General features: G+C 42.5%; 23 protein-coding genes, 1 non-coding gene and 1 pseudogene across 70 annotated transcripts; 9 read left to right on the top strand and 16 right to left on the bottom strand.

Moving 5' to 3' along the window:
* Positions 1 to 23,524: 23,524 nt before the first annotated feature.
* On the bottom strand, positions 23,525 to 28,426 carry dhps (deoxyhypusine synthase). 6 transcript variants are annotated; one of them, XM_034593898.1, is made up of 10 exons: positions 28,219 to 28,426; positions 27,064 to 27,260; positions 26,555 to 26,710; positions 26,343 to 26,464; positions 25,686 to 25,782; positions 25,461 to 25,547; positions 25,108 to 25,213; positions 24,906 to 25,009; positions 24,573 to 24,698; positions 23,525 to 23,958 (listed from the first exon to the last, which is right to left on the bottom strand). In XM_034593898.1, exons 2-10 carry the CDS (start codon positions 27,256 to 27,258, stop codon positions 23,863 to 23,865), a joined length of 1,089 nt encoding a protein of 362 aa, XP_034449789.1. In that variant the 5' UTR covers positions 27,259 to 27,260; positions 28,219 to 28,426; the 3' UTR covers positions 23,525 to 23,862. The 6 variants fall into 6 exon arrangements, with proteins under 6 accessions (XP_034449789.1, XP_034449790.1, XP_034449791.1 ...); XM_034593899.1 differs by having other exon boundaries at positions 28,274 to 28,421; XM_034593900.1 differs by lacking the exon at positions 28,219 to 28,426 and adding an exon at positions 27,972 to 28,179.
* A 441-nt stretch (positions 28,427 to 28,867) lies between these two features.
* Positions 28,868 to 31,946, bottom strand: LOC117766505 (F-box/WD repeat-containing protein 9-like). Its single transcript, XM_034593576.1, has 7 exons — positions 31,831 to 31,946; positions 31,600 to 31,747; positions 29,922 to 30,939; positions 29,612 to 29,760; positions 29,311 to 29,517; positions 29,161 to 29,226; positions 28,868 to 29,047 (listed from the first exon to the last, which is right to left on the bottom strand). The coding sequence occupies exons 1-7, from the start codon at positions 31,944 to 31,946 to the stop codon at positions 28,973 to 28,975; spliced, it is 1,779 nt and encodes a 592-aa protein (XP_034449467.1). The 3' UTR covers positions 28,868 to 28,972.
* A 2,675-nt stretch (positions 31,947 to 34,621) lies between these two features.
* LOC117766093 (F-box/WD repeat-containing protein 9-like) lies at positions 34,622 to 37,267 on the bottom strand. Its single transcript, XM_034592802.1, has 7 exons — positions 37,179 to 37,267; positions 36,948 to 37,095; positions 35,595 to 36,612; positions 35,301 to 35,449; positions 35,003 to 35,206; positions 34,853 to 34,918; positions 34,622 to 34,738 (listed from the first exon to the last, which is right to left on the bottom strand). Exons 1-7 carry the CDS (start codon positions 37,265 to 37,267, stop codon positions 34,664 to 34,666), a joined length of 1,749 nt encoding a protein of 582 aa, XP_034448693.1. The 3' UTR covers positions 34,622 to 34,663.
* Positions 37,268 to 39,335: 2,068 nt separating this feature from the next.
* On the top strand, positions 39,336 to 40,820 carry LOC117766506 (guanine nucleotide-binding protein G(I)/G(S)/G(O) subunit gamma-7-like). The gene is made up of 2 exons (XM_034593577.1): positions 39,336 to 39,598; positions 40,417 to 40,820. The coding sequence occupies exons 1-2, from the start codon at positions 39,506 to 39,508 to the stop codon at positions 40,540 to 40,542; spliced, it is 219 nt and encodes a 72-aa protein (XP_034449468.1). The 5' UTR covers positions 39,336 to 39,505; the 3' UTR covers positions 40,543 to 40,820.
* A 125-nt stretch (positions 40,821 to 40,945) lies between these two features.
* LOC117766504 (F-box/WD repeat-containing protein 9-like) lies at positions 40,946 to 45,528 on the bottom strand. Of its 2 annotated transcripts, none has more exons than XM_034593574.1 (9): positions 45,145 to 45,528; positions 44,956 to 45,070; positions 44,725 to 44,872; positions 43,287 to 44,304; positions 42,993 to 43,141; positions 42,703 to 42,906; positions 42,553 to 42,618; positions 41,904 to 42,439; positions 40,946 to 41,852 (listed from the first exon to the last, which is right to left on the bottom strand). In XM_034593574.1, exons 1-8 carry the CDS (start codon positions 45,170 to 45,172, stop codon positions 42,365 to 42,367), a joined length of 1,803 nt encoding a protein of 600 aa, XP_034449465.1. In that variant the 5' UTR covers positions 45,173 to 45,528; the 3' UTR covers positions 40,946 to 41,852; positions 41,904 to 42,364. The 2 variants fall into 2 exon arrangements, with proteins under 2 accessions (XP_034449465.1, XP_034449466.1); XM_034593575.1 differs by having other exon boundaries at positions 45,408 to 45,528.
* Positions 45,529 to 47,092: 1,564 nt separating this feature from the next.
* LOC117766183 (deoxyhypusine synthase-like) lies at positions 47,093 to 51,340 on the bottom strand. Its single transcript, XM_034592968.1, has 10 exons — positions 51,278 to 51,340; positions 50,009 to 50,199; positions 49,729 to 49,893; positions 49,413 to 49,534; positions 48,832 to 48,928; positions 48,471 to 48,557; positions 48,261 to 48,366; positions 48,077 to 48,180; positions 47,792 to 47,917; positions 47,093 to 47,554 (listed from the first exon to the last, which is right to left on the bottom strand). The coding sequence occupies exons 2-10, from the start codon at positions 50,192 to 50,194 to the stop codon at positions 47,459 to 47,461; spliced, it is 1,089 nt and encodes a 362-aa protein (XP_034448859.1). The 5' UTR covers positions 50,195 to 50,199; positions 51,278 to 51,340; the 3' UTR covers positions 47,093 to 47,458.
* A 2,043-nt stretch (positions 51,341 to 53,383) lies between these two features.
* On the bottom strand, positions 53,384 to 56,063 carry LOC117766092 (deoxyhypusine synthase-like). The gene is given in 10 exon segments (XM_034592801.1): positions 53,384 to 53,576; positions 53,813 to 53,938; positions 54,097 to 54,140; positions 54,143 to 54,199; positions 54,280 to 54,385; positions 54,490 to 54,552; positions 54,830 to 54,947; positions 55,432 to 55,553; positions 55,748 to 55,841; positions 55,993 to 56,063. Coding segments are annotated over 10 exon segments (897 nt in total). The 3' UTR covers positions 53,384 to 53,480.
* Positions 56,064 to 56,606: 543 nt separating this feature from the next.
* On the bottom strand, positions 56,607 to 62,579 carry LOC117765878 (deoxyhypusine synthase-like). Of its 3 annotated transcripts, none has more exons than XM_034592438.1 (10): positions 62,518 to 62,579; positions 61,424 to 61,620; positions 60,145 to 60,309; positions 59,890 to 60,011; positions 59,242 to 59,338; positions 58,995 to 59,081; positions 58,477 to 58,582; positions 58,306 to 58,409; positions 57,948 to 58,073; positions 56,607 to 56,856 (listed from the first exon to the last, which is right to left on the bottom strand). In XM_034592438.1, the coding sequence occupies exons 2-10, from the start codon at positions 61,613 to 61,615 to the stop codon at positions 56,764 to 56,766; spliced, it is 1,092 nt and encodes a 363-aa protein (XP_034448329.1). In that variant the 5' UTR covers positions 61,616 to 61,620; positions 62,518 to 62,579; the 3' UTR covers positions 56,607 to 56,763. The 3 variants fall into 3 exon arrangements, with proteins under 3 accessions (XP_034448329.1, XP_034448328.1, XP_034448327.1); XM_034592437.1 differs by lacking the exon at positions 62,518 to 62,579 and adding an exon at positions 61,738 to 61,764; XM_034592436.1 differs by lacking the exon at positions 62,518 to 62,579 and having other exon boundaries at positions 61,424 to 61,710.
* Positions 62,580 to 64,704: 2,125 nt separating this feature from the next.
* gtf2f1 (general transcription factor IIF, polypeptide 1) lies at positions 64,705 to 69,986 on the top strand. Of its 2 annotated transcripts, none has more exons than XM_034592434.1 (14): positions 64,705 to 64,807; positions 65,197 to 65,276; positions 66,094 to 66,140; positions 66,310 to 66,382; positions 66,554 to 66,747; positions 66,938 to 67,108; positions 67,214 to 67,419; positions 67,527 to 67,677; positions 67,800 to 67,855; positions 68,005 to 68,136; positions 68,261 to 68,331; positions 68,639 to 68,780; positions 69,302 to 69,440; positions 69,580 to 69,986. In XM_034592434.1, exons 2-14 carry the CDS (start codon positions 65,265 to 65,267, stop codon positions 69,782 to 69,784), a joined length of 1,599 nt encoding a protein of 532 aa, XP_034448325.1. In that variant the 5' UTR covers positions 64,705 to 64,807; positions 65,197 to 65,264; the 3' UTR covers positions 69,785 to 69,986. The 2 variants fall into 2 exon arrangements, with proteins under 2 accessions (XP_034448325.1, XP_034448326.1); XM_034592435.1 differs by lacking the exon at positions 64,705 to 64,807 and adding an exon at positions 64,864 to 64,967.
* Positions 69,987 to 72,218: 2,232 nt separating this feature from the next.
* On the bottom strand, positions 72,219 to 79,071 carry LOC117766089 (annotated as a pseudogene).
* An 824-nt stretch (positions 79,072 to 79,895) lies between these two features.
* LOC117765876 (transportin-2-like) lies at positions 79,896 to 95,813 on the bottom strand. 11 transcript variants are annotated; one of them, XM_034592423.1, is made up of 26 exons: positions 95,708 to 95,813; positions 94,004 to 94,103; positions 93,396 to 93,471; positions 91,937 to 92,086; positions 91,550 to 91,656; positions 90,824 to 90,957; positions 90,435 to 90,516; positions 90,165 to 90,287; positions 89,827 to 89,945; positions 89,643 to 89,703; positions 89,234 to 89,405; positions 88,805 to 88,957; positions 88,390 to 88,615; positions 88,029 to 88,200; positions 87,064 to 87,150; positions 86,783 to 86,890; positions 86,533 to 86,691; positions 86,322 to 86,409; positions 86,008 to 86,106; positions 85,361 to 85,396; positions 85,091 to 85,186; positions 84,405 to 84,480; positions 83,905 to 84,004; positions 83,734 to 83,808; positions 83,038 to 83,186; positions 79,896 to 82,817 (listed from the first exon to the last, which is right to left on the bottom strand). In XM_034592423.1, the coding sequence occupies exons 2-25, from the start codon at positions 94,100 to 94,102 to the stop codon at positions 83,079 to 83,081; spliced, it is 2,706 nt and encodes a 901-aa protein (XP_034448314.1). In that variant the 5' UTR covers position 94,103; positions 95,708 to 95,813; the 3' UTR covers positions 79,896 to 82,817; positions 83,038 to 83,078. The 11 variants fall into 11 exon arrangements, 10 of the variants coding, with proteins under 10 accessions (XP_034448314.1, XP_034448315.1, XP_034448316.1 ...); XM_034592424.1 differs by having other exon boundaries at positions 95,704 to 95,803; XM_034592425.1 differs by lacking the exon at positions 85,361 to 85,396.
* LOC117767086 lies at positions 94,208 to 94,278 on the bottom strand. Its single transcript, XR_004614847.1, has one exon. It is a non-coding gene; the product is annotated as a small nucleolar RNA SNORD41 (small nucleolar RNA).
* An 839-nt stretch (positions 95,814 to 96,652) lies between the features above and the next one.
* On the bottom strand, positions 96,653 to 104,891 carry il12rb2l (interleukin 12 receptor, beta 2a, like). Of its 2 annotated transcripts, none has more exons than XM_034593229.1 (15): positions 104,763 to 104,891; positions 104,369 to 104,467; positions 102,774 to 102,921; positions 102,522 to 102,667; positions 102,174 to 102,334; positions 101,927 to 102,068; positions 101,308 to 101,384; positions 100,957 to 101,194; positions 100,091 to 100,285; positions 99,820 to 99,924; positions 99,568 to 99,697; positions 98,619 to 98,767; positions 98,480 to 98,543; positions 98,151 to 98,259; positions 96,653 to 97,242 (listed from the first exon to the last, which is right to left on the bottom strand). In XM_034593229.1, the coding sequence occupies exons 2-15, from the start codon at positions 104,439 to 104,441 to the stop codon at positions 96,904 to 96,906; spliced, it is 2,076 nt and encodes a 691-aa protein (XP_034449120.1). In that variant the 5' UTR covers positions 104,442 to 104,467; positions 104,763 to 104,891; the 3' UTR covers positions 96,653 to 96,903. The 2 variants fall into 2 exon arrangements, with proteins under 2 accessions (XP_034449120.1, XP_034449121.1); XM_034593230.1 differs by having other exon boundaries at positions 100,091 to 100,279.
* A 1,175-nt stretch (positions 104,892 to 106,066) lies between these two features.
* Positions 106,067 to 107,674, bottom strand: rln3a (relaxin 3a). The gene is made up of 2 exons (XM_034593231.1): positions 107,407 to 107,674; positions 106,067 to 106,826 (listed from the first exon to the last, which is right to left on the bottom strand). The coding sequence occupies exons 1-2, from the start codon at positions 107,564 to 107,566 to the stop codon at positions 106,546 to 106,548; spliced, it is 441 nt and encodes a 146-aa protein (XP_034449122.1). The 5' UTR covers positions 107,567 to 107,674; the 3' UTR covers positions 106,067 to 106,545.
* A 2,569-nt stretch (positions 107,675 to 110,243) lies between these two features.
* On the top strand, positions 110,244 to 123,064 carry rfx1a (regulatory factor X, 1a (influences HLA class II expression)). 12 transcript variants are annotated; one of them, XR_004614696.1, is made up of 19 exons: positions 110,245 to 110,401; positions 112,549 to 112,929; positions 113,214 to 113,323; positions 113,412 to 113,510; positions 114,107 to 114,201; positions 114,297 to 114,720; positions 115,452 to 115,633; positions 116,442 to 116,561; positions 116,839 to 116,972; positions 117,133 to 117,251; positions 117,454 to 117,560; positions 117,661 to 117,812; positions 118,527 to 118,624; positions 119,052 to 119,201; positions 119,661 to 119,869; positions 120,354 to 120,507; positions 120,684 to 120,729; positions 120,819 to 121,278; positions 121,331 to 123,064. XR_004614696.1 is itself a non-coding variant. In XM_034593222.1 (18 exons), exons 2-18 carry the CDS (start codon positions 112,569 to 112,571, stop codon positions 120,977 to 120,979), a joined length of 2,718 nt encoding a protein of 905 aa, XP_034449113.1. In that variant the 5' UTR covers positions 110,244 to 110,401; positions 112,549 to 112,568; the 3' UTR covers positions 120,980 to 123,064. The 12 variants fall into 12 exon arrangements, 11 of the variants coding, with proteins under 11 accessions (XP_034449113.1, XP_034449118.1, XP_034449115.1 ...); XM_034593222.1 differs by having other exon boundaries at positions 110,244 to 110,401; positions 113,217 to 113,323; positions 120,819 to 123,064; XM_034593224.1 differs by having other exon boundaries at positions 113,217 to 113,323; positions 113,415 to 113,510; positions 120,819 to 123,064.
* A 584-nt stretch (positions 123,065 to 123,648) lies between these two features.
* LOC117766322 (far upstream element-binding protein 2-like) lies at positions 123,649 to 131,380 on the bottom strand. Of its 7 annotated transcripts, none has more exons than XR_004614697.1 (18): positions 131,098 to 131,380; positions 129,797 to 129,899; positions 129,626 to 129,685; positions 129,449 to 129,485; positions 129,244 to 129,296; positions 129,034 to 129,105; positions 128,869 to 128,926; positions 128,408 to 128,579; positions 128,124 to 128,222; positions 127,943 to 128,041; positions 127,749 to 127,851; positions 127,405 to 127,526; positions 126,992 to 127,285; positions 126,773 to 126,888; positions 126,599 to 126,687; positions 126,039 to 126,323; positions 125,383 to 125,570; positions 123,649 to 125,244 (listed from the first exon to the last, which is right to left on the bottom strand). XR_004614697.1 is itself a non-coding variant. In XM_034593238.1 (18 exons), the coding sequence occupies exons 1-18, from the start codon at positions 131,224 to 131,226 to the stop codon at positions 125,236 to 125,238; spliced, it is 2,010 nt and encodes a 669-aa protein (XP_034449129.1). In that variant the 5' UTR covers positions 131,227 to 131,369; the 3' UTR covers positions 123,649 to 125,235. The 7 variants fall into 7 exon arrangements, 6 of the variants coding, with proteins under 6 accessions (XP_034449129.1, XP_034449127.1, XP_034449125.1 ...); XM_034593238.1 differs by having other exon boundaries at positions 126,039 to 126,245; positions 131,098 to 131,369; XM_034593236.1 differs by having other exon boundaries at positions 124,595 to 125,244; positions 126,039 to 126,245; positions 126,992 to 127,276; ... (2 more) ...; positions 129,022 to 129,105; positions 131,098 to 131,372.
* A 57-nt stretch (positions 131,381 to 131,437) lies between these two features.
* On the top strand, positions 131,438 to 143,052 carry atad5a (ATPase family AAA domain containing 5a). Its single transcript, XM_034593232.1, has 22 exons — positions 131,438 to 131,773; positions 132,747 to 132,810; positions 132,912 to 134,677; positions 135,336 to 135,420; positions 135,554 to 135,685; positions 135,965 to 136,106; positions 136,197 to 136,457; positions 136,579 to 136,724; positions 136,948 to 137,098; positions 137,413 to 137,688; positions 138,163 to 138,259; positions 138,551 to 138,633; positions 138,729 to 138,856; positions 138,942 to 139,113; positions 139,243 to 139,410; positions 139,536 to 139,778; positions 139,865 to 139,929; positions 140,035 to 140,203; positions 140,473 to 140,615; positions 140,741 to 141,627; positions 141,768 to 141,926; positions 142,251 to 143,052. The coding sequence occupies exons 2-22, from the start codon at positions 132,760 to 132,762 to the stop codon at positions 142,327 to 142,329; spliced, it is 5,403 nt and encodes a 1,800-aa protein (XP_034449123.1). The 5' UTR covers positions 131,438 to 131,773; positions 132,747 to 132,759; the 3' UTR covers positions 142,330 to 143,052.
* A 169-nt stretch (positions 143,053 to 143,221) lies between these two features.
* On the top strand, positions 143,222 to 148,726 carry adap2 (ArfGAP with dual PH domains 2). Of its 2 annotated transcripts, XM_034592528.1 has the most exons (12): positions 143,222 to 143,604; positions 144,620 to 144,744; positions 144,866 to 144,957; positions 145,205 to 145,293; positions 145,549 to 145,661; positions 146,392 to 146,541; positions 146,665 to 146,748; positions 146,943 to 147,005; positions 147,868 to 147,945; positions 148,048 to 148,276; positions 148,406 to 148,477; positions 148,508 to 148,726. In XM_034592528.1, exons 1-11 carry the CDS (start codon positions 143,463 to 143,465, stop codon positions 148,426 to 148,428), a joined length of 1,188 nt encoding a protein of 395 aa, XP_034448419.1. In that variant the 5' UTR covers positions 143,222 to 143,462; the 3' UTR covers positions 148,429 to 148,477; positions 148,508 to 148,726. The 2 variants fall into 2 exon arrangements, with proteins under 2 accessions (XP_034448419.1, XP_034448418.1); XM_034592527.1 differs by having other exon boundaries at positions 143,223 to 143,604; positions 148,406 to 148,726.
* An 851-nt stretch (positions 148,727 to 149,577) lies between these two features.
* Positions 149,578 to 164,984, top strand: rhot1a (ras homolog family member T1a). 4 transcript variants are annotated; one of them, XM_034592522.1, is made up of 21 exons: positions 149,609 to 150,015; positions 151,700 to 151,758; positions 151,887 to 151,968; positions 152,230 to 152,273; positions 152,371 to 152,424; positions 152,570 to 152,622; positions 153,356 to 153,464; positions 154,486 to 154,587; positions 155,291 to 155,389; positions 155,562 to 155,670; positions 155,847 to 155,967; positions 156,335 to 156,419; positions 156,667 to 156,812; positions 156,965 to 157,065; positions 157,266 to 157,396; positions 157,569 to 157,652; positions 157,835 to 157,957; positions 158,049 to 158,251; positions 159,282 to 159,404; positions 159,925 to 160,015; positions 160,768 to 161,328. In XM_034592522.1, the coding sequence occupies exons 1-21, from the start codon at positions 149,979 to 149,981 to the stop codon at positions 160,978 to 160,980; spliced, it is 2,169 nt and encodes a 722-aa protein (XP_034448413.1). In that variant the 5' UTR covers positions 149,609 to 149,978; the 3' UTR covers positions 160,981 to 161,328. The 4 variants fall into 4 exon arrangements, with proteins under 4 accessions (XP_034448417.1, XP_034448413.1, XP_034448414.1 ...); XM_034592523.1 differs by lacking the exons at positions 159,925 to 160,015; positions 160,768 to 161,328 and adding an exon at positions 163,835 to 164,984 and having other exon boundaries at positions 149,610 to 150,015; XM_034592524.1 differs by lacking the exon at positions 159,925 to 160,015 and having other exon boundaries at positions 149,610 to 150,015; positions 160,768 to 160,954.
* A 167-nt stretch (positions 164,985 to 165,151) lies between these two features.
* On the top strand, positions 165,152 to 169,485 carry LOC117765919. Its single transcript, XM_034592533.1, has 10 exons — positions 165,152 to 165,288; positions 165,372 to 165,449; positions 165,600 to 165,632; positions 166,245 to 166,331; positions 166,667 to 166,764; positions 166,933 to 167,138; positions 167,233 to 167,325; positions 167,424 to 167,507; positions 167,590 to 167,655; positions 168,132 to 169,485. Exons 1-10 carry the CDS (start codon positions 165,226 to 165,228, stop codon positions 168,167 to 168,169), a joined length of 846 nt encoding a protein of 281 aa, XP_034448424.1. The 5' UTR covers positions 165,152 to 165,225; the 3' UTR covers positions 168,170 to 169,485.
* Positions 169,486 to 169,846: 361 nt separating this feature from the next.
* On the bottom strand, positions 169,847 to 173,786 carry c8h17orf75 (chromosome 8 C17orf75 homolog). 4 transcript variants are annotated; one of them, XM_034592530.1, is made up of 11 exons: positions 173,677 to 173,786; positions 173,396 to 173,569; positions 172,897 to 172,971; positions 172,358 to 172,483; positions 172,115 to 172,243; positions 171,897 to 171,957; positions 171,686 to 171,805; positions 171,486 to 171,550; positions 171,219 to 171,358; positions 170,661 to 170,764; positions 169,847 to 170,271 (listed from the first exon to the last, which is right to left on the bottom strand). In XM_034592530.1, exons 2-11 carry the CDS (start codon positions 173,536 to 173,538, stop codon positions 170,056 to 170,058), a joined length of 1,179 nt encoding a protein of 392 aa, XP_034448421.1. In that variant the 5' UTR covers positions 173,539 to 173,569; positions 173,677 to 173,786; the 3' UTR covers positions 169,847 to 170,055. The 4 variants fall into 4 exon arrangements, with proteins under 4 accessions (XP_034448421.1, XP_034448420.1, XP_034448422.1 ...); XM_034592529.1 differs by having other exon boundaries at positions 173,673 to 173,758; XM_034592531.1 differs by having other exon boundaries at positions 173,396 to 173,548; positions 173,673 to 173,748.
* A 2,478-nt stretch (positions 173,787 to 176,264) lies between these two features.
* Positions 176,265 to 182,804, top strand: LOC117766517 (BUB3-interacting and GLEBS motif-containing protein ZNF207-like). 3 transcript variants are annotated; one of them, XM_034593604.1, is made up of 13 exons: positions 176,265 to 176,390; positions 176,706 to 176,832; positions 176,905 to 177,043; positions 177,603 to 177,785; positions 178,050 to 178,125; positions 178,225 to 178,295; positions 178,411 to 178,565; positions 178,762 to 178,848; positions 179,730 to 179,957; positions 180,185 to 180,323; positions 180,585 to 180,772; positions 181,026 to 181,106; positions 181,659 to 182,804. In XM_034593604.1, exons 1-11 carry the CDS (start codon positions 176,350 to 176,352, stop codon positions 180,746 to 180,748), a joined length of 1,410 nt encoding a protein of 469 aa, XP_034449495.1. In that variant the 5' UTR covers positions 176,265 to 176,349; the 3' UTR covers positions 180,749 to 180,772; positions 181,026 to 181,106; positions 181,659 to 182,804. The 3 variants fall into 3 exon arrangements, with proteins under 3 accessions (XP_034449495.1, XP_034449494.1, XP_034449496.1); XM_034593603.1 differs by having other exon boundaries at positions 178,762 to 178,854; XM_034593605.1 differs by lacking the exon at positions 178,762 to 178,848 and having other exon boundaries at positions 176,350 to 176,390.
* Positions 182,805 to 191,533: 8,729 nt separating this feature from the next.
* Positions 191,534 to 194,542, bottom strand: LOC117765833 (zona pellucida sperm-binding protein 3-like). Its single transcript, XM_034592359.1, has 10 exons — positions 194,091 to 194,542; positions 193,901 to 194,016; positions 193,723 to 193,826; positions 193,471 to 193,645; positions 192,727 to 192,844; positions 192,557 to 192,639; positions 192,307 to 192,476; positions 191,980 to 192,141; positions 191,808 to 191,876; positions 191,534 to 191,732 (listed from the first exon to the last, which is right to left on the bottom strand). The coding sequence occupies exons 1-10, from the start codon at positions 194,469 to 194,471 to the stop codon at positions 191,554 to 191,556; spliced, it is 1,557 nt and encodes a 518-aa protein (XP_034448250.1). The 5' UTR covers positions 194,472 to 194,542; the 3' UTR covers positions 191,534 to 191,553.
* Positions 194,543 to 194,817: 275 nt separating this feature from the next.
* Positions 194,818 to 198,715, top strand: LOC117765834. The gene is made up of 4 exons (XM_034592361.1): positions 194,818 to 195,299; positions 196,115 to 196,459; positions 196,543 to 196,649; positions 197,716 to 198,715. The coding sequence occupies exons 1-4, from the start codon at positions 195,257 to 195,259 to the stop codon at positions 197,926 to 197,928; spliced, it is 708 nt and encodes a 235-aa protein (XP_034448252.1). The 5' UTR covers positions 194,818 to 195,256; the 3' UTR covers positions 197,929 to 198,715.
* A 5,382-nt stretch (positions 198,716 to 204,097) lies between these two features.
* LOC117765832 (trinucleotide repeat-containing gene 6C protein-like) lies at positions 204,098 to 241,488 on the bottom strand. The gene is given in 22 exon segments (XM_034592358.1): positions 204,098 to 205,495; positions 205,584 to 205,723; positions 206,160 to 206,233; positions 206,938 to 207,156; positions 208,017 to 208,127; positions 208,523 to 208,672; positions 209,060 to 209,236; positions 209,493 to 209,657; positions 209,760 to 210,000; positions 210,152 to 210,235; positions 210,492 to 210,508; positions 210,511 to 210,610; positions 210,924 to 211,073; positions 211,371 to 211,589; positions 211,736 to 211,813; positions 211,897 to 212,075; positions 212,615 to 212,815; positions 215,233 to 217,758; positions 224,408 to 224,764; positions 234,784 to 234,805; positions 235,606 to 235,708; positions 241,364 to 241,488. Coding segments are annotated over 21 exon segments (5,652 nt in total). The 5' UTR covers positions 235,669 to 235,708; positions 241,364 to 241,488; the 3' UTR covers positions 204,098 to 205,116.
* Between the last annotated feature and the right edge of the window lie 19,420 nt (positions 241,489 to 260,908).

The raw sequence follows: 260,908 nt of genomic DNA, 5'->3' as shown, positions 1-260,908 counted from the left end.
AATACTTTCATACTGTCAAACACAGGACATTTTGTATTTGTTTGTATTTCTACTCTGTGTTATCTTTATTTAGATTTCAGTAAATGACATTTTTCTTCCACCACTGACAACTAATGTATATATGGACCATGTGTATGAGTCAGTTGATCAGAGTCATACACTTCACATGTGCTCCTCTACACATTTAACTACAATATTTCCATCAGTTAGTTAGAGTGACACAACAAAACAATGGAACAACCAGAATACTGTCTCTCCACTAGGTGGCACACTACCAGCGTTGTGCAAGCAGGAAGTAGGCCAAATCTTGATAACATGAGGCTGTGGGTACATCCAGTGCCCTTACCTGATCTTTGTCGAAATGTAACGCCACACGTGGGCAAATTATCAAACTCCCTGGAGGTTATGGCAAGGCAGAGTGGTGACGCCAGCACATAAAAGGGGGGGCTCAGTTCAGAGCCGTCTGCAATTACAGAGCGAGAGAACCAAAGCAGAGAATAGAGCCACAGGTGGGCCCTTCATGTTTCGCCTGTTTCAGCCAATGTAGGCATTTCTACTTACTATTGATGATAGATGATTGCTTATCGCACATCCTAGGTTTCTGTTCGCCTGCAGCCACTTTCATTAAAGTTTTTATTATAAACAATTTTAAACACGTTCCACCTCAATGCTAGCCTTGCTTTCATTCAGTTTTTTTTTTTTTGTCTTGCTCCATATACCACATCCCTACCAGCATCCCACCCAAGTCAAGAGTGCCACCCAGTGAAGGGTGCCAGGGCTGCCCGGGATGCAGCGGTGCCCACAAGGAGAGAGAGAGAGAGAAACCAGACACTGACAGGGAGGGCGAGAGAGAGCGAGATGGGGAAGGACGAGAAGGAGGGGGGTGTTGTCCCCATGGCAACTGTGTTTTTGTTAGCTCTCGTGAGTCAGACAAGCAGTGACTCACAGTCAGGAGGAAACACACACACACACACACAGTCACATTCATACTCACACTCACTCGAAGGCAAGCCAAATAAGGACAGCTACACCAACAAGCACAGTGAGGGAGAGGGCAGAGAAAAAAAAACACGGAGGAATGAGAATTTGCACGAACCCAGAAAAACTAACGTATGAAAAGTTAAGACTCAAGAAAAGTAAGAAAGCGGGAAAGGGGCTAAAGGCATGAGAGGACGATAGGGGAGCTTTTACACCAAAATGGGGGGGTTGAGGAGGCAAGGGGCACGAGTGCAGGCACATATCCTCTCCCGAGAGCACCCTTCACATGGGTGGGGGTAGCGGAAACACACGCACAGACACACCCAGTTTGTGCACACCTTGGCTTAACTTACTAAACCAACCATTTATTGTCTGATGCCTAAACATGCAGGAAGGCCACCTGGCTGAGCACAAGAAACTTTCCTTTTACTGGATTTTTTGAAACCTTCATTTGGGTGACAAACTGCAAAACTGTTCACTCTGAAATCAAGAAAACTGTTTACAAACTTAAAAAATACCTCAAAAAGTTAAAAGTCATCAAAGTCAATTCCGTTAATATAACTTTTCAGTTATAATTGACAAACAGAATTCTTTTGTTCTCGATAGAAGTACTTTTTCTGAAATTGGTTCAACAATTTTCTTTTTCGGTGAAAATAAAGCTGAGTCAGTCACGTAATTAGTAGTTTGATTATTCTTGTATTCCTCGTCCCGGCTTCCTCTGGCTGATGAGTTTAAACTGTTGCTTAAATAGTTGATTTTCCGAGTTTTACTATTTTAAGTGAGGGAGAATGTATTTACGCTGCAGGTTTTTGTGTGTGTAGGATGTGATTTATGTAGTTACAGACCACCGCTCATCCCACATGTGTGCTCTGGCTTCTGTTGACCCTGACACAGCGGCAGAAAATAGACCACCATGCAGACCCCCCCTCCCCCCTTTCTCCCTGCAAAGAATCCAAGATGCATCAGTGTGTTTTTACAGTTTCAAGCTCTCACTGATTGATTTCTAAATGTATCACTCTCTCCCTCGACTTCCTTTCAGCAGATTTCTGCAAAACTTGGTGAACCGGTGCAGTTTGGGTCAGGGAAGCATCCTTTAAAATTTTGGTGCAGATCCAGGATTTTCTTTTTTTCACATTCATTATCATTGCGAGATCGGGCATATTTTCACCAGTTTCCCAGATCTTTTCATGGATCTCTGTGGAAAAGAAACCCAGCGGACTGATATGAATGATTTTGGGAACGTTGGTGCAAGCTTGATTGAATTTGAGGCTGACTGTTGGAGGTATGTGCCGTTGTCCTCTTCATTCAGTTCAGCAAAGCATCGGTAATCACTACTATAAGTATAATATATAATCAATCTGTCTTCCTCACTTTCTTTTTGTGCAACCTTCCCCTACTTTCACTCACCCTCTATCTCTCTAATGGCTGAAATTCAGTTCAAAACAGCCAATCAGAGTGCGGCGTTGCTGATCCCTCTTGTCAGGTTTATCGCTGCAGAGATAACGCAACAGAATTATCACCTGTCTTTCAACGGCTGTGGATTGCTTCACTTTCTTCGCTCTTTTGAATTTCACAACACAAGTGCGGGAAAGCTTCAGAGCACAGTTTGCTACTTTGAACAAAGCTCCAGTTAAAAACAACAGATATCACCAGTATCCCCCCCCCCCTCCACACTGCAGGTGAGCAGCAGGTGGATGTTGGATGTTTTATGAGGGTGAACCAGGGGGGTCAAAGGTCATGGCCAAGTGGGCAGGCCAGCATGGACAGAGAGTTAGAGGTTAACGCTATAGAGCTGGGAAGCTAACAAGAGAGGGCAGAATGTGGTGCAGAGCTGCAAAGGCTACAGGGATTGTGGAGAGTGTGAGCGCCCGTTAACACTCAAGTGATTAATGAGACGGAGGAAGTCACCTGGCCGTGTGTCACTCCAGATGATGTCAGCGGTTGAGCGGAGGAACAGAAACGCCATGTGGCTACAAGATTGGCTTCCTCTCTCATTGACCACCACAGACAAACACAGCAAATGACTGTTTTACACGTACAGTGCGACGCTTTTCATCACTTCCTCAAACCGAAAGAGAGCATGTACCCACAGAACATGTTGCACAACGATTTCATTCCAAACAGTTATTCCTAATGGTTAACTTCTGTTTCTTCTTTCTCCGTTTCCCCTGCAACGAGGGGGGACAACTTCTATCCTCTGTTTGATTGTCTTATCACAGTCTCTGTGAACATTGTGGTCTTTACTGTCCTGCCAGATGGGTGCAGAGCTGGGAGAAATGATGAAAATGTTGATAAAGCAATGAGCAGCGGTGACTCTTGTGAGGGCTCTTTCTAATTCTAGGGTTGTGCCTCTCACACTGACATAATTTCAAACCTGTTTAAATCTTTATTCCCCCTTTTATAGACAGGAGACACTGTGATCGTAAGCATATCTGTCTTTAATCCTATACTTTCTACTTCTGATTTTGCTCTTTCGCTCGCTTCGCATGCTATGAGCTCACCTCAAGAAAATCCACTGCTGTTTCTTGTGTTTATGTGTGTCCCCAGGACTTGTCTGTTCAACAGGTTTCACCACCAGCTGGACCCCAGCGGCCGCGGCCTGCGCTTCATCAAACCAGCTGGCTGGTCACACGCTTGGTCAACAGCCGGGCTGGTTCTTTCTATCTGTCTATCTGTCTATCTGTCTATCTATCTATCTATCTATCTATCTATCTATCTATCTATCTATCTATCTATCTATGTATGGAGGAGGTGGGAAATAAGAAGAGTTGGTCAACAGCCTGGCTGGATCCATGGATGGATGGATGGATGGATGGATGGATGGATGGATGGATGACTGGCTATTAGAGGTAGTACTATCTGAGAGGGAGAAGGCAGTAAGTAAGAAAAGAGTAACAGGAGGAAATTAAAGGAAGGAGTCACTTCACACACAAGAGTTAGAGACTCTGTGGGATAATGAACCGGCGTTAAGTGCAAGAAGTGAAAAAGCGAGGAGGGCAGTATGAGGGGGAGTCAGAGTGGAAGAAAAGCATGCGGGGTGGGGGGCTGTAAAGGTGGTCTTGGCCAGATATTTTTAGCATGTGGAGTGTGAGAGAGAAGTATCTTCTCAAGGGGTTTTTCCAGGGGAGTATATTTAGAGCTGGGATGTGTAAGAAAGACAGAGGGAGAACAGGAGGGATGTGTGCACTGTACTCTAATGCCCGTCTGATGTAAGACTCTGCAATAGGACCACACACATTCCTTGTATTCTCTCTGTGGCACTGCCCTCGCTATATCTGCCTCTTACTCACTCACCTGTTGACTCACTTGATCGCACACTAAGCAAACACACATGTGCACCGTCAAACAGATTTTTTCTTCTTTTTTTTGGGACGTTTTCACGCTCTTCAACTCAAACTCGCAGGCCTCCAAAACATACAACACACACACACACATATTTGACCCAGTTTTAAAAACAGAGAAGCAGCTTCTCGACAGTGAACGCCCTGTGGACAGGTCGAACACTTAAAACAGCCGATGCCCAACGGCTTTTCAGCACATCAGCTCACACCAGGCATTCCAGACACCGCAAATCAGACAGTGATTTTCCAAATACTAGAGCCGCTAATGCGGTGCACAGTTTAAGAGAGCAAGAGAAAGAGAGACAGAGAGAGAGAGAGAGAGAGAGAGAGAGAGAGAGAGAGAGAGAGAGAGAGAGAGAGAGAGAGAGAGAGAGAGAGAAAGAAGGGAGGGAGACAGCTGAAAAAGCAATGCTAATAATAATGAGAGAGAAAGAGAGAACGTGTGGTCTCCGTATAGCTTGCTAAGGATAATAGCATGCATGCTGGCTGGGGCAAGCGCAGAGAGAGAGAAAGAGGAGAGCGAGCGCCGAGCCGCAGTGACGCCATTGTGGTTCCACAGCACTTCCTGTCTGCTGCCACAGTGTTTGTGTGTCTTGTCTCCACAGCAACTACCAATACATAAATACCAGAGAGAGGGAGGGAGGGAGGGAGAGAGAGAGAGAGAGAGAGAGAGAGAGAGAGAGAGAGAGAGAGAGAGAGAGAGTACGCTCTCTCTCTCTCGGAAAAGAGAAAATAAGGACAGACCAGTCAAAGTCAAGTGGTTCCACTATGAGCCTGCAAACCGGCTGCTTTGAACTTGTGCTGGTATTTTTGTGGACTTTATGTCTAAGATCTGGACTGGTTTCCAGTGAGCAGTCCAGCATGGGTGAGGTGTAAAAAAAAAGATATGACCTCAATTTCCCAAAATCTGGTGAAGGATGAAGTGGAGGGGATAAAAAAAGTTCAGAGACGGTTGATTCAGGGTGGAGCTGAGGAGGAGGAGGAGAAGGAGGAGGAGGAGGAGAGGGATGATGGTTTGACTAGTTGAGTAAGGAGGCCTCCTATTAGCTGACAAGTTGCTGGTTCAGTCCTCCCTAGCAACCCTATCCAGTACTATGATGATGCTCCCAAGTAAAAAAATACATACGAACCTGATCTTCCAGAAGTTCAAAATCCCACATCCCATTGATAGTATGTGGTGTCATTGTTTATTCAATGTTTCATTATATAGCTGCCTTTCATGGTCACCATACACCACTGGATCAACACCACAGGGGGATAAATATCACAGCTCAACAAAAGAGGTGAGTCAAGGGGTCTTTTTGGCCCAGAGTGTCAGTGAATTTAACTTTAATGGTTGAAAATTCAGTAACTGATCCATTTTTCATGAGAGGTGCATTGAGCTGACGTTGGTTAACTCCCGAAGGTTTAAACGTCTACTAGTGAACTCTGTACTGGATGGTGATTGGTTTAACAATAAGGAAAGAAATGCTTGTTGAACAGGGACTAAGTGACGTCAGGCATGTGTGTATAATTTAGAGAAATCCAAAAAACAAACAGTATGGGAATATGCGCTCAATTAAATGTCAAATAAAATGTAAAACTCAAAAGAATGCCTACCAACAAGACACATAAAAAAAATAACGACCTTGAATTAACGAGCAGAAAGCCTGAAGTTTTTGTTCATGCACCACTGTGGTTGCACACTGTCCCCTAGAAATTACATTTATGTTACATACAACTAATAACAGCAAATATGCTTTGGCTTAATTACTGTAACCCAGTTCCTGTTAACATGATGATTATTAATGTTTGCAAAGTCAGAATCTTGACGCAGAACGTATCAGTAAAATGTTTTCTCCGACAACATAAACATTTTCTGTAAAAATACCAACTGCTTGGCGACGCACGCCCTGGGTTGGAGCGTGAACAATAGTAGGACGTGATGCTGTCGTGAGTCATTATCAGACTATGCTCTGTAACATGAAAACAGGAATATCAATGGAATATTCTATTAGCAGCTCATTTAAACACTATAATCAAAATAATGTGTCATTCAGATTAAGGTAACTACTCTACTATGCTGTACTTGTGTCCACATAGTCATTGACAGCACTGTAAGCAAAGTTAAGCAAAGATCAATGGTCTGGTTTAGTACAGAAAATAAAGTTCAGAGTAACTTCAGACACATTTATTAAAACATTCAAGTGCCAGACGAGAGTAGACTCAAGTTTTTATGCGTGAATCTGTGTGCGAGCGCAGTTCTCTCTCCCCATAGAAACTGCTAATAAGTGTGCGCTCATCGCCAACGTGTCTGGTTAAGTAAGAATAGCACTGATAGGCTACCTCTCAGATTAGCTGGCACCATTAGCTGCTCTCTCTCTCTCCCGTTCCCCTGCATTTCTCTCTCTCTCTCTCCAAAACCATTTTCCACTGCTCGTCGCATAATTGGATCTGACTCACCATGGCAACCAAATGGAAGTAGATTTTTTCTTTTTCCCAGACCCTGTGGCCAAGATCGGAGTCAGTTACTGTCGTCTGACTCACTGTCTAAGATGTTCACCCAGCCGAATGTCCGCTGTGACCAGTTGACGCACACAGCTACAAATACACATGCATATAGTACACACTGCTGTGTAGACACACATTTACACTTTTAGGCATGAAGTGTAAGAGCACATGCATTAAGATATGTAAACCTATGTGTACATACTATAGACTGTGTATTAAGATGGACAACACAATGGCTCCCATGAGTGAAGCCAAAGTGTCTCGATCGCCCCCTTGTGATTGGCTGTTGCACAGGCCCGCCTCCTCAATGTTAATGGATGGGACATGGAACAAACTAAAATTTTTAAAAATCCTAAAAAGATGGTTTCTGTCATTTTCGGTCATTCTTATCACACTGATATTTGTTCAAGTGTTTATTTTTACAGTAAGTTTGGTTTTTATTAGTTATTTGATGCTGTAAAAATGGGGCAAAACATCATGATTGACAGTGAAGACTGACTCGTGATTGGTCCAGCGTGTGTATTGCTGGGACCTTACAAACGTGGCTCCACCCCCCGATCGCTACTGCACAGACTCTTGCTCCGAATGCGCAGGTTGGCGGCGTTCATATCCTGGATCATTTGGCTTCATTTCTAGACAGTGGGAGAAAGCGGAGATCTGTTGTCCATCTTTATACACAGTCTATGGTGCATATGTAAAAACTGACACACGCACACAAACACACACACACAGATATAGAATTGTACTCTGACCACCACCATAGAACACGCTATGGAGCATATATCTCACTGGACTATTAACTCAAGATCACACCAGACCAGAGATGACTCCACAAATTCACCCACAAGCCTCAGTGGAGCTGCTGGCCACAGAGACCTTAAAGGTCAGTGTTGTAATATATGACTTCCTTATTATACACACACACACACACACACAAACACACACACAGTACATAAAACTGTGTATTAACACAAGCAAGAACACAGACACTGTTATTGGAGCAGCTGTCAGTATTATCTTTTGAAATGGTGAAACGCACACACACATACACACCATGAGAGCATTTACAACATGCTTATAAACATACATATACATACATACATATATATCATAGAACCATAAAGAAGAGATTATGGTCTCAGGGCAAAAAGAAAAGACAGTTGTTTTTCAGAGTTTGGATGAAAACGTCGAACGATATGGCTTCCTCTTTCATTCCAGGTTTATTTGGATCACATTTCAGCCACACTTTAAGAACTGGTATTAGTCTGGAACCGAGAGCTGTCTTCGTGTAATGAGCAGGTTTTGAGAGCATCTCTGTTTCAGAGCTGCATCATCTCAGTCATTACAGTACTGCTGTTGCGTGTGGCTATATGCTAATTGTGATGTCTGCGAGGCAAAATGAGAGGGAAATGTGCACAGTTCGCATCAATGTTCAGACCACAGAATGCAGATGGAAACTTTTTCCTCTTTTGGGGGTTTCTCACATAAACAACCCAGTTAAGTCTTCACAATATCCAGCTCATCTGACCGCCAAGTCTCACATAGACATTCTACACGGCACAAGAAGATGATTAGCGTTCATGCAGAAATGCAGATGTGCACATGAAGAGAGAAAAAGACAAGAAGGAAGAGTGGGAACAACAGAAATGTTTGATTTATGAACCAACACTCTGTCATAATAACCAAGTTCACTTATACCACAAGTAATCCTTGCTGACTAACAATCAAAAAAGTTAAGGCTTTGATTACACTTCATTCAGCTGCGGCTGTTGTGCAAAGTTGTAAATCCCCAGTGAAGACAACATAGAAACTGAGGACCATAAACAAAACATTATCCGATCTGAAAGCGAACGACGTGTCGCACTCATGTGTCTTCCTGGCACAGCCACTTCTCTGAGCCTGAGTGTATGTGTTGCTAGGAGACGCGCAAGTGTATATGTGTGCGGTGCGTGTGTGGAATGTGTGACGTCTGCTCCCTCACAGGGGCGTGGTTGCCTGTGCGGGACAACACACACACACACATCCAGAGGCTACAGGCGAAGAAGGGGAAGTTGTAAAGCCTCTAACCCCCCCCCCCCCCCTCAGAAGCTTGTGTTACTGTCTCTCTGCTGAGGGAGGTGGGGTCTTGCGGTTGACAGGTGCAGATCAATCCAAGCTCGGAAACAAACACAATAGAAATTCAACAAAGAGGACGTTGCAAAGATATTGACAATCTAAAGTGTAATATTATCAGTAAAATGCAGGGAAGAGGACTTTTCCTGCTAAAACAGGGAGTTTGAAGTCATCACACAAACTGTGGCACATTCAAATTTACACTTTCAAGGACATCTCTGAACTCCACAGATCTGTGTCACTCTAACAAATGATTTCCACATCGAAACTGCATCTTGAACAATCTGCCTGCTCCCCTGTCCCATGTAACGCCGTTGATGGCTTCACATAGTCACTTTTAAACTTTTAACAAGAACTATTTTTGCGTGGATGTATACGTATTTAGTGTAAAATCATTTTACTTTGGCTAGACCTTTGGTTAAACCCTTTAAATCACCTCTTCGTGCTCAATTAAGAAACTTGCCTTTATGAAAAACTTCACATTATTCTTTTTGGCTTCGTAAACATGACTTTGACCATGGTTTTATATTCTCTTATTCTTATATTTGCTGCATTCAGTTTCATTCAGATCTTGGTTAAAAGCACTTTATAAATAAAAATCATTCTGTGAGTATACTCTCACACAAGTGTGCATTCCTGGATAAAAGCAATATGCTCTTGCGCCCCAAAAACATTTCTTCAAAATTAGGATTATGCTTATTGATCTGTATCTGCTTGAAGAGGCGATTAAAAACATAACTTCTCTCTATAGAACATCTCCAACACATAAGTCAGTGTGTACGTCCGGTGAAACAGTTCACATTCAACTCTTGCTATTGACTCGCACAGACTTTGCTCATTTATTAGCAGCTGTGCAGCCAATTATCTCCCTGCCCCCTTTCCTGTGTTCTAGCAGCAGCCTCGGCCAAGCACAGGGGAGGAGAGAGAGGGAGGGAGGGAGGGAGGGAGGTGAGAGAAGGGGAGGGCTCCTCTTCTCTGACATCGTCATAAAGGAATCCCCTTCACTGGGATGGGATGGGTCCGCCCACTCCCTTACTCTCTTACTCTCAGCCTGTCTGGCTCCCAGACACACTTCGGGTTCACACACACTCCTGTCTGCACAGAGGAAGGAGAGGAAGGCTGACAAAGAGAGGGACACACAGAGAAACACTGAGAGATGGAGAGAGAGAGACAGAGAGAGAGAAAAGAGGGCGAAGGACGATGACATGTGAAGTTCACCCGGAGCGTGTGACACTGGAGAGCATGAGGACAGTGAACACAGGAAAGGAGTAAAAACAAAAAAAATGTTTTCTCAGGTAGGTGCAGCATCATGTCTGCCTCTTCTCACAAGTTTATTGTTGACTTTTTACTGTTTTATGACTTTACGATGCAGCAAACCTGTTCTCTCTGCTTTTTTTTGTTGTTGTCTTGAACCACTCGTCTTCCACAGAGACACTTCACACTCACTTCACAGCAGTTTTTGCAACCTGTTGATTAGGAAAGACGTTCACACTGAGCGATGTGTGCCTGAACTGTATCATTGGCACTGGAATATTGCCTTGATCTCAGGTCTGCCACAGTGGACCGGCTCCATTACAAAGGTCAGACGTAAATAGTTCCTTTGAATGGGAACGGCTTAATTTCCGTCTGTCTCTGTCTGTGTGTCTGTGTGTCTGTTTGATTGAAGGATTATATCCCCACCCATCCGAATGACTTCATGCACAATAGTTTTGCCTCTACCTGTTTGTCTACCTTCCTTTGCAGCTGTCTGCCGACAGCATGTATGTCATCCGTCTACATGCCCGTCAGTCTGTGTGCCAGTGTGTTGCTGGCACCAGAGACTGGAGAATAGAAGTCGTAAAAAGTTCTTGTAAAGCAGCCGAGAGACGTAGCGGTAGTGGTGAAGCGAGGCCGGAGGCGCTCAAACATTCCTCTCATTGTTCAGAGGCCCTGTAAGTCTGTGCGCTCCCAAACCTCCATGAAAGGAAGGGAATCTAGCAGCTACTGTAGCTAAACCAGTTTCAGCTGCAGTTCAGGGCCGGCTGCCTCCGTCTTCCTGTCCGCCGACCCGTCAGGTTCCCCTCTGGGACTGCTGGCATAGGCAGAACTGGGCAGTAGAAGGCAAAACGGAGCTGAAGGAGGATAACATGTGACTGAGGCACAAAGGGAAGACAAGATAATAATGAGTTATTTTGGACCGGCTTTAGATAACCTCTGCACCTAAGGACATTGGAAAGAGGGAATATGAGGCGGAGGTTTTGTTTTTCTTCCTTTCCGGGAGGAATCATTATGTCACAGAGGGATGGATAGATGGGTTGAATGGATGGAGGAATAGATGGGAAGAAAGCGGGGGAGAAGGAGCAAGAGGAGGAGAGAAGGTTGGGATCTAACACTCCAGCTTTGGCTGCGGTGGGGTGGCTGGGTGGGTGTGCCCGGCAGCAATCTGTAGGAATGGGCTCAGGCTCAGGAAACCATGGCGTAGTGGAATAAAAGTGTGTGTGTGTGTGTGTGTGTGTGTGTGTGTGTGTGTGTGTGTGTGTGTGTGTGTGTGTGTGTGTGTGTGTGTGTGTGTGTGTGTTTCTGAATCAATTTGAGCATGTGTGTTTCAGTGGCAGCAGGGCGGCTGTACACTAAGTACAGGGCTGGTGGTGGTAAGGGTGTTTGGCAGCGGATCAGGCCATGGATAGGGTTACACACATTGGGAGCGGACCACAGACTTGGGCTGGGCTCTTCACTGCTGAGGCTAACTTTACAGTCCAAAGAGACTTTGAGCTTTTCTCTTTTTTTTTTTTTTTATCTGGAGCTGAAAATACTTTTTATTCACAGCCTAATGTCCCACATGTGGTACGTTCCATTGATTCCAGACCGGCCAATAAGTGTTCCCCTTTGATTTAAGGAAAACTGCACCAGAGAAGAAGGCCCATAGTGGAGCACAAGTCCTTGTCTGAATGTCACTGAATGTCACGGCCTCAGCAATAATTACGCCCTCACACGCAACATGAAACAAATACAATCTCAGTCACATGCGTGCACATACCCAGACACACACACCGTGTCTGGTAGCAAGAGCACCAGGGTGTGGTACAGCGTAAGGTGTGTGGGTTCAAAGATCTAGGTTGAAGATCAGTGGGATGTGTTTTGCAGTTTTACACCAGTTTTTGTGTATTGATATTTCTGCACTGGAGGTTCAAGCTGAATTTGCATCAAACCAACCGATTTTACTAAAAAAGTTTGGATTTCTACTCCTTCGCTTCTGCTTTTCTTTTTTTGTTGTTGGTCGGATTGAAGATTTAAAACAGTGTTTTGAAAAAAAGAAATTCTGCTGCATCAGGCGTCTCTTATCTATTTACCTTTTCAGGTGATCCAGTTAGTTTCCCACATTTTCTCTGTGCTGAGTCACACTCTTTACTTATCGGGTAGAGTGTGTTTAAGATGTGTAATGGATACGACAGCCATAATGAAAAGCAAACGTGGCATATTTAAACTTTAAGAAGGGAATTCAGATGTTATTGTAACCCTTGTGCTCCGGTGTTGACATTGTGTTTTGAGCCGTTACACGTAGACAAATTGATTTCACACAAAGCTGAAGTTGGAAACAAACCGCCCCCTGTGAAATTCTCTGATGCAATGGAAAGATAGAAAAAAATTCAATTCAATACATAATTATTAATGAAGTGCACAAAAGTAGTGTAGATCCAGTCTGTGGCTTGGCCGGCCCACTGTTTGCTCTGTGAAGCAGTTCACAGCCTGGAGGTGTGAATGATGTCAGCGAGGTATGTATTTGTACTGTCCCTGGTTTGTGAAACAGAGTGAGAACCCGGCTAACGCACAGGTCGAGTTCGCCCGGCAGCCCACTAACATCACTGTGTTTGTTTATTGATAGTGAGCATATTTTGTCCATAGATGCAGATTGTGTCAGGCCTGTGTGCATGTCTTAATGCACACAGAAAAAGGGCCTGGTGTGGGGGGGGGGGGCAGATATGTGTTGAAACAACAAGGGGTTGAGATCCAGCTGTCTCAACAGCGGCTTTTCCACTTAACTGTGTGCCCTTGTGTAAACGGCAATGTCAATTCTGAACTCAGGCTGAAGTGGAGAAAGAAAACAGGCAATGGCCACGTCTACAATCGGGCCTCTGCAGGTCGTGTGTACAAATATAAGCGTAGTAGAACACACACATAGTGTAAACTGTGCACCATAAAACCATCAAAGCACCCGCACACAAAGCCGTAAGCCATGAAGACTCTCTCTAAAAGCTTACTTTGACTTAACAAGGGTACATCTGCTGGCGATTGTCACTCAATGATACTAATTTTCCAACAGGATGCGACACGCTGGCACAATTATGAGCTGCCATGAGCAGCACATATGGCACAAACCATATGATTATTTCTAACCATAATAAACATCCAGTTTGTGAACACTGTAACAGCAGGACAGTTCTTTAAAAACAAGACGGGCCAAAGGCAGAAGCGAGACATGTTGGGATTCTCACAGCGAGTGTTTGATGTGCTGGACCAGGACAGTGTGCGTCAACCAAATGCCGTCATTACAGGGGAAGGGAAGGAATGAGCTCATAGACATTAACGGCTGCGGGTTTGACGGGGGGAATGCAAAGGAGAAGAGGGAAAACGATGGAAAAGATGAAAAGGCAGAGAAAATAACACACAAGATGAGCTGCTGCCAGATGAAAGGGTGGCGGGACGGAGGGTTTGGGGTTGATGGAGGAGAGGAGTTAAAGGGGAATGAGCGCGCCGTCTTTGATGGGTGCTGGGACCTCAAATGACATTCTTGCTTGTGACGCCACGTCTTATTGTGCCCATATGGAGACAGACCGGCTTATTCAATAAAACAAAACAGAGTTAGAGAGGTTGATACAATACAAACTGTGTAAAGGTTCACTTTTATGTACTGAATGACATGATACTGATAACCTGTCCCTAAAATTACATGGACCTCAAAAATGCTTTGCAGACAGAGTAAATACGAAGAGAGAGCAGATGGAGGAAGAACCAGCAGTTTTATCATTTCGTCCCAGTAGCACCAAAGTCGCAGTGTCTTCTGAGGGGTTTTAATCTGCTGTTACCAAACCGCTAAAACTAGAGTGGCTTTCAGTAGAGCTCATTTTCCACCAAAGGCCCTACAGTCCCCTTCAATTCAATCAAGATGCACCAACTTGTACACACCCATAGATATAAGTCGCCAAAACATGCCTCTTTGTTTTCATCAAGATCTGTGAATGATTCCCTGGGAAAATTGTAAATACTGAAATTCCTGGAGCCGCCAATGGATCCAGATCCTCACCAAAATGTTGTGGGTTCATACAGCATCCTACCACCGGGTTTCGTGATAATCCGTAATTGTGTAACGCTTCTAACTAACAGACTTACACATCTTGGAATGAAATGAGAGCAAGAACATTGGTCTGCAAGAAAGGAAACTTTTTTTTTTTTTAGTCTGTGTAAAATTTAGAATACAAGTTGTTTTGTTGCGTAATATTTCAAACATTGAACTTTCTTAAAGATACAGTAAAGCGGCGTATTTTGGGAAGCTCATTTCACACTTATTTGACAAGTTTGAAATATTCATGCTGTGGAAAATAAGGAGACTAGAAGAGGATATGGCAAAATAGCATTGAGTGTGGATATAGAGCCAGTTATTTACATGTGTCCTGTCCAGACGTGTAAAACCCACCGAAAAGGAATTCAGAGTAGTTTGTTCTCCCCCACAGACAATGAGTGTGTGTGTTGTTATCAGATATTACGTAACAGGTAGTTATAAGAAGAAATAACATCTAAATGCAGCATCACTTTCTTAAAAATTCCCAACAATTTCTTAAGAGAATTAGCTTTGGCTCAGCAGCAGAGGAAACACAGCCCAGTGCTCGCCACACGAGGGGCAGAGATAAAGGGGGAAGAGGCCGAACAGAGAACCGTCTTTAAAGGGAGCACCACTTGACTGCCCTCTTCCTTATAACCCAATTCTTCATTCTGTCATTGGTCAGCTATTTTTATAAGAGGCCACGTGAAGTCTGGGTGAAGCACACGCAAGCGGGCGCAGTGAGTCTGACCCGTGAATGACCAAGATGCTGCACATGAGGCGACAGCTCTTTCACACAGAGATACAGATGTGGGAGAATCAGGCAACGACAGGATGGAGACATTTGGTGTTTGAGATGACAGTGATGCAGGAGGTCTACTGGGCTCTTTATCGTTCGCATGTGTGCGTACTTTAAAGTCCCTCTTCCGCCGCAAACTGTTCAGTTGTCTCTGTTGACCAGGGGAATTCCTGGCAGGGTGATTTTTGAGACTACAGGACTGAATCACATTGCCAGGGATTTCCAATGGCTGACATGAAGAAGGCGACCTCTTTCCTGCAAACTGAGACACACAGAAACACACTAATCTGCTAATTCACACAGTCACGTCCGTGTGTCCAATTTGCATACTCACACACAAACACTCGCCGTCGCGGACAGATGCTCGTGCGGCTGCAGGACTTGACCCACATGTGAACAGTGAGTGTTTGCCATGTTCACAGTGGTTAAGTTCTGCCGCCACAGGGCTGCACACTGCAGGGGGCGGTGGGGGCAAAGGTCAGGGAGGGGCAGCGCAGTATCAAAAATCCTGCTCTTTACACCAACTCACACTTCAGAGAGGCGTCACAGTATAAAAAATTGTCTGCTCTTTTTTTTTATTTCAAAGAGGAGATTTTAACTTTTTGTATAAAAGCACACGAAACAAACACGAATGCCATATTTCAATAATGTTTCAACGACCATTTCGCTAGTGGCGTTTTCTTTTGCAGATTTATTCGAAAAGTAAATTCTCCTTTAAAACAGTCTGATGCCAATTTAATGGCAAACGTCTGCTGTTTCTCATTTTCATTCTCCGACTCTTTTTTTATGGGCCCCGACTCACACAGACTAAAGTCCCCGACATTATGTGTTGAAGTTCGACAGCGCGTGTGGTCAAATGCGTGTGTGGTTCACATACGACTCACTCACATTCTGTTGTGAGAGGGGTGTATGGGAGCAGGTATGACTGTATATAAGCTTCTTGTAATACAGTTACTGGTAATCTGTTGAATTAGCTAGTTTGCAGCCTCAGTGTGTGTGTGTGTGTGTGTGTGTGTGTGTGTGTGTGTGTGTGTGTGTGTGTGTGTGTGTGTGTGTCTGCTAAATGTCAGCTGACTCATTAGTGTCGGAAACTGCTCCTGTTCCTTTAGAGCGAGCAATATGTCAACTCATGTCGTCTTTTATGTCCGTGGCTGCCAGGGTCTCTGAGAGGCTGTGTGTGTGTGTGTGTGTGTGTGTGTGTGTGTGTGTGTGTGTGTGTGTGTGTGTGTGTGTGTGTGTGTGTGTGTGTGTGTGTGTGTCTGTGATGTAACTTTTTGTTTGGTTTCATATTTCATTCACCTGTTGATTCCTGCAGAATTATCAGTGTCATATTGTTTGGATGAATGTGTGTGTGTGTGTGTGTGTGTGTGTGTGTGTGTGTGTGTGTGTGTGTGTGTGTGTGTGTGTGTGTTTATGTGAGAGAGAGAGAGAGAGATCACCCCTATCTGCCCCCTCCTCACCCCCTGCTGGGTCGGTCTCCCGTGCCTGCTGCGCTGATAATCAGTGTGTGACGTCGGCTGGCTCAGTTCAGCAGGAACAGGGGACCGGTCTCATTTCCACACACACACACACACACTGCCCACTTAATGACTGTATCTGGACGTGTACACACGTGTGTAAAGAAATTGATTTTGAAAAGACTGAGTTATAAAATGATTTACATGGATGTTTGTGTTTGTCTCACTTTACTCCAACCTATTTTTTCCTTCGACAGATGTGTACACTCCCGTCCTGTAATAAACCACTTGACTCTGATTAAGCCCTGGTCTCTTTCTGTATTTAAAGAACATTAAAAGCTATTTTTATATATTAGCCATTTTAATCAAGAATCAATGTAAATAGTAGAAAATATTAATTTAGAAAAACACAACCTTTCTTGTAATAAAATATTTGTATTACTTTTTCTTTCAGAATTTGTATGAGTTGCTTATATTTGTAAGATCTCACCGTCCTTTTTTTCCCACTGTCTTTTTTTTAAATAATAAAGCTTAAAACATACATTTTTCAAATAAAAATGTTTAAATCAAAAACTATGGCTGGTCAGTACTTTAATTATCAAATGTGGTTTCATCAACATTAATTCAAATTAAACTTATTTTGAGAAGCACTGTGCGTATGTGTGTGTGTTGTGCTTTGTCATCCGTGTTTCTCTTCTCCTGGTGGAGGTCAGAGGCAGGAAGTGAAATGTGCCACAGACTGAATCCAAAGGTTGCACCAGGAGGTTCATATTTACTAAATCAATTTTCACCTTGTGTTTATTTGGATGTTTCACATTTAAAATGATATAGATCCAACGGTAAAGCTATGCAACATTAACTTTTTACTTCCTGCAGTCTCACCCTTTTCCCACACAGCTGCAGAGCTGAAAGTCTGTGAGTGGAAAGAAACTAAGAAAAGTGGAAATAAAATATGCTATCCTGTTACTGTCAATAAGAAAAGAAAACCTGCTCTCGTGAGGTGCTGGCTCACAGGCAGATACAGGATTTTAAAAAAAGGGAATTGAGCAGCTGCACACTCAGAACCGTGAGCCATGTTATTTAAATGTATAAACGTTTCCATTTGATTGGCCAATCAGAAACCTAACACTTTCACAGTATTAAGAAAACAACACGCAGAAACCGGAGAAAAAGCAAAACAGGGGAAAACATCTTACATTCAATTTAGCTGTATCATTTACAAGATATGCATCACTACAAAAATTATGCTTCCAGTCAGAACTAAAGATCAAATAAGGAAAATTAATTAAAATTAATTCAAAATCTAAATATAGATTTTGTAATTGTCTTGCTTCATTTTATGATATTGTGCATTGCTTCCTGAAATTAAAAACAATACATCAGAGCCATGACTGTGCAGCATGTCTGTTTTCTGATTAGTGCTGAACAATCATTTCCTTTAGCGTGAAGCCATAACAGATAAGAAAAAACAGTTCCTTCACCTCTGCTGACAGTAGCTTCAACTTATATCTGCATTATGCAACCGTTCACACATTGTGTGCAATTTAATGAATTTGCCCTTTGGAGCTCAAGAGAAGTTTGGTTAATTTTTGACAACTTTCGACGCATAACTTTTATTTTTCTTCAGCACCTTTTTGTTTCTACCTCACATGCATTGTCTATAAAGTGAGTTAGGGTTAAACTTTTTTTCTCAACGAAACAAGAAAGCTGCCAGGAACCTAAAATAATAATACTAGTAATTAAAATAATAAATGATAATACAAAAGGGACCCAAATGCCTTTAGAGATTTAGTGATAATTAATTAAAATATTATTACTGGACAGTTATCACCACATAAACATAAATACGGCAGACAATTGTAAGTGATTATCATTTTCTCTGTCAAACATGTTTTCAAAAACATGTTTTCAAAAACATGTTTGACATAATTTTTATAGGCTGTAATTCAGGGTTAATAAATCCTTCATGGATGCTGTAGAAGCCATTTATAAGAATAACTTTTGGGTTTGTGGAGAATGAGACATTACTTGTATTTCAGGTTGGTTCTTGGAATTTATGATTACTTATATCCTGGACCTTCAGAAACTATAACAATATACTACTACTACTATAATCCATTGAGAGCACATACAAGTAAATGTTAATAAGTAGTTTTTTGAATGGATTTTGGTCCAGATGTCCAATGGAGAGGTATCGCTAATGGATCAGAGTGATGAAAAGACAAAGCATCGTACTGGTGGGACAAAGTTGTTGTTAACAGTTTGCAAATTATCTTTAAAGTAAGTCATTACAGCTTGTAAAACCTTTATTTATTGTGGCATCACGGCAACACATATTTTATGGTCTACAGATTTACAGTAACTATGTGAAAACCCCACAACAGGTTTCTTCAGCTCGTCTCCACAATAAATAAATAGTTCTTTTACTGTAAATAAAAAAGCTGTGCATCCTGTCGCCTTGGTTACCAGAGAGCGTCCACAGTGTTTTTTCCTCGCCGGGTGGTTACCACAGCAACAGAGACACAAGGCCGTCATCAGCCTCAGCCAGCTGCGTCAGAGGAGGAGACGGCGGTTCAACTGACGACTTCCTGTTTCTGAGAAAGCAGCAGGAGGTCGAGATAAAAGCAAAGCCACCTCCCCGTCACTCTCTGCCTCTCCCCTTTTACCTCTCTCCTCCGTTTATCAGTCTTTACCTTCTGTATGTTTATTGCTCTATTGTTCCCCTCACATCTGGATATGTATCCCTTTGTTTCTGCCTGCCCCTCCTCGCTCTGTAAATTTCCTGCTCCCACACACTTTACACTCCCTCACCTGCCGCAACCTCGTGGCCAATGGCCTTCTGAGGTGGGAGTTCCTATGGCAACATAACAGGTAAATAGAGGTGGAGTTAAGGCACTCACCTACACACACTTTCACACACATTCACACACAAGGGTGTATGTTTGGTTCCTGTGCAAATAAAAAAAAAAAAACATTTAACTTTTCATCTCTGAGTTCTTGGAAAGCGTCACACTTAGTTGTGGGTTTGTTTGGGGAAAAGTTTGAGTGACATTTTGACTAACGTGGTGGGGCTCTGCAGGGACGGATTAGTGAACAGGCTCAGTGGGGGTAGACCCAAGGAGGCAGCGGATCAGGGGGCGACTACACAAAGACGCACAAAACAACCACAAGAGGAAAAACAACCAAAGACAACATACTTTGATGGAGCTCATTGTTTGATGAAGTGTCCACGGGGGACAACTATGACAAATAATCACTCACATACTTTTGCAAAATGATAGAAACCTTGTTAACATTGACGTTTAGAAGAGGATTGACACTGGGCATTTTCGAGCACAGACAAGAAAGACATGTATGATGTATGAACTCTTTATATAATATATGAATATCGTAGTTATGTAGATTCAGGAAATAAATTTAAGATATAAACTACCAACCCCTACACTGCAGCACAACAGCTTCAACATCTTGATCGGTCAAGTATAGTATTGAATTGTGATTTATAAGCAATTATCCAAAGACATGACGCACATGCTTAGAAGTGTCTTTGCCTGAAAACAACATGCCCGTTCTGCAGTAAAAGTAGGACAGGGTTTCAAAATAAGATTTCCAACAAGACTGTATGCTCTTATTTTGAAATGTGACTATATCTTGTAACGGCTGGTTTCTCTTAGAACCTTTATATTTCTTCAGGGTCCACTTGGTTTACTTACACTTGCCGACCTGATGTCTCTCTTTGCCTTTCCACCACACCCATAATTATGATGTCAAACAGATAACAGACCATCGCTGACAGCTGTATATCCGGAATTGTCACATCGCATTGTGGGATTTGTTCAGGGACGGTCGTGTACATGACACAGACACTACCTCTTTGTTCCACTCTGGAATTTTTCAGGAAAATTCCACCACTCAAAGGTAGAAGGTAAAACTCAGGGCAAACAGTCTGTCTCCTTTAACTCATTGCTGTGAGCATAAAGTCAAAAAACTGAGGTCAGACAAATAACTCTGCACAAACGCCCCATCCCCTGTGGAAATGACACATTTACATACACAAGTTCCATGTGAATTTACGTAAAAATTCAAATATGAATATGTAAATGCACACAAACTCTCCACTATGTCATTTCCTCTCTTTTCCCTCCACTCCACACAGATCCACCCCACCCTGCAGCTGTGGGGCAGGTCAGCTCTCCCTCTGCCCTCTCCCTGTCTGGCTCTCTGGTTCTCACCATGAAAAGAAAACTGACCAATCTGGCTGGGAGAAGACATAATTGCCATTATGGCTGCTGCAGCCCTGCACATCACACAGTGTGCTGATTGTTCTGCAGAGGAGGAGGGGGCAAACACTGTCTGCTCCGTGCAGACGCCACACAGTATTATCGTAGCGTGACTACAGCTCATCCACACACACAAGGGCTCTATCTCTCTCTTTTCAGAACCTCTCAGTCCCTCTGTAATCTTTCCATTAAGCAGAGAGCAAACATAAAGTCTCTATGGAGCTGAAATTGCATACGCCGCTGCCTTTTAAGAAAAAAAATCTTTTAACTGTCAAGCCCTGGGTAAACACACACTCTCGCAGTGCCACCGCCAATAGGAAATGATAGGAGGACTGAATGGAAAAGCAGTCTGTACCAAGACAGAAACGCCCAACTCCTGTGTGTGTGTGTTCCTGTACTTATATCTTAGTGAGAGCCATTTTAAGCATAGACCCTACAGAGTGAGGACATTTTTGGAAAGTAAGGACATTTTGACCAGTCCTCACTTCTTCAAAGGGCTGTTTGAGGGTTAAGACTTGGTTTTAGGGTTAGGGTTACGGTTAGGCATTTAGTTTGGATGTTAGCGTTAGGGACTATGGAATGCATTATGCCAATGAGTGTCCTCACTAAGATAGAAGTACAAACATCAGCAAGCAAGTCACCATGTCGTTAATCATTACATTTGAAGGTGACAACGTGTTTTGAGGCTGGGTTTAGGTTCAGGTTAGGTTGAGGCAAGGTTATGATTAGGTTATGGGTAAGGCAAGTAGAAACTATGATGCACGTTAGAGATAGTCACCAGGAAGTGAATGTAAGTCACTGTAATGTCCTCTGAAGTCATGGAGACACAACTGTGTGTGTGTGTGTGTGTGTGTGTGTGTGTGTGTGTGTGTGTGTGTGTGTGTGTGTGTGTGTGTGTACTTGAGTGAGAGGGAGGGAGAGAGCGAGTGCGAGTGGGAGAGAGAGCGAGGGAGGGAGAGAGGGAGGGAGAGAGAGAGGGAGAGAGGGAGGGAGAGAGAGAGGGAGAGAGAGGGGGGGGAGAGGGAGAGAGAGAGAGAGAGAGACATATTGGGCTGAGGTTTTTGGGAAAGTTGACCTTATCCCAGTTCCAATTGCACTTCTCCAACTCTGTTTCCATAAAAGAAAAGGTCAACATTCCCACTACAAGAAAAGACACTGTGACACTTAAAATGACTCTAGAATGACTCCAGATGTGTACTACACACACATCTGATAAAAAACTAAATTACCCACATTTCCATTCCAAGGCCTGCAAATATAACTGGGCTGGGAATCTATAACAATGACTGTGTGCAGAGGATATGGGAGCAGTGATTAGCCACAGGAAACGTCCATTCCCACAGCAGCAGACTGATGCATTAGGAAACGTCTTTATCAATGTTACTAGATTATGTGGTTGATTCTGCTGCCGGCAGACGGAGCCGACGGTCTTGTCTACTCCGCGTGAACTCTGCCTCGGTGCATGAATATTGTGTGTCTTTGTATCAGCACGCACTAACCACACATGCGTGAGTTGTGATGACCCTCGGGGGGGACTCAAGGTGAGGAGCTGACTGGAGGCGAACTTTGAACAGAGCAACCACAGGTGGATTGAAGCTGAGCGAGTTTGCCACAACTCCTACGTGCTCACAACCGCACAGTCTTTGATAAACTGAAGCATCAGACAGCACAGAGCTGAGTTCTTCCTTTATCCACAAATGTTCTGCCATAAAGAACTTTTTTATGATGCCTATAATGTTCAGCTTGTAATGACACTGTCTTCTAGATGTTAGTTTAAAGTGTTTTGTATTGATTGTGCTGCCCTGGACTGCATTATATTCAGAGAGTTTCTCATTTTCTACCAATTAGAACCACCATTCAGCATAATGTGGTCATTATCACCATGTTTAAATATAGGCTCAGTAAAACATTATCAAAAAATATATATCAAACTCTGCAAAGGCAGAATTTAAGACAGGTGCTGTTGTATTGGAACAACTACACTGATGGAGGCCGGGTTCAGGTGGATGCGCGAGTTGTGTACTAATCGCAGGGTTGGCAGTTTGATAGCTGGCTCCTCCTGGGCCTGTGCCACAGTGTCCTTGGGCAAGACGCTGAACCCCAAGTTGCTCCAAATGGCAGATGAGCATGATATGCGTGTGTGTATTCTTGTAAACTGCTAAGGTAAAAAGGTACAATGAGTGTAGTCCAGTTACACAGGTATGCAGGTAGAACTAATAACATCACCACTGAGTGTAGCTCTATGTGGAGAAATAACAATTACTGCAACTACTTGCTGCATATATTTCAAATACAAGTCAGAAACTTCAAACTGGAATATCCTTATGTATTTGCCAAAAATGATATCCAGATGAAAATGTTAATATCAGTCAATATTGATAATTGTTAAATGTCACATTATTATTTATTTTTAAGTTTAAAAACTGATGATAGCTCCTGAGTGAAAGTTGTGGTTTTAAACTTGTCTTTATGGTCACATAACGACAAACACAATATAACACTTTACAAATCTGAGGACGGTCAATTAGGTGTTAACCGCGTCACTGTGCTTGCACAATGCATGAGCAGTATATGGATATATATTGGACTTCTGTTATATTGATATTGACACCCTGCAGTCACCTATAATGCAAATATATTGATATCCTTTTATAAAGCAAAGATGATCAACATTGTCATGTGAAATGAGGAGTCACATGTGAGGCCCTTTGTGGCCTTCTGACACACACAATGCACTATTCACTAAAACCAGATTAAATACAGGAAGCAATTATAACTTTGTGATTTATTCGGCCACGCGGGCACATCTGTCATCCAGATACAAGATGATGTAAAAACAGCGGAACTGAAATACATTAAAACACCATACACCCGCTAAAACACACTGATACTGGACACACACAGCTAAAACCTGATGCATTCTCTTTGGTGCATTGTGTGCGTGACAACATCACAATGCTGCCTCTTACAGTTGCCAAGTGGTAACCATGTATTCTCAATGGAAAGGTTCACAAGATCAAACTCATATGTTCAATTAGAAGAAAGAAGGAAGAACCAGAGCGACACAGCTGGTTGTTGTTTCTAACGGAGAGTTTAAGGAGAAAACCATTTAATCTGTTTTCTTTCCAGCGGTCAGCTTGTCCGCGTGGAGAGCGAAGGTCTCGGCCACTATCAGAGGGAAGACTAAAGAGGCGTCTGCATACACCTGGGAACAGACAACAAAGCAGTGTCACTCCTCTGTAACATTGTTGTACTAGTGTTTTACGTTAAATGCTAAATTCATCTAACTGAAAGCACTTCCTGGTTTTCATGTTTGTGTTTTGGTGCCAAAGTGTACTCTTGGATGTAAATGCTGTGCAGACACTGCCCCCATGAGGCCAACGAGGGGGCATACAACTCCTTGGTTTCCACTCAAATTCCTCACCCTCTTTCTTAGCTTAGTTAAAGAGTTCTACTGTGATCTTGAATTATTTCTAAAAATCAAATTTAAATTCAATTCAATAGATGAAAGTAAAGCCATCAGATTTTTCAAAACAAACCAAACTATAGGAAATTAAAAGAGAAGAAAAATAAAATCAGACTGTTAACATTAGGATTATGCTGCTATGCAATTCATCATGCTCTGCACATCATGCATATCAGAAATTACATTAAAGTTATTGTTAAATAGAAATTGAGGCAGTAATAAAGTGAAGCAGGAGTGGGGAGATATCTCTAAATAAGGTCTAATAGAAATGTATTTGATGATATAATAGTAAATGAGCCTAATGTTGACATTAGCCTGGTCCTGACCAACGCTGCCGGGATAAATCTCTGTACCTTGACAGGTTTGGCATCTGTTCTGATCTTGCCCCAGGATACGGCCTCATCAGGTCTGGCCCCAGAGTCGGAGCCATCAAACTCCTGACCTGTGTTTACAAACACTGCATAGTCGGCTCCGTTCCTCTAGAGGGAGACAGAGGAGAGGGAAAGTGTCTGTGAGGAGGTTTGCTTTGCTGTTATACCTTCTGTATAATCCTACTATGCAGCTGTACAGCCCGTCTTGAAGATTTAAGGAAAATGTCTGGAGTTCAGCGCATGTCTGAAAGCAGCTATGACAGTCATCTATGTAGTAAAAACAAAAGAGATAAAGATGTAACAGTAGGAAGTTACCATAAGATTAGCATTGGCTATGTGATGTTTGACCAGGCCTCCTCCCAAGATGATCATTCCCGATTTCTTGGCAAAAACCGCCTGGCTGTTCATCCTGCGGATATCTGAAATAAAGTCCACATTCACCACATGTAGTCCACATATATGACCAACTAAGACCGCTGCTGTGATCTTGTTCTGTACGAGTGATGTTGCTTTTTACCCTCCACTATGTCCAGTACCAAGCCAGGGTTCTTAAAAGAGTGGAAGTAGATCATGTCCCCCAGAGAGCCATCTGTCAGAGCAGGACTGAACACTGGGATATTATTCTGAAAACAATGGGGAATTAAATCACATTCATTTCATACTTGTTTTCTAGTCTACTGATTTCAATTGTGCTATTGATACTAAAGACAAAGACACAGGAACCACAGTTTATTCATGACTTAAACAAACTGACTTGTGTTGCAATTTATTTTAAATAAACTTGAGACTTTATAGTTAGACTTTGAAGCAGTTCATTTTTTTTTTTGTGTGTGATGCCTGACAACATTACCACTATAAACCAGGACTCACCTTGTACGCCCAGTAGTAGACAGACTCAGTATTATTGATCTCCTTCCCGAGCCGATGGATCATTTTGGAGGGAGTCCAACGGGTTCCCTGAAAAATAAAGAAGATATAAACAATAATAGCAGACTCATTTCAAAATTCCAGCTGCATTACTTTGAGGGAAACATAATCTTTGATTCAGAAAAACTACCAATACTGAAAAAAATTGTCACACAGAGAGAGACCCACCTCGGTGTTCTGCTCCAACAACATCTGGTCCAGGATGGGAATCACCCAGTCTTCAAACTTACAGTAGTTATCATTGGGCACCAAAAGGTTCCCTATTCTACACACCGAGAGATAAGTAAAAAAGAATAGACCTAAATTTAAGACCATTATAATAACACTTAAAATAATATTTAAGACTAAACTCTCAATGGAAATACACAGCAAAACTAAAAATATTCTTGTTCCAAGTAAACACATGTTAGACCCATGTGTTAAACCTTGATCCCCATTGTCCCAAACTTAAAAGACTTTAGGCACACAGCGCTCTCCAGGCACTTAAACCTCCACGAGAACCCGTCATCATCAAGCCAATTATTATTATCAATTATCACATTGGATTCATGCAATTGGACGAAAAATGATTCACGGTATCCATCATGTGCCTAAAAAATCAAGACCCAGCCAACCGGAATTTTATAGTTCTTAAAGCCTTTTAATTTAATTGTAGATATTTTAAGACCTTTAAGGACCCTCGGCCACACTGTGTGTATAACAGTCTGGCTCATGTTTAAAGGGGACCTATCGTGCTCATTCCCAGCTCTATGTTGTTATTCTAGGACTCCAGTAGAGTAGCTCTTGATTGACAGTTCAATCGATTCTGTATCACTATTTGCCAACCTGTTAATTCCTCTCAAGCGGAGCTCCTTTCCGGGCAGGCTAAAGTCTCCCAGGTATGTGTGAGCCATACACTTGATAAAATCCTCCTCGATACCTCCAGCTGTGGTAACAATCACATCCACCTCACAAAGAGTAACAGAAACAAAATTGATTTTAGATGTCATTTGGGAGGCAGACATGGATAATTGTGTAACAAGTGCATGAATTTGTACCATTTTGTGCTCTGCCAGATAGCGGATGCTCTCCCTGACTCCGGAGCTGATGAGGTTGGAGGTGTAACCCAGGAAGATGGTGCAGCCCGAGTGCTGGGGGGATTCACCAGACTCAGCTCCCTCTCCTGCCTCCACTGGTTCAAGCCGCTTCTCTATCTGTGGGTCACGGCACAACAACAGTCACAATGTACAATGACAGACTAATGGAATGATACTGAATCTGTATCATTTCAAGGGTTAGTTTTTCAACCCCAATAAAAACTAAAACAAACATACTTGCCTTTCTTGATATATATCGACACAAAGCTTTTACATTTTATGTGCCCACAGTGACTGTCACATTGTTTCAGGAAAGACAAGGTGCGGTTCTATTTATTTTTCTATTCTTTTTGTGTTTACTGTATTTATTCAAATGAAAAAATATGTATTGCATTTACTTACCAAACACAATTTGAGAAAATAGAAACTATTTGCAAGGCTACTACAGGTAATTACCCCATTCCCCTCACCATGAGGTTGATCTGCTGGATGGCCAAGCCCAAGCTGCTGGCCTGGAAACCCGTGGTGAAGTAGGACTTCAGCACTTGGTGGAGATCGACCCCCTGGTTGAAGTCATAGCCCTTGATCTTGGTCATGTCCTCTGGGAGTTCGCAGCTGGGCTTGAGGACGGCTTCCATGGCAACAGAGGGGGCACAGTCTGCCATCTCTTTAACAAGAACAAAGATGTGTTATAATGACTGACGTGTAGAGCACAGGACTGAGCTGCTGAGCTTGGTGGGACCACAAGCAAAAGAGGTCGGGGGTCCTAAATCAAACCAAACTGAACCCACCACCATCCTCATCTTCTAATGATTCGTTTCATATCAAAATTATAAACAAAGTACATACTGTGCAAACACATAAATAATAATAACCTGTTCTGCCAAATGCAGGTGAAAAGCATTTTTTTGTTTTTGATCAATAGCAATTTAACAAAAGTATATATTTGTTTCTCATCCAGCTCAAAGTCAAAACAAGTACAATTCATGCCCCAGGCGTGTTTTGCGCCCCCTGCTGGTGTATATAAGAAGCTCTCTGTGGAATCACAACAAAGCTGGAATTCAGTCAAACTGGAATCTTTGGTGAAACCATAGACTATATATATATATATATATAGAGAGAGAGAGAGAGAGAGAGAGAGAGTGAGAGAGAGAGTGGAACAGTTCAACCAGCTCCAAACATCTGTTAGCATTAATCACCACGGTAGCGGGGCTAACAACAGCTACGACAGCTAAGACGAGCTCTTATATTAGCAACATTAGTGAGACGCAAAAAACAAAACGAGGTTACGTTGCACTGATATTGATTAAGTGAAGAAAATCTACATTTGTTATAAATTAGCCTCAGGGGGCGTTGACAGCGTGGCATGACCACAGACCGGTGGAGCGTCCAGCTACAAACCAGCAGGAATCACCATCACAAACCTTCCCACCACCGCGGCTTCTCTTCAGAAAATAATAATCCTGTGTGTTCCCAGCACAGCTCAGAGACACGAGGAAGACATGTGGAGGTGTATTAACATCTGTCCTGGCAGCACACGGTGCCCAAACACCCCAATAACACTCGTGTTTCCCCCCGGAGCTTGACACCAGATCACGGGTACGAGACGAGCTAACCGAGCTAACCGGTTGTGTTGTGTCTGTTCGCTTGAAACTCGTGAAGACAGAGGTAAAACTCAGCTGTTGTTGTTGTTGAAGAGACCTCAGGTTATACAGTTGTCTGAGAAGTGAAGAGTTTTCCACACACACGACAAACAGGTTTACTGAAGACTTGTAAACATCCCATGTGTCGGCTGGAGTTAGCTAGCTGTCACTACGGAAAGCCGGAAGGGGCAAACCTGACAAAAAACGCCTTTCTGCTGCACATCCCACTAATGTAATAATCTTACTTTGCTTGCATTTATTATTATTATTATTGTTGTTGTTGTTGTTGTTCTTCTTCTTCTTCTTCTTCTAATTTTTTATTATTGTTGTTGTCGTATTTACGTGTTTTACCTTGTGTAGTTATTCATAACCATGAAATAATGTTTATTAATCTGTTGACAACACCAGAATTTATTCAAAACGCTAATGTGCTGCTGTTTTAAATTTATATAGTATCAATTAGTAGTAGTAGTAGTAGTTTTATGTGTTTTATCTATTCATAACCATGAAATCATGTTTATGAATCTGGTGTCAATACCAAAAATTATCCAGTAATTCAATTTCAATGTGCTACTTCTTTTACTTTAACCACATGTATTATTATTATTATTACTATTATAGGAACTCCGAATTTCAAAAAACTGAAAGACAGGTAGGGTGTTGATTGGCTGCAGGTTGTGTTTTGTCTTCTGTTTTCCATTCTTGCCACATACTGTAGTTTGCAGGCGCTGCTCTTTCATTTTCTGGGCCTCCAGACATCTACACACACATCTCCTGTGGCAACAGCGAAGACTCCAGCGTCCACACTCAGCTGGTGGTTGGAGACAGAGACAAGAGAGGTACGGGTGAGAGGGTGAAGGCACCGGTGGAGAAAAACATTTAAAAAATGAAAGTTATCTAAAAGATGTGGAACAAAGCACTAACCCCATTGACTTCATCTTGATGATGCAGTGTGCATAATGTCTTCGGAGGCACACAAGGGATGTGTACCTGCAATCCATAATTACAAAAGCATTAATTCTGTGGCAGAGTTAGCTAAGTAGGAGACATAACAGGGAATTTGCCTGATCCTACCTTGACAGTACGATCAGATGAACAGGTGTAGAGGCTCCCATGAGATCTGTGGACACCAGTGATCATAGCAGTGTGTCCCACATCAAACATAGACCCCTTGTCTTTTAAGGTCCCTGCTTGCATGGAAAAGGAGCGGAGCATGCCGTTGCTGTCTCCTGCCCACACCTCACTGCCACTGTAGCTCATGGACCGCAGGTAAGAAGTCAGCTAGAAAAGGACAGGTTGGGTCGAGTTGTTACACTGAGCAGAGAAGCACTAAAACAAAAGCAAATTACAATTGTGTCCGTGTGTTTGCAGCTACCCGAAGTTTCTTCAAGACTTTGCCTGCCCTGCGATCATAGACAGCTACAGTGTCGTCTGTACTTCCAGAGATGATGTACTTGTCATCTGCAGCCAGGCACATCACAGCATCACCATGGAGCCAGAGACTTTTCACCACGGGGCTGGCCGCTGCAGATAAAATTGTTCAGAAATAATTTCTTCAATCAAGTTCCTTGTCGATTCAAGTGTTTTGTTTATCATCTCATACATGATACTATGTATTGTTATTTGCACTTGAGGCACACTCAGCCACTAAACTGTCAAGCTTGTTAAATGTTAAACCCCCTCACCTCTGGTGTCCCACATGGTGATTCTCTTGTTCATTGTACCAGCCAGCAACACATCTGTCTGACAGGACAGGCAGAGGACAGCAGAATCAGTTCTGATTAGGCCCCCCACTGCACCACCTGCCTGCAGGTCCCACAGCCTCACTGAGCTGTCGAAGCACCCTGAAGCCAGCAGAGACCCTCGAGATGCCAGGCACCAGACCCAGCCCCGATGGGTGTGTAACGCATCCTGTCCTCCCAATGTGTGCAGCAGTGTCCCAGTAGAGCCTGCTTGTAGATCCCACAGTTTAACATTCCAGTCTCTGGAAGCTGTGGCACAAACTTTCCCCTCTCCCCCGACAAGGAGAACAGAGTTGATTGAGTCATTGTGGTTTGTAGGGATGGTGATGCATTCCAGTGCTGGGGGTGGGCTAGGACTTCTGCAGGGTTGACTTTGTTCCATCTCTCCCTGTCTTCCATTACCCAGATTCCCGGGGTCAGCCAAGTTCTCTTGGTGATTAAGAGCACCATCTTCCCCATTAACACCAAACAGCATCCTGTGGTCCCTTTCTTCTTCGATCAGTGCTACTATATTCTCCACTCTCTCATTCAAATGTTCTCTTAATGTTTCTGGTTGGTCCTCACCTTCAATGGGCTGCATTTCACCGTCACCATCTTCTATTACCACCTCCATTTCTTCACCAGCACCATATGCAGCCTCCTGCACAGCGACCCCTCCCCCTTCTACCTCAGCCTCTCTGCCACCATCCTGTCCCTCTTCGCCTGCTACCCGGTCCTCCCCCGCCTGTTGCTGCTGCCTCACTTGATTACTTTCCTCCTCCTCTTTTTGGGCCTGTCCGGCCAACAGCTGCGCTCTGCCTTTCCAGCAGATTATCAGCTGCTCCATCTCCAGACAAGCAGTAGGCCAGTCAAAGTCCTCCCTTGGCCCCACTGGAAAGCCAGCTTGGGATCCTATTAATCTACGTGCTCGGAGTTGCCATGCGCTGCTGTCCTTTTCCAAATTACCCAATGTCAGGCAGACCTGAAAAGAGGAGAAGAAGAGTGTCAAGAATAATTTCCAACAGATGGAAGAAATAGAAAGTCTTAAATATTCCCTGTCCACTGTCTGACATCTAGTATCGCCATGGAGCAGTTTTGTATGAGTGGGTCCACATTTTCTTTTATCCAATGCACGCTCAGGATAGTGACATAATCAACTTCAGAACACACTTTCACGTGCATGTGGAAGATGCTGGAATGATAAGCAATCCTACCAATGGTGTTTACACTATTTCAACGATCAAAGAAATACAGCAATGTGCCATCCAAGGCAGGGAAGAAGACTGCTTGCAGGTAAACATGAATATAAATAATGAATAATGTAAAATAATCCTTGTAAATGTTTTAGAAAGGAAATATATCCAACATATTTCTTGTTTTGTGCAAACACAATTTTTGTTTGTTTACTAGAATAAGTCATCGCAGTACCTTCAGATTAGGAAACGCTTAATTCTGAAAATATATACTTGCTTTTTTAATTGTCAGGAACACAGACAACAAACTTGATTGAGGATCAATAACAGTGTTAGGAACATACAGTGAAAGAGGGAAATACATCACATTATAAAATCTTAACATAAGCAAGCACATAAGACGACAGGATATCTTCAAAGCATCGGGCCAATCGATCTTGAAAACGTACCTTTGGCAGCACAGTGCTGACACACTGTGCAGGAAGGTACGAGGCGATGTGGGTGACCATCTCCCAGGGTAAAGACAACAAGCCATTTGTCTCAGCGCAGGGTGAGGGGCTGGCATCTGCTGAGGATGGGTGACCGGCAGGCTGAGGACTGGAAGGGATGACAGGGACCAACATGACTCGTTTATCAGTGTCAGGACCTGTCAGTTAACTGAGGGTGAATGAAAGTCTTACCTCTGGAGGTCAGGCCCAGGAGCCTCATTACTCGGAGTTCTCACAGGGTCAGGACACGGTTTCCCCTGCTCTTTGAATGAGTCAGGTTCACACAGGTTCACCCTGACGTCAGACATCACTGTGTCTCCTTTGAAAAGGCAGTTGCCACGATTTGAGGCAAAAGATTTGTCTGGCCCAATGCTTTCAAGATCTTATTTTCTTGCAATACTTGTGTTACGATTTTATGTATTTCCCTCTTTCACTGTATGTTCCTAACACTGTTATTGATCCTTAATCAAGTAGGATTACAAAGGCAGCTGCCACACTGTTCAGAGGCAACTGCCTTTATTGCCACACTGTTTGGAGGTGGCACGTATGTCTATATGTCTCCCTGCCATCAGAGGGGGCTTGAGCTTGACCAGACTGCCATGGACAAATAATGTCTGAGAATGCAACTGCAGATTTCCTAAATAGTCAAATGTATTAACTCACAAAGGCAATTCACACTTGATTTGTCTCCCTGCCACTAATGAGGGAGCAGAAAACATGTGACACTGTCTAATACAAAGACATCACTGGTTATAAAACACGTACAGATCATGACTAAAAGTTGATAAGTAGTTAATTTTTTTCACTTAACAACTTTAAGTCATTTTACTGCTCTCTATAACAGCATAATTAAATAATCTGTCATATTAATAGCTTCGGTATGAATGTATAACAGTTAGGAATTACCTCAGTAACTGGCTCAGATCAAGTCAAATAAATCGAAACCAAAGAAATACAACCAATGAATCAGACACTAGATTTTAATGACATCTAATGACAGCGTTAACAGTCTTTCAGTGTTTAAACATTGCATTCGACAAGTATATAGTGCAAATAATGTATAGTTACATTTATCCAAACAATTACACAGACACACACACACACACCATTTACAGACATACCCTCAAAAACAATAACAATCAGTGTATCAGGACATGGATACAAATATTTCAATGTACATGAAGGATAATTAATGCTAATTGTGTTTTCTAACTAATGCTATAATTGCGTTAATTACACTTTTAAAAAATATCTTTGTTCGGCAGTGCAGCAAATTAAATGTGTTGTTTGGCCACATGTACCACAACTACCTTCATTTACACCCTTACCTTTTAATATTGATTTGTTAAACGTTACATATTATGCTCATATTCAGGTTTTTCATTTTAATTTGGGGTTGCAAGATACATCTCAAGGATGTGCTGGGATGCATCATCAGTGATGTTCCTGGGGTCATTGGGGGTTTCGGGTCTTTAAACATCAGACCCCCTCACCCTGGTGACCCAACCCAGCAGCAACAATCCACAGGCTCGCCCTCTTTATCCAAAGCCACTGAGTGGCTTTCTCCGCAGCTTCAGTGATGGTACGTATGGCCCTCCTCTTTGCTGCTCCAGTCACTCCAAGCACTGCCAGAGCTTTGCAGGTTGAGCGCCAGCAAACCCCCCGACAGCCCACTTCAATCGGCTCGCAGAGAGCCCACCAGCCTCCGCTTCTGCACTGCTCTACCAGCTCCTGGTATTTGGCATGCTTCCTCTCATGAGCCTCCTCCATGTGCTCTTCCCAGGGCACATTCAGCTCCCACATGATCACCTGCTTGGTGGATTCTGTGAAGATAATCAAGTCTGGGCGGAGTCTTGTTTGAATGATGTGATCAGGGACCTTTAGTTGTTTTCCAAGATCCTCTGTCAGCTGCCAGTCTGGGGCTGTGCACAATTGGCACGTTATTGTTTGTGGTCGGGAATGGAGCTTTTCTCCAGCCTTTACGAAAGTGATGGTTTTCTTCCTGGGGTGATGTTTACTGGACTGAATGGCTGTGGCTCCAAGCGGCCAGGTGTTCCAGAGATCCCACCTTTCTGTACCGACGTGTCAATGTAATCGTTCTGTAAAAGGAACGTTGACAACCGCTGATACAAGATATTGAAAAATATCTTGCCTTCCATGCTGAGCAGTGATATAGTCCTGATCTGGGCCAAGTTCCTGCTCTATGGCTGGGTCACACAGGGTCTTGCGTAGGAAGGTGTTAACATCATCCGCAGAGCACTCGGGGTGGCCGCTCCACTTATCACGAGCAGTTTCCTGGTGAAGCCGAAGGGGTTGGCAATGAAGGATTTTTGCTTCTTGGCCCTTTGCTTCCCTCGTTTTCTGTGCCACTCTGCTCTGCGAGTTGTCATGAGCTTTTTTTCCTGAGGATCTCTGGCAAGTCTGCTAGTGGCTGTCGTTCCTCCTCCCTGGCCACCTTGTACTGCTTCCTGAGAGTTCTTAGTTCTCGCCGCAACTGTGGTATTTTTCTGGCCTTACGGTTCTTGTTGTAGGCTGTTCCCATTTTCGACGTGGTCAAATCTCTCAGACGCATAGCTGACAATGATGGTTGTCATTGCGTGCAGCTTTCTGTCAGCGTCGCACTTGGCTGTTGTTGGTACGATTTCACACACATCATCGTCAAACTGCTGCCACTCCCTCTTGTTGTTTGCTGGAGGCCATTTGATGCGCAGTCGAAGTACTCTGCATGGGGTCTGGGGTACAGGCACGTTGAGGGGCTAGGCTCTGTGAGTCCTGGCCATGCTTCTCCTGCGTCTCACCAGGAACTGGTCCTGTGCATTGCACCTGTTTCTCCTTGTCCAGGCATTTCATTCTGGCCTGATGGATTTTTAGTCCACGCAGATTCTTGCACTCTTTGCCGCAGATACATATTGCATTCATCGTTGTCTGGCTGTTTGCATTTGTCAAAATCCTCGGGTCCGTCCTTTCACTTGAAAAGGCTTACTTCCATTCTTGCCACATACTGTAGTTTGCAGGCGCTGCTCTTTCATTTTCTGGGCCTCCAGACATCTACACACACATCTCCTGTGGCAACAGCAAAGACTCCAGCGTCCACACTCAGCTGATGGTTGGAGACAGAGACAAGAGAGGTATGGGTGATAGGGTGAAGGCACAGGGAGAAAAAAAACATTTCAAAAATGAGAATTATCTAAAAGATATGGAACAAAGCACTAACCCCACTGACTCCAAATTGATGATGCAGTGTGCATAATGTCTTCGGAGGCGCACAAGGGATGTGTACCTGCAATCCATAATTATAATAGCATTAATTCTGTGGCAGAGTTAGCTAAATAGGAGACATACCAGGGAATTTGCCTGATCCTACCTTGACAGTACGATCAGATGAACAGGTGTAGAGGCTCCCATGAGATCTGTGGACTCCAGTGACCATAGCAGTGTGTCCCACATCAAACTTAGACAGGGTTTCTAAGGTCCCTGCTTGCATGGAAAAGGAGCGGAGCATGCCGTTGCTGTCTCCTGCCCATACCTCACTGCCACTGTAGCTCATGGACCGCAGGTAAGAAGTCAGCTAGAAAAGGACAGGTTGGGTCGAGTTGTTACACTGAGCAGAGAAGCACTAAAACAACAGCAAATTACAATTGTGTCCGTGTGTTTGCAGCTACCCGAAGTTTCTTCAAGACTTTGTCTGCCCTGCGATCATAGACAGCTACAGTGCGGTCTCCACTCCCAGAGATGATGTACTTGTCATCTGCAGCCAGGCACATCACAGCATTACCATGGAGACAGAGGCTTTTCACCACAGGGCTGGCCGCTGCAGATCAAATTGTTCTATCAACTTCTGGTCGATTCAAGTGTTTTGTTTATCATCACATACATGATACTATGTATTGTTATTTGCACTTGAGGCACACTCAGCCACTAAACTGTCAAGCTTGTTAAATGTTAAACCCCCTCACCTCTGGTGTCCCACATGGTGATCGTCTTGTTCAATGTACCAGCCAGCAACACATCTGTCTGACAGGACAGGCAGAGGACAGCAGAATCAGTTCTGATTAGGCCCCCCACTGCACCACCTGCCTGCAGGTCCCACAGCCTCACTGAGCTGTCGAAGCCCCCTGAAGCCAGCAGAGACCCTCGAGATGCCAGGCACCAGACCCATCCCCGATGGGCGTGTAACACGTTCTTTCCTCCCAATGTGTGCAGCAGTGTCCCAGTAGAGCCTGCTTGTAGATCCCACAGTTTAACATTCCCGTCTCTGGAAGCTGTGGTACAAACTTTCCCCTCTCCCCCGACAAGGAGAACAGAGTTGATTGAGGCAATGTGGTTTGTAGGGATGGTGATGCATTCCAGTGCTGGGGGTGGGCTAGGACTTCTGCAGGGTTGACTTTGTTCCATCTCTCCCTGTCTTCCATTACCCAGATTCCCGGGGTCAGCCAAGTTCTCTTGGTGATTAAGAGCACCATCTTCCCCATTAACACCAAACAGCATCCTGTGGTCCCTTTCTTCTTCGATCAGTGCTACTATATTCTCCACTCTCTCATTCAAATCTTCTCTTGATGTTTCTGGTTGGTCCTCACCTTCAATGGGCTGCATTTCACCATCACCATCTTCTATTACCACCTCCATTTCTTCACCAGCACCATATGCAGCCTCCTGCACAGCGACCCCTGCCCCTTCTACCTCAGCCTCTCTGCCACCATCCTGTCCCTCTTCGCCTGGTTCCCTGTCCTGCCCCGCCTGTTGCTGCCGCCTCACTTGATTACTTTCCTCCTCCTCTTTTTGGGCCTGTCCGGCCAACAGCTGCGCTCTGCCTTTCCAGCAGATTATCAGCTGCTCCATCTCCAGACAAGCAGTAGGCCAGTCAACGTCCTCCCTTGGCCCCACTGGAAAGCCAGCTTGGGATCCTATTAATCTACGTGCTCGGAGCCGCCAAGAGCTGGTGTCCGTTTCCAAATAACCCAATGTCTGGCAGACCTGAAAAGAGGAGAAACAGAGTTTCCAATAAATCACATAATAAGTTTCGTGCCAACACAATTTTTGTTTGTTTACAATAATAACTCATCGGAGTACCTTCAAATTATGAAACGCTTTATTCTGAAAATCTATACTTGCTTTTGTGATTGTCAGGAGAAAATACAAGAAGTTAGGAACACAGACAACTAACTTGATTGAGGATCAATAACAGTGTTAGGAACATACAGTGAAAGAGGGAAATACATCACATCATAAAATCTTAACACAAGTAAGCAAGAAAATAAGACGACAGGATATCTTCAAAGCATTGGGCCAGACAAATCTTGAAAACGTACCTTTGGCAGCACAGTGCTGACACACTGTGCAGGAAGGTACGAGGCGATGTGGGTGACCATCTCCCAGGGTAAAGACAACAAGCCATTCGTTTCAGCGGAGGGTGAGGGGCTGGCATCTGCTGAGGATGGGTGACCGGCAGGCTGAGGACTGGAAGGGATGAGAGGGACCAACATGACTCGGTTACCAGTGTCAGGACCTGTCAGTTAACTGAGGGTGAATGAAAGTCTTACCTCTGGAGGTCAGGCCCGGGATCGTCATTACTCGGGGGTCTCACAGGGGCAGGACACAGTTCACATAGGTTCACCCTGACGTCAGACATCACCGTGTCTCCTTTGTAAAGGCAGTTGCCGCGATTTGAGGCAAAAGGCAAAAGGTATCTCTTTAAGATTTGTCTGGCCTGATGTTTGAAAATATCCTGTCACCTTATTTTCTTGCTTACTTGTGTTAAGATTTTGCAATGTGATGTATTTCCCTCTTTCACTTTATGTTCCTAACAATGTTATTGATCCTCAATCAAGTTTGTTGTCTTTGTTCCTTACTTTTTTACCTGACAAAGAAGAACAACGGCAGCTCCCCCTAAACAGTGTGGCAACAAAGGCAGCTGCCTTTGATGTCACACATGACATCAAAGTCCATGTGTGACATCAAAGGCAGCTGCCCCTGCCCTTTTTCTTCCTGGAGAGAAAGTGCCCTTTTCGTTGGGTGCTTTTAAAAAAAGTAATTAATCCTGTTTGTGCACAGTTTCCCTGTCAAACAATATTGACTGAATAAACAATCAAAATATTAGGTCGGGAGATTTGTCTCTACCCTCCCTTCCTCCACGTCTCCTGCACAGTGGTGAGCACTAGAGCTGTGAACATTTCTTGATTCTTAGATGTATCTCGACGTGGACGTGGACTCTGCATTGATGCAGAGACAGAACATAATCGATTCATGTTGTTTTTGGCGATGTCCCATCGCTGAAAAAATTATAACACCACTGCTTCAGGTAAGACGATCATTAAAGGTCTGGTTGTCCTGTGTCAGAGTCTCTGTTAGAGTCTGTTTCCTCCTTACTCCCCCTCTGACCTGCGCTCACTTTACACTTTAACAATAAACACCATCACTGATCACAAGTTATTAGAACAAGTACAGGACTGACATTTAATTTTTGTTTGTTTGAGTCGCTCTAGATTTAGACTCTTACTACCTTGCTCAAGGCTGGCAACAAAAAGGGAGGCTGCACACAGATGGGCAAACCTGCTACACAACACAAGACGTGACGCGCACAGTCAGGACATCAGGGTTAAGGTGACCGGAACGATCCAGAGTCAAGATCCGTATCTATTTCAGAATATAGGACTAGATGGTGAATATCCCATGTGATAATCAGTTTCTGTGTGAGGACAGTTTGTGTGTGAGGACAGAGACGAGCACACACACACACACACACACACTTGTTGACCAGTGGACTAATGCGCCTCAGTGCAGTGGTGCTGCCAAGGGGGGGCCAGATGGGGCCATCTTCATACTGTAAAGGCTGTTATCAGAGTTTATCCCTTTAAGCCTTAGGTGCAGCACACAAGTCTAAACTGAATGAATGTGAAATCAGTGTGGAGATCACTGACCACTGTCATAGACTTACTGTTGTAGTCAGATTTTTTTAATTGAAAACCTTATTTCTTTTTAAATGCAGCACAATTGTAATAACAGAAACAGAATATAATACTTTTAAAAGCACTTTCTTACTGATTTTATTAAGTGATATTAACTGATGAAAAAGCAGCTATATGCAGTAATATAGGAAATTGTGGATGTGATAAATTGAAATGTATCGAGATGCATTGTTGTGCATTCAAATCGTTAAATGCTGAATCGTAATCTAATCGTGAGGCTAGTGAAGGTGCACTAGGATAAAACCTTGAAGGCTACTTTGAGTTGCACAAATGTAGCTTCAATTATTCCATATAGAGTACATGATATTTCACAGGTTTATTTTGGAGGTTTACTCTCACACTAAAATGTCAGCTAAAGGCACACAAAAAAAATGACACTATTTCCCACATCCTAATTACCCAACATCCAAATTATCAAACACTGGAAATAGTCAGGTACCTGCTTTCCTTGAGTCCAAGTGATTCTTGACTTGGCACCAACGCTCTGATGTGATGAAATGTTTGCCCGTGCTCTCTCTATGTGCTATGTAACTCATTATTGACAGCCTGCACTAGTGCCCACTGAAAGTACATATCAAGTTGATAAAGCAACATATTGCCTTGGCTAATTCTCTCTTCATCGGTAGTGGCTGTGAAGTGGTGTGTGATGTTTGTGACATTTCCAACAAAGGGTTCTATGACCTTTTATATCACAGAGCCTTTGAACTGCACCCAACAGTGGAAAAAAGAGGGGGCACGGGTCAAAAAGGAAAACCAGGAGCTGGTCTGACCAAACACTCGTGCACACCCTGAGCTGACTCTGTGGATCAGGTGAAACTCTGCTCCAATCCCGTTTCCCAGCGGTGCTGCAGGTGTAGAAGAACAACATTGCTCACAGATAGTCAGTCTTTCTGCCAAGGGCAATGTCAGGAAAGATGTGCAGCAACAACAGTGTTGTTCAGACACGAAAGCTGGTGGATCAACTTCGGGTGGAGGCAGGCATGGAGAGAATCAAGGTATTTATTGATTTAAATAATCTGTTAGCTAATATGCATGATAGCTGCACATTATTAACTGAAAGAATCAGTCATCTGAAGCTACAGCCGATTCAGAACTCTCCAGCTCTGTGCTGACGAGGACCAGAAGAACAGACCACATTCATTTCACCTTTACATTGGCTGCCTGTCGGTTTCCATCTGGATTTTAAGACTCTTTTACTTTTAAACCACTTCACGGTCTCTCGCCAGCACACATGTCTGATATGTTCACAGTGTAAGAACTATTCCAGCTCCTGAAGTCCTTCAGCACCACTCAGTTAGTTGTTGCAAAGTGCAGGACTGAAACCTTTGTTGTGGCAGCTCATAGTTTTTTATGCTCCAAGTCACTGGAACAGTCTGCCTGAGGACCTTAGAGCAGCCGGAAGTCTTTTAACAACGGCTTCAAACATCTTCAGCCTAACTTTTAAATGGTAAAATGGTTTATAGACATTATTTTATTGCACCTATGTTGTAAACTTTGTTAAATTGTTTCTGTCTGTTTATAGTATCATATATTTCTATCCCCTTTTATTAACTTTTTCCTTGGTTTTATATAATCTTCTTTATTATTATTGATTTTAATGTATATTATGAAATATCATTGTCCGCATTTTGGTCTTTGTCTCTCATCAATCAGTTGTGAGGCAGTTCGAAGTGGACAAATATTTAAAAAAGTTGAATTGATTGACTGATTTCCAAAGTTTGGAATGTACTAAAATGCTCCATCAATGTCCACTGAGTAGTTTATCTTTTCATATCCTGTCAAAGCTGTCCCTGTCCACCTTTTGTCCCAGCAGATATCCCTGACAGCAGCAGACTTGGTCCAGTACTGCAAGGACCACAGGCGCAGTGACCCTCTGCTCACCGGCATCGCAGCTTCATCCAATCCTTTCAAAGATAAGAAGACCTGTGTGCTGCTCTGACCGTCCTGAGTACAGATCGCCAGCACATAACAGACTGCGATGGACAAAACATGTTTGACAATGCAACTGCAGATTTCCTACTGACAAATGTATTAACTCACAAAGGCAATTCACACTTGATTTGTCTCCCTGCCACTAATGAGGGAGCAGAAAACATGTGACACTGTCTAATACAAAGACATCACTGGTTATAAAACACGAACAGATCATGACTAAAAGTTGGTAAGTAGTTAATTTTTTTCCACTTAACAACTTTAAGTAATTTTACTGCTCTATATAACAGCATAATTAAATAATCTGTCATATTAATAGCTTCGGTATGAATGTATAACAGTTAGGAATTACCTCAGTAACTGGCTCAGATCAAGTCAAATAAATCAAAACCAAAGAAATACAACCAATGAATCAGACACTAGATTTTAATGACATCTAATGACAGCGTTAACAGTCTTTCAGTGTTTAAACATTGCATCCGACAAGTATATAGTGCAAATAATGTATAGTTACATTTATCCAAACAATTACGCAGACACACACACACGCAGCATTTACAGACATACCCTCAAAAACAATAACAATCAGTGTATCAGGATACAAATATTGCATTGCACATGAAGGATCATTAATGCTGATTGTGTTTCCTAACTAATGCAATGTCAGTTCCTGGAATGGATTCAGTCAATTTGTGAACATGTGAATATTACAAATGTTAAATTCTCCAGGCTATTCAAACAAACAAATAATTTAAAGAAGATGAACAAAGGAACAAGGAACCAACATCTTTGAAAGCATTGAATGCCAACGACAGACATTAGAAATAGATATGATTCCTGTATGTGTGTTTCTAATCAAACAAGAAACAAATGAAGGTGAAGAGACTTGAAGTTTTCCAAACGTTCCTCTGCCATATATCAAAATCAGCATAAAGTTTAGCAGTGCAGCTAAATTAAACAACAGGAAGAACTTTTTCCCAAAACATTAGTTTTACACTTTTTAAAAGATCTTTGTTCGGCAGTGCAGCAAATTAAAAGCGTTGTTAGGCCACATGTACCACAACTATCTTCATTTACACCCTTACCTTTGAATATTGATTGGTTAAACGAGACATATTATAATCATATTCAGGTTTTCATTTTAATATGGGTTATCACTTTAAAAGGCATGAATGCTCCAACATTCAAAAACACATTTTAAATTAAATGTTTACATTTTTAAAAAGCATAGCATGAACCTCTGCATGTAAGGTCATGTAATACACCTGCTCCCTTCGGATGAGGAACAGAAAATGATCTTATTATAATGTACCCACCCTTTTCTTTTTTTTGATTTGTTTATTTATTTATTGCACTTATTATTATTACTTTGTGTGTATACATCTGTATGTGTATATATATAGTGTGTATTTGTTCTTCGGTGTGGTGTGCTGAATGATGCTGGGTATGCATTTATAGGTGTGCCACAGATTAATATCGGGAATTTGTAAATATACAAACATACTTTCCTTTTGTATATTTCTTTGTTATTGTTCTTTTGTTTTGTTGTATGGTTTACTTCATTTGTAAAAATGAAAACTCAATAAACAAATTGTTGAAAAAACAGAAGGAAAAAAAAGCATACAGAGTATGTCTCCTTTCAATTACTACGAACATCTCGCTTAATAAGAGATGCAGAGCTGTTTGTTTTATATAAAGCACTTGTTTTCTCCAGGTTTTCCGAATTTCAAAATGCTGAAAGACAGGTAGGGTGTTGATTGGCTGCAGGTAGTGTTTTGTCTTCTGTTTTCGATTCTTGCCACATACTGTAGTTTGCAGGAGCTGCTCTTTCATTTTCTGGGCCTCCAGACATCTACACACACATCTCCTGTGGCAACAGCGAAGACTCCAGCGTCCACACTCAGCTGGTGGTTGGAGACAGAGACAAGAGAGGTACGGGTGAGAGGGTGAAGGCACCGGGGAAGAAAAACATTAAAGAAATGATAATAATCTAAAAGATATGGAACAAAGCACTAACCCCACTGACTCCAACTTGATGATGTAGTGTGCATAATGTCTTGGGAGGCGCACAAGGGATGTGTACCTGCAATCCATAATTATAATAGCATTCATTCTGTGGCAGAGTTAGCTAAGTAGGAGACATAACAGGGAATTTGCCTGATCCTACCTTGACAGTACGATCAGATGAACAGGTGTAGAGGCTCCCATGAGATCTGTGGACTCCAGTGACCATAGCAGTGTGTCCCACATCAAACTTAGACAGGGTTTCTAAGGTCCCTGCTTGCATGGAAAAGGAGTAGAGCATGCCGTTGCTGTCTCCTGCCCACACCTCACTGCCACTGTAGCTCATGGACCGCAGGTAAGAAGTCAGCTAGAAAAGGACAGGTTGGGTCGAGTTGTTACACTGAGCAGAGAAGCACTAAAACAACAGCAAATTACAATTGTGTTTGCAGCTACCCGAAGTTTCTTCAAGACTTTGTCTGCCCTGCGATCATAGACAGCTACAGTGCGGTCTTTACCCCCAGAGATGATGTACTTGTCATCTGCAGCCAGGCACATCACAGCATTACCATGGAGACAGAGGCTTTTCACCACAGGGCTGGCCGCTGCAGATCAAATTGTTCTATCAACTTCTGGTCGCTACAAGTGTTTGGTTTATCATCACATACATGATACTATTTATTGTTATTTGCACTTGAGGCACACTCAGCCACTAAACTGTCAAGCTTGTTAAATGTTAAACCCCCTCACCTCTGGTGTCCCACATGGTGATCGTCTTGTTCAATGTACCAGCCAGCAACACATCTGTCTGACAGGACAGGCAGAGGACAGCAGAATCAGTTCTGATTAGGCCCCCCACTGCACCACCTGCCTGCAGGTCCCACAGCCTCACTGAGCTGTCGAAGCACCCTGAAGCCAGCAGAGACCCTCGAGATGCCAGGCACCAGACCCAGCCCCGATGGGTGTGTAACGCATCCTGTCCTCCCAATGTGTGCAGCAGTGTCCCAGTAGAGCCTGCTTGTAGATCCCACAGTTTAACATTCCAGTCTCTGGAAGCTGTAGCACAAACTTTCCCCTCTCCCCCGACAAGGAGAACAGAGTTGACTGAGGCAATGTGGTTTGTAGGGATGGTGATGCACTCCAGTGCTGGGGGTGGGCTAGGACTTCTGCAGGGTGGACTTTGTTCCATCTCTCCCTGTCTTCCATTACCCAGATTCCCGGGGTCAGCCAAGTTCTCTTGGTGATTAAGAGCACCATCTTCCCCATTAACACCAAACAGCATCCTGTGGTCCCTTTCTTCTTCGATCAGTGCTACTATATTCTCCACCCTCTCATTCAAATGTTCTCTTAATCTTGCTAGTTGGTCCTCACCTTCAATGGGCTGCATTTCACCATCACCATCTTCTATTACCACCTCCATTTCTTCACCAGCACCATATGCAGCCTCCTGCACAGCGACCCCTCCCCCTTCTACCTCAGCCTCTCTGCCACCATCCTGTCCCTCTTCGCCTGCTACCCGGTCCTCCCCCGCCTGTTGCTGCTGCCTCACTTGATTACTTTCCTCCTCCTCTTTTTGGGCCTGTCCGGCCAACAGCTGCGCTCTGCCTTTCCAGCAGATTATCAACTGCTCCATCTCCAGACAAGCAGTAGGCCAGTCAAAGTCCTCCCTTGGCCCCACTGGAAAGCCAGCTTGGGATCCTATTAATCTACGTGCTCGGAGTTGCCATGCACTGCTGTCCTTTTCCAAATTACCCAATGTCTGGCAGACCTGAAAAGAGGAGAAACAGAGTGTCAAGAATAATTTCCAACAGATGGAAGAACTAGAAAGTCTTAAATATTCCCTGTCCACTGTCTGACGTCTAGTATCGCCATGGAGCAGATTTGTATGAGTGGGTCCACAGATTCTTTTATCCAATGCACACTCAGGATTGTGACATAATCAACTTCAGAACACACTTTCACGTGCATGTGGAAGATGCTGGAATGATAAGCAATACTACCAATGGTGTTTACACTATTTCAACAATCAAAGAAGACATCAAACTTGATTGAGGATCAATAACAGTTTTAGGAACATACAGTGAAAGAGGGAAATACATCACATTTTAAAACCTTAACACAAGTAAGCAAGCACATAAGACGACAGGATATCTTCAAAGCATCGGGCCAATCGATCTTGAAACCGTACCTTTGGCAGCACAGTGCTGACACACTGTGCAGGAAGGTACGAGGCGATGTGGGTGACCATCTCCCAGGGTAAAGACAACAAGCCATTTGTCTCAGCGCAGGGTGAGGGGCTGGCATCTGCTGAGGATGGGTGACCGGCAGGCTGAGGACTGGAAGGGATGACAGGGACCAACATGACTCGGTTACCAGTGTCAGGACCTGTCAGTTAACTGAGGGTGAATGAAAGTCTCACCTCTGGAGGTCAGGCCCGGGAGCCTCATTACTCGGGGGTCTCACAGGGTCAGGACACGGTTCACACAGGTTCACCCTGACGTCAGACATCACCGTGTCTCCTCCAAGCACAAGAGCTGTATTTTATGCAGAGTTAATCAACATTATTCTACTAATGTTGTCGGTAAATAAAAACCTAAACTTACATTACCATGAAAGGCTCGACCAGGTGTTGGCATACAGATTCGCCTCTTGGAGAAAACAAGATGAAGTCGTTTTCTCTAAGATGTCCACATTTGATATATATATATATATGTATATTTAAATAAACTACAGATGAGAGACACCAACCTTAAATGCTAACTTCAACTTCAGCTACACAGAACATTAGCCTGCTGCCACATCAGGACTAAGCTAGCCGCTGGTTAAAATACGTCGCCCGGGTCGGGGGAAACAAACGTGGAGCACAGTCACTGTTAATCAAGACGGAGACGTCATATAATCACGGAAGCATCGACCTTTGCCTGTTATTTGTTGTCCCTGCGATACAAAAACACATTTTAAAATGTTCCTTTCCGGCGTAGGTAGACGACGTCATCAAACTGCGCGAGAAAAATCGTAACTATGGCAACCGCTCGCTGTGCTTGCACAATGCATAAGCACTACATCGATATATATTGAACTTTTGTTGTGTTGCTTTCGCTGAAATTGTATTGTGAATTGTGATAATCACTGATATTGTTCTATTTCCAGGCTCTATCGTAAATCACTGATATCTCTTTACGCAGACTAATGTGTGACCTGAATGAGATGTGAAAACACCAACAAAAAAACTTTTCAGTTTATGCATTCTTTCTTAGGAGGCCGCATTCATAAAAGAAGTGCTTAACAATGCTCTCAATCCATTACTTACACTTCTCCTGTCTAGTTGCAGATGTGGGTTTGCAGTGTGGAAAATTGTGTATTTTTTGGTAGATGCTGCCTGGGAGTCTGAAGAAAAAGTCTGAAACTATGAATTTTATTCTTTTTATTGACGTACATTGTTCAGGTTCTGCTGCTATGAATTAAAGTTTTAGTTAATATTTAATAATATTGAATAACCACCACTCTTCCTGTAGATTCAAGTACTGTCAAAAAACAGAAACGATTTCAGAAGGCTTTGATTTGGTTTCATGCTGTTTCCTTGCCAGCAGTCGTCTTGGCGTAACCTGCGAAGGTTTCTGCCACTAACAAGGGGAAGATGATGGTGGCGTCTCCAAACACCTTGAAAGACAGAATGACATCATGTGTGTTAAAACCTAGAAGAACAACAGGGACTATCAGACCTTCAGGTTTGCTCCTCGATGATTCAAATGAAGCTACTGGTTGTAATGAATAAATTAGGTCACAGCACTGACATAGATATTGCTTCTCATTTCTTTTAAACAAAAGGTAATACATTCTTGCATTGGTGCACTATGTTGTTTAAGAAGACTGCACAACAATTATCTAACAAAGCAAAATCTGTCCTTTTGCTAAATTTTTAGGGGTTGTGAATGGATGGTAATTGTGACATTTGTATGTTATTGTCAGTTTTGTATAAAGAGCTGCGTAACCAACATAGACACTTTCCCCAGGTAGTAGAAACCATAGAATTTCCACTGAAGGGACCAGGATCGAAAGGAATTTATTTTTACGTTCCTTTAAAAGCCTATAGTTATGGCTGAGTCTTGAACCATCCCTTATATGCTACTATAGATCTAGACTGCTAGGGGAATTCCAGAGCTGCAGGATTCTGATAATTATCACCCCTATTGTTTTCATTATAACAACTGAAACCTGTTCCTGGTCTCTCTCTCCTCTCTCTCCCCCTCGCCTCCCCCTCCCCCCTATCTCTATCTCTTCTCTTCTTCCCTGCTCCACCCCGACCAGTCGAGGCAGAATGCCGCTCACACTGAGTCTGGTTCTGCGAGAGGTTTCTTCCTGTTAATGAGGGAGCTTTTTCTATCTATCTATCTATCTATCTATATATATATATATATATATATATATATATATATATATATATATATATATATATATTTATATTTATATTTATCTATTATGTTCAACATAATAACAAGGGTAAAAAACCTGCGACCAACCGTGAGAAAGTATTTGTTTTTTTTTATTGCACCTCTGTTACATAACAAGGTGTCTATTACATAATATCAGAGAAATGCATTAACGTAAAAGAAGCTGCAGAACGTTATTGTCGGTACTGTTTATGTCCTGTAGGAAATCATGACTGTAAATCATGTGCTGGGTTATACAACAAAATGGATTACAACCTGTATATATTCAGTGAAGCTACTTTTCACAGTTTTTAATCACTCACAGTAACTATTCATTACACTTGTTTTATTTATTTTAATCTTTTAATTAGAGTAAGTGTGGCATACCACATGGATCCATGCTAGGCCCAGTTCTTTCACAAATAACATCCAGTGACTGTTCTAAGATTCCAACATTGCGAAAACTATCCTTGATTTCGAGTTGGTCTCAATTCAATTGTTCTCCTTGTTAATCGTCCTCTTATCAGCATGAACAGCGAAGGTTTCTGCCACCAACAAGGGGAAGATCACTGTAGCGTCTGCACAAACCTGCAAAAGGGAGCACAACAGGCTGTGAGTTAAACAAGACAACAGGCCCTCAAGGGCCATCCATGGTTGTATCGCTGCTTTGATTGCTATAGATGAGGATATATTATAAATAAACTAAGTTTGGTACACACTGTGTTTTTCCATACGTACTTATGGGTATTAAAATTTAAAAAACACTAATGATGTTGATATTAGTATGTCTGATTTATAATAATATAAAGAATAATAAAAAGTTACCTTCACAGGTTTGGCATTTAAAGTGATCTTCCCCCAGGACACGGCTTCATCAGGTCTGGCCCCTGAGTCGCAACCATCAAATTCCTGAGCTGTGTTCACATACACCACAAACTCAGCTCCTTTCCTCTGGAAGGAAACAAAGCAGTTTGTCAAAAACTTCACACTGAGCAACGGAGATCATTTTACTTATTCACTGATTCATTGATACAATTTCCCACAAAAGTTATTTACTGTAGCTCCTTAGAACAAATGCTAAAGCATAGCATTAAAAAAGTAAATACTTACCCATGCATTGGCATTGCAAGTGTGGTGCTTTGCTAACCCTCCCCCTAGGAGGATCATCCCTGTGCTATTGGCGTTCACTGCAATGTCGTTTATCCTTGAAATATCTTAAGGCAAAGTCATGGTGTAAGATTACAAAAAAAACACGAAGCAACATTTAAGAGCAAACAAATAAAGACTGTTTTACCTTCAGCAATGTCCAAAATTAAGCCAGGGTTCTCAGCTGAGAACATGTAGAACAAGTCTCCTATGGCGCCATCTGTAAGGGCAGGGCTGAACACTGGGATGTTGTTCTGAAACGAAAGCCAGGTCACTGCTTTGTGAAAACCCAATCATTAAATGATTTGAACAAAAACCTCAGACACTTGCTTTTAAGAGAACCCTGACCAGTACTCACCTTGTAGGCCCAATAGCAAACAGATTCAGGGTTGTTGATCTCCTTGCCCAGTCGATAGATCATCTTAGATGGAGTCCAACTCACGCCCTGAGGGCAGAAAAATGGAAATATACATGATCTCTTGCAAATAGATGCGTCAGGACATCTCGGCTACCACAATGGATAAAATAGCAGTTTAAATGGTTAGAATTTAAAATGTTGCCCTAAAGTAAGGACCTTTTAATGTACGTGTGTATTAAAAAGTCATCAAAATAATTAATATTTTGAGTACTATACAATTATAATTATAATTATTATAATTATTATTATTATGATTATTATTATTATGAACCATCAAAACAATGTAGAACTGTCCACTCACCTGAGAGTTCTGCTCCATCAGCATCTGCTTCATTATCGGCAACATCCATTTTTCGAATAACATGTAGTTCATATCAGGCATCAGAAGATTGCCAATCCTGCAGCAAATGTGACATATGGAAACCGAATGAAAATAATGTATCAGCTGTGTTAAGAATATTTTTCTAATTCAAATGCACAATGATTACATATTATTAAATAAAAAATATTGATCACTGTAACTTATTCATTTCAAATATCATAAGTATCTAGTTTTGATTGGGTTCAAATGGATTCAGGTTGCCAAAGCACTAGGGATGAGGGATCAGAAAATGATGATGCAATGTGTGTAATCTAACACAAAGGTGTGTCACTGATATCAGCGCCGTACTTCCTGATTTCTCTCTTAACATTGTGTAATTTTCTTATACACTGACTTCTTTTTGCAACCAGTGGAGGTTTGAGGCACTTCCATATTGGCTTCACTTTCCGGACCCGGAATTTACGGCCACTTTTATATACAATCTAAAATTCCAACTTAGAAGGGGCTTAACTATCTCACTTAAAATGACATGTTTTTACTAATCTGACCCTGTGACTGACCTGTCGAGACCGTTTTTATACAGATCCTTCCCAGGCAGAGTGAAGTCTCCAATGTAAATATGTCCCAAGCACTTGATCAGATCCTCCTCAATACCTCCAGCTGTGGTCACCAAGACATCCACCTAAACAGAGGAGGAAATGTATATGTATTATATGTATTGAATGTGCAGAATGTGCAGAATGTGGACATGATAGCATTTTGTCATACAAAGCACATGAACATTTTATAACGTCCTGCAAACTCTTGTATTGCTTCAGCAAAAATGTTAAAGCACACATTGTTTTGTGCTTCGTGTAGTTGAGGAGGGTCATATACCATTCTGTGCTCTGCGAGATAGCGGATACTCTCCCTGACCCCGCTGCTGATGAGGTTTGAAGTGTAACTGAGGAAGATGGTGCAGCTCGAGGGGCTCGGGCAGATCGACGGATCCTCCTCAACACTTCCATTCACTGCCTTCACCGGCTGTTGACGCCTCTTGATCTGTGGATGTTGGAGAAGATTGCCAAAAAGTGAGGAGAGTAAACTGTGGTGAAGGTCTGTTACACTGGGAACGTGATGATTCACAGACATCCTCCCTGTGTTCCATCCATCTCACCATGCTGTTTATCTGCTGGATAGCCAGGGCCACATTAGTCGCCTGGAAGCCAGTGCTGAGGAAGGACTGCAGCAGTGCGCGGTGGTCCACTCCCTGGTTGAATTCATAGCCCTGGACCTTTGGTGTGTCTGGTAGTTTGAGAGTCTCCCTGTAGATGTACGGAACTACTTTGCGCTTACAGGCCATATTGTCTGGGGGGAAAAAACATTGGGGATGTAAATGAAGAATTATCACAAAATTCCCCATATGACACTGGCATTTACTATCATAAACTGAAAACTAAGCAGCTCTTTTAATAAGTCTGTACATGTGAACCAGCCTGCTCCAACCAGTCTGGTTAGTTGGTAAATTTCTTCCTGCCTGAATAAGATTTTTGAGCGCAAGAAGGTGTGTCACAAGGCCACAGCCCATTACTACATCAATCATTCGATCAGATTTTACGTGCAAAGCTCATATTCACATATCAAAATTTGACTCATAGGGCTTAACAAGGTGCGACATGTACCGGTGCCCTTAAGGAAAAATTACCCCCAACTAGTAGAAGGGAGAAAATGTGCAGAAACCTCAGAGAGAAACACATGTGAGGGATCCCAGGACGGGCAGAAGTGCAACAGATTTCACTTGTATCTCTGAAGGTGTGCGACTGAGTGACTGACAGAATGCACAACAGCTGAGTGGGGAGGTTCCCCACAGGCTATTATGTGTTCAGGGGGGTATTTACAGGCAGTACAGACAGTTTCACAATGTCAAATGTAATGTTGTTTCAGTTAATATATTATACTTGTTCCATTGTCTGACAACAGAAGCAGAAAAACATGCAAATCAGAACATTTTCATTGGGAACTCGGCTGTGTTAATATAGTGTATGTGAGCACATGAGAGTTACGGAAACTGGTTGACACGAGGCAGAACACGTATATGATGAGACTATGAATATACAAACTAAATTACTGCTCCGCAAATGGTTAGAAGCTACGTCCTCAATTTCACAGCTTGAATATACATAATCTGGTTTCACCCTGAAATGACGAATGTAAGACAGGTTTCAGTTATTTACTTCTTATCGTTGGACTTTTTAATTACATGTCAAATGTAACTGCTTTAGCCTCATATATCTACACGAAACGAATTTCCATATATTCAGATAGTGTGTGTGTGTGAGAGAGAGTCTGTCTCTGTCTTTCTAAACTCGGCAAACTGTCAAACAAAGAAATGTTAAATACATACTGTATATCCCACAAATTTATTACAGGTGAGTTATAATATTACCTGCGTAGTTTGCAGACAGAAGATCTCTTGTTGTTGTTGTGTCCTCTGGATGTTGCTCAGTCCATGCAACTTTCACCAAAGATGGATTTATATCTGCAGTCTTTGAAAACCCTTTACCAAACCAGGAGGGCGGAGTTCCTTGTGTCCTGAAGAACCCAGTAGGTATGTAGCTGGTTAAGGCAGCTCATTATGCGTGCATTATTATGTTTTTTAGTATATTCTGAACCTGTCCTACCTGCTGTACCACAAACATGTTACTGCAGGGTAATGAAACCTGTTTTAAACTATTCTTTATGGCCAGAGAATGATGGAATTTACAAATCTGAGGTAGGTAATCATGTGTTATACCTGCTCGCTGTGCTTGCACAATGCATAAGCACTACATCGATATATATTGAACTTTTGTTGTGTTGCTTTCGCTGAAATTGTATTGTGAATTGTGATAATCACTGATATTGTTCTATTTCCAGGCTCTATCGTAAATCACTGATATCTCTTTACGCAGACTAATGTGTGACCTGAATGAGATGTGAAAACACCAACAAAAAAACTTTTCAGTTTATGCATTCTTTCTTAGGAGGCCGCATTCATAAAAGAAGTGCTTACAATGCTCTCAATCCATTACTTACACTTCTCCTGTCTAGTTGGCAGATGTGGGGTTTGCAGTGTGGAAAATTGTGTATTTTTTGGTAGATGCTGCCTGGGAGTCTGAAGAAAAAGTCTGAAACTATGAATTTTATTCTTTTTATTGACGTACATTGTTCAGGTTCTGCTGCTATGAATTAAAGTTTTAGTTAATATTTAATAATATTGAATAACCACCACTCTTCCTGTAGATTCAAGTGCTGTCAAAAAACAGAAACGATTTCAGAAGGCTTTGATTTGGTTTCATGCTGTTTCCTTGCCAGCAGTCGTCTTGGCGTAACCTGCGAAGGTTTCTGCCACTAACAAGGGGAAGATGATGGTGGCGTCTCCAAACACCTTGAAAGACAGAATGACATCATGTGTGTTAAAACCTAGAAGAACAACAGGGACTATCAGACCTTCAGGTTTGATCCTCGATGATTTCAAATGAAGCTACTGGTTGTAATGAATAAATTAGGTCACAGCACTGACATAGATATTGCTTCTCATTTCTTTTAAACAAAAAGGTAATACATTCTTGCATTGGTGCACTATGTTGTTTAAGAAGACTGCACAACAATTATCTAACAAAGCAAAATCTGTCCTTTTGCTAAATTTTTAGGGGTTGTGAATGGATGGTAATTGTGACATTTGTATGTTATTGTCAGTTTTGTATAAAGAGCTGCGTAACCAACATAGACACTTTCCCCAGGTAGTAGAAACCATAGAATTTCCACTGAAGGGACCAGGATCGAAAGGAATTTATTTTTACGTTCCTTTAAAAGCCTATAGTTATGGCTGAGTCTTGAACCATCCCTTATATGCTACTATAGATCTAGACTGCTAGGGGAATTCCAGAGCTGCAGGATTCTGATAATTATCACCCCTATTGTTTTCATTATAACAACTGAAACCTGTTCCTGTCTCTCTCTCCTCTCTCTCCCCCTCGCCTCCCCCTCCCCCCTATCTCTATCTCTTCTCTTCTTCCCTGCTCCACCCCGACCAGTCGAGGCAGAATGCCGCTCACACTGAGTCTGGTTCTGCGAGAGGTTTCTTCCTGTTAATGAGGGAGCTTTTTCTATCTATCTATCTATCTATCTATCTATCTATCTATATATATATATTTATATTTATATTTATCTATTATGTTCAACAAAGGGTAAAAAACCTGCGACCAACCGTGAGAAAGTATTTGTTTTTTTTTTATTGCACCTCTGTTACATAACAAGGTGTCTATTACATAATATCAGAGAAATGCATTAACGTAAAAGAAGCTGCAGAACGTTATTGTTGGTACTGTTTATGTCCTGTAGGAAATCATGACTGTAAATCATGTGCTGGGTTATACAACAAAATGGATTACAACCTGTATATATTCAGTGAAGCTACTTTTCACAGTTTTAATCACTCACAGTAACTATTCATTACACTTGTTTATTTATTTTAATCTTTTAATTAGAGTAGTGTGGCATACCACATGGATCCATGCTAGGCCCAGTTCTTTCACAAATAACATCCAGTGACTGTTCTAAGATTCCAACATTGCGAAAACTATCCTTGATTTCGAGTTGGTCTCAATTCAATTGTTCTCCTTGTTAATCGTCCTCTTATCAGCATGAACAGCGAAGGTTTCTGCCACCAACAAGGGGAAGATCACTGTAGCGTCTGCACAAACCTGCAAAAGGGAGCACAACAGGCTGTGAGTTAAACAAGACAACAGGCCCTCAAGGGCCATCCATGGTTGTATCGCTGCTTTGATTGCTATAGATGAGGATATATTATAAATAAACTAAGTTTGGTACACACTGTGTTTTTCCATACGTACTTATGGGTATTAAAATTTAAAAACACTAATGATGTTGATATTAGTATGTCTGATTTATAATAATATAAAGAATAATAAAAAGTTACCTTCACAGGTTTGGCATTTAAAGTGATCTTCCCCCAGGACACGGCTTCATCAGGTCTGGCCCCTGAGTCGCAACCATCAAATTCCTGAGCTGTGTTCACATACACCACAAACTCAGCTCCTTTCCTCTGGAAGGAAACAAAGCAGTTTGTCAAAAACTTCACACTGAGCAACGGAGATCATTTACTTATTCACTGATTCATTGATACAATTTCCCACAAAAGTTATTTACTGTAGCTCCTTAGAACAAATGCTAAAGCATAGCATTAAAAAAGTAAATACTTACCCATGCATTGGCATTGCAAGTGTGGTGCTTTGCTAACCCTCCCCTAGGAGGATCATCCCTGTGCTATTGGCGTTCACTGCAATGTCGTTTATCCTTGAAATATCTTAAGGCAAAGTCATAGTGTAAGATTACAAAAAAAACACGAAGCAACATTTAAGAGCAAACAAATAAAGACTGTTTTACCTTCAGCAATGTCCAAAATTAAGCCAGGGTTCTCAGCTGAGAACATGTAGAACAAGTCTCCTATGGCGCCATCTGTAAGGGCAGGGCTGAACACTGGGATGTTGTTCTGAAACGAAAGCCAGGTCACTGCTTTGTGAAAACCCAATCATTAAATGATTTGAACAAAAACCTCAGACACTTGCTTTTAAGAGAACCCTGACCAGTACTCACCTTGTAGGCCCAATAGCAAACAGATTCAGGGTTGTTGATCTCCTTGCCCAGTCGATAGATCATCTTAGATTGGAGTCCAACTCACGCCCTGAGGGCAGAAAATGGAAATATACATGATCTCTTGCAAATAGATGCGTCAGGACATCTCGGCTACCACAATGGATAAAATAGCAGTTTAAATGGTTAGAATTTAAAATGTTGCCCTAAAGTAAGGACCTTTTAATGTACGTGTGTATTAAAAAGTCATCAAAATAATTAATATTTTGAGTACTATACAATTATAATTATAATTATTATAATTATAATTATTATGATTATTATTATTATGAACCATCAAAACATGTAGAACTGTCCACTCACCTGAGAGTTTCTGCTCCATCAGCATCTGCTTCATTATCGGCAACATCCATTTTTCGAATAACATGTAGTTCATATCAGGCATTAGAAGATTGCCAATCCTGCAGCAAATGTGACATATGGAAACCGAATGAAAATAATGTATCAGCTGTGTTAAGAATATTTTTCTAATTCAAATGCACAATGATTACATATTATTAAATAAAAAATATTGATCACTGTAACTTATTCATTTCAAATATCATAAGTATCTACTTTTGATTGGGTTCAAATGGATTCAGGTTGCCAAAGCACTAGGGATGAGGGATCAGAAAATGATGATGCAATGTGTGTAATCTAACACAAAGGTGTGTCACTGATATCAGCGCCGTACTTCCTGATTTCTCTCTTAACATTGTGTAATTTTCTTATACACTGACTTCTTTTTGCAACCAGTGGAGGTTTGAGGCACTTCCATATTGGCTTCACTTTCCGGACCCGGAATTTACGGCCACTTTTATATACAATCTAAAATTCCAACTTAGAAGGGGCTTAACTATCTCACTTAAAATGACATGTTTTTACTAATCTGACCCTGTGACTGACCTGTCGAGACCGTTTTTATACAGATCCTTCCCAGGCAGAGTGAAGTCTCCAATGTAAATATGTCCCAAGCACTTGATCAGATCCTCCTCAATACCTCCAGCTGTGGTCACCAAGACATCCACCTAAACAGAGGAGGAAATGTATATGTATTATATGTATTGAATGTGCAGAATGTGCAGAATGTGGACATGATAGCATTTTGTCATACAAAGCACATGAACATTTTATAACGTCCTGCAAACTCTTGTATTGCTTCAGCAAAAATGTTAAAGCACACATTGTTTTGTGCTTCGTGTAGTTGAGGAGGGTCATATACCATTCTGTGCTCTGCGAGATAGCGGATACTCTCCCTGACCCCGCTGCTGATGAGGTTTGAAGTGTAACTGAGGAAGATGGTGCAGCTCGAGGGGCTATATTATTACAATATATTATAATATAATATTACCTGCGTAGTTTGCAGACAGAAGATCTCTTGTTGTTGTTGTGTCCTCTGGATGTTGCTCAGTCCATGCAACTTTCACCAAAGATGGATTTATATCTGCAGTCTTTGAAACCCTTTACCAAACCAGGAGGGCGGAGTTCCTTGTGTCCTGAAGAACCCAGTAGGTGTGTAGCTGGTTAAGGCAGCTCATTATGCGTGCATTATTATGTTTTTTAGTATATTCTGAACCTGTCCTACCTGCTGTACCACAAACATGTTACTGCAGGGTAATGAAACCTGTTTTAAACTATTCTTTATGGCCAGAGAATGATGGAATTTACAAATCTGAGGTAGGTAATCATGTGTTATACCTGCTCGCTGTGCTTGCACAATGCATAAGCACTACATCGATATATATTGAACTTTTGTTGTGTTGCTTTCGCTGAAATTGTATTGTGAATTGTGATAATCACTGATATTGTTCTATTTCCAGGCTCTATCGTAAATCACTGATATCTCTTTACGCAGACTAATGTGTGACCTGAATGAGATGTGGAAAACACCAACAAAAAAACTTTTCAGTTTATGCATTCTTTCTTAGGAGGCCGCATTCATAAAGAAGTGCTTAACAATGCTCTCAATCCATTACTTACACTTCTCCTGTCTAGTTGCAGATGTGGGTTTGCAGTGTGGAAAATTGTGTATTTTTTGGTAGATGCTGCCTGGGAGTCTGAAGAAAAAGTCTGAAACTATGAATTTTATTCTTTTTTATTGACGTACATTGTTCAGGTTCTGCTGCTATGAATTAAAGTTTTAGTTAATATTTAATAATATTGAATAACCACCACTCTTCCTGTAGATTCAAGTGCTGTCAAAAAACAGAAACGATTTCAGAAGGCTTTGATTTGGTTTCATGCTGTTTCCTTGCCAGCAGTCGTCTTGGCGTAACCTGCGAAGGTTTCTGCCACTAACAAGGGGAAGATGATGGTGGCGTCTCCAAACACCTTGAAAGACAGAATGACATCATGTGTGTTAAAACCTAGAAGAACAACAGGGACTATCAGACCTTCAGGTTTGCTCCTCGATGATTCAAATGAAGCTACTGGTTGTAATGAATAAATTAGGTCACAGCACTGACATAGATATTGCTTCTCATTTCTTTTAAACAAAAGGTAATACATTCTTGCATTGGTGCACTATGTTGTTTAAGAAGACTGCACAACAATTATCTAACAAAGCAAAATCTGTCCTTTTGCTAAATTTTTAGGGGTTGTGAATGGATGGTAATTGTGACATTTGTATGTTATTGTCAGTTTTGTATAAAGAGCTGCGTAACCAACATAGACACTTTCCCCAGGTAGTAGAAACCATAGAATTTCCACTGAAGGGACCAGGATCGAAAGGAATTTATTTTTACATTCCTTTAAAAGCCTATAGTTATGGCTGAGTCTTGAACCATCCCTTATATGCTACTATAGATCTAGACTGCTAGGGGAATTCCAGAGCTGCAGGATTCTGATAATTATCACCCCTATTGTTTTCATTATAACAACTGAAACCTGTTCCTGGTCTCTCTCTCCTCTCTCTCCCCCTCGCCTCCCCCTCCCCCTATCTCTATCTCTTCTCTTCTTCCCTGCTCCACCCCGACCAGTCGAGGCAGAATGCCGCTCACACTGAGTCTGGTTCTGCGAGAGGTTTCTTCCTGTTAATGAGGGAGCTTTTTCTCTCCACAGTCGCTAAAGTGCTTGCTCATTGTGGGAACTGTTAGGTAAAAAAATATTTTTTGATATAATATCATGATTTTGCACTATACAAATAAGTTGAATCTCCTCCCTGATTGCTGTTTGAATTTTTTGTCTATTTATATCGCAGCATCGTCGTGGTGTAGTTTTACTGACACACGTTGGACTAGAGTGGAACAGCTCATTATATAGCTTCATAAATCAGTGGACTAATCTGCATAATTTCCCCTGGTCCTTAGAGTACAGTGGAAACACAGATGAAACAATGGTCTTCAGGAACCTTTTAGTTCCCTGAAAATAGTCCAGGGGCTAAAGGTTCCTGGTGCTCTTGGGCGAAATGTGGCGAAAGGTACCTTCACAGGTTTAGCATCCATGCGGATCTTGCCCCAGGACACGGCTTCATCAGGTCGAGCTCCTGAGTCGCAACCATCAAACTCCTGAGCTGTGTTCACATACACAGCGTAGTCAGCTCCATCCCTCTGGAAGGAAACAAAGCAGTGTTTCAGAGTGCGAATGAGAAGAAAAACAAAGAGAATTGCTTTATGCTCGATTTTGTGTGTGTGTGTGTGTGTGTGTGTGTGTGTGTGTGTGTGTGTGTGTGTGTGTGTGTGTGTGTGAGGAGTGTGTGTGTGTGTGTGTGTGTGTGTGGTTAGGCCTCCTTAATAAATTCAAAATGGAAATCCATCAAATTCAGAAATGCAAACTACATACCCAGGAATTGGCATTGCAGATGTGATGTTTGGCTACACCTCCTCCCAGGGTGATCACTGCAGTGCTGTTGGCAGCTACTACAAGGTTGTTCAACCTTGCAATATCTGGAATCAAATGTGTTGTGTGAGATCAGATAACAACCGAGATTAGCAGAGATGCAAACTATTTTACCTTCTATTACATCCAGTATCAAACTAGGGTTCTCAGCTGAGAAGAGGTACAACATGTCTCCCATGGCACCATCTGTCAGGGCAGGGCTGAACACTGGGATGTTGTTCTGAAACAGAAAGTACCCATAGTAACCAGTGGGTTGTAACCTTAAGTCTGAACCAATTCAACAGCTGCTGCCCACGTTCTCCTGTGTTTCGTTCTCGTTAATGTACGTTTGCCCTCTATTTGTTGTCATTCCTGTCTGTGTGTTACTGCTGCAGTATTTAAGTCCTGCTCATCCAGTCGCCGCCAGATAGTTCAGATTCCCAGTGTGTTAACGTCATGGCCATTCCAACTCGAATACCTTGATGCCTGGTCTGTTTTCAGTTTACTATTCTGGTGCATTATCCACTCCTTTGCTGTCTTCAGCAACATCCACCCTCGTCTTCATCTACCAGTCAGTATTTGAATCCCTCACTCGCCAAATAACATGCCCGCCCAGCAAACCCTAACCCCAATACACAGGTCTCGGGATTCACCTTGTAGGCCCAGTAGTAAACAGATTCAGGGTTGTTGATCTCCCTGCCCAGTCGGTGGATCATCTTAGATGGAGTCCAGCGAACGCCCTGACAGAAGAAGCATCATCGCAAAATTAAACTGTGCTGTGAACTGGGATCAGGACATTTTAGCTGCCATCACAAACAGAGCATTAGACACTCAATGGCTGAAATATGTTGCAGTGACAAGAGCCATGTGAGACAGCCGTTTAAAGTAGAGTTCACACACCTGAGTGTTCTGCTCCACCAGCATCTGTGCCAAGATCGGCATTATCCATTTATCTAATTTTTCGTAGTTTTCATCAGGCATCAGAGTGTTTCCAGTCCTAAGGCCAAAGTGACACATATGAATCATCCTGAAAGTAATTCTGGCAGTGTAAGTGAGTCATTTAAAGGTGCATATTAATAGTTTTTCATCAACAAATGTTTGTCCTGAGTTAAGACAGTGAACAAGTCAAACATCAACATGTTAGCATCACCGCTTTGCGGGTTAGGGTTAGCATGTATACTACCATTACCTTGGGAAACCCTAACTAGCTGAATTGCTGTTATGCTGCAGCTAATTCACTGATTTGAAAACTTAGTTCTTGTGGAGGTAGCTCATCAGAGCACGCAATTTATGTTTGTTGTTTTGGGTTTTGTGGATAAAAAAACGTTGTGAGTGAGTGGCTGTTGTCAAACTTTTGTTAACTGCCACCATGGGCCTCCCTAGCCCTAACCCTTTGCCACCTTTAACAAGGGGGAGTGATTAGCTGTCTACACTTTGTTGTGCTGTTCACTCCCCCGGGTGCAGCTGGAGGTGCTCTGCTGAGACACCTCTACAATTATATTGCAGCCAAATCTACGAGTGTTCTGGTCATCTGAAATGCTGTCTGACCTGTTGAGGCCTTTTTTATACAGATCCTCTCCAGGCATAGTAAAATCTCCAACGTAAACCGGGCCCAAACACTTGATCAGATCCTCCTCGATACCTCCAGCGGTGGTCACTAAGACATCCACCTAAACAGAGAAGAATGTGCTGTTCTGTTGTGAAAAATTATACAATACATGCCTCTGATTTAAATGTTTCTTGTGAGGTATTGCTCTATCATACAGCTAAACGCATGTCGTATTAATGAGAAGGGTTTTATACCATTCTGTGCTCCGCAAGGTAGCGGATAGTCTCCCTCAATCCGCTGCTGATGAGGTTTGAGGTGTAACCGAGGAAGATGGTGCAGCTCATGAGGCACGGGCAGGTTGATGGATCCTCTTTGACGGTGCCATTCGCTGCCTTCACTGGCTGCTGACGTCTCTTTATCTGTGGATGTGGAGTGGATGGCGAAACTTCAAGGTAAAGCTGTTTTTTATAGAGCACAATCTTTTCAAATCATTTCAAAAAATGTCATAAAACATTTGATGATAAGTTATGAGTGCAAGCGGACGGTATGCACACGCAGCCAGAGGTGGCAAAAGCACACATATTCTCCTATCAAGTAAAAGTATAAAAGTACAGGCTCTAAAATGTACTCTAAAGTAAAAAGTACCCCTCTGAGGGCTACCAATTGTGTCTGTGCGATCTGATACTCATGTCACATTAATATAGTTCAATGCTGTTTAAATTAAACTACTCTTAGTTCAAATAAAATCAAATCAAAAAACAGGGGTTAAAGCAAGAAAAGATTTGTGAAATGAAAAGTGTGTAAACTACAATGTAAGTATTTTTATTTTTATTACGGTCAGGGATGGGGAATGATTAGTTGGCCTGCTTTGTTGTGGACGTTGGCTGATTCTTCACTTCCTTCCATCTTGTTACTCCTTGTCATGGACATATGCGCGGAGCCTCTTCTCTCCTGTCTGCTTTATCTTGATACGCCTTTTACACTGTGTTGAGTATGTTTTGCATGATATGCACCAATAGCCTCTGGCTGACTCATTGTTTAGGGGTTTTGATGGACAGAGTGAGTTCTTGTTGAGCCTGCACTGACGGGTTTTACAGTGTCTGCCTGAGGAAACGAGCTGACTCAGTATGGAGGACATGGGCGGATTTCGCAAATCATATTTTGGACATGTCTGGTGATTCTCTTGTCAGATGCCTTGGAGTGTGGAATGTTGCCTGACTACATGCAACGGTTTTCACTGCTCTGTGGTTTTAGCCTTGTGCTGAGGTTGTCGAACCAGGCTAAAGTTATCTGCCCACTGTCAGTCTACATGCACTCCTACTTAATAAATACTGATGCCATTAGATTCAGTGGTTAAGATGTTGGGACAAGTGGGGAAGTTGCATGTTGCAGCTGAACACACCTCACCACACCTCACCACACCTCACCACACCCCACAAAATAGATCTCTTTCACCTAAATCTTACACACTGAACTTTAAAAAAAGGTTGTTGCGTATTCGCCAAAATTCTCCCCGTGTACCATCCAACTCACCATGTTCTTGATCTCCTTGACAGCCAAGCCAAAATTAGTGGCTTGGAAGCCTGTGGTGAGGTATGACTGTAGCAGGGCTTGGTGGTCCACTCCCTTGTTAAAGTCATAGCCCAGAATCTTTGGTGTATCCCCTGGTACCGGCTGAGTGGTTCTGTAGAGACTCCCTACAAGTGGATGGACATGTTGGGCCATGATCTCTGAAACAACGATATGACACACTGTCATAAATTAGTCCTTGCAAGCAAAACTATAAAACCTCTAAAGTATTTGAATGCATATTAAATGAATGGCCCATGAAGGAGGAAAATAAGCACCTTTCAGACGTGGGTGTAGTCAGATGGAAGACTGCCCAGTATGGCCAGTGCTACCGCTTATATCTGTCTGACCACTACAAATTTCTAAAACCTTACAGTCTGATTGGACGAGAATTCCGTCACACCCTTCCACTCTCCTCTCCAACGGACTAATCTAACCACAACCACCTATGTCGTCAGCTGCAGTGGAGTCTGCAGGTTTTTTTAACACGCATGTCCTGCAGCCTTCATACAGCTGCATGGATTTAATGACCTGAGGGACAAGCTTGAATTACAGTATTAAGCAGCTGTGTACAACAGATCAGACCATATTTTAGTAAGTTTAATGATTATTGCAGAATACTCTACTGCTTTAACCACATTTAACTCTTTATTATTTTTATGCTGTAAAGTTATAAATGGTGTTAACCTCTGGAGACAGTCTTGGTACAGTGACCTGTCTTGTTTGTCTGGTTTTAAGCACCATGAGAGGGGAGGAATAATTCCACTTTCTTACAGTAGGAGCAGAGAATAATATCTGATTCATACCATGTGCTCCACACAAAATAGATTATACCAAAATTGTATTGAAAAACTGCTTTTTGAATTCTTCTGCCAAGATGTTAAACGGTAACAACACATGAGCCAGAGTCCCCAAATGCCTTTCACAACGTATCAAATTAATCTATAAGGCGATTGTTATAGATGTATTAAAATACAGAGTGAGTATAAAATAATCTAGACATACTCTCCAGGTTATTCTGCTCTATTTTATGTGCAACAGGTGGGTTATAACATTACCAGTGTGGTTCGCAGGCAGAAGATCTCTTTCTCTCTTTCCTCTGTCCTCTAGATCTCAGTTGGTCCAAGAAATGATTTCGACATGACACCTTAGTCCTTTATAGACACAGGGAGGCAGGGTGGCACTAGCAGGTAGGCGGTTCTCTGGAACGTATTCATTTTAACAGGAAAGATTTCACTAATGCCCAAAGAAGAATGGTGGCAGAGTCAGGGGTTTCATTTTGGTTTCAAAGGTGGGGGTGCTCAGCAGGTAAGAATCCACAAGGCACATCATTCATGTATAATTCCAGTTAATGTATCGTCTCTAAAATTTACATACATATACACAACATAAGTGAGAGAGGGAAGATACTGTTGCTCTAATACTTAAAATTCAAATTAATGACAAGTTATTAAATATAGTTAGAGCCTACATGGGGCACACATGTGACCCCCTCTTTAATAATTTGAATAGAATGAGAGGTGGCGACGAAACGGCATGTGGATGGAAGGAAAGTCTACGGCAGCCACCCGATGAGGGCGTTTATGAGCAATGAATTCCTATGGGCTTTAAAAAGAAGGATTTGCTATTGTGATGGAAAATTCTGTATTTGGGTAATGATTAATAGAAGAACAGACATGCATGTAGAGGATGGGATAAACAAATGTGTTTATCCAAAGGGTCAGCTGTGAGTTAATGTTTAGGTTAACGATTATCACTCCAGGGACTTTTGCTTCTGTGGCCTGGGAGAGCCTGAAACTTTATGGTGTCTCGGACATCTGGTTGGGATTTCACCCCAGGGGTCACTCCAGGGGTGAATCAACGCATACAATGACCTTACACCACACCCATTCATTCAACATTTACAAAAGTTAAGCCGTGAAAAGTTTGACAGGCAGAATCTCCAGTTTGTTTGGTGGAGCTGTTAACAACTCATATCTTACGTGTCACCCACTGATCCATTCTGCAAAGTAAAAATAATAATAATAAGTTTGGTATTTCACAAGTGCAACTGGTGTGAGTGTCCAAATCATTTCACAATTTCTATCCACAACGGCCTTTGACAAAATGTTTAGTATTGCCATTGTCCCTCCATGTTGGAAGAAACAGTGGTTCATACGTGTAAAACTGTGGTATACTATGTATTGATATATAAGAAAACAAATGTCAACGAAAACAAAATAGCTTTGTGTTGTTACAGAGATTGCAGTCGCTAAATTTCTAGTTAATAGTTGAAATAATTGTAACATAGAGATGGTTAATTGATGCACAGATTCATCATCTATTAAATGAAAATGCATGTGATATTTATTGATTTGTGGCGCAGTGCACTTGCGTCTGGTGTTTTGCTGCTGGGGCACTGGGCTGTTCCACTGGAAATTGATTAATGACTCAATAGTTAGCAAAATATATTGTTATTTAGAAGTAAAATGGAAGACTTGTGTTAAGTGAATTATAAGAAAATCTGTCTTTAGTATGACACTGGCCTCTCCCTGTTCCTCTTGGTCGGGCAAAAAGAAACCTCCGTTCTGGTAGGGTGACAACAAACAGGAAGTTAGAGTTTGGAAACAATAATGAAGACGTGTGCCTCCTGATAAGAAAATGACAGTCATGACAGGTTTATTTTTACTTAGTGACGGCACAATTCAAATTTTCATTAACACTTTCAGCATGAAGGTCTGTAGCTCAGAGTTGTTGCTGTTGGGAAATATAGGGCAGCTAAAGGCAAGGAGAGGACAATAAGAGGAGAAAAACTGATAGCTACCACTTCTCTAAAGATGTTTTCAGACTAGACAGACTAAGATAGACCTTCACCTATGAAGAACACAGCAGGAGATCAACCGGGTCAGACGCCCTCACAACAACAGGAACATTTCCGGAACATTCGGGCGAGAGGTGGTGCAGGAGGCTGGACATGACGTACAAATGCTGCTGCAGAAAAGTCAGCCTTTTGTATAGAGCGTGTAGAAAGAAAGGAAAGCGATTTACCCACAATATTAATAAAACTCTGAGGCAAACAATGAAATCCACCATTTTGTTCGAACTGTTTATGTATATATATCGAACAAAATGGTGGATTGCATTGTTTGCCTAAGAGTTAAATAATAAATACATTTTGCTGGTAAATATATATATATATATGTAAATAGTTTATGCACAGGGGACCACATTTCTCAGACGCCATGTTCTCCAGCAGCCACTGGCCGCACTGGTAGGTAGAAAAGGAGTGGGAACCAATGTTTGTGCTCCGCGTTTCCTGTCGGCTCTTTATAAACTAACGGGACACGCACAGCAGAGGTCCGTGAACCGGTAATTCAGCGACGATTATTAAATGTGTTAATATTTTTAGATGAATAAACGCCCGTGTAGTCATTGTTTACTCCCGTCTGCACTTCACATGAACGCACCGGGGCCGCCAAGCCGTGTTTTCCCAGCAACAGCCTCCATTAGCTGAGGAGCTCCGCTAAACGTAGCTGCTGTTTATGTTAGCATCAGGAGCTAATGCAAGCACTGCTCACAGGGAGACATGATCTAGTTCTCAGTTTGTTTTCCTGACTTTGCTGCTCTCTGGTCTCGACTGGATTTCAAACCAGCTCGTCGTCTGCTAACTGTAGAATAAACACCATGAGTAATTAGGTCCGTAGCCATTCATTCCCTTTTTAAATCCCAGGTTATTTCCAATGCTATCTTTTCCACAGTGCCACAAACCGACCTGAGCAGCTGTGGATGTGCTGAGTGAATCGAGAGAGAGAGAGAGACGAGCATCATGACTTCACTGGTAAGTTTACACTCTCTCTCTCACACACACACACACACAAAACTACAACACATCCAACTGGTGTTCCTCTGTATCAAAGTGCAGCTGTGTAGGTGTATCACCTTCATCATTATTTCATTTATCATCATTTTATCGTTTTAAATCTGCCCCGTTTCCCCAAGTTCGCCTCCTAATGAAGGGATTTCAAGGTGTACATGCTTTTATATAATCCCACCTTGATGCCTGTACTTTATTGATCCTAAACGTGAAAGTTCCAGTGTTACACGATGCACAATGTAAGAATAAGAACTATACAAAATGTAAATAATAAAAAGTGCGTGTGTGTGTGGTGAGTGCAGGTAAGATGCTTCTGCATGGCTAATCACTTGGACAAAATCAAATTCTACTTACTTTAAGGGCCTTAAATCGTGGCCTTGCACTGACAAAACCATGTTTGTGCCCTCTCCTAATAATAAAGGGTGCCTGAGCCTTTACTATCAGAATTCCCACACTATGAACCTTACTCTAGAGACTAATTCACAGCCCTTCTTAAAAGCTTTTGCAAATGATGGACATTGGCTCTTATTTACACTGACTAATCCTTATTATTTATTTATTGATACAATTCAGTCTATTTTACTGTTCTGTTTACTTTGCTCATTTTCTATTGTGTTATCATTGTTTCTTCCTTGTAAAGCACTTTGTAACATTGATAATATATTATTATTATGATTATTATTTGCCTCTGTCTAGTGTCACAGTCCTGTGATGAAGTTGGGAAGATTACATGTGGGAAAAGACTTTGTACTCTAAAATAAATCATGTGTTTGTCTTACAGGGGAGCAGCAATTCCTCCTCCACAGAATACACTGTGCGAGTTCCAAAGTGAGTAACACACAGTTGGTTTTAAAACAGAGACTAACAAGAAAAGCACAACTTCATAATAAATCATTGTAATAATAAATATAATCGGCAGCTATTCTCACGACCTTCGGTAGGAATATGCAGCAAGTTGATGGCTGTTTGTTAACATTTCTTTTTGTTTGTCCTGTAGAAACACCAATAAGAAGTACAACATCATGGCTTTCAATGCCGGAGACAAAGTCAACTGTTCAGCGTGGACACAGGTGGGCTTCATTCAGTAGCACATAACAGATAATGCTGCAATTGTCATTAAGCAGGGCACAGGGTGAGTGCTGAAATGACACACTGTGTTGTTACCCATGGTGAGAGCCATAGCACCCATATTTGAGTTTTGTGTTTCTGAACAGCTCCCCCCCCCCCCTCTCATTTTCCAGGCTCGTATGGAAAGAGACATGAGTGCTCGGCGGATATATGGGGAGGAGGAGACAGCGGAAGGTGCAGCTGGTAGTGAGTTTGGCAAAAAGCAGCGTGAGGAAGCACGGAGGAAGAAGTTTGGTATTGTGACACGTGAGTTCAAAGTGGAGGACCAGCCCTGGATCCTCAAGGTCAATGGCAAGGCTGGCAAGAGGTGAGGAGGAGGGAGACGCTTCTCTTTACCCTGATTCACACTACATTGCATCCACACACATACTGTATTCATGATGTAACTGAAACTGGCGTTTAATGTGATGTTTAGGTCATTGTTGACAAAAATCTCTGAAGAGGAATTTACACATCAGACCTGTTTGCTTTACAGCCTCTCTCTCTGTCTATGTCAGATTCAAAGGTCTAAAGAAGGGCGGCGTTACAGAAAATGCATCCTACTACATCTTCACACAGTGTCCGGATGGAGCCTTTGAGGCCTTCCCTGTCAATGGCTGGTACAACTTTGTACCGCTGGCCAAGCACCGAACTCTCACTGCTGAGGAGGCTGAGGAGGAGTGGGGCAGGTTAGAAAGGGGAAGACCAGGGAGGGGTGGCTGTTGGTAGAGGAAGAGTTTACACCACTGGTGTAGGTGTCAAAGTAAATTGCTGACATTGCTGTATCTTTTCAGGAGGAACAAGGTGGTGAATCACTTCAGCATCATGCTTCAGAGGCGTTTCCGGGAGCAGGAGCGTGGTGACGATGACGATGACGAGACAGAGAAGTCTGGGAAGAAGAAAAAAAAGGGGGGTGGCGGAAGAGGGGGTGAACTGCGCATCCATGACCTAGAAGAGGACCTGGAGATGAGCAGCGATAGTGACAGCAGTATGGGGGAAGGTAAGTAGACAGAAACATACCTGAGGCCATATCTGTCCACATCCTCCCTCCTTCTGTCATATCTCTTTTTTTTTTTTTTTTCTTCAACCCGTCTCTTCGTGGGACAGATGGGGAGAGCAAGTCAAAGGCCAAGAAAAACGCAGGAAAAGGGGACGCAAAGAAGAAGAAGCGAAAGAGCAATGACAAAGAGGCCTTAGAAGACAGTGACGACGGAGACTATGAGGGCCTAGAGGTGGATTACATGTCAGATGAGAGCAGGTCAGAACACAAATGCTCCCACTTTATGGATTGTGTATGTATGTGTGTATATATATGTGTGGGTGTGTGTTTTTTGTTGTTTCTGTATTTCCTCTGATTAGTCTGTAACTTTGTGATTGCAGCTCAGATGAAGAGCCGGAAAAGGGAAAGCCCAGCAAAGGAGAAGACCACCCTAAAGGTGAGGCCAACTGCAATATTACTGAACCATTTACAATCCATATAGAAATAAATCATAGATAATAAACAAGAATCATTTCTCATTAAAGATTGATGGCCGCAATTTTATGCGTGTATAATATTGTTAATGAAACAAAATGTTCTTCATAGGAATTGATGAGGCATCAGAAAGTGAGGAAGAGAGTGAGGAAGAGAAGCAGAATGAAGAGGAAGGAAAAGAGGAAGATGAAGAGGAGGAAGGGAAGAAAACCCCGGTCCAAGTGGAAAAGAAGAAGAAAAAAGGTACAGTCTTCACTTTGGTCACTTTGATGAAATGCAAACTTGAAAGAGGTGCCAACGAACACAATGGATGTGAAATGATACACTTCTCTGCTTGACGTGAGTTTTGTGGATTTGTGTGTGACAGACAGCAGCGGAGAATCGGAAAGCTCGGACGACAGTGACATCGACGGAGAGACGGCCTCGGCTTTGTTCATGGTGGTTACTGAGTGTGTGGCTGAGTGAATGGAAATTACTGTATTCTATGGTTTAGTCTTGCCCAGAAGTTGCATGGGTCTAACTTTGTTGCTGTAGCAAGTATATGGCTTCATGGGGCTTCAAACAACTCTTGCAAAATGTGGCATAGGTGTGCAGCAAATTCTCTACATAAGCAAAGTTCATGCTGTTGAGTTCTAGCAGCTAATGCATGTTGGTGCTGAGTGTGTGTGAATGGTTCTGTCATTTGTTTGCATCGTTTGCTTTTTTATTCTTATCAAGCATCTCTCTTGCTCTCGCTCTCTCTCAGAAAAAGCGCACTCCTCCTAAACGTGCAGGTGGGCGTGGCTCTGCAGGCAGCTCCAGGACTGGCAGTCGTCCGGGGACACCATCCATAGACTCGGCCTCCACTTCAAATACACTCCGTGCTGCTGCCAGCAAGCTAGAGCAAGGTACACATCGGTGGCGCGCAGTGACTTTAAATCACGAGCCGTTAGTTTTTAGACAGGAATATCAACTGGGTTGAGACATTTTCCGGACATTGCCTTTCACATAGGAAGAACGCAACATGAGACCATTTGGGTCAACTTTATTCTGTGCCATTTGAATCTGCCAATCACGTTTTTGCCAAGACTATTCTCTGATTTAAAATTGATCTTTATTTGAATGAACCGATATCAATTCATAAAAAGGATGATCATCACACTCAAGTCCCCGGGGGGGAAATAAGTAAGGTTTTTGCTGCTGCCTTCAGATGCTACACAGAGGATAACCAAGCCAAAGCCTCCAGGTGTTCAGTTTGTTCATCCACTAAAGCAAAGCAGGTTTTTGAATGTTTTTTTAACATATTTTAAATGAATTACCTACCTGTGCTGCGTCATTACACTGAAGATTATCTTTAGTGATACATGTGTGTGTTAAAGAACAACTTGTTGAGCTTGAACTGTTTCAACTTAATCTCTCTTTTGCACAGGTAAGAGACAGCCTCCGGGTCCTGCCACTGACTCACCAGCCGCAAAAAGGCTGAAGATGGAGCCCAGCAGTCAGAGTCCTGCTCCTTCTGGAAAGAGCACACCTCAACCTCCATCAGGAAAATCCACCCCAAGCTCCAGGTATGTTTTTTGTTCATGTCTATTAACATTACGCTATTTACTGAAACTGTAAAATACAAATAGCCATTTATTGTGACCCTAAAAAGAAATAAGTTTGTGAACAGGATTAAAGCTTCTTTCCTGTTCATCTGTCCCACAGTGATGTGCAGCTAACAGAGGAAGCAGTCCGACGCTACTTGATCCGTAAACCAATGACCACCAAGGACCTGCTGAAGAAGTTCCAGACCAAGCGCACGGGCTTGAGCAGCGAGCAGACTGTCAACGTGCTCGCCCAGATCCTGAAGCGTCTCAATCCAGAGCGCAAGAATGTCAACGATAAAATGCACTTCTACCTCACTGAATAACCTTTAGAAGTGAGGGACAAAGTGACTGGGGTGGAGAGTATTATTACACTATGACATCTCACGTTTAAAGAAAGAAACGTTGTCAGTGATTAGTGAAAAACAGCTCAGTCTCTGTATGATCTCTCTTAACTTAGAATTTGATTAATGGAGTGAAAAGTCTTTTAGACATTTAGGTGTTTTTCTAATAAAAATGCAAAATGTGCTGCTGTGTAAGGTTCTTCTCTTTCCATCCTGCATACACTTGGTGGGCAGAGGGTGTACATTACCATCACAGCTGTCACGTTTAGCCACCGGCTGACGTACAGAGACAAACAACCGCACACCCTACGATCAGATTCTGATATTTTTCACTCTCAATCCTGCATGCAATTTAAAGCCACCCTAGCCTTTCAGGGCATCACTACTCCCCTCCTCGCTCTCGTGGACTTCGGAGCCGATGACAATTTCATAGATGCATCATTAGTCACCCACGCCAACATCACCCAAGAAGCTATTCCCTCTCCACGCAAAGGGAAATGCTCTCGATGGTAGACTGTCGGCCCAAGTCACTGTCTTTATGGCCAAAAAGGACAATACACTCCACCCGTGCATTGATTTCAGAGGACTAAATGAGAATAAATTACCTCTAATCGACCCTGCCTTTGAGCCAAGCCAGTCTTCTCAAAACTGGACCTTAGGAATGACTACAACCTCATCCAAATCTTTAAGGGCGACGAGTGGAAAAGCGTTTTTAACACCCCCCTGGGTCACTTCGGACTCAGAAACCGCTGTTTTCCAGGCCCTCGTCAAAGACGTCCTCCGTGACATGCTAAACCATTTCCTCTTTATCTACCTCGACGACATCCTCATTCTCCCGGAAAATGGAGGAACACGAATGGATAGTACTCCGCCGCCTCTGGGTGAGCAAGTTGTATGTAAAGTCAGAACAATGTGAATTTCACGCAACATCTGTGAGCTTCCTTGGTTTCATTATTGAGCAGGGTTGAAACAATACCTCACAATTTTGGTCCATGAGCAGTATGGCTTAGAAAAGTATTCAATCTGAGTATTTTCCATAAGTCTTCATCTTAGACTTGAGAGAATGGTCTTAGACAGAGAATGGTTCTGAGGTGAACTAAATCAAGGTTTAGCTCTGAGAACACGTGAGGAGAGGGAGGTTACTCCCCATGTTACATGAACACATCCATTCACTTCTGTCTTTCTTTTTTGCGTTAGATAAAGTTTGGTCTTAGGACAATCACTGAAGATTGTTTTCATCACTCACTCATCTACCAGTCGCTTGATTGATGAGTTCAGACAGAATTGGGTTTTAGGTCTATACAACATAATACCCATCTACTGATCTGGCTCAGTCATTGGCAGCCAGCTCTTCACTACTTCACATGTTGCATGAGCAATTACAATATGATCCGATACGACTCGATATTTTATGTCATGAAGGCTTGATACAGGGCAATCAACAGCAATATTTACAACTTGAAGACCTTTTTCAACAAAATGTTTGCAGTGTTCTTAAACCCATGAATTTGACAGTATTTTATACAGAATAAGGACCTGCCGCCACCCAAAGATAACTACAGCTTAGGAATTATTGCCAAATTTTAACAAATTGGCAGATATATTGGTATCAGAAATGTTTATACCTCTGTTGGTTTCAGCCTAAGATCCCAACATGTCTACATCTGTTGGGCTCAACTCAATTTGAATGAGCTTCCATTGGTTAAACATCAGCTGACATTTAAAATTTTCTAAAGCTCAAGAATATTTCTCTGAATACATTGATTAACAAATCACTCAATGACTCGAAGTTTAATAGAAAAACACTTTTATTTTCCCCTATTCACAAAAATGTAATAAAAAGGGATATATCCCACCTGCACCACAGTTCAGCAAAAAATGGTACTACATCAAATTCAATTGCCAGCCTTTATATGAGATTGAAACAAGTTATGAATTAGTTTTTCCACATTCTTCCCTAAGGTATGCACCAAGCACCGACTCGCCTTCAGTCCGACCACAACATCAAATTTGATATAAACAAATGGTCCGCTATAAAACAAATAAAACAAGTTATTCTTTAAATAAAAACAAAAAAAAAAAACTTTTAAAGTCCAAAACAATTTGTGCACTGGAGCACAAAAAAATAAATAAATAAAACTTAACTGTCACATATACATCAAAATAAATGAAAAACAAACAAAATAACTTTTGGACAAACTTGCATTTAAATTTTATTCTGTAGCGTAGTGTATCACAACATAGTGAGGAGAGGTAAAGCATTTTCCTCCAATTCTTTGTGGCACAGGAGCATCTGTCCTGCCCCTGATGAATGAGAGACCCCCTCACGTCAAAACACTCGCCTACCAGTTAAACCTAGAGGAGTCGCCCGTCAGTATTCAGCCTAAAGGGGCATTACCCCTACATTAACCTGAAAAAGAGAGGAATGGAAAATAAAAACAAGTTTAAAACCACGTTACACAGCAACTAGTAAATGAAACCGAAACAAGTTACGGGTCAAAAGTGGTGTGAGAATCTGGATCAGAAGATATAGGAACAAAATGTATCATCGTGTGTCAATGAGCTGGGTGTTTCATCATTTCCAGAAGGCAGGGGCTTGGTTAACATGTTTGAGATGCTTGCTGGACATACCTAACAGGTCTGTGTCCTGTGTGGACCAGGGGGAGTTTGGGTTAGACACCGTAGCAGGCAGACAGACGCTGCTTCAACAGAGGGGGGAACTGCTCAGAGAACTGCTGCCAGTTCTCTTCTCCGACCTGGTCTTTGAAGCCATGAAGGATCTTGGAGGACAAAAAAATAAAAGAATTTATTTAAGAATGAAATAAATCTGTTGCCAATAAGTAACAACACCTCTATCTCCTCAGGGTAAAACAAAGCAACTGACTCAATGCTAAACCCAATTCTACACTTTCTTTCTAGCACAGTGCAGCGGCCATAAAATTTATAAACTCAGAAACAATTTTTAATAGTTTTTAAGTGCAACATCTGGATCAGAAGATATAGGAACAAAATGTATCATTGTGTGTCAATGAGCTGGGTGTTTCATCATATCCAGATACTGGGCACTCGTCCTCGTTTTTACTAAAAGCAAATATATCTATTATAAATGATTCCTACCTTCCTCATTGATTCAGTCACTAAAGGTAGTTAAATTATTACTTCTGCATTAATTGAAGTTAAGTTATAGTTCATTTAAGTTTGTATTTCCTTAACTTTTTGCATCTTGGCTAGCACGGGATTTGAGTATAAACGTCCCCAAATCCACAAAATAACTACACAGAGCTGCTAACTAAATGATAAGTTAATAAAAGCAGGTTCAAGTTAATCATCACCTTATAAAACATGTCTCTCAGGTCGTCCTTGGGGTTGACCCACGAGGCCACAGCGTCGCAGAAGAAAACGAAGTCCTGGATAGAAAAGACTCGTTAGTTCAACACTCACTGAGGCAGCGCTCTCCTCTCTAACCCCTGCCGTCCCAACAGCTTCAAACCACATCCCCTCACCTGCACCTGTAAGAGTAACGATCTTACGCATTTATAATTTATCACTGCACACATGTTAACCTGTTTACAATGAATATGGCAATGCTGAACTGTGTAACCTGTAAGTATGAGCCCATATGAGGAGTGCATCATCTGGATCAGAAGATATAGGAACAAAATGTATCATTGTGTTTCAATGAGCTGGGTGTTTCATCATATCCAGATACTGGGCACTCGTTTTTACTGAAGGCAAATATATCTATTAAAATTGATTCAGTCACTAAATGTGGTTAAAGTAGTTAAATTACTACTTATGCATTTATCAGAGAAAGTGATTTATTTTTCACCGTTTGTTTACTCATAATGATATTCAGATATGACTCACCATGGTCTTATAAAATGCTGCAGCTGTGGTGCCACTTCCTGCGGACAAACATAACCCAGTCTGCCAATTGTAATTGCTGAACAGAGGGACAAAAGAAAAACAATACACATTAACTAATGAGTGTGATCATTAGACAACATCTAGCTGATACAGTGCATCTCTCAGGTTTGTTTAGCATATTTAAAGTAAAGATTAAGACCAAAACATTAACGTAAAAAAATAACTCTTAAAAAACAAAATTGTAAGTGTAACCGAAGTAGTGTTAATTTAACGTTAAGACCTAGATGCCTAATATTCTAATGTATTAGAGACCTGGAGGCCATTTGTTAGGTCACACAAGCAAATCTGTATAAAAGATAAATATAGCAAACACGGAGCCTTTAAGTACGAGCCATATGACAAGTGCAACATCTGGATCAGAAGATATAGGAACAAAATGTATCATCGTGTGTCAATGAGCTGGGTGTTTCATCATTTCCAGAAGGCAGGGGCTTGGTTAACATGTTTGAGATGCTTGCTGGACATACCTAACAGGTCTGTGTCCTGTGTGGACCAGGGGGAGTTTGGGTTAGACACCGTAGCAGGCAGACAGACGCTCCTTCAACAGAGGGGGGAACTGCTCAGAGAACTGCTGCCAGTTCTCTTCTCCGACCTGGTCTTTGAAGCCATGAAGGATCTTGGAGGACAAAAAAATAATAAAATAATTTATTTAAGAATAAATTGAATCTGTTGCCAAGAAGTAACAACACCTCCATCTCCTCAGGGTACAACAAAGCAACTGACTCAATGCTAAACCCAATTCTCCGCTTTTTTTCTAGCACAGTGCAGCAGCCATCAAATTAATAAACTCAAACTATTTTTATTAGTTTTTAAGTGCAACATCTGGATCAGAAGATATAGGAACAAAATGTATCATTGTGTGTCAATGAGCTGGGTGTTTCATCATATCCAGATACTGGGCACTCTTCCTTGTTTTACTAAAAGCAAATATATCTATTATAAATGATTCCTACCTTCCTCATTGATTCTGTCACTAAATTAAGTTAAATTATTACTTCTGCATTTATTAAAGTTAAGTTATAGTTCATTAAAGTTTGTATTTCCTTCACTTTTTGCATCTTGGCTAGCACGGGATTTGAGTATAAACGTCCCCAAATCCACAAAATAACTACACAGAGCTGCTAACTAAATGATAAGTTAATAAAAGCAGGTTCAAGTTAATCATCACCTTATAAAACATGTCTCTCAGGTCGTCCTTGGGGTTGACCCACGAGGCCACAGCGTCGCAGAAGAAAACGAAGTCCTGGATAGAAAAGACTCGTTAGTTCAACACTCACTGAGGCAGCGCTCTCCTCTCTAACCCCTGCCGTCCCAACAGCTTCAAACCACATCCCCTCACCTGCACCTGTAAGAGTAATGATCTTACGCATTTATAATTTATCACTGCACACATGTTAACCTGTTTACAATGAATATGGCAATGCTGAACTGAGTAACCTGTAAGTATGAGCCCATATGAGGAGTGCATCATCTGGATCAGAAGATATAGGAACAAAATGTATCATTGTGTTTCAATGAGCTGGGTGTTTCATCATATCCAGATACTGGGCACTCGTTTTTACTGAAGGCAAATATACCTATTAAAATTGATTCAGTCACTAAATGTGGTTAAAGTAGTTAAATTACTACTTATGCATTTATCAAAGAAAGTGATTTATTTTTCACCGTTTGTTTACTCATGATATTCAGATATGACTCACCATGGTCTTATAAAATGCTGCAGCTGTGGTGCCACTTCCTGCGGACAAACATAACCCAGTCTGCTAATTGTAATTGCTGCACAGGAGGGACAAAAGAAAAACAATACACATTAACTAATGTGTGATCATTAGACAACATCTAGCTGATACAGTGCATCTCTCAGGTTTGTTTAGCATATTTAAAGTAAAGATTAAGACCAAAACATTAACATAAAAAAATAACTCTTAAAAACCAACATTTTAAGTGTAACCGAAGTAGTGTTAATTTAACGTTAAGACCTAGATGCCTAATATTCTAATGTATTAGAGACCTGGAGGCCATTTGTTAGGTGACACAAGCAAATCTGTATAAAGATAAATATAGCAAACACGGAGCCTTTAAGTACGAGCCATATGACAAGTGCAACATCTGGATCAGAAGATATAGGAACAAAATGTATCATTGTGTGTCAATGAGCTGGGTGTTTCATCATATCCAGATAATTGGCACTTGTATTCAGGGAAGGCAACCATTTGTTAAAAACAAAACAAAAGATAAAACGTGTGACCTGCTTTCTCACCCATTTGCATGGAGATCTCCCCAATGGCCCAGGTGGCGTTGTTACACACAGAGATAAATTCTGGGTTCAGGTTGAGCCCCAAGATCGGCATGAACTCAGCTGGAGGGAGAACACAGACACACACTGCTTACAACACATTCACTTGCACCCAAATCAACTATTTTACAACCCCCCATCTGTGAAGCCACTGCACCATCTATGGCTTAATGTTAACATGTAGAACAATGCATCAGTGCTGAGTGCTCCCCCATAGCCAGACAGTAGAGGAGAGGTGATGCAATACATCGCTCAATGCAGAGGTGAAGCACACTCACCAATACAAGGCTTCACATGGACGAAGCAGGCCTTAGTTAGATCACCCAACAGAGCAAACGAGCTTTGCCTCACTTCAGGCATTGTGTCCTGCAAAAACACAAAACCACACACATTAGTTTTATACTGTGTGTTACCTGATGCATCTTTGCTTGCATTTTTAATATCTGTTAGAAAAACATGGAAACAAATAGGGAAAACACTCTGTTATACCTGCATGCACTGGAAAAGGAGTCATAATGTTGGAGCGGGAAACCAGCTGTTCCACATTCCCCCCCAAACCCTCGGCCAGGCCGCTCAGCAGATCCAGGGCAACGATCATAAAATCCTTGTCAGGAGCCTCGTACTGGTCTGGATGCTGGTTGTACATCTGTGCAGACACGACAAAAAAGGTTCAATGTCTCTTCTTCAACTCTCGAGAAAAAAAATGCACAATCTATTTACTATGCGCATGAACTCACCATAGCCTGAGCTAGTGTCTTCTGGACTAGAGTGACACAGCGCTGGTAGACAGGCTCACAGTAAGGCAAAAAGCCGCTCTGCAGAGCAGTGGCTACAGATGATAAACACTGGAAGAAACACAAAGATGACAAATTACATGAAGGCAGTCAAATACCCATAGGGATAAAAATGTATTTTTGGTCAGGTGACACTCTTGTGTTTCACCCTTTACCGTGATTCTTTGTTAGTTGTGTAATCGGACTATGGCTGTTAAAAAACTAAATGCTCACCTCTAGTAGTGGGAAAAGATCCTTGTCCTCATCCTTCAGCTCATTCCACTTGGCAATAAGGGGGGGCATCAACTTCTGGATATACTCCTGAGAAATGATAGGAACCGATTAGATCTCTCTGCCATTCTTATTTACTTCTTCATGAAATGGTAAGAAAAGAACAACTGTAGAAAAGACTTCAGCGAGACTGGAAACCAACAACCACCTTTGAATCACTTCAAACCATTATTATTGTTTAATCTCCATAAAACCTGCCCTGTGTCATTGGGAATATCATTAGGTCAGAACTGTAACTCAGTGATAGGTCAGTTAGCTGGACATGCTAACAGTTGCAACTAAACTCACAGTTTAGTCTCTGCCTGATAAACTGGTTCTTTTTTTTGGTTTTCAAACGTGGCAATTGTTTGCCAAGCTGTGATTGGACAGTCATGGAAGAGATGAGTCAACATTAACTGATTGGCTGATCAACTTGCATGAGTGATGCCGAATTGGCACCTACACTGTCTTGAGTGGGGTAATTCGGTGTAGAAACAAATGCTCTTCCTCCCTATAACCGCAAAACACTAGCCACACTTCTCAGAATCAAAAATCATCCGCAAAATGTATTCAGATTTCGAATGTCTGATGAGTGATCATCACGGAGTATGGCAAGCCAGCAGTAGACATCTACAACTAAAATAAGGTTAATCGTTATTAAACATGTCTCAGGTCAAGTGAATCACACTAAATACTGTTATATATTGTTTGTGTAATTTACAGAAAACCAAAGTGTAAAACAAGTATCAGTGGCATCAATCTTCTCATCCAACTATTGGCCAACTAAGTAAATTCCCCAAAATGATGTCCCAATTCTAAACTCATTTTCTCACTACTGCTCCAATAGTAGCCAACTTAGACCTCCAACCCCTTTTAACAATAGATGAAGAAATAAGAGCTTTCCCAGAATGTTTTGCACAGGCACTTACAGGCTGATTGAGGTGGTGACCCACTGAGTCTGCCAGAGTTCCTATGGCATCGTAGAGGATGAGGAGATTCTTGTGCTGGTACTTCCCGAAGGCAAAGACCAGCGTGTCCAGGATGAAGCTCAGGTAGGGAACCAGTTCAGTACATGCCTCCTCCTCTAGGGTGGCAAACGCACTAAGAGAAAACCAAGATGGAGGACATTAGTATTGAATCCTGTCATCTAGTTCTACGGGTCAAGGAGCAATAAATGCAGGATGTGGATCAGAGATGAATATGGGAACAAAGTGTATCATTGTTTATCAATGAGCTGGGATTTTCATCATATCCACATACAAAGAGGACGAGGAGTGTGAAGCAGCTCACCTGCAGGCAGCCTCTTGCACCCTCTTGTTGCCGTCCAGGATGCATTTCAGAAGCTCTGTCATGAGGGGTTTGAGGAAGGAATCGGGGGGCTGGGAGACCACCCAATGTGCATAGCGACTCAGGGTCCAACAGGCAATGGAGCGCACCAGGGCCTTCTTGTCGCAAAGACACTGGATGAGGTGGGGGATCAACTCCAGCAGGTAGGGCACCATGCCCTGCATGCAGCCTGAGCCATGGAAAGAGGCGATTATTGTTACTTTATTGTTCTGTTTTATCGCAGACATCCTTTTAGTTGCGTGATTCTACCTAATTTTGTTGTTCTGAATAGTTTGATTTTCCTAGGAAAAGCCATTTGTATACTAGCAACCTTAAAGATAGCACATGCATGTTTGGATGAACATGTGTGGAGCCTTACCCTCAGCAATAGCCCCGAGAACCAGGATGCCAGACTCCTTGTTGACCCAGTCAGGGTGGAAAAGCAGGCCTTTCAGGAGGGGAAGGAGATGTGGCAGCAGGTCGTCACGGAACACATTGGCCAGCACATCCAGGGCTGAAAAGCAGAAAAACCTCCATGACAACATTGTTTTACAACGTATATATATCCACATACGAAGAGGAGTGTGAAGCAGCTCACCTGCAGGTAGCCTCTTGCACCCTCTTGTTGCCGTCCAGGATGCGTTTCAGAAGCTCTGTCATGAGGGGTTTGAGGAAGGAATCGGGGGGCTGGGAGACCACCCATGTACATGCACATGCACAGCGACTCGGGGTCCAACAGACAATGGAGCGCACCAGGGCCTTCTTGTCGCAAAGACACTGGATGAGGTGGGGGATCAACTCCGGCAGGTAGGGCACCATGCCCTGCATGCAGCCTGAGCCATGGAAAGAGGCGATTATTGTTACTTTATTGTTCTGTTTTATCGCAGACATCCTTTTAGTTGCGTGATTCTACCTAATTTTGTTGTTCTGAATAGTTTGATTTTCCTAGGAAAAGCCATTTGTATACTAGCAACCTTAAAGATAGCACATGCATGTTTGGATGAACATGTGTGGAGCCTTACCCTCAGCAATAGCCCCGAGAACCAGGATGCCAGACTCCTTGTTGACCCAGTCAGGGTGGAAAAGCAGGCCTTTCAGGAGGGGAAGGAGATGTGGCAGCAGGTCGTCACGGAACACATTGGCCAGCACATCCAGGGCTGAAAAGCAGAAAAACCTCCATGACAACATTGTTTTACAACGTATATATATCCACATACGAAGAGGAGTGTGAAGCAGCTCACCTGCAGGTAGCCTCTTGCACCCTCTTGTTGCCGTCCAGGATGCGTTTCAGAAGCTCTGTCATGAGGGGTTTGAGGAAGGAATCGGGGGGCTGGGAGACCACCCATGTACATGCACATGCACAGCGACTCGGGGTCCAACAGGCAATGGAGCGCACCAGGGCCTTCTTGTCGCAAAGACATCAGCTGACATTTTAAATTTTCTAAAGCTCAAGAATATTTCTCTGAATACATTGATTAACAAATCACTCAATGACTCAAGGTTTAATAGAAAAAAAAACTTTTATTTTCCCCTATTCACAAAAATTAAATAAAAAGGGATATATCCCACCTGCACCACAGTTCAGCAAAAAATGGTACTACATCAAATTCAATTGCCAGCCTTTATATGAGATTGAAACAAGTTATGAATTAAGTTTTCCACATTCTTCCCTAAGGTATGCACCAAGCACCGACTCGCCTTCAGTCCGACCACAACATCAAATTTGATATAAACAAATGGTCCGCTATAAAACAACGAAAACAAGTTATTCTTTAAATAAAAAGAACAAAAAAAAACTTTTAAAGTCCAAAACAATTTGTGCACTGGAGCACAAAAATAAAAAAAATAAAAAAAATAAATAAATAAAACTTAACTGTCACATATACATCAAAATAAAAGAAAGTTAAAAAAAAGAAAAAGAAACAAAAAATAACTTGTGGACAAACTTGCATTTAAATTTTATTCTGTAGCGTAGTGTATCACAACATAGTGAGGAGAGGTAAAGCCTTTTTCTCCAATTCTTTGTGGCGCAGGAGCATCTGTCCTGCCCCTGATGAATGAGTGGCCACCTCACGTCAAAACACTCGCCTACCAGTTAAACCTAGAGGAGTCGCCCGTCAGTATTCAGCCTAAAGGGGCATTACGGCTTAGAAAAGTGGTCACGAATGGAAACACTGCTGCATTAACTTCTGCAACATATGCGCTTCAACAAAACAATCAAAGATCCATTTCATTTGTTGAGGAAAAATCCAACATTAATGCTGATTTATTAAAATACACAACCAGTCATTTTTAGGGAAATTCTTTTTTCTTAAATATAAATCAGGCAGGAATCCATTTCAGTATTTTCCATAAGTCTTCATCTTAGACTTTTGAGCACCCTGACCAACCGTGTGAATTGGCAGGCAAATGATTCTCCCACTGGCCACATCGAACCCAGGCATGACTCAAACGACGCCCTGTACTTCACTTCAGAGTAGGGCTGGTGCAAATTACATCTAAGCAGTTACTCGCTTACACACCGTTCTAGTAAAACACCAACAGGCAAGCAGCCATACACACTTACATTACAACCGTCCACTATGGACAATGACAAAAAGATAAAGCTGGATAAAGACCACCACTCTCTCACGTAAGCTTACCAGTGTCAGGGGAGAACTATTAGGACTCAGTCAGTGTATTCCCAGACATATCCTACACAGTATCAACGGGTGAAAGATATGGCAACAACAATCACTTGTTAGATCATAAGCCGGAGAAGTACCTTATTAGTCCAGCTGTGAATTGTGTTGCCATTGACAAAGCTCTTATACAGTCGATCCCGCCAAAGGGACCTGTTACAAAATGGCTAAAAAAGGAGCAAGACTCGTCGAGAAGCATGCAATGTTCATGACAAGGAGAAGCTTTGACGACTCAAACGGCTGCAGTTCAAGAAAAGAAGCTGTGATGAAAATGTCGGGGACATCCTATAACGCAAGTATTAATTGACGGGTGCACTGGGACGTGGATTCAAAACACTGTAATCAAGATGTCTCCCTCTTAAATCCTATTCCATCCATCTTAGAAGGGGCTACATTATAAAACTATGTTAAGAGGCCTCAAGTCTAACCTAGTCATTTTATCATTGCTTAACATTACGCTTACTTTAGCAAGCCATTAACAGTTTTTAAAATTACTTATCAAAAAAAAAAACTATACCTCAAGATCAGTATTTCATTACTGTATGCCTTAAAGGTGAAATTCAACATTTCTTACAAAAGAAAAAGTGCATTTATATCAGTAATTCATTCTTGGTGGTGATGTCTTATCGCTCTCATTAAGTCGATTTTGTATATTCTCTAAAAACGAAGCAGCAGCAAAAAGGATTCTTGACTTTGCCTACAGTATTTGAAGGGTGATTCTTCAAACCATCAGACATGAGCTGATTCCTGTATTGATCTACCTATAGTTGGTCATCACACACACGTAGCCTCCATTTAACTATCGCGGACATTGTTCAGAGGATGGGTATGAATGCGAGGATGAAAAGAACCAAGCACCTGACAACTTCAAATTTTGGCAGCGTCCCTACACTGACAACGCAATAAATCCAAGAGAACAATAGTCATTGACTCAAACATGCGTCACTTCAGAGGTGATCATTTGTCATGCAACAACTTGGTACAACGGTGGTAAAACCTTACAGGACAGACCGACTGCAACTTTTTTTTCCCTCAAACGAGGGAGAAAAAGAAACATGTGAGTCAACAGGAAGTCAGCAACCAAGGGAAGAGGAGGGAAATTAAATTCAGCTAAATGTTCATGTGAAAAGAGAATAAGACCCATGTATATGCACACAAAATGGTTTATGCAATTTTGCCGTTAAGGCGAAAATAATTGTGCACATCTCCTGCATCGTTACATAGTAAAAGCATGTTTGTTTTTGTTGAGCCTCTTGCACGAGCCTGTTCAAACGCATCTACATCTGTGAGTTTCTACCGACTACGTGCATTGTGGTATTTGGGACTGTGGCACCCTATGCTGGTTCAGATAAATCCTTATTATGTACCTATCTGCCACCCCCCTCCCCTCCCAGCCGTCATCTATCTTAACAGAATAATCAAATTGAGGAGGGGGAGGTCAAAGCCAGCCCCTATTTTGCCCTCAACTACCTAGGATCCCTGCGGTGCTGTTGGCGAAAGTCACTTTTGAGCGTGTTTAGATTTCGTGAGGCGTTTATTCCTAGAGGTATATGCATATCCCCAGTTTACCCTCCCACACCCACCACCCTCCTCCCACCCTCCCTCAGAGACACACACGGTGCGGGGGAAAGGGTGCCATCCGCTGAATCGAGGGTCAAGGTCAGTCACATCCCTCCAGCTCGTTTCTCCCCCGTGATCTGGGCAGTGCAATGAGTTCCCCAGTTACCCTCCCCTACATTAACCTGAAAAAGGGAGGGAATGGAAAATAAAAACAAGTTCAAAACCACATTACACAGCAACTAGTAAATGAAACAAACAAGTTACGGGTCAAAAGTGGTGTGAGAATCTGGATCAGAAGATATAGGAACAAAATGTATCATCGTGTGTCAATGAGCTGGGTGTTTCATCATTTCCAGAAGGCAGGGGCTTGGTTAACATGTTTGAGATGCTTGCTGGACATACCTAACAGGTCTGTGTCCTGTGTGGACCAGGGGGAGTTTGGGTTAGACACCGTAGCAGGCAGACAGACGCTCCTTCAACAGAGGGGGGAACTGCTCGGAGAACTGCTGCCAGTTCTCTTCTCCGACCTGGTCTTTGAAGCCATGAAGGATCTTGGAGGAAAAAAATATAAAAGAATTTATTTAAGAATAAATTGAATCTGTTGCCAAGAAGTAACAACACCTCCATCTCCTCAGGGTAAAACAAAGCAACTGACTCAATGCTAAACCCAATTCTACGCTTTTTTTCTAGCACAGTGCAGCGGCCATCAAATTAATAAACTCAAACTATTTTTATTAGTTTTTAAGTGCAACATCTGGATCAGAAGATATAGGAACAAAATGTATCATTGTGTGTCAATGAGCTGGGTGTTTCATCATATCCAGATACTGGGCACTCTTCCTTGTTTTACTACAAGCAAATATATCTATTATAAATGATTCCTACCTTCCTCATTGATTCTGTCACTAAATGTAGTTAAATTATTACTTCGGCATTTATTAAAGTTAAGTTATAGTTCATTTAAGCTTGTATTTCCTTCACTGTATATCTTGGCTAGCACGGGATTTGAGTATAAACGTCCCCAAATCCACAAAATAACTACACAGAGCTGCTAACTAAATGATAAGTTAATAAAAGCAGGTTAAAATTAATCATCACCTTATAAAACATGTCTCTCAGGTCGTCCTTGGGGTTGACCCACGAGGCCACAGCGTCGCAGAAGAAAATGAAGTCCTGGATAGAAAAGACTCGTTAGTTCAACACTCACTGATGCAGCGCTCTCCTCTCTAACCCCTGCCGTCCCAACAGCTTCAAACCACATCCCCTCACCTGCACCACTCCTGCGGGGTTGACGCCGATCATTACACAGATTCCCCGAAAAGCAGAGTCCTTCTCCTCGTTATCTCTGATATTCCTCAGCGACGTGCACCTGAGAGTGGGTACAATAAGAACACAATAGAGTTATGATCTTACGCATTAATAATTTATCACTGCACACATGTTAACCTGTTTACAATGAATATGGCAATGCTGAACTGTGTAACCTGTAAGTATGAGCCCATATGAGGAGTGCATCATCTGGATCAGAAGATATAGGAACAAAATGTATCATTGTGTTTCAATGAGCTGGGTGTTTCATCATATCCAGATACTGGGCACTCGTTTTTACTGAAGGCAAATATACCTATTAAAAATTATTCCTTCCTTCCCCATTGATTCAATCACTAAATGTTGTTAAAGTAGTTAAATTACTACTTATGCATTTATCAAAGAAAGTGATTTCTTTTTCACTGTTTGTTTACTCATAATGATATTCAGATATGACTCACCATGGTCTTATAAAATGCTGCAGCTGTGGTGCCACTTCCTGCGGACAAACATAACCCAGTCTGCCAATTGTAATTGCTGCACAGAGGGACAAAAGAAAAACAATACACATTAACTAATGAGTGTGATCATTAGACAACATCTAGCTGATACAGTGCATCTCTCAGGTTTTTAGCAGATTTAAAGTAAAGATTAACACCAAAACATTAACATAAAAAAAATTATAAAAAACTCTTAAAAACCAACATTTTAAGTGTAACCAAAGTAGTGTAAATTTAACGTTAAGACCTAGATGCCTAATATTCTAATGTATTAGAGACCTGGAGGCCATTTGTTAGGTCACACAAGCAAATCTGTATAAAGATAAATATAGCAAACACGGAGCCTTTAAGTACGAGCCATATGACAAGTGCAACATCTGGATCAGAAGATATAGGAACAAAATGTATCATCGTGTGTCAATGAGCTGGGTGTTTCATCATATCCAGATAATTGGCACTTGTATTCAGTAAAGATTAAGAAAACAAAAAATTTTAAACCAACATTTTAGGTGTAACCAAAGTAGTGTTAAATGAACATTAAGACCTAGATGTCTAATATATTAGAGAATTGAAGGCCTAAAGTTCTGATAATTACATTTAAGACCTTTAAGACCCCCAGAAACCCTGATATGACTGTGTGTTCTTACCTGTGTTTTCCAACAGCGTCTTGGGTGTGTTGGGTCTATTGATGATCTCTACTAAGTGCGGCAGAACCAGGCCCACATAAGGCTGCATCTCTGCACCTAGAGACACACAACAGAGACAGAGCACATCATTAAAGTGACATGACCTGAATTGTTTGAACTCCGCCCAATAATTTTAAAGCGAATTTCAACACATCTGACAGAAAAGTTCTTTAGATTTTTGCACTCTTTGGTCGAAAAAGACGACTGGTTCGCGGGTGTCCCTACGCTCACCTGGACAATCCCCTGTTTGCTGCTTGACACCTGTGCCTGTAAGGATACCACACAGAGTGTCACTGGGATGACTGGATCACGCGCAATGACGCCGGGCAAGCATGCGAGCACACACACGCTCAAACAATGCACAAGCATAAGAAGGCTGGATCTAATGTTACAACAAACCCACGTTCACAATCAGGAAACCTTTGCTAAGAATGCCTTTAATTGTCTGAAAGAAAGAGATCTACCAGTTGCCAAAAAACACAGTTAATGAGTCAGGGAAGGACGAGGCAGTGCTGTATGCACAGACCTGCAGACCAAGTTGCATTTGTTAGCTCACACACACACACACACACACACACACACACACACACACACACACACACACACACACACACACACACACACACACACACACACACACACACACACACACACACACACACACACACACACATAAATATAGCAAACACGGAGCCTTTAAGTACGAGCCATATGACAAGTGCAACATCTGGATCAGAAGATATAGGAACAAAATGTATCATCGTGTGTCAATGAGCTGGGTGTTTCATCATATCCAGATAATTGGCACTTGTATTCAGGGAAGGCAACCATTTGTTAAAAACAAAACAAAAGATAAAACGTGTGACCTGCTTTCTCACCCATTTGCATGGAGATCTCCCCAATGGCCCAGGTGGCGTTGTTACACACAGAGATAAATTCTGGGTTCAGGTTGAGCCCCAAGATCGGCATGAACTCAGCTGGAGGGAGAACACAGACACACACTGCTTACAACACATTCACTTGCACCCAAATCAACTATTTTACAACCCCCCATCTGTGAAGCCACTGCACCATCTATGGCTTAATGTTAACATGTAGAACAATGCATCAGTGCTGAGTGCTCCCCCATAGCCAGACAGTAGAGGAGAGGTGATGCAATACATCGCTCAATGCAGAGGTGAAGCACACTCACCAATACAAGGCTTCACATGGACGAAGCAGGCCTTAGTTAGATCACCCAACAGAGCAAACGAGCTTTGCCTCACTTCAGGCATTGTGTCCTGCAAAAACACAAAACCACACACATTAGTTTTATACTGTGTGTTACCTGATGCATCTTTGCTTGCATTTTTAATATCTGTTAGAAAAACATGGAAACAAATAGGGAAAACACTCTGTTATACCTGCATGCACTGGAAAAGGAGAGTCATAATGTTGGAGCGGGAAACCAGCTGTTCCACATTCCCCCCCAAACCCTCGGCCAGGCCGCTCAGCAGATCCAGGGCAACGATCATAAAATCCTTGTCAGGAGCCTCATACTGGTCTGGATGCTGGTTGTACATCTGTGCAGACACGACAAAAAAGGTTCAATGTCTCTTCTTCAACTCTCGAGAAAAAAAATGCACAATCTATTCACTATGCGCATGAACTCACCATAGCCTGAGCTAGTGTCTTCTGGACTAGAGTGACACAGCGCTGGTAGACAGGCTCACAGTAAGGCAAAAAGCCGCTCTGCAGAGCAGTGGCTACGGATGATAAACACTGGAAGAAACACAAAGATGACAAATTACATGAAGGCAGTCAAATACCCATAGGGATAAAAATGTCTTTTTGGTCAGGTGACACTCTTCATGCAATCATATGATTCACCCTTTACCGTGATTCTTTGTTAGTTGTGTAATCGGACTATGGCTGTTAAAAAACTAAATGCTCACCTCTAGTAGTGGGAAAAGATCCTTGTCCTCATCCTTCAGCTCATTCCACTTGGCAATAAGGGGGGGCATCAACTTCTGGATATACTCCTGAGAAATGATAGGAACCGATTAGATCTCTCTGCCATTCTTATTTACTTCTTCATGAAATGGTAAGAAAAGAACAACTGTAGAAAATACTTCAGCGAGACTGGAAACCAACAACCACCTTTGAATCACTTCAAACCATTATTATTGTTTAATCTCCATAAAACCTGCCCTGTGTCATTGGGAATATCATTAGGTCAGAACTGTAACTCAGTGATAGGTCAGTTAGCTGGACATGCTAACAGTTGCAACTAAACTCACGGTTTAGTCTCTGCCTAATAAACTGGTTCTTTTTTTGGGTTTTCAAACATGGCAATTGTTTGCCAAGCTGTGATTGGACAGTCATGGAAGAGATGAGTCAACATTAACTGATTGGCTGATCAACTTGCATGAGTGACGCCGAATTGGCACCTACACTGTCTTGAGTGGGGTAATTCGGTGTAGAAACAAATGCTCTTCCTCCCTATAACCGCAAAACACTAGCCACACTTCTCAGAATCAAAAATCATCCGCAAAATGTATTCAGATTTCGAATGTCTGATGAGTGATCATCACGGAGTATGGCGAGCCAGCAGTAGACATCTACAACTACAATAAGGTTAATCGTTATAAAACATGTCTCAGGTCAAGTGAATCACACTAAATACTGTTATATATTGTTTGTGTAATTTACAGAAAACCAAAGTGTAAAACAAGTATCAGTGGTATCAATCTTCTCATCCAACTATTGGCCAACTAAGTAAATTCCCCAAAATGATGTCCCAATTCTAAACTCATTTTCTCACTACTGCTCCAATAGTAGCCAACTTAGACCTCCAACCCCTTTTAACAATAGATGAAGAAATAAGAGCTTTCCCAGAATGTTTTGCACAGGCACTTACAGGCTGATTGAGGTGGTGACCCACTGAGTCTGCCAGAGTTCCTATGGCATCGTAGAGGATGAGGAGATTCTTGTGCTGGTACTTCCCGAAGGCAAAGACCAGCGTGTCCAGGATGAAGCTCAGGTAGGGAACCAGTTCAGTACATGCCTCCTCCTCTAGGGTGGCAAACGCACTAAGAGAAAACCAAGATGGAGGACATTAGTATTGAATCCTGTCATCTAGTTCTACGGGTCAAGGAGCAATAAATGCAGGATGTGGATCAGAGATGAATATGGGAACAAAGTGTATCATTGTTTATCAATGAGCTGGGATTTTCATCATATCCACATACAAAGAGGACGAGGAGTGTGAAGCAGCTCACCTGCAGGCAGCCTCTTGCACCCTCTTGTTGCCGTCCAGGATGCGTTTCAGAAGCTCTGTCATGAGGGGTTTGAGGAAGGAATCGGGGGGCTGGGAGACCACCCAATGTGCATAGCGACTCAGGGTCCAACAGGCAATGGAGCGCACCAGGGCCTTCTTGTCGCAAAGACACTGGATGAGGTGGGGGATCAACTCCGGCAGGTAGGGCACCATGCCCTGCATGCAGCCTGAGCCATGGAAAGAGGCGATTATTGTTACTTTATTGTTCTGTTTTATCGCAGACATCCTTTTAGTTGCGTGATTCTACCTAATTTTGTTGTTCTGAATAGTTTGATTTTCCTAGGAAAAGCCATTTGTATACTAGCAACCTTAAAGATAGCACATGCATGTTTGGATGAACATGTGTGGAGCCTTACCCTCAGCAATAGCCCCGAGAACCAGGATGCCAGACTCCTTGATGACCCAGTCGGGGTGGAAAAGCAGGCCTTTCAGGAGGGGAAGGAGATGTGGCAGCAGGTCGTCACGGAACACATTGGCCAGCACATCCAGGGCTGCAGCAGAACACTTTCCTACACCCAAGAGAAAAACCTCTATAACAACATGTTTTACAACGTGACCTTTGAGCAGATGTTTTCCTAAACTGCTCTCAAGGCAACATCTGAGTGTTAAATCTACGAAACATATCGGGATGTTTCTACTTTAATTAAAATGTGTGTAAAACCTAGAGAAAGATAAATGAAAAACCTGGTGATGATGTGCAAAGTATACGAGACGAATTTAGACTCAGTTTAGACAAAAAAGGTTCAAAGAGAGCATCGCTGTAGCTGCATTTGTCCTCGACTTACGCAGGTTCCAGTCTGACAGTGTGTCGTCATCGTCGTCATCATCGTCTTCAATGTCTTCACCCTCCTCTCCCTCTCCCCCTTCGTGCTGCAACGTGACAGTGCGGGACTTGTGGAACCGGGGCTTGATGTCCTGATCGCTGTCTGGTACTGCTTCGTCCTCCTCCACATCACCCTGGACAGACGCACACAATTTCTACTTCAGCTGCACTGCATCTTCATCATACGTAGACACTGATTTAAAACTGCACTAGGGTCGGTTCTAAATCATCAACTTCCTCATTGAACGCCGTCTTTGTTTCGGATTTTCCATCACAAATTATTTACGGCTATGAGACTGGCTTTCAGTCAAAGAGGGAATGACATATTTCTGCAGGTGTTGTATAGCGGGGCAAGTACAAAGAGAGCTCACCTTTAACAGTATAATGTCGATCTCCGAGTATTTCATCCCATTCACCAAGATTGGTATCAGTCTATATTTAAAAAAGGGAGGGAAGAACAAAGATTGGTTTTGGAAAAAACTGTCAAAATGATTGCGTGTTGGTTATTTATCAAATGAAATCATCTTAATTATTTTACGTTTATGTTTTACTTACTGCACCAGGTGTCCAGACAGCATCTCCTTACAGATGGGCTGCTCAGCTAGAGTCAACCAAAATTCGCAGGCCTCAAGGGCCACATTCTCATCGGGGTCCTGGGTCCGCTGCAGCATGTACTGCAAGAGATGAGGAAAACCCCATGTTTCAGACTCATTGATAACAGTGGGGAAAGAGAAAAATACCAGTGACAGTTTTGCAGAGACAACTGGTAAATCTGGATCAGATATTTTAGGAACTTAAGGTATCATTGTAAATCAATGAGCTGGGATTTTCATCATGTCCAGATGCAAAAGACAAATTACGTGGACGTACAAAGGGCGCGCAGCTGAGCTTACCTGGATGATGCTGTGCATGTGGGGGATGAGGCGGTCGATGCGGACCTCCAGTAGCATGACCAGGGCTCGGCACACATTCTTTCGAACCTCTGAGTCCTCGTCTGCTGCCAGCGCAAAAAGGCTCTAGAGGCGGAGAGAAGGAATAAGACGAGAAAGATATTTACTGTGAGAGACTGATGTTTGAGTGCATGGACAAGGCAAATTTAAAAAAAGTTCTACTATATTATTCAAATACAACCTGATTGACGTCATTGTTGAAACTCAGCTCACCTCTATGAAAGTATCTATGTTGTCCATTAGGGCCTGAGCTCTGCCAATGATGAACTGGTTCACGCAGGCGATGGCGTGGGACCTGCAGGGATGACAGAGAATTTGATCAATCCAGTGGAACTTGCGTTGTGGGTTGAGTCAAACAGAAATAATATAACTGCAACTGCTCTTTTAAAACATTTATTATTACAAATATTAACTTTAAACAGGGAAAGTTGGACAATTTAATTTAATTAATATTGTTTCAGTGTAAGGGGTAAAAGTGAAATATCTGGATCAGACAGTATGAATACAAACACCTTCATTGTAAGTCAGATGTTGGTTTGCATCACGCCCAGATGTTAACGACAGACTAAACTGAGAAATGACTCCTGTTTTCAGCCCTGTACCTGATCTTGGGGCTGCAGTGCTTGAAGAACTGAAGGAACTTAGGTATCATGATGTTGAGGGGTCTGTTCAGAGCGTCGCTGTCCAGCAGCTCGGACGAGTCCTCGCAGATCTTCTGCAGTGCTCCAAACGAGCCCTGAGACACGGACATACATAGAGAGGCTGTCAAATCAAACGCAAACATACAGGGACACAGAGGAGAGAATGAGACTGCATCAGAAAATCAAATGGGAGCAGGAGCACTGAATGCACTGCACAGACATCAATTACACCTTAGTTTTCAAAGAAATTGTTGTAGTTACAAAGGCTAAAGATTTCTCTATACAGTCAAGAGTATTCTCACATTTAGTATTTGTCGTTCAGAGATTTAACTTTATTTTTGCATTTTAAAAATTAAAAGGATTTCTGTGATCGTAGCACAAACAGTAAAACTGACTCATCTCTTTTTAACAGTGAGATGTGCAAGTTCAGACTCTTCTATCACTAATGTCTGACCATTCTCCATGTATTCGTTAAACTTGTACATTCCTTATATTAAATACTTTCAGTTTGGGAACCTCATGTAATTCTCTGCATGACTAGACCCACACATTCAACCTGGGCACAGATCTTATCTTCCAGAACAAGTGAATACACCTGTCTGGCTGTGCAGGGCTTTGAAATAAGTGTCAGTGCTGGTTTTCATTGCATAAAAAAAAGAATAATCACATATTAAGGTAAGTGCAAACCTCGCAGGTGTTGTAGTCTTCCGAGTTGAGCAAGTTGCAGAGCTGTGGCAGTAGTTCAGGCCATGTCTGTAGCTCTCCCTTGGAGGCAATAGTAGTAATGAGGATGCCTAGAGGTGAAAAGGTTGGGCAGAAGAAATCCGACTTCAGATGGAATCATAGTTAAAAGGATGACGAGCAGTTGTCTTTGCAGCAGCTCTGGATCAGACAGTATGAATACAAATACCTTCACAGATACTCAGGTGATTTAATTTAAATCATATCCAGGTGGAAACAGAAAAGGAGCACTTGGTGTGTGGATTGAAACTCCCCCACAAAAAAACCCCGTGATGGAGTGTAGCATTCACTACACACGTCGACACAGCGACCACAAAAAACACACAAACTCACCAATGGTGGCACGAATGAGCGGCGATGGGTCGCCGATGTTGTTGAGACATTCCTGCTTGATGAATTCAGCAACAGTCGGGGGGAAATTCGTGTAGTGGGCTTTAACATTGTTCTTCAGAATCAGACCACTCAGAGAGCGAGTTGGCTCATCTGAACAGAAGGAGAAAAATATACCATATATCAGTGAATATCTTGAAAGGATGTCCCGATCTTAGATTTTCTTGTTTAGATACCAGCTCAGGGTAATGACCTACACGTTACTGTAACAATTGTCATTTTCCTCTTTCCAGTTTTAAAATATGTACGATTCATTGTGTGGAATAGTAAGCAATGTAACCATGCAACTACACATTTCCTCCAATCACCAACATTTATTTTTACTCGTGTAAATGTTAATTATCTTGTTCTAGACCATTAATACAGTATATTCTGATTGAATGAGAAGAGTTGTTATATATGACTAGGGTTGCAAAGGGGCGGAAACTTTCCAGAAACTTTCCATGGGAAGTTAAGCTGGGGAATTTTGAAAAAAAAATTTTACCGCAAATTAAACGCTGAGCAATAAAAAAAATAATTCAAAACTCTATTTTAAAGATGTATGGAATGCAGCACACGCTGCACGTTGAATTTCAACCCTGCACTGTGCATTTCTCCATCACATGCACAGATAATTCCCAGCATCCTGCACACTACAGCAGGGCTATTGAGGCCACACTACTGCATTAGCCCAAGGGCTAGTCAGGGAAGTTTTGATGATATTACTGGGGAAAATATATAAGCATGCTGATTGAGGATTGTTCATCTGTTCATCTAACCTATTTCTATTCATTTATCCATCAATTGTAAAATATTTTTAAAGACGATTCCAATTGTTTAGCTAACTATTTATATCTCTGGCATTGCATTCGTGTTTTTTACAAGCTTTTTTCTCATCTTATTCTACAGAACAATGCCACGTGCACTATCTCATGTGTGGAGACATTTCACCCCAGCCAATGTAGAAGGAAAGGCTGTGTACATTTGCAAATACTGTGCAAAGACCTATGTTAAGAATGCCACAAAGATGCAGAAGCATATAGTCAAGTGCCCAAAGTTTCCTCAGGGCTCAAGTCAGCTTATGACAAAACAAAATGTTTATATTTATGTCTGTATATGACAAGGTAAATACAGTTAGTATAAATTACCCACACAATTTCCAGTTTATTCCCGTTAATTCCCATGGAAAGTTTCCAACTTTGAATATTCCCGGAATTTTGCAACCCTATATATATATATGACACATACTGATATCTTATGAATGGAAAGGGTTTGAGAGGTTGGCTCAGCTCTTAGCCAAATTTATGTAAAATCTACTATTCAACAATATCTGATTGTCACCCTTCACCCCCAGCATCATCCCTCAGTCAGTGGCTGCCTATATCAGACACATTGGAGGGGCGAAACCGGTTTGGCTACTCACCTTCAGTTTTGAGGCGTGTGAGGACAAAGATGAGATAGTTGTTGAAGTCAGGGAACTGGTTGAGTTGTTCAAGTTTCTGTCATGAAAGTTAAGGACTTTTACACTTTAGAGCTTCCAACTTCAACAACCAACTTTTGTTCTCTATGCTAACTCTTGTTTTTCAGTTGCACACTGGGAAAAAGAAAGAACATTGTTTGTCTATACATGTAATCTGCAGTTCCCCACATATTTTTCTATTTGCCTAAATAGTTTTCAGCCAACTAAAGACTTTTGTGGAATTTGTATTACCTCCACCAGGAAGGGTTAGTCACATTTTTGTGAATTCCTAAAGAAATAATGCAGAGATCATCATGAAACTAATTAGGCTTATGTTGAGTGTTATATGTATGAACAGGTCAAATCTGGTGCAGATACAGGTGAGGATCCCGACATATGACTTCAATACATGTAAACGCAATATAACGAATATAACTCCTGGGCACCTACAGAAAAATCCTCAACCTGTGGACGGTACTCTACAAGCACAGGTCAACATTGAATCGGCATAAACACGTCACAAACTGGTAAAACATCTGTTGAGACCGCCCGGCCACTCTGTAATAGGATACTTGTTGGACAGCTCTCTGCGTGACTGTGTTAGGCGACTGCGAGTCTTTGAGCAGTTGGAGGACCTGTTGAAGTCCCTGCTCATCTGGCTGCCACTCCATCCTGAAAAACAAGAAGAACACACACATACATGAATCCACACACTAAGTTGGGCCCGTTTGTTCATTTACATACATTAACAAGTACAATTCACAATCAGGTGGTCTCTGGATCAGACAGTATGAATACAAACACCATCAGTGGTAATCAGATGTTTTTTTTTATGCATCATGTCCAGAGGCCACATGTAAGGTTAGGAAATCGAAAGGGACATAATTAAAATTGAATTACAGAATATACACAGGAAGATCTGATGCGCATGTACATTGAGATTCGTTATTATTCCAGCAGATCGTGTAGTAATATCGTTAGTTTTACGATATATTATGTATTGCTGTTTTCTTGTTATACCTTTTTACTTCATAATGAACTTTGCACTTCACCTTCTTTTATGGGATGTTATTAAGTCTGAAATATCTTTGGTAATCACTGGGAGGCCTTTTTCCAGTAACTGCATTGCATTAGTAAAATGGCCTTTTTCAAAGTTAGATAAGTTGGGTTTTTTCCACCCATGTGCCGAATGGCTGCGGGGCAAAGGGACCAGGCCAGAGGGAGCATGTGGGCCGACGAGGGGGCACAAAGGTCCCTCCAGAGTTTGGTGGTGGGGGAAATCGGCTTGCGGCACAAAAACGAGGGCATTAGTCAAGACGACCGGCTGAAATCTCCGTGAACCGGCTTAACCGCTCCAGAGTTAATCCTGCCCCCACCCCCCACGCCACCCGGCCCAACTGGTGCGACTTTCAGGAAACGCGTTCGAGCTTCGTCGTCTCACGTTCAAACCCGGAGCTGCGCAGCACATGTGCCCGACCCCGTCACGGCTGAACACGGCCCTGGTGTGGCGTGGCGTGGGGAGAGGGAGGGGGGGGTCGTGTCCACCCGTGGTTGGACGGAATGTGGGAGAACTACTCGGAAGAGTTTCGCCGAGAAGCGGAGTTTAAGTTCCCCCCGTCGAGGCGCCCCCCCTCCTCGGTGGTTGGGGGATAATGTCCTCGGGTGAAGTTTTAGGAGAAACAACCTCGACGGTGGAAACCAGACATCGACACAAACCCGGCTCCAAGCTAACAGCCCAGATAGTTTCCCCTTAACTCCACTTTGGCTGCGATTATCACTTCCCCCTCGTTATAGCTCATCATTTATCGGTTGATCGCGACACATTTTGCGGGGTTTACAACCAGCGGAGCCGGTGCGAGCAAAGTTGCCCTTCTTCTAACTCAGGCCTGCTCCGCACTGCACTTTCAAGCCTGGGTGTTTCCAGTGCGCCCGGCACTGGAAACCGCCGCAAAAGCACCGCTTGCTCCCCGAAATGAAGCCGCGTACCGAGGTATCCTGTTAGAGAACGATAACATCCGAGTACTCGTGTGCGACATCGTGGTTAAAATCACTCTGGCAGCCCAACAGAAGGCATAACCCCGGTGAACACGTTTTGCAAGCTGGTGTTAGCCGCTAAGTCGCCCGGCCAGTAACTGACGACGACGCTAATGCTAACAGTCAGGCTAATGCTACATAACGGTTACTTAAACTCGCTCTATCGGAACAACGAGCCCGATCGGGCGGTGTAATCGACGCGATCTGCCTGTAAACGCGACACACGGATGTAATGTACCTACAATATCGAGTTGAGAGGTGGATTTTCAGGACTGGGCCGCTCTTCTTCCCCTCTTCTTCGTAGCGGTTCCTCCGGTTCAAATGAGCACGCCGATTGCAACTGACCTATGGCGGCTTCCGTGGGACCCACTTTTCGCTAACTACGCGAGATCTCAGAACGTGTTCGCTTTTTTTTTTTTTTTTTTGCCTTCACATTTACATACTAACATAAATGAGTTTAGAACCCACAAACAAACCACAAATACGAATGTTAGGATTAAATGACATGCCAGGAAATGTTTTCTTTTATAAGTCGAATCTTTACAGGCTGTTTTAATATTATTATTGTTTATTTAATATTATAATCTGGAAGTTTTTTACGAATATTTGCAACATACCCTGAAGGCTCGTATCAAGGAATTCCAGACTTTATGAAAACTTCGCAAGATTAAAATAAAACTTAAATGCATTTTTTAAATCTTTTGTGACCTCGAATGAGGAGTTTAAGTTTCAAGTGTTTTCTTTTCTTTGTGATGTTGAATGATTCTTTGTGATGCCAAAGAAATATCCATGAAATTGATCAGTAACTAAAGTATAAGATAAAATAAAATAAGACAATCCTCCTGATGGATCGTTTCATTGGTTTTGAGGTCTGTGCGTTTGTACATTTCGATACACATGATCGCCCCACTTCCTTTTTCCTGGACAGACAGAGGACTGTTTGGCCTTGGCAGTGCAATGAGATTGACTGAGCGCCATTCCAGGAATTTTATTTTAACATTTTATAGATGAATCTACTGAGATGAGGTGTTCAGATGATAATTTAAAACTGGGCAGGATCTTTAGTCAGAGTGCATCTTTTGAAGCCACTTCAAGTTTGCGAGCTGGTGATCTCGATGTCAAGTATATTAGGGTTCCAGCCAGGATTTATATGTAGATTTTTAAGACATTATAAATCACACCCAGTGCATTGTCGGTTTGTAGAAAAATGTGTCATATTTCTGCCTCTTAAAAAACACAATGGTTTTGTATTCTCAACACCAGGCTCAATACAAAGACAAAATGGGGAACTACACAAGTTGTAACTGAAATAGGAAAAACCAACATGATGAACAAATGGTGAAACAAATATAAAAATAAATAAAATGTCTGCACATTATAAAAAAAACAATGAACACACATCTGAGGTAAATGTCCACTGAGCAATATGGAGACATCATCAAACGTCCAGTATTTCCAAGGCAGTAGGCATGAAGTGCTTTTCATAACCTGATGTAAGCTGGTCTTCCTCTGATGAGCTCCAACAATCATCCTTGTCCTCCTCTCTGTCCCTCTCCTCATCAGAGTCAACCATCTTGCTGTACTCCTCTCGTCCATGACTGTGGTCCATCCTGCCACACTCCTTTGTGACAGCATCGTCCCTCTGCTCTTCCTGGTCTGAGGTTTCCTTCGGAGTGGACTTGACAGCATCAGGCTGGATTTTAACAACCTCCAAAACAGAGATATTGGGATGTGGCTCGGGGATGGGTATGCTGATCGAGCCAAATGGGTCATTAATCTATGGGAAGATCACACACACACCAGTGTTTCCAATTAATTACCGAGACTGTGGCAGCCTGCAAGTTTCAAAATGGACCAAAACTACTTTCACACTTACAATGTTTCACACATTAATCTATTTATATATAATGACACATAGTTTTACACAAGGTTTCTGCAGGTTTTAACAAGTTAAATGCAAGACTTTTTAAAAACAAAATAAATAAAACTGAAGATCTATGTCAAGCACGACAGATATGAAGAAGCCTAGAAGAGGTTAACCTTCAAAACATTATAGCGCGAACCACAGGTAGAGACAGGAGGGATTCATAGTCTTTCCTACAGCCAAGCTCAGTGTGCTGCGATAAACTCTGACCAAGGTGTTTGTATCAGTTATGAGTTCCACATGGTCTTATTTGTATTATTACAGCGTGCTAAGCAGAGACATTATAAATTATTAATGCCACCAAAAAATATTTTTAAGTATGACAGAAGTAGCTTGAAATTAACACTGACACAATTAAGACCTACCTAAATGTATTTAAGACATAGTGTGTAATATTTTAACATAGTTAAGACATTAAAGGCTTTAAATTCAGATGATTGAATTTTAGGCTTTTTTTTTTACTTTTTATGACCCTGCAGAAACCCTGTTATATCTATTTGTATACTATTGTTAATGGGTAACCATAAAATTCTGCCACTATTTGAATCTGATTTTGTGGGAAACCGAGAATCTTCTTGCAGTCACATAGTAGGAAGAAGGACTTCACTACATCAGAGAGCATGTAATTGTAAGCAGGTTAAGCAGTAACAAGTAGAAAAACAAAAATAACGGCATTATTCAGGCTCGACATTCAGTGTAAACCCTGTTATGAGATTAAACAAGGCTCAGAAGAAATCCTACAATTTCTATCAGTTTCTCACCTGGTGCTTCATCCCTCTGAAGATGTTGCTGTTGCGGGGATCTGGCACTTTCTTATTGAACAATAAATTCACCTGGGGACACATTTTGTTTTCTGCCACCAAGCAAAAGCTAAGACAAAAAAGTAAAAACAAAAAAAAGAGGCATAAGACAAAGATTCTTCACAATCCCAACTTCTTCACATCAATATTTCATACACATGATTAGTTATAGCGACCTAATGTTATATTGTTTGTTAAAATATTTCCGCTGTTACTATAGATTTGTCGATGAATAACAGTAAAGGATTTTGTGATAGTCAAAATATATTTACTAACAAAGAAAAACTCACCAGACAATCGCAGCACATATTAAACCCATAAACAATAGTGGAAGCAGGACTAATTTTAAAAGATCTGAAATGAGAGAGAGAAATTGGATGAGATAAATAGACCAATGCATGTGTCAACGTGAGTAAAATGATGCTGTACCATAATTTTCACTCTCAGTTTTGAACGTTGTGGTGGCTTTTGCTCCAGGCCCAGCCTTAGTCACAGCTCTTATCCACACCTCATACTCCTGACCTGGACTCAGATGCTTCAGCGTAAAAGTCTGTGGGGATGCTCTCACAGTGTGCACTAGGAGAGACAAAGAGATTGGAGTAAGGTCAATTATTTAGAGAAGAGCTGGCTGAGACACACTAAACACACTATGCTATTTCTTCAGTTTGCAAATCACTCAAATCTTTTCTGTCTTTTATGCAATAATAATATATGTATTAATTAAAATATCACAGATATGAACTCTGCTATCTTGCACATGCCAGGGTCTGTGCAGTAGTGATCAGGGGATGGGGCTGCAGTAGCGAAGTTCAGCCTATACACACACGCGAGCAATCGTGAGTAAGGCTCTGTTGTCAATCATGTCATTTCACCCTGTTTAAATTAAAAACAATCTTAGCGGAAAAATTGGCACATTGACATTTATCAGTGTTGTATGATCTACCTAAAATGACAGAAACTATCTTTTAGAATTATTCACTTGACATACTACTTACGTATTTTGACTTTTAAGTTTGGTCCACGTTCCAGTGATTTATGACCTATATTGTAGCCAACCACCAAGTGGCGATGGAGACGCTTTGGGTTCACTTTTGGGATGCTTTCATGTTGCGCATCTTTATATAACATCTATGAGAATCAAATTTAGATCCATCTATTCGCCATCACCTGAATGGTGAATCTACTGAAAGTCCAACATTGCCCTCCATAGACCCACTAATGTGGCTAAAATAATCAAACAAATATATCTTCAATATATCTAACAGTTCCCTACAATTCCTTAATAATAAAAGGTTCAAATAAATTATAAAATAAAATATTACATCATAGCAATTCAATTATTATAATATACTGTATACTGTTACATTATGTACCGTTTTTTTCGCCTAATCCTATTTGGTAGTTCTGGATCAACCCATTCTGCTTGGATAAGGGAACAGCCGTCCAACACAGGGTCACCCGAGTGGCAGCAATAGAAAGTGCCTGAAACGAGGGCACACTGGAGGGAACTGAAAAGTGATTGAGAAAGGGACACGAAGACCACAAGGTTATCTTTCACTTAATGAGGAGAGATGAGCGTTTAGATTTAGCAAGAGGAAAGACAGCCCAAGAAAAATGCACGAATACGTACTTCCTTCGAGAGAATATCCAATGACTGATGAAAGGTAACGGACTGTCATGTCGTGGGATATTGTGAACAGTGACACTTGGAAGGGAGTGTGCTTTATAAAGTGACCTGTAGGTGGAGACACACAACAGAGTAAAACAGTCACTTTAAAGTTAGCAAACAAAGGTTCAGTCTTCATGTAAAACAACAAAGAGTTTATCAAGCTAAAAATGTTGTTATTTTTTTTTGCCAATTCTGTCTCTTATCAATATGAAAATATCCAAATCAAACACACCTTTAAAAAACACTGTTGTCTGGTTATTGGTCACTTTGACCCAATCAAATCCTTGGCCTAGACGTGACTCCACTTGTTTGTATTGCACCACATATTCCTTCAGTTTGGAGAGGGGCTTCGAGGGCAGATCCCAGGCCACAGTGAGGTTCTCTTCATTCATCTTGAGGTTTATAGTTTTTACATCTTCATCTTTACCTAAGCAAGAGAAAAATGTTTTGTTAGATCGTATAATTATTAATTATAATGAAATACTAATTACTAATAATTCAATTAAAGAATAATTTAACACTATATGTACAGATATTCAGATTTCATTCACAAATTAAATGAACATCTTTATACCGAAATTCTACACATATTCAATAGGTTTATTTATTGAATTTAGTAATTATTTAATGTATATGTATTTATATGTCTGGTTTTAAAGAATAATTCTCTGATTATTTAATACTTGCAGTTCATCCGAACTGCAAACTGCAGGGAGCTCTGCTGATTTGATTCTTATCAACCCACTCGCCATCAAAATGCTCTAAAAAGTTTATTACTGTCATATTTGTCCAAACAGCTGACATTATGAAGCTCATTTCCTGCAGGATCTGACTGAGTGGGACCGGGTGTTAAGGACTTAAGAGTCTTTTGAACTGCCTTCACACCTCTCAGGTGCTTTTAGATCTAAAACACTTATTGAATTAGATCAAAAATTGTAGAAGTACGATTGTTAGGTTTGAGATGCCCAATATTTATACTATTTAGCCAGATGGAAGAGACGTTCAGACTTAGGATGTTACGAATAGGGAGGTGAATGCAGCCCCTGATTCAAAACTGTCCATACTTTGATGACATCATTAAATCTGGGCAACTGATACCTTGTGTTTGCATAGCTAGATGAGAGGGAGCAGTAGCACCACGAGAGTTGAGGGCTGATGCACTGACTGATGATACATCCTTTAGAGAGGAGGTAAGGCGGCACTGCTTCTCATTGCACAACAGCAGGCCTCTTGTCTCAGCTGGGGACAAATTCAGCAGTCTCCATGTGGAATTATTGTAAAACAATTTAACTTTATATCCCACAATAGCACCGCATGCCTGAGATAAAGGAAGCGTCTGGATGGGATAAAGACAAGGAGAAGATAGCAATTGGTGAGTGTGCACAAAGTGAGATTCCAGTCAATTATTCTAGTCAGAGAAAAATGATTGTGGATAATTTGTTTACCTACCTTCCAGGTTAGAGAGCAGTCGAAGCTTGCAGGCAACAGCCCACAGTCCATCCATATATCAAGCTTGCCAACAGGGGCTGAATGAGGTAAGACATTTTGTTTGAGAAAAAAAAGTTACCATGAATTACCATCAGATGTTTTTTTGTTTTTTTTACTTTTTTAACATTGCAAGATAAAATGCTTTTCAAGAAACACTTTCTATGTAGAGAGCTAAAACATATAGACTTTAATGCTGATCCAGATTCTGTGAACAAAAATTTGTATTTTAGGGTGTTTATAATTCAGTTACTGTATGGTAACAAATAGAGCTGTAGGAACTAGCAACAGCTACCATTGTGTAGCTAAGATAATTAGGATTTATTAAGGTACAAGCAGTTTTGACTTATCTCTCATAGCTACAGAGATATATGAAGAAAGCATTTGCAGCAGATCCAAATAGAGTGTTGGATCCAGAATTAATTTCACCTTGGCAGAGGAATGCACTCAGAGGTATACACCCTCTAGTTATTGAACAGATATGAAGGTTGTATCAATCTTCTCATCTTGCACTTGACAATAAAATGAATGAATCCATTTCTCAAAATGTTGAATTATTCAGCACATAAACACAAGGACTCACCTCTCTCCGCACTCCTTATCCTGTGGCTTGTACTCCAGTCACTTATTAACCCTTCGCTACAGTTACAACGGACTTGAAATTCATAGAATGTGTCAGGCAGGGGGCTTTCAAGTGTATAGGTGTGAAGGTATCCACCCTCATGCTGTGTGAAGGGGGAAAATATCTTGAGCATGCATTTAATTGTGATGACGTTAGTCAAAGAAAGAGATGAAAATAAGATGCAAATCAAAATCTTAAGAAAAGACACCTCAAGCCAAACTTGGTTTCCCTCAGCCCGATTTCGGACGTCACAGGTTCCCATGGAGAGATGCAGCTCATCACAGAAGGAACGCCACTCAATCTCTAATGGCTCCTGCCATCCCTCTGCTCCTGCCATGGCTCCTGTGATATTAGGAGGGGGTGGCTTGACTGGAGACAGAAAAACATATGTAAAAACAATGTTATTAGAATTATGAATCACATTTTGAAACTAAATTGTAACTAAGTAAAATTATTTTTCCTGCTCGTCAGAGAGGCATCAACTTTGGTTGTGTTGTCTGTATTCATGAATAATAAGGATCCTAAAAGTATTACAAGGAGCAAAAGACAGACTCACTGATATCTGCTGTGTTGAAAACATTCTCCCTAGATTTGGCAGAACCATGCTTGTTCTTAGCCTCCACCCATACATGAAGTTGTCCATGGTTGAAGTGTTGACGATCGATAACGCTTGAACTGGTCGGACGGGTCACATGCCCCTGCCTGGACAACAAAACAGGACAAATGGAGTAATACAAAAAAACTACACAATACTGTAATTCACATTACTGTCATCAAACCTATAATGAATATTTATTAGTGTGTTTACTCGCTGTTTGTTGGCTCCCAGTGCAGGCTGTAGTTGGTGGTTATCTGAGGGTCCGGTCCTGGATCCCAAGTACAGTGGATATCTGGACTGCAGCTTTTCTCATCACATGGCATAAAGCACTCAAGATGAGAGGGAGGAGCAGGACGACCTAAATGGAGAGATGTAGGAAACATGTAAGAAAAGCTGTTTCATCAAAGACTGAGCACGATAAGGGTTAGTTATAGGTGGGTGTAACTAGTACTTTTCTCTTTATTGAAGAGGTTTTTGTTGTCTATGGTACAAAACCCCACACTCAGATCCACTAGTTCACATAGTTGGACAAAAAGCAGTGACCTTTTGGCCAGTGGCATACTGAAATGTTCAAATCTAAAATGTACATTTGTCACAGCAAGCAAAGATACTGATATAAAGCAACAAACTTCCAGGGTATTAAGAGCCATAAAAATATTTAACAAAAAGTATAAGATGAAGAACTGGTGAAACTAAATGGCCCTAAAAGATAGAAACATGTAAAATTTTTAATGTATATTTTTTGTGAGATGAATTTATGTGATGGCAAAGACAGTGACTAAAGAAGGAAAAATAAAAAAGCTAAAAAGCAACAGCTACAAGTCACCACATCCCTTGAAGCTCACATACCAACATTTTTTTCTCATTAGTCACACCTTTACCCATTTCTCATAAGGCTGTAGACTTTTAGCGGAGCTCAATGCCTGCATGCAACACGTTGCAGGAAAGCACGTGGTCGGGGGCATTAACAGGAAATAAGCACTTACTGCACCCCTGTTTTGCAACTACTTCCTCTTCAGTGTCGACAATCTTGTTAAAATCATATAGCGGTAGTGTGACCTGCATATGGTGGCAAATTTTATCAAAATACATTATGCTGTGGTGTAATGGCCTCACCGTAGGCAGAACACGTCCTGCACCTAAAACACTCACCACAATGCTTTGAAACACAACCATCCTTTGTGTAAACATAGAACGGCATAGAACATCTACAGTATATTTTACTGGGGAGTCATTTAGCAGTGCAGGTATACCATAGATTTTATCTTTTCTATATCTTATGGATGTGTTTTTCGTTTTCCTTTAGGTTTTATAACTAATATTGTCGCTCTTGAGTGAAGGCTGTGGTTTGCATCTCTACTTTGCAGGCAGAGAATAACAACCACTTGTTTAAGAGCAAAACATTTGACAAATCTGAGGTAGATCAACGATCTGAGGGTTATACCTCCTCAAAGTGCTTACACTATGCATAAGCATTATATAATATATAATGGACTTTTCTTATATTGCTATTGATGGAAAATATATAGCAATAATTATTAATATTGCTATATTGTCCTGCCCTTTGTGAAATAAACAAAACAAACTATATTCGAAGATTACAATTAACTTGGGGCACCATTAATTAACTAGTTACTAACTCGTATATTTGCTTTAAATAGACTTTAAAAGAAAGACACACTGAAGATAAACAAAAGTAAGAAGTATAATACATTTGAGAGGAAATACAGTATAAATGGCCATATTTCTCTCTGCACACACACACACACACACATGTTCATGTGTGCAGCCTTGGTAAAGTCTACCTGTTGCAGCTAAACCAGTCTGTAAATGGACCAGCAAGATGGACAGAATCCATCTCTCCCCGAGTGTGGCCATCACATTTGGATCCAGGCCTGTGGTGTCTGTGGAAAACACAGAACACACACATACATGAAATTAATGTATTTGCTAGCACAGACGCTTTGGACTACAGCAGCTTGTTATACACACAGGCTGAGTGACATTTAAACACTGACAGCACAACTACAACTTTAATGTTGATGCGGCATAACTACGGTAACCGTCCAATCAGTCCGTGTGACAGCAGAAGCTTCCACCGTCGGTTCCTGATTACTGATTACTGTTCTTTCTCAGACTATAAGGAGCTGCTGTGGTGGTTCAGTGTGAGTGAACTGGTGTTAGCTGCGGATCATTTACCTCGTTATGAGACGCACTGAGCTGCCGGTGGTTCATTCTGTCGGAATCACACACAGGACGATGGAATCCGTGAAGTTTGTTTTGAAGTGAGGTCAAACTTGTTCGGTCTGTCAGCCGGGAAGGCCCGCCCATTTCTGGAAGTACCAGTGACACACACACACACAAGTTTGCGCAGCTATCCTTCTAAGGACACTGCATTGACTTCCATGTCTAACCATAGACTATATATATATATACAGTGTATATATATAGACTGTATGTAGACTGTGACATAGACTGTGTCTAACCCTATGTGTCTAGCCCCCTTACACCTTAAACTTTAAGGTGTAAAAAAGTGAACTATCCCTTTAAGGCTTAAGGGGATAGTTCACCCAAAATTTAAAATTCACTCATTATCTACTCTCCACTATGCCGATGGAGTGGGTGAAGTGTTTGAGTCCACGAAACACTTTTGGACGTTCAGCCAAATCCAAAACAACTGAAGGAACTGTGGGCACAGATTCTTAAAAAAACAACAGAAAACATAAAAGCCTCCATACTGCCCCTGTGGTATCATCCAAGTTTCCGACATTCAAATTCAACTGGAAATGGTGTCATGTTTACACTATGTTTTAAGCCTTAATGTCCGTGAACGTGGCTCCAGGCAGGAGGATGACAGTGGACATTTAGGCAATGGGACAAGAAATAACAAAACACACACACTCAATCTTGTACCTGTCTCTCAGTGAGGACACTCAAGGGCCCAATGCGTTCCCCAGCCCCCTTACCGTAATCTTAACTAAATGCCTGACGTTAACCCTTAACTAATCACTATTCACATCTTAATCCTAACCTTAGCCATGGCCTCAGAAATTACTCTTTGCTTCATCATTAGGATCAGGATTTGGTTCCTTTGTGGTCTACTGGTCAGTGTTTATACAGGACAAGGCCCATGTAAACTCTCACTCTCACTCACACACAAACAAACACACACACGTGCACACACACACACACACACACACACACACACACACACACACACACACACACAAAAAGCCTATCTGTATATTAAGTAGATAAAACAAGCTCTACTGAAAAGTGTTGCTTACACATTGATGCAATCATATTTACCATCGTTTATTGTAATATAAAGTATAATAGTATCTGTTGTTTAAGTTATTACATGTTGTTTTATATGCACACAAAGAACCTTTACTTTGGATCACTACCGTGATCTATCAAATGTAAAATATGAAAGCACAGGACATTTTAGGCAAAGTGAGCCTTACGCTATGGTAATGTAGGAATGACGACATATTAATAACATACATTTTTTTTATTATGGGTCGCTCAAAAAACAAATCCAAAATACTAACATTCTGCTTATAATTTACAAATAAGACAATTTTAGACATTAGTGACATTCTATTTTGCTGTTGATCCAAACAAAGAATTTCATTCCCTTGAGTTCTCAGGTGCATAAATCAGAAAGTAATGCAAAAATACAAAATCAATAAATTCAGTGGAATTGATTTAAGAATTAATAAATTGGGCTGTTTATCACAAAGCCTGAAATGCATTTTTAACACATGACAGCCCTTTCCGTTCAGATACAAAAAGTAAAACATTGCCTACAGCTCACGTAATGGTTTAACTGAAAGACACTGGCGATAAAATAATATAAATGCTATAGGATTTACGTGCATTGAAAAAAGGTTGAGTGTGTGTATTTGTGTATCTGTTTGTATATTAATATATGCAATGTGCTACGCCGTGATTTCACTCAGACGGGGGCGATCAACTCTCAGCAAAGGGAGCTGATCTCACTCTTGCTGCAGCCCCACTTGCAGCAGGCATTGGACAGACCCACCACCACATCGCGGCCCTTGCGGTCAGCCTTGCGCAGGGCCTCCAGGATCTCGTCAGTAATGAAAGAGCGTGTCGGCCTGCTGAACACGCCGTCCTGGCTGTCTCTAGGTGGGACTCTTAGATCTCTGTTCCTTTGGAGAATAGTCTCCAGCGAGTTGGGACTCAAGCCTTCAAAGGACTCATCCTGACGGGAGCTAAACGGGTCCTCTGAGTCATCTGCGGCAGAGGTTAAAAGAATATTTAGAGGCTGTTTTACCAGTACACAGGTCACAAGTCACATCTGATAACCTTGCAGATGACAAATATAGCTCTCTGATTTCAGCATAGTCTACATTTTTCATAATTTAATTACAAATATTCTCTGTCATTCTGAATTTAAAATTTCCTTCACCCTTGAAGTTATCATCGGCACATGTCTTTCTGCACAATTTCACACAATTACTACTTCACTGTGGACACATAGGTAATTCATACAGATCTAAAGAAATCATAAATTATCATGATATTGGAAATTGAGAGCACGGTGAATCTCACACAATCACATGTTTTAGTCATCATATTAAATGTCAATTTTATTTATATAGCACATTTGTATAGAACAACTTGGTTGACCAAAGTGCTTTACAGGTGTAATGGTACAACAAAACGACAGTAAAACGTAATACATCATAGTGCAAGTAATACAAATAAAATCAAATTATGAATGTAAAACATTTATAAAATCAGCAGATAGAACAATCAGCTACAAATAAAAGACATAACAAGGTGGTGAAGATGTGGAACCTCCAAGTCTCACCTGCGCTCCTGAGTGATCTTTTCCATCGTGAGCCCCCACAAGTAAAGATGACCGCCCGGATGAACTCACGGCCACAGAGCTTCACCCCATATGCTGGGTCCTCCATGGGCTGAACCCCAGCCACCAGCAGACACACAGCGAGTGCCACAGCTTTCCACATAGTGTCCCAAGGAAATTCAAGCAGGCGAGATGTGGTTAAAATGACGGTAGATTATTTGCTTTGAGCAGTACTTGGCTTTCTGCCTCCCTGTTTGCAAGAGCTGTGCCTTTCTAGGTGACCCAGGCGTGGTTTATAAAGGGTTTTGGAGCCCTGAAAGGGAGACATACATACTACGTACGCACTTGCAGGCCTTCTACGTGAGGAGAACAGATTCGAAAAACAGATACAGTCAGTGACCTTTATGGAGACAAAAAGCAGACCAAAGGTGGCATAATTAACAAATATATCAGAGGCCTCTATGATCTAATAGTGTTTCAGCATGTGAAGCACTTTGCACCTTTGGTTTTCCATAATAATATAATGACGTCATCAGATCAAACTTACATTTAATATGTTAAGCGTTGGGTCATGTGGTGATTATGCATGAAACATTTAGCACACTGACCAATTACAATTCTCTCTCTCTGTATATTTCCCACATTTGCATATATATAAATGCTATAATGTAGTGCTATATGTAGGCACTACGAAACTATCTTTCATGGTCTTTTGCCCCCACTCGTACCAAAGATTGTTGTGTAGGATGCATGGACTTTACAGGCTAAATAAAGAAGTCAAACAAACTAAAGTGTGAAATAAATACACTTTATTATGAATGAATACTTGCACAATAAATAGCTCAGGAATCAGTCCAAGTCCTACAGGAAGAGCGTTACAAATTGGAATTTATTTCAAAAATAAAAATGATAAAAATAACAATAGTGAACAGACATTATCTGAATACATGGAATAAACCTTTTAGGTCTAATTACGCATGTTTCCATGAATTCCCTTGATAAGATTTAACACTCATAGACACCACTACGGGATATATTTAAGGCATTGTGATTGATGTTATAATTATTTATATCAGCTTTGCCATTTTATTCTACACATGACCAGGTATAACTTCCACATGTATAATTTTCCTTTTCTCTTGAAAATTGCTTTTCCCAAAGGTGAACTGAGACAGGACCAGTGACATTTTCAAAGTCAGATAACATAGAAGTCTTATTATGAGTCAGACTAAAATAAAACACATTTTTATCTGAGTATCCCCATAGCCAAAGGTCGCCCATTTGGAAGATTACAATAGGGATGATGAATTTGTAATTAATGTGACGATAACATGCAAACAAAATGGCATTTTAGGAAGGTGTTTCACCCTGACACTCATTAACACAGTGTCAAAGAAGTGACCTGTGGCGGTCATAAGCGCAATATCAAAATGCTAGGGACTATTTTGTTATGTACAATGAACACAAAATGGCACAATTTGAACCTATATTCTCTGTCAACTTTGGTAAATTAAGAAATGATAACTACTACTAATAGTAATAATAATTTCAAATAATTGCTTTCAGAAACTGTGCATCTCTATACCCATTCTGTTGAATAATGGCTAAGAAATGACTTACAGTTTGCCGATTGTCGATCCTGTGCCACAAGTAGATGGTAACTGGTCTGTTCACACTTTTGACAGCAGTTATTCATTAATGAGCAGAAATGCATTTGTAATGGGATCAGATGAAGTGTGTCTTAGGCTCTTAATCAATAATATTATACACAATAGTAAAATCTAATGTTATATGGCACTGGAGGTGGACGCACTGTGTATCTTTCTGACATCATATGATCTGTGTGCAATATGTACAGTAAATCTACGTTACAATGAAAGAAAGACCCCCCCCACCAGAATGAATTGATGATACCTTATTCCTTATTTCAGCGTTTCAGTGTTTCAATTTGAACCAGACAGATGTTTCCCCAATGGTAAACAGGAAGTGCATGTGGTAATGGTGTTGCTCAGCTTTAGATAGTGTTTAATGACAATAATTAAATGCAGTTTTATCACTTCAGGATAATGATATAACATGAATTGTAATTTAGGAAGTAATAGAGGGATGAACTGAACAGAAAATAATCCTATGTTTTCACTCGTTTCATCTAAATTGTGCGAATTGTTGTTGTCTTTACCCTGGAATGGGCCGTTTATATTTAAATACGTTAGATTCAAGATTCAAGATTCAAGATTCAAGATTCAAGAGTTTTTGATAATGTGCACAACAATTACATTTAGCAGTCGCTGGCAATGAAATGCTTGGGTCACAGGCTCTCTTCTATCAATGCTCAAAATATTACACAAGCAAAATATATATATAAAATATATATATATATATATATATACACCTAAAGAAAAAAAATTGTGCAAAAATGTATGTTTACATCGGGAGCGGATCCTCTCCACGGAGGCCGCCATGTATTTTTACAGTAGCCCAGACTGGACAAACTAAACACCTTTTGACTTTTTTACGACAACTAAAGCTACCACGGGTTCTCTGTCATGATTGGACGGGGAGGGTCAGGTGAGGTGTGTTCAGCTGCAACATGCAACTTCACCACTAGATGTCACTAAATTCTACACGCTGAACCTTTAAATTGTTTAGTTTGGGCGATGAATGAAATAAAATAACTGTTGTAAACACCATGTTTCCACAGTCGGGAATTTTTCCACCAATTGGGCGTGGAGTGCTTTGTAGAGAAATAAATAAATAATAGAATCTGTCCCTGTGGCTTTAAGACAATTTGTCCGCCTCCAGCCAATCAGAGCGTGGACGGGGGAGGGAAGGGAGCGGGTGGGTAGCAACAGTTGCCCTGGTGAGGACGAAGCGCCATAGCCACGGTAGCCCTGGCGACAAGAACCCAGCAACGAGAATCAACAACAACAACAACTGAATCGCCATAAAAATAAAAGAAGACATTTTACCGGTGGGAAACACACACGTGGAACCAGAGGTGAAGCTCTTAACATGCAGGGAATATTTCTTTTTTTATATCCGTTAATGATTCAGCTGAATCGGGCTATTGCTTTTTCCCCCCCCCTTGTTGTTTCAGTAGCCATAACAGGCATCTGCCTCCACAGTGTTAGCCGAGGTTAGCCTGCGAGCTAGCCGTGGTATCGATAATCACTCGGGGTCATTTTTTCCTTGAATGGGGTCGTTTGTGCTCGCTCCTCATTCGGGTGACAGCGGATTGTGTCTGCCATGACGACGCGGCCGCAGATGCATACTCAAGCAGGCCGTTGTTATGGCGATGTCAAATGCAAAAGGTACAAAATGGCGGTTGTTGTAGAGACCAGCTAGCTTGCCGGATAGCTAGCGCCAGTGTTGTCACGACAGGCACGCGCGTAGCCCACGGTTGACGGGGCGAGTTACAAATAGCGGACGCTCGTGTGGTTAACGCTGTTTAACGTGGAGTCGATGTCGGTTCAACACATTTTTCTCTTCCCCCCCCCCCCCCAGTGGTTAATTCAAAATCAAATCACTCGGTGCACAGCGTCAGCCGCACTGAGGGGAGGCCAGTTTGGGTCAGTCAGGTTTAGAGTGTCACTGCTCAGACAGTTTGGGGTTAAAGGAGAGAAATGGAGCAATCAGTGGAAATGGGGAAGTGGAGAGTGGGCTGTGGGCAAGGGGCCGACATGAGCACCGAGGAGCTGCGGGGAATGAGGCTGGTCTGCAGGTGCTTTTTATTCAGCCTGTCACAGCTTTGTCGTGTGAGCAACTTCATTTCTGTACAACAGGGTTCAACTGTCGTAGAATCCCACTTTTGGTTTAAAAGGCACGGGTCAAAAATAAACCATTTCAATCAGTCCGGGCACAAAATGTAAATATCAAGGTGAATCTGAATTTTGTTTTTTATTGCCAAGCAGGTATACGAGACATTTTTGCTTTGGTGAATTTGTGCAAGTATGAATATAAGAAATATAAAACATAAGGGAAAACAGCAGGGGAGGGATGGTGCAACTGTGCGATACGTTGTAAGTATGTGTTATCTCACGTTATTGTGTCTGACAGGAAGCAGAACAATATGCTGCAGACGTAATGCAATGTGGTGAGGGGGTTTCTCATTTGGATTATGTTATTTCCTGCTGTGTGTGTTTGTGTGTGTGTGAGACAGGCCACAGGTTTTGTGTGATCACATTTCAAGTAATGAGACACTGAAATGCGTGTTCCTGTCAGTGCTCCTCCCCCACACGTTAGGTGCACCACCAACAGGTCAGCTGTACTTTCAGAAAAAAACAGTCCTCTCACCTTATTGATCAGCATCAAGGCAACAAACGACAAAGTAGAAATATTCCTAATGTCTCACAGGGATGAACCGTTGAACACACAATGTTGCATCTGATGTTGATTATTTTTTCCCACTTAATCTTTAAGATAACCTGCATCAGTCATCCCTCGCCTCATGTCCAATTTTTGCTCGTGCAATTTTATAACTTTGGAGTCCTTACTCCTAAATATTATCGAATAACTCTGTACTACAAGTAATACCTTTCTTAAAGTCAATTTTACTTCGAGCTGTGATGAGTTAAAAATTGTCTAAAATCGAATATTTTACCCCTCTTTCCCTCTATGCCTTGTCTGTTTCTGCCAGAATGATTTAACAGCAGCTTGTCAGATCAAGCAATAATTAGCTGTCCTAACCAAGAAGAACTAGTCTGTCACTCATCAAAGGGCATACCTCTGCCAAGATCTACAATTTCATTTGGATCGGCACCACTGTAAATGTAAATGTACACACTTATCGATACCAACTCCCTAAATATGTCTGAATTTTATTCATCAAGAGTCACACATAATTCTCTGAAAACTCAACGAAGATGTTGAAAAATGTTCCAATTCGCAATGAATTTAGTTTTTTCTGGTTCTGCCTCCTGATTTGGAGTTGCACCCAAAATTGAATGGCCTCTTCCCTGACCTATACTGCATCCTTCCATTAAGATTTATGGTGAACTGTTGAGTAGTTTTTGTGTAATCCTGCTAGCAAACAAACAATCACCAAGGAAAACATGACCTCCTTGGCATAGGTGACCAGGAACAAACAGTTGTATATTAAGCATCTCTGATATTTGTATAAAGTTGTCACTTGTTTCTTTTTCCTAGGGTGATTCCCAGCTCTTGTAATGGCCACCGCAGGCTACGTAGGTGAGATCCAGCCGGCAGCCCAATCCCAGGGGGCTGGTGTCACCGTCACACCTGGGCAACCCGATGCCAGCTCCACCCCTGCAAGTGCCCCTCAGTTTCTGGCTGAGATTCAGACTGCTGTGGCTACTCCCACTGTTGTCACACCCACAGGCCAAACTGCTCCCACTGAGCAAGCCACTTCCATTGTCACTCAGAAGCCTGCAGCTGGATGTCAAGCTCAGCCCACAGCACTGGCCCAGTCAGCTCAGACTCAGTATGTGACTGCAGAAATCCAGGGCTCCCCTTCAGAGACTGGAAATGCTCAAAGCACTCCTCAGTACATCGTTGTAACAGTCACAGGTAAACCCTGAACATCACATACTAGAATAGTCCTTTGGCACTAATGTAGAGTTTAGACCTTCGCAGTTATACAAGCATAGGGCTCTATGTAATCAATCCATATCAATTTTACATGTTCAAATAAAACACCCTAAGTTGCCTCAGTACATTAACATTTAACTTTCTAACTTTATCATGACTGAAAAAGTTATATCATTTATCTATTTGCTATCATCCATTGATGGAAGCAAAAAAGATCATGTGCTCAGCTTGTGAGGTCCTTACATTTGCTCTATGTCCTTCAGAGGGCTCCCTTCACTCAAGTGACAGTTTGTCGGACTCTAGTCCTCCTCCAGCTGTGGTGCAGACAGGTGTTCCCACGCAGGTGGTTCAACAGGTGCAGACGGCTCAACAGGTAAAATACCCTCGCACACACCCAGACAAGCACACCAGGAAATTAATGTTTCCTTGACTCTTGAAACTAGATTGTGTCCTTATCTCAGCAGAGGTCTGTGGTGCAGGCCACCTCCCAGATAGCCAAGACTGAGCCAGGGACCCAGCTCAGTGTCACCAGTCTACAGCCTGTTCATATCAGCCAGGAGGTAAGCTATAACCCTCTAACACAGTTCAAAAGTGGTGGTCTAATATGATGTCTGACAATCATTTGTAAGACCATCATTAACTTACACCCTGGTCATCACAGCTTATACTACAAAACAGTATCACATGTGACCTGTATAGCATCTGCACATTTTGGTTTACTATTAGTCAACTAATCACATTCGTGGTCAAACCTGCCTTTGTTGGCTTCCAGCTCCTCCCTACCAGAGCGGTAACAGCTTAAGTCAGGTAGAAAGATCATCCAGAGTGCCTGGACTTGGAAATCAGTGAAAAGCTCCTCTACCTCCCCTTGGATCTCCTTCAGTATTACCAGTCACTGGTAATGCAAGACATTACAACCATTTTCCAAGTAGGTAAGGGACACAAGGGACTGCTGCTATTGAGTTGAGGGTATCGACACTCTGTTTGGAAAGCTAGACAGTTAGACAAGTTAGAAATATAAAGGGCAAAGTAGGTAAAACCTGGTAGGATTGCCCTGTGACGATACAGGAAATATGGGCTGCTTATCCGAGGAGGGACTTATTTGATGCGTGCGTGTGTGTTTGTTTGTGTGTGTCTGCGTCTGCCTTCTCCTTAGGTCCAGCAGCTCACACCAGTGCCAGTTCAACATGTTTACACCAATCAAGTGCAGTATGTGGAAGGAGGAGACACCAACTACACCACCAGCACCATGTCAGAACAAAACTGCATCAGTCATTTTCAAACAAATATCCAGACATCATTTTTTTTCGTATTTTCTAACACATCTTTCCATGTCTTTTATCTAGTCGCTCCAGCACCTTCCCTTACACTGATACGCCCCTGTACACCCAGACCACAGCTGCCCAGTATTATGAAGGTCAGCCAACTTCAGGCTCTCAGGCCTCCACCCCTGGCACGCCTCTTACCGTCTCTGTGACGGCTGGCACAACAGGGGGTGTGTCCATGTTTGTGGCACAGCCCACCATTGCGGCAGGGGGAGGAGCCACAGTGGTGACCACAGGTGGCACCACCAATGGGGCAGGGGATGGGGCAGGCACCAATGGTGGCACAGCAGGCAGCTATGTGATCCAGGGGGGTTACATGCTGGGCAGCAGCAGCGGAGGGGCAGCTGGCAACAGTCAGAACTACTCACACACCGCCCGCGCCTCCCCAGCCACTGTGAGTATTACAGAGGGCGAGGAGAGTAGCGTGCCGTCGGCAGACAAGAAGGTATGCAGAGGCGCCAAGCGCAGGAATTCCCTCTCGTTTTGTTCTCATCAACACAACCTTTTAGTGGCACACACTGACATGGCATCACAGTAGAGTTTTGTCAAGTGGAAAGCACAATTAAAAATACTGAGATTCATTTTAGAATCAGAAAATGTGAGCTGCTGGGTTATATAATAATATACTATTGTTGATCACAATAACACTGGTTGTAGCATACAGAATTTTTAACTGTGATTTCCTCGTAGAAAACAAAACCATGACTTCATCATTTTCATATCATTAGCGTGCATGTGAAGAGGGGCATTATTGATTTGCCTGAAATGCCCCAACATTATATTGTTCATGTCAAATTCATCATACAGAACTCCCATTTGATAATGGTAAACAACTTATGTCTAGCAAACATCCCATCAGTATTACAGGTCATTTATCCATTGCATACCAAAGTTGTATGCCACGGCACGCAAACAATTGTATTCGTGTTTTCATTCCGGAATGATCAACAAACTGAAAATGTGAATGAAGTTTTCCGTGTTTGTATAATTTATCGATTTGAAAACTGTGTGCGCATGTACTGTATATTAAGCTGAAAACTCAGTGTAATGCGGTTGCAAATTTGCATGTATGTTTATGTGTGCACATACAGTATGAGTGGTTTTTTTACCATTTGCATCTATTTTCTTTGCTAACTGCACCAGCTATTTCTTTTTTTTTCTTTGCCTGTTTGTCAGGTACAGTGGTTGCTGGACAACTATGAGACAGCTGAAGGAGTGAGTCTGCCCCGTTCCACCCTCTACTGCCACTATCTGCTGCACTGTCAGGAGCAGAAACTAGAGCCTGTTAATGCTGCCTCTTTTGGGAAACTCATTAGATCTGTTTTCATGGGGCTACGCACACGACGCCTGGGCACTCGGTAAGATGGGTGATCAGACACCGCTATAGAAGACATAATAGACCATATGCACACGCCCACTTATTTCCCTTTAATACACAAGTTCCCCAGTTGACATGGAAGGGTTTTTATTGACATCTTACTAATGTGAAGATTTTAAATGTATTTTCCCATTAAATTGGTTTCTGCTGAAAATCTTTTATATCATTGAAGTTTTAAATGTAACTGTGACATCACAGAGAGAGCAGGCAAACAGACAGAAAAGTGCAGAGACGACACTTTTCTCGACAATCTTCCTACTACAGTGAGGCACATTAGTAGAGCAGAGCTACGCGGCTAACCATTTATTTCACACACTATGTATGCAAGTAATCCATATGCATATTGATCTCAAAAAGTGCACACATGAACAATTTTTTCCTGCTGGAGAACAATGGAGATTTTTCCAGGAATATCTGCAGAGCTGTTTGTGTAGAACTAGTGTAGGAAGAAATGTGGGTAGAGATGGAGACAGACAGTGTGTGTGTGGGTGAGTGACTTTGATAAAGGCGAAGAGGGTGAGAAAGACTGACTTTTTAGAAATGTTTGCTCTTATATATATATATATCTGTCAAATCAAATCACATGGTATGGCTGGTTATTGTATTTTATGAAATTAAAGATATGCATGTATATATTAGTCACTACTGATGCAAAGAATGTGGCTTTGAGTTACTGTCACTTTATTTAGACAACATAAACTTGCTCCTCTCACATCCCTTTGTTTTTGTCTCTGTAGACCTAATGTGTCGTAATATGTTCATAAACATGTTTTGTCCGTTCCTGACAGGGGTAATTCAAAGTACCACTACTATGGCCTGAGGATCAAGGCAGGTTCCTCTCTTCTCCGTCTGATGGAAGACCAGCAACATCTGGCCATGAGGCAGCAGCCCTTCTCACAGAAACAGAGGTACACACATAGTTTCCACTACTGGAACCATTTCTCTGTTGTTGTTTTTTTTCCTCTCTTTCCATTTCCTTTATATGGCCACAGCACTGACTCATGTTTTCTGTCTGTCTCTCACACTGTTTTATGTTCTTTTAAAAATCCTGTTGGAGTTCCAAGCAACTGTTAACTTAATATGATAAAACAGAATTGTTACTTCTTTTCACTTTAATACTTATCTCTCTTTTTGCTGAATATGTATCTAGGCTGTCTCATGTAGATAACTCCTTGTTCCCACCAGGTTGAAGCCTGTGCACAAAGTGGAAGGAATGACAAACGGCACTGCGTCAGGAGCAGGCCAGCAGCAGCAGCAGCAACAGGGGTCAGGGCACGTGGACATCAGCACCCAGGTTCAACAGTACCAGCAGTTCTTAGGTGTGTTCAGTGAACAAATATCTGTAGCTATGAAAGTAATGGCTTAATGAATGTGATTGAACATGTAAATAGCATGTTATAAACAGCTAATGCCAATTGCTCTGTGCAAGTGATGTGATTTCTCTCTGAGTGTCCAGTTTTCTCGTTTCCTGTGTTTCAGATGCGTCTAGATCTCTACCAGAGTTCGCAGATATCGACCTTCAGGGGAAGTCTCTGCCGGAGGGTATCGAACTGGAGCACATAAAGAGCTTTCAGCTGCTGTACAGAGAGCACTGTGAGGTAAGCAGCTGAAAGGACACTGGTTAGTGAGTATTAATGAGTGACTTTTCTATCCAGTTGCCATCGAGTCAGTCGTAGAGAGTCAAAGTTCTCAGCCAACATCAAACATGAAGTCCAGCAGTTAAGCATTGTCCTCACATTGTGTGCTCGGTCATTCATTATCAGTCAGTGATGTATGAGATATTTGTGTTTGTTATTTCAGGCCATACTGGATGTGATGGTCAACCTGCAGTTTACCCTGGTGGAGACACTGTGGAAGACCTTCTGGAGATTCAGCCAGAGCCAGGATGGAGATCCCACGTTGGCTGTGTGAGTGGTTAAATATTTAAGGCAAAAATTCAGAATTCAGTTTCTGTCCTTGTGGCAGTAGCAGTACTATTTTCATACAAACTGTGTGCATGTCTTGCAGTCATGATGAGTCAGAGAAGCGTCTCCCTAAGTCCTGCCTGGTGATTCTGTGCAAGTATGAGCCAGTGCTGCGCTGGAGCCGTGACTGTGACAACAGCCTGTACCAGAGCCTGGTGGAGATCCTCATCCCTGATGTCCTCAGGCCCATCCCCAGTAAGGCCCTACAATAAGTATGAATTTGCAAAATACACCTTGACTTTCCTGCTGTGAAAGTGACCACACAGAAATATCAGTTAATAATATCTGATTAAAAAAAAATTATATTTGGCTTCCGGTTGGCATTAAAGCATACTGTATATCTGCATACCTACAGCACATGCCAATATAAATATCCAGGTAAGGGGTCTTCTTAAGCCCAGGTGACAACTACTGGAACTATTAAGAACTAGTATGTCACTACATACATCCGCCAAGGCCCAACTATCCCATTATGAAACCACTTTTAAATTCGTTAGATCAAGATCAAGCACAACCACCTTGGCGGAGGTAATGGGAGAACAGAGGTCAACATTTCACATGTACAATCTATAAATGGCACATGGAGAGAACACATACCACAGACAAGGCTAGCGTCTGATGTTGCCATGTTAAAGAAAGGAAAACATTCCTGGATCCGCCTGTTTCCACTGGACATTTGAATGGGTTCTTCCTTGGGTCATGCCCCACCTCACCTCAACATTTCATAGAAATTCAACTACATTAAATATATTTTATATAATACAGTACATGACCAAGAAATCAGTTTATCCTGCAAATCCTTACTCCATGTGAACCGTGTGTTTGATAATCATTGACCCAGGCCCATTCTCAGGCAATCTGAAGTGACCGTTATTAAACTTTCTTTTCTCTTCTTCCTCCTTCTCCCAGGTGCCTTAACTCAAGCCATCCGTAATTTTGCCAAGAGCCTGGAGAGCTGGCTGACCAATGCCATGATGAACATCCCAGAGGAGATGGTCCGAATCAAGGTACATTCCCCTTGTTTGTAGCTTGTAGTTGGTGGAGCATGGAGCAAGCTGCTTGTAGAGCGCTACAAAAGAATACATATGTGAAATAAGTGCAACTAATTTCTCTTTGAGAATATCTCTGAGCATTAAAATCTCTGTGAGTAGTAACTTGCCTTTTCATAACAAGTCTCACAGTGTAAATGCTAAAATTTACTTCTTCACCAGGATTATTGATCCTGAAAAGGTTGTTGAATAAAGGCTTGTAACACTTGATCAATAACATGGAACTGCTCATGAAGACCTGAAATAAGTACTGAAATAACCCCAAAGCTGGTACATGTGGTTGTTTGCAGAGTTATTTGTATGTTTCCAGGTTATTGAAAGAAAGCGTGTATATTTTTTTATATCTGACCCATCTTTTCATTATTTGCATGACATGCTTTCTCAGGTAACTTCAGCCAATGCGTTTGCTCAGACACTGCGTCGCTACACCAGTCTGAACCACCTCGCCCAGGCGGCCCGCGCTGTCCTCCAGAACACAGCTCAGATCAACCAGATGCTCTCGGACCTCAACCGCGTTGATTTTGCAAACGTCCAGGTCGGTTTGGTCTCTAAGTGCTGTGTGCTGGCAGCATTCAGGTCACCTCATATGAATTTCAGTGTTCGTGGTAGAGGGAAATTCTGCTGTCGCCTGTGGTCTTATTAAGGTTTCTGTGACAGACGTGTCTGTATCTACTGTGACAGACATTCTGTCACAGTAGATGACAGACGTGTCTGTATCTACTGTGACAGACATTCTGTCTTTTCTGCAACTTCCCTCTTCAGGAAATGTAAAACAAGCTCTGTGTCATTTGTCAGAAACGCTCTTTCTCCTTCCTTCAGGAGCCTCAGCTGGTAGCATGTACCTCTTTATAGCTGCCCTCCCTCTTCTGTTTAAAGTGTAGCCTGTGTAGACTTTAATTCATCCAGCAGACCCCGCAACCTTAACTGATGCAACTAATGCCAGATGTGACAGCCTCTTACTGACACACTGACCTGTCCTGTCCGCCCTTTGCAGGAGCAGGCTTCGTGGGTGTGCCGGTGTGAAGACCGTGTTGTGCAGCGGCTGGAGCAGGATTTCAAGCTGACCCTTCAGCAGCAGAACTCCCTGGAGCAGTGGGCTGCGTGGCTGGATGGTGTAGTTTCCCAGGTCCTAAAGCCCTACCAGCACAGCTCTACCTTCCCAAAGGCCGCTAAGCTCTTCCTGCTCAAGTGGTCCTTTTACAGGTGCGATGAAAAAAGTTGATTTTGGAATTGAAACTTTAGGGCCAAGAAGTTTATGAGGGTTTTTTCTTTCTTTCTGTAAGCGGTTAGTTATTTAACCGATTAGTTTATTGAAAGATCGATTGCTAAACTCTCTCTGGTCCCAGTTTCTCAAATGCGATTCCGTTTTTTCAATCAATTGAGAAACAAAATGGCCGATTAATAGATAGTGAGAACAGTTATAAGTTGCAGCCCTGCTAATAAAGTAGTCAAGATTATCTTTTGCATCAGTTTATCTTCACACCTTCATCTAAAATAAGGAATTTGAGGTAATTAAGCAACAAGGTTTGAACATTGAATTCAGTGGAGGTGACTCATTCTCTACCTTCTAAACTGTGTCATTGTGAAACACTGAGAAGTACTTCCTGTTTCTGGTTAAAGAAGATGTAATATAGTTAAACACTATATGTGTAACAGTTCCTTAATTCCCACCATCTCTGCTCTCCAGTTCCATGGTAATCAGGGACTTAACCCTGCGGAGTGCAGCCAGTTTCGGTTCCTTTCACTTGATCCGCCTGCTCTACGATGAGTACATGTACTACCTGATAGAGCACAGAGTGGCCCAGGCTAAAGGAGAAACCCCCATCGCTGTCATGGGAGAGGTACACACACACACACACAAAGACACACACACACACACAAAGACACACACACACACACACACACACACACACACACACACACACACACACACACACACACACACACACACACAAAGACACACATAACTGAAATAAACAACGTAAGCCATTCTAACAAATTCCCTTCTTGCTGTTAGTTTGCCAGTTTAGGCCGGGGTCTAACCCAGCTGGATCCTGACAAAGGTACTTCCACTCTTCACTGTATCTCAGATTATGAGGATTACGTTCCAAGCATTGTTTCTGACCAGCTGCTTTACCCTTGTCTATGCCAGAAGAGGAAGAGGAGGAGGAGGATGAGAGTGACGAGGAAGGTCAGGAGCTTTCCCTTCCCTCAGACGGGGTCGTGCTTGGAGAGGAGTCTCTGGAGCCGCCTGCTAAGCTGGCCAGAACTGACCAGAGGGTCCTCTTCACCACCGGATCAGCTGACAACTAACCACAGAGTAACACTGCTAGATGTGGGCTGATTATATTAATCATACAAACACACACAGACACTTAAATGTACAAAGAACACTAATTTATACACTTGACACATGTATATAGATCTTGTAAATGTGTGTGCACACCCTCGCTGCATACTGTAACTGTCCCACTTGTTTACACACACAAACACGTACACACACACGCACAATCCAACCACGCTCATTCAGTAGCCGCTGCTGCCTGAATGGCACGACTACCTGTTGGCACCATTGATTCAATACACAATCATTGGCTCTGCAACAGGATGTGGTTTCAAACACCTCTCAATGCAAAGAAAAACACAAAGCATTTTCACCCTCAGTCGTACGATCTTCTGAAAATATGAACTCAAAGCCAGGCATGCCATTTTTTTCCTCATTGTATTTCAACCTGTAGCCTTGCCGAGAAACATCTGCTCACTCTGGATCCTCCTGAAACCGTCACTGCCGTATCAAAGTGATCTTGAAAATACTGTGATGTGTGTGTGTGTGTGTGTGTGTGTGTGTGTGTGTGTGTGTGTGTGTGTGTGTGTGTGTGTGTGTGTGTGTGTGTGTGTGTGTGTGTGTGTGTGTGTGTGTGTGTGTGTGTGTGTTCGTTAGTGTGAGGGGTCACACCGCTCTGCTGTGATTTCTGGAGGCTGACTGAACATTGCTTTTGTGTGTGTGTGTTTCTGTGTCTGTCTGGTTGTGTGATTGTGAGTCATGCACGTAATGACTGGTTTCCTCTGTAGATATTTTCTAAGGCTTTCAAATGTTCTTGATTTGGGAGAGGTGTAGATTCTCTGTTTGATTTGATTTGCCTGTAAAGAAAACATTGTGGTGTTCTTGGAGTGCCTGTCGCGGCTGCTACACACACTTGTAAAGATAAAACTACGGCTGTGGAATAGGGGCTCTCATTAGTTGCTGCAAAAAAAATCCTTTCTCTTTTTATTGAACCGCTAGTTCCACGAGAGAGGTACTGTATGTGTCATATATTTAAAGTGCTTCATTCCTGCTCATCTACTCAGCTCCTCTGTTGCCTCATTTTTCTTTGAAATATCATTTTCTTGCCTTATTTTGATGCATTTTTCCACGTGTGTGTGCCAAACCTGTTTACTTTGATCCCAGATCCTGTCATTTATGAATTTTCTCTCTATGTTTTAAGGAGGACTGTGCCTGAGTAAGAACGGTGATATATTCTACTGTATATTTATCCACTATTTTGAATTTTGTTGTCACTAAGTGAACCTCTCGTGCCGTGTATGGTGCTGTGTTGTCACACATTGTAATCAGCCTTTGTGTGCTTTCTTGATTTGTGGTTGTACGTTCAGTTATCAGTCCTATCTCATACCTTTTTGACTTTTCCACAAACCCGGCCTCTTTGCACACTTTCGATTGTTGTCTTTAAAGTTCTGAGAGGGTTCCTCTTTTTTTCAATAATCCTTTACGTCTTAGGTGTTTGTTTGTTTTTATGGTGCTGTGCATGTGTCAGGTTTCCTGCTCCGCTCAGTGTGGTTCAGAGAATTTTGCGAGAGGGGAAATCTCTGTCTGCTCTCCCTGCACAGTCCACTGAGGCTCATCTCCCTCGTCTCTCTCTCTGCGATTCCGCCCCCTCCCGCCAATGGCTTTGTTTTGCTTCAAACATACATGTTCTTACGCACTGTTCATCAAGATTGGTTGTTGCAAACATGTCCTTTTTCCTGATTTGAAATACATATGTCTTGAAATTGCTGCAGTGCACATCTTTGACGGGCAACGCCAGCCTCAAACCAGCACATCATCCTCACATAGAGTCTGATGCTACCACGGCAGGACAGTACATATCACTCCAGTCTTTTAATGTCCGAAAGCATATAGAATGGCCATTGTTTACCCGGTAAGACAAATGTTTAGTCATTTCTTTTTATAGTTTATTGTTTCAAATGTACAAATCAAACTGAGAAAAAAAAAAGATGTTCAGTGGCAGTGTTTTATGAATTTGGTCTGCTCTAAGTATGACTGTGCCTTTGGAGGTGGTAGAATGCAATTCAGATGTTTTTAATTTTAAAGATATAAATTAAAGAATTTTTAAAATTGCACTTGCGGTCCCTGCTGTTGATTGTTTTTTTCTCACCGTCGTGTCTCAACCTACATCACTGTGTTATAAACTCTGTGGCTGAAGGATGAGAACCGGGATAGTTTCTGACTCACAGCCACCACAACCTTGCTCTGTAGTGTGTAAAACTCATGACTTCCTGGATTGTTCTCACTCACACACGTCACACACTTGTCTGTGACGGCTTCTGCTGTAAGTTACCAAAAGTGACAGTGGGACAGATGCCACAAAACCTTCAGTCTGTTTTATGAAATGAACGTCAGCTTGTCCTGGAGTTACCAACAAAACAGTTGTGTTTTCAGGCAAATTGGAAAGTTTGAAATACTTCATGTGGGAAAAACAGATCAAAGTTGATATAATAAAGTAAAGAAATACACAATATTAGTTTTAATGTATCCACATTTTTTTATTCTATTGAGTAGTTCAGTTACCCTTTTTAAAAAGATGGATGATCTTTATATCGGTATCTTTTGTGTGTGAATAAATGGGCTTTCATCATCTTTGCATTAGTTTTATAGAATCTGCAGACATGTGCAAGCAAGACGACAACAAACGTTCACACATTTGAAAGTAATGACGTATGCCCCTTTTTAATTCAGAGTATTGCTGCTGGTGGTCATTTATTAACAATATCAACACTGTTGCCACAGGGAGGCGCTGAGAATACAAGAATCATACCTGATACATCTCAGACAGTCACGTCCAACAGCTTTTTTCTATTGCTGAATATGTGTACATGTGTAATATATCTTGAAATGGGAAACACTGGAAGACTAAATTGAATTATTTTGCACACAAACGACAGCTGTGTGAGAAACGATCATCAGGTTCTCGTTGGCATTCTTAAAACAGTAAAAAGCAAAACATGCAGCCTTGAGATGAAACAGCTGAGCGGAAGGTTTGAATGTCGCCATATGCAAAATACTCCCGTTGTAGACCTACAGGGGGCGACAGAACCGCCACGTGAAAACATTACAGGTCACTGCATGGAAAATACACATTTGCAGTTGCTTCAAGGTGAAAACCCACCAGACGTATATGTTGGCTTTAAAAGGCCTGACAATCTCTAGCAGTAATATAAAACACAAAGCTGAGCAAAGTTTTTAAATCATTTCTTTCCTTATCATCTTGGCCCTCCATCCACAGTAAGCCGGCATTTTGTTGTGTCTAACCCTAAATGGATATTTGAAGATGAACAAAAAGGTGAATAAATCTACAAAATGAACAGAGGCAAGCAAAAATGGCAAAAATGATCCAAACATACTTTCATCCGAGGCAAAACAAAGACACATAACCTGTTGTATGCAGTCTTCACAGTCTTCAAAGTAAAACCTCTTAATTCCTGATTTCTACTCTTCATGCATCAAACAACTCATGGCTTTGCATCTTGGAGAATACTTCCACATCAGCACACAGTTAAGGTCTTGCATGTCACCAGTAGAGGGCAGACTGACGCTCCCTTGGAGGTGAAGGGTGTTCCTGCTCTTTTATCATCTATCTCTAGTGTTTTTTAATCATTATTATTCATCCCACATGCACAAATCAACATTGTAGAATTGTGTTCGTACTCAGTAAACCTGTTTCACTCGTACAAAGTAGATTCAAAAAAACATTTTTACACCAAGCAAGCCTCACTAGAGGAAACTGAAAAACAAAATCACAACAATGAGCAAACAAATGAGCTTTAAAAAGGATTTCCGTGATTTATTACCTTACCAAATACACAAGGTGATTAGAGTTCTAATAGCTCTGTGCATTTCAGTAAATTTACGACTGAGATATGAAGGTTAGGGCTTTATAATGACTTAGTTTTCTTAAGAAGATAATAAAATATATATGAGACGGATGTATTGGCGTTTCAAGGCTTCCGTTGTTTATGATGGCAAATGTAAATGTATGTAGAGGTTTTAAAAAGCTGTGTGTACCTGACATGATGGGATCATCAGTCTTATCCCTTCCCTCGGGAGCAAAACACTAGAACGTCTGCTCGGTTCACATTTTTATTAAAAAGAAAGGGGTGTTTGGTGCTGGGGAGATGAAAAATGAAAACAAAAATAAAACTTAACAGCATAGATCCTGGCTCAAAGTTCGGGGTTGTCCTCTTCGTCCTGTCTTCTTGATTCTCTCCAGGTTGAGACTTTCTGCTATGAACTCTCACTGCGTCTAAAATACAAACGGTTGAAACCATGGACAGATCAGCTTCTTACTACATGTTGCAAATTGTATGACTTAAAAAAAATTTAAATCTCAGATGACACTAAAGACACATGATGAAAACCTTGCAGCAGCCTCAGTACCAACCTGTCCTTGCTGGGGAGGGGCTGGCTGCCCAGGAGCCTGTCCTGTCGGTCCATAGTACGCAGCCTGCTGCCTGTAGTACTCGGCCCAGGCTGCGCTATAGTCCGGCTGACCTCCCGTTGTGGATGCCGCTGCCCCTGCTGCTCCCGGAGCTGCGGCTGCAGACCCAGGGACGGAGCCTCCTGTCTGGGCTGGAGGTGACACACAAAGGAGACAGGACCCAGCTCATACTAAGTTTGTCACGCAGAATTAAAAGTAACCACCAACAGTTTCTGCAGAAAACAAACTGACCTCCATCTTCCTCTAATTGCTGATGATAAAGTGTTAAAGGTATTTAAGTAAGAGAGTTAATTGTTGCAAAGACACAGAGCAGGATACTTAGGAACATGAACCCAAATATACCAGACTCATTTAATAAATGTGTCATAATCAAGGAATGTAATATTAGTATTTCTTTAATCAATCTAAAATTTGGGCTGTACCTTAAATTGATTAAACATCAACTCAAATTTGATTTAGTTCATCCCCTTGATGAACTTGATGATATTTAAGTGCTCATTAAAATGCTATAAATGGCCACAAATACAAAAAGGTAAAAAATATCTTTAATTAGCTTGTTAACAGCGAGAAAGTTACAGGCGATCTTCTTTTTCTCTCACCCATCTTCTTGTAGTACTCCTCCCAGGCCTTGGTGTAGTCCGGCTGCCCCCCCGGCGTCTGTGCGGGCTGGGTCTGGTCGCCTGATGTATGGTCTCCTCCAGTTGGGTTTGCGGGGTACTGGGTCGGCACAGCCCCCGACGGCTGCTGGTAGTACTGAGCGTAGTAAGCCGCCCAGGCTGCGTTAGGGTCATTAGCTGCTGCCTTGCCTAGAAAAGACGCAGGGTGGAGGGGGTGAGGTCCTCATAGGGTGAGGGTGAGCCCCTGCTACTGGCCTGGAGACCGGGCTTGGAGACCAGGGGGAAAACAGAGACAGGGTTAGCCAGAACTGCTTTAAGTACAGAAACTGCATCTCAACACATCATTTCCATCAGTGCTCTTGTGTACCTTTCTCAGATTTCGAAAAAAGATTACTCATCAGAAAGGACTAGGAGGGTTCAGAGAAATGACCTGGGATGAAAATACTGTATTGGGGTTGATAAGTTTAATGTGCTAAGATGGGTAAAAGTAAATGTTAATCCCAGGAAAATCAGGAGAGGCAGTTAATTCAAAGGGGACTCACTGGGGTCGTGGGGAGCCTGGGGCTGCCACTGCTGGTAGGTGTTGCTCCAGCCCTGAGGATTGTACTGGTGAGGACCTGGAGGACCACCACTGAGGAGAAAATGTTTGATTATTATCATAGATGCTCTAAAAGGTCTGCTGCTCTTATGTTACACATAAGTTGAACTACACTTACTGTGGTGGTCCAGGGGCCCCAGGCGGTCCAGGGTTGTAGGGGTTGGGGTTGTAGGGACCCAGTGGACCAGCAGGACCTGGTCCACCTGGCCCTGGGTCCACAGGACACAAAGGACCCTGGGGGACACAACATAGTCACACATCATATGAAGATACAAGTCTATGAAAAATAATGGCATCTCGTTCCAAAAGTACACACAAAAGGATTTAAGGTATGTACTTCAATCTTTTCCTCAATGAGCTGCTTGGCGTGGTCGATCTGCTGAGGTGAGCCCCTGATGATAAACAGCTTGAAGTTGGGGTCTCCGTTGGGGGGCGGCTGTCGTGAGATTTCCACAAATGCCCCTGTCTGCTGGTTGATGGACTTGACATTCTCTCCTCCCCGGCCAATCACGAGCCCACACTTGTGGGCAGGAATAGAGAAGGTCATTTCCCCTCCTGGGGGACCCCAGCCGCCTTGTCCGCCACCTCTGCCCCTGTTGCCTGCAGGCATGCCTGGAGGACCTGGAGGACCCTGCAGATGGAGGAGAAAGCCTCATGAGTACGGCACAGTATAAAAAAAGTCCAGTTAGGATTATTAGTTTGTTTTGGAGTGAGACAGTTTGTGCATGTGTGAGAGAGGGTGATCCATACCCCCTGTCCCTCCTCCCTGACCCTGATGCTCTGCAGCAGGTCGTTGATGATCTGGGCAGCATGTTCGCAGCAGTCAGGAGGCCCACTGATGTGCGCAATCTTCTCTGGACCAGTCCCATCATCTGAGAGGAAGATTTAAGTCTGCATTAGCTATATTTTTGACATTAATTAAAGATTTTAATGTGACCGTCTGTTGTGCTGAACTGATATAATGATTATCTTACTTGTTCCTAGTGGTCAAAAACGTATTCACATACTCTTGAATGCTCTTTAAAAATGTTATATCACTTAAATGTGGATTTTTTAGAAACTTAATTTCATCCATTATCACCACAGGGTCCAACCTTGTTTGAACTGTATCCGAACTCCAGCATCATTCTGGATTTTCTTGATCATCTCTCCATTGCGTCCAATGACAACACCGACGGAGTGTCGCGGCACCGGGACCTGAGTTTAAAACATAAATATTTACAGTATAAGCTTAGATTTGGTTCAATGGCAACTGATCCTATTTCCACACACACACACACACACTCACATCCATGCCACCTCCCATTCGGGAGCTGAAGTCATTCCGTTCACCGAAGCCGGCGTGGTCTCTCTCCCTCAGTATCTCCTCCACCATTTCCTGGGCTTGCTGAAAAGGATAAATATGATAATTAAATTCCATGATTAATTCCATTTTATTGGAACTTTGTAAGATTATTTAATTGTTTCACCTGGACTTTGTATGGATCTCCAATAATACGCAGGGGTTTGTCAACATTAGGTCCCTGAGAGGCATCCTGGATCAGGATCATCTTTACTCCTGCACGCTCCTAGAGTATCACACAGACAAACTCGGTTTTATAGGCCTTTACTGATACTCCTGGATTTTGTTGTCTGACTTTATTTATAAACCTTTTTCAAAAACAAACAAACAGCCACACTGCAAAAGTGGGAACATATATGCCGAGATAATCACAGTTATCAAACATGCTAAAGCAAGACCCATGCAATGTACCTGTAGCTGTTTGATGGTCTCTCCTCCCTTGCCAATGACAAGGCCGGCCTTGCCAGCTGGGATCATCATTTCATGAACGGTGCCATCCTGCCCATTTGTGGACTCGTGATAAGAAGCAGGGGGTGTGCCCCTCCCTCGTGACACTATCTCATCCAACAGCATCCTGGCTTTCCTGGCCAGAGAAGAGTTGAGCAGTTACTCCACATCCATTTTACAACACCATGACATAAAGCTGTCAATGGGGTCATTATAGATAACCAGTTAATAATGGCAGGACAGAATGGGGCTTCAGAGCTTCAACAAAACTAACAATATGATATGTTTGAATCCTGCCTCCAAGTCTGACTAATTTTGTGATTTGCATACACAGGTTAACGGGGCCAGCTTCATTATTAGTCACCATTTGTGATGGTACAAAATAAATTGATATTGAGCCTATTTGCAAAAAATAAAAAACTTACTGTATCGAGTCCTGGGAACCAGTGAGAGAGACAGTCCTCGCTGGAAGGCCTCCACTGTCTGGACACACACAGAAACAGGACATAAGTGACACCAAAAGGAAAACTACATTTTAAATTGGAAAACTATGGATAACTGGTTGGACTCCGCAAAAGTGCAGCAAGTACCTGGAGCTATCTGAACCTTGCAACCTGACTCCTGTTGTATTTTATTGATCTGTTCACCTCCACGGCCAATAACTGTGGAGGAAGAGAAAAAAAAAAAGATACGTCCTGTTTAATGGGTCACACTCTCGACAGTGGCATCGAGCTGTGTCTTATATCACAGGGACAGAGTGGCATCAGTATGGGTAAAGACAAGAGTTAAACTGCACTCACCGAGTCCCACCATGCTGTCAGGGACATTGTACTCCTCTGTGCTGGAAGCAGGTCTTCATCAGCGAGGACAAAGAGGGAACAAGAGGGGAAAAAAGGTAGGTATGACTTTTTACAATTTTATTTTGCCACAATTTAGTTTTTTCCCCCCAGTCATGACAAAAGCCGCTCATTATTTCCAAATCAACTTAAAGCTATTAGCTCTCACCTTTGTTGCGCAAGAGCAGCAAGCTGTGCACCAATAGCTGAGAGGAGACGGCAACAGAGAGAAAAATAGAGATGTTCTGGATTACGAATGTCGACAGACAAGGATAGTTGAAGTCTATATTAAATATTGTCAACAGTGAGTCAGTAAACATAGCCCAACTTCACGGGATGAACTCACATAGTGCGTTTACTGAATCCAAGTCACTTTGTGCAGCCAGTTTCTTACTCTCTGGTTCATCTGTCAAGTGAGAGAAGAGACAACATATCTGCTTTAAAAACATCTTATGCATCTAAAGACATCATCAACAAAAGAAACAAAGAGGTGATGTGGCAGTGTGGTCACTGCTACCTGCGTCCTCCAGCTGTCGTTTCGGTGCAGTGAATGGAAAGCCATCTGATGCAGCGTTGATGTTCACGGGAGGAACGGCATCTCCCCCAATCTTAGCTGCAATCTGAAGCACAGGCATAAAAGTCACCATTATCACCAGAGACACTGATATCCCTTTTCCACCAAGGAAGTTCAAGGGCCAGCTCGGGACAAAAGAACTGGATCTTGGTGAGAAAATCTGGTTCGACTATGGCACCTACACTTCGCTGGGAACAGGGATTATCATGACCATAAGATATTTTTAACTATGGATGCTAAAGAGAGGCAGTAGTGGTCAATGGAGGAAAGAAACTCTCTCCTTGTTGTGTGTTCATCAGCTGAAAAACTAGATGGAGCCTCACAGACAAAGCCTGTGTTCAGGAGAAATGGACATATAGACGTATAAAGTGACGTATAAAGTGACGTAATGACGTGGCTCTATGGTGGCTCTAGCCTGTGCAAAGGCAAATTGGTTCTTAAACTCTGAACCAGCCCTAACACCGGTTCCCCTTGGTCACAAAACTACTCTGATGTGTGCGTTAACACTCATATAATGCTGTAAGGTAACTCTGGACAGGACAGCACATTAAAATCAGACTATACAGCCTTTATCTAGCACTAGTGTACAGCACAGTATATAACTACAATTTGTACAGTGTTCATTCAGGACATTGTAGTTGGAGACGTAACATTATTCAATTACTCTACTCTTCATATATTGTATCAGCCTCTTAGATCGGGGCAATAAAACAATATCAATAATTATTGCAATATCACAAAGGTTCTATATATATATATATATATATATATATATATATATATATATATATATATATATATATATATATATATATATATAGATATATATATATAGATATATATCGATAAGTTAAAACAAACTGAAGAAAAATCAAAAGGAAAGGAAAAGAGAACAGGAAGTAAACATACAAAAACATGGAGGTCATGATGGAGCCTCCAGTAAATCTTGCCTTGTGTTGTCTGACCTTATGGAGGAGGACTAGATAATTTACAGATAACAACCACGTCACAGGTAGTTTATACTCGTGCCAACATTTATTGATTAGTTTAGAGAAAGCTAATAAACTTCATTAACAACGATCTTATTGGGGTTTTGTCTGTGCAGCCCACTTAACACTGCAGATTGACACAAGCCACCGTGTTTATAGCTGAGGGAGCTCGAGCAGTGACACTGTAGCCTGCGTTAGCCCTGAAGCTAACAGGTTAGCTAACCCTCCGTCCACACAGCCCATCTCATCCCTCACCTGCCGGGCCCGCTGCACCGCGTCCGCGAACGCATCTTTCTTGATGGCCGCAGATCCGTTCCCAAGAGCCGCCTGTCCGCCGAGAGGAGCCCCGGAGCCGGGCGGCGGGACCGTGTTGTACTCCGACATGTCGACCAGGCGAGGGGGCGAATGTAAACGAGACACGGGACCAGAGCTACGCAGGAGTGGGAGGGAAAGTCGAGAAATGGACGGAGACGCGCTGGAGACGCGAGTAGAGGTCGCTGTCACTTTATCCTTACCCCTGGAAACGCGACTCCGGACGCCATCTTTGTTGAGGGCGGAACTACGTCAGCGGATGACGGGCGCGCCGCTCCTCCGTGATTGGCGGAATCGGCCGATGCCAAAGGTCACGCGTATTTTGGCGCTCTTCGTCCACGGCGGATTCTGGCGCGTTTTTGAAAGCGCACGTCAAGAAACACGTATTGTGGATTCCCACTCGGAACGATTCGGGTAAAACTACCTTCCAACGCCAGCGTCCACGCACCGCCGGCGCCCGACATGTGTGGGTCAGGGTCGGGAGCTGCGGTGAAGGGAGCGTCCGGCGAACTGTAGCTAGCTCGTTGTTGTTGTTCGCCCTGGAAGTTTGCGTGGAGCCTCACAATGAACGTGTCCTCCGTTAGTGGCTGAGACTAGGAGACACTTCTCTGGATCGTCGGTGAGTGTTTCCCTCTCCCTGTCTGCGAGTGTCGGGAACAATGTGTCCCGCTGCCCGCTGCCCCCGAGTGATACTACACTTTTAGATGTGCTGCTTATGAGCATGTTCATATTACACAGTTTACTTCACAGGACTGTAAGTACATGAATATACGTTTCTGCTCTGCACCGTTGTCCTCTTCTGTTTGCACGTAGTAGTTACTCTGTAGTCTGTTTTTGTTTTACTGTATGTCTATTTGTGTAAGTGTAGTTAACACTGGAGTGAGATTCCTAGTATGGGAACACACACAGGGCAAATAAAGCTGATTCTGCATCATGTTTACAGTGACTGATGAGTAAAGTGTTTTTATGAAATTGTAAATTAACAGAAAGAAACACTTCTAAAACACTATACACCACTCGTTTGCAACAATACTATTCATTTGCATTACTGCAGTTTTTTTTTTTTACATCGTTTTATCTCAATATGTGCAATATCCCATAACACTCATTTTTGTGTAGTATTAGTTTTTCTGTCTCCTGTAACTTGCTTATTTTAATATCATTTCTATTAGGCACTGGTTCTGCATTACTCTGCATTTACAATACCCTTTTATTTTTAGAGTTAATATTCTATTGTTATCCATGTTTTCTATTTTTATTAAACATCGTGCTACTGTAATCTTGGAGCAAGCTGGCACAAGAATTTCCTTCAGGATTTTGTAAAGTCTTCTCTTATGTTTAGGTGATAACTAGCACTTGCAAGGGTATTGCCTTCGTTATCACGTCATGCCTATTTTCATGGCACTTTTGCCTGTGTTAATTATTACAAACAGGGAAGTAAGGGACGTGACAGTCTAATTACTGACAGGTAGAGACTGGACAGACTGATTAGGAAGGCCAGCTTGGTCCTAGGATACCTCCTTGACCCAGTGGAGGTGGTGGCTATGCTGTGACCTGCTGCTATGTGCATAACAATGTTTCTTTTGCTTTAGATCTCTTCAAATTATGGCTGGTGTTGTGGCTATGGCATCTGTCATTGAGGATTTTGACACGCAGGTATCTTTATGATGATTATTGTAAAGCTGGTGTGTTGCATATCATTTTTCTTCATTCACATGCATGCTCATGTTTGATTAACTCTGTCACCCCTATTACAGCCTTGCAAGAAATCCCGCAAAGATGGTGGCAGTCCGGTTGTTAAGACAATCACAAACTATTTCTCTCCTGTGGCCAAGCCTGCGGAGAAACCCTTCTCTCCTCCTCGGTCAAACAACATCATGGACTACTTTAGCAGGAGACCTCCGTCCTCCAAAGAAAAGACCAGCCCGTCGGAACAGTCTAAAGAGAACTGTCAGACATCTCAGTCTACCGAAAAACACACCGGCTCAGAGGCAGCAGTGAAACAGCCATCTCAGAAACGGGGTAGAAAGGCCATCAAGGCTGCTAGAAGACTTGTGGAGGCTGAAAATGTTTGCTCGACAGGGGAGGTGGACTGCGTGAGTATAGATGAACCAGAGCAGTGCAAAGACTCAGCAGCGGAGGTGACCAGTAGCTGTGGGATGCTTGGTAGTGATACAGCAGCTCTGTTGGCCCAGCTTAGTGCCGAGGCTTCTGACAGTGCTGGGACATCAGAGAGGAGCGTCACTGTTAAACAGACTGAAAAAGATGAACATCATGACAATGGTTCCCAGTGTGGCAACAAACTTAAACCAGAGCTGAAGAGCATTCCCTCATCTCCACTTGTACCTTTGAGAGATAAGGCAAAACAGGTTAAAATTGGTGCGCGGAATTCCAAGAAGAAGCATCAACAGGAGGCAAAGCAACCAGAACCGGAGGAGAACGAGGCAGAGACCTCTCTGTGTGAGGTTAACATGGAGATTAATGAAGATCAGGCCTTACAGTCAAGACACAGCACGGTCACAATATCCTTTGAGGATTTTGTGCGAAGTCAGAGTCAGGACAAAGATGGAGAGTGCAAAGACCAGGAAAGTGAAATCACAACATATGCAGAGGAAATGAACAATGATCAGTCGAAAAACGTGGGGTGTGGGGAGCCATTACTCCAAATCTCACCCCGAACTTTAACCATCCAGGCTCAGGTGCATGCAGTCTCACCCAAACAGGAAGCAGTCAAGGCTGTTGGAAAGTTAGCTTCTATCTTTAGCAAGAGAAAGGGGCCAGTGAGTCCTGCAGAAGCAGTATCATCTCCGACCGAAGCTGAACACCAACTTCCATCTACCTTGCTGAGTGTCAAAAGGAAATCCAATGTGGTTCTTCAAGAGGAGGACCTAGAGCTGGCTGTGCTTGAGAGTGAATCCACGCCAAAGTGCACCGTGGTGGAGAGGAAGCAGTTCATGGCTGCCTTCAAACAGCCCAGCCTGGAAGGGTCCAAACCCAAACCAGTGAAGAGCCAGGGCAAGCAGAAGCAACCTGGAGAGAAGAATTCAGATGCTGCAGCAGACAAAGTTGCTGAGGAAGACAGCGTCATCCCTCTCACTGTTGAGCAAGTCCCTGCTGACTCTCAGGAAAACAGTGTACCTAAAAAGAAACCAGCAAGAAAAGGCAGGAAGAAAGCTAAGGACGAAAATGAGGCTGTCACCACCTCAATTACTGTGGCTGCTGCTCCTCTTCCTCCTGTGGAAGAAGCGGTGGTCATGATCGGTGATGATAAAGAAGAGGAGCCCGCCATCCCACCTGTGAGGAGGTCCAGAAGAGAGGCTTTGGTCAAGCAAGAAACCAAATCCACTCCGACATCTCCTGTAAGAAAAACCAGAAAACAAAACAAGTCAAAGGATGCTGCTGGTTCTGCTGCTCCACCTGACTGCCCTGCGCAGATGTCCACCCCAAAGACACGGAAGTCCAAGCACGGAGTCTTTGTAGCAGAGATGGTGTGTGAGCCTGACACGCAAGAAAGTCCAATCAGGTAACACATGCTCATAGTTGTGATTTAATGCAACAGTGCGTGCTTTTGAAATCATTATGGAGGTTAGGAAGGTTATAATGTTTAGATTGCACCAAAACTGTGTTAGTAGTTGTTAATTCAACAGTATGATGCAGTTTGTGGTGGGATTGAATTGTTCTGTGTTGAACAAAGAGCTGTTTGTTTTATTTAACCTAACGTCATCAGTATAAACAAAAATATTTATGTATATTGCACCTCTCAAAACAAAGTTACAAAGTGCTTTGCAAACAAAAACACAGAAATAAATAACAATAAAATCGCAACCATAAAAGAATAAAAACATTAAATGTGTGACAGAAATGGAAGCATGACCACACATTGAAATTATTATAAACTAGAATTTAGTAAAATCAGGGAATGTGCTAGAAAATGTGTACGAAACCTGGCAGTGTTACACAGCACAATTCAACAGCAGCACAAAAATCCTCCTTTTTAAAATGACCATCTAAACACCTCTAAAACAAAAACCAAAGCTTAGAACATGAAGGTAGGTTTATTTATTATTAGACTGCTGTGGCCATAGCTATGTGTACCTAATTAACTGGCAAATGGAAATATCTTTTTAATGTTGCTTATGATTTTGTTGTGGTGAATAAATGTTTCTTTCTTTTTTCACAAGGATTAAATTTACTAGGATCCATAGAAATCTTTCCCTGTCAAAGGCTGAAAGTGGAAGTGGCATTAACACGTCTGTGGCTACTAAAGTGAGTATAATGTTGTTGTTTTTTTATGAATTAGACAAATTCTCAATGTAATGAACTTGGCCAGGAACATTTTTAACATTGTCATAACTGTAGTCAGGATTTATAATAATAATTATAATCTTATCTTTTTCAGACATCAAAAAAAAGGAAGCAGGCAAAGAAGTTGGTGGAGAAAGCCAAAGTGATACAGCAGAGTAAGAAAAGTGCAGTCAGGCGTTCGTCGAGAAATGAGGCGTCCTTCAAGAAGAGTTACTGTGAAAATGAGGTACAGTAAAAGAAGGGAAATTTCATTTCTCAGTTGTAGTTTTTTAGTGATATAGTTTTGAAATTAGGTTGTATTAGTGGTGTGAATATCTGCTCAAGCAGGCAGTGCTGGGGTCTGACTCTGGCTTTTGTTAATAAGCACAGGAGACTTTTCTTGCCCTGTCATCTTCCTGACGAGCATTACCTTTTCTTCACTTGTCTCGATAACATTAGGTGTTAATCCTTTTTGTATCCACTAATTGGTTTTCTGAAAGGCTTGTGATGTGATTTGTTTTGTCAGGATTCTATCATCTGCCTGGGGGAGGAGAAGACTGCCACTCAGGTGGCACTAGAAAAGAATAAAGCCCGGAAACGTTTGCGAAGTCTAAATGATGTTCTTGGCAAAGCCACACCAGCTGGCAAAGAGACCAAGGCTGTCCCAGGTAGTTCTCCCACCCGAAATCACAAGCTATTATTTTATATTCTGTAATCTGCAGAAATATCATTTAATGGTGCTGTGTTTTCTCTCATAGCCTGTAAAGGGGCCTCACTGGGCCAAGAGAAGAGTTCTCGGAAGGTGTCCGGAGTGATTTCAATCTTTGATGAGGGCAGCCGAGAGGGCTCTGAAAACTCCCAGGACGATGAGCAATTCAGGGCTCGAAGAGAGTTTTTGAAGAGTGGTCTCCCAGAGTCCTTCAGGAAGCAGATAGCCAAGACCGTTGCCACTAAAGAGGCATACTCCGTCTCCTGCTCCTCCTTCCAGCCAGTCATACACATGAAGCAACCACCAGACGGTAGGTGGTTCCGTTTTATTACTTGTTACTCGAGTAACTACAAGTGTTAATAACACTCATCTTCATGTTTGTGTTTATTTAAGTGTGTTTCTTAGCTCTGAATGTCTGTTTGTATTTACAGATTGCCCTCTTTGGAATCTACCGTGGCCTGAATCTCCGTTACTGTCTCAACTGAAACCGCTTCGGAGCCGAACATCCTCCTTTCCATCTGTTAGTGGCTCCTTGAGTTTGAAGACTGAACCAGCTCGTAGAGACTTGTGTGAAAGGGTATGTTGACATGACTGTGGTGATCTGATTCTCTTAGCAGGTAAAATTCTACTTGCAAACACAATTAATGCTCCTTTCCCTCCAGTATGTTATTTAATTTCTGTGAATTTTGTGGATTTGCATTGTTCGTATATTTTAATCATTTCCCCAATGTTGACGAGCAGATGTTCAGCAGTGGATATTTTACAGCAGATGTATCAAATATTTTTTTTTAACTGTTCAGGGTTCGGGCTGGAGACCTGAGATCTCTGAAAGTGTTCGTCAGCTTCTCATCGAGGAGGTCAGGACCTGTAACCCTGCCTTCCCTATTCAGATGTTCATCAGTCGCTTCCTGAAGAGACGCACTGAATACCAGCAGCTTAGCTCTGCCTCAGGTCAGTGGAATGACCAGTAGATCATCTGAACGTAGATGTGTTGCAGTTAATTCTAAGCTGCAGTTAATCTCTGATTCTGTAAATCATTTTGACTGTATCCAGTATTCAACTTCTGGACCAGAAGGAGAGTTGCATGAGCATTCTCATTTTTAGCTACAAGGAAGTTAAATACTATTCAAACTTTCCTCAAAGCATTATTATTGGAGCTGCATTTAAGTTTACTATGAATTTAGAATAAACTATTGCTAAAATAAAGACCAATTGGGGCATAAAATTAAAATTAAGTTAGGTGACCAATGTTTTTTACCTACTAGAAACGGCACCAACAGTAGGAGGCAAGAGGAAGAGGATGGATGACGAAGGGGAGAACACAGTGAAGGTTGCTAAGAAGCAGCGGGGTAACCATTCAGAAGAGAGCATTTCCACATCTGAGCCAGAGCCAACAAAAAGAGGAGGCCGCTCGAGACGGGTGCAGGGATCCAAGCAGGAGAAGGAGGCAAAAGAGAAAGCCAGGCCCTCTAACACAGCTGCTCCCATCTTGTCCGAGGACGACTCTGTGATTGTGCTGGATGACGACACTTTGGAAAACGGTGAGGCAGCAAAAAGACAGTTCCTAATTCAGTTAAGAAACCGACATAATGACAGTAAAGTAACCGAGAAGATATCTAATCAAACAGGGAATGAGAAGAGAGTTAAATGACAGCCAGTTGTCAGAAAACTCCTGGATATGTCCAACAAATATCTCACGACAAAGCAAGTTTACATCCAAGAGTGAAAATATTAAAATGCCCAGACCGACACCAGTGGACCATGAAATGTTTGCTGATGGTTTTCAATGTTCCTCCAGTTTCGATTTGTTAAAAATGTGTTATTACTGAACTTAATGATAGTGTAGTTAGACCTACTAGACTGGTGCGATGACCTTCTTACGGGAGGTGATTTGTACCTTCATTGTTGAGGTGTTTGTTCGTTATATTCATTCAACTGGCTTCTGTAAACTCCACTGGCTGTTTTGTCATGTTCGATGTTGGAATCTCAGAAACTCAGTGTAGTTTGTTTTACAGATGTGGTGAAGGAGGAAGTGTTGTGGACCGACAAATATCAGCCCCAGCACTCCAGTGACATCATAGGCAACACTGCCTCAGTGAGGAGGCTGCACAGGTGAGGAACTACAGTAAAGCTGCTTTAACTACATCAAAACAATGGCTGCTGTATTTGTTTTAAACTGACTAACCCTTAGATGATATCTAAAGATGGACAGCACGTCTCTACTTACTCCTACTATTCAGAAATGAAGCTAAAATGTTCTGGTTTCGAAGGGTGCCATATTGCGCGTTTGGAGCCAAAGTTTTCGCAGTAGCCATCGCGATAGCAAGGTCCCACCGATACACTTGCTTGCTTGAAGAATATGTGAGCTAATGCTTCATGTTTCCCTTTTTTCTATTTGTACAGTTGGCTAAAGGAATGGAAACTCCGTGCAGACCGAGATGAGAGAAAAAAGCAGAAAGACAAGAAACAAGAGGAAGGAAACAACGGTGGGACATTCTAAAAATGCTCATCTTATTTTCTCTTCATAACTTTGAGCTTGGTGTAAATTTATTTTGACCGCATCATGGACTTTTGTGTTCAGACTGGGACTGTGGAGAGGAGGACTCGCAGGATGCAGAGGACATGTGTAATTCAATGCTGATCACAGGACCCACCGGAATAGGAAAGACTGCTGCCGTCTATGCATGTGCCCAGGAGCTGGGCTTCAAGGTACAAACGCCTCACAAGTGTTTTGAGCAACACATTTGTTTTGTGGATCGTCACTAAACTGAGAACTTTACTCTGGTCTCTCAAGGTATTTGAGGTGAACGCTTCGTCTCAGCGGAGCGGCCGACTTATTCTGTCCCAGCTGAGGGAGGCCACTCAGTCACACCAGGTGGACAGCCAGGGGGTCAACGCCCACAAACCCACCTACTTCAACAGCTGCGGCACAAGCAGCAGCGCTGGCAGGCCTGGATCCTCTCCTAGTTAGTACACAGCTGACAGAAGTAGCACTGTTTCCATTTAAAGATCTGATACTGTATATGCAGGCTTTAGTTGTTAGATTTGCACAAGCTGAACTGTTCAAAACTTATTTTTCCTTCTTCATCCTTCAGGAAAGATTAACTCTCCTCGCAGGGTGGTTTCCTCTCCCAGGAAACATCCCCAGTCGCCAAGAGGTGCCAAAAAAGGTGCTCTGGCTCCCACCTCTTTAGCCAACTTCTTCAAAATGGGTCGACCCACCAACAAGGAGCAACTAAGCATTAAGAAGAATGAACAAACAGGTACATGCACTCTCATTGTCTCAAATGTTTTATTTTATCATGATGATGCCTTTCGTGAAAATGTAAGCACTATAATAGTAAGTAATTTGCCATTGTTTGTCTCTTTACCCCATCTTTTCATGTAGCTGCTTCCAAGAAAGTTGGGAAAACAAGTAATGAGGATGCAAATAAGCATAAAGACCTCACAGTGAAGTCCCCAGCAGCTACGACCCCTAAAGACAACAGTGAAGAACAGAGCAAGAAGACGGCCACCTCGCTCATCCTGTTTGAAGAGGTGGATGTTATTTTCGATGAAGACTCTGGGTTTCTAGCTGCCATCAAGACATTCATGACCACCACCAAGAGGCCAGTCATCCTCACTACCAGTGGTGAGTAGTAGGAGCACGGACAAAGACTTGTTTTACCTCGTGTTGTCCGTTTTTTGAGTTTCAATCAAGTTTTATATTTTCCCTAGATCCTGCTTTCAGCGCCATGTTCGATGGCTACTTTGAAGAGATCCACTTTAAAACGCCGTCAGTGGTGAGTAAAGGAAATTTAAGTCTGACTCTTAGTTTCACTGTGCGGTTCTATGGTGTCGCTTGAATTTGTGATGGTAAAAACTGTCCTCCTCTCCCTCTGGTGCAGTTAAATGTGAGCAGCTACCTGCAGCTGTTGTGTCTGGCTGAAGACATGAGAACAGACCTGTCAGACATCAGCTCCCTGCTCAGGCTCAATGGCTGTGACATCCGGCAGAGTTTACTGCAGCTGCAGTTCTGGACTCGCAGTGCAGGGGGTCGCCACGTAACCAACAATGGTGAGCAGATGAGCTGGGAAAATGTTGATGATGATATTTACTTTATCCTGGTTCTGCTTTGTAAATACTACTTCAAATATATAAGCTCTTAAGTCGAGACTTATAATTAGTGGGGTGACATTGCATTTACTTTGATGGAATATGTCAGCTGTTATACTGTATAATTAATTATAATTTTCCATGCCTCATGTTGTATTTTAAAACAAAGTGCAGCACTAACTATTTAATTTCATGGGATTTTTTAATTTCTCCCTCGCTCACTTTCAAAGCTGGACTGAAGCCGGAGACGGACGGAGAGGCAACAGAGACGTCTGTCCCGGCCGCTCTCCCTCCCTGTGACACTGGCTGCACTGAGAGCAGACTGGGCCTCCTGAATATTGAACCTGAGAGAGACATCTGGGAGCTGCTCAAGGTGAACTCTTCACAGCACATAACAAGGGCAATGACTTCTTCTAGGTTTCTTTAATATAGTCTAAATTCATGTTGATTCATATTGTACTTGATGTAAGATATTGATCGGGTATCTGCTGTCAACAGAGCCAGAGTCTGGAGGAGGCGGTCTGCTGGGAGCTGCTGATAGACTGCAGGCGACGAGGCGTCGATCTACTTTATTCCAACATGGAGAAACTCTTACCTCTACCACTCACACAGTTGACTGCACCAATCCGCAAGCCAGAGAAATCTGTTTCTGAATCACAAGACCATCCTTCTGTTGATCCCAAAAAGCAGCCGTCATCCACCTGCCTGCCGTCCGACACGCTGCTATCTCATGCCAGGTTACTGCACGTGGCAGACTCCGGTGATTGCTCGGATGATGGCAGTCCAATTAAAGTTTCCAACAGAATGAAGAAGAACAAGAGGAGGCACTGTGTGCCTGGCCAAGATGGACTGAACTCGGACTCGGACTCAGAAGAAAGTTTTCTGTCATTGTCCAAGCCGCAGGGGGATCCTCAGGCAAAGGAGGAAGTTAAAGAGAGGTTAGTTTCAGTAATGGTGAAAAGGAAGCAGCTGACTTCTGAAGAGCGTATGAAAAGTCTCCCAGTCTCACAGTGTCTAGCCTCAATAGCTGACTTTTTAGACAACATGTCCTACTTGGACTCCTCCCTGCATGTCCATCCAGAAGGAGGAGACAATCACAGAAGAATGACACCAGTCGGTGCAGTGGTTAAAGACGGGATGACGGATGAGTCGAGGGTCGAGACTGACAGAGGGAGCTGGGAGACGGGAGAGCGCGTCTTGGAGATCCAGGCTGCCGTGGAGGCGCTGAGCTTCCACAGGTGTCGGTGTTCAGCTGCAGAGGCCTGGGACAAAGCCCAACAGCTGGAAGGAGAGCTTGGACATGAGGCTGCAGGAGAACTCACCCTCCCTGTGGCCCCTCATCGTGAAGCTTACAGCTTCTCTCAGGAGGGTCCCTGCCAACCACAGTGAGTCTTACTACAATCTCTTTAATGTTAAGCCTCATTTAAACTTCAATAAAATGTAAACATTCGCAGAATTGACCCCAAAAACACATGTGAATCCTAAGCCAGTTCAAAGAAAACCAACATGTATGGTTGTGTTCCAGGCTGGTCCAGGTGAGGAGAGAAGTGATGGAGGGTCTGATGCTGAAAGGAGTGGTTGGTACTCTGGGAAACAGACCAGCGGCTGCTCTGGACTATTTGCCAGTGCTACGCACCATCTGCAGATCGGAGCGGCTGAAGGAGAAGGGCAAAGTTAAACGGAGGTGAGAATTGGTGAAACAGTGCACAGAATATGAATTAAATGAGAAGCACGATGGATCATTTGTGTCTCCAAAATTGATATCCTATTAACAAAAGTGAACGAGAAAAGTATCAGGCTACGAGTGATGATACCCGATCTGAGCTGGGTCCGGCTGGGTTCGGATAAAACATTTGAAATGATATTTGGTTCGGTTAAACAGACTAATACGATTAGATGTAGGTTTTGTTTTGACACCAAGCGAATAACCGACAGGCTGCAAATAAATGGGTATGCATCCACAGACACAAAGCTCTGAGCTGTGTTTTTCCTTTTGTCTTCCCTCCAGGTTTCTGCACTACCTTGATGCAATCCACCTTGGTCTTGACAAAACCACACTACAGCGCCTCGCTGAAGACTTCCCCTGAACCACAGAGAAGCCCTTGAGATCATAGACACTCTCTTTTATGGTCCATAGGATGTTGCTCTCAGACGCTAACACGGAATGTGTTTACAGAAAGTGTGGTGGCATCGGGAGCACAGCACTTGGGCAACTTTAATCAGTGTTGCCCTTTGTTTCATGCTCCCTACTTCAGAGAAATATGAGGTGGTCAGACGTGTGTGTACACTAAACACTGTCTGGAGGCGTTTCCACACAGTTTCCTCTAAGATGGAAATGACTGAATCACTGAAGTCAAGTGCACAGCTAAAGTGTTGACTGATTCTTATGGTGATTTTGAAGAAATATTTTGTAATATTAAGGGGTGCTGGATTGTGTGTGATGGATTTTTGTACAGTAGTAACTTTTAGCCTCATTTATGAATTGGCTTTGCACTTTGCAAAGTGTTTTTTATCAAGTAGAAATTGCTTTTGGGGAGCAAGTGTTAATATTTGTAACAGATTAACATGTAAAATAGAAATTTCCTCTGGTTTTGTAAAGGCTGTGTATAAATAGTCTCCACACAACGTACTGTTGATGCACTTAAGATTTTCACATTCACATTCATAAAAAGCAGCTTTTTTACACAAGATTCTGCCTTATTTCACACCTTCACACATCACAGTCAATTATTTCTTATTTTTTCAGTTTTAACTCTGTACACAAACACAATGGGTTTTAGTTGTGATCAAATAAAGGATTATCACAACAGAAAATGACAGGCCTCATTATTAATTTTCAGCAAGTAACATTGTCCATAGACATGTGTCTATCCTCTTCCGGAGGTGGTGAATGAATTTGCATACATGGTTTGTATCGTGTGTAGTTATCACTTCTGAAATGTGTGCAGTGGCAGGACTGGTTTTTCAGGTTCCTTTCATATCCTCTCATGGATGAAGTTCAAAGAGCATTTAGCGCATGAACCGGTTGATTTAATAGAACAAGGAAAACCTCAGTGATTAAAGCTCAACTTTCTGTTTCTGTCAGTGCAGCTGGACTCGCTCCAGAGGAGGAAGGAGAAGGGAGGTTTGCTCTGTGTTGTAACAACCAAAGCGTCTCTGGCAAGTTCCACTTTTCGTCTTGACTGCTTTTTTTTCCTTTGTGTGAAGCTATGTGACCACCATGCTCAGTTTAGACAGAGGGATTTATCATTGTGAGAGAAGAATTTGTAGCGACATGGCAAACAGAGAGCAAAACAAAAAGATCTTACTGGAGCTGGTGAAGCTGCCGGACAACAGCATGTGTGCGGACTGCGGCGCGTCAGGTAAGAAATGTGTCATCTAACAGTGTGCTGCTCATTAACGTGGCAAAGAAAGATTCCATTATGTCATTTAGATCACACATTTTATTTTATCTCTGGTTCCTACAGTGATTATCTTTGAAGATAGTAACCTCCAGATAATCAGATTAAATTTCTCATCTGTGACTGATTCATTTTTAATAATGGACTTGAGGTTAGAATTGTGTATATATCAGTCTCCAGAGGTGAAGGTAAAAGAAGGGCAACAATAAAATGGAATAAAAAATAGTAAAATTAAATATATATTGGTTTATGGTTTACATCTGTGGTTCATCTTGTCACTGACTTCTTTTCTCCTGCTTTGTGCGACACAGTGAATGTTCATTCTTCATTTTCTAATTCCTGATTTCCCTTTTGGATCATACATGTTAACAATCAGGCTAAAAAGATCAGTGTGTATGAAGGACTAGTGGCATTAGAATGTTAAAGAGGCTCTGACTTTTACTCCAAAGCTTTCCCCACTGGCTTGTTACTCATATCCTTGTGAGTGTTAAACTGTCTGAGCTACTTTGTTCAGAGCTGTTGAGTCTTAGTGGCTCAACAGACACTGTTTTACTATATTCATCTTGTTCTCTACATTTGTGGATGTGGACCTGACAGAAAAACATTTTCTACTGTATCTGTATCAGCCCTAAATACCGTTAACCCTAGCTAAATGTTTCCATGGTATTAGAACCTGAAATATTAGATAGATTTTCTTCTTAGGCCAACAAACAATATTTTTAATGAAACCCACACAAAACTAAAGTTGGTAAACTATAAAAACATTTTCCGTGTATAATAAGTGTTATGAGGGGCCACACCCAGACTCTGCTTTTATGTATGGAATCACAAACCCAAAAGATTTGGACTCTAACAAACAAAGTTCTGTAGTAAGTATTAAGTAAAGTACAATGGACCTCAAAACTGCACATGAGTACTACAGTGTAATAAATATGTGATCGTTGAATTTGAATCCCTTGTCTTCTGCACACCTCAGATCCAGACTGGGGGCCCTACAAGCTGGGTGTGTTTGTGTGTCTGAACTGCTCTGACGTCCACCGCAGCCTGTCCAGCCACGTGAAATCTATCAAGCTGGACTTCTGGGATGATGAGCTGGTGGAGGTATACCGGCTGCTTTTTCCTCCCTGTTATTACTGCTATGACAGCACAGCAATTCTTCAGGTGCGAGGCTCAACTGGAGATGTGTAATGTGTATGTGTGTGTCTTCTTGGGACCTGGGAAGTTCATGAAATCCAACGGCAATGCCAGCGCCCAGGCCTTGTATGAGAAAGCTGTTCCACCGTACTACTATCGGCCCAGGGAAAATGACTCTGTGTAAGTAATTTCCAGGATGTTAAAATTCTTCAGAAAACCGTCTTTGTGATTACGTGATGTCTCCGTGATTAATTATTTGGTTGTGTGACGTTCATGACCAGTCACAGTCTGCTGATGGGGCAATCCCACAAGGAAATAGACCTGATGTCTGACTGTAGACATAGAATATGTCTGAATTTCGACATCAAAGCTCAATGTGTTTGTTCCTCATCTTGGAATAGTTTCATGTTTGCTCTTGAAACCGCAGGGTCCTGAGAGAGCAGTGGATCCTGGCCAAATACGAAAGGTTGGAATTCAAAGGGGAAACGAAGTATCCACCAATTCCATACACAACAGGTGATGTGTTCACTGTTTTCTTTTTTTTTAACACACGTGTTTACTGCAGATCGTAAATCTTTATCAGTCTGTTTGGTTAAAAAATAAGAACAATGTGGTTCCTCATATGCACAACTGTGGAGGAAAAGCCTGTTCTTTGCATAGTGAAGTGTGAGGGGTTATTACTCTTTGCAAAATGTCTGAATATATGAATTTTGGAATGAGACGTGTTTGCAAGGATGCGCCTGTGACTCAGTTGTGCTGGACTGATACCAGGTTTCTATGAAGGGTGGCTGTGGAAGAAAGGAAAAGAGAACACACAGTTTTTGAAGAGGAAGTTCGTCCTGTCAGAGAGACAATTCACGCTGACTTACTACAACAAGGAAAACGTGAGTTCCCTGCAGCTCGGGCACAGTTGAACTGCACCATGTGACACAACCACCAGTGGTTCTCTTTTTGCCACGATTGAAACTGTTATTACTTTAAGATTTGTAGTGAAACTTAAAGCGCTTCCCTCCAATGTTTTAACTTCATTGCTTCTCCAAACCAGCGACAGCCAGTGGACGGAGGCATTATGTTATCGGGTTGTCCAATGTCTCATGAACAAAATAGCTCAAGAAGGCCTTGAGGGAATTTCATCCAATTTGGTACAAACGTTATGTTAAACTCAAGGATGAACAGATTCGATGTTGATGGTCAAAGGTAAAGGTCAATGTGTCCTTGACCCTGTGAACACAATATCTCAAGAACGCCTCAAGAGAATCCTTTCCAATTTTTTTGCAAATGCTCACAGATAAACTGATTAGATTTGTATGGTTGAAGGTAGAGGGTCAAGTTATGTAGATCTCACAAAACAGTTTTCATTTTCACTTTTAACTGATCAGATTTCACTGGTCAAAGGTCACAGTCACCTCATGTTATTGGTTGGCGGAGGCATACAACCTCAGAACCGTTATTCTAGTTCTCTTAAAAAAACAAAAATTACACTGTTAGTTAATCACTGTTGCATTTTTATGCTCCACTAAGACCAAAACTGAAAAAACTCACCTAATTTAATGGCGATCCAACAGTTGGATACGTGCTACCAACGAACTGATTGTCTGTATATTTGTGGTCCAGGAGTCCAAAGGCCCTAAAGCTGTGATCTCCATCAAGGACCTGAACGCCACTTTTCAGCCGGAGAAGATTGGTCATCCTCACGGGCTGCAGCTCACCTACCAAGACGCCGATCACACCAGGAACCTCTATGTCTATCACGAGAGTCCTGAGGTGGGACTGCACGATTGTCCAAACCTGCTGGTTACATGACAGTAGCCAGCAGGTTTTATAGCATAAGTCATACTGTGGCAATAGGGCTTTGGAGAAACACTCTATTCTTTTATTTTCTTTTAGGAAATAGTCACATGGTACAACGCCATTCGTGCTGCTCGCTATGCATATCTGAAAACAGCATATCCGACTGGAAGCGATGAAGAAGTAAGAATCAGTTGTGTTTCAGCCGATCCTGGATGTGCATGCTCTTTAAATACTTGAAAAAAATTTATTCATAGCCATTGTATACATTTTTTTGTTTTTACTATTCGACAGCAGTTAGAACAGAAACTTGCCTGTTTTTGCTTTTATGTTTTGAAGCCTTACACAAGTGTTTTTCCTTTACATCTCTTTTCCAGCTGATACCAAAGATAACAAGAAACTACCTCAAAGAGGGGTACATGGAAAAGACGGGGCCGCTAGTAGGTTACTTGTTTATGACACCCATGTGTGTCTAAGTCGTGCATTTGAATGTGTGTTTCTGTTCCTCCTACACACATATACACACACTCCCATTCCAGTCCTTCTATCTTAGTGAGGACACTCCTTGGCATAATACATTCCCTAGCCCCTGACCCAAACCTTGAGTAAGTTTCCTTCTCTGACCAGAAAAGAGACAAAACCAGGTCTGTTCAGATTCCTGGCAAAACTTTTTCTTCTCTGCGTGCGTTTGACCAGGCCTGAAGAAGACCCCCCACTTTTGCGGTGATCAGTGATGTTTTGCGGGGGGTGGACCACCAGGGGAGGGAGCATCCAGGCGGGAGGACAGTGCACCTCCTGTGTGCTTCCAAACGAGACGTGTCTAATTCCCTTACCCTAAACCTATTTCTAACCTGAACCCTTAGAGCAAGTCTTAACTTTCAAACCGGCCAAAATGTCCTCACTTTCACAAAATGTCCTCACTCTGTAAGTTCTATGCTCAAGATGGTTCTCACAAAGATATAAGCACAACTACACACACACACAAATTCTTGTCTTTCTCTAGTTGTGATGACACTCATTGACACAATGCATTTTCTAGTCCCTTACCCTAACTTTAACCATTACAACAAAACACCTAATCCTGTCCATAACCTAAACTTTATTCTAATCCTAGATCCAACATCAAGTCTTAACCCTAAAACAACTTCACACCTTTAGAAAGACAAGTTCAGACACACACACACACACACACACACACAATCACACTTGTTACAAGTTGAGAATTGGAGCTTAGTTAGAAAATGTTTAAGTATTATCATTTATTGATATCCAATTTTTCACAATTAATTCTGTTTTCAACAGCAGAAGGAGCCTTTCAAAAAGAGGTGGTTTATTTTGGACTCTCAAAACAGGAAATTGTTCTACTTCAAAGGCCAGCTGGTGAGGACAAAACCTCTTCTCAATCCAGCTGTAACGATGGCTGTCGAGCACCGTGACCGACGTTCTGCTTGAGTGTTCATGTTCTCATCGCTGTCAATGTAGGACGCAGAGGAGTTGGGGGTCATTTTCATCGGCACAGAGAGCAACGGTTACTCTGTGAAGGCGTGCATCCCGAAGAATGCTCGGGGAAACAAGTGGAAGTGTGGCGTGATGGTGGAGACCCCCGAGCGACAGTTTGTCTTCATGTGCGAGCAGGAGAGGGAGCAGAGAGAGTGGCTGGATGCTCTCAGACAGGTCGTGTCCAGGCCCATGGCACCACAGGATTATGCCAGTAAGAGAGGCTACGTACACAAGCACATATACAGCATTTCCTTGCACTTAATAAAGTCATCATGCTCAACCACACAACCACTGCACCGTATGTGTGTCCTCAATCTAATACTCTGCTGTCTCATTCCAGTTGAAGCCAACCTCCATTATTAACAATGATCTGAAGAGACGTGTGTCCACAGGACGACGGCGAGACGACTGCAGTGACTGAGCCACTGCAGCACAGCAGATGAACCTGCTGACAGCACGGACTCTCATCTCTGTCTTAGAGTAAAACATCATGAACCGTGGCCGACTGTGCCACAGTTTGGATTAACCTCCATTTACTCACTTCAACTGACACTGGACCAGATGCTAATGGACTGATGGACTCCAGAAAGCACTGTCTCAATATGTAAAATCCACTCATGACCAAATATACACTCCTGTCTTTGAAAGACTGTCAGGGCCAAGCATGTGGGAAAAAATGAGAAGAGGAACAATTCTTTTTCATTTTGCATTTGAAGAGAAGAACTGACAAAAATGCTCTTCCTCACCTGTCACTAGATTATAGTAACAGAATATATGTTACCATCCCTGCATGATATTATGCTATTTCATATGATCATCCTTGTTTTTTTTTTATATTTTAAATTTCCTGAGGAAAAAGCATATATTGTTGGTGGTGAACATGTTTCATGACGTTATTATTCCCAGACGAAATAAAAGGCATTTTTTAGAATAAAATAATGTGTGTGGTTTGATTCATAGACTACATGTAAGTTAAGAGCCTGTTTGATGGAATTGGGTTTCCAGTTTTCTGTATTCAGAGTTTTCTCATTTGTAACAAGTGTTTTCCAAATGCACACAAACAGCATTTGAACATTTAATCAGAATAATGTCTCTGCTCACCCAAACCGGTTGAGGCAGATGGCTGCCCACATTGAGTCTGGTTCTACAGGTTCCTTCCACTTAATGAGGGAGTGCTCGCTCATTGTGAGAACTCTTGGGCATCTCTATAATTTCTAAGGTCTCGACCTTACTATGCAAAGTGCCTTGAGACAACAGATATTATGAGTTGGCGCCATACAAATTGAATTGAATTGGAAAACAGTCTATAGAAAATAGAATCTGTATTTTTCATCGACCCACATGATACGATCTAAAGTCACATGTATGAATCATTATATTCTGTCTGTCTGTTTGTCTATCTGTCTGTCTGTCTGTATGTATGCCTGCCTGCCTGCCTGCCTGTCTGTCTGTCTGTCTGTCAAATATTTTAGTCGCAGTTCCACTTCTCGGCGCCAGGGAGCAGCGTAACGCGTTGCTAAATGTCGGCTGAGGATTGTCCTGCGCGGCTCGCTGTACTCGCCGGGTACTGGAGGTCAGGATCGCGTATGTAACGTCCACTGCGAAATGCTAAGAAAGCGCCAAAAGCAGCGAGTTTAACGTGAGAGCGACGGACACACGCGCCGCGCACGACTTGTGAAACCTGGTCTCCGCCGAGCCGATGAGCCGCCGGCGGTGAAAGGAAGAGCTCGCGGAGAGAACCGAGGCGCCACCGAACCCTGTCCGTCCGGTTTGTCCTACAAAGGCGCCGGGAGTTTGACAGCGGCAGGGACGCGAGTGCGCAGGCCCGACGGGTCGACTGCCGGTGGGGGGGGAACTACATGAGACGATAAAAACGCGTGTGTTTGTGACCCGAGAGGAAAAGAAGCTCCACCATGAGGAAGGACGTGAGGATTCTGCTCGTGGGGGAACGTAAGTGGCAGGTGTCCGTAACCCCGAGGCGCTGGGACGCAGGGCTAGCTAGCATGCTAGTGAGGGAGCTAATGCTACTGCTATCAGCCGACTTGTAGTTGCATGTGGCTGAGAATCATGCAGAGGCTGTGACTTGTTCAACATCTGGACGGGGCTTCTGTCTGTGTCTGGTGTCCTTCGGTGGATGACGGCTGAATGTCATCGGTGCTTCCTCAGCTAACACTCAGACCTCCACACAGTCTGAGGAGGGGGCTGCCATAGCTCCACATCCTCCCCCAGTGGGTCGTTGGTTCACAATTTGTAAAGCCGAATATGTTGATGCACCTAAAACACATCATATAATCAAACACGTGGGAATGAAACAGATCAGATTACAAAAGATTTTTAGAAAACAAGGGTTAATTTTATTCTATGTAACTGTAATTGGAATCGGGTACAGAGAAAATAGTTTTCATCATCAATTAGTCTGTTGTTTATTTTCTTTTCACCTTTTCCCAAAGTCCAAGGAAGGTTCTGGACGATTTGGCCAAAAATATTTCATATTTGGATATCAATACTAATCGTGATAAATGTCACATTGTTATTTCTTAAAAGTTTACACTGATAATTGTGCCTGAGTGAAGGTTGTGGTTTCAAACGTCATTGTCAGAGAACGACAAACAAAATGCTGCAAATCTGAGGTAGATCGGTTATGTATTATCCTCCCTCTGCTTGCACAATGTATAAATATTATATCCATATTTATTCTACCTTTTGTTGTATTGATTTTGATAAAAAATATATTATATTGCAGTAATTATTGCTAGTGTTTTATTGCCCAGCCTTAGCCCAAGGTGATGCTTCCATATTACTTATTTAATTTGAATAGCATTAATAAACCCAAACATATCTTTTAATATCCTGTAAGATAAAGGAATGCAGCAAAGCCTCCTGCTTGAGAAAGTTTGGCATCTTGTATTGAAAATTACCTAAAAGATTGTTGTAAATAGTTTCCTGATCAACTTCCTGTTGATCGACTAAAGCTCTAGTTGGCAAAGAGATGAAATGAATGTTGAGCAGAATAATGGTTTGTATCTCAGCCTTTTAATGCTGGAGTGAGAACAGAGTTAAATCAAAAATGCAAAAGATCCCATTCTCTTTGAACTGTTTCACCTTGGGTGTTTGTTCTCTTCCAACTGCATGTGTGGTCAAGACTATATATTTCAGCCATGTCTTTGCAGTGCGGCCTTCATTGCCTCTTTAGGCGAGTTGGCACTGACTGTTCCCTTTTGAGAGGTGCAGCCGAAATGCTGCAGGCCCACTTCAGTGGTGTGAAGTTAGAGTTGGTGGCATAGCTATCCTGTTAAGAGTGATATGTTAGAAATAATGGCAAAAATTCACAGAGTGAACTGGTTTTATTTGATCAATAGTCCAAAATACAAAGATATCCAATTTGCAATAATATCCAACAAAGAAAATCTGTAAATTCCTACATTTGCATGAAGTGGAAACTGCAAAAGACACTTGTCTACTGCCCTTTACCCTCTTTACTGTTATCTGCTCCCTGTCACTTAACACATTACCCAGAACGCTGATTTAAAAAAAAAAAGGCATGTCACATGTTCATGACACATGGTCTTTAAACGATGAGTGTGTTACCAGAATTCTATAAAATGAATTTCCTGTATCCTTCCCCTGTGTACAGCCAAAGTGGGGAAGACATCACTGATCATGTCTCTGGTCAGTGAAGAGTTTCCTGATGAGGTATGTGTCATCAGATCATCATCACACTAATAGAAATGGTCATTATAGCTTTGAGGTGTATACACACACTCGGAGTATATACAGATGCATGTAATATTCATTGGGATAATTGTCCTTTTGTCTTCCAGGTTCCCCGCCGAGCTGAGGAGATCACCATCCCAGCTGATGTCACTCCAGAGAGGGTTCCCACACATATTGTGGACTACTCAGGTAAGTCCTCCACGGCTACGAAAACTCTGTCCATCCATTAGTTCTGCCACAAACTGTTGAAATGCTCCAAATGGTTAAAAAAATGGAATGTAACTCATCCCACGACAGATGTTGGCATTTTTGACATTATAAGCCAAAAAAAACAATTTATTAATTACAGAACAAACCTAATGATCCTGACTAAATATTAATAATAAATCAATTAATCAAGTAGCAGCTATGTAAAATACTATACCAATGTTTATTTTTGAAATAATTTAGAAGCAGAACAGTCAGACGAGCAGCTGTATCAAGAAATATCCAAGGTTGGTTTGACTTAATTCTTCCGCTCATTTGTTCTAATGTCTCAATCCCAAATATGTCTTATGTGCATCCCACTGACTTTGCTGTTTGTCTTTATAGGCAAATGTTATTTGCATAGTTTATGCCGTCAACAACAAGAAGTCCATTGAGAAGGTGAGCAAGGTTTCTAGCTGCGCCTTCATCGCAGTTAATTAAGAACATAACTGCAGTATGTCCATTCATGAAACATGACGCTTCATGTGACATTCATCTTAATCTGTGAAAAAACAGTGTTTGATGTTGTGCTTCCATCCTCTAGGTGACAAGCCACTGGATTCCCCTCATAAATGACCGAACGGATAAAGATAGCAGGTGTGTTCATGTCATTCATGTCTGTCCGTCTGTCTGTCTGTCTTCCCTGCATATCACATGCATATGTGTTGGTTTTGCATCTGCAATTTTACCATTTTGAAATTGTAGAATGTGCAGCTGCTGTACTAACTTTTACTTGTTGTTGGAAATCTGCCCCATATTAAGCTCACTTTATAGTTATGTTTTTAATGGGCTTTGATTGTTTATTTGGTTAGTTTATCTTATTAGAGTGTGTCCTTCTTACTGTTAAGTCTGTGGCGTACTAGCTGATGTAAATGTAGATTCATGAGTCCTCTGTAGCCTCTGATAATCATTGTAAATCACACGAATGGATGGAAGTTAATTTGATATGCTCCATGCGGATGAAGTGTGTTTACGAATATCATCTTGGCAGATTAATGCAAAACTCATATTGAATGCAAATATAATGTAGTACAGCTGCATTGTTGTGGTTGTCGTCATCATCACATTATCCCAGAGTCTTTGTTGACTGCACCATATGTTGTTTTGTCCAATCAACAATCCTAAATCTTTGAATCATAATTCAATAAAATAGAGAAATCCAGCAAATCCTCACATTACCAAGGCTTCAACCAGAGTATTTCTGGCTGATTTGCCAAAAACAATCCCCTTAATCTACCGAGCATCTATTTACAGATTAGTTGCAGATTAGTTGAACTAATCGCTAGTGTTAACAGTTAATGTAATAATAACTGGTTTTACTAAATGACAGGGTACCATTAATCCTCGTGGGGAACAAGTCGGACCTGGTGGAACACAGCAGCATGGAGACCATCCTGCCAATCATGAATCAATATCAGGATATTGAGACCTGTGTAGAGGTAGGAGATCAGTCCCAAACAGATTCAACCACACACACACACACTAATGCATTAATATATGTTGGATCCTCTGGTTCAGAGCTGTCAAAGTGATGAAGCACTCAAGAGCAATGAAGTGGCAAATGAAATGTGAAAAACTGATGGAAAATTCAATACTAGCAGACTCTGTCATTTAGAGCCTGGCTGTGTGCAGGACAGATTAGCTCCCAGCTGCTCTCAGACTGCAGTGCAGCTCCTGACTCAATTCACTCTCTGACTGAGTCGTTAAAAGGGTTATAATTCCGCACCCCCTGCTCCCAGGCCTGCTGACCGATAGACTGTGAGTATGTTGAGAGACGTGGCTGTCGTGGAAGACGCTGGCCCATTGTCGCTATTCCATTCAGGTTTCCCTCTGTCGCATGATATGCCTCAGTTATGCCCTCCAGGGCTGGATTAGTTCCAGAGTTAAAAGAAGGTCGGAGGAGGACGTGAGGGAAGGCACATACGCAGTGGATACAGTTTGGGACAGTCACACAGCTCGTGAGAGTGGGATTCGTATGAAAACACCCAGTGTTACACCACTGACTCTGTGTTCATCTGGGCCAAGGGTTGCTCCTCTAAAGTACTTACATCTCTGTTTTTAGTATTAAGATGTTTTTATCTAAGTAAAAGTGGCTCTACCGCAGAAAAAAGTGCTGTATTCAAAATCTCTCTGATGTAAACATTATAGTATATAACTATTAAGTATCACATTGAATAGTTTTTAAAACGTGTCACACATGGAAGAAGCCCCAGCGTTGTAATATAACAAGCAATAATTCTGTTTGTTTTTTAACGTAGTATGGATCCATGTAATTGAGGCAAATTTCATGATCTCTACAATTTGCTTAATTATTATGATCATGGATGAGTTCAAGATGGATCGCCCCTTTGGGATTTTGTTGAATTCAAGTGTAATTGAAATCAAAATAGTAAAAAACCCTGTTGATCATTGAAGGCTGCTCTGTCGTGTAATTTACACCCGTGTGCTTTGTTTCCTCAGTGCTCTGCCAAAAACTTGAAAAACATCTCTGAGCTGTTTTATTATGCCCAGAAGGCCGTTCTCCACCCGACAGGACCCCTGTACTGCCCAGAGGAGAAGGAGGTGAGGTCTATACAGTAGAGGCAGATACAGCACTTTAACTTGACATGGGAGGAAAAGCCCATTTGTTACGAATGACAGTTACAATAGCTCAGTCCTTGTCAAGTGTTCCAATCAGTCAGGACGGTTAGCCAGTGTGTACCACAAGACATTTTTCATGGCAGACATTTTGACAGGTTATAGCAAGACAAGAAAAATAGTTCTTAGTAACACAATTGATGATTTTGTTAAGTTTTTCGTGGAAGTTCTAAACCAGGACCCAGACACTTAATCAGCTAAATTCAGCCATCATCCATTTCCCCACTGTGATGTCAAAGTTTTATGCTAAAGAAATAACTTAATTTCAATTTTTTCCCAGAGCTCAGCTTCCAGAAATGCACCAGTTGTATGAAATCATCAAACTTTAAGCTAACTAGATTATACAGATCTGAAGCGCCTGCAATTGGGTTTCTTTGTTTAAAATTATTATCACCAGGCAAAAAAGTTGGAAATTGAAGAAAGAAGTAAAGAATATAATGCAAGTCTCATGTTATGCATGTTCCAGTGAGTGATGTATACAGCATTTATTTTGGTATCAGATTGGTATGCAATATTAGAGGTATCGAATAGTATAGTATCTTTAAAGTTAGCTGCCATAATTTAAATCTGTGTGTATTATAGAAATACCTGTAACCACCTAAATGAATGCATTCTTTGTGTATTACAGCTGAAGACCTCTTGCATTAAGTCTTTAACTAGAATCTTTAAAGTGTCTGACCTTGACAACGACGGAATCCTCAATGACAATGAGCTCAACTTCTTCCAGGTAATGTTTTCCACTTTAATAGAAGTTTTCATTAAGTTGTGCAATATGATATAATTATAATAAAGAGGAGAAATGGCTGGACTGGTTTGGGGTTGCAGATTTAGACATGGATCAAATGAATGAACCTTCTAATGGAAACTGTGACATTTTTTTTAATAATGTTTTTATATAGAGAACATGTTTTAATATGCCGCTGGCACCACAAGCCTTAGAGGATGTAAAGAACGTAGTCAGGAGGAACATGGGAGACGGAGTCCAGGACAATGGACTCACACTCAAAGGTCAGAGTCAAAGGTTTTCTTATTCCTTCTCCTCTCTTTCTCTTCCTCTTCACTACTCATCTCTCTGCATGTCCCGTCAACTGTCCCTTTTCAGCTCATCTTTTCAGTCCCTTTTCAGTCCCTTCTTGTTCTTTCCCTTTAAATGCTGACCCTCTCTTACTGGCTCGCTGTTGCAGGCTTCCTGTTCCTGCACACGCTCTTCATACAGCGAGGTCGACACGAGACCACCTGGACCGTGTTGAGAAGGTTTGGTTATGACGATGACCTGGAACTCACGCAGGAATACCTGTTCCCCATGTGAGTCCACATTTAAAGGTCATTTCTTAATTTAGGTCGAGTGGAGACAGCGAAGGGGTAAATGGAGGAAAATGGAGCTTTTATGTTGTTAAATTTCCTTGTTGATGATCATGTTAATGAAATTGAAGTTCTGAGTCTTCTCACCATAAAAATGGCTAAAGTACAATAATGCATTGATTTCTATACTGAGGAAAACACAGCATAGCTAAACATAATGCTGTCACTATACAATCCCGGTTATCTTTACCATCTGAAGTGGTTGAAGCACATTGTTTCTTCCTCTGTCACTGCAGCCGCATCAGAAATCTCAGTCGGCGCCTCAGAGCTCTCTGACAAATTAACTTTTGTGTCTGATCATGTTTTCCAGGATAAAGATCCCTCCAGACTGCACCACCGAGCTTAATCACAACGCTTACCTCTTCCTTCAGAGTGTGTTTGACAAGCACGACAAAGTGAGTGGCCAGATTTCTAAAGCTTTCCTTTTCTTGAACATAAATCTGTAGCCTTTTCATTTTAGTAAGGTATAAATATTGTTTCTTTGAAAATGTCTGAACTATTCTTGTTTATAATACAATAAAACATTTTCAGGGATACCCACTTTTCTGTTTTGTGTCGCTTGTCGACCTTGTTTTTATTGCATCCAGTTGTGGTTCAATTGTTCAAATGTCTGTTGATTGATGTGCCCTTGGAATGATCCAGGATAGAGATTGTGCGCTGTCGCCAGAGGAGGTGAAGGACTTGTTCAAAGTGTTTCCCTACATGCCATGGGGTCCAGATGTCAACAACACTGTTTGCACTAACGATCAGGGTTGGATCACGTACCAAGGATACCTCTCTCAGTGGACGTGAGTATGGAACATGTCTATTAATAAACACGTGCTCCTGTTTAGGAAATACTATGACTATAGAACATGCATCATTCGTGTATATGCTGATCGTCTAACACGTGTAAATCTGACACCAATGCTCCTGGTGTCTTATGTGTTTTCTGTGGCAGGTTAACAACATATCTAGATGTACAGCGTAGTTTAGAGTATTTAGGTTACCTGGGCTACTCCATCATCTATGAACAGGAGTCCCAAGCAGCTGCTATGACAGGTGAGACATTTACATACTTTTGTGTTGATTGTTTGAAAAATAAAGTCCAAATATTAATTATTAAAGTTCCACTGATGAGTACTGTTTTTTAAAAAGTTTTTATCTTGTCTTAAAGATTTGCTATGTGCGAAATGAAAACATGAATATTGCAGCATTTTTCCATTGTTCATTGTATATGCTTCCCTTCCCTGTTCTTTCAGTAACTCGCAACAAGCGCATTGATCTACAGAAGAAACAGACCCAGCGCAGCGTCTTCCGCTGCAACATTTTGGGGGCGCGGGGTAGTGGGAAGACCGGTTTCCTCCAAGCTTTCCTGGGCAAAAATCTGCAGGTCAGCAATGATGTAGCTAAATGTGTTTTTTTTATTGCGTGTAGATTTATTTGTGATAAAATAAAAGCTTCTCTCAAAAGCTTCAAAGTTGGCAAAGATGAATCAAACCACTGTTGAAGTGGACCAGCTCCCAAACATATAAAAAGCTGTGATGGTTTATTTTCCTCTGCAGCATCAGAGGCGGATTAGAGAAGACCACAAGTCCCTCTATGCCATCAGCACAACCTATGTGTATGGTCAGGAGAAGTACCTGCTGGTAAGCACCATTCACTCAGTAAATCATGTTATCGTCTACTCTTTGGATTATTGTTACATAATCTTGGTCTATTTCACTTTACTGCGAATCAGCATTAGTCCTCTCCAAAATGTTAATCTGTCCATCTGTACGCTCTGTCTCTCCCTCTCTTTCTGCTCGCTCTCTTGTCTCCGCACTAAAAGCTCCATGAGGTGATGCCAGATTTTGACTTCCTGTCAGAGGAGGACTTAGCCTGTGACGTGGTCTGCCTGGTGTATGACATCAACAGTCCAGACTCTTTTGAATACTGTGCCAAAGTGTACAAGGTGTGTAGATGGCATTTGTTTCATAAGACACCTGAATGTTTATCGATGTTTATCGACTTAACATGTAACATTGATTGCTTGTGTTTGGCAGCAATACTTCATTGACAGCAAGACGCCATGTGTGGTGATCGCTGCCAAGTCAGATCTACATGAAATACGGCAGCACTACAGCCTTTCACCGCACGAGTTCTGCCGTAAACACAAGCTTCACCCACCCCAGCCGTTCACGTGCAACACGACTGACGCACCCAACAAAGACATCTACACCAGACTCACCACCATGGCCATGTATCCGTGAGTATTAGACCCCTGTTTTTCGTTTCACTCTTTACACCTTTTCCTACTTTTACCTAGAGATGTTCCCATACCAATTCCTGCATCGGAAATGCCTCCGATACTGCAGAATAATCTGGGTCAGGCATCTGCGAGTATGTGAATCTATGTACCAATTTGATATCACCAAACTGTTTCGCTGTTCTGCCACAGCCAGGTACTGTTTTTAGAGTGACTTTTTTCATGCTGGAAAGTCCCACAAGTAAAATTGGGACGTGTACCAAATTGCAAGACTTAAATTTCTGATCGGTATACGGTAAAGTTCAGGTATTAGTATCGGAAAGGGGAAAATGGTATCGGAACATTTTACGTTTACCTCTCTCATGGAAGTACCAGAACAGGCAGTGATATTTTGCCCTTTAATATTTTTTTTGGAATCATCTACCCATTGCACTCAGTTTATGAGGACTTCTCTACCTCACACCCAGAGAGAGCTGCCCACTCTGTCGGTCTTTTATGCTTTCTCATAATGTGCATCTCTGTGTATTTGTGTTGCAATCATGCCAGTCCCAGCCTGAAATTCAGCAGGGTTAATCTTTTTATTTTTATTGAGCCTGTACGGTATCTTAACTCCTCAAAGCTCTCAGATCGGATCACATTTCAAAGTAAATCAATTAGCACTCAATGGGACATGTCCGCTAGAGGTCATTTTAGCACACCGGAAATCCTATATATACACTATATATAATATATGTATAAGTCGATACACAAAGTCCAGGTAATGTATTGCTTAGGGTCAAATTATATCGGAACATCTCTACATGGATGTTTTCTTGTCTTTACTTTGGTTAAGGTGCAGGTAAATAGCAACAGTTAAGGTTCAGCTCAGAGTAAGATCCTCCTTTGGACCTTGTGGTTAAACAAGGTTGAGCTTTTTATTCACCTGGCTCTGGCCTCCTCCTCCTCCTCCTCCTCCTCTCTGTCTGTTGTGTGGTGCGTAATGTTTTTTGTATGGTGGTGAATACACGCATTTTTGTGTGTTTTTCCACAGTCACGCCCGTCACCGCTGCATGTGTCCCTGCAACAGGTGCACCTATTGCCTGTGTCAGAAACTCCTCAAGTTGGAGCTGCTGCGCAATATAAAGGCTCAACTCCGCAGGGTCGTTTTCAACAGGTTCATACATAGAATAAGCTATAGTGTTTTAACATAGTGTCATTCCTCCTCTCTGTCTCCCCCCCTCGAGTTGGACCTCCAGGGCGGGTCACAGAGGGGCTCCTTCTTTCACCCAAGCTCTCTAACAGTGGTGATGGAGACAGCTCCTCTGCGCTCTTTCCTTCTCTGCTCGTCAGTGATCAGATTTACACCACATATCCACTGCAGGGAAAATGCTAAACGTTGCGTAGCGACATCTTGTGCCCAAGTATGATGTTGAATCCTCCTTGTTTTGAGGGGAAATTCTCTCTTGTTCTTAAACAGCTAAATTAGGAGAAACTCTTAAAAATAGAGGATGTGAGTGAGTCTTGAGTGTCTGAGAGTAATTTTGCTGATATATGTAGTTCCTAACTCTGAGAGAGGTTAGAGGCAGCCCAGATGACTTCCTTACAGTCAAATGCTGCAGCTAATAGTGAGCTGAAATATAATTCACTTCACTTTCACACATCAGTCATGCTGGGTGTCTTGGTCTCTGCTCCAGCTCCAGCGAACCCACCTGCTCGCTGTACAGTCTCTCACAGAAAAGTGTGTCCATGCTGTGCCGGCTAACACACAGGCTGCTTGCCAGGGAGGTAACAGTGTGTCAGAGTCCATGTTAAAATATGCATGACGTTAATTTGCTTGTGAAAACACAATACTAATAATACTGACTCAAAATGTCAAATTGGATCAAGAAAAAGAGAATTTGAAAAATGTTCATCTCCTTGAGAAGAATGTCCTGGAGAGTTCAGAGTATATTTAATTCTTAATTTCTTGTTTTATAGAATTTTATAATGTTACAACAGTGATTCTAGTGGTGAAAGTTGACAATTGCATGTTACAAATGGACAGGAACCTTTTATTGTTGACATCTCCCTCCCCTGTCCTGCAGTGGATATGCAAACAGTAAATCTTGACTAACGAGCATTGTATTTGCATAGAAAATGAGAGAAATACAACCAATTTCTTTGGTTTGTGTTTCACTCAGACAGAAAACATCATTGATGTCTGCATGTTTGTCCTGTGATTTTATTTTTAGATTTGTCTTGTCCATTTCTGTATTCCACCAACTTTCTTCAGTTATGAAAAAGTGCTGGATTGATTTGTCTATGATGTTTTCAGTCTTCATTTCCATTCCTAACACTGAAGTCTGCACCTACAGGAGACTCCACATTTTGTTATTTGTCTTACTTAACTTGTATCGACACCTCCGTGCATACACCAAAAATAATAACTCATGTTCTCCTGTGGATTAAGATTTCATACATCTTACAATGTTCCCTGTTTAAATTGATTGTCATGTCATTTCATTCTGTTTTTCCCATTTTTTCCTTTCACTCTGTAGGTGTTCACACGCATGTTTCTGGCTGCCCTTCTTTCTCTTCCTCCTGCATGTGGTCACCCTCTGCTAACCTGCCTGTTTATGTTGCATGGCTCATCTGTTCCTCACCTTTCTCTCCGCAACCAATGGCATGTCTTCAGTAAAATAATGCCACCTATTGGCAGATGGGATCTTTCATTAGTCCATTTCCACGGTAAAGAGAGCTTGGTGTTGTGAATAAGACGGGAGCTTTATTGGCCGTGAGCGCAGGGTTTGAGTGGCTGTGTTTACTGTTGGATTGCGCAGTCAGGTGTCATGTTTAATGATTTTATCCAAATTGGCCTGAACGTTTGCCAGCGCGAGATCTCTGTGCTCATGCCTTTTTAAATCTCTGGTGCTATTAATAGCATGACACCAAACAGGCCAGACCAGGCAGTGCAAGGGGCCGACACACCCCATTGAATTCCCAATGTGTTTTCTGAAAACAGGGTTTGTTATAGGTGTTACATTTTATTTCAAATGACATGAATTCACTTGACATTGTAATCCAAGTCATTTTTGCTTTGTGGGCAAAACTGAATGAACCAAAATTACCCCTTTTGTCACCAGAATTACAAGGAGCAAAAGTCCCTCAAAGTCAATCATGACTTTACGTCCCGTTTAATGTAAATAATTGAAACCAAACTTACTGGAAATCTCAGCACTTGAACATTCATCAGTGTGATAAGAACTTAAACTTGAGCCATGTCCCATCCACCTCCATATGATCGATAAAGCAGCCGGTCACCAGGACGTGATTGAAATGCTTTGGTGTCACTTTTTTGGAGCCGTCATGTCGTCCATCTTTAAGTACAGTCTATGATTTGTGGATAAAAATCAAATACACCAGAGCTGCCAGTTTCTGTAAAATATGCAAAAGAGAATATAGGGAAAAAAGTGGGAACAGATTAGAGCCAAAGATGTACTTTATTTTCAAAGAAACTTGTACTCGAGGGAGAGAAATTTTACCCAGTGACAAAGATCTGCAGCTTTTCTAGTCTGGCTGCCCTGTGGTGTGTACAGTTTGGATATGTGATTTGTGTGTGTGTGTGAAGCTTTTCATTGTTTGAAGTGTGCAGTGACATTTGACGAGGTATAGTTGCACTTGTGCTTTTGAGGGTTTGGGGGTGAAGGAAGTTCCCACTTTTCGTGCTGGTTAGAGCTGGTGATACTGATGACATTGAGGTTGCGTGTGTTTGTGTGTGTGTGGGGGGGGGGGAGCTGCCTGCTGTCAGAGGAGGATTTCAGCCTGACACAGCAGGTTGCAGCTGTCTCCAGCGTGGAGGGGTCCATCTTTATGGAGGGCTTTGCTGTGCAGCTAATTCCCTCAGACAGGTAAAGGCAGAACCCACGTCCACAGAGAAGGATGACTCCATTAACACCTATTAGCAAAATGCACCTCGAATTCAGATTGTATCTAGATATGATTTAAACCGTATATATTAATGTGTCCACATTGAGATCTGAAGACCATCTCTCGAGGTGGCTTGACTGTTCAGATCACATTCTGTCCATCTGCACTTGTCCCATTGTAATCTGATCAAAACCCATTTTGGCCCTGTTCAGACTTGTTCTGAACATCCATCCTGAGAGAGAAGTGGACAGTGTGAAGTTCATCTCTTCTTGCAATAGAATGCGTCCTGAAAGTCTCCTGTGACCATTTGTGATCAGGTCTCATTTTCCCACTCGAGATGCAAATAAACTGTCATTTGTGTTCGCAAAGACCAAATAATATTGATTTCACCCAATCAGGTTTTACATGTGTCCGATGACAATGTAGAGAGAAATGGAGCGCGCTGAGTCAGGAGGGACTGAATGAAATGATGCATAGCTATGAAGAAAGATTTTACCAATTTAAGAAAAGTATCAATCATCATGTGATGGTCTGTTGATATTGTGGCCACCAACAAATCCACCTCGATCTCAGGAGGCTTTCAGGAGGCATTTAGGTGCCTTCAGACCTGCGCTGCTGACCACACCGAATGGGTCACTAGATATAAAACATGTGGGTGGGCAGATACACACTACTCAAGGGAACACAAATGACCTGCGTGTGTGTCTGTGTGTGTGTTGTAGGTTTAACCGTTGACCAGTCAGTGCTGCGTCCTGACCAGCTGCTGCAAGGTTTTATTTTGCAGGCTAAGGTCCCAGCTGAAGCCACACGCCAACGTTTAGATTTCTCTGTTTGTGCTTTGCTCACTCCTCCTTTGCTTTGGGCATAAAGTGACCTCGATTAGTCTGTAGTTCTCCACTGTTTGTGGTTCCTTCCTGAGCAGCTGGAGTTGTGTGTCATCGAGGAGGTTTTAACTTCAAATCTCTACGGTGCTCAGCAGATGTTAAAGTTAACTTAAATGATTAAAAGTTGGGAATTCAATCACTTGCGCTCTTGATTTTGACTTAACTTCACGCTGTTAGTGTTGCAGCCCCTCATTTAATATCTCACCTCCATCTCTCTGATTCAATATTGGTTTCCTTAGAGATGTGGATATGCAAGTACTTATTTGTTAGAGTCCTTCAATATTGACTAATCACTATTTGAAAAAACTTGATAATTGTCTTCTCGTTGCCGTCGTCTTCAAACTCTACACTGACTGAATTGAATATTGCTTTGTGTTTTCTTGCCTCTGCAAAATATCTAATATTTAATCAAGAGCAAAATAATTTTTTATTCACTCTTGTATTTTCCTCTTTGGTCCATGACACCTCCAGGGCTCTGTACTGTTTTTATTTTTTCCCTGCCCCGCAGCTGCTTCTCATATTCCAGCATCTTTCCTTCTTTCCCCCCCCCAACTGCTTCATGATTTAGTCTTGTTCCCTAAACCAGATCAAATGTCAAGAGAAAGCATGTGTTCCTCTTTCAAGCTGGTGTCACAGGGCACTGACACTGGTCATTTATCCTCCCGATTGAGGAAGTTTTAACAGGAGAGAGCGCATGACTTTGTTTTGTTTTTGTCGCCCCACTGTGGTTTTTACAAAATTGATAAAATACTGTAACTATTGTGTTTTATGCTGTCTCCTCACCTGCTTCCTGTCTCGGTCCTCCTCCTCACAGACACATGGCTCAGGCAGACCTGAAGAACTCCACCTTCTGGCTGAGAGCGAGCGTTGGTGCCACCGTGTTTGCCGTGCTGGGCTTCGCCATGTACAGAGCTCTGCTCAAACAACGGTGATCAGAGAGCATGACACAGCTACTTCCCTCCCCAGGTCCCTCTGTTGACTTTGCTCATCCCCTTCTACCTGAAAGACTCAAAGACTTGACTAACCAAACGACCAGGCTCGTCGCCTCAACATCCTCCCCGTCATCCTCGAACAAGATCAAAAATCCTCGGTACATTTTATATGCAATTAAAAATAAAGAGTTTGGGTTATTTAATTTTTTTTGTTAATGTTGGGGAAAAGATGGACAGCATCATTTGAAATATCACTTGTCAATCACTCTGTTAATGCTGACAGTCTGTGATCTGTTGGACGAGTTCGGATCAGATCCTATACCAGCTCCTGGATGTTTTTGGCTGATTCCTATTTTTTTCCCCCTCAGGTCAGTATTATGAGTTAGATGGTTGGAGAGCAGAGAGAAGCAGCCATACACAGAAACACCACAAAGGGACGTGAATCTGTTTTTAGTTGTGAATATGCAGTATATCATGTATGTATTCCTTAAACAATTTTAGGAGCAGCCCAGTAGACAGCATCACAATCCAGAAGCAACACGGTGTTAGTACGAACAGCGCTACATCTAACACTGGAAATGTCATGCACTTGTTTATTTTGCGTGTTAATTTATTAACCGGTTTCTTTGTTTTCTTGTCTGTTAAGTGCATGAGATGGAGGGACTTACATTTTCTATGTATTTTTGTATTTAGTGTTATCAAAGCTGTCCTCGTGGTTTATCATTTATAACTTTCCGCTTCCGTTTTTATTTTTTTCTGGTTTTCAAATAGAGCTTTGTCCCTCATATTATATTTTTATGAATTTAGAGGCACCATAGAGCAGGGGTTATGCTATTAACAGCCATTCAGCGCACCTCCTCCACCTTAAAACCAAGGAAGTGTTTCTCGTCACTCTTTTCCGAACATTTACAATGGAGAATTGTATCTGGTACAGCCGTACGCGGGTTTCCGGACGAAACGGCTGCTAATTTAACAACAAAAAGGAAAATAAAGTGGTTTTAAATATCTGTAATAAATGACATTTACACCCTCTGATGTGTTAATGTGTCCTTGAAGAGCAGTGGTGGAATCAGTGGTTCCAGAGTAGATGTGTGTTGATTAACTTCGTGAACTAGGACTTTACAGAAGCAGAATGGAGAAGTGGGTAAGTGATGGGGTTGTGAACGTGGGCTGTTTTCTGCGAACCTGAGGAGGAAGTCGCACCACAAACAGGTAGATGAAAATAAAACAAGTGGTAGCTGCCGTGTGAAGTTAGTGTCGAGCGAGGGCCAACATGTCTGTAGATGGGACCAGGTTATTGTTCGAGGGCTTCCTGCAGAAAAGAAAGGACACTATCGTAAGTTGTTGCATTTCATGGTATTTAATGTGTTTATATGAAACCTCAATTTGAAGAATATTTTTGAAACATTATGTCCTTAGAAAATACGATGGGCAACGTACTGGTTCAGGCTTCAAAATACAACCTTGTTCTTCTACACCAAGAAGAATGGCAGTGCTGTAAGTGGACAAATACTGTGCTATGTCAATATTGAAGGACTGCATTCACCTCACAAACCAATTAAATGGTCAATGTGATCTAAATAATTTCATTGTGATCTTTTTGTTCTTTTAAAGATCTAAACGAAAATGTTATTTCTATTCTTTCAGTCACACTTGCGAGGCTATTACTACATTTACACAGTAAGTCCTCCATTATATACAGGTCATTGGAAATTACTTTGTAGCGGAAGTACTTTTAAACTTTACTCTGGTACTGCATTCGATATTTATATATGGTGCATTACGTGACATGAAATAGATATACATAGAAATACTCAAGTGCAATTACCACAATGTATGAGGTAATTGCAGTTAAGTTGAGTAATTCCATGTCACTGTTTCATGTCATGTTATATTTATAAGAAAATGTATTATATTTATTATTTACCTTTACTTCATTACTTATATTTGACAGCTTTATAAACTAATTTCCAGATTCATATTATGAACATTTTAAATAAATTGATGTATTATTATGTACAGCTTTGCCCAACAGCATAAAGAGTTGTTGCATTTAATACCTATTTCAGCAGATGCAAAATTAAAGCACTGTTTACACATCAATATGTATAATTCATCAATATATGTATAATATGATTAGTACTCACAGTATATTTTGATGTTAATACTTGTAAGAGTATTTCTACTGTTTGGTGTTTTTACATTTACCTTCACTTTTGCTTTGTCTCATGTTGGGACACATTACATTTCATTACCTGAGTATCCACAGGATCTGTCCGCCTCTTGGTGCAGGTGCAGTCGGTGCGAGAGGTGCCGAGAGCGGACAGCAGCCGCTTCATGTTCGAGATCGTCATGAAAAATGGAAAAAGGAAAATGTTGGTGAGTCTCCACTGTGGTCATGTTTCCTCACTTCATGTAAACCGTGTGGCAGGTCTGATTCCAGGGTCCCCGCTCTACTCACATTCTGTCAAACTGTGAATCCATACCACTGTGTGTGTCTGTGTGTGTGTCTCTATCCATCCATGTGTGTGTGTGTGACTGCCTTCATACCACTGTGTGTGTGTGTCTGTCACTGTCTATGTGTGTGTGAGACTGCCTTCATACCCTTGTGTGTGTCTGCCTGTCTGTCAATGTGTGTGTGCGTGTGTGCGTGTCCGTCTGTTTGTGTCTTTGTGTGTCTTTCTGTGTGTATACGTGTGTGTGTGTGTGTGAAGGCAGCAGAGACAGCAGATCTCAGAAAGCAGTGGATAGGACAGCTGTGGCAGGCCATGCATCTCTCTGGCTGTCGGATCTCAGATGTCTCACCCACACAGTAAGTAGGAGGAAGACTTATGAACACATATGTTCACCTGAAATAACATGTTTACATGTTTAGACTGGACTCTTTTCATGAATTTTGATTGTAACAGAAAACTGCCAGCACAGCTGCACACATGACAGTCTGACAGGCTGTGACCTTTGCACTCTCTCTTCTCCTCAGCTTTGAAGGGTTTGAGCAGCGAGACGGACCGAACAGCACGATGGGGACCCTGCCTGTTCGGCCCAACTCAGCCCCGACTCCTTCCATCCAAAGCTGCCGTGAAACCAGGAGTGTGGCCTCCGCCATCTGCCTGCCTCAGGAGCTGAACAGTGAGGAGGCCGTGTACGCAAACATGCCGTCAGCCTGCAAATACCAGCATCTAACTGGTAAACCTTCAATTGATTTACATATTTGCAGCGTCACAAGTCTTGAGCCGAGTTGATCTTTTGCTGACATGGTGCTGAACTCATTTGTTTCCAGGTGACGGTCTCAACGTCCCTCAGAGGTCCAGCGGGTTGAGCAGTGCACAGGACAGACAAGAAGAACACTATGATGTTTTACCACTTAGAAACAGTATGATCTTGAAAATACTTCATCAGCATCTAAAATAACACAACATGCAGCATAACTGTGGTTAAACTGACACCATCATATATATAATGTCTCCTCAGAGAAATGTGAGATCGGCATTTCAACACAGATGAGCGAGGTCGTGTATGACACTCCTCAGTCTTATAGGCCTGCTAGAAACCAAGGTGAGGTTATTTTAACACTTATGCCAAGAACTGTATACAGACTGAGTTACACCAACATAATGATCTTGTCAATCCATTGCAGACCCAGAAGAGAGCATCTACGACACACCGAGCTCTCTACTGAGGGAGAGGCCAGCTCACACAGCAGGTAACTAGAGTAACACTCGGAGAACACATACCTCGGCCAAGGAATAAATATTATATCTTTAAGTACAATGACTTCAGCTAAATTTTGAAATAGAATATTATGGCTCATCCAGGCCTGTTTAACGTCACATATATATACAGCTGAGTATCATCTGTGTAACAATGGAAATGACTGTGGTGCTTTCTGATAATTTTGCCTAAAGGAAGCATATACAAAGTGAAAAGTATCGGTGCCAGTACAGAACCTTGTGGAACTCCATGACTAACTTCTGTGTGCATGAAGGAGTCGTTGATAACATTTACAAAGTGTAATCTATCTGATAAGTACGACCAGTCTAGTGCTGTTTCTGTCTCTGTAACAGAATCTCGTGGCGTCCACCAGATTATACTATTTATATTATATTATTATTATACTGGTGGGTTGTGACTCGAAAGGCTTGAGAGACCACATGTACATCTGTTTCTCTCTGGTTGCAGACAGGGAGCAGGAGGACGGAGTCTACTGGAGGATATGATGTGCGGTTTCCAGACGACCAGTTGTGGAGCAATTCTTTGCACAGGAGACTGTTAATATCTTAATTGTTTGTGTTTCAGGTTCAAGCTAAAAAAATGTATACAACTCTCACAGGTGTAGATACTGTTTGTCACCTTTTTGCAAATGAGACAACGTGCACAACACAACAGAGAGGTTGCACTGTGGTTTTTATTTCATCTCTGATTATAGAAGCAGAGAAGTACATGTCATTTATAACTACAGAGAACACACTGTACAGAAACGTCTACATATACTCACTGGGTCAGCAGCACCATTGTTCACAACAGGAAAATGTACATGTCACCTGCTTCACAGTTTAAAGTAAACACCACCGACATTAATATTGCTGTACTTCTCACTTTGGACTGGTTTGAATGGGAATGGGTTGAGTTTAACCCTTCATGGTTTAAATGGAATAAACATATAGCACGTCATGTTGCAGGTTCACAATAAGGAAAATAAAGTCTAGGCATGCAGATATTATCGTGAGGACTTTGATTTATCGTAATTCGTATCGTTTTTTTCTGTGAGTAATAATAAACTTTGAAAACACACATGTTTAGTACATGTAGTGAGTGACTCGTCACATAGTGCCTGATGTCTTCTCACAAACTCATGAGCTGGTGAAGGAAATAATTTCTTCTAATTTACAAGTTATGTCCAAAGATTACACGAAATCTACAACACTTCATTTCCAGAGAGGAATTACACAGATGTCTAATATCACATACATATAGTAGCAGTTGCCATTAGACAGAAATAATATAGTAGTGCAAGTACTGGGTTGAAAGGAAAAAGCAAAAACAAGGCCTATGGAAAAAGCAATGCATAAAAGTGATTTGTGCTTCCTAAATATGTTTCTTCACAAAAGAGAATCAATACAATCAAAGAAAATATAAAGAAAATTAGAAAAGAATGTTTGCACATGGAATAACGGATAACTCTGCCCCATGAGCAGAAGCTTTAGTTTGGATCAATTCCTTGCTGTGATCATTGTCAGTTAGCAAAACACTAGTAATGATATTTGGTTCATGATTCTGTCACACAAACATAACAAGTTTAAAAAGAAATAGATTGTGATGTAAAGTGTGATCTAATTATAAATGTCAGCCAATGTGGTTATGTTTTCACCCATGTCTGCTAGTTTGTTTGTGTGTTGGTTTCTTTGTCAGCAGGATTACACAAAAACCACTGAACCGATTTGAATCAACCTCTGTGAGGGATGAGACCTGGTTCGTGCTGATATGAATTCAGTGGCCAATCCAGGATTGTTTTTTTTTTAACTTTCTTTAACATGGCAACACTGAACATTTTAAAAAAAAAAGTTAATTTCTCAGGGAATAATACACAGATCTTAATTTTCCACTGTTTTACAGAAATAAATGCAGGTTATTAGACCACTTATTTGTTTCTTTCTGATTTCTACCATAACCACTAAGTATGTGCTCTACTGAGTGCCATTCTAGTCTTAACGTTAAATTCACCTTCACTGAGGACTTTGCCTTTGAGTTCAACTATGAATGTACCTTGATTGTATGTGATGCTACTGAGTCAATAAACAAAAACAACATCTGAGTGAAGGTTGTCAGTGTTTTACTGTAGATATTTCAGATCTGACCTCCACTGTTCCATTTGAAAAGCAGCCGTACTGCAAGAAGACGAAACTGATGTTTTATTACTAATATTTACGTTTTCAGTCTTATGACAGCTGGCGAATAAAACCTTTCCAAATGTTATCTGGCAATCTGATAATTAAAATCGGATGTAGTGTTCAGAATGATAATTAGTTATCTACTTTGTGGCTGGTAGAGCAGTCTGTCTTACCACCAACTGGAAAGGTACTTAGAGTTAACTGTCATATTGGAATCAGGCCTGGGCTTGGGACTGTTCCCTGAGAAACTCCTCCAGGACGGCGATGATGCTGCAGGCCTCGGGCATGTCGCTGTGCTCCACCCTGGCGTTCTGCAGCAGCACATCCCCATTCCCGCAGCCCTGCAGGAACTGGCAGCAGCGGAACAGGGCGTAGTGACTCATCTCTGCCTGTCGCACCAAGCGCTTCAGGCTGTTCATGTCCTGGATGGCCTGCGGGGGCGGAGTGGTGGTTGATAGAGAGAAAGAATAGACGGAGACAGATGAGTAAAAAAATGTTAGTTCAATCAAATTCTAATAAATAACCATAGTAACTATTTTGGTCACTGTTAATCACACATTTTTCAAATAATAATGTTTAACATCATTTAGATTTAAGTTTTCTCAAATGAGACGATGTGCTACTTTTCTTCATCATACGTGATTGCAAACTAAACATCTTTTGGGTTGATGTTTTGAATAAATCAAGGAATTTGAAGATGTCCCTCTGGGCTTAATGGTTAATCAGCAGATTCGTCTTCTATGAAAATAGCAGATGGTTGCAGTCCTTAACTTTTTTTTAGAACACTGCTATATTCTGTATGTGTGTGTATTTTTCCCACCTTAAGCTTGAAGTTCTCCAGAATCTGTCTGAGCAAGAAGGGATTACAACGCTCTGCAGCGTTTAGAAATGCCTGATTCCAGTCATCACAGAAACGATTACTGACTAAGGGAGACAAAACATTTTTATTGGACTCTTAAGACAAACAAACAAACAAACAAACAAAGTTTATTTTCTTTATCAAGTGGCTACTATTGTATGGATCTGTATTGTATTCACTTGAGGAAAAAAAAACATCCGCTCTTGGTTTTCTGAAGCAAACATGTCCCACCTGTGTAGTTTGATCCAGTTTTATTTGGGTTTGCAGCATTGGGAGATACTTGTGTCTTTTAGTAATATAGATGACATTTAACCGTTTGTTGGCTTTGCACAGGCACCTCAGGACCTGGGAACTGTAACGTAAAATGATTTTCGTTGATTCAGAGAAACAAGAGGGTTTCTTTTTCTGTTAAAGTTTTTCTCAGAATTCTGACATAATACTCTTGTAAATTAAAAAATTCAGAGCAGATTTTTTTTTCAAGTGAATGCAATATGCTTCTGTAACATGAGCCTGACCTACCAGTGTTTAAGAGTGTGGGCGGGCTGGCGGAGCAGTCTATGACCAGGTCACACTGTGGCTCCTCTGAGATCGCCTTACACAGAGAAGCTGCTGTGGTGTCTTGTTGGGCCAGACCCTGTAAACTGGCTGCTTTGATGAACCTGGTGCAGAGTACAACAGATGGGATATATATTACACAGGGCAACATAGAAATACACTACAGACAGGTACACCTGCTGCTCTGGACGTAAAAAAGACATTGTGATGTTGTTTCGGGGACTGACTCACCTGGACACGTCACCCTTCGTCCTCTCGTCCGAATTGACGACCTCCACATGTGTGTGACTCAGAGCCTGTTTACAGAAAATGCAGGGTTTCAAATGTATTGTTCTGCAGAAAATGTGTATTTGCATAAAAAAAGTATTTCCATCAAGCTGTTTCGATATTTTCTTTTTTTGGACATAGTCTAGTGGCGAAAAATGACTCACAGCGTGCAACAGGAAGCTGATGTTGCTCTGGACCAGCTGTACCACTCTGTAAATGTGCATAACAGACTCCTCGTACCACCGGCTCAGATAGGGACGCACCTCCGTCTCCAAGTTTTGCAGCTGACACACCAACAGCAGAACAGATCAAATCTTGCATCATGGATGTAATGAAAAATATACAACTTATCAGAGTTTTAATTTATTCTCATACCTCTGGTGTTTGCAGGCTGCTATGAAGGCCCTGGACATATTTATCAAGCTCTAATCTAAATGTATGTTGGGTCAAGGAACTGAAACAAGTTCTTGCTTTACAAAGAAAAAATTTGTGGACGGACCTTTTTGTAAGAGCAAGGATCATGTATATAATTAATGCTTGCAGAACTTGGATGATGCTTTTAACTTGGGTTGACATCCCAATGCAAAGGATATAGGTTCAGTCCTTTTTCAGAGCCACCCATGAAACAGATAACATATCCATTACCATCAGCATCAGGCTGCTCAGGAGACCGTTCCTGCTCCAGGAGGCAGCAGTAGCAGCCGACCGCCTCCTCTGGGAGACTGGAAAAAGTAAATTATCCACACATTTGTGTTAACCACCTTACTTATTGGAAAGAAAATGTATGTTTTTGCTACTGATGCAAAACTTTTTATGGGAACATGTCAAATGATTGCCTGAGTTCCACAGTGGCGATGTTTCCCATGCCTCCGAGCAGCGCTCCTTTACTCAGCCTCCGTGAGATGTAGGTCCGCAGCTCGGGCTCCGCCTCCGATGGCAGGCTGCTGTCGATCAGCGTCAGGCTGTGGGCAAGGCAGAGAGTCAGTGTGGATACAAGCCGCCAGTGGAGGCCATGAGAAATCTGGAGGCCACTCAAGTCAATGGAGAGGAGATGAAGAAAGCCGATGATCATAAGCCACATCCAACACAACACACAACTGAGACACATGGCTGTAACTGTGCAGACTGTTTTTCTACCACACATTCAGAGGTTTTTCAATCACATTTTGTCAACCTAGTCTGATTGAGATTAGGAAGAGACTCAGCAGCACAGCAATGACCAATCAGAATGAAATCACAAATGAGAACAGAATTGGTTCCATGTTGAACAGATTTCCAGTAGCAGCCCGTGGATGCACCAATGCACAACAGTGAAAGCCAAAGAGAAACGACCACTGAGAGGAAGGAGAAGGTGGGCGGACGGATCCTGCGTTACCTAAAGTCCTCCTGACTGGTTGTGGAGTCTGCTCGTCTCTGGTTCCAAGCCACATTTTCCCCAGAAGCCTCAGATCTAAGACAATCGACAGTTTACTCATCAACCTGCTGCTTGGTTTAATGGACAAATCTGGAGTCACCTGTGTGAGCGTCACTGTCTGCAGGTTCAGGAAAAGGTCACTACAACAACTTAAGAGAGCTTAAAAGTTAAGAATCAGAAAAACACTCATGTCACACCTGAGATTTTCACCTGGTTGTCGTAAAAGAAAGAACAATAATTGTATTATGACTCTGTACTTCTTATAAAGGGGGTTTTCTCCGGTGTGGGATCAATACAGTTTAGTCTGATCTCATAAGCTTCTGCAGCCACTGTGAAAAACATGAAATAATCCAACAACACTGTGACAGCAACGGTCCAAACAACATCTGTAACACTCGCTTGTAGCACAGCTGTTATCTTGTGGTAAACAAAAACACCAGTAACCCCCCAACCCCCTCACCTCGTGCCCTGATAGAGGTAGATGGTGTAGTAGCAGTTGAGCTGAGTCTTCTGGCTGTACCCGGAGATGTCCTCGCTGTCGAAGTCATCTCTCTCCTCCACGTCGATGGACTCCTGGAAGGACGAAGTCTGGGAGGTAAACATGGTCCCGCTGCTGCGCGGAGGAAGCTAACAGCTAAAATGGCAGAAAGCAGGGGAGGTGTTTATAAAGCTGAGCTGTGGAATTGGATAAATGTTGAGACGAAGGCTTCATATAAAGTATTTAAACACGCACAAACCTACAGTCTCTGGCACAAATACGCGCTGTGGTTTATAAACAGCTTCTCGTTGATGTGTCAACTGCGCATGTCCACTGTGTACGTTCCAAAATAGGTCCGACTCCGACGTGTGTTCCTGATGTTGGTTCCTCTATCGTCAAAAAGTGTTTATTGTCAGTGTGTAATCAGACAAAATGTGAAATTGTATATTTATTATTCATTTATTCAATATAACCTAGTATTTATTATTTCTTGATTTTTATATGTATTTATTATATCGTCAAATTGCTCTTTGTGGTTATTTTTAGTCTCTTAGTTGTCCAAAATGTACCTGTGGTTGCTTTTAGTCACTTTGTAATTGTTTAAAATGTATTCGTGGTAGATTTCAGTCTCAATGTAGTTGTCTAAAATGTATTCGTGGTTGTTTTCGTCACCTTGTAGTTGTCTAAAATGTATGTGTGGTAGTTTTCAGTCTCTATGTAGTTGTCTAAAATGTAATTAGGGCCCGAGCACTGGGAGGCCCTATTGTATTTCGAAGGATTTGTATTTCCCTTTTGGGGCTTTTTCAGGGCCTAGACATGCTCAAATTGTTACCAAAGTTGGCAGGGAATTCAAAACCCCAAAAAGTAATTGTATTCTGGAGTAATTTGAAATCCAATCGAGTTCCAAACTAGACATGTAAGACAAGAGTCCCGGCCTGGTGACATCTACACAGAAATCTTGACTTAAAATCACAGCACATGTTTTTACTTTGATGAACTGCTCCTGGCTGCTTTACAATAAACAGCTCAAAAGAGCTCAGTCAAGTCATTGGACCATGGTCAGAATTGTGACATTTCCTCAAACCGTGTAAACATTGAGGTGCGGCGAAGGTTCATCCTTCGCCAAAGGAGACGATGTTGTCATAAGTCCAGTGTGCATTGTCCTATCGCCGCCAAACTGATGTCTCATGATCAGACACCAAGCCTGAACAGCTCTATGTGTCAATATTTCCTCAGTGTCATAGCGCCACCTACTGATTCGCCATGATACAGGAAGTACTTTGTAAATCCACTCTGCGTTATCCAACCGGCTCCGAACTACTGACCTACGATCACAATCCTGACCTGAACACATCCATATATTAATATTAGTTCAGGGTCATAGCGCCACCTACGTTACGTTACTTTACGTTACTTTACGTTACTTTACGTTACGTTATGTAACTTTTCGTTACTTTTAGTTACTTTGTAACTTTTTGTTACTTTTCGTTACTTGTCGTTACTTGTCGTTACTTTGTAACTTTTCGTTATGATTAAATACATTGCAACATGAAGTCATGAAGTCTCAGAAGGATCTGGGGCCCTGGGACATTGCTTCACTCGGCCTGAAGTTTATTGTACTAAAGCAGGGATTCCAAAACCTGTGAGTCCTTGATGCCCAAAATAACCGAGTCAGAGATATGTGACCCTCATTATCCCAAAGGATATTTTAGCTGAGCTTGTTCACAAAAAATCTCCCATGTGCAGTGTTTCCTGTGGTGCTGTAAACTGACCTGCTGCAACTGATGCTGTCACTCATCTGTCATAATCACCATGCATGGTTATTTACATGGTTTTACTCTAACAAGTACTTTTTTTAGCTTTTGGAACAATTATGGCTAAAATATGATATTGAGAATTGCATCTAAATTGTATTTGATGTCTGTAAATCACCTTGTGACCCTTTTGTGTCTCATTAAAGGTCATACTTCTTCTAACCTGTTAAAGGCCTCGTCCAGATCTTCACAGTCACAGCAGCATCCGTACTGGTAGATATCACACTCGCAGCAGCACATGGGATCATCTGGCTCCGGAGGCTTTAACTTCTCCCATTTCATTATGGCTTCCTGAAGTTCACAGGGCAACTTCGTTCTCTGGAGCGATGCACAAATGAACTACACCATTAAAACAAACTATTAGTGCAGGGAACATATCTATGGAAATGTCCTGACAGAATCTATAACACAAAAACACACACACGATCTATAACTTTGAAAAAAACACATATATACATACATATCAACATATATATAGGAGCAATTATCGTAATTATAGAGGGTTTACTTTACATCTGAATTGGCAGCAATATTTCATCTATCTTACTGTCTATAATGATATAAAACCAGTTATCAATTAAAAGCAACTAATTAGGGCCCGAGCACCGAACGGTGGGAGGCCCTATTGATCGCTCTCTCCACTAACAGGCTTCAAAATGCCTGTGCTCGGGCCCGTTAGTGCTACAACGTAGCCCTAGTTGTGGTTGTTTTTGTCACTTTGTAGTCGTTTGAAATGTATTTGTGGTAGTTTTGACTCACCCTGTAGTGGTTTTGAGTCTCTTTTTGGATGTCTGGATGATACTTTTGGTTGCTTAGACTCCTTTTGTTGTCATTTTGCTGACTTTCTTTAAAAGAAACACGAAGCGTCACTCAATAAAAAAGACTTGATCCCTGTTGGATCAAAACTGTTGATCCCTCACCTGAACCTGAACCATCTCTGATGTTGGCGGTGGGGTTTGAACCAGTAGGGGGCGCTCTGGCGGGACCTCGGTGGGAGGATGGAGCGACGCCATCTTGCTCCGTCCCGTGTTTTCCTCGCAGGCTGAGATCCGTGTGGATGTAGCTGGTGTCAGCTGCTGTCTGGTCAGGGCGAGCGGGCGCTGAGCTGAAAGTACAGGAGCCATGGGGAGGAAGAAGAAAAAGCAGATGAAGCCCTGGTGCTGGTATCCTTCTCTCACACGCTCCATTTCACTGCCGTGTCTCGTTCTGAAGGAGTTGTTGTGTTTTTCAGCGTTAAGCTAACCCGAGCCTCCATTGAGACGTGAGCCGTGTGGAGCAGCGTCACTACAGCCCCCCCACGTCAGGTTTAACTCGCTGATGAGATTGAGTCGAACCAGCTGTGAATAGAAAACATGGCGTTATTACGTCAAATCGCGTTGTTATAACAGAAACCAAACACACGTCGGTGCGTGATGTCCTGTGACGTGCTGCTGGGACACGACCCTATGTTTACGTTTGCTTCCTTAAACTAACGTCAGGTACTGCAACCGAGATTTTGACGATGAAAAGATCCTCATCCAGCATCAGAAGGCCAAACACTTCAAGTGTCACATCTGTCATAAAAAGCTGTACACGGGCCCTGGACTGGCAATCCACTGCATGCAGGTGAGGAGACAACGAGAAGGCAAAGTGTCCGAGTAGAGTTTGAGCTAAAAAATCCCCTCATTTCTCGCATAGGTGCACAAAGAGACCATTGATGGGGTTCCTAATGCAATCCCTGGCAGGACTGATATTGAACTGGAAATCTACGGCATGGAGGGAATACCAGAGAAAGACATGGAGGAGAGAAGAAGAGTGCTGGAGCAAAAGAACCAAGGTATTGTCACCAAAATAACCTTAAAGGCATAGTTCACAGAAAAATGAAAAGTCACTCATTATCTACTCACCACTATGCCGACGGAGGGGTGGGTGAAATGTTTGAGTCCACAAAACACTTTTGGAGTTTCAGGGGTAAACAGCGTTGCAGCCAAATCCAATACAATTGAGTTATCACTTCTTCCGTGGCTCCAGGTAGGAGGATAACATTATTCTGTGAACTATCCCTTTAAATTACCAGGGATTGCAAAAAATTATATGAAATTTCTTTTTTTCTTATTAGCTTTTATACATAATTATCAGAATAAATGTCATGTTATTATTTCTATCAAGTTTAAAGACTGATTTATTTTGCTCCTGAGTGAAGGTTGTGGTTTTAAACTCTCCTCACTGTGAACAATCCATAAACATTACAGCAGTCTATATTGAACTTTTGTATTATTACTAATGATTAAAGTTACGTGGGAATAATAATTGATGTTTTTTATTACCCTGCCCTTACATGTACTGTCCTGTTATGGTCTATTCTGCCGACTGATTGTGCTGCTCCCTATTTTCAGAGACTCAGAAGAAGAAGCAGAACCAGGATGACTCTGATGAGTATGATGAGGATGACGAGCCTGGTCCCTCCTTCCAGCCGCCTGCTGCAGGTCAGACCCAGGTGGGCTACATGCCCCCTATCACCCAACCCGGCATGCCTCCTGGCGCTGGTGTGACTGGGCTACAGCCTGTCAGCTACTCAGGTGAGAAACTTGGAATTAAGCTAATTATGTTGTGATTGTACAGATACAACATTCATGTTTGTTCTTACATGTCTTTACTTGACAAAGATTCCGATATCGTGATCTAAAAATCTGTCTTTATGTTGCTGATGTGGAGCCATATCTTCTTGACATGTTCCCCATCCACTGCTCGGAACGCTCCTCATTTTAGATCTCCACATGAGATTCACACAGTAGGTGTCATCAAGCATCAAACTTTTGTAAAACTGAATCTCTTTGTTTTAGGAATGCCCCCGATGATGCCGGGTGTGCCACCAATGATGCCAGGAATGCCTCCTGTAATGCCAGGAATGCCTCCAGGGTAAATGTTTGGCATCATTAATGACGACTGTAATAAATAAATGTTTCATTTCCACTTCACCGTGTATTTTAAACATATCCCCCCCCCGCACGTGTTTAGGATGATACCAATGGGTGGGATGATGCCTCCAGGTCACGGGATGCCTCCAATGATTCCAGGCGTGCATCCAGGTAACCAATGCCCTGCCATTATACATCTTCATAAGCACTCCATGTAATTTGTTCAATGGGAGTGATTGAAAACTGAAATACTGCGGTGTTAAACCTCCATGTTTGCCCTTGTCAGGTATGCCTCCTCCTGTGATCCACCGTCCAGGAATCACACACATGGCTCAGGTCCCCCCTGCTGCAAACATGCTGGTCAGACCTGCTGTTCCTGCTGCCACTGCCCCCTCAGCTCAGCCTGATGTCACCAAACCTCTGTTCCCCAGTGCTGGACAGGTAAAATCTTTTTTCCCATCTCGTGCAACACTTTGATGGAGCAGAACATTACCTTCTCCTGCTGAATACAGGATGTTTGAGTAGCCTATCTGTGCTAATACAGACTGATATAAAGAGAACTTAACCCCAAAATTCCTTTATCTAAAGGATCATTTTATTTTTGTTTCTTATTCTTTACTTGTTTCCTGTGCTACAGATGGGCAGTCGGGGTGCAAGTACAAGTACAGGGTCTCCAAGTGCAGACTCAGAGTCCGCCTCCCCAAAAGCTCTGTTCACTATCACAGCACAAGTACGCAGCTGTTTCCTGCCTCTAGTTTGAAAACCTGCAGCAAAATAGTTTGCCTGTGGTGTCTATGGGCAGATACATTTTTTATTATTTTTTTGCCATAAAATCTATTTATGTGTGTAGAAGATGCTCATTAAATGTTTGGTAAGTCCAGCAAGACACATTTATTTGCTTTTTCTTTTGCTACAAATCTGCATTCATAAAACACTACTTGCACTAATTTGCTTCGATAATTCGGCAAAATCTAAATCTGTCGCATTATGCAGATTTGTAAAATGGGCTTCATTTTTCAGAGAGGCTGTTGGGCAGCACAGCACAGCATCCAGTTGTGTTTTCTTTTTTTTGGCAGGCTTAAAGAAATAAGTTTTACTTTGGTCGTACATTACAGTGTTACCTTCCCATGAGTGGTGTGAACCACTTTTGGCATAGACAGTACTAAGACCCTCTTTAATAGATGTTGAAAGATGATCATATGATCAAAGTCTGGTAAAGAAACAAAAGTGTGAAATGAGGATGTAAAAATCCAAACTGATCCACCAGTGGAAGAGGAAATACAAATTGACATGCAATTATTTTGCATCATAGTCCAGGATAACTGGCGGTGGTCCCGCCGATGCGCCCGACAGATCTCGAGTCATTCTCAACTGTCTATCATGATGTTTCACACCGACCTATACTGCAGCCAACCACCAGGGGGATCAAGACACTTCTGGGGAGCAGTCATGACATCCTACTTTATATACAGTATATAGTACAAACCATATCAATACCAAGCCCAAAGGGAACAACTTCAATCATGGGAGTAACCTCAAAGTATGACTAAAAGTTTCATTTAATTTCAGCAGTCTCTCATGTGTTTTCCTCTCTCCCCCCATCAGAGTCAGCAGACAGTGTCAGGGTCCCCCCATCCTCCCCCTTCTACTTCCTCTGACCTCTCAAAGCCCACATTCCCCGCCTACACTCAGGCCACTGCAGCTGTGCCCAGCCCCAGTGCTGGCAGCAGCACAGTCTCCAAACCTCCCTCTACTTTGACCAGTAAGCCTGCCACCCTCACCACCTCCAGTGCTACCAGTAAGTTGATCCACCCTGATGAGGATATCTCACTGGTAAGTAGTCGTAGCTAGAACTGTCTCTATTTATTCTGTTAACAGTAGCTATTCAGTTTGAGCGCCTGTTAATCGTAGATGAAGCTTCTGTCAATATCACAGTGTAGAAAATATCATTTTCTGGAATTAAAGTCATTGATTCATTTTGACTGTATTTATTTATTACTCTTGGGTTGGGTACAGAAGTTAATTGTCAAATTATTTCTCCTTGTTTTTGTTTCCTGTAGGAAGAGTTGCAAGCTCAGATGCCCAGGTACCAGCGCAGTGTTCCCCACCAAGGCCAGGCCACTGCTGCTGCCCCGTCAGCAGGTCCCATGGGTGGCATGATGGCCTCTCAGCAGCCCGGCATGAGGCATCCCATACCAAGTATATACACTTCTGTCTTAAGATCAGGAAAAACTTTTACTTTTACTTTTAGCTGTTGCTCCAAACTAAGGTTTATGCCTTTCTTGCATTGTTTACATCTGATCAGGTTAGTTTTTGTTTCACATTGCAGGTTAGGGCTCGTACTAAAGAGTTTTGCCCGACATGCTTACCTCCTGTCATCAGTTTTGTAGGCTGCCTCTACCTAAACCTTTTTTTCTACTAATGTTGGATTAAAAAGCCAACAAACCTGTGTTCCTGCAGGCCAGTATGGTGGTCCACCACAGGGGATGCCAGGCTACATACCAGGAGGAATGCCTCCATATGGACAGGCCCCTCCTGTGGTTCCCCCAGGGTACCAGGGAGCCCCTATAAGGCCGCCCATGGGAATGAGACCCCCTGTCATGTCTCCTGGAGGCCGCTACTGAAGCCTGCCCTCCTCTCTTCTATAGGTTTGGACACTCAACCCTTTTCTAATGTCCTCAGCTGCTAGTAGACAAACCAGTATTGGTATTTTAGAACCACGACGTACTGTGTATTCTTCTACTGAGCTATGAAGAAGAGACACTGAATAAACAGCAATCAAAAGAGCTTTAAAAGCAACACTGAGCGCATGGGAAAACATTTACACTGTACCTAACCAAGACTATTAACTGTTGTTTCAAACCATCTCTGTGGCTTTTTTTCTTCTCATGTTTCATTTAGGTGTATAGAAGTGTAATAGATATGGTTCGTAGTGTTGTGAAGGCGCTGGAGTTACATGGGCAGTACCCACCCTTTATCAAGGCAAGTTTAATGTACAGACATTTCTGTTCCAAGCTAAACAATGAGGCCTTCACAGCACATTGTGCTGTTGGACTTTACGTCCCCAACTTTGTTTGGTGAGGGCTTCAAGTTACTGTCATGCATTCATTCTGTTTTGTGCTAATAATTTAATGAATAACTACCACCTTAACTTTAAATAGATAAAATAGTATATGTATCGTTGAAATACTGTACTGTAATAAAATGTGGTAAAAATGTAAGACTCTTCATTGCGGGACGTTAGTGAGAAAAGAGACGTCACAGCAGGTTTGTACTTCAACTACACAGTGACTGTATTTGTTGTCCTGAAGATGAACAATGAAAACTAATAGAAATGCTTTATTTAGTTGCAATGAAAATGTTGTTAAATGTTATCCTGTGACAAAAAGCAGTGCATTGAAGTTCTTTTATTGATGCTCTGTACACGGCACTGGCAGACCGGCCTTTGAAACCCAGAGTGCATTGTACAGCTGCATAACTTCCGGGTCGCCAGTGGCTGTAGTGCTAAAACCCAGATTTCTCTTCTCCCTGTAGCAATGCCATGGGGGACTGGCTGAGGCCCTGTCTCAGTGTAGCCCTGTTTCAGCCTGAGGCAAGTCTCACCATTTTCTGTCTTCTCACTCATTACCAGGGGCCCTCACAGCTTTCATGCTGTTGGATCTCTATGTCCCCAAACTTGCAGCAAGTTTGGTGAAGGCCCTTGTTTGTGTTGTTGCGTTCAGGTACCATTTCCTCCAGGCATGTTTGCTCATGTGGATTATAGTCTTTTTGTGCCATTGAACCTGTATATTCATTATTTACTGGTGAGAGCATCTGGAAGCTCTGTTTTCATTTAGAAGCTATTTACTGAACGTGAAGAGCTTTGAAATGAAACCACTCCTTTTGATATTAACTAGTCCTACAGTCCACTGCAGTTTACAGTCTCAGATACTGATGTCAAACAATTTGTGAGGTTGTTGCATACATTAACAATCTGTCACCTGCAGCCATATGTTCATTAAATGTGTGTTGGGGGGTTTGTAAAATGGCTTTACCACTTAATCCTGTTTGTTTCATCAGCTTTCCCTACTTGATCATTTGAATTAACTTCTTGCATGAAGGAGAATCTCTGCCAGTAACAGGTTAGTTAAAGCTGTAAGTACCACTGCCATTCTTTTAATTACAGTCAACCTGTGTTTTGTGTGCGCACATAATATGACATCTAAATACTTACTTGGTTCTTTTTGAAAAACACAATTCCAGCCCACAACAATCATTTAGCAGTTAACACTAATGGCAGCCAATTATTCACTATGATCTCAAGGAATGTCTAACAAATCCTATTTTTTGCTGCAAATAACTTCAAATTCAAACCAATAATTTGATTATTTTACATAAGTTGCACAGGAAGTCTTCATCGGTAAGTATGGGCTCGTAAAGATTCCCATATCGCAAGGAAAAAAGATCAGATTTTACCTGCTCAAGAATTTTTCTCTTATTTTTTTCTACAATTCATCTATAAACACGATAGCAGACTGGCTGGGAAGCTCTGGAAGAGTTTATTTAAAAATTGAAACTTAATCATGAATATTTGTTGTAGGATCTGTGCTGTGAAGCGATCTGCAAAGTTTTATTTGTCGATTTATGTGCCGATGTCTGTTTACTCTTTTTCTTTGAATAAACCAGCTCCTTAACTATAAATGTGTTTTTGTGATGTTTCCTCTCCACATTGTTGTTTTAGGGGGTCGTGAGGCTGTCAAATTTAGAGACAGGAAATAATAGAAGTAGTGTTTAAGTCCAGTGACTATATTACTAGTAAGCCTAGCTGAAATAGTTTTAATCAAGTGTCACACTTTTGCTGAACAACTGCATTTTCCTCAAACTCCTCAGATAGATGCATTTCATATTTACAATTTTATCACGACAAAAATGCTTCTTATTGACAAACAAGCAGATTTATTTTTGTTCTGGGACAATGCAGTGTTGCATATCAGATCATTTAAAATGAGGGCAAACCGATCAATAAACTGAAAGTATAAATGTAAATACTGTAAAAAAAAAAAAGAAGAACATTATGCAAATACAAGAAAATAAAAAGTCAAAAGTTCTGATCTTGTGTCTCATATTCATCCTCTAATCTTGAACCCATTTGTTTTCACTGTACAACAAAAATAAAACAACTTTACTGTTCCAAAACTTCGTGGTGACTGTTCATTGTATGATGTATAACTCTGTATCAGTAAGGCCATCACAAGTCTAGACAGTCAAAAAACACTTATTTGAAAATGAAGGATTTCTTCTGATTTATTTTGGTGTCCTTCCGGAAATGTTTGCCCAAGTCTTTGTCACTCCGATCATTTAATGTCAACTACACAGATAGCATAGATTAATATATGTGTAGTTATACTTTGGGAACATTATTCCATTATTTGGACGTCAAAGGGAACCACTTGGCTGGAACCCTTCACTCGTCAGAACGAATGTTAGGATGAAGTCTGGTTGAAACTGCAGTTCAAGATGCTTAAGGTTTTCTGAGAACAAAGGTTTCTCTGAATTTGACAGCTTGTGTGTGACTGCGACTGTTTGAGATGCCGATGCAGATGAGCAGGATAAAGCACAACCTAGATGGACTTATTTTTTCAATGTAGTTCAATACGTCCACAAAGTCCTCCTGATTTTTGATAGGTATCCCTATAATCTCTCCATGCTTGTGAGTACCTCTGACTTTATCCTTAATGCCAAAATGAATTGTGCCATTGGTTCTCATATTCATGCATGCACATGCGAATCTCAACACCTGTGTGGCTACTTATGTTTGCAGCCTTTTTGAGTCTAGCCTGTGAGCAATCTCAAAGGTTTTATATTCATGACATGGATCTATCATGTTTTTAACTCCTGTCATTGGTGGAAGAACATTGTGCTTTACATATCTGCAGTCCTTTTCAAGCTGATCAAATTTAAGATAGTCACAAAAAGTCACATCTACTTCTGTAGACACTGCCCTGTCGTGTGTTACAGGAGTATTCACTGTCTCTGCTCCATCACCAGGGTCTTGTGAACAAACTGTTGTTTGTCCTGAATCACACACATTTCCGGTTTTGTCCCCTTTACCTCTACCACATGAAGCACGTTTAGTTTTTGTTTGGTGAGCTTCTGACTTTACAAGCTCATGTATTTCCTTCAGCAGATCCTCAATTTGGCCACTTTCCATTCCTATAGCATTGCTGAGGTAGTCCCTGTGTAGAGATGTACATTTCTTGTATTCCAATGCATCTCAACCAGGAGCTGACGTGAGATTCTGTCCAGCAGTTGTAGAGCAGCTCACACCATTCTGTGAAAAAAAAAAAAAATGTTTGGCTTAAAAATAGCACTTTATTGTGACAAACCTCGGTAATTATACGGGATATACAGTATGTAGGACTCTTGAGTAGCTATGGATCGTATGAATAGTCATAAAGAGGCATATTGTCAGGTCTGATTTACTTCACTACTTGTTTGGATAAATGGAGATTTTTTTTGCAAACTAGGAATTGGAGAAGGTATTATTAGCGTTTAAAGGGTCAGTTCATTCAAACTACAGCATAAAATACTCTATCTTACACATAGTGATATCTGGCAATGCATCTTAAGATAGATGCCTTTGAGATGTTCTGTGTGTTTGATACCATCAGTCAGTGTCAATATCCATATGGTCTGAATTTCAACTGCAAATGACGAAAGGACCACCTGGGGTCCACAAGTGTGAAATACCTCAGTTGAAAAATCTGTAAACCTGTAAATTCAGTCCAAAACTATTCAAATAAACACAAAGTTTTTAAAACTCAACTTGTACAAAACAATGAATTCTATCACAGTATAATAATATTTAAAATTGAACTACCCCTACGATAAAGTAACATCCTTATGAAAGGGGAGTGTCACAACTATGTTTTGAAGTGGATTTATTAGGGGATTGTATTTTCTGTAACTACAACCTATACCAGCCCTTATTTACACTGTTGTGATGTCGTGTAACATTTCATACTCACCCATCTCTGAGGATCTGCTTTCCATTTTTATGAATCTTCCTAAGGACAGTAAAAGATGAAGCTTTAGTATTTGTTTTCACTTTGTTTTGTGAAGCACTGACATATACACACTAAAAATAACACTTACCATGTGCACCACGAGACTTGAGCACTTGTGTTCTTCTCGATCAGGTATGGGTCTTTCTGTGTTTCTGTTGGAGACAAAGCAGCTTTAGCACATCTTCCCTTTCTTCATATTCTTATGTGTTGGAAAGTTACATGTTTTATGTCTTAAGTCAATTTCATTTAGCACAATTGACCAAGTAAAACAACCTGCGCCTTAGTTTCAAGACTAAGTACAAAGCTGCCTTTGTTCTGCCTTGTCAGATGAAAATACTAAAATGGAACACAGACAACAAAACTTAATTGAGGATCAATAACAGTGTTAAAAGGCCGATATTGTGTAAAAATACATTTTCTGGGCATTTACTATCCGTAATGACTTGAATGGGTCAGCAGGGCCCCTCAAAGTATGAAAACACTCACAGTGACTTTTTCACTCAGGCCATTCTAAGAAATATGTTATTGAAACGTCGCGTTTCATACTTCCTCCCAGTATGAGTCATATGGGTTCACACTCGTCACTCAGCCGCACCCAGCCCAGGCTCCGAACCCACCGGAGTTCATCACAGGTCTAGACACTGGACAAACACTTCTTTGAAAATGAAGGATTTCTTTCGATTTATTTTGGTGTCCTTCCGGAAATGTTTGCCCAAGTCTTTGTCACTCACATCATAGATAGATAGCATATATTAATATATGTGTAGTTATACTCTGGGAACATTATTCCATTATTTGGACGTGAAATGCAACCACTTCATGAAAAGTAAAGCCCAAGTAGAAGGTAACACTTGCATTACCACGGGGGAGGGAGGCGGGATACCGAGGTAGAACCCTTATCCTGCTGTTCTTGGTTCCTCCTTTCACAAACGAGCTTCCATTTTCCGTCCATCCTTCAACACGTTTCAGAAAATGGAGCGACGCCTGCGAGCGAGTTCAGGCGGCCAACTCGAGCCGCGCTGCTCCAACCATCATGTGACATCCACAACCATCTATAACACAAACCCCACCTCGATTTAAACAGAGAGAAGTTTCCCATCATCCCCTTCGCTCGCGCTGCTGCTGCTGCGTCAGTATTGCTACCAGTTGCTTCAGCGTCTCAGCTCTTGACCACGTGATCGTTGTGCCTCCGTGGGTCGTTCGTCTCTCTCAATCCGAATGGGTCCGAGTCCTCCCGGGAAGAAGTCCGCTTTATTCCCCAAATTTGGGCTCGGTCCTTCGAGATTCACTCAGTGGGAATCGGACGTCCCGCGTCTGCGCCGTGGCGTTCGCGGGCTTCTCGGCTGTGCGCCCGCAGCGTTCATCCATGGGGGCGGAGCCACGAGGACGTTTTCAACTACTTCTTGACTCGGGGGGAATCAATTCATTCCCATAGGAATCAAATTCTAGCAGGTAACCTGTTTCGTTATTCTGGAAACATTCAATTATATGAATATAATATCTATATGTAGGTCGAGTGGTCGTCCTCCAACCAGAAGGTTGGCGGTTCAATCCTCAGTCTTCCCTTCTGCATGCCAAAGTGTCCTTGGGCAAGATACTGAACCCCTCAAATGGCCCCTCATAGATGTTGAATGCACTAAGCGTCTGTCAAATGACATGTAATGTCATTTGTATACGCAGATATACATATAAGCAAATATGCATATGTAACAGTGTAAATAGTTCACTTGTGTTTATTGTTAAATTCCTGTTAAACTTGGGACTGCAACCAAAGTTTTACTGTATGGGTTTTATTTTGAAAACCCACAGCGGAAGTTCGTGTGGCGCACTTTGATTATCTCCCACTGTGGGTAAGTGGCCGCTCTGTTCGCTCGGACATAAACTAAGTAATTACTGTAAACTGCGTTTCTTATGATGTGTAAAATCTATCAGCATTTCGCTTGAATTGCCTATCAAGCGAAATGCTTGTGGAATTCGTAGTTGTATTGCTTTGTAAAGAATTTGTGATAACGAGTAGTGTTTTAGCTAGCTGCTAACGGCTCAACGGAGTGTACGTGTACTAATATGGAACTCTCCTTTGTAGTTCGAGCGGGAACAGACTCGATCAACCTACAACTGTACTTCACAACTGCGGTTGTGTGTTTGTCCAACGTATTGCAGGTATGTTTATTAAGAGTTGTTAAAATATGTTATTGAAGTGTAGCTTGCTAGTTAAACTGGCTGAAGTTAATGTGCATTTCAGATGTGTTTATATTTAGTTGTCACCACAAGATGGCAGCATTGCCTTTATTTCGGTGCTGTTATTACAAAAAAGAGCTTTGGCCTGTGACTATTCTTGTTCAATGTGTAATGTAATATGAGCTATTTTTAGATACTGTCAGTATAAATAATTGAATTATTTTTCTAAACAAATTGTACCACTATACGATCACTTATCTCTCAGTAGCAAACGATCTCACACTGTGGTTCAAGCGGGAACAGACTCGATCAACTTACAACTGCACTTCACAACTGTGGTTGTGTGTTTGTCCAATGTGTTGCAGAATAAACCAGTCCAACTGGTCCATACAATCCTGACTCCTGTGAAGTGCATTCCAATAGCAGCAGAGCAATATAGAGAACGTCACACATGTATCAAAAGAAAATAAATCTCTGAAAGGCCATGACGTCCGCTAAGAAAACCATAGTTGATTTCAGGTATTTTTTTCGTAGTTCCTAAAATCAATGATCCTATTTTGAAAGCTAGCCACGGCCTAGTTCAGCGGCACCTCGGAACTTAAATAAAGGACTTCATAGCTGATAATCATGGAACGTGCAGCCTCAGCACTGCACTGAGACAATGATTTACAAGAGCCATGGACACTTTTAAAAGAATATAAACAATAGACATTTAGGCTAAGGCTCTGTTTTATTTAGATTATGAATAGAATACATATAAACTCTGTTGGTAGAGCAATAAGCACCATTATGAAGGACTGATTGATGCAGTGTGCCCCAAGCAAGGAACTATACTTTATTTTACTGTATATAATTTGTCTTTAACCTCTCGCGTACTGTCTGGTGTTCTAGTCGTGATGTTGGTACATATAAATAAATGAAATTAATCACAATACAAATAAATAAATAAAATCTCTGCCCATAGAGAGGAAGTTTAGACCAAAGCTGTTTTGGGGGATTCTTCATTAATGTCTGGCCAACCAAACCCGATGGTCTTTACCCCACGTTCTTCATCCGATTCCTACAGAGCAGTAAATAGATCAAGAACAATTGCTTTGTCATGCGTCAATGCTGCTACAATAGAAATAATCTATTAAGCCTCAATGATTACAGTCTTACCCAACATTTAGCTTGGCTTTCTATTTCCGTATTACTAAGTTGTGGTCAAGGTGAGTCAGAGTAGATACGAGGATGGAAGCAGTCTTGCCAGAAATCTGCCAAGGACACTCATTTAATCCTCTACATGACCTTACCCTCTCTAATCTTAGAAGAACACATGTACACGACAAGTATGATAGATCTTGTCGAGACTTCTGAATTATCATTGCTAAAAATAATACTGCTTTCTGTTCTTTCTCCTCTATGATGAAGCACTTGCATCGCTCTCCAACCCATCTGGCGACACCCTTGCTCACCAACCATGGTTGAAAACGCATGACGAGATCTCCTCAAAGCTTCGCAATCCCTGCCAGAGCTGAGGCCTAACACCTGAATGCTATTCCCCGCACCCCCTAAGATGTGGCACAGCTACGACTGCAGCTCTCCATCATCCATGCTACTCATGCTATGTCAGACACCACATCACACTGTTGACTCGAAACTTTGAAGCATTTTTCAATGTAGTTCAATACGTCCACAAAGTCCTTCTGATTTTTGATAGATGGAGTATTACAGGAGTATTCACTGTCTCTGCTCCATCACCAGGTTCTTGTGAACAAACTGTTCACACACATTTCCGGTTTTGTCCCCTTTACCTCTACCATTTGATCACTTTTCATTCCTATAGTATTGCTGAGGTAGTTAGTCCCTGTGTAGAGATGTGAGGGCTGGTCCTGTCACCTTCTCATCCTCAAGTTTTGCACATTTCTTTTATTCCAATGCATCTCAACCAGGAGCTGACGCGAGATTCAGTCCAGCAGTCGTAGGGCAGCTTGCGCCATTCTGTGAAATAAAGTTGTGTGGCTTAAAAATAGCACTTTAATGTGACAAACCTCTGTAATTATACGGGATAGAAAGTATCTAGGACTCTTGAGTAGCTATGGATTGTGTGAATAGTCATAAAGAGGCATATTGTCAGGTCTTATTTATTTATTTTAGAAGTGGATTTATAAGGGGATTGTATTTTCTGTAACTGCAACCTATACCAGCCCTTATTTACACTGTTGTGATGTCGTGTAACATTTCATACTCACCCATCTCTGAGGATCTGCTTTCCATTTTTATGAATCTTCCTAAGGACAGTAAAAGATGAAGCTTTAGTATTTGTTTTAACTTTGTTTTGTGAAGCACTGACATATACACACTTTAAAAAAACACTTACCATGTGCACCACGAGACTTGAACACTTGTGTTATTCTCGATCAGGTATCTGTCTTTCTGTGTTTCTGTTGGAGACAAAGCAGCTTTAGCACAAATGGCACTTATAGCACTTTGTAGTTTGGCTTTCTTGAAGAAAATTGTACTTTCTTGACTCTTGTTGTTTGTACCCTCATGGTTGAATGCACTTATTGTAAGTCGCTTTGGATAAAAGCGTCAGCTAAATGTCATGTAATCTTCCCTTTCTTCATCTTATGTTTTGAAAAGTTACATGTTTTATGTCTTAAGTCAATTTCATTTTGCACAATTGTCTCATGTAATTATGCTTTTTTTTCTCCATCCGTTTTGAAAAATATAACTGCAAATGTGAAGAGTAAATTCATAAACCATCCCCTTGAATTCATAAATCATGCATGTGGTGTCAAATTACATAATCGCTAGGAAATGAAGTTGCAGGTCATTGTGTCCCTATTAACTTCAGCTGCCTGATCAGGACTTATAGGTTTGGTCAAGTTACGGTTAGACTGAGCAAAGACACTAGAAAGGATATAAACGTGTTTCACATCTCAAACGACTGCTTCGGGTTTGTCTGTAAGTAGGTGGACACACATCGACATGGAAACAACACGGGTGGTGAATCATACCGAAACCACCACCACCATCCGAAACGCGACACCAAGCTGACATGTTGCTGGGCTAGCAGCTTGTTAGCTACCACAGGCTAACCGCAACAATCAACACCGAAGAATCACTGCAGCGTGGTGGGATGCAAGGAAGAGAACGGGTCCTGAGCTCACTACGGAGTAACCAAGACGTTACTCGTTACTCCGTATTGAAACTCCGTACTGTAACTCGGGACGTTACTCCTACAGTGGCCGACTGTCCTGCTACAACTTGAACCAACATGAGGACGGTGTAACTTACCGTTCAGAAACATCCTGTTGTAACCGACTGGGAATATGTGGCTGTTTTTTTCTACAACGTGACTTTCAGCTGCGTTTACAGCCAGAGATCGTCAAATGCGCCAAAATGAGACAGGTGATAGGCCTGGTCGCGTGTCACTCAAACTGCAGTCAGCCGATCAGAGGCTGGGGGTGAAGACGGCCTGTTCGGTCTGCAGCTCCAGAGGAGAGGACATGGAAATACACATTGCATCTAAATATAAAACTATAACTTTGAAGCTGATCATTAAGCTGATTTAACTGTATACAATTCAGGAAAGTTCCTACTTCCAATCTGCACTTTATTTCACTGACCTCAGTTTTGAGTGCATCACCGAACATCCTCACTCAGTATGAAGAACCCTACAGATGCAAAATAAGTTTGAATCATTTTTCTTGCATTAATTACCAAGTTGAGGTTCTGCGTGCTTTACAGATTTTGATGTGGTACAATTAGAGCAACCACTGCTCCATTTTTACTAAATTGGAGGTTTTAGTGCATCAACATTAAGTTTTTTAACTACGTGCGCTAAAGGAAAGTTTTGCACAGCAACAAACCTACTGAATACACATCTAGTTACCTTTGGTTAGTTTGCAGGATTATGCATAAACTACTGGACAGAACCATGAAGTTTGGAAGGATGTTGAATGGATCAAGTTGGATCCAGGAAATTTTTGTCAGTATAGTAAGAGGCGTTGTGACATTTCTGATTTCCCAGGAATAATATTTAGGGGATTGATAGTGTGTGCTGTTAAGTGCATTTTATTTGAATTAAAGCGACTGTTGGACCTTGGTGGTCAGGTCCACTGAATGCTATTAGTTTGAGTAAGGTCACTTCTCCAGTGTGAATCCTAAACTGCACATTTATACATCCATAGAGTCCAAGCAAACATTTAGTAAGCAATAGTTTATTTTCTCTTTGGGTAATTGGTGTCAGATTCTGTAGCAGTTGCATTTGACAGAGTCACATCCAGTTTAATGGGAGCGGTGGGGCTGACGTCAGTGGAGGCTGTTGTGGAGACATTGTTCATCGCGATCTCAGGAGCCATCTTTTCTAGAGGTGCTGCCTCATTTTCTTCATCTCCATCTGTAGGAAGAGAAAAGAGTTGTCACGTCTTAAAAAAGGGAAACTGAGATTTAATCAAGTCTCTTCAGGCTTTACCTGTTCCAATTTCATCTTCTCCCTCCTCCACCAGGTCTGGTGTAGATGGACCATGAACCTGCTTCAGATCTAGGATTAAAAGTTTTTTTTTTGAGCCATAAACATCCAAACATTGTGGCCTAAACGCACAACATTGGTAAAGATAGGGTTTTGATTGGATTCAGATACACACCAACTCTTCTGTTGGTCGCTCCACTTCTCCACTGGCTGCTGTAGAGGGAAGGTCTGCTGATTTGATCGAGCACAGGAGGGAGATCTTCCACAGGGAGAGGCCCACTTCTGGGTTTAGCAGGCAAGACCAGCATTGGACCCACACGTGCCTCCTGTTCCCACACTAAGAGCACAAGTCCACAGCTTTACCAATGATAGAGGATAAAACCAGGGGAAAGCCTGACATCTAGTGGTAAACTCATCTACTATTGACTAGTGTTATCACAGGGGAAACCAAAACCAGCTAAGATCTGACCAATATGCCATTTTCCATAATAAGAGATCTTACCCATATTGGCCTTTAGTGTACTTCTCCATGAAGGTTTAGATTCAGCCGGCTTCCCAAACCCACGGGGACTAAACTTGCCGGGGCTGCTGGGCTTACCGAGGGTTTGACCAGCTTCATTTGGGTTTTGACATTGTCCACATAGGAAGTCGTTACTGTCAACTGAGCGCCATCTGAAATTGATGTGACATTTTTCAGCACACCCTTAGCTTACTGCACTTGACATTTTCACACTAGAGCAGACATCACTTACCTTCCGTTTATAAGAGTGCAAGCCTTATTCGGCACTTCTGCATCATTGACCGGTACGACAGTCAGGTGACAGGTGACGTAGAGCTGCATGAAGGAGGGAAAGAACACAAGTATTGAACAAACTATATACGAGCGATAATGTCTTACACCAGTTTTAAAATGTGATCTCACCTGTCCTCTGTCCTCATTGTGAAACCTAAAGGCATCAATGACCATGTGGAGCTTGTCATCTTGCATCCTGGGTAAGAAGTGGGACCTCGAACCAGGAAGCTGGGAGTCAACCAAGCAACTAAAAGAAAGAAATCAGGTCACCACACTTTGGAAAAATTTGGACATCCAGAGACCTTATGCTCAAACAAACATTGTTCCTACATTACTAAACTGCAAACATTTGACGTTTAAGATTCAGTCAGGACACGTCTAGTTAGATTTCAAACTGTATTTGGTGGTATGGCTGTTCCGGGCCCTGCCACAGGTCTTTGTGGAGCATGAGGCAGCTAAAAGACCTGCGTACAGAACTTGTGGAAAAGAATGCAGACGACGAAATATTGTTTGTTCATTATACCAGCACAATAATTCACCGTTTGAGGCACAAAATTGTCAAACAACTTAAAAAAAACCCCAAAACACTGTGTAAGAGCCTGCAAACTCCAGCTGCACTAGCTGCTGTGTCTTTGTAAAGCAGTGTCACGCCTCAAACAGATGAAGGATGGGTTCCTGGTAACGTGTTTCACCTCATTTTCATATCCAACCGACACTTTCAAGTAAGTCACTAGATTTGCTGTCAGACTTCAGCTTCCTCTAGAGCCACAACAAGCTTCATACAACATCTCACTCAGACACTCTAACAGGACTGATGAGAGTTCCTCCTTATTTCAACACCAGACTCCCCACTATTAGAATTAATGTGCTTACCCGTTATCAACAAAGACGTATCTGGGCACGGAGTAAATGTCCGGGTCAAGCGTAGCCACACAGCTGCTCACAAACACCCGCAGCCCCATGTGATATCCAAGTCGGACCGAGGCCTCGATGCTGATGGGCTCGCCGAGGAAAAACACGTTAGAGCCTCTTTCATAAAGCCAGTCATCTGCACAAAAAGAAAAAAGAAACAGTGATCATACAAGTCAAAGGAAAGATCACACGTGAGATTTAAATAAAACCCACTAGTCATGATTCTCAGGTTGAAGTCCAGGGTTTCCACTGCAGCTTGTGTCGAGGTGAAGGGGACCCAGGTAGGTGTGAGGGAGGAACTGGACAAACTGTACTTCCTGCAAAACGGAAGACAAGCATTTTATAGCAACACATTGCACAGTGAGGTTTTAAGATTCGCTGTCAAACAGACCTTTCATAGTGACATTCAACTGGAACGACAGCCTCATCCATCCGAATCAGCCCATCCGGAGAGGCCTCGGGGGAGTATATGAGGAGGTTTGTGTAGACCAGGTTGTCGTGAGTCATCTGTGGATCAGAGATGTGTTTAGAAGCAGGTCAAACATGTAGAATCGCCGGAAATGCTATAAGCTCATTGTTACCCAGTGCTTGGTGCCGCAGTCCATGAGTCCGACAAAAATCCTGTACTCTTCTCGTGAAATCGCCGCAGCTCTACAGTAAGCATTGTTCTCCACTCCAAGGCGCAACTCGTCCCCTTGAACAGGAGCGCCGACTCCAAACATGTCGGCTTGGATGGTGATCTCCATTGAGTCCGGGTGGCAGGTCACTCGGACAGTGTTCACCTGCTCTGGTTCCTCAGCTGGAGCCTTCTGCTGCTCGGGCCCAGTGAGCTGGGAGCTCTGGCTCTTCGTGAGATCGGGGGTCTGAAACGAAGCATGCTGCGTGTAATGTGTCGGTGGGAAGGCCACAGACGACTGAACGCAGAGGCCAGACAAAAGGAGCACGAAACACAAGGACGCCATGGCGGTCACTCAAAAAGGCAAACTGGCTCGGACTGCACACACTCTGCTCTCACCCACAAGGCAGTGCACATAGCAGTGAGAGTCGAGGAGCCTTTTAAACCTCCTGCAGACAATGAGCCTCAGCACAGCACACCTGCAGCCACTCATCCAACAATCAGCTCTCAGTCACTCAGGCCTGAGACACAAGATCTGATTGAGTCGAAGGGGATTTACACTTGATGTATACATTTAAGAATCTACAAATACTAAATAAAATAGTATATATTGTATTCAGGGGCGTTGCTACATGCAAAGCAGGTAATTGAAAAAAAGTCATTGCATTTATTTATGAGCGTGTTCACTATATAAAACCCACTTTCATTGGAAAGTACCTAGTGGCGTCACGGTTTATATAAAACCACTGAACTGTTCAGCTGAAGTTCCGACACATCCTGTGATACAGAATGAAGAAACTGATAATCACTTGAAACATTTCACATAATCTGTAACAGAGCCCTAAATACAGAAAGGGTTTTATTGCAGGAACAATGTTAATACTAAAAACTTAAACGTTTCTAATGAAGGGGTGTGTTCACAGTGGCTGGAGCCTTTTGTATCTCGACATCCTGATTGTGTCTCAGACCAACCGCAGTGCCGTATAAGCAGTTGAATTCTTCCTCTTCCTGCTCTGAGAGGAAGAACAATAAATAGAGTGCGGTTGACCACAGTCAGAGAAGCAGGCGGAGTTCATTATGACTTTGCTTCGGTGCATCTCACTGCTCTCATAACTGAAAAGGGCCGTAAAGATGAATTTAGCATGTGCTCTTATTTTCATGCAGCTCGTTGAAGGTAAGAGAAATTTCTTGTTACAAAATAATGACAACGGATTTACTCTGTGATATGACACAAATTATATTCATCAACAAATGACAATTCACCTCATAGGGTTTAACAATCTGTACAAGGTGTGACATCCTGGTGCTCCAATATTCTTAAAGGGTTGAATCTTCATCTTGATGTTAAAAACATTTTCATCAATTTGTTTTTATCTACTGGGAGAAAGCTTTTTCAGCACTATGCATTATTGATCTTTAACTAAATTTAGATGCCCTTGAGTTAGTTGAAAAAGTTTTAAATACTAAAACAACAAAGCAGCGAGCAAATTAAATTCTGAACTGATGATGGCAAAAGTCAGTTTGTAAACAAAAATATTACAAGTCATCTTCTGGGGACCATGAACACTGTTGACATTTTATTTCGACCCTGTAACTGTTTGTTAGTTAGCAGGATTATGCAAAAACTATTATGGATTATCATTAAACTTTATGGGTCAGGGAAGAACTCGTTTTTCAACATTTCCCTTTATTTCTTAGACAATAATTCATACATCTGAAGTAAAATCATCAGTGTGTGTAATTTGGTGCAGATCTAGAGACTTTAAACATGTTTGGTGGAGGTGTCCATTCTTCTGAGTGACGTTCTAGTTTTCAAACTTTGACCTACTGATGGTTCGAGAGGAAATAAAGTGATCACTAAAGTGAGAAGGTACTGAGAGCAAATTTCATGGATATCTATCTAATAGATGATAAAACATTTGACTCTCGGCCAGCGATCCCCTAACCCTAACCCCCAGAACTTAATCTGGATTTCTCTTTCTCCTCCAGCCTCTGCAGAGCTGATCTTCAGGCGTCTCACGGAGAACCAGTCACTGGAGCTCTCCTGCCCTCTTCAGCGGGACCTCGGCAGCCTGAGGGGCCTCCACCTGTACCACCGCGGGGCCCAGAGCCAGACCACCCTGCTGTCCATGGCAGAGGGCGGCGAGCTCAGGGTGGACCCAGAGCGCAGGGGGCGTCTGAAGCTGTGTGGGGGGCTGGACTCCCTGCAGGTCAATGTGACCATAACCCACTTACAGCACAGCGACACAGGACTGTACATGTGGGAGCTGAGCTTCAGGGGGGAGGACCTCATGCCCAGTAACAATCAGCTCTTCTTGCTGGTTGAAGGGGGAGGTAAAACATCACAATACTCACACACTGCTGCACTTCAGTTGAACTAAACTTAAACTACCCCCTTGTGCTGGTTTGTGCTGCAGGGAGGCCGTGCCAGTGCTCTCCCAGTTACCCCCCTCTGCTCCTCACCATCTTTGCAGCAGCAGGACTCATCGGGCTCACACTCACTTGGCTGGCCACAGACAGATGTGTGAGTATTTACACTTTGTCTAATATTTAACAAATCCTGAGTGTCTCTGTGAAGTAACACTGCTGAGTGTGTGTCAGGTTCCACTTTTACTTTTTTGTCCTTGAACTGGTCCGGGCCACACACACTAGGTTAGAATTTATGGTTTCAACCAGCCCACAACTTATTTTTTATCTTCCTCATTTAGATTTTTATAATTTTTTAATTCAAAGTAATCATGAATTTACTTAGTCTGCGCAACTGGAGTTTGGATTTTCATTGAATATGATTCAATGTCTTGTTCTGTGTTGTTTAGTTGTTTTATTCCCATGCAATTTGTAACTTTGTTTAAATGAGTGCTTTAGAAATAAAAGTTTTATCTGGAACATTTCTCAGCACCTTTCAAGTTCTTCAAAATGTCTCCTATCTACACCTGATAGAAAGGCTGAGCTCAAACGCGGACAATTCAAAGTAATTACTGCCATGACTTCAGTATGGATACAATCTATTAAACATGCACAGACATTGGCAGGAATCTAAGTTAAATTAAATTAATGCTGCGTGTTCTAACTTTGTTAGTGATTGTAAACTGATTAAATTAAATACCTGGGTCTCAAACTCACCAGTCAGTTACAACTGAGGAAGCCTCTTGGAGGTAAAACATCTTTAAGCATCTATTCAAACAATACACAAAAGTCCAACTTTATAGTATAGTAGACACTGTAGTACTTCCTGTGTTTGGACTATTTGGTCAATTGGACCATTTGAATAAACAACCTTTGGGTTGTTTGGAATATGTGATGGGTATTTTTCACAAATGTCAGACTTTTAAAATGTGATAGACCACAGGAAGAGACAGCAGTAGGTGGATAAATTAATTCACATGATGATTAGGTGAAGCCATAAATGTTGTTTTTCATTATTCGGCTGAGTGATGAAGAAGTGCCTTCTAGAGTAAAAACTCACAGGAGCTTGAGGCCCTGAGCAGAAATACACACACAACTTGAAAAATGAATTACAGAAGCTTGTAAGTGTTCCACACTGAGCAATAATGTGTTTCTAACCATGAATGAAATAATCTTGTTTGTAGCTGAAGGCGAGGCGTCATCACACACCACAACCTCCTGTTCCCATCTATGAGGAAATGACCAGGAAGCAGCAGAGCGCTGCAGTGCCCCAAAATAACCTGGAGGACCCGTCACACCTGGAGGAAGACAACTTCCCCTTGTACGCAAACCCCAACATCCGGCAACCACAGGACAACTACTACGCCTGCCCCAGAGAGCTCTCCCTCAGAGCCTGACCTGAATGCTGGCTTTGAACTAATGGTGCGGTACAGGAAGTGACACGTGACCCGAGAGCTGCGGCCCGTTCAGTGGTCCTCTCAGTGCGGTGCAACAAAGGCGGAGAGCGAGACGAGCAGGCAAATAACCAAATGTCACGTTTTTTTAACAGCCAAGAAAAACGATGCTATTTTATTAATATTTGAAAGAAGCTCCATAGTTCATGAAAACATTTGTTTCGGTGCATGTCATTTAACAATCACATTCTATGAGGAGAAAGAGATATACAGAGAGAGAAAAATAAAACATTACAAGCCACTGACTTCTCATTAAATCTCAGTACAGACATTTTTACTTAATATTTCAAAAACAAAAAAGGCAAAAAAAAATAAAATAGCCCTAATCCCACCCTCTGAAAAACCTTTACAACTGAGGAAACAACCAAAATAAAAGGGTGACAGGATAGGATAGAATCCCACAGTGCTAAAGAGTGAGACGCTCATTGGTTTTAGGAATACACAGCATGGCAATGTAGCGCTAGATCAATCTGAATCAGGGGGAAGGAAGCTGGAGGCAGAGAGCTCGACATCCATCACCTCTCCACCCACCTCCCTGCCTTCACTCCCTTTAAAAACAAATAAACAAAAAAATAAAACCCCACATTGGATCCTCAAAACCCCTGCGATAGATCGGCCCCTTAAGAAGTAGGCCTGGAAACCCCCTATCTTCCACCCCCACCCCCCCAAAACACTTGTGCATAGTTTCATGATCCTTTTACAACCAGCTCATGTTTTACAAACATCCTCCGAAAATGTGAAAAGTTCCACAAATGTATCTGATTTATCTATTAATAATAATAGTAATAATAGTAATACCCGCTGTGGGAGAATGAAAGAGAGACAAGAGAGAGAAAGAAGAAAGAAAGATTAATGCACAATGTTCCTGATTCAGTCAGGACGGGACCTCATAAGAAAACACAATAAAGATTCAAACATACAGCATTTTGCATGTTATTCACTGTCTCTTTTTTAACAATCAAAATCATTGACAATTTTTTTTTTTAAATGTAAAGCAATTTTTATATATAGATTTATATATAAAGCACTCCATTTTCATTTAAAGTCCATTATTTGGTTATTATGTAACTGCTACGGATTTAGAAACAAAAGGTATTTTCTCTTCTTCTGAAATCCATAACCTTCAGTGCTTAAAATTGTTTCTTTTAAATCATCCTTTTCTTTTAACTCATCATAAAAATGTACATTAAAATGGCGTGGAGTTGGTACTCTGGAACCCTGGCCTTCCTGAGACAAGATCCACTTTTTCGTGTGTGTGCAAGATAGTGAGCAATTATGTCATTTTTTTTTTTTTTTTCTTCTTTTTTCTTTTCTATAAAGGAAAAAAAATATATTTATAATCAACATAAAACATACAGGCTTGAGATAGTTCATGAAATCAAACATCGACACAGAACAAAGAAGGTTAAACAGAACAAGACAACACTGTTCAATCCCAGAGTTCTGAAAGTAGCACAATAGATCTTCATTCTGTGAAGCGTTGTGTTGCTTTTTTGTTTTTTTTCCGTTTTAAATGGAAGCATTTGTCCTTTTTGTTTTTGTTTTTCCAACATTCCCATGGTTTAACTCCTTTTCTGTTGCAGGTTTTTCTTTTATTGAACTCCAGAAAAAAACAAAGTGTTTGTAAACTGTCAGTGGCCTTGCAGGAAAAAAAAAAAAAAAAAAAAAACACGACATGAGTGAAAACAGAACAAAAGCTAACAAACCAAAAAGGTAGGCACCTCTGAAGTGAGCCCTAGAAGCCAAGGCTCAGTCTGATGTCGTCCTTCACTCTCTCCGTTGCTCAGATTTGGGAGAGTTGAAGTCTTTCTACCCCAAACTATGGCCACAGGTCTGCAAAATACTTTTTTTGCTGCTTTTTTTTTTTATACATATGTGATTTTTTTTTTTTCTTTTTTCTTTTCGGTTTATTGTCTGAAAAATGGTGCAATACTCAATTATGATCCATACTTTCTTGGATTATTCAACAATGAAAGCCACTAAGGTAGATAAACATTACATTTTAAAAACACACTTATTTTAGTCCTTGAGTAAACATTTACACGTGAACTGTCCCCGTCTCCCCTCAGTACTTGTATCATGTTGTTCGTTTAGCTGGATGAGGGGTGAGGCCGACACTCAGTGCAACGCTAGAGGCTAGTAACAATTAACATCAGAATATATTTTTGACGAGCAAAAAGAAAAACAAACAAACAAAAAAAAAAATCAACAACATAAGTATACTGAATTGAAAAGAAACATGAGGCGGACATTTCCTCCGCTGTAATCATAAGCTCTCATACATGTTTTTCACCTCACGCTCCGAACATTCATACAACATACAGTACAAGCAGCCTTGTGCAAACACTCAAATACAACAGATGTAAATTTGCCTTTATAATCGATCTTTGTTTTCAACAACACTTGTATTTCAAATTTGATTCACTCTGAACCGATGTTATCAAAAATCTCTTTAAGTGTATGAATGAGACAAAAAAACCACTAGAAAAAGTGTTCACATTACATTATTGGCGCTTCTTTTGATTCAAGTATTTGTTTTCATTATTTTGTATTACTCTGATATGTTTATGATCTTGTTTTCTGGGAAATACAATGTTGAGGAGGATACACAGGGTAAGGGCTGAAGCCAGGGCCGGGGGGGGGGGAAGGGCTTAGGTCAAATGGAAAACAGAAATCTAGTCATATACACACATACACCCATTATACACATTATATGGTTGTATAGCGTATATGAACTAGCATGTGCATATTCAACCCAGGCCTTTGTTTTTTAAAGAGATTTGCTAATTCAAACCCTTTTGGGGGCCCTGCCCCAGAACCCTTGTCTGATCCATGATTGAGAAGCATATTTTGCTCAAGCTCCAGTTGCCTTTGAGTCAATGTGACTTTAAAAAAAGGGAGAGCGTCCGGTTTCCAACACTACACAGTTAGATGAGGGAGCAGGCGAAGGGTGTGGGGAGGGGCAGGGCTCTCAGTGCTGGTGCTAAGTCAAGAAATCCAGGGCACGTCTGAGACTCGACCTCCGTCCCGGTCACCCATCGTCCGTCTCTATTCAACTCCGCACTTCAACGCCAGTTCCTTGATTAAAGTCCAGTGTGGAGTAAATGCAGGAACAGACAAACACACAAACAACACAGGCAATAGTGATTGTTTTGTTGAATGACGCGAGTCTTAAGCAACTCTGGAAGAGGGCGAATCCCCTACGTTTTAAGACTTGGTACCGAACTTGAGGTTTGTCGCTGTTTCTACTGATACGCTGGGTCCCTGCTCGGACCCTGACCCCAAAGCCAGATGTGCAGAGATAACCTGTTATATATTTGCTGGAGCGACCTTCAGGTTGGAGGTCCAAAACGAAACCTCCCGGATACAGCTTCCCCACGCGAGGCCCAGACGTTGAGCCTCGACGGGGTGAGAAGGCGGCAGCTTGCAGAGACACAGAACACAGACATCTCAGCCTCAAAGTGCACAGCTGAAACAGACCACTTTTAGTTTTTTTTTTTGTTGTAGTTTCTACTTTTTGCGAAAAACATTGATGCTAAAGAAAAAGATAATGTTTTTGGTTTTTAAAGAGATGTACCCGATGTGACCCATAAACAGTGCACAGACACATACAGGGACCACCCCACCCCCTCCTCGTACTCTTCTTGCAGCCTGGTTCTCCACTATATTTCCAGTCCCCTATTGGTGAAAGACCAGCACCATTCTTCTGTCCTGCCCTTCTACTCCTCCTACAACTGGAGATTGTGGTGCACGTTCCGCCAGCGATAAGAGGAACTTCAGTCTAATCACACTAAAGATAAATTAGGATATGGCAAAGTGGAAGTAGATATTGGAAAGATCGGTTGGCACAAGACTGAAGAAGTGACTGTTTGCCAACCACTTGTGCCTCCAGCAGGTCATTTAGTGTTATCGAGTAGCTCTGTCCACACAGTGGGAGACTAAACCCTTGAAGAGTGGGGGGGGGGGGTTGTTTCAAGGGAAGCTGCCTGGTAGTAAAGGTTGAGAGATAAGTGAAGATTGGCAGATGTGGGCGATGGCTGTGATTTTCTAGATGGCTGCGAACGAACACCTCCTTGTCTTTGCATAGAAATGGAAGGCTGTTATCAGTTGAGGTGGTTCTAAGCATAACTGAGTGCTCCCAGAGTTAAACATAAAGCACCAGCGTGAGTGAGGAGCGTCAACATTAAAGGAAGTGTGTGTGTTTTTAAAAAGACGACAGAGTCGAGGTTTGGTGCCCCAGGATGGACGGGGGAAGTCGGCTCACCATCCTGGACAGAACCTTTGATTACACAACCTTTCCCACTTGATTTGACTCGCTCCAACATTAAGACCTCCCCCCACCTTGCTTTTCCACTGAGATCTGCAGTGTTTTGTACGGCCCTGCTGCACGACTAAGGTGTACCTCTGATCTACACACTGGCTCTGCCTCTGAGGCAGTGGGAGGGGCAGGAGAGAAGCTGAACACTGCATAAAGACCAATATTAAAAAGCCATGAATTATCATCAGAAAACAATCATCAACTATATCATCAATTATAACAGCAACAATATCAGCAAACTTCTTACATCAATAAAATAAAAAATGAAAACCAAAAGAAAAAACAAACAAACACATCAAGCGCCTCCATCTCTGGCTAAAGTGAACTTTGCAGGAGAGACAGAGAGAGTGGAAGTGGAGGTTGCTGAGGACATACTCTGGCGCAGCAGTAGTAGTAAATGTAATACATGTGGGCCAGTTCTGAAAGAGCTGCTCTTGGCCTGGAGGCCCGAGGGGTGGGGTGGGGTGGGGGTGGGGGGGGAGTGGAAGAGGAGGGAAGCCAGTCTGTAGGGACCCGCAGGGAGGCAGCGAGCGAGGGTGCGGGAGGGGTGAGGGCTGCCGCAGAGTACTGCGCTCTGCAGCAGGCAGGCACTCAGTGGCCACACTATCACACAGGTTGGCAGGGCCTCCAATAGACAGACGAAAAAAAATTTTTAAAAAAGAGGATGAAAGAGAGATGGAGATCCTCCCTGCTGGACCCAGTAGAACATTAACACGTTGAGCGTTTCCAGACACCAAGGCTAAAGATTTCAATGCAACAGTATGCAATGTAACAGTGATATTTACTTTGATAGAGAGGGTGAGGATGAGCGCTTCAGGGTCTGTCCCTGCTGCAGCCATCATCGGTTGAGTTAGTTCTTTCTTTGTATTTTCCCTTCACTTTGCTACTTTGCTGTGTTAAACATCCTTCTTGGTCCCACAACTTGAGGGAAGAAGGACTGACCAAAAAAAAAAAGAAAAATCTTCACATCCATGTTAAGTTAAAAAATAAGTATATTGAGAAGCCACTGAGCAGATTGCTTTTTTTTTGTCTTTGTTTTTCAGTTTTTACATGCCAGTGTTGCTTCTCCTTTCTTCTATTCGTTGGCATTGAGGGTGTAACGAGCTGTGGGGCTCTTGCTAAGTGCTGTGATAGACCAACCGATTCACAAAATCTTTGCTTCATACTCTTATACCAATGCAAATTTGGGCCAAAAGGAAAAAAAAGGTCTTCTGGGTAAAAAGGAAATCAAAAAAACAAAACAGGCTCATCTCATTTTGGTTTGATGCCTTCTCATCAAGCACACACACGCACACACACACGCACGCACACGCACACTGGCACACACACACAGGCACACACACACACACACACACACACACACACACACACACACACACACCTGTCCCTCCCTCTCCCCAACATAGTCACTGGCATAAGTGTGGAGAGTAAGCTGGCTGAAGAAGTGCTTTTGTGTACATGTCCTTGTGGTTGAAGATGGTTCAAGACCAGCTTGCTACTCTCCTGAGTTCACACACTCGTGGGAGGGGGGATGAAGGGTAGTAGTGGCAGTTTTGGGGTGGGGAGGGTCGGGGTTGCGGGGGCAGATACAGTTTTTGCAGTTCGATCATTCCTTATAGTCTCCCCTCTTTCCGAGAGAGGCCACGCTAGGGTGCTTGGACGGTAGAGTCTGTGGCTTATATTGCACATCACTTGAAATGGTTGTTTTTGCAGGGGGTGGAGTGGGTGGGGGGCGGGGAGGGGTCGTTGATTACACACCGTTGGGAAACAGTTACGACTTGAGTTTTTTTTTCCCTCTCCACTACATCAGTGAGAGGGTCAGAGACAAACTGCGAGTTTCCCCACAGATGAGTTGAGGTGCGCTGAAGTGTTTGTCTTTACAGTTCCATGGTAATAGCAGTGGTTCATTGTGTCGTCCTCCACGTCCATAACTGTCTGTACAAGCGATGACCCCCCCCCAAAAAAACTATGCCCCCCACCAAGTACGATTGACAGACACATTTGAATAATTTCATTAGCTTTGTTTGCAATGGTTCAAGAAGAAGAAAAAAAAACAATACAAAAATAAATGGCTTGAACAAGGCGAACAGAGTTGCATCATTCCCTTTGAGCGAACTGAGGAACTCAATCTGCTTGCAAAAAATGCACTGAAGTCGTGAGCTGTGGTTGCTTACGTTAAGCAGCAGCATGTACTTTCCACTCAGGTTTCACTGGCTCAGAAATAAGGGTGTGCAAGTGTCCGTATGCTTCTTCACCAAGTACAGAGTGAATGAGGATAGCAGGGCAGGAAAGAGGTTAAGGCTAATATTAGTGCTGAGAGAAACAAATGTGTCGAGTCTGGACCAGCTGAAAGTTCGACAACCACTCTGATTGAAGGGTTTTACTTTGGGAATGATGCCTTTTCCATGGATCTCTGAGGTGCAGTATGATTTGCCTCAAAAGGATTACGCAAGACTAAAGATGGCGGCTCGTCACTGTGTCAGTTTGACCAAAGTTCACACAGCGAGATCTCAAAAGTTCATGTCTGTAAAAAGTTCTCTTTCTTTGTCGAATGAAAAGACGTCTTGTGCCTCCAAAAGTAAAAGCTGAACACTGTGACCAAAATCCCTCGCTGAGATTCACATAAGAACTGCAACTGAAATGTCATTCAAAACTAAAAGGAGAAGAGGAGGCTGACGAGGGTGAGCAGCGAGGATGTAGCCTCGTCCTCCTCTTGTCTTTCCTTTTCGTGTTACACCCACACTGATTATCTCCACATTGATTTGAAAGATTTTTGCTCCTGTTGGTGTTTGTTTCGCCCGGGATCTTCCATCCTACATGGACTCTCCACTCAGCAGGTCCCCAGGCAGCAGCGTATTGATTGGTGTGGGACTCCCCATGATCCGTCCCTCCTCTCCACTTGGGGGTCCCCACAGGTTAGAATACTGTTGCACGCCACCCCAAAGCAACTCCCCGCCTGTCTTTGCTCCGCTTCCCAGGCCACCGCCGCCGTTGTTGTTGTTGTTCCAGTGGGGCGAGTGACCGATAGGATGAGGGGCTCCGGACCCAGTCCCACCCATCCTTGTCTGATTGGAGCCTGGAGTGGCCTGCCAGCTGGTTGTTACGCCGAGCGACTGGCCCTGTGCAAAGAAGCGGTTCACTTCCTCCTCCCCAGCAAACTCTGCCAGGATGGTGGTGTTCCCGAGCACGCACCTAGAGAGTGATAAGAGGGAATACAACAAATAAATAAAGGTTGAAAATCCCAAAACCCAAATTTGATGCAATGCATTGGTGGACATACATGTGCAGGGACTTCTGAGCCTTGGCAGCCTCATCCTTGGAGCTGTAACGCACCACAGCGTTGCCCTGTGTTAGGTTGAGGTGGAATGTGATGAGGGGGCCGTGCTGCATGCACAGTGTACGCAGAGTCGAACCATCAATCTGAAAAAACAAGGATCATAACCCTCAGTGACAGATGCAGTTGAAAATGCTTAAAGGCTCATTTATGTTCAACGTTAGATACATATAAGGAAACGGACAGAAGGATTCCTCTGTGTTTTCATTTGTATTTTTGAACGTCCTCTAAAAGCTCAGTGATACGAATGAAACAGAGGAAATGGGGCAGTTCCACCGGAAATCCAGGGGGGCAGTGGAGGTAATAGTTCAAACGAGACAACCATAGGACACAAGGAAGGAGTTTCAACAAATAATTCAAAGTCCACATGTTGCAATGTACTTAATGGCCTCTCAGACCACTGCCGTTTGACACATAGACGTCTGTGGGCGGGGACGGTTACATTGTTCAAAACAGATGCATCTATTTTCAAAGGCAGCAGAAATGAGTTTTAAGGAAGAGCATCAGATTGTAAACTATTACCTGTGGAGTGAGGTTCCTCAAAACCAGCCAGCTACTGGTCCTGGTGGAGCTGTCTGTACTCCACGTGGTACCTGCTGTGGATTAAGACATAAGGCAGCAATTTGTTAACACAAAGTTGATCATCTCCATGATTCTCTGAAACAAAAACCACAGAGTGTCAGTTGACACTTCTTCACCACAATATGAATCTTACTAGGGCGTCGGCCGCTCTACCTTCAAAATCAGTGTGTGGTCGTAAGCCACATCAAAGTGCAGCTCGCTCTTCGAGTATGTTCGTACTGTAAACTTCATAACCGTATATACAGACACGCCATGCCTCCATTATACGACCTTAACGCATTTGATGACTGCATAAGAAATGTCTTACATGTTGTGTCTGAGCTATGCAGTATGCTTCAACTCATTTCAGTTTTTAGAAATGTATTTTTACATGTTTTGATGTTATCATCACGATCATCACCATATGTTATATATGTCTGCATGTCTTAGCTGCCACATGGTATCCAAAAAGTCCCTCAGAGTTGCAACAATGTTGAATCTAGTAAAATAATTGAATAAAGTTGTATAATTTCCATGAGTGATCAAGTAATTATTAAATTAAATTTGACACTTTAAATTTTGAATAAATGCAAATGTAGGATTTGGGCAAAAAGGACAAACGTATATTTGATAATGGAGCCTTGTTAGATTGTTCTGCTAACTGATTGATAATGTACCTGTTTCATTATAATATCAGTCTTTTCAGTTGCTACAACTAAATATTTCACAACATTAATACCTGAGGTGTAAGAGTTGCTCCAGCCTTGGGCCAGACCCAGGGAGTTTCCCCCCCACGTTGAGGAAGGCTTGGAGTGGGTGAGGCCAGGTGGGGGACGTGAAGGGGCTATATTGCTGCTCCGGGGCCCCTGAGGGACCTTCCACAGCTCGTGGGACAGGGAGGCCTGGCTATGAGAGATAGGGCCAGAAGACCAAGTAGATTTCATCTCTGACAGTTTACCTGGTTGGAAAAAAGGGAGGGAAACGTTGGCATTCAGAACCAAGTAACAAATGCATGCATGCACAAAGGGCACACACACACACACACACACACAGCAACCAAGGGAGAGCGTCCTGCAGAGCAAAATAAGTGCCTCAACAGCAGGGATACATAAAGACGTATTGACATCCCCACTTCCTCCCACTATCATGAAGCTAAAATATCTTGGATACAAACACTGCCATCTTGCATTGATTATGTCATTTGGAGTCACAGTAGCGATCGCGTGATTTGAAGCCATGGTATCAAGCTCCTACTCATACACACACTCACATGTTTCTCACAGGGACTTTTATGTTTGGTCCTGATCCCATTTACTAACACAGAGGAGGCCGGGTTTATTATCAATTGGGCAGCAAGCCACCAGGAGCCGATCAAGACGCTTTGGCTTCACTTTTGGGGAGTCCACCATCTTTATATAGGGTCTATGGTTGGAATGACAGCAATACTAACTAAGTCCAATGAACGGCAAAACAGGTTTCTCCTATTCTTCAAAATATTTCACTGACAGACTGGTGTCATCAATTTCCGTCCACATCCAACAGTCACAGTAAATCAAGGAAAAACAACAAGCTACACCCTTAAGTGTTTCACACTTCCCATGCCACACACAAGGAAGAAGGAGAAACACCAACACCATGTGGGGAAATATGCATGAGGGGCAAAGTTCACGGGGAGAAATCTCGAATGAGGGTCATTTAATCAGGAGCATTGGATTGAATGACTTGAGGCTCTGGGTTTTACAGTAACAGGAGGGAGAGGATTTGCAGCAATCGAGCCACTACATTGTGGGAGGTGGGGGTTACAGTTAGACCATGTACCTGCATCGTCCATCTCCGGGGACGACAGACTGAACGAGCTAGTGTAGGCACTGACTGGCCAATCAGTGGAGGGAGGCAGAGCCTCGATCTGAGATGAAGTGGGAGAGGAGCCTAAGCCGATACCAGCAACACAAAAAATAGACAGACACAAACAAATAAGGAAAAAATAGCAGAGAGAAAATGGAGTAAAGAATAAAAGGCACTACAAATGATGATGTCAGCTCATTAAGAAGAGAAGAGTATAAACTGGAAAATGACAGTGACCACAGAGGTAGTTAAAAGCAGGAAAATAAAGAACGAAACAATAAGAAGCAGGCTCTCTCTGTTGGCGGCAGCTACATGGTATTGTCACTTACAATACACACGGACACACTTTTCTTTAAATTTATTTTTAGAATATATTTCCCTTCTGTTTGACATAGTGTGTTGATGTGCTATGACATAGGGTGTGACTTATCACACCCTATGTCACTTTTGTCTCTAATATACTTTGGTCCTGCTCTCACCTCCACTCCTGTCCCGTAGCAGGTAGCGGTTGACATCTTGGATATTGGTGTTGATGGTGGGCCCACTGGGGACACTGCCAGGGGTCATGTTGGGGTCATTCTCAGGGTCGATATTCTGCAGACCCTTCCAGGGAACACCGGGGCAGAACTCTGAAAATGAGAATTAAAGTGTTTGCTTAAGTTTTACCATCAGGACATAAATAATAACCTGACAAACCAGAGTGTAACAGTAAAGAGCACCCATCAACCTGATGTATATTATTATCAGCTAGTGACCAGACATCAATCTTTCAGTTAACTGGATCGTTCAGATATATTTGTAAAACCATGAAATGTTCATAGACCTTGAAATGTTCATCATATTTCAGTATTTATGACAGAGTAAATCAATAACACAGTGAATTGACCCAGATATAACATTTTACATTGGGAGCAAGGAACCCAGCAGTTACTATTGCTAACATAGCTTCCAACTCAGCAAACCACATTAAACAACATCTGACATTGATCAACATCCGACTCCCTGATGTTACTAACCTGGCGGCCAGTTGATATTGGTCCCATTGGCCATCTTGTCGTTGTTACTTTTGCCCTGTCCCCAACTGTCTGGGGGGACCAGGGGGCTGGTAGGAGAGTCTGAGCTGGACATGAGGTTGTAGGGACTGTAAGAGTCCTCCAGCTGTGGGGGTTTACCCGGGGGACCCAAGTTGGCACCTGAGACAAGTGAACAAACAAAAACTTTAAGAAGCTGATATGAGTGAAATGTGGGGAAATATTTTGGATTTTGTTACCTATCAAGAAAGAAAGACCTATAGAGCTGTATGTTAAAGTTTGTGATGCTTCTTTGGTCAGGGTTTATTGTAAAAAGTCCTGTCTACGTGAATTTAAACTTGGCATCAGGAGGAAACAAAGGGTTCTCTAGTGGTGACAAATCCTCTTTAACTACACAGGACTCCCTCTGGTCTCTCACCATGCTTGCCCAGGCTGGGCTCTAGAGAAGAGGAGTTACCAGTAAGGCTTTCGATGGAGTTTGGGTGCGTCCACTGTGACAAGCGCGATTGGGGCTGGGGGGGTTCCTTCATAGCCAGACTTCCCACATCCATGCAGTTTACATTCATGTTTGGATTCAGTCCAGCTGAAGAGAAGACACAACAGTGAACTGTTACTACACACGTCCATGTGTATTAGTGCAGCATTGTCTATTTCACATCCAAAGAGCAAGGCTAATGCCACTCACAGAGAGAGTAGGGGCTGTAGGTGTTAGGAGATGACTGCGGCTCTTTGGTCTGCAGGTCAGGGAGGCCTGGAGCCTGGGGGTGACCTGGAAACAAATCCAGGGTGGATTTGGTCCCACCAGGATGCAGGCCCGAGTGGGAGGGGGGCGGCTGCTGTTGCTGATGCTTCATCAGCAGGGCCTGGGCCAGCTGACGCTGGTGCTGTTGGATCTGCTGCTGCATGTTATTGATTGTACGTGCAACCTGCGGCACACACAAGATCACAAAGGAGACAACTTTAGGAATTATAATGAATTGTTTTCACATTATTTTTAAGTCAGATTTATTTAAAGAAAGCAATATGTGACAGTGAGGTGGATAGGAGAGAAAAGTGAAGGTTAGGAGGGACACCTACTTGCTGCTCTTGTTGTCGAATGGGACCAGAAACATTGCGCTGCGCCTGCAACATCTGCTGCTGAATTTGTAAACGCTGGTATGCCTGTGTGTCAGGTATAAGCATGGTTTCAATGTCAAAACATGTCAGCGTATCTGTGCCCCCAGATTCTAACGCACACAAAAACAATAAAATGGTTTAATCTAAATGTAGATAAAACAGTTAGAAAATTGCTCTTAATGTATTCAGGGCTATTCATTCAGGGTTTGTGTTCAAAGTTATGAACCATGTGCCACATCTATGCCAGTTAAGATAACTGTTCTGTCTCAACTAAAAGCAAACAAGGTTGAATGAAACGCACCAGTTGCAGCTGGTAAGTTGATTCAGAAGGGTCATATGTTGAGGGTTTATTGGTGAGGTTAAAAGTGCAGGATTCAGACCAATGTTTTTTGCTGCAAACTGTAAGAGCTGTGCTTGAACCTGTGGGCAAACATTAAAAACAGAATATTAACAAAATTAAAACGTTACAGAAAATGCTTGTTTGCTTGTGTTTGGTGTATAATCTGCCCCTTCACCGATGTATATCGTTTAAAAAGGTCTAAACTGATATATAATAATTTGGAAACTCAAATCAGAGATGTTTTTAAAGACCGTAATCTGAATATAAAATATTCATCACTGCGTATATTAAAACACCCTGCCTACGAATCTGTATATATAGTAAGTAAGAAATTAGGTCACATGTTCACGAGTATCTATTTCTGTATTTGTGTGTGTGCTTGCGCGTGCTTACCTGAGGGGAGAGAAACTGAGGCACTTGAGCACGTAGACTAGGCTGAGAGGAGCTGAGAGGCGGCACTGGCGGCTGAGGAGGCTGCTGCGTCTGCTGCATGGTCCGGGCTTGTGCTGCTCCACCACCGCCAAACATTCCACTCTGCATCTGCTGGATGAGGGTAGAGAGACTCTTAACTTCTGCCTCAGTCACACGCATAAGCTAGGTTCATTGTTGTGATTATTTGGGAAAATAGGAAGAATTTACGACGTCTCATTAAATATGGAAAAGATTTATATTCATAAATCCTTTTCGTTTAAAATAACGACAGCTGGTCTCATATATTTCTATGACTTAAGATCTTACGTTTGTACTTGGCGTCACTCTTTATTGAATAATAAACTATTTCAATGTAAAGTAAATATTTTCAGCAATTATTTCTTTTAAACCAATGAGTGCCCTGCTCACCTTATCCATGAAGGGCAAGCGGGGGTCTGCTGAGGGGTCTTTGGAAAGAAGCGGGGGCCGAGGGCAGCTCATGGGCTTGTTGATGAGCCCGTTGTTGTAGTCGTGGCCGGCCATCCCCATCCCCCGCTTGTCCAGCTCCGTCTTCTTCTCCAGCAGGGCACTCATGGCCTGGTCCAGGTTCATGTTGTTGCTCTTCAGAGCCTCCTCTGCTGGATCCCTCTGTAGAGAAAACACAGAAAACTTCAGTGTTAGGAGAAGATGAAAGCAAACATGACAGAGGTTTTTTCGCAAAAAAAGTGCAGTTTGTTTGTCCAGTAGTTGGTACTAGAATAGATTAACAGCAGTTTATAGTCAATTCAACTCACAGGGAAGCCCATGTCTGTCAACTGTTTGATGAGACGATTCATGATCCAGGCATCTTCCTGCTTTGCTGGGACCTTCACCTGGAGGAGATGATGATGGAAAATGATTATTACCACACTAATAGTACTTAATAATGAAATATGTAATTTGCTCTGCTTCACACCTTCTGTGGGACCTTTTTAGGATTATTGCCCCAAGAGTTGCAGGAGGAGTTGCTCTCCTGGGAGGGAGCACTATTCCACATGTCTCCCTCGTCAGCATCCCACTGACCCCCTGACAGGCTCAGCTCCTCACCTCCACCTCCACCTCCACCTCCCCATCCGTCTTGCATAGGTTTGGGGGCTAAAAAACACATGGGAAAAGTTGTAAATCAACCAATGTTAACAACAAATATGTAGCTGTACTTTTACTTTACACATGATAACTTATGTTAGCTTTCACTTGGAATAAACTTTTGAAGCTCAAGTTACTGTTATTGCAAAACAAAATACATCGTAAAGTATAAACTTATGCCACATAACAGTGATTCTCAAGTTCTCAAGTCATCTTGCCTTTTGGGTGAAGCCTTGAGTTTTAACATTTTAAAACATAAGACAAAAAAAACAGGAGATTAACACCAGTTTTTGATGAAAAAAAAAAAGAAAGTGAATGAATCCAAGGGGGAAAAGTAATTTGACTGAAATATTTGACAGCCACTAGGGGTCAGTGTAGATTTCTCTGCAAAATCTCCAGGACTCTTGCTTCCCTTGTGCCATATTGATGTCCTTGACTTGACTCATCAGGAGAGAATAACTGTTTTAAGCGACAGAGCACCCATGTGTTAACATTATTCATCAAGAGGTGTACATAATCATAAAACCATAAAGGGTTCAGCTATCTACCAGGTTTGCAAGATGCAGACGTCATTGCTGGGTTGCCCCTGCCATAGCTGTCCTGGTTACCGTCACTCCAGCCTCCACAGCTCCCAGTGTGTTTGTTCCAGGCAGACGTCCCATTGTCCATGTTGACCGGAGCAGGTGCAGGTGCAGGTTCCCCCCAAGAGGTCTCCGATTTTGTGTGGGAGCTTGGTATTTCTCCCCAGCCTGGAGGAGACACAAGGACAATGGCTTGTCAGTTAAAAATACTTAATCATACCTAAACCAATATCTAAAAAAAAAAAAAGGTATGCTTTATGTATAATCAAAATTGAATATGGATTCTGGCATTGATTCTTGTGTGACTCATTTCTCATAAAAGGGCAGAAAGCAACACTGTGGGAAGATCAAATGATTGGGAAACTATAACAGTAGGGAAAACCATTTTGTTGTAATTGTTAAATCCATCATTGACTGCAACTATCTAATAATTCTAGAAGTCTGTCTGTATGTGGAGTTCCACTTAGGAGATTTGTTTTCACACATATCTCGATTGCCGTTCATATTACTACTACTTTCAATTTGAATAAACTTTGAATGAACAGGTGACAAGTGCTATGTAGCAGTGGTGGCTGAGATTCTCTCAAAGCAAGTGCATTCATGACAACGATAACTAGTCCTCCTGTTGGGGGCTCTGCCAACTGTAGTGAGCTTCTTCAATCTTTGAATAAACAGGTGAAGGGTTCTACGGACTGAGTCCTGCAGCAGGTCTTTATTTGCCTCTGCTCAATTACTGCAGGTCAGTTTCACAGTGTCAGAAAGAAAGTTGCAACCAGCATCACCACAGCCCAAACAAACAGTCCATTCTAAATGGGCATGTTTACAACGGGCACTGCACTAGTTTACTAGAAATATCAGGAAAGCTAAATAAAAAGCGACATTTTTTTACAACCTAAAAATCAAGTGCCATTTCTCAATCTGATGTTACAGTGCTTCTAAAGTGTTGAATTTACTACAGATAATACAATATCAATACCAGCATCGGAATGCCTCCGATACTGCGGAAATTGCCTGGCGAGTACGTGAATCTATGTACCGATCTGATACCAAGTCTTTAAAGTATATTACCTTTACCCAGATAAAATTGCAATTTCCGCTACAAAACAGTTAGAATGAATGCCATAGAACTTCCCTTTACTATGCCTGTATTTGTTTTTCAAAGGGTTAAACCTGAGCCAGGCCATACAACAAACAAACAAATCTAAATGGCAAAGTATAAAAACATGGAGTCAAGTTGTTTGTGCTGGCTCATGTTAGCATACATTTCTGCTTAATAATAGTATGAGACGCTATCTTCAATTCAAATTTCTGCAGCAATCAATTTGAGACAAACCATCTTCATCACGGCTCTTTATTAAAGAAAGTCTTTGTCTGTTGCTAAATGGCTGTCTACTCACACTAAGGTTATCTCATGTGTGATAAGATGTTTCCTGTTTAGTTGATATAAACTGGCCCTCAAGTCTAATTGTGCCACTGGTAAACGCCATCACCACATCTATCCTTCTGCTTGTGCGTGTGAAACAGCAGTCGTGCAGGGAGGCAGAGACCTGGGCTTGGCTTAGAAGGATGGCTGACAGAGGGAGGAGATGCCCATTTAAAATTTGGCACAGCCTGGACCCTTTTGGCGTTAGAGGCAAAGTGGTGTCTCCGGGCCTGTTTCAGTGCCAGACTCAGCTTAGCTCTCTCTCTCTCTCTCTCTTCAGGGAGAGGTCAAGTCGAAAACACTGCTAAAAAATGATTTAATTAAATTCACCCTGTTTTGTATGACTACCTGAAGTGCTACACTGACACACTTGCACAAACAAACTTTATAATTTTTTTTAAATTTTTATACAATGATGAATATTTAAGGGTTGTGCTTATTTATTTTCAACCCACTATATGCACAACATCCAGCAAATATGGACTTAGCATGCAGGGTCATGTGAGGGACAGCAGGGGGCGCCTGAACCCTCTCAGTTCTCAGGGGCTTGCTCCACCCCCTCCCCTCAACTACTGACAGATGGTGTCTCCCATATAATCACACACTTCCGATCCGTCTCAAACTGTTTGTGGTGATTCGCTATTTTCACAAGGTACTTTGTAAACAGCATTCTTGTTCTTCCTCTGGGTGCCCATGTGGGGTTTCCAGGGTGACCCACACACAGACGTGCACAGTGTTGTGAAATGTGAGGAGCCTCGTGGAGGAGCACGGCTGGCACTGCTTAACTAATTTGGATAGTCGCTTGGGTATAAATCCAAGGAGGGCAAACTAGGTCAAGATTTTACCTTTAAGTGGATCAACAGCTTGGAGCTTAACAGTGCAGTGTGCGAACAACCTAGCCAGCTTTCATGTTTGACACCTTAATTTTAACAATGAAAAAGAAAAGAGAAACTGATAATATATGGACCTGATATAATTAAGCTTGAGTTACATTGATTTGAAATCTAATGGCCTTTAAACTGACCAGTATGAACAGTATAAATCAGTGTCTGTAATAGCCTTGGAATCTGACCCATTTGGCCATGTGGTACTGTTAAATCAAAATAAAATGAGTAAATTACACAATTACACATAACACAGTCACAGTATTTTGTTGTCTTACCTTGAGCTATCAGGGGAGCCCTGTTGTGAGATGGCCCAGGCGGGTGTTGCACAACAGGATCCATGGGCCCACTGGTGGGCCCTGGGTTTTGAGAGTTTTGACTGTGATTTTGTAAAGGTGCAGGTGGCCCGTGATATGGGTGATTGTGAGAGTGGTGATGGTTGTTGTTTGGAACTGGGGGATTATTGCCTCCAGTGGGAACTTTAGCCTGGGAATTTCCTGGATTATTCTTGTCCCACAAGTTGACTGCCTTGTTGTAGGCACCAGGGTCACCCCAAGCTGAGGTCCCATCATCTATCTCCATTTTACGTCGGATTGAAGGTGGGGAGGGCTCTTCCCAGCCTGTAGGATCAGCTGAGGACTCCTGCTTACTGCCACTCAAACCTGCAGCTTGCTTCACTGAGTTTGAGCCACCCCAAGAGCCTACGCCCCCTCCTCCACTATTACCACTGGGCCCATCCTGAGGCTTGCCAGCCCAACCTTGAGGAGGGCCACTGGGACGCTGGGAAACTGGTTCTCCCCAGCCACCATTTCCTCCAGCTCCAGATATCCCTGATCCTGAAGCTGCCATTCCCCAGCCTCGTGGCTTTTCCTTCCAGCCTCCTGCCTCGCCCTCCCAGGCAGGGTTGGTGGGACTTTTTTTGCTCTCTTCTGGTTCTCCCCAGTCACCAGTGTTATTGCTGCCTCCACTATTGCCCCAGCTGTGGGATGCTTTTTGTTGCTCTCCCCAGCCTTGGGATGTTGCCTTGATGTGAGAATCGTCCCACCCACTTGACTTCTCCTCTCTCCATGACTGACCACCATTCTTGGGTACACTGGTGGTGGGGCCTCCTGCTGGAGAGTTCCCCCAGCCACTGGGGGCACCTGGGGGCTTAATGTTGTTAGGTGGCTCTCCCCAACCAGAGTTGGGCTTGTTGGTAGCTGCTATGCTTCCACCCCAACCTGAAGCTCCCTGAGAACCAGGCACATCATTTTTGCTCCCAGGGTCAGTCCTCTGAGTGGGGCCCATGCTAGTGTTGGAGGGCCCCTGGGCATTGTTTTGAGTGGTTGGGCCAGAGCCCCGTGATTCAGTGGCTGCATCATTCTTGCGTTTACTCTCAATCATATCCCACGAGGTGTGCTGGCGAACAGGGGTCTGTCCCCAGCCAGTGTTACACAACACCCTGGGGTCCAGATCCTGTGCAGGCAGCAGAGGAGCTGGATTATCTCTGGATGAGTCTCTGCATGGGGGATGTCCCTCCATGCTTTCACTGCTCCCTTCACTGGCACCAGCTGTGCTCACAGCTCTGCCCCAAGGACTAGCCTGTGGCGCCTGTGGCTCCTGCGGAGGAGAGCTGGGGGTATCCCAGCTTCCCTGGGGCTCTTCAGTGTGCTGCTTCCCCCAGTCTCCACGGGACTGGTCACCCCATCCTCCAGTATTTCCTGCTCCACCTCCGCCATGGCCCCAGCCAGAGTTCCAGCCAGGTGCCTCCTTAGATGAAGGTGCCTTAGAGTCGCCATTGTTACCCCATACTGAGCTACTATCTTCTCCATTGACCTGCGGGCCCCCTTTTGGAGGTTGGCCCATTGAACTCATCCCTACAGGTGCATTACCCCAGCCAGGCAAGCTGTGGATAGGGCTTGACGGTTCCTGCTTATTAGTGTGATTTGGTCCATCAGTTTTAAGGTTCTGAGGTTCTGAACTGAAAGACACATTCGTGGATGGGGAGGGGTGTGGCTCTGACATGTCAGAGGTCATTAAACCACCCCAGGCGCTGCCAATCCCAGAGGAGTTGCTGTTAGTGTTGGCTCCAGTACAGGTGCTGGTCTGGGCTGGTGGAGGGCCAGGCTGATTACAGAGGTTTGGTGTAGGTTGAGGAGGTGAAATGGTGTTGGCTCCCCCTGAGCTGCCTCCCCCTATGCCAGCTCCATCATGCCCCAGCATGGGCCAGGCAGATGGGTTGGCATTAGGGTTTAGGTTCAAGTTATAGTTGGTGGTGGAAGATGATGAGCCCCAGCCCCTGCTGCCTGCTCCCCCCACTGGACTGTCACTCTTTCCTTCATTCCCCACTGAGGACTGAGGGGGGCAATGGGAGGGTCCAGGTCCAGAACCCCAGCTGCGATTGGCTGCAACCTGGCTAGAGAGCATGCTGGTTCCACTATGACTGGCAGGACTGGTTCCACTGTTGGCCTTGCTGCTAAGGTGGTTGGCAGGGAAGTGGCCTGTCTGGCTGTTGGCCCCTGTGGCCATAGTAACTGTACTACAACTACTACTAGTACTGCTGCTGCCGCTGCTGCTGCTGCTGCTGCTGCTGCTGCTGGTCAAGCGACCAGGGTCAGTATCCAAAGGGCATCCTCCAGGAGGGGCCTGGCTCTTGCTGAGGGTAATAGAAGGCCAAGCCTCTGTGTCCTTCTGGTCAATAATCAGTTGATCCCAACCACTGAGATTGGTGGAAGAGGCAGCACTTGTGGCACTCCTATTAGTTGGCAGGTGTCCCCAGAGGGGATTATCATACTGGGCTCCCTGGCTGCTCTGGGGGGGCAGGTCTGTATGGGAGGAAAGAAAGAAGATATGAGCTATGTACTGTACGTCATCACACCCACATATGCACTACAATAATATTTGCAGTATACCTACAGCCTACAACAGTGTTGTTGAAGCATATACATCACCGAAATAAAAGCAGTCATGGAGTGATCTAGAGAGGACTCATCACTGTAGATAATATTCAAACTGAGAATTGGCTTTTAGTCAAACTGCTTGTGCTTGTTTCTGTCTAGAGAAATCTAACAAATTAAATCGAACACCATAAGTGAAAATAGAACATTTAGATGTTACAATATTACCGAATAAATGTATTTTTTGAAAATAGCGTTAAAATTAACCAAATGGAAAATTGTATCACATGCAAAATCATGAAATCACGCATTTTCCCCCCAAATGAAACAATACTCTAAATGTTAAGCATTGCATCTTCCAGATAGTTCACCCCAAAAAGACGGCAGATTTGAGGATGCAATCAATGACAAAGGTCATGCAGAAGACATCCTTAACTTTTGACCTGCTAACTGTTACAGTTATGACCTCTGCTTGACATGAAGCACAAATACTCTACACTTGCCCGAGGCAACGAGTCTCATCACAAACACGTCAGCCTCCATCTGCTTATACAACTGCTCTGACAGCACTTTGAGTTTCTCTCACGCTGCCTGAAGTTCCAGTGTGCATAAGGATTGTTTTGGTACAGTGCAAGCCCAGCTGCAGATCATGATCGCGGCACTGATCAACTGGCACCACCAGATCGCCCATTTCCACCATCCCTTGTGCTGCAGCTGCTATTGTTTACAACTACCTTCACATGCATACCGCATTTGTTTTCATAGACTGACTGTATCATGACGATAAGAGGGAAGTGACAGTATTTGTATACCATCCCATTTTTTTTTCAGTGCTTGCAACTACAGAGAGAGAGAGAGAGAGAGAGAGAGAGAGAGAGAGAGAGAGAGAGAGAGAGAGAGAGAGGAGGCAGTGAGAGCAGGGGGAAAAAAGAGGGCACTGTGTTTCTGACACACACAGCACTGTCGTTCTGTAGCGTCACTCCACTGAGAAGTGCAGGACCGCCATTTTCTTAGTCCTGAAATAGTGCCAAAAAGGCTCTGAGCTACCGTCTGTATATCCACCATCGCTGCTTCAACAGCATGCATGTCTCGTTCAAATTAATAAACAAAACACAAGAAGTCAACACTGCATGCGTGCACTACCCTTACGCTGCAGTGTTTAAAGTGCTCATTTGCAAAGTGAGTAAATACAAGCCACCAAAACAGTGCAGTAGAGCCAGACAAGAAAGAGAGAAACAGGGAGACAGAAAAAGAAAGGAGGGGGGTGAAATACCTGTGGAGAGGTGCCTCCCAACCATCCTGTTAAGAGCTAGGTTTTGTGCAACGCAGCGGCCATCCTTGTCTCAATATGTCTGCTCGGCTCGCCAAGCTTCTGAGGCTCATTTCTGAAGTGCTGCCAAGAAGTTGCACAGCTCTTGCACGGCATGAGACAAACCCCCCTCCCTTCCTTCCTCACCCCTTATGCTCTGTCCCTCCCACCAACACTGCTTTGGCTGGGTTTCTCCTCTTCTATCTATTGCCTCCCTCTGCCTTTATTTATATCGTGCCCTATTCCTATCCTGACGGAGGATATCTTCTCTCTCTCTCTCTCTCTCTCTGGTAAAGCACTGAAAGAAGGCAAGTTGGGGGAGGGGAGTGTTGGAGGGATGGGGTGGGGAGGGCTTGGTTAACAGCTAAACGATAATGCCTGGAGACTTTCATTATGCACTCATGAGGCATACGGTAAAACAAAACAAAGGGGGTTCTTCCAAACTCACCCTGTCCTTGCATCTTTCAACCTTTCAAAACTGTCATTAAATATTTAGCCAAGACCACTCCATCCGCAATTAGCACTGCCGCCCACAATGGAAAACATCATGAGCAGCAGTGGCGGGCAAGAGAGAGAGCAAGAGAAACCCCACAAAACCCAGCTTCAACCCCTCTGGTGCTCGGATGGCAACTTTCTCACACATGAACATGTTTATAAATGTAAGGCCACACCATCAGATCGCACGTGATGTACAATGTCTGTTTTTGTAAGTCACTACAGGCTAGAAATGCAGTGATGATGAGCAGCAGGACCATCTCTTCATATGGGTGCTTTTAGGGCACAGGGCAAGGGCATCAAATGAGCAGCTTCATATGGATCGGTCACGGTGAGCTATGATGGCCAGGTGATCTGGTCACAAACATGGAGGGTGTTGGGAAGTCAATAAGAGTTTGGGGAGCATGGAAAAAAAAAAAAGAAAAAAGAGCAGTATTCGCCTGGATCAGGGCTGGTATTGTTTACAAATGATCCCAACGCCCACCCAACAACACAATAAGTCAATGTTTGGTAGAGAACAGAGTCTCTTTATGGACGAGGCTCAGCCCCCTGTGCTGCTCCACTGTGAGGACCTGACATGCGGTGAGGTCACACCATACTACTAGATGGCCACTTGCTCATTCATGTGTAAAAATACACACAGTGACAACACTGCATCGCCTCTGTGGAAGCAAACACGCTGCTGGTAAACTGAAAAAAAAAAACAACAATACTTCCTGACTACTCCAATAGTAGAAAGGCCCTCACTGCTGCTTTCCAGCATTTTACATAGAAAATGGACATGTACGCACATGTTGTGATGGTGTGTGTGGTGTATAAAGAAAGACAGGACAGAAAATGACAGACAGAGATGGATGTCAAGAGATGGAAGGAAGAAGTAATCTGGGGGAGTTGTGTGTGCCTCAGCTGGACTGATCCTGGCTTAATGAAGTCCCTGAGGGGCAGAGAGACTGGATGGTACAGTGCTGACAATGCACGCTGCCAGCCAGACGAACGAGCTCTATGACGGGCACGCGCGCACACACAAACCGCATTTCCCAGGAATATGCTACCTCTGCATTTAAAGGCTATATATATGACATTCACTGCCACTAGATGTCGCACTAGTACCTGCATCTCAGACCAAAACAAACCATCCACAAGTGCTCCTGTCAGTGTGAGATACTTTGTGTTGGTAAATGTGTGTTTTTAAAAACTGTGCTCACTTTCTCTCTGCGGGCCTGCATGGCGCCTGTCTGCTACATAGCATGGCTAGCATTGTTAGTGTGCTCTGAAAGACGTCTGTGCGGCAAAGGGACAAAAAGTAGAGTGTCAATTCCGACCCCATGTTTACATAACTATTGATCTTTATATCACTGAGCTGGAGCCAAAGAACAAAGAAAGCCCTTCACTAATGTCACCTTGCTCCAGCTTTTATTTGGTCATATATGATAGCAAATTGAAAATTGTTGAGGTATTTTTCAATTAAGCAGCTGGTATAAAAAGTTACTATGAGGTGTAGGTTTCAATGAGGTATAGGATAACATAGTATAGCCTCGACTTAACTTTGTGAGTTTAGGATTGTCAAAAAAAAAAAGAAGCTGATTTTCATGTCGAAGACATTTCTGTTACTGCTGCTGTTGGGAAATACGCTAGATTGGCACAGATAGTTGAATTATATCAAGGCAGAAAGACAGGGAATGACAGGGACAGTGCAGAAATATATGCAACAAATACTGTGGATGCATGTGTGGATGCTTTCTGTGCAGCTGCTTTGATGTTCATGCATTCATGTTATCATCTTAATATTCTCTCAGGGGAAAAAGACCAACAGAGGGACAAAACATGGCTTTTGAAGAAAAAAAAGGGTAAACATCTGAGACATCTGGCCGTCATGTTTGCCTGTGAGTATCCTCTTTCTCTTCCTCCTCTAAAGGATAAACCAGGTCAAGGGCTTTCTCCAACATGCCAGTCTTAAAATAGCTAGCTCTCTCACGCCTCCTCCACATGAAAGGGCCTTGGGATATGGATTGTTGGCCAAGCAAAAGGTAACATTGGGAGACAGCTTTCATAATGGAAAGATTGACAGACATACATAGAGTTTGTGCAGCCGGACTAAACCTGGCCGCCCTAGGGCCAGCGAGGGTTGTGTGAACCGAGGTGTTGGTATAGCGGAGGTGGAGGAGATGAACACACGAGCATCAGAACAACAAGCGCTGCAGAGAAAGTCAGAGGAGCAGAGGCACAGAGCGGGCGGAGCGAGATAGAATCAGAGATCGAGCGCTGAACATTTGTGGTTAACAGAGAGCTGATGTTTAATCACATCACAAGACGTCCCAGTCCTCTTTGAGGGGATTCCCAAGGCTCTTTTACAGCATCAGCAGCAGCAGGCTTAAAGAGCAAATCAAGTTTAGCCTGCACACACTCTCTATTCTCCACGAGACGACCTATTAGCACATTAGGTACACTGTTCTCTCACTTGACGAGGCCCGTTTGCATTATGATGTTTTTTGTTAGTGTCTGTCTCTGCTGTAGTGAGCAAGTATGCACACTGGCACATAAAACCTCGATCATTACTTTACAGACAAGGGAGTAATTATAAATCCTGAGTGATTTCACGAGCACATTATAGGACTACATCAAATCAGAGGACAAGACTGTAAGGACAGAGCCATAAATGTGGGATTACCAATGGTGTTCTCATTGTGTGATAAGTCACACACTGCTGCATACTTTACAAAACAGAAACTAGGCTAAGAGGTTTTTGAACTGAGACAGTAGATGGGGAAGGAGACGCGTGGAGAATTGTGAGGGAGAGGGTCCTGACTTGTGTTGAATGTTTAGCAAACAAGATCTGTATTGGCGTATATGAAGCCCTCCCACTGGACTCCTATTTGACGTTCAGTCTTGAGGGTCCTCCTGTCTGTCTGTCATAAGGCAATCAGTCAGCTCAGAGACACACAGGAAGCAAACCAAAGCAGAGCAGGCCTGCCAAAGAAGGGCGGAGAGAAGCAGCAGCTTTTACCGTAAGCCATGAGTCACTGCAGCCCACAGTACTGGACCTCTGCCATGCAAGCTCTCTCTTCATTTCTTTCTTTCCCTCTCACTCTTTCTATCAGTGCCAGGTCAGGCCCACTGAGGCGCCCAGCCAACGAACTAGCTCTATATTGCTCCTCCTCCAAGAAAACAGTTAACACTGTATAGCTGGTCAGCAAAGCTGGACGAAGAGTAGGAGGATGACGAGGAGGAGGAGGAGGAGGAGGAGAAGACGAAGACGGGATAAACATCTCATCACCAAGGAGACAGAGCTGTATTCAGCATCAGAGGGGTTGGATGATGCTCAAACACACACTTCTAAAAAAAGCTTTTTCTTTCCCAGACAATTAAAAGTGCCAAGTGTCCTAGAAAATTTGTATAATCATTATCAAAGAGCAAATAATAATTTGTTACGAAAGAAACAGACCTTTACCACTTTGAAATACATGAGAACCCAGTTTACTGTGACATGCAGAGCTCCAGGAAAGAAAACACATAAACAGAGATAGCCAGCTGTGTTTACTCTCCATCGTCTACCCCTGTACGCCTCTATCCCAATTTCGAATTCCCAGCCAGGAAGAGGCAAAATGAAAACAAACAACAGTCAGCAGCACCTGTGATGCAAGTGCCTTCGTACTGTTCTACAGGTACACCACACTGTTACAACCCCGGTGCCAAACAATGACAAAAGTCAGCAATCATCCCTTCCAAACGCATTAGAACAGATGAAAACTTACGATAAAAGCAGCATCTACAACTACTGCGACTTTTTCTACTGCCGTTCAGAGTAATTTAAACATGTTATTTCATGATTTTCGTATTTATAGAGTACTGATTACAACCATATATTATTAAATATAAAAAAAATATTGTCATAAATTCAATACTGTGTGTTAATGGTGGGAATAGAGTCCACAGTGTTGTTAGAGTCTGGTATATTCTCGACAGTTTGGAAAATAATGTGATTGTGTTTTATTTGATCTGAGCTACATAAAGCCAGGTAGACACTATATTGGCTAAGCCTGATTAAACAGTGAACTGGTCAGCCACACTTCATTACAGAACCGGACTAAATAACTCCCAGATCAAGTGAGATCATTGGTTTTGGTAGTCTGAACAGTTCCACAGTCTCATCTGTCTCATGGCTGCTGTTTAAGATCGGTACAATTTTAGTAAACTGGTGTTAACAAAGCTTTGTTTGAGACAGCTGTGATATAAAACTGAAATTCCCTGCAGAACCAACCATACTGTTTGCGTCTTGCAACCATCTGCGGCTCCATATGATTTTCTCTTTACTTTCCATTCAGAGTAAAACTGCACAAAAACTTTTCTCTCTTCGTCAAAACAACCTGACAGGAGTTCTGTGCTTATGTTCAGTGAGAGCAGCAACGTCGGGGTCAGTCAACTGACCCGTACTGTCTAAACAAAAGTTGCAGGTGCTGCTGTGCAGAAAGGCAGATTAAAATGTGTGTGAGTTGAAACATATACAAGATTAATATAAGTGCACAGTGTCTACCCAGGTTAAAACTACCCTATTTGCTTTTGAAATCCACTCATCCTTCTCAAGGTAAAGTCAAATATCAAAGCCACATCAAGCCATTAACATTCTGGATATATTCAAGGTAACAAGTAATCCACAACCTTTCTGCAACAACCCCCACTGCCCCATATTATACTGGCAACTGTCTGCTTGCAAAAATAACTGGCAAAGAAAATTGGAATAAGACAGTGACTTGCCAACTGAGTGTCTAGGCTGACCTGTAGGCAGGCTGGCTGTGGAGGAAGAGGAGCAGGAGGGAGAGGAGTGTGCGGGTACAGCTGCTGCTGCAGGTTCAGTAGTGCTGGGACGTGTTGTGGTGGTGAGAAGCAGGCTTCCAGAGGGCAGAGGCTGACCCCTCTTCAACAGCTGCTTGTGCTCCTGCTGGCGGAAGCGAGGGGGCACCTCTCTGGGTGGGTAGCGCTGCTGGAGCAGAGTCTGGGGCTGCTGTGCTGTCTGTGGCTGACCTCCGGAGGGAGCGCGCTTGCCATTGCCACTGCTTGGGGCTACAGACGGGGCGGCACTGGGGTTGATGGGGGGAAGAGGAGGGGTGGGATCGAGCTTGGCAGAGTCTGGCACTATGGAAGTTGGAGAATGGGGGGGGGGGGGGGGGGGGGGGTAGTAGGAGAGCAGAGATGGGGAGGTGGGGGGTGGAGGTACAGGAGAATTAGGCAAAAGCAGAGTTGTTGAGCGCACAACAATGGAAAAGCTATTGACTGACTAGTTAATCATTATAAGTCAATAAGTCCATGACATTGTTGTTTGGTTGCATTTTTCATTATATTTGAAATATATTTAATATTTGAGTTATAATAATGATAAACATTTGCATACACATATGGATACAAAATTAAACATGTTAAAATGTAATTCAAACAAAAGGAGCTGATTTTAAGAAACATGTTAAAATGACATTGAAAATAAAATAAAAAAAGAAAGAGAAATAAAATAAAAACAATTAATAAAAACAGAACAAAAGGAAAATGATAAAAAAGTTAAGAGCGCAGCAGTTAGGATATATTAATTGCTGCCCTTGCACAAACGCACACAATTACCAGTAGAGCTGAACTCTGCTCTGTAAAGCTGCTGTGGCTGAGCATTTCCACCACGGCTTCATTTTAAAACCATGGTCATTTTTGGATGTGAACAATAAGGCAAATGAGGAGAAGAGTCTATAAATGCACCAGATTCACTGTCTCTCCTGCCTGGCTGAGCCTTGGATTCAAGGCAGTGGTCAGACTAAACACAAGGCTGCTCTTTGGAGGACCAGAGGACCGTAATAATCTCAGGGTTGTTCTGTTGTAAACCTTCAGCTTCCAGTGATGGCCGAACAACGCGGCTCTCAATGTCTGCCACAGTGCATGGTCACAGATTAGAAGTGTTGAAGAGTTCAAGCAGCAGATAATGGACATACACTGCTGTGGGCTGTTGTTTCCGTCAGGAACTGTACTGTAATGAGTGCTCTGCTCTATTAACATTAAGGTATTCATGGTTTGTGGTAGGTTATGGACCCTGAAATAATCACCTCTCAGTTCTCCACCAAAGCTGTATTAACTGCTTGTAAGGCTGCTGAAGCCAAGTGTTCATGTCCACTAGCTTTAGTTACCCTCAGCCACATAGTCCCTCTTGCTTTCTCACTTAACACACCTTGGCTCTGACCATTAATTTCCCCTTGGAGGATTTTTGGCTTGGATTCTCTGTGTTATCTTTTTGTAACATTTCAGCCACGCAGCCAAGCTTAAGCGATGTACTATGTTCACCAGCTAGTCGTTAGCTGTGTCTGTCTAATGAGAGGGAGGTAGAGTACAGTGGGTTTTTAGAACTCCTCTGTTAGAAACAGCTGCTGCTAAAACCAAGCCATGAAAGTGAAAACAGTTAAGTTGTAGGTCTGACTGAACAATGACCTGAAATGTACTTTGAAGCTTTGCAAAGCCGAAGGGACACCTCTCATGTTACATCCCGTCATTTTATACTATCTGCTGTCATGATTGTTTCAATTAACCTGTATTGATTCAATCCTGCCGAGCTGATGGCTTAGCTGACCCTGGAGTTATTACCATCCTCAGCAGGCAGGCAGACCCGACACAACACGCGTGTCACCTACACGTCTGCAGGTTTACATGAGAGCAAGCATCCTCAGGCTTGTAGTTGCAGATTACCCCCTTAATAATATAAAGTTTCCATTTTGGCATTCAGGTTGAATACAAAATATGGATATATAAGTGCTTTTGATTTTCAATATGATACCAAATCCTCTGCATGTCTTAAAAACAACTCAAAATGCAAACATATTGAATTTACTACCATAGAGAACTAATAAAACCAGAAAATATATAGAGCACTAAGAATATATACATTCAAAACCAGCATTTATTTTCCTAAAAAAAAAGAAGACTAAAAACATTGATTTACAGTTAATCATTATAGCCCTATTTGAAAAACTGTAAACGTGTAAACCATGACAAGAAAAGAAGAGGAAGCCGAAGCTGTGAATCATGAAGTCCTCAGGGGGCTAATATACTGTGGCTGAATGTGGAAGTGCGAGGTTAGAGGTCCCCACTAAGTCAAACAAGATGATCAGCTCAGGGTCACAGAGCCATTGCTGTGTGCATTATGGGACACAAAGCACACTGGATAATCGCCTCAGTACATTTCATTACATAATAGAATAAGCTGGTAAACTAGAATGTAAGCAGGATGCAAAAAATGTGTTTAAAACCTAAACATGCTGTACAAGAACAAACCCAAACATCAGCTTATCGGACGTAATGTGCACTAAGCATAGATGGTGTTTTGAGTTCTCGCTGGTAAAACAAAAAAAAAAAACAAGGCGGGAAGAGAAAAAATAAACTGTAAAGGCATCAAGCACAAGAAGAAGAAAATCTTTGTGTGGCCTAAATGAGTTATAAAGAGCAGTGCTTCGCCATTGGCTGCCATCCCGAGTGTGTGCAGTGAAGCAATGAATAACTTGCGGCCAGCCCGACACACTGAAAAACAAAGAGTTATGTAATGCTGAGGCCCACACTGAGGGGAGAGGACAGGATGGTGTCGTGGAACATACACTTGCACAGCCTTGTAAAAACTGACAGATGTCTTCACTCACATAACGGACTACTTCTCTGCCTAGTTTTACTGTGTGTGTTTATGTCTGTCACAAGTGTGTATGTGTGCGTGGGGTGTAGGGTTCTGAGAAATGTATGCCCCCAATGCTGCAGCCTGTGTGAACTACAACCACTGACTGCACAGTTTCACCCGTATCTGTCTGAGGGGTCTCACTGCAGGAATCAGGGGGAAACTCTGGAGCTGGAGTCTGGTCAGATTTCTCTACATCTGCTCCACTTCCTCCCTCATCTCGTGCTTCACCCATCCCCACCTATGTTCGCTACGCTTTCACTTTCCCCCATTCACTGTGATCTACTATTATTTTTTCGTCATCAGTGTATTAGGGCTGGAAGATGCACACAATCATTAATTCCCCGCTGATTTTAAGAGGTGATTTCCTTATTTAAAAAAAAAAAAACAGACTTTTGTGGTTGTGCCACAATGTATAAAAATAGTTATGGAGGCGATCGGTATACAGTTGGGACTCTCTGATGTGTGACGTAGATTCTTCTCGAAGCTGGGGGAAGGGGGAAGCTGGCTGGCTCCTCTGTCAGCCAATCAGAGGGAAGAGACGAGGAGGGAGCGGGAGGGAGAGCGAAAGAGAGAGCTGAATGTACCAGAGGATAGGAAGGAGGTAGAGCAGGGAGGGCTGAGGGATGAAGAGAATGGTGTGTGTGTGTGTGTGTGTGTGTGTGTGTGTGTGTGTGTGTGTGTGTGTGTGTGTGTGTGTGTGCGTGTGTGCGTGTCTGTGTGTAGGACAGTCTCCACCCCCTTGTGCGATCCACTGTAAGATCGAGTCTCACTGTTTGAAACCAGCTTTGGTCTAAATCCGCTTACAATTAGACCACTATTTTGCCCACAGTATTCCACGCAATTTTAGATTCTTCCTCTTACAAGAGAGCCGTAAACCCTGTACATTTACAAACACCAATAACAACAAAATGACTGATACATTAAAGTAAAAATGTCTAATATTTGCGATTATGTTGAGGATGAAAATCATACATTGATTCTGGGTCAGAAAGGGGATTAGGAGTAAAAAAAACAAGAAATTACCTCTGGCACTAGCGAGGTTTATTAAGCCTCATGAAGTCGTACATGGCAGTGCTTTGCAGAAAAAAAGTGTAAAAGAGTAAAAAGAGATCAGAGTCACTCTCTCTGACAGCCTATTTGCAAAAACACCATCCTCAGCTGTGCGGGCGCACCGGAGAATTCCCACTTCATCAAAGATGCACATCAGACTGTGGCTTCGGGGCTGTGTGCGCTTCACGCAGAGGAAGACATCCCATTTTCCACTTTAAAAGGAGTCTTAATTTTCTGAGAGAGAGAAGATGATAGCATGCCTGCCTGACTGTTTAAGACCTAGAGGTTGGGGGGAGGTTGTCTGGAACGATATCAGAGAGTTGAGGGTATGTGGGGGAGAGGAAACTGAGTGGAAAGCATCAACGGTCTCTCTCTCTCAGGTAAAAGCAGAAAAACAGGCCACATGACCTTGAAGATAAAGGATCCTTCTGTGTACGAGTTGTGTAAGCAGAGGTGCACAGATAGTTACTTCTCAGGACCCACAGGCAGGGGCGCAGCTAGAAATGTCAGCCCTATTATGAAGATCCGTAGTTTAATAATAGAGAAAATGAAAACAAGAATGAAAGGAAGAAAACAAAAATGTGCCCTAGAACAGCCCCAAGTGAGCTAGATAACCACTCTATATATATTTTTAAAGTGACTTATGGACTTTGTTTTGCAATAAAGATGGACAATATATATAAAGGTTTTTTTTAAACACAAAAGAGAATTTTACATCAATAAATTAAGTCAAACACGCTGCCTGGAGATGGATGCATAAAATCAGAGATGGGTAGTTAGTTTAATCTTAACTTTTTTCTCCCAGCTGTTGTGCCAATGAGTTAAATTTTAAAAGCCAAACAAAAATGTTTGCCACACCTCCTGTACCTGTTTCAAAATAAAAGCTCTCCAGCGTTTCTGTTTACTGAATCCATTCATTTGTTTTTAAAAAGCTTTTATTCTGAAATACTTGCAGGAGAGGCACAGCTTGATACTGTATAGTACTGGTAATTATTTAAGTATAAAGGACTAGTTTTATACAAGGAAATACATTAGTCACAGCAGAAAACCTCACAAAGGCTGTAGTTATAGGCTGGTAAAAGTTAACATAAAGAACTTCCGGTGATGGGCAGTAGGCTCTGAAGATAAACATAAAAGCTAGATTTAATTATAAGCATTATTTTTATCATCATGAGCATCAGGACTTTAAAAAGACATTGCTGTTAATTTGGCCTATTCAGGTGCAAAGAAATCACAGATTTGGATGAGGTGACAGATACTGTGCATCAGGAACGCAACCCCTTATTCATTTTTAATTTAATTTAAATATTAAATGGAAGACACAATCACAAATTCTCCAAAAGCTCAACAAACAACATAAGGGAATCTGGAGGTTACAGACTTGACTTCCCTTTAAAGTGTATCATACTGCTGGTGTTACTGCCAAACTGTCTAAGTAAACTACTCTGATTGGAGTAAATCCAGAAACATAGAAATTACTAGGATGTCTAATTAAGAGAGGAGGCGGGAGAACACGTGAGCGAGATCGAGAGGCATGTCTTCAGGCTCCTCCATCTCGTTCCTCCACTGGGCTTTAAAATGTGAGCAGTGCACCTCATAAGAGAGGCTTAATTAGAAGTGAATAAATATGACACTGTAGTTAAGAGGGGAAACCTCCCTTGCTGCTTCACACACACACACAACACAGATAAAAGCATTTAATGTCTGACGGCACGGGGCAACAACACCACACACCTGAGTGGTAGATTACACTTGTAAGTCAAGTCTTGTCTTTAAATAGGTCTGTTTCTGAGACAGACAGCTTCCCTGGACTCATTACTATCATGTCCCTGGCCCTTTGTGCCAACAGCTGCAGCCAGACCAGATTCCACTGCCTGTCACAATTTAGAGGAAGTGATGTGTGAAAGAGAGTGCTAGTCTTGTCTGCCTGACCTGAGTAGCGCCCACTGGACCAACACAAGTCACTGTGAGCCCGATATTCGCTTCGCACAGAAACTGCAAGAGGCATCAACCAACACCACTGTTGAAAAATATATTTGGAGACATTTCACAAACCTAGCTTCTTTTTGAAAATACCAAAACAACACATCATCCTCAGCTCACATAACAGCCAGTTGCAGAAATTCTCATAACACCCAATTTACCACTAATAAAACTACACCCATTTCTGACCTGCTAACCTCTTCCGAGTTGAGTTATAGATAATTCAAACTACTGAAGTATCTATACATTAACTGGCAATAGGCTCGTATGCATAATTTATAGCGCATGACACTCCACAACAGGCCAATCAAACCATTACCTCTGTTGCTCTTTAAAAATGTAGTTAATCATCACTGCTGCTGCATCCGTTTAAACTGTGCTCACTGGGATAAGACATGTAAAAGAGGCAGTGACGATGACAAGAGGCACACTGGTATAAACTCCCCCCTGATCGCACCACAATTTATGACTCTCCAACACAAAGCGCTGGGCGTAATTAAGGGAATGTGAAACGGCAAATTAATCTGTTATGAAATTACTGCCGCAGCACTACTTTATAATGTTATCTTTTATTGCACTGTGTAAATGTGCGCCTTGATGTGCATGTTCGTTGCCCCCGTGTCTTTGATAGGGATAAAGAAAATTCACAGTGTGAACAGAAACACAATAGGTCATTAACCCGTAGACATCAACTCAAGTGCAGCTTGTCAATGGCAGGCGGCCTCTGTTGTCGGACACAATAACTGTGATGGGGCTGATGCCTAATACTATTACTCTGTAATCGGGTACTTTCCAAAGGAGGGTTGGTCTGTGGTACAACGCAGGAGCTGACTATTCAAGGTTTGAAATTACAACTTGTCTCACACACACACACACACACACACACACACACACACACACACACACACACACACACACACACACACACACACACACACACACACACACACACACACACACACACACACACACACACACACACACACACAGTGGTGACAGACAGCATCTCCACTGCACAGAAGATTCATTGGACGTTTAAATTAATGTTACAACACTTAAGGGTCGTAAAATATTCCAGTGACAGATGGAAGAAAGCTTGAGAGCCTTTCCGTGACGCTTCTTCAGAACACTGATTTCTGAGTAACAAGCGAATGACACTGACATTGATAAGTGTGGAGTTTAAGTAATATATTTGCGTCACGTTTACATTATCTATCACAACCTTAAAAAAAGCCAACTGTTTTTTTTTTTTTATGTACATCCATAAAAGCAGTCGAAAACAGATAAATGGATTGAACTATTAACAATGACAATTAATTTAACGCAATATAACTTTCATACAAAAACTCTGACTTGTCGACAGATATGCTTTCCATATGTGCAAATACAGTCAGATTAATACCACTTTTAGTTCATAGATACATAAATATTTCTTTTACAGATCATGTATAAATCCCTCTCATCCCTATCATGTTCTGAGCCGCAGAGGGAATCAATGCAACAGTAGCTGAGGTTTTGAAATCATATAATGTCGAAGATCACACATTTACCAACATAAAGTCCTGTGGTCGGTCTGTTTCACTTTCAAACCGCGAATGAACTGCACCAGAATTAACTTGGAAGCAAAGTGAGACCCCCCCCCCCTCCTTTTTAAAGGCTGTCTCTGTTCCGCTGTTTGGTCTGCAACAGAGTTCAATGAACAGCGTTCACTCCGGCCCACACAAACGACACTAACACATCAAGTTTGAATATATAAAACAAGTTGGGTGTAAAAGCCCCCCCTCACAGGTATTTTTGTATTTGGAGGTGAATGAGCTGCATTTGCGAATGAAAAATCACAACATTGTCAGTGTGGGCTAGTGTGGCAGAGGGGTCGGTGTAGTATTTCTGAGATTAAGGTCAAACTATATGTGTGTTTGCAGAGGCACACGATGTTCATATGCTTTTAATGTTTGCCTGTCACATCAGGGGACAGGGAGAGTGACAGTGAGTGTGTGTCACAGAAACGAGCCAGTAGAAATATCCTACAAAAGGCCCCCTCAGCTGTGCCGGCAAACAGGAAACTAGAGTGCATTCTGTCTGTTTCTTCTGCTCTCGCATGCCTTTTTCCATGCAGCTCTCTAAAATCAACTGAAGGCACCCTGTTTTAGCAGCCCCCCCCCTAAACTTTGCACAAATGTAACCACGGCAACTTGTCCCATCTCCTTCCTTACAGCCCACCTTATGCTGCTACCTATTTCCTCTGCTCATTCCTCCTGTTGGTCCCAGGGTGGGCTTCTCCATCAGGCCAGACGGGAGGTGGTGTAGTGTTACTATGGTGCTCGAGGTCTTCCTGGAGATCTCCAGTGTATGGATGCCTGTTTATTCAGCTAGCACTGTTTTCCTAGTTAGTTCCCAGTGTACCCTGCATTAGCATCCCAGACAATCTTTTGGTCAGTTTGTTGTTTTTATGGTGACTGAGCGACTAGTGTTTCTTCATTAATGTAAAACAACAGTCACATATTTGCTAATAATAACATTCATACATATGCTGAGATCTTTAAACCACCGAGCAGGTTTTCAACTAAAGTCGACTCATTCATATGTTGAAGAAATCCAGTAACTATTATCCTCTTTCTTCAGTTAAGAACAGCCCTATGGAAAACTGACCACACATGTTCAGAGTACACAAATATATACACTGTGCTTAAAGTCAACTGTGACATTTAAGGGAGTGACGATCACAGTAAATCGAGGTCAAGGCACGTCGCTGTTAGGGGCCGCAGCCAAGAGAATAATTGTGCAAATCACAGCCTGGTCTGCAGATGAGGAGAAAAGTGTGGTATATAGGTCAATTTGCAGATGCGGCGAAACAACACAAAGTAGATAAGGGACAAAGAGAATGCTAACATAGCTAATTCACATCACATTCATTAGTGCAGCAAACAGTGAGGGGCTAAGGGTGACTCAGACAAGGGGTGGGGGGGGGGTGGGGGGGCTACCTCAGTGACAGTACAGTCTCATTAACTCATCTTTCAGGAAGAGAGTGGGAGGTCAAGGCGCTGACCCTTGAATTCACAGTTGTACGCAGCCACAAGAAGAGAACGACTTACTCCTCCTTTTAAATGATTTAAAAAAAAAAAAAATCTGCTGAAAACACAACACACTGGTGTTTGCTTCAATACCCTGTGGGGACGACTCATTGACATAATGCACTCACGAGCACCCTTTCCCAAACGTTAACCATCGCCACTGAAGTCGTTTTCAGGCATGAAATCGGGAAAATGTCGGCAAAAATATCCTTATGAGGATAAGAAACATCCATAAAAAACAGTAAATGTCCAGAACATTCGGGTGATGGGTGGCGCCTGTATAGAGCTTGCAGGAGGCAGGTCATGATGTATAAATTCTGCGGCGGAAATCAAACGTTTCGGTTTGCAGCACACTGCGGCGTCGACCCTTTTCAACAAAAGCTCTCAAATCTCTTTATCTGCTTCTTTTACATGTATTTCCTCTATTTCATGAGATATTCCCTGAGATATTTGTATTTTTTTTTTTTTTAAATAAATGATCATCAAGACACCCACTCACTTGCTGTGAATTGCCAAGACTTTTTCCTGCTGTGTTCTCACATGGGCGTCCATTCTTTTGCTGACAATAAACTGCTGTAAGGCCAATAAGCTGATGCCCACCAGAAGTTCTAATCAGATCAGCCCTGACTGCCCCTTGAAAGACACCACCCTCCCACTCCCATCTGCCTGCTTAAAGCAGCAAGGGGATCTGCTCCTTACTGTCCATATCTGCCTACCTGCCGCTCCCTGGTCGTTAAGAGCATTGGTTTGGGGGAGACAAAATGCAGAGAGTGGGTTTGCAGCTGCCACTGAGGACGAGTTAAAAACCTGCAGGCTAAGCATACTCTTTCCTACAGAAGTCACGTTTTAGTCCAGTTTACTTGAATCTCTCTCTCTTGTTTGTTTGGTGGGTTTTTCCCTCTTGTTTTCTTCTCCTCTGATATTCCTCCTCACCTCTTTCCTCCTAGGTATGCCCAAGGAGCCAATGGGGAGGCCTGAGGAGCAGCTGCAAAATCCCCATGCTCCTTATTAGTCTTGTATGGGCACCTGGCCTCTTTCTTGGCTCATGTAGTATGGACCACCTGGCTGCTGCTAATGCATTCAGTTGAAGATGTTTGTATGCCTCATATACAAACTGCACAACGGTGAACGGGGGGGTAAATTGAGTCTCAGTGGAAGAAAAGTAATCCTGTAGAAAATCAGCCTCTCTGTTTGAAAACCTCATATTTTAAATTCATGGAAAAGACAGAGAAACCTTGTGTTAGCATGAACATACTAAACAAAGGAAGATCTACACTTGCAGGCAAAATAAACATAGTTGAAGAAATTATGATGCAAAATACATTAAACAAACAACTTAATAAGTAACCACAACTCACCTTTGGTTATCTGTTCTGTGGCCTGAAAAGAAGAGAGAAATATATTAGCAATAGAAAGAAAGAATAACTTAAGATGACGCAATAAGCATATTTTCCGCGTATACGTGAAAACTGTGGGTCTTAATGTCAAATCACGATTGACGCTTGCTTTCCACCTGCACGACCAGTCAGGGAAATTTTAGGGGCTGGTTTTGCTCATCTGTTGAAATGCTAAGAGGTTCATGTTCATTAATAATGCTTGATGGGATAAAAGGGTTCATTTGGCGTGTACCTACAAAAATAGATAATACAAATGTTCCTCTCATAAGATACACAAACCTTCTTTTGGCAGCACTGACAAAAAGATTTCAGGGATACAGACTACTTAGAACAGCAGGCCAACCTGTTAAGCTAACAAGGAAAACAGACACACGGAATGAAACAGTGAAGAGGAGCAGTGGAAGTGGAAGCATACAGGGTAAAGATGAGGATAAGGATGACATAATGCATGGGCTCAATGTGCATGTGACTACACATCTCTGCAATGTGCTACAATGAATACAGGAAGTGGAGATGAGAGGTGGGAACAGGTACGAAGTGAGTGGGAGCAAGAGAGCCACGTTTTAGATAGATCATTATTACTTTTAGATATTCACTCTGACAACCCCATTCGTCTCTGTACCCTCCCTATCTATGTGTCTGTCATTCATGTGTGTGTGAGCATGCTGTGTCTTCCAAGACTGGTGCCACTGGGATGTTGGCCAGAAATAGGACAGCGCTGGAATTATGATATCAAACGAAATCAAAGGTGAGTGAGTTTGTCAAGAGAGGCCACAGGCTTACCTTTTTCTGAGCGGCTTCTTTCTTTTTCTTCTCTTCTTGCTTTTTCTTTTTCTTATCTTCCATCAAATGGTTGTCTTCTCGTGAGTTTTGCTTCTTCTCACAGCTTAAACACCAAGAGAGAAAGAAAGAGATGGACATTGTTTTTATAACCAAACACCAGCAAATGAGAAAGATACTATGTATCATCAGGTGATCACTTGCAATTTCTGTTGTTGTCAGTGGCCGCTGCTGTAATACACAAAGTCACATGTGTAGCAGTAATACAACCACCAGAGAGAAGAATGTGGGTTTGTTTTGCACTTGACTCCCAAGCTGCACATTTCTTGTCTAAGTGTAATGCCTTGAACTCTGTGTGCACACACATGCTTTAGTTTGGTGGTGTTTGGGGTTGGTTCTGGAAACCATTAAGGAGGCCTTGCAGGTTTAGATGGGACCAATGAGACGAGGCCCCCATTCTTAAGTCTCCACCCCCAGCCAGTGCAACAGATCCCAACACAACTAATCTGGGAGCAGACTACAAAACAAACTGCCTCACGGTTGTTTGCCTCTGCCAACTGGTCAAGCAGCAGGAAATATGGTCAAATCCCCCCTTCTCATAGTGTTGAATATCGGCCAGTAAAGGCCATTTGGATATATAACGTCAGTACTTTATCATTTTATCCCACGAGACATTTGTGCAAAATTTTGCCATAATTAGTGTATGAATGCTTGAGTTATGGTCCAAAATGTGGTTTGTGAGGTCACAGTGGCCTTGACCTTTGATCACCAAATTCTTATCAGTACATCGTTTAGTCCAAGTGAACGTTGAGCCACCTTTCATTTATTAACTCTGCACCTACACCTCCACTACCCTGTCATGAGAGGAAAAATGTTCACAACAGACACCCACTTGCTGAAAACAACAGATAATACCCCTTTGTTTCACTTGCAAATGCTAAGAGGTCAGATTTAGTCTTTATAAATAACCCTTTACAGAGAAAAAACTGATTTAAAAATTAGAAGTAGTTACTAAGTTTTTAAGGACTACACACAGACAAACTAGTCTGGAAAAAAAATACATACAACGGAATCCTTCCTTTAAAAATTGCACATAAAACCATCAGCCTTTTTCTACTTCCAAGCCTTTAATGCTGCAGGCAACAGAGGTGTGTGCCATTGCCTGGCAACAAGCGCTCCCTGAGGCCCTGGTGAGCAGTCAGGTGGAGACAGACAGTGCCCTTAAGCATTCAGTTTGGTTGTGGAGGTTCAAGGATGGAATTGGAAAACCGAAAGAAAAGGCAAACTTGGACAAGCGCTACACGTTACAAGTACAAATCTGAGCTTACAGTTAAGAGCCTTAGTCAGTTCTTTGGCTCATAACTATTACTGACAGTGTCCTTTTTACCTGTCCCGGCTGCTTTTACTTGACCTCAATGCTAAATGTCAACCAAAACTGTCCAGGAACTTTCCTTAAAAAAAAGTTAGAAAATGACAACCCCTGAACGAGAAGCACGCTTACACTTAACTGATTGAGAAACCAGTTGTACAACTAGCAGGTATTGTCATTTAACTGGTAGTGATTGGTTGAACATTTGAGAGTAGATTTTCCAAACTCAGCTTGCAAAGTGTGCAGCAATGCTTTGTTAAAATTGATGACAGAAGCTTCTGCCACGGTCGCCAAAAAGCCATGTTCACCTCTGCCCTTAGACTGTGTGGCTAACAAACGGGTGACATATAAGGTCACCATGACAAAGCCGCCGATTCACCTCAAACATCAGACCCCTGCCCCATTGTCTGTTCTTTACATCATCTTTTACACTGCTATCACATGTGAAGACACTGAGTAAAATGGTCCGAAAAATTATTTTAAGTTATGTTATCTGAGTAATCAAACAAACAGACAAAACACAACCCGTGTCAAGTGTTTTTAAAAAATATATATTATCAGTAAGTTTCAAAAGTAAAAAACTAACTACATTTCTAGACAATATCCCTCACTCGCACACCAGACCTCCTGGCTACCTCAGCACATGCCTTCAAAGTCTGTAAGGGCTGAAAGGTGAATCTTGCAGCATGACAGGCCTGATGGCTCAGAGGAGCTGGGATGAAGAGGAGCTTTAAGATAAATTGAGACTGTATTCCAAATTTGCTTTGACACAAAAACGTCCCGCCACTATTCACCTATAGACTGATTTTTACCTCCTACGGGCTGGTATGGAGCCTTCTGTTGCAGCTGCAGTTCTAAATATATATCGGGTGCTGCTCCTTTCAAAGGAATCATTGGGCTTGTGTTATGAAGGATCAGAGGATGAGAGAGATGCTCCAGTTAATATGAGCTGCTGTTGGCCTCCGATCCAGACGAGGAGAGCGTGTGCTGAGAAATGCGTCAAAATGATTTCAGTTTAAGAAACATTTGGTCCCTGAGCTAGAAAGAGAGAGTCTCCCTCAATGAAAGCTGCTGTTTCATTTCCAAACATGTGCCTGGCTTGGACAGATGTGTGTCCCATGGGCTCTAAGTGCTAACTGATGGTGAGGACACAGTAATGGAACCTTCTGCCCACTTGCTGTTTCACCTCTGGTAATATAATGGTGCTATATGGATAGGCAGAACACATAACTTTAAACCACTATTTAAAGATACAGACTCCATCATAGATTACTAAAGATGCTTTTAAAATAAAAAAACATTTCTAAGGGCCCTGCTTTCAGATATAAATGAACCATTCACAATAATAAAACAGTCTGTAAATCAATGAATCAGCCAGAGAAGCTACACCAATGTTTTTTTTTTAATTTATATATTCTCGTAGTAGCGGGCTAAGCTACATCATGAGCAGCCGTTTGTTGGAGTGAGGCAGGGTGAGTGTCGACATGAAAGACACGGGCCAATGAGCTCGGCTGTGTTGTGGAATTACACCGTCCTGTCAGAACAACAGGATTAGAGCCTGGTGTCCGTCTCTAAACCAGACACTCACTTCACAAAGCAAAACAAAAAGGAAAAAAACTGGGGAGAGCCCAAAGACCGAAGAATGACAACCGGCATAAAGCTGGTAGAGAACCAAATGGAGAAGGAGAGGAAGAGGGGCACTGTCACAGCCAATGGTAATGCTGTAAATGCCCGACTATCCCTAAATGAAGCACTGAGGATGAGGGTGCTACAATTGATGGGGCTGGTTTGTGTGTTTGTGTGGGCGATGGGGGAAGGGGTGGTAGACGGCCGTCGCTGGGCACATAGCCAGGAATGCCATCGCAAGCCAAACAAGAGCACGGTGAGCCTTTGGGAGATCGCTTGCTAGCAGCCACAGCAGCAGCCACAGCCACAGCTATGGCAGGATGATCAGCCCCTTTTGCTCGTCTGCACGAACGCACGTTAGGGCGACACAGCTTTTATGCTAACTCTGTAAAAATATCCGATATGCCGCTTTGTACAAAAAGCAAAAGACCAAGCAGTCACTGCCACCTTTCAATTTGTGTGAAGGTTTAAAAACTGCTGGGTAAGCACTGACAAAGTCCTTGTGCTCTGCAAAGAGGATTGCAGTCTCTTAAGTACTTGAGGCTATTCTCAGTGTGGTCATGTTAATGCTTTCTGACCCAGGCTAACGACAACGAAAAAAGAAACTTACGCCGCACTCCTAGTGTTCGAAACTGGCCCGAAAATAACTTGTATGGCTGCACTCCAAGGGTGCTGCCTCCAATCCCAGTTGTCTGCGCCAAATGTAGTGGGAACACTTTCACAAGCCTGCTTGACCATTTATTGGTCCAGGAGATTAAAAAAAACTCACAAACAAACAAACAAATGTCTTATTTAAGTACAATCACGTAGCGTTGTCACCATTTCCATATTTGTATGCAAAATGGGGGGGAGGGATCAAGTAACGGAGTAAGAGCCTGAGAGAGCTCGTGTTTTCATTTCTGCAAAGGGCGATTAAGAAAATGTCTTAGAGTAGCATCTATTAAACAGAAGGAGCACCACTGACAGCCACGAAGGAGTAATCTCTACAAATCTGCTCTACCTGTGCAGTATTCAAAGAAATTGAGCGAGCATTCTAACAAAACAGCTTTTTTTTACATTGAAACAAACGTTTCTTCGACCACGATAAATAGCTCTCACAGAATGCAAGCTCATCATTTCCACTGAGAACTCCAACAAGGCATCTGATCATCGAAACCAAACCAGCCGCCAAACCAAATGACACAATCTGGCAAAATGCCCCTCGGTCCTCTAGTCCACCAGTAAGTAAAAGGCCATTGAGAGTTTTTAACTGAAAGAAGGGCTATGACCTAAGCTGTATAGTAATCACAGTATTTAGTGGCCTGTTTTTGTTATCAAGCCCCCTTTGGCGCCTCTTTACACACTGCCTCTTTCAGAGGCTTGGGTGCTGACTGGGGCCCCTGACCTGGCAGGGACAGAAAATACCCCCCCCCTTCCCTTTACCGCCACCACCGCTTCATCCCTTGCCAGGCCCGGACCCAAATTAGGGACTCTAACACATCAGTAAGACCAGCAGGCCTCACCGCTTACGTCAGCCTGCCCTCTACATGCATGCACACAGGCATTCCCAGTCTACACACAAACACACTGCCCTCTCCATGAAGAGTGCATGCCACTGCAGGATGTGGAGCTGCAACAGGAGCCGGCCAGCGATGGCCTGACTCACTGTAAACATTACAGCAGGTAGAGGCTTTTAAAGCTGTGGGAGATCAGCGTCTTAATGACTCAGTCGGAATTTAATACTTTATTGTCCAACAATGCAGGAATTAATGGGAGTTTATCTTCTGCTGATGTATGACACAAAAGAAAACTACATAATAAACATGAGTACACGCATGCACACATTACCTGGACTACAATTTCAGAAAAATACTACACACTGTCCAGTAACAGGAGGTAAATAAGCGGTAAAGCCCTGGGAATTTGAAAACTGAAACTACAAAAAAAAAAAACAGTTCAGAATTGACTCAAACTTTTAAAAAGCAAGCCGTGGATATTGGGATCAGCTGCATAAATTCCGGGTTTGTCGAGGTTTGCACAGCTGACGAGATGCATCTCAACCACACTGCACTGAATAAAACCCCCGAGCAGCCCGGGTGCAGCTTCAACAACCAGCCCCACGGTGATGTCACGTCTCTCAACTCACTATTTAGACTTTCTGCATAAAAACAAGTAGTGTCTCTTAAAGCGAGGGCCACAGACGACTAGCCAGCGTCAGTGAGTGTATCGCTGTGATGTATAATGATGCAGAAAGCTGCACATATTCTCAGCGGAGGCAGCTGGAGAGACTGGTGAGTGTTGCTGGGGGAGCTGGGCCGGGTAGTGCGCGGTGTTCCCCGGGTGGAGATGCACGGTCGGTCCGATCCAAGCAGCGTCTGCCCCCCCAGCTGCAACAAACACAACAAGCCCTGCCAGCAATGACACAGCCCGGGTTGCCCTTGACTCACTTGTGCTGCAGGGTTAGTTCGAGTTAGCTCTGCGTGACCAGCGTCACACAAAAAAAACAAAAAACAACCCGTGCTAAGGTCGTCTAGAGCTGCGCGCGGGCTTGAAAGACAAACATCCCCGTCAACAAGCGACGGCAGCACGGGATGTCAAAGTGGGCTGAGCCGGAGACGTTCTCCGCTCTCCCTCTCCCAGCTGCCATTTTTTTTTTTTCTTAGCCTCTTTCAAAACAACTCCCCCCCCCCCCCCACCCCCCCCTGCGTATTTCCCATGCAGCGCGGAGCTGCAACGCTGTCGAGCAGGAACAATGAAAGCGCACAGAACAAACCACCGGGGTCCTACCGTGAAGCGTTCAGCGGGATCTCGTCGGCGGCGGCGGCGGAGCCTCTGCAGCCATTTTGTAGTTACTGACCGGAGCAGGGAGCTCGCGACGCTTGAATCGGTGGTAATGGGAGGAGGGAGGGGGGCGGGGATTCACCCTGCCACGTGACCGTCAATAACAAAACAAACTGTCCCCCGCCCCTTCCCCACCACCACCATTACCCCCTCCTCACCCGGCGTTTCCATGACAACTGCAGCCCCTCCATCACTGCTGCCCCTCTCATCACATGCCGCACACCATCATACACCCCCCCGACACAGCAACATAAGCAAGTGTGCAACAGAAACACGTTCTGTGGTGATCGAGCACCAGTAACAGGGAGTCTGAGGGTCGATCAAAGTTTTAAAATGCATTCAATTCAGCTCCTTATAAAGGCCTAAGAATAAACCAGTCTACTTTGTATTTTTATATAAATTGCATTCAGGATCTCACTACGGCTTCCACCACGGAATAGCACATTCAAATGTGAATAAAACTGTGATGTTAATTATAATCTTAAGTATGTGATGCTCTATGGAGGAAAAATAAAGGTACATCTTATCTTATCTTAACTTATCTAAATTTAACTAATCTTAATTTATCGTCCCTCTTCTAAAGGCCTTCAATATTTCCTCTAATAATATCCAGAGAACGCCTGCTTTTCCAACTTTAGGGACATTTTTTGACTTCCATTGTAATGTATGTAACATTTTTAAATGATTCCACTGGTGCCACAACTTAAATGATAAACTTTATTTATTCATAAAGCACCTTTGCAAACACAGCTATAAGGTGCTAATTGAGCGCAAACAATAGGAAACAGTTATTACACTGAAATAGGAAAATATTAAAACTTGAATTGGTAACACACAAATGAATATAGTTCTTTCAAATTAAGGTTAGAAATTATATTAAGGGGCTTTCACACCTGGTTGAGTCCGACCATTAGAGTACATTCTCAATTTTCTCTGTCACAATGCTAAAAACATATTGAGAATTACCTCATATGTACTTAAATATCTCCTCATGATTTCTATCTGATCTTCCATCTTTTCATCCCAGTTTAAAATTTGCATCAGGTCACTGCTAAGATTCGTAAACAGCAGAACTCCAGTCACCAGAGAGTTAGGTTCTGTTCAGACACAAACAAGAAGTGTTATCCCACCTTTTCCCTAATCAGAAGTGTTGTTGTTTATTCTCAGTGGCCATTGTGCTTGTGTGAAATGTCTTTGTGTTGTTGTGTTTGGACCCTCAGGGCCACCGTCTTTATATACACTCTATGTGATAAACCCTGTCTATATACTGGCTACTTTACAATTAGAAATTCCCATTGGAAACCTTATCTCCGCCACAGAATCGAGGAGAAATAAATATGACTGGAACGCTTTCGAGGCCAATATGTCACCACTCAATGAGCCAGAGAGCTGAATAAATACCCTTGTCTGCATCTCATTAAGAGCCAACGAGGTCCACTGTAAATGAGTCTCCAGTGGCGTCTGATAAGGAAATGAATCCGGGAGAAACATCAAACGGTGAATGCCCACAAGAAATAACTATGAATCTGATTACGAAACAGGATGATCACCACCGTGTGCTCGCAATTACGGACCCGTCTGTATCGGGTGTCGCCAGCACATATTTTACGGTATCCCCCCCCCCCACATCTGGATAATTGCAGAAGTATGCATTAAAGTGATGGTGGCAAAACACATTTATTCAGTCTACAAGATGATGGAGTGTGAGCGGAGACATGTGCGTACAGAGGAGAGGAGGGGAGACACTAATCACGCACCATGGTGATGAATCTTCCAGGAGATATAAATAATCTATTGCCTGAGTCCTTTTCGAACTTTGTGTGCGTGTGCATGTGCGTGTGCGTGTGCGTGTGCGTGTGCGTGTGCGTTTGTACATGAGCACTGTGTTGATGCTCCAATCCCAGAGACTGTGTTTTTGACAGGCACATGGATGGAGTAAGGCTAACTGGAAGTAAATGTCAGTGAGCAAGGATATAAATGTAGATAAGTGAGATGGATATTTGGCAGCATGGTAACTGTTAGTCCGATATGATTGACAGGTTTGCAAAAAATAGAGACACAAAAAAGTAGTTTGACATTTGTCTTTTCCCCAAATTACTAAATAAATCCTATGTAAATATTTTGACATGCACCACTCCTCCTTGCAGTGAGTTAAATAAAGCCTCTGTGTGGAAGACAGTGAGTGACTGGGATCCACACAAGAAAAACTCTGACCTTTTGTCCCCACTGTGAACGTTAGCAGCATTGATTAGTGCGCACGGCCAGTCAATGAGTATCTGAGGAATTAAATTATGACCCCGACCACGCTGACCTGTCTGGTCGAGGATAGAGTTCACCTGGGAAGTGCAGCGGGGTCGATCAAAGTGTCATTTCACACCGAGGACAGGGGCAGGACTGGTTGTGAGATGAGAGGGAGAGGGAGAGAGAGAGAGAGAGAGAGAGAGAGAGAGAGAGAGAGAGAGAGAGAGAGAGAGAGCTCGTCATGCTTGTTGAAAATAGCATATGTGCAATTGCAAAGCTACATAAAGTAGTATTTATTGCTTATTTATAGGATATATGTTAAATATCATTGGTGGTGGATTCTGACCATATCCATTTACTCAAGCATTTGTAAATTTCAAGTACCTCTTTACTTAACTTTTTCTATTTAATGCTATTTTATACCATATTACATTCATTTGACCGATATAATTATATGTTACAGATTATGATTTTGCACTGAAAATAAATGACAACTTTATGAAATACGATCCACTGTTACAGATCCAACCATCCAACATTAGCTTATAACCGAAGCTGCACAACAAGTACAACGGCATATGGTGCTTGAAATAATGCATTGGATAAAAGAATCAGATAGGGTTAGACCAAGAGAAATCACAAGGGAAATCTTTAGTTTACTTTTGATACTTTAAATACATTTAGCTAATAATGCATATTTAGATTTATTTAGAATTTTCCATGCATGACTGAATACGTTCATATTGCAGTATTTTATTTATTTATTTTAATTTATTTAAAAACGTAAGTATGTGATGTGCAAACTGTGTATTGGCGTTCCCTTGAAAATGGTCTGAAGGTCCAGAACGTGAGCATGGGTTTTCAACATTAATCTAAATATACTGTTGTGAGCGGTTTCAATGCTATCACCTGGATCTTTGCTAACATTGGTAACTTATCTTGTTCAACCATTGAATTTAGAGAGTAGAGCTCAGTCATTTTGTCCTGGTTGGAGATTTATTATCTTTTACTTTTACATTTGGCACAGCAGGTTTTGCCCCTCTTCCTCCATCAAATACAGGGTTGTGTTCTCAAAGAGGAGCTGAGGCAAGTTAGGAAAAGGTCAAATGATCCACGATGGTGAAAAACACAACATTACAAGTGTAAGGAATTTCAGACAAGCATGACAAATTGGATCGTGCACAGTTTGAAAGTCTTTCTTTCGGCTCGGCTGTTATTTCAACATTTCTGCCACTGATGTTTGCTTTCTAAATAAGAAAAGACTGCACAATTAGTTTGAGCGATACATCATCATACTTCATTTCATAAATTGTGTGGTAATAGAAAGAGAGATAAGTGACGGTGCTTCGCAGCTAATCAGACGTGAGCTGTGTGGGTGGGCATCAGCCCCCCCATTCAGCAGACTGCGTAACGTTTGCAGAGCGGCACTCCGCGCTAATCAGATTTATGGGATGCATAAACATAATTGTGTACCTTTATGGATTCAAATGATTCAATTGAACAATTAAACTCCAGCAAACATTAATTTGCATTCTCAATGTATTTTGTTTGCCTCCTGTCTCATGTCTGATTCTCAGTTTGTGTCACATCTACAAGATCATTTATTATTCTCTAACAGTATGTTGAGTCTGTGCTTCCTCTTGTCATCAGTGTAACGTCTTCTCAATCATACTCAGTTAAGCACACACACACACGCACACACACACACGCACACACACACACACACACACACACACACACACACACACACACACACACACACACACACACACACACACACACACACACACACACACACACACACACACACACAGAGCACAACATCTCTCCCACAGAGAGAAGACAGTGGGAGGAAAAGATGGTGCAGTCACATGCTATGAAAGCTGGTCCACTCGTCATCCTTCAAAGTCAGCGCATCCCATCACTAACTATACCTGCCAAGGTCTCTCTCCTGGTTGGGGTGGGGGGTGCTGGAGAGTGGCAGGTGTGCTACAGAGCTAAAAGTGTCACCCCACCAACAGCCATGATTGTTTCTATTTTCATTTGAGGAGAGATTAAAGTCCTTGGGGGCAGAGATATCAATCTGTTGTAACATAATGAGTCTTTTCTAGTGAGCAAATAGACACTTGGGCCAACAATGGCCATGGTCGATATTTGTCTGACACTCATGATTATATTCACAGAAAGAAGGAGAGAAACTGAGACTCAGCACAAAGAGGGAGAGAGAGAGAGAGAGAGAGAGAGAGAGAGAGAGAGAGAGAGAGAGAGAGAGAGAGAGAGAGGGGGAGAGGGAGAGAGGGAGAGAGGGGGAGAGGGCTAGATGAGAAGAGCAGTCTTTCACCAGAGACAGTGTTTATTGTAAAAGAATCATATCACTAACTAATTACAAATTAACAACAGCATCACACAGAATGCAAAATGAGCTGAGCTGTTCGTTGCAGTGCAGGGAATGACGTATACCCTGCATATCTTCGGTTAGTGATTTCATACTATTAAGAGCACCGACATACTGCGTGGAATAATAATGCAATAGTAGTAGTGGCCACACACACACACACACACACATGCACACCATCTTCTCCCCACAGCATCCATGTGTCAGAGTGATGAATGTCTCCTTCCTGTGAGTGACCTTCAAGGTCAGTGGTAGTGGGGCAAATGCAGCCGAGCTGCCTCATTTCCCCCAGCAGCCTCAGCAAGGTAACAGCTCAGGCATAATTCACCATCCCCTGGCCGCGGCTTTAATCGCAAATGTAATCCAACTGGCCGAGGTGCTACAGGCTCCGCTGCGCTGGGCTGGAGAAGCGGAGGGTGGTGGTGGTGGTGGTGGTGGTGGGGCGGGGGGACGACAAGGAGGGTTTCATTGTGTTTGAAGCTGAAGCATGCAAGTGTCTGATGCAACACATTCTTCTTAATCTGCGTTCACATCTGCACCGAGATGCCTCAAAAGCAATCATAAACACACGTTGCTACACAAGGTCTAACACCTGTATACCAGTGCATCGTGGTGCTGGGCATTTCACTTACGGTTTATGTGGCAGACCACACTCCAGCAGACTCTGCCATAAATACAGATATGAATACACGCTGGACATACTCCATGCTTCAGTACACACACTTCAGAGAGAGAGAGAGAAATACAATAAAAAATGCAGGAATCGATCAGTCCCAACCTACGGGACAACACCGTAGCATTTTCAAACAAAAACTCCATGTGCCTTGTGCCAAGAAACCCATTTGTTCCATTCTGTCACGTATGCCACCTCTGCTTTGGGATGTGCCTGTAAATTATACATAAGTATGTCATTACGCACAGAAGCCAATGACAGTGGCTTAATGAATATGGGCAGTGTCGCAGTCGGCAACATCCCCTCGCTGGAGAGATCCTATCTGGGCCACGGCATCAATCTTCCTGTCAGCGCCGCCGTAACCGCCATCTATGCCTCCCCATCATAAACAGATATATTATTCATGAATTAGCATTATTGTCCACTTAATTATTCAGCAGGTCTTAATTATCTGGCAGATAATCTATTCCAGGTCGTGGGAAATTAGATAAGGAAAGACAATGTTGTTTCAAGTGTCTCATCATCTCGGGTCGAGTGCCGAGTGTTTTCTGCTCGAGTGCTTATGAATTTACGAGAGGTTATAAGTGCATGATGGTAAGGGTGTTTTTGAGAGAATTATTTCCATTTTGAGCAAAACTGGGAGGAAAGGAGGGATAAAGTACACGAGACATAGAACTAAACAAATGTACTGTATTTAGATGTATTTAGATTAATGGGACAAGAAGAGACGACTTTACAAGGATGATGAATTAGAATTAGTACCCCCAGGACTGTGTACCCCAAAGTAGTAATGAGAACATTCATTTCAGAAATCTTCTGTCAATTAAGGTAAAGACTGTCCTTAAGGCCCTATAAACTTAATTTTAAAGAAATAAGATAATGCTGCTGCATTTTTACATTGACATGTGGTCGATTCTGCCAAAATAAGAAACCTCAAAGAAAATCCTGTTTGCGTTGTTTAACCCAAAACCTCATAATGTGCTTTTTCTTTCATATAGTCCCCGCTGCTGCTGCTGCTGCTGCTGCTGCTGCTGTCCTCCACCTGAGGCTATACGCGCTCTCTCTCTCTCTCCGTCACCTCATCTTCCCCTCCTGCAACCACCTACCTTACCCTCGCTTTCCCTCCTTGTTGTCTAGTCCGTGCACATACACACCACAGAGGGCAATGAATCATTCATAGCAGCACATAATGCCCTCAGCCCCCTCCCAGGGGAGCGAGAGACAGACAGACAGACAGTGAGTGTAACGGAGACAGAGGCAGACAGGGAAAGAACAGGGAGGCAACAGAGGAGCGAGGAATGAAATAACACGCGAGACAATACTGTGTGAAATAGATTAAATAGATGTAATAGATTAGAGTAGCATGTAAGTGGCTGTTAAAGATATCTGACAATTTAATAAGGTCTGACTCGGTGATGTAGAGGATTTTCATAAAGCACGAGCGGTGCAGCTGACATGAATTTATGTGTTTCATAATGCTGCGAGTCAAAGCACTTTACCGTTTTGTTGAATGAGATGTTTATCTGATGGAGAAAATGCAGTATAATTGCAGACCTGGGTTAACATGATAATACTGTTTTGACCATAAACTGTAAATAAAGATGGACGACACGTCCCCACTTCCTCCCACGATCCAGAAATGAAGCATTGACATCTTGCGCATTTGGAGTCTCAGCTGCCAATCATGACGTTTCACCTCGTTTTTTATAAGCATCAAATAAAAAATGTTCTTTTCATGCAACTAACCTGAGACTTATCTTTTAAAAATCTATTGAATCGGTAAGACTGACGTGATAAAATGATTCCTAATAGCCAAAATAACAGTCACAGCAGTAAGTGTGAATATGGAAATGCTGCTCTGGAACCACAGTGAGACCACAGATACCAGTTCTGGCACGCAGCAGCCGCCCAGTGTGTACTCTACAGCATCTGCTAAGTGCAGTCTAATGATATCTATTCCTCTAACTCTGGTCAGAAGGCCTGTAAATCACAAAGCTAGTAATGCACTTATCGTCTCCTGAGACCGCCCCATGTGGAGCAGCAGGGGAAGAGAAACAACACAACGACTCACTGACAGAAGTGAACACAACCACACGAGCGACGCGGGGAGGGGGTCTTCTTTTGGAGATTTGTCCTGTAGGACCAGGAGAGGGGAGCTTGGCAGGTTGAGATGCAGACGAAGGAGTAGAGGTTGGATAAAGCCTTCAAAGATCTCCTTCTTTTTAATTGGTTGTGTATGGATTTTCCATTCACCCAGTGGGAAATCCCCCCGTGCTCCTCTCTTCTTCCCTGTGATCTCTCCATTCTTTTCTCCACCTTAACCTTATTTACCTATCACAACAATAAAAAAAAAACGATCTGTTTGACTGTATGGTATTAGGGCTTCACCAGCTCATTTCCCTCAGGGCAGATTCAGCGGAATCAGCTGCTGCGGTGTTTGGTTGGAACAAGGAGCCGAACACTCTCGGGTGATGGCGGGACACAGTTAAAAACCGCTAAAGGTCCATTTAGAAGAGCACAAAACGCTCCAAATGAGCATGATTAAAAAAAGCTGTTAAGCAGCGCCCTGGCAGCAGCCCAGCAGATCATATATCTCTGTCTGCGCCCTTCAGATTTTAAGAGCCATGACTATGTCACAGTAGAAAACAGAACTATCCACCACACAGACTCACTACAGCTGATTTATGAACTAACACACTTGTTGTGAGGCAATGAGCAGTAAAACTGTTTGTCATATTAAATCACATTAAAGACGTGTTTGTTTATCAGCCTGAAGAACCTCCTCAGACTGGTTGTTACCCCCTCCAAGGAAGTTGAGTTTTCATTTGTGGATCCAAATTTTCAAAAAAGAATATTTAGGGGACTGAAGTCTCTGTGTGTGTGCAATTTGGTGCAGAAAACTATGATTACGCAAAAACGATGATGGATTTTCACAAAACGTGGTGGAAGGATGTGGTATGAGTTGGGGTAGAGACCACTAAATGATGGTGTGGATCCAGATCACTGGACGGATCCAGGAATTGTTTTCCACTTTCTATTAAATTGTGACATGTCAACACTTTCTCTGATTTCTCAGAGAATAACTCGATAGGATTGAAATGACATTTCTCTGTGATCCCTAATGTAAATAAATACTCAACATAAGTAACACACTCAACATATAAGAAACAAAACATATTAAGTACTCTCTGAGTGCCGTACTAGTTTTGCACATGGCATGTAAGTATCCATTTAAAGAGGAAAACCTCAGCAGCCTAAGTGATGACGAAGATCACATGAGTGCAGGAAAGTACCGGAGACTTACAAGGAAAATAAAAAAAGTCCTCTGGATTCCACAGTATTTTACAATGACGAGTTGTTTGTCTGTTTGCACAGGTTATGATGAGCTTGCAAGGATTTTTTGTGTTGTTCTTCTGCGTTTGTGTGTCTGTGTTTTCAATACAGAAACAACTGAATTTGTGATCGCAGCCTGCACAGCAATCACACATCCACATTTACAATCCATTCTGTCATGGCCCTTTTCATATCAACAGCCTTACATCACACTAACACTTATTATAAACAACTCAACCGCTGCTTGTGTCTTGGATCGTTGTCTCCTGCTGTGAGGATGACAGAAAAGTGAAATGCACACTGAAAAATACCGCGAGTACAAACACAAAAGGCCACAACATGACCAGCCGTGCATAAACGAGAAAAGGAACAAGTGCTCTTAAGTCTTCCATTATCCTGCAACCTCTGCAACCTACAAAAGCTCATTTTTACATCTCAAGGACCCTGAGTGTTTTCCTTTTAATGCATCCACTCACCACGTCCTTACCCCTTCCTCTCCTGTCCTCCCCTCTCTCTTACATTCAAATGCTTTTGATGTCTTCGCTGGGAGTCTGTGTGTGTCAGTGTGTGTGTCAGTGTGTGTGTGTGTGTGTGTGTGTTAGTTGCCCCTGTTATCTCCACAAGCTCTCCAGCTACTAATTGCTGCACTTCAAGCGAAGCTGCTGGGACAGCCCCCCCACCCCCTAGACTCTCACCCTGTTTTCACCCCGTACAGTCATGGTGGGAAAGAAGGGGAGAGACATATGTAATGTGAGAGAGGCAGTAATGAGGATCAATATGCAAAACAAACTCTTGAGCATCTTGTCTTCATTTCTCTGCAGACAGATTCCTGAGATGCTGTGCTTTTGCTATACAATATAATGTGTTTTATGCAATATTTCCATTTCAGCATGAAATAACTTTCAAAATGCACTTCGTCTATCATCTGGGTATCATATGTGCCATTAATCTCCTGAATGGTGTAAAGAAGGAAAGTGGTAATCACCTGGAGGATGTGCAGATCTTTACACTGAGTGAAAACTAAAGAGGGTAATCATCAAGACCAATCTCCACAATGTGGGCAAATTGATTACTTGCTCAGCTCGTGTAATTTCCTCACAAGCGGTTTGGCACATTAGTTCTTCTATTGATGGGGAAATGAATGAGAATTACTTTCATTAAACCCAGATGTGTTCAGGTGGGACAACGATTGTTAAAGTATGCATTTTCACCAAGTAGCTTGCTGGCTCATGATTAGAGGCCGAAATAGAATTAGTTATTATTACCGTGTCTATTTACCTGATTAAACGGACAGTAAGGAAATCCCATGTGCTCTCTTGTCAGCTTTCAGGAGCAGGCAGCCGGCGAGACGCTTTGGGCCGAGGGGCGCAGCTAGCTCACACGGCTCAGGCCCCCACTGCCCGTTGCCATAGAAATAACGGGAAGGAGATACAGAAGCCGCCAAATGGAAAATGTCAATTACTGTAGATATGTAGATACAGGCAGGGAGAGAGGTGCATTCAGGTGGGGGGGCGGAGGGCTGAAGGGCTGGCTGACTAGACGCTGAGGTGCCCATCTTCATTTAAACATCACTCATCAGGACAGGGCATGTGTCACACACACACACACACACACACACACACACACACACACACACACACACACACACTCGGGCCTCTCTTCTCTCTCACACAGTGGTGATCAGGGCCTGGGTGTAAATGTGAGAGGTGTCAGAGAACTGGGGGGCTTCTGGGGGAAGCACTGTGGAGTGAACTCCTCCCTATAATCCACATATTGATCCCTCAATTCAGCCTGAGGCAAGATCAATACTGGCAATAAAACCAAACCAAGCAGGTTCAGCAGTGACAGACCCTCAGGCAAGATATATATGTATGTGTGCGTGCATGTGTGTGTTTGTTAGAAATGGTGTGACGTGATAGTGTGTGTCTATATGTGTGTGTGTGTGTGTGTGTGTGTGTGTGTGTGTGTGTGTGTGTGTGTGTGTGTGTGTGTGTGTGTGTGTGTGTCCCAGCATAAATCAGTCATCTGGACAGCCCTTGATGGCTGTCATGGCTGCTTCCCTCTCGGGACCCTCTGAACATTCAACATGACAAAACAGTCATTGTGTGCTACATACCATGCTCCAACCAGAGAGGAGCTGCTGTACAGCTACTCATGCACACACATGCTGTGTATATATACATGTGGATAAATGTGTGTATCTGTGTGTATCTGTGTGTGTGTGTGTGTGTGTGTGTGTGTGTGTGTGTGTGTGTGTGTGTGTGTGTACACATGCTGATACACTGCCACCTGCAGGTGATTCGTTCATTCACCACTCACAACATCCACATTATCATTGTGATGTTTGGTCACAAATATGCTCCCAGTCCGGACATTTTATTTCCCACATTTACTTCTATGAAAATGTCCATGGACTGAGACAGGCAGGGGGAAGCAAACACACAGGGGTCACGTGCATTCACATGCAAATAAGATATAGATAAAGTCATGCATGCAACAATATAACAAAAACTAGTAAACACAGTATCCATTAGAGAGAGAGAGCGAGAGCAAGGGCGAGAGAATTCTCCTAACCCTGAATAAAAATATGAATTAACTACAAAATGACATCAGGGAGGATGTTTGTAATTTACTACACATCTCAGGGTTTGTTATTGTTACCACCCCCCATCTCCCCCCACCCCCAGTAATCATCATTACTTTTATTGTGGCTGTTAGCGTGGAGTCATTAGCATCCTGTACGGCTGTGGGCAAGAGGAGACCTGAGGTGAATAACGCTGCTCACAATATTGTCATCATGGGCACAAACTATTGTTACTCAGGCAACACAATCACACAAGTTTGCATCTTTTAATATCGGCTGGAAATTACACAGTTTCAGCTTTAATCAAATTCATGAGGTGTGCGAGGGAGCATGGGCAGAGTGGGTTATAGTTATGGAAATCAGCTCATGAAAATAACATGTGATTAGATGTCTCCCAGAGCACAGTTAACACCATTAGCAGCAAATATTATGCATCAGTTGAATGTGGAAATCCTATTAAGTGAGTTTAGTCTGGGGAAAGACTTTTGCAATTAACACACAAAAAGACAAGGGAATGAGATTTAACCTGATGATGGGTTCCTGGTCGTCTGTGATCGTCAGCAGCAGCAGAGAGACAGAGGCAGGGAGGGAGAGGAGGGTGCACAAGAGGAAGAGTCAGAACGGAAAGATGGACAGTGAGACATATTTCGATGATGAGAAACAAATACAATCGAATGTGGACAAAACTAACTTGATATTTAGATGAATGTTCACACAAACTGAGCTGTGATATCAAAGAGCTGCAGAGCTGGGCAGACGACCCAAGCCTGTGATAACTTGACAAATCCCAGAGCTTGAGGTCTTAGGAGGATTGTGCTTCATTATGAGATAAAGAGCAGGAGCAGACAGAGGGGAAGAAAGAGAGGGGAGACGGGTTCGCTCTTTGTTCCTCAGTCTTTACTCGTTTCACTGCTATCGAGCTCAGGGAGCTTTATTTGATGACGTGACCTTTAAGTTGCAGGAACATGAATTGACGAGGAGCCCAGGTTTGTAACAGTATGCTGATCCACGTCTCATCTCCTACTAGGATGCTCCCTTGTTACACACACACACAGGCACAGATTGACTGAGGTAGGTGTGTGTGTGTGTGTGTGTGAAAGAGAGAGAGAGAGAGAGAGAGAGAGAGAGAGAGACTGAGAGATAGACTGTGTTAAATGACAAAGGAATAAATATGCAGTGTTCTTACATGTATGTATCTAACCCACTGTAAACATGTGGTTTGCTGCTAAATTAAAACTAATCTCCAAGTTGCACAACAGGAGAAAACACACACACACAAAATCCCTTTCAACTATACTTTTAGGTCACGTTTAAGCTGACGTAAACTTCAACGTAATATTGAAATGAACAAATTCACGTTGTTACCAATTTAGCATGACCTGTTATATGTTGTTTCTTTATAGGAAACATTTTAAAACCAACAATCACTCTTTGGAAAGTGAAAGAGTGGTAAGAAGAATGAAGTCAAATAATAAATTGTTTACTCAAAATGAAACAAGGCACTCAGTAGAATAGAGATATTGTTGAAAAACTGTCTCACATAGTTAAAGACCCTTGCCTGACCCATATCCCATCCTTCCACCAAGTTTCATGGGGATCCTTCTCGTAATACTTGCGTAATCACGCTAAGTAACAAACAAACGCAGATGAAAACATAACCTGCTTGGTGGAAATCATACTTCCCAAAATGTTGACGACCCTCTAAATAAAGATCATTTAGACAGTAGTTGTACATGGGGCACTTTCCCCGTCCACTTCGTCAATCCTGCAGCCTCCACAGGGAATCCCTGGAGAGGTCCGATGTCAGACAGCAGCAGCCCAGACACCAACCCTGACATTTGAACCTGCAGCTGATCAATAGGGGAGACAAGCGAATGGTGCTGGGTTGGGAGGGATGATCACAACTGAGGATTTCCGAGGGAAATATGGAGTCTCTGTTGTCTTCACATCAACATTTGCTGTTAACTGACGAATATGTTTTGCTTTGAAAGATTGAAAGACTGTGGTGTTTTAGCCCAGAAGATAAATATACATGAACGGATCATAGTTTTTTTTAGTGAGCTTTCATTTTCTTTACAGCAAAGTGTGAAAAAGCAGGGAGGGTGTTGAGAGGATGATGAACAAAGGGGGTTATTTATACACCTCGGATCAATGGCCATTACAATTTTTATTTTGCTGCAACCTGGGATAGTGTGTGTGTGTGTGTGTGTGTGTGTTTTAGAGCCAGAGCGAGAGAGAGAGAGAGGAAAGGCGGGAATATTTGGTCCAAACACACACACACACTCACATTATGCTTGTGTTAATTTCCAGCACTGTGCAGCCTTTCATTTTGGTGATGAATGGGAGGCTGGGGTCTTTCTATTAAATCAGCTCTCAGGTGATTGAGAGTTCCTCTGAGAGATTTAGATTGATGTCATCTAAAGGCAGGAGCAGACGTAGCTGCGGCTCAAGACACCGAGCTTTATATACAGTCTACGTGTATGTTAGCGTGCTAACGTGCTAAATCATGATGGTAAACCTGCTAAGCATAAGCATGTTAGCATGTTGGACGTTAGGATTTCGCTGTAGAGTCTTATGTCGATGCAAAGAACTGAACGTCTGTTGATTGTCTAAACTACTTCCAGAGGTCAGGTCTTATTTCTGCAGGGTGTAAGGAATTGCAGATGAGGTCCTCTTGTATCTGCCGCCATCAACAACTCCTACTTACTGAGCGTATGTTTGACCACTTAGCCTCCAATCAGTCCCACCACGATCCTCCCTGCTCTGCCTAACCCCTGATGCACAGAGGCCTGGGTGGGCAGCGGGTTAATTGCCATATTGTTTGGCACCGCGATGGAGACTGCATGCTAAACAGAGCAGTTTCCCCGAGAACCGCGTCCACCACAGGTTATTTCAAGGCTCTGTCTTGCAGGTAATGAAATATGTTTGATGGCGGTTTGCGATGGTTGGTGTAAACGTCACGCGTCGGACGTCAATTTCCCCCAGCGAGCTCAGAAATGTCTGGAAAACACCTGAGAGTCGCAGCCCTGCAACCTGATCCTGAGCGCTGAGGAAGTCGTGGTTCGGTAACACGTTTGCCTGCAGACGGAAAGTAATCAGTTATACTTCATCTCTCAGTCTCTCTCATTCTCTCCCTGATCAAACATGAACTCCACGGGGAGCGATAGACACACACTGAGCCCACCTGTTCTCCATACACAGCACAGTGTGTGTGTGTGTGTGTGCTTGGAAAGAGGCTGAAATCCACTCTTTGCCTTTGCAATCAAGAGAGAAACACACACTCCTCTCACAGTGATGGAGCACAACACTACACAACAGCACAAAAGAAATAGTCTGTCCACCAATTTAAAAGGATAAACTCCGCTGACATCTTGCTGGGACTGAATCTGTGTCCGGCTGAATCCAGACACAGACTGAAGTTGGAGAGAGGATTATAACCCAGCGGCCTTTTCTTCTCCCCGCAGCAGGGAAGCCAGGCGGTCGGCCGGCCAGTCGAGATGAGCTCTTCACCATTCCTATCTCGTAGCCGCAGCCCTCGCAGGCTCATCCATCTCTATTTCCCCTCTCCCTGTCGTCGCGTCTCCACCACCAGCTCAGCCTTAATCAATTTAATTACCCGGTGCAGAAAAGAACCAGGACCCGTCTACCTGTCTGCGAAACCTTCCAGAGCCTCTCCATGCTTTCGCTCTAAACAGCCTCCCCCCTGGGGTCGAGCTTCATTAACAGGAACCTGGTTATCTGATGGTTTGGAGTGAAAGAGACAATAGAAAATAGATGGGGAATATCAGCAGGATTTTTAAATAGGAGCTTTATTCATTGTTGTAATCGCAAATGAACAATCATAGGTTTCAGTTTTTTAAATATCTGCACATTTTTCTATCAGGAATTGATGACAAAATAGCCAATTCCACAATTTACAAAGAATATTTAACATTATATTGTGTGTTTTTTTGCGTGTGTTGCATTAGTTTTTTTATCATAATATCTTTACTAACCTTTCATTTAATTCACCATCAATACTTATACCAGCATATTTATTCTTCCAAAATAAAACATTACTATTTTACATGTTTGTGAGTCACTTAGTTGCAGATATACATGAATAAAGTCTGTTGTAAATAAGTGAATATAAAGGTTTCCAGCAATTTTTTCATCCAATCTTTGAAATTTATAATTGAACAATTACTTAAATTAAATATTAAACAGAACATTTGACAAATATTAAAATGCAGTCCTTGTTAAATATTCAGTAAGAAAATGACAATGATCTTGCAAGTTCTCTCCTACAACGTAGTGATTGCCACAAAGGACCCAAATCACATTCCTACCAGGTCTTTAATATAAAGTGTGGCCGAGCGAGGAGAGAAAATTAGTGTGTGATTTCTCTCTCTCTCTCTCTCTCTCTCTCTGTGACAATGGCGAGCTAATTAAAATCCTGGCATTTCATATTCATGACTAATTAGCTAAACGAGATGGCAGCTCCAAAGTGGGCTGCTCTTAATTAAGCTGAGAATTTGAGTTACACCTTGGTGCGCGGGCGTGTGCCTGTGTGCCTGTATGTGCAGTGTGTGTGTGTGTGTGTGTGTGTGTGTGTGTGTGTGTGTGTGTGTGTGTGTGTGTGTGTGTGTGTGTGTGTGTCTGTGTCTGTGTCTGTGTGCTCATCTTGTCGAGTGCTTCCAGAAGCTGTCCCCTGTCTCAGAGGAGGCAGAGGTTGTTTAATGCTGCCTGGTTATACTGTATATTATGTTGTTCTATAGGATCTGCAGCTCTATTTCATTCCTGGTTAATTATCAAGGTGTTTTCATCCAGTAAGTTTTTACACAACAGTTAAAATGACGTCATGGGACAAACTATGGGAAACTTTGTAGTTTGTAGTTACCAGTGTTAATCTACAGTTACATTTTCATTTGTTATAAAAAGAGGATAAACACTTATAACAAACAGCATCAATAGGTTAAACGCTTATACTAAAGTCATTACAGTATCATAAAGTAAAGCAAGTGCACTCCCAATTCCAATTACAGTGAAGCCAGGATCTGTATTTGTAATCATTGATTTAAGATTTGAATACTCAACAGCTTACTGTTACTGACCTATTCACTTTTAAACCCTGATTCCTGTGACGTAAAGTTGTCAAGAGTGTAGAATAAAAGGACACACACGGTATCACCAAAGTGTGACAACAACAATTTGCCATTTCCCGGGAGTTACATAACTTCAGGGAGTTTCACTGGTTGCTTGGCAACAGCGCGACAAATTATAATTTTTCTCTCTTTGTTTCGAGCATTTTGAACAATCTCCTTTGGGCTGTGAGAGTCTGCAATCACATGGTTGATCGTTAAGCACACGCACACGCACACGCACACACACACAAAGCTTTTATTAACTTACACTTGGGTGCTAAGGTCTGACATCACTTAAGGTTTCTCAGACATGTGGACCCCACTGTAGGTAGTGACAGGTACAATCAAAGTGGCATCAAAGGTAATTTAAGAATTCACCAGGTGGTCACATTGTTTTGCATATTTGACATGACAGCTAAAGAAGGAAATTAAATGCTGTGTCGCTCAAGTCAGATATCAGAACTTCTTAGGGTGCACAATGAAAACTTTGGTACGGATCCATCTTCTATGTTTAAAACAGTAACAATATAATTCCTCTACCAATACGTTTTCATCTGTTTATTTGTTTGTCTGGGAACAGATTACCTAGTTGGAAGAACTTTTTAAAGTTTAGTACGGATCTGTATCAAGGGGCAGATGCAGGATTTAAAAAAAATACTTTCTTTAACATTTTTTTCAACATTTCCATTGATTTTGCAAAACATAACTCTACTTGAAAATCTGTATCTAGTGGATTTAAATGTGGTGAGTTTAACTCTAGTTACATATGATATTTTGAACTTTGCAAACAATAAAAGCAACACAGAAGACTTGGCTGCTCTCACACATGCAGCTTTCTTCCGCACTGGATGAATAAGAAAAAGAACCGAACATATGCATTGTGTTGTCTGGTGACCTTTGTCGTGCCCGATAAACACTAAAAACTTTTCAACACAATGCACGTGGGTGTTTGTGTTTTCAGAGGAAAGAAGCCTAAGCAACTATACAGCTTTTATTCACGGGCAATAGGAAGTACATCCATCCACAGAATACAAGATACCACAGCCTCTAACTTTTATTCTTTGTATCACAGTATCACTACATCGATTCCAACAAATCTTTAAAGCATAACGTAATGGATGAAACCTTCCAGGGGTCCTCTGTAATGAATGGAGCCTGAGCTGGGGAGCTGTAAACAGTCCAAAATGATAAAACCACATACTTCTTTAATAAAGCAGCTTCATTATAGGGACGGTGTTTCCCCCTCCTCCGACTTTCATGGCATTAGCGTGGCTGCAAAAAAACCTTATTGAGGCGAGAGAAGACAAACAAGGTTGGCTGGTACCGTTGAGACAGTAACAGAGTAAAACACGTCCACGTAACCAGGCGTCTGGGCTGAATATACACAATCCACATACACAGATATGCAAGCGACAGCTCTGACTCGTAATACATAACTCTAATTTCATATACTCTGTAATATTGTTACAGCACAAACCTATGGACTGGTCGGGGCGTGAATGTTCGTGTACGTGCAGTGCCTCTGCATGTGTGTGTGTGTGTGAGTGAAAGGTATTATCCATCAAATGTTATTGGCTGCTGAGGCTGGTGGGCTCTAATCCACTTGTTTCTGCAGCGTGTAGATTAGCAGCAGGTTAATGGATAGGCTGCCAACGAGACCCCCCCCCCCCCACCCCAGCGCTCGTACCCAGGTTCTTTTGGATTCATTTCTGGATAGTGGCAGGAAGTGTGTCGTCCATCTTTATGTACAGTCTATGATGCGGACACACATAAACTCTGTCATTTTACTGTCTGCAGAATATCAGGGGATCTAAACACATCACTGCTGAATTCAGTGATCAATCAATAACAACCAATCAACCTCTCACAGAGAAATAAAACCAGCACAGAACAACTGCTTCTGTCGTCGGCTGTCGTGGGAAGAAACTGCTCAAACCTCACAGCCTCACATGGAAGCAAGAGAAAAGAAGTCCACGTCATACACCAGGACGAGACATCAGTGAAAGTATCAGAGTGGAGACGGGAACAGCGTGGAGGAGTGAAGGCGGAGGATCAGCAGAGCAGCTCAGAGCGACTTTACCCAGGGTCTCTCTCCTCTAATGAAGAACACACTCTCCCTCGGCCTCTCGCTGAGGGCTCAGAGACGCCCGGCTTTATTGGTTCATATCTGACTGAGTGAGTGAGGGACTGCTGCAGCCACAGGGGGGGGTCTCTCTGTGTGTGTGTGTGTGTGTAGAGGATGGTCACTCAGCATTAACACAATAATAAACCCTCGCAATATCAAGTCTGTCATAAAAAACAGGGGAGGGAACAGAAAGTTGAGGGAGCAAAAGCCCGGAGGACACACGCGGCAATAAAGGAGTTCACTTTTATTCACATCTTCCAGCTCCAGGGAGGTGAAAGTGGTGGAGTTCACAGTTTGGGATTAAAGTATAATATCTCCTTTAATATCCCGAGTGACTTCCTGATGGGGGGATTTGTTTAATTAGGCGATTATTGGGGGTTTTGTGTGGGGGGAGGGGTTCATCACGCCAGTCAACTTGTCTGACTGACAACCAACGGGGGAAATCAAGGACACATGCGCACACCTACCTGTGCTGTGTTTGTCCTCGGTGTCTCTGATGGCAGTTCCATTACCTGGGTGACATAAAGACGGACACACAATCAGCCAGGACGTTGTGTTAAACTCACCTGGGCTGTTAGGGGGTCAACAAGTGGGAAATACATACTGTGCTGGATCCAATTACTCAGTCCACGTGATGTTTTTACACTTTCGCTGTCACACTGTCCTCTCCTGCACGTTTCTTTTATACGCCAATGTACCTTTTTTTTTCTTCCAATCATCAGCACCACAGTGGAGGAGGGGTTGTTCCAGTGTAGTGTGTGTGTGTGTGTGTGTGTGTGTTCATTCGAGCGTCCACGCCTCCCTCGTCCGCTTCAGCACCGAAACTGATGTGCAACCATGGGGAAAATTAATTTCTTATTACATGACCCGCCTCTCCAACCCGCTTCCTAACTTCCTCTACCTACCCGACAAAACACGCCCCTTTCTCCTCACTCCATTTACCAACCACCCCTCTGCCCAGGCTCCAATCATTCCTGTCCTTAACCTCCGTTGCTATTCGCCTGCAGTCTCCCCTGG

This window comes from Hippoglossus hippoglossus, chromosome 8 (assembly GCF_009819705.1).
Source record: "Hippoglossus hippoglossus isolate fHipHip1 chromosome 8, fHipHip1.pri, whole genome shotgun sequence".
Classification (NCBI taxonomy): domain Eukaryota; kingdom Metazoa; phylum Chordata; class Actinopteri; order Pleuronectiformes; family Pleuronectidae; genus Hippoglossus; species Hippoglossus hippoglossus.
Note: the sequence above shows the minus strand (reverse complement) of the source record. Positions and strands in the feature narration are given on the sequence as shown.

Bases quoted from the DNA above. Each gene is read 5' to 3' on its own strand.
- LOC117766183 (XM_034592968.1), bottom strand. From the start codon at position 50,194: ATGGCCTGTAAGCGCAAAGTAGTTCCGTACATCTACAGGGAGACTCTC. The intron at 48,558-48,831 runs GTGAGTGGACAG...TTCTGCCCTCAG, and splicing joins TGATGGAGCAGAACTCTCAG to GGCGTGAGTTGGACTCCATC. The intron at 47,555-47,791 runs GTAACTTTTTAT...TCCCTTTTGCAG, and splicing joins TAAATGCCAAACCTGTGAAG to GTTTGTGCAGACGCTACAGT.
- LOC117766505 (XM_034593576.1), bottom strand. From the start codon at position 31,946: ATGTCTGACGTCAGGGTGAACCTGTGTGAACCTGACTCATTCAAAGAG. The intron at 31,748-31,830 runs GTAAGACTTTCA...CATCCCTTCCAG, and splicing joins CCTGGGCCTGACCTCCAGAG to TCCTCAGCCTGCCGGTCACC. The intron at 29,518-29,611 runs GTAGCTGCAAAC...GTCCTTTTCTAG, and splicing joins AAGTCTTGAAGAAACTTCGG to CTGACTTCTTACCTGCGGTC.
- rln3a (XM_034593231.1), bottom strand. From the start codon at position 107,566: ATGTGGAAAGCTGTGGCACTCGCTGTGTGTCTGCTGGTGGCTGGGGTT. The intron at 106,827-107,406 runs GTGAGACTTGGA...CCTCTGCCGCAG, and splicing joins AAGATCACTCAGGAGCGCAG to ATGACTCAGAGGACCCGTTT.
- LOC117766504 (XM_034593574.1), bottom strand. From the start codon at position 45,172: ATGCCAACACCTGGTCGAGCCTTTCATG. The intron at 44,873-44,955 runs GTGAGACTTTCA...CATCCCTTCCAG, and splicing joins CCCGGGCCTGACCTCCAGAG to TCCTCAGCCTGCCGGTCACC. The intron at 43,142-43,286 runs GTGAGGGGGTTT...TTTGATCTGCAG, and splicing joins CACCATGTGGGACACCAGAG to CGGCCAGCCCTGTGGTGAAA.
- gtf2f1 (XM_034592434.1), top strand. The intron at 67,678-67,799 runs GTCAGAACACAA...TTGTGATTGCAG, and splicing joins TACATGTCAGATGAGAGCAG to CTCAGATGAAGAGCCGGAAA. The intron at 68,781-69,301 runs GTACACATCGGT...TCTTTTGCACAG, and splicing joins TGCCAGCAAGCTAGAGCAAG to GTAAGAGACAGCCTCCGGGT.
- LOC117765876 (XM_034592423.1), bottom strand. From the start codon at position 94,102: ATGGAGTGGCAGCCAGATGAGCAGGGACTTCAACAGGTCCTCCAACTG. The intron at 88,958-89,233 runs GTAAGTCGAGGA...TCTTGGGTGTAG, and splicing joins ACTGTCAGACTGGAACCTGC to GAAAGTGTTCTGCTGCAGCC. The intron at 87,151-88,028 runs GTAAGTGCCTGT...ATCATTTCTCAG, and splicing joins GTCACCACCTCAATCAGCCT to GAGTATATCCAGAAGTTGAT.
- adap2 (XM_034592528.1), top strand. From the start codon at position 143,463: ATGCTCAGTTTAGACAGAGGGATTTATCATTGTGAGAGAAGAATTTGT. The intron at 145,294-145,548 runs GTGATGTGTTCA...GACTGATACCAG, and splicing joins ACCAATTCCATACACAACAG to GTTTCTATGAAGGGTGGCTG. The intron at 147,946-148,047 runs GTGAGGACAAAA...CTGTCAATGTAG, and splicing joins TCTACTTCAAAGGCCAGCTG to GACGCAGAGGAGTTGGGGGT.
- atad5a (XM_034593232.1), top strand. From the start codon at position 132,760: ATGGCTGGTGTTGTGGCTATGGCATCTGTCATTGAGGATTTTGACACG. The intron at 136,725-136,947 runs GTATGTTGACAT...TTAACTGTTCAG, and splicing joins GTAGAGACTTGTGTGAAAGG to GGTTCGGGCTGGAGACCTGA. The intron at 139,930-140,034 runs GTGAGTAAAGGA...CCTCTGGTGCAG, and splicing joins ACTTTAAAACGCCGTCAGTG to TTAAATGTGAGCAGCTACCT.
- LOC117765878 (XM_034592436.1), bottom strand. From the start codon at position 61,648: ATGACAGTGTGTCATATCGTTGTTTCAGAGATCATGGCCCAACATGTC. The intron at 58,410-58,476 runs GTAAAATAGTTT...ATTTGATTCCAG, and splicing joins GATACTGGATGTAATAGAAG to ATATTGCAAGGTTGAACAAC. The intron at 56,857-57,947 runs GTACCTTTCGCC...CTGTCTTTCAAG, and splicing joins TGGATGCTAAACCTGTGAAG to GTGTTTGGAGACGCCACCAT.
- il12rb2l (XM_034593229.1), bottom strand. From the start codon at position 104,441: ATGGCCACACTCGGGGAGAGATGGATTCTGTCCATCTTGCTGGTCCAT. The intron at 99,698-99,819 runs GTACGTATTCGT...ATCACTTTTCAG, and splicing joins TGGATATTCTCTCGAAGGAA to TTCCCTCCAGTGTGCCCTCG. The intron at 98,768-99,567 runs AAACGGTACATA...TTTGTCTCTCCT, and splicing joins CAAATAGGATTAGGCGAAAA to AGTGCACACTGTGAGAGCAT.
- dhps (XM_034593897.1), bottom strand. The intron at 26,465-26,554 runs GTACAAATTCAT...ACTCTTTGTGAG, and splicing joins ATCTGGCAGAGCACAAAATG to GTGGATGTGATTGTTACCAC. The intron at 24,699-24,905 runs GTAACTTCCTAC...GTCTCCCTCTAG, and splicing joins TAGCCAATGCTAATCTTATG to AGGAACGGAGCCGACTATGC.
- rfx1a (XM_034593217.1), top strand. From the start codon at position 112,569: ATGGCCACCGCAGGCTACGTAGGTGAGATCCAGCCGGCAGCCCAATCC. The intron at 119,202-119,660 runs GTCGGTTTGGTC...CGCCCTTTGCAG, and splicing joins TTGATTTTGCAAACGTCCAG to GAGCAGGCTTCGTGGGTGTG. The intron at 120,508-120,683 runs GTACACACACAC...TCTTGCTGTTAG, and splicing joins CCATCGCTGTCATGGGAGAG to TTTGCCAGTTTAGGCCGGGG.
- rhot1a (XM_034592522.1), top strand. From the start codon at position 149,979: ATGAGGAAGGACGTGAGGATTCTGCTCGTGGGGGAAC. The intron at 156,813-156,964 runs GTGAGTATGGAA...TTTCTGTGGCAG, and splicing joins GGATACCTCTCTCAGTGGAC to GTTAACAACATATCTAGATG. The intron at 157,397-157,568 runs GTCAGCAATGAT...TTTCCTCTGCAG, and splicing joins TCCTGGGCAAAAATCTGCAG to CATCAGAGGCGGATTAGAGA.
- LOC117765834 (XM_034592361.1), top strand. From the start codon at position 195,257: ATGAATTTAGCATGTGCTCTTATTTTCATGCAGCTCGTTGAAG. The intron at 196,460-196,542 runs GTAAAACATCAC...TTTGTGCTGCAG, and splicing joins CTTGCTGGTTGAAGGGGGAG to GGAGGCCGTGCCAGTGCTCT. The intron at 196,650-197,715 runs GTGAGTATTTAC...TCTTGTTTGTAG, and splicing joins GGCTGGCCACAGACAGATGT to CTGAAGGCGAGGCGTCATCA.
- LOC117765833 (XM_034592359.1), bottom strand. From the start codon at position 194,471: ATGGCGTCCTTGTGTTTCGTGCTCCTTTTGTCTGGCCTCTGCGTTCAG. The intron at 191,877-191,979 runs GTGTGTATCTGA...TTTTAATCCTAG, and splicing joins AGCGACCAACAGAAGAGTTG to ATCTGAAGCAGGTTCATGGT. The intron at 191,733-191,807 runs GTAAAGCCTGAA...CTCTTCCTACAG, and splicing joins AGAAGATGAAATTGGAACAG to ATGGAGATGAAGAAAATGAG.
- LOC117765919 (XM_034592533.1), top strand. From the start codon at position 165,226: ATGTCTGTAGATGGGACCAGGTTATTGTTCGAGGGCTTCCTGCAGAAA. The intron at 165,450-165,599 runs GTAAGTGGACAA...CTATTCTTTCAG, and splicing joins CCAAGAAGAATGGCAGTGCT to TCACACTTGCGAGGCTATTA. The intron at 167,508-167,589 runs GTGAGGTTATTT...AATCCATTGCAG, and splicing joins TAGGCCTGCTAGAAACCAAG to ACCCAGAAGAGAGCATCTAC.
- LOC117766322 (XM_034593234.1), bottom strand. From the start codon at position 131,226: ATGTCGGAGTACAACACGGTCCCGCCGCCCGGCTCCGGGGCTCCTCTC. The intron at 129,106-129,243 runs GTGAGTGCAGTT...CTTCCTCCACAG, and splicing joins TGACAGCATGGTGGGACTCG to TTATTGGCCGTGGAGGTGAA. The intron at 127,852-127,936 runs GTGTGTGTGTGT...TTTTAAACTCAG, and splicing joins GAGGTGGCATGGATGTGAGT to GTCCCGGTGCCGCGACACTC.
- c8h17orf75 (XM_034592530.1), bottom strand. From the start codon at position 173,538: ATGTTTACCTCCCAGACTTCGTCCTTCCAGGAGTCCATCGACGTGGAG. The intron at 172,972-173,395 runs GTGAGGGGGTTG...CGATTGTCTTAG, and splicing joins TACCTCTATCAGGGCACGAG to ATCTGAGGCTTCTGGGGAAA. The intron at 170,272-170,660 runs GTGGGAAAAATA...CCGCCCCCGCAG, and splicing joins TGGAGAACTTCAAGCTTAAG to GCCATCCAGGACATGAACAG.
- LOC117766517 (XM_034593603.1), top strand. From the start codon at position 176,350: ATGGGGAGGAAGAAGAAAAAGCAGATGAAGCCCTGGTGCTG. The intron at 178,296-178,410 runs GTAACCAATGCC...TGCCCTTGTCAG, and splicing joins GATTCCAGGCGTGCATCCAG to GTATGCCTCCTCCTGTGATC. The intron at 179,958-180,184 runs GTAAGTAGTCGT...TGTTTCCTGTAG, and splicing joins CTGATGAGGATATCTCACTG to GAAGAGTTGCAAGCTCAGAT.
- LOC117766093 (XM_034592802.1), bottom strand. From the start codon at position 37,267: ATGTCTGACGTCAGGGTGAACCTATGTGAACTGTGTCCTGCCCCTGTG. The intron at 36,613-36,947 runs GTACGTTTTCAA...TCCTCTTTTCAG, and splicing joins TCAGCACTGTGCTGCCAAAG to GTCTGCCAGACATTGGGTTA. The intron at 35,207-35,300 runs GTAGCTGCAAAC...GTCCTTTTCTAG, and splicing joins AAGTCTTGAAGAAACTTCGG to CTGACTTCTTACCTGCGGTC.
- LOC117766506 (XM_034593577.1), top strand. From the start codon at position 39,506: ATGTCAGGAAAGATGTGCAGCAACAACAGTGTTGTTCAGACACGAAAG. The intron at 39,599-40,416 runs GTATTTATTGAT...TTGTCCCAGCAG, and splicing joins CAGGCATGGAGAGAATCAAG to ATATCCCTGACAGCAGCAGA.